At 41.2% G+C, this 242057-nt stretch overlaps 19 protein-coding genes and 1 non-coding gene across 36 annotated transcripts; 9 read left to right on the plus strand and 11 right to left on the minus strand.

The window, feature by feature from the left end:
- The first annotated feature begins 8310 nt into the window (after nt 1-8310).
- On the plus strand, nt 8311-31438 carry rorb (RAR-related orphan receptor B). Its single transcript, XM_031744248.2, has 10 exons — nt 8311-8608; nt 23498-23583; nt 23694-23835; nt 24041-24472; nt 24961-25082; nt 25463-25595; nt 25744-25851; nt 25991-26101; nt 26338-26450; nt 26705-31438. Exons 1-10 carry the CDS (start codon nt 8602-8604, stop codon nt 26867-26869), a joined length of 1419 nt encoding a protein of 472 aa, XP_031600108.1. The 5' UTR covers nt 8311-8601; the 3' UTR covers nt 26870-31438.
- On the minus strand, nt 30751-51145 carry trpm6 (transient receptor potential cation channel, subfamily M, member 6). Of its 6 annotated transcripts, none has more exons than XM_039620697.1 (40): nt 50915-51137; nt 50064-50143; nt 49830-49868; nt 49029-49218; nt 48508-48721; nt 48128-48252; nt 47825-47996; nt 47547-47721; nt 46122-46245; nt 45968-46040; nt 45688-45788; nt 45448-45582; nt 44751-44804; nt 44310-44444; nt 44060-44185; nt 43641-43909; nt 42300-42528; nt 40804-40956; nt 40521-40676; nt 40266-40394; nt 39914-40165; nt 39639-39813; nt 38672-38786; nt 38397-38593; nt 38171-38303; nt 36523-36961; nt 35542-36205; nt 35140-35231; nt 34867-34969; nt 34568-34614; nt 34386-34450; nt 34264-34289; nt 34097-34147; nt 33873-33938; nt 33468-33766; nt 33251-33333; nt 32968-33173; nt 32818-32869; nt 32587-32690; nt 30751-31909 (listed from the first exon to the last, which is right to left on the minus strand). In XM_039620697.1, exons 1-40 carry the CDS (start codon nt 50930-50932, stop codon nt 31815-31817), a joined length of 5961 nt encoding a protein of 1986 aa, XP_039476631.1. In that variant the 5' UTR covers nt 50933-51137; the 3' UTR covers nt 30751-31814. The 6 variants fall into 6 exon arrangements, 4 of the variants coding, with proteins under 4 accessions (XP_039476631.1, XP_039476629.1, XP_039476630.1 ...); XM_039620695.1 differs by having other exon boundaries at nt 32587-32699; nt 50915-51136; XM_039620696.1 differs by lacking the exon at nt 50915-51137 and adding an exon at nt 50284-50344 and having other exon boundaries at nt 32587-32699.
- Nucleotides 41456-41538, minus strand: trnal-cag. Its single transcript has one exon. It is a non-coding gene; the product is annotated as a tRNA-Leu (tRNA).
- Nucleotides 51146-52772: 1627 nt separating the features above from the next.
- Nucleotides 52773-54357, minus strand: wu:fa19b12 (uncharacterized protein LOC560551 homolog). The gene is made up of 2 exons (XM_031743260.2): nt 53843-54357; nt 52773-53596 (listed from the first exon to the last, which is right to left on the minus strand). The coding sequence occupies exons 1-2, from the start codon at nt 54212-54214 to the stop codon at nt 53435-53437; spliced, it is 534 nt and encodes a 177-aa protein (XP_031599120.1). The 5' UTR covers nt 54215-54357; the 3' UTR covers nt 52773-53434.
- Nucleotides 54358-59732: 5375 nt separating this feature from the next.
- carnmt1 (carnosine N-methyltransferase 1) lies at nt 59733-64985 on the minus strand. 2 transcript variants are annotated; one of them, XM_031744222.2, is made up of 9 exons: nt 64627-64985; nt 64207-64348; nt 63681-63876; nt 62292-62458; nt 61969-62109; nt 61678-61856; nt 61216-61329; nt 60524-60627; nt 59733-60432 (listed from the first exon to the last, which is right to left on the minus strand). In XM_031744222.2, the coding sequence occupies exons 1-9, from the start codon at nt 64661-64663 to the stop codon at nt 60235-60237; spliced, it is 1278 nt and encodes a 425-aa protein (XP_031600082.1). In that variant the 5' UTR covers nt 64664-64985; the 3' UTR covers nt 59733-60234. The 2 variants fall into 2 exon arrangements, with proteins under 2 accessions (XP_031600082.1, XP_031600073.1); XM_031744213.2 differs by having other exon boundaries at nt 62292-62461.
- A 99-nt stretch (nt 64986-65084) lies between these two features.
- LOC116323782 (serine protease inhibitor A3K-like) lies at nt 65085-68438 on the minus strand. Its single transcript, XM_031744236.2, has 6 exons — nt 68325-68438; nt 67257-67872; nt 67078-67145; nt 66788-66981; nt 65440-65587; nt 65085-65360 (listed from the first exon to the last, which is right to left on the minus strand). Exons 2-6 carry the CDS (start codon nt 67864-67866, stop codon nt 65166-65168), a joined length of 1215 nt encoding a protein of 404 aa, XP_031600096.1. The 5' UTR covers nt 67867-67872; nt 68325-68438; the 3' UTR covers nt 65085-65165.
- Nucleotides 68439-70129: 1691 nt separating this feature from the next.
- LOC116324288 (dual specificity protein phosphatase 26-like) lies at nt 70130-71431 on the minus strand. Its single transcript, XM_031744872.2, has 3 exons — nt 71235-71431; nt 70525-70736; nt 70130-70434 (listed from the first exon to the last, which is right to left on the minus strand). Exons 1-3 carry the CDS (start codon nt 71429-71431, stop codon nt 70238-70240), a joined length of 606 nt encoding a protein of 201 aa, XP_031600732.1. The 3' UTR covers nt 70130-70237.
- A 691-nt stretch (nt 71432-72122) lies between these two features.
- Nucleotides 72123-75873, minus strand: bag4 (BCL2 associated athanogene 4). The gene is made up of 5 exons (XM_031744199.2): nt 75577-75873; nt 74934-75053; nt 74516-74746; nt 74066-74332; nt 72123-73786 (listed from the first exon to the last, which is right to left on the minus strand). The coding sequence occupies exons 1-5, from the start codon at nt 75652-75654 to the stop codon at nt 73331-73333; spliced, it is 1152 nt and encodes a 383-aa protein (XP_031600059.1). The 5' UTR covers nt 75655-75873; the 3' UTR covers nt 72123-73330.
- A 359-nt stretch (nt 75874-76232) lies between these two features.
- Nucleotides 76233-78911, plus strand: lsm1 (LSM1, U6 small nuclear RNA associated). The gene is made up of 4 exons (XM_031743249.2): nt 76233-76509; nt 76660-76728; nt 76885-77000; nt 78381-78911. Exons 1-4 carry the CDS (start codon nt 76464-76466, stop codon nt 78549-78551), a joined length of 402 nt encoding a protein of 133 aa, XP_031599109.1. The 5' UTR covers nt 76233-76463; the 3' UTR covers nt 78552-78911.
- A 1689-nt stretch (nt 78912-80600) lies between these two features.
- On the plus strand, nt 80601-108701 carry grk5l (G protein-coupled receptor kinase 5 like). The gene is made up of 16 exons (XM_031744187.2): nt 80601-81131; nt 97530-97625; nt 97747-97859; nt 103201-103278; nt 103545-103642; nt 103790-103882; nt 106138-106201; nt 106295-106435; nt 106515-106705; nt 106862-106899; nt 107093-107182; nt 107265-107473; nt 107559-107696; nt 107964-108101; nt 108214-108345; nt 108433-108701. Exons 1-16 carry the CDS (start codon nt 81080-81082, stop codon nt 108514-108516), a joined length of 1755 nt encoding a protein of 584 aa, XP_031600047.1. The 5' UTR covers nt 80601-81079; the 3' UTR covers nt 108517-108701.
- Nucleotides 108702-116440: 7739 nt separating this feature from the next.
- Nucleotides 116441-119636, plus strand: star (steroidogenic acute regulatory protein). Its single transcript, XM_031744174.2, has 7 exons — nt 116441-116601; nt 116757-116864; nt 116991-117118; nt 117224-117382; nt 117514-117698; nt 117808-117901; nt 118005-119636. Exons 1-7 carry the CDS (start codon nt 116538-116540, stop codon nt 118122-118124), a joined length of 858 nt encoding a protein of 285 aa, XP_031600034.1. The 5' UTR covers nt 116441-116537; the 3' UTR covers nt 118125-119636.
- A 1373-nt stretch (nt 119637-121009) lies between these two features.
- elmod3 (ELMO/CED-12 domain containing 3) lies at nt 121010-127082 on the plus strand. Of its 3 annotated transcripts, none has more exons than XM_031744153.2 (13): nt 121010-121155; nt 122287-122984; nt 123766-123837; nt 123955-124029; nt 124115-124181; nt 124515-124583; nt 124687-124775; nt 124975-125098; nt 125221-125343; nt 125461-125591; nt 125724-125800; nt 125887-126014; nt 126514-127082. In XM_031744153.2, exons 2-13 carry the CDS (start codon nt 122883-122885, stop codon nt 126762-126764), a joined length of 1308 nt encoding a protein of 435 aa, XP_031600013.1. In that variant the 5' UTR covers nt 121010-121155; nt 122287-122882; the 3' UTR covers nt 126765-127082. The 3 variants fall into 3 exon arrangements, with proteins under 3 accessions (XP_031600013.1, XP_031600022.1, XP_039477248.1); XM_031744162.2 differs by lacking the exon at nt 121010-121155 and adding an exon at nt 121179-121401; XM_039621314.1 differs by lacking the exon at nt 121010-121155 and adding an exon at nt 121494-121981.
- Nucleotides 127083-135902: 8820 nt separating this feature from the next.
- Nucleotides 135903-149713, plus strand: aebp1b (AE binding protein 1b). Its single transcript, XM_031744131.2, has 22 exons — nt 135903-136738; nt 137651-137827; nt 137917-137973; nt 139737-140129; nt 141955-142020; nt 142507-142572; nt 142883-142966; nt 143969-144040; nt 144135-144244; nt 144552-144691; nt 144775-144859; nt 144946-145090; nt 145169-145257; nt 145496-145619; nt 145857-146053; nt 146184-146360; nt 146543-146706; nt 146845-147404; nt 147500-147639; nt 148385-148484; nt 148572-148738; nt 148832-149713. Exons 1-22 carry the CDS (start codon nt 136507-136509, stop codon nt 149213-149215), a joined length of 3729 nt encoding a protein of 1242 aa, XP_031599991.1. The 5' UTR covers nt 135903-136506; the 3' UTR covers nt 149216-149713.
- Nucleotides 149501-157489, minus strand: pold2 (polymerase (DNA directed), delta 2, regulatory subunit). Of its 2 annotated transcripts, none has more exons than XM_039621113.1 (11): nt 157359-157489; nt 153444-153676; nt 153230-153351; nt 153019-153142; nt 152821-152935; nt 152542-152740; nt 152328-152408; nt 150869-151026; nt 150425-150552; nt 150235-150336; nt 149501-150090 (listed from the first exon to the last, which is right to left on the minus strand). In XM_039621113.1, exons 2-11 carry the CDS (start codon nt 153667-153669, stop codon nt 149930-149932), a joined length of 1416 nt encoding a protein of 471 aa, XP_039477047.1. In that variant the 5' UTR covers nt 153670-153676; nt 157359-157489; the 3' UTR covers nt 149501-149929. The 2 variants fall into 2 exon arrangements, with proteins under 2 accessions (XP_039477047.1, XP_031600001.1); XM_031744141.2 differs by lacking the exon at nt 157359-157489 and adding an exon at nt 153867-154016.
- On the plus strand, nt 154229-155989 carry nono (non-POU domain containing, octamer-binding). Its single transcript, XM_031744118.2, has one exon. It carries the CDS (start codon nt 154377-154379, stop codon nt 155703-155705), a length of 1329 nt encoding a protein of 442 aa, XP_031599978.1. The 5' UTR covers nt 154229-154376; the 3' UTR covers nt 155706-155989.
- A 12202-nt stretch (nt 157490-169691) lies between the features above and the next one.
- npc1l1 (NPC1-like 1) lies at nt 169692-185275 on the plus strand. The gene is made up of 22 exons (XM_039621067.1): nt 169692-174052; nt 174133-174179; nt 175259-175420; nt 175562-176470; nt 176843-177136; nt 177228-177451; nt 177560-177660; nt 177764-177936; nt 178477-178605; nt 179502-179684; nt 179777-179891; nt 180022-180287; nt 180485-180574; nt 180664-180854; nt 182432-182559; nt 182690-182819; nt 182905-182960; nt 183064-183214; nt 183332-183563; nt 183848-183961; nt 184081-184243; nt 184356-185275. Exons 1-22 carry the CDS (start codon nt 174037-174039, stop codon nt 184553-184555), a joined length of 4074 nt encoding a protein of 1357 aa, XP_039477001.1. The 5' UTR covers nt 169692-174036; the 3' UTR covers nt 184556-185275.
- A 1885-nt stretch (nt 185276-187160) lies between these two features.
- On the minus strand, nt 187161-209224 carry LOC116323701 (rapamycin-insensitive companion of mTOR). Of its 2 annotated transcripts, none has more exons than XM_039620953.1 (37): nt 209081-209224; nt 208908-208955; nt 207389-207486; nt 203715-203779; nt 203361-203492; nt 203108-203171; nt 202510-202636; nt 202197-202366; nt 201708-201775; nt 201277-201344; nt 201060-201142; nt 200580-200667; nt 198754-198844; nt 198581-198647; nt 198361-198441; nt 198137-198237; nt 197364-197523; nt 197030-197131; nt 196901-196947; nt 196659-196794; nt 196349-196548; nt 196088-196214; nt 195632-195796; nt 195427-195503; nt 195250-195328; nt 194761-194870; nt 194586-194673; nt 194395-194487; nt 194176-194282; nt 193787-194016; nt 192551-193640; nt 191299-191606; nt 190995-191201; nt 190740-190892; nt 189234-189357; nt 189004-189142; nt 187161-188907 (listed from the first exon to the last, which is right to left on the minus strand). In XM_039620953.1, exons 1-37 carry the CDS (start codon nt 209127-209129, stop codon nt 188827-188829), a joined length of 5223 nt encoding a protein of 1740 aa, XP_039476887.1. In that variant the 5' UTR covers nt 209130-209224; the 3' UTR covers nt 187161-188826. The 2 variants fall into 2 exon arrangements, with proteins under 2 accessions (XP_039476887.1, XP_031599967.1); XM_031744107.2 differs by having other exon boundaries at nt 191299-191558; nt 209081-209223.
- Nucleotides 209225-212000: 2776 nt separating this feature from the next.
- c12h5orf34 (chromosome 12 C5orf34 homolog) lies at nt 212001-215636 on the minus strand. 2 transcript variants are annotated; one of them, XM_031743237.2, is made up of 11 exons: nt 215358-215636; nt 215153-215242; nt 214687-215055; nt 214349-214611; nt 214170-214262; nt 213017-213137; nt 212844-212935; nt 212680-212755; nt 212487-212584; nt 212355-212401; nt 212001-212248 (listed from the first exon to the last, which is right to left on the minus strand). In XM_031743237.2, exons 1-11 carry the CDS (start codon nt 215559-215561, stop codon nt 212070-212072), a joined length of 1632 nt encoding a protein of 543 aa, XP_031599097.1. In that variant the 5' UTR covers nt 215562-215636; the 3' UTR covers nt 212001-212069. The 2 variants fall into 2 exon arrangements, with proteins under 2 accessions (XP_031599097.1, XP_039476673.1); XM_039620739.1 differs by having other exon boundaries at nt 212677-212755.
- Nucleotides 215637-216749: 1113 nt separating this feature from the next.
- rnf34a (ring finger protein 34a) lies at nt 216750-224029 on the plus strand. Of its 4 annotated transcripts, XR_004199722.2 has the most exons (9): nt 216750-216927; nt 217444-217662; nt 218394-218780; nt 219246-219308; nt 219644-219845; nt 221374-221403; nt 221622-221663; nt 222207-222901; nt 223268-224029. XR_004199722.2 is itself a non-coding variant. In XM_031744069.2 (8 exons), the coding sequence occupies exons 1-8, from the start codon at nt 216922-216924 to the stop codon at nt 222392-222394; spliced, it is 1137 nt and encodes a 378-aa protein (XP_031599929.1). In that variant the 5' UTR covers nt 216750-216921; the 3' UTR covers nt 222395-224029. The 4 variants fall into 4 exon arrangements, 3 of the variants coding, with proteins under 3 accessions (XP_031599929.1, XP_031599945.1, XP_031599953.1); XM_031744069.2 differs by having other exon boundaries at nt 222207-224029; XM_031744085.2 differs by lacking the exon at nt 221622-221663 and having other exon boundaries at nt 216751-216927; nt 222207-224029.
- A 1044-nt stretch (nt 224030-225073) lies between these two features.
- Nucleotides 225074-237607, minus strand: kdm2ba (lysine (K)-specific demethylase 2Ba). Of its 3 annotated transcripts, none has more exons than XM_031744050.2 (10): nt 237459-237607; nt 233841-234065; nt 233560-233703; nt 232581-232667; nt 231942-232223; nt 229354-230168; nt 229026-229189; nt 228778-228939; nt 228150-228368; nt 225074-226325 (listed from the first exon to the last, which is right to left on the minus strand). In XM_031744050.2, the coding sequence occupies exons 1-10, from the start codon at nt 237510-237512 to the stop codon at nt 226144-226146; spliced, it is 2334 nt and encodes a 777-aa protein (XP_031599910.1). In that variant the 5' UTR covers nt 237513-237607; the 3' UTR covers nt 225074-226143. The 3 variants fall into 3 exon arrangements, with proteins under 3 accessions (XP_031599910.1, XP_031599903.1, XP_031599917.1); XM_031744043.2 differs by having other exon boundaries at nt 231942-232232; XM_031744057.2 differs by lacking the exon at nt 237459-237607 and adding an exon at nt 234999-235019 and having other exon boundaries at nt 231942-232232.
- Between the last annotated feature and the right edge of the window lie 4450 nt (nt 237608-242057).

The following is a 242057-nucleotide window of genomic DNA, read 5'->3' on the forward strand; positions in this document are numbered from 1 at the left end:
ATTTTAGATCAATTTAAAGGAGCGCCCCGTGGTCATGTTTGCCCTGTTGTAAATATCAACTCCCAGCTAATGGCATTTACAATGACATTTCTACCACTCTGCTTTTTTTCTTCTTCTTCTACTTCACAGATGGCATTAATGTCTTTGGTAATGCCCGGCGTGCTGCGAAGCCTCTCTGTAAGAACTTTGCCCCTCAGCTTTTTCCCTGCGTTTGTGTGTCTCCGTGTGCTTTTCCACGGATATGGAAACACACATTCCACAGTCAGGCAGTCAATGGAGCTCCAGCGTGGTGCGGTGATTATGCTGGTCAATGTGCTCCGCTGTGTGACTGCATGCCCCCAAGACTGAGGCTGAGTCTAGACACGAGTCAGCCAAGCCGCCCTGCTGACCTATATCCTACAGTTACACAAAGTGAGAGACATAGGGAAACAGGGAGAGAGAGAGAGAGAGAGGGAGAGAGGCGAAGTGCAGGGGAGTAGAGAGAGAGGGAGAGGGATGATGGGAGACAAGGAGAGAGGATGCAGAAAGTGAAAGGGTGCAATAAAGTGAGAGAGCAAATTCAGAAGAGAGGGGGGGTGGAATGAGGAGCACGCGAGACAGCGAGCGCGCAAAGATGCAGACAGGAAAGAGGGGGATGGAGAGGGGGAAAGAGGAAGAGCGAGGGAGCGATGCGTCTATGGATAATTCAGAACGAGTTAAAAGGGAGAAGGGATAGGAGGAGAGGAGAGATTGGAAGTGGCAGCCACTAAAGCAAAGAGAGCGACGGCTAAGTACAGCATGTAAAGCAAGAGAAACAGAGGAGAGAGCACTGAAAAAATCCCAAGAGATGGACACCAACCACATTAAACCATCACCATGATATCAGCACTGAAAAGATACAAAACCTGCACTGGGATATTGTCCCAGCCCATCTTCAATATGACTCCTAGTCTGTAGAAGCCAAATAACATTTTTCAAAAAATTGCAATTGCACCTTAAACTGAAGGCAGTCATCAATTAACGTGTTATTAAATTGCAGCGCTGTGTACATGTATGACTTACAGTTCTATTGTTAAAGCTCTCAAGGTTTCCAGTAGCATCAGTGATTTGATATACACAATCCTGTCATTTGAGCTGCAGCAGTCATCCTTTTGTTACAGTACACATGTACACATCCAGATTCAGTAAAGCCACTCTGAAGTAACTCAGTGTTTACCATCTCAACCATGAAGCTCAATGGACAACTCATCATCTATGTCCTTCCAATTTTTTTCTTTCTCTTTTTCCCATTACTCTTCCTCCCAGAATGGGAGACTGAATAGGCCCAGACAGAAGAGGACAAAGACTTAACATGTTTTTCTCTCTTTTCTTCTGCGCATTGAGAGGATGAGCTGGACTGTACTAATAGTCTTTGTGTGTGTGAATGGGACAGGGGGCTTTTTGTGTGTGTGTTCCAGACAGCGGCGCATAAGGCAGGACTTAAGTAGATGTTCGCCAAAGCGTGCGTAATGCCAGGGAAATATCAACTAATCCCTACACTCTTCTACCCTTTACCCCTCCCTCAACATCCATTCTTCTCCTCCTCCTACTCATCATCAGCATCGTCACCGTCATCACCATGCTGTGCCGCTACATTAAACCATTTAAAATAATATTTACAAATATGATTTTTTTTTATCTTAAATGAAGGATTCAAAATTCAGAGATGAACATTCAGGCATGGAAGCCCACTGTACTGTACTCTCCCTGTCACACACACATAAACACACACACACAGGATGCACTCCATGGGGGATTGTTGTTGTTTCTTAATCCTGGCGGATTAAAAGACTAACAGACTCATTTTACCTCAGCCCAAACAAAGAGAGATGTCAAATCATCCACCCAACGCTAAAGGTGACGACTGTATTAACATGATGAAGCTGCGTGTGTGTACTTGTGTATATTGGTAGGGGGTAGGGTGTGGTGGCAGGGAGTTATCTGGCCTTTATTACTACTAGGAAGAAAAGGGTGAAAATCACAACACCTGTTGTGAACGTTCATGATCTTATTCAGACACATTGTCGGTTTCTGTTTTTCCACACTGAAACACAACACGGCAAAATGCGTCCACACGCATCAGGCCGCAGTGCCGAAGCATGTGCCAGCACTCAGATTGCATAGGATGTCATTAGCCAATGTGCTAACTCCAATATTCTCACAGAGCCGTGAATGTAAACTGCTTAAAGACGTAATCGTATATACCCTGTGGGACACGGTGCGTTCTGTCAAACAGTGGCGCTGCAGAGTATCCACTAATCCACATGCTAGACTCCAGATTAACAGGAGGGGATGGGGATGTGGGCAAGGGAGGGGTTAAAAACATGCCGGCCAGACCCACTCCCACCCCCACACCCACCCCAACCACATCATCGCACACATACACACACACACACACATAATCACTCCCCCTCCCCTTCAGATTATATTATGCTTAGTGCTGCCCCTGTGCGACAGACAGTAAGAGGATCTCTGGATGGCGTCCCTCTGGGCTCCGTTATTGGTCTTCTGGAAGAGCCCCCCGTGGATTGGACACCTATAAACAGGAAAGGGGTCAGAGGTCAAGGAGTAGGAGTTGGAAAGGTTTAAAATGAGGTGGTTATAAAAGATACATCTGTTTGTTTTGATGAGTGGGATTACTGTAAATCAATCCAGTGATGTCTCATGAGAGCAAGGTAGAAAAAAAAAGCTTCAAATTCACTAAAGCATGACATGTCAGGAGAAAGGGTATGAAATGTGATTATAATGCAACGTCACACACACACACACACACACATATGAAACAGCACACGACGTGATCTTTGATTGTTCTGGATAAGGTGTAATTTGCACACGCTCGCTAAAATCTGACAGGCACACTTTGACTTGGTCCTCTTCAATAAAGACTAATGTCGGGGAGTGTTCCTCTTTAGGCCGACCCGTCTTTCACAAACCATCTGTGAATATTAACTGCAGAGGCTGATTCGGAAAGCTGTTTCTGTATCCTCGGCTGGTTTGTATCATTACATACTGCTTCAGAAAATCAACATAACTATCAAGTAGCCTTGAACATGAAAGCCTCACACAGTCCCCGTTTGCAATTTCCTCCCCATTTCAACGTCAACATTTATTAAGCTCTCCCAGAGAAATCAACGACGACTAAATTATTTTGAGAGAGAGCCTCGGGCTACAGAGGCATATTCGATATGCCTAACGAAAAAAAATATATATTTAAATATATATGTATATTAAGAGGAACAAGGAGAGAGGAGAGAAGGGGGAAATGAGTGACTCAAAGTAAAACTAGATTTAATATCTTAATGGCTTTGTGTGAAAAAAAACAGATAATAGAGAAATCCAATTAAAATCAGATGATTGGCACTGTGAGGTAGAGACATGAAACTGTTTGTCTGAACCACTGGCTCTATATAAAGCTTTGATTAGATGATGCTCGTAATAGTAGCAGCCAGACTAATAGGTTGTATATTTTTAACGCTGATATACCACAGGCTCTGAACACTTAACACAGATATATAACACTAGTATTAAAAAGAAAAAAAAAAGAGGGAAGCGGGCAAAGTGGCTGAACAGCGGAGTAACTCATTACAGAACGACGTGAGCGTAAAGTTTCAGATTTGCATGAAGACTCAAAATTGTACTGTACCGTATTCAGAGTGTGTGTCTGCAGGAGTGTGTGTGTCTGTGTGCGCAGTGGGTAAGCGTTTCCCCTAATGCCTCTCAAGGTGACTTGGCCTTCCTCCTTCAGGGCTTTCCTTTCAATTCTTTTTGGGATTGAAATTATGATGAAGTAATTTTTCTACAGAAATTGCCTATGTCACTTGTGGTATCTCTCGGCAAATTTCTCAAGTGTATTTTCAGTCTCTCCCTCTCTCTCTGTCCTCTTCTTCCATCTCTCATCTCTCCCTTTTTTCTTTGGCTTTCCTTCTCTTTTCTCCGAGCTCTCACTTGACATGTCAATGTGTCAATGTCACATTACACTGAGGAAATATGTGTGAAACAATTTCGTCCACGGGCTAATGGAAAAAAAAATGAACAAGCTCTTTATTTTGCACCAGCAAAACAGCCTCGCATGACAGTATACATTTACAATCACATAGTGCAGGTGTGTGTGTCTGTGTGAGTCCCTGCAAAGAAGGATATGTTATAATAAAACAAGACACTTAGGAGTGCACTGCTAGTGTAGCTGTGCACACTCACTCAAGCTGCAGACCCACATGCTCATACATGCACATGCAGATATATAGTTTTACAGGGAAAAAAAATCACCTGCTTGTTTCAGGGGAAAATAAGAGGCAGTGTGGAACATGTCGTCAGATTGAGAGGGAGATTCCTCAGAGACCTGTGGCCTAATTTCTTATTTTCAAGAGGAAACTTATCTAATTATATATAAGTTAACTTCCTAGTGGTCGATTCAAGGGCAGCACTGAATGAACAGCCTTAACAGAAAGAAGGATATCACTTCTAGCTCTTTCCTGGCTTGCCGTTTTCTCTCGTGTTTCTCCGCCGGTGTCTTGTTCACACATGATGTGCTCTGTTTTGGTGTCGTTGCGCGTGTGCGTAGACACCGACAACATCACCTCAGCACAGGAGGCAGCTCTGATGATGGTTAACCACTGCGATGCATTTAGTGACATTTTGTGAAGGAAGTATAAAAAGCTTAAGTAGGATTTGCGTGTTACTTTGATGCTGCAGATTGAAAAAGTCAAACAGGAATGAAATCTGCTGCTAAGTGCTCCATGAGGCTGAACTTAAGCGACGTCCTGTGTTAGTTTACCATGTTAGCCCACCAACAGCCTGAACCATGAAATAATTGCCAGAAAATTCACATTTTTTTGAAACTGGAGTGTTAATTGAACCTTCTGACAAATACATTTAAAAAAGAAATTAAATATCAATTGGCATATATGAAACAAAATAAAATATATAAGTGGGTTAGGGTAACAAATCACAACGATGTGTCTCAAACTAATGTATAAAATATGATACTCTTGGCATTACAGGGCTAATATTTGCTAATTAGCACTAAACACAGCTGAGGCTGATGGCAGTGCTATTTGTTTCGAGGGTATCTCTGCTGTAAGCCTTCACGACTGATTGAGGCATAATGCCAGCTTTACTCTGAGGTTATTTCATTGCAGTCCATCTAATAACTATTGAAATATATCTCTAAAAACCACAAATCCTAGCAGAGAAGGATGGGAGTGACAAGCTGAGACATTAAAAGCATAAAAAACAACTGGGTGCAAGCATGAAAGGATAATGACAGACACGATCATCTCAAAACAAATCCACAATCAATCAACCAAGCAGTTCGACCTGACGTCCTTCAAGGCAGGAGGACCATAGATGGATGAACAGACAGACAGAGATGTAGCAACGGGATCTTGCAGCCAACAGAACCAGACAGCGAAACATAAATGGCAGAAGGACCCGAGATCCCATCTCAGAGGAAAGTGCTTCTTTCTCCAAGTTCAGCCCTTAGGCATGGCCCAGTCTGCTCCCTTCCTCCCTCTTTACCACCATATGGGCAGAGCAGCCATTATATCTCATCAAACGCAACCTTTATGTTCTTGTTCACAATTTCTCGCCCGGCAGACGCCGTAGTTTATGTTCATGTTTAAAGTCATTTTTCTGCTATCTCTGTGGCTTTGGGAGGACAGTGAATGGTTGGCAATGAGGGGTAATCCTTCTTAATGGAGTCCCCAGCCCTCAGACGGATTCTAGTCCACACAGCACACAGATCACATAAAGACACATTTTATTGCATTGACAAAATGGGGAGAAACCTTTATTGTATTCTTAAGACACCCCTCACCCCCCGAATCGTTTTTTGGACCCTCCTCTCCCCCGCCCCGTCTATCTTTCTCTATCTCGTCTTGCCCTTATCTCGTTCTCCTGTCTGCCTGTCTTCTAGAGTGTTTCACCCTGACCAGTCTGCGATTTTATCACGCTTGCTTTGGTCATTACATCACAATTATGGAGCTGTTGGTACGGGAGAAATAAGAGATGGAAAAAAAAGAAGAGTGGAAAAAAGCGACGGATGAAATGTAGGTCAGTGGAGATGTGCTTGGGGCAGTTTCTCTCTCTGTTTCTCTGTGTGTGTGTCTCTCCCAGGGCCAGAGCAAAAGAGGCTAAAAGAGACCAGGGGTGAAAGTGCTTCTCTCTCTCACACACACACACACACACACACACACACACACACACACACACACACACACACACACACACACACACACCTGCCTCCGTTCCATCTTGCACACACTGACAGAAGCAGCGTTACCTTTTAGAAAACCACTCTGATGGCAGATGCCTATGACTGAGTGTGATGCTAACTGTGACTGACAAGGGTGGCTCTTTTCAGCATTGAGTGGAAAGACACTCACTTCTTTATCATCTTATCATTTTGATTTTTTTTTTTTTTTTTGAAGTTTCATTTCATTTCTTCACATTTTGTTAATATTTTATGAAGCACAGCACACCAGAGGTCACCATGAGTCAGTCCAGGGTCAAAGATTAGCTTTGGGAGGGTGGGGGGCAGGTTTTTCCTCTATGAGTTTGAGAGTGTGCTGAGGTTGTAAATCAGCTGGCAAACACTGAAACATAAAAAAGGGAGACAGATGGCTTAATTGTCCCTTTATAGTTGAAAATTCACCAGAAAAGATCATATGTTACCTTAAATGACTTTATAACAAGTTTTTAGAAGCATTATCTCATGTCCTGCTAACACTATTTCACAATTTTTACTGTGTTAAAGCTTTGCCATCTGAAGATAAAGCAACTGACACCAGTGTTTTCTAAGTGTATAAAGCACTGGCTACAATGGCTTTACAAACCAGTCAATCACCTGCTCTATATATTTATTTAATCCATCATTGTGATACTCACGTTTTGATTGTCGTGACTGGGTCGTGAACTTTTGAATTTTCCCTGAAAGTAAAATCCTGCTGGTTAAAAAAAAAAACAACCTTAAATTGTAAGTTTGCATATTTAAAATAATCCTGCAAAATTAGTTAACGCAGTTATCAACATGATTAGAAATTCAGAGCACCTGGCTGGTTTTGATCAGACACGCAGACATTTTAATACCTTGCAGCATACACCTGCTCAGTCAACACACAGTGCAGTGATGGTCACAGAACACAGACCTTCTCTTTCATTGTCCAGTTCAGCATTTCAGTGATTCTCTGAGGAAGGACAGCACCCCACCCTGAAAATCTTCCCCGAGACACCTGAGATGACTACTGTTATTTGAGCTGCACTTCTTTTATTGCATAAGCTATTTTCACCTTTCTATGAGTATTTTGGAGAGAAAAAAAATGTTTTATCGTCGTTTTAAACATAATCACCTTCAATATAACTGATATAAGAATCTTAGCTGTGTTATTTAGTGCAATCACTATGATTCAGTGTGAACATCTGCAGAGGTTGAAGTGACAAAGTATCCTGCTGGGTGCAGTGATCCATGCACATATGCAAAAACTGTTAAAGTTTTAACAATTCAATAAATTAAAAAAAGAAAGAAAGAAAAAAGAAAGGCTTCCATTCAATTGGGACAATGTGTGTGTGTGTGTGTGTGTTCATATTTAAAAATTCTTTTAAACATTTTTTAAAGGAATTTTTTGTGAATGTGGTTTAAACTTAAGTGCAATCATGTTTCTTTATTTTCTGTCATTATCAGGCTAATGCATATCTCTCATTTAGTTGCAAATTGTACTTCTTTTTTTAACTAAATTTAATTTTTTTTAAACTTTTGCTTTGCACACAAAAAGTAATTTTTACTCATAAAATCAACTCTGCAGCCATTTGAAAGGTTCTGCAGAATTATAAGCCTGGACTTGTAGATTACTTTAGTCAACCGATACTGAGAGAGTGTTTTTGTTAGTGCGTGTTTCTATGGATTTTATTAAAGCAGTAAAAACGAAATAGAACCAGGGGATCTATTCTTGCTGGGCAGAATGTTAGATCTCTATAAATACGAGACCAGATCAAAGACTGTTTATGTGTATAGATGAAAACTGCCCTAATCGTATAAGAGTGTTGTAATTGGAAGGTGAGGTTAAAAACTTCGCTGAGACTGCCTGTGTCTCGCACTAAGAGTGGGTTCGGGTTGTGCATGTGTGTGCGCGTGTTTGCGTGTGCAGGTTCCAGGCTGCAGGCTGAGAAGGAGAGAGTGGGAGGAGCGGAAAGTGCTCCAGTCCAATCCGGGCCGCCGGGTAAAGCTCTCCTATACGCTCTTCCCTCCCTCAGCCCGCAGAAAATAGTGAAACCCTCCCATAGAGGTGAGAGCGCAGATATCATGAGAAAAGCGGCCACACAACCAGAGCGCACAGACCGACGCACCGACCGACCTCAGCCCGCCTCCCTGCGCCCCGCTCTGGGATGCTTTTAGCGCAGAGACGCTTCCACTCAGGGCAGCCAGTGGACGTCGACGCACATCATCTACACTCCTTTCGTTGTTGTTTTTAACCGAGGATCTTTCACCACCACCCCCCGCAGCCCCTTCTTTTATTTTAAGTGTTTGTTTCTTCATGACTGCTGCTTTGGGAAGCGAGCCTCAGCACCAGCTCCAGCAACGCCGACACGATGCGAGGTAAGACCATCCCACTGTGCTCGCACTTTCTCCCACTTAACACAGACACACACAGCACTACGAGCTTTTATCACTCGTTTAGCTTTGAAAGTTTATTCTGGGAGGTTTAGGCGAAAATCTGAATTTGTCTCTTTTTTATCCAATGTTAAGCTCAAAGCAGTGTGTCTGGAGTTCTCTGAAATCTCATCAGCCACCTTAAGTAGTCTGTAAAAGTTTATTTGGATCCTTCTCCGTGTGTGTTTTGACTCAGGAGCGTGTGTGTGGAACAGGCCCGCGTTCCTGCAAATTTTACTGGAGTCTGGGATTGGAAATTAAAAGTGCCGCATTATATTTAGCTTAATCATTTGAGCTCCACTCCACACCGGCGGAAATTGCGGATAGGGTGGTAGATCGGATCAGATTAGCCCATGTGCAGAAGAAAAAAACTTTATTCCGTTATGTTCTGGTGGTAAACTTTATTGAATGCTTCAGGGATGTGCACTTTCAAGCGCTCCACTAACCCATTTCCACGACGCTCTGCGCCGCGCTGAGGATGTTGAAATTCATTATCAATGCCGTCCTCTGCACGCTCACGCGCACGCACGCAATAACCAAGACCTGTCTCGCGCACGGTGGTACACAGGGACACGCTCGCGCACAGGTCATTTTGCTCTTAGCCTTTCGCTCGACGTTTAAATTCCGTTAACAGCAGAAAATGCGCGTTTTTCGTTTCTCCTTCATGACTATTTGCAGTTCATCGGTCATTAAAAGTCCAGCGCGAAGGCTTTAATATTTAACCTTATTATTATCAGCTTAGTGTTTTGGAATTCGCTTTATTTACTCTCGACGTTGTGCAATTACCGCTGGCGCTAAAGTTGCAACACTCGTTCAGCTGGATGGTTTGAACTCTAATTTATAAGCCAATCTGTTTTAACTGGCCGGACCGCTTCTTACTGGCCTCAGAAATAAGTTAATTAGTTTATGAGGTGGCCTTTATGATGCCTGAATGTTCCTATATTGGAGGTGAGAAATTATTGGAAAATTTTGATCAAAGGCTACAAAGTCGCCTTCAAAGTAAAGGCATGGCACAGAAATCAACGGCCTGTGCTTTGTCAAATTAAAATGCTGCTTATAGCTTTTAGCTTAAAAATAAAATACTCATTACTGTTTTTTTTACATGGAACAATAATGTTATCATATTTTTCCGCTGTATGTATGTTCTGAAAAGAAGACAGGCCTAATAATCGGTTTAAAATAATTATTAAGCAAACTTGCGTTACCATTATTTTAACCTGATTATTAGTTATGATGATAAATAATGATTTAACCAACAAACCTCTGTAATCGGATTATTTTATTGCAGTTATTACTTGGGGAAAAAAGGTCAAACATCAATCTATTCATGTGTCCATGTCATGTAAAGATGTAAAGCTATCTGCTGCCTCAGCTCCAGCCCATCAAACCTTAGGCAAGAAAACAAAAAAAAGAAAAGACAGGAGAAGGCCAAACATCTTTTCCTCTCACCCTCTGTCTGCAATCCCATGGCAAACTCTTCTGTCACACACCTTGTATTTTATCCACATTTTAATGGGCCTTGCGACTACTCTCGTGCATGGGAGGCTTTGGGGGGGTATACCAAAAGCTCCTGCTTTCACTTTATAGCCATGGTTGGCAGAAGAGGCCCCTGAAGCGTCTCTCTCACCCCTTTTTTACCATGTCTATCTCTCTCTTTCTCCCTCGCTCTCCATCTTCCTCTCTCCCTCTGCACGCCCCAAAGGGTTTTGTCAGATAGAATTAAATCAGTGTGGGCCGTGCGGCCCCCACTCCCAACCTGTGTGTGCGCGCGCGTCTGTGTGTGTGGAGTCTCGGCTGCCCTTGCACAGAAACGTGCTCACAACCACAAGGTTTTAAAAAAATAGAGGCCCCTCATGAGCCGTGGTAATTATCATTTAACAATAGCCACAGCTCCTGAAGCCCTGACCGAAGATGATGTCACGCCATCGCCCGGCCTGGAAAAGCCAGAGAAATAACAGATATAATATAATCATAAGAGGCCTTTTCTGCTTCTCTGAAAACGAAGCTGGCTCAGTGCTGTGTAGGATGTTGTAAACAGGCTCATTATCTCTGTATTTTCAACAGCAATGTGGTGAAGCTCTGCTGTAAGAGGTGTTCCTTTAAAACCCATTAAATGACATTAGAAACAGTGGCAAGTGGACATATATATGTGTTTAAGTGGCAAGTTTTAGTTTTTACGTCTTTATAATAAGACAATAAATGAAATATAATTAACTAATTATGCCCTATTTATTTGGATGAATCGTTTTAGTTATTGTAAATGAATGTTTGATTTTTTAAAGTCATTTTTTGCAGAAATTAGTTTTACCTAAAGAATGTCTGAGCCAATCAACAGCAACCTTCTACCAAATCATTTATCAATGCTATAATCAATATGAGATCAGAGCCCCTCTGTGAGATTAGCATATGCGTGCTTGGAAACATACACAGCATCACACAAGCATGAACTGACATGTATTCTGCAAGTGAGTAGCTTCCTGTGTTACTCAGTGATCCCCACAGTCTACATTATCCCGTGGATGTGTATCCTTTTTATTACTGTTATAAGCCTAAGAGCTTACAAAAGCACCCAGGTCAGGCAGGTCCACAAGTTCAGCGATGGAGGGAGCAACAGTGGAGGAGGGGCTCGCAGGGCCACTTCTCCTCTGTTAGCAGTATGTGCCAATCACCATCTCTCATTCTCCTAACACTGTGGGAAAAGATGGGATGACAGGAAGTGGAAGAGTATGAAAGCACAATAAAGTAGTAAGATAATGGCAGGAGATCCAGAATAATGTGTGGGTGGGAGTGGGGGGGTCATTAAAAATACTTGTCTCAAATCTACAAGAATTAGTGGTCATTTCCATTTCTGGCATTGTTTATGTTACCTTGAAAGGTGGCATGTGCACACATTAAAAATCCGAAGGCTCTGAAAACGCACACTGACACAAACAGCTGCAATACTACGCATGACGGCCTCATGCCAATAGAATTAGTCCCATCCTGCTTTGCTTTAGAGGCTCGTTTGCGAATTGATTTGTCCAGTTCGAAAGCATCCCGGGATCAATTTTTAGTCAAAGACAATGGAAGCAGTCTGTTTAGATAAATCTGTGGCACACAACTGAAATGGCTTTAGTTTACACTGGAGTCTAAACATCTCTATCTTTTTTTTGTTGTATTTTTCATGTTTGTTCCTATGATTTCTTTTGTTATAACAGTAGAAACTATTAAAGAAGCACCTCCACCATTTAGTGCTTTAAGTGTTGTGGTTGTCAGTGTTCAGTGTTTACTGTTGTTTTTCTCCTGTGAGCACAAACAAGCGGAAGGCTGATGTACAAGCACATGGATGACAACACAGGAAGACTCACGTGAATTCATAGAAATTATGCAAAATAATAAACACAGCTGTTCACAGCTACGCTCTGGTTACATTTAACTTCTAGTATTTGTATCACGTCCCATTAAGGGGGATAAAGTAAAAAGTTAAAGATCAGTGGCGCTAAGTTGTGCCTGTGTTTCACTTTCAGTACCAACTATGAGTAAGATCATGGAAAATAAGTTGCCATTATTCGTACTGATTTAGAAACTGAGTCCAAAACTTCAGGTTAATTGACACCAAATCACTGCTTTCCATTGTCGCCATGAAACCTCTTTTTGTGCCCCACACTGGGCACCTGGCCTGGGTGAATCTTTGCTTTGCACTGTTATCACTGCATGTGTGGTCTGTTGTCCAGCTCAGTGTTGTTGATTGTGTTGTTTATTATGTGTTTGTGCTGAGTAATGGTCTAGTGTTATGTAAGAAGAGAGGAGAGATTACCCCAAGCTCATGCAGGCCACACTGTTAATCCCTCAACACAGCCCCACTGACTGAATCGGGTACCGGCACCAGAGTGTTGTTGCGACACACACACACTTACACACACTCATTTTGCATTCAAGACTCACCGTCTACTCCTCACCTAGTGTGTCTTACCTGACCTTTTGATTTTTTTTCAAGCCATCTACTTAAAACATCCCACCATGCTTTGTGCGTGCGTGTGCTGCCTGGATAGCACTTCTGCCGTCCCACTGAGCCACTATCATAGCCTGTGTTTGTTTTGCATGCGCTCAGCATGCACCCAGTGTTGGTTTTATCCCTCCGCGGCCGTCTAGGGGAGCCTAGGCGAACTGTTTTTCCTCCTCAGTCAATTCTCCCTCTTTCTTAAATCTTTCCACACACAAAGCGTGGGCTATACGGCACGCTTCAGTTTGTGTCTCCACTTTATCTTAGCCGGGAGGGATTTCTGCCTGAACCACTCCTAAACTCTAAATCTGCCTTGAAGTCATAGAGTCCTCTGACAGCTCCTTCTGTTTTGTCAGTTTTACTCATCCATGAAGGCAGCGTGTCTCAGTGGACGCACAATGATATTCAATATTCACATTTTCCTCTGATTTACACTGAAGTAAAAACCGGGGGAAGAGGGTGACTGCGCTTATTAAAACACAGAAAGCGAGTAAAATATGACAAAGATATCATTGGAGGGGTTCCTTTTATAGGAAAAATATGCTCACATCAAAAGCGGGAATTATCATATCATCATAACAAATCAGGTTCTGGGGAGAGGGACGTCGAGTGCACCAACTGATAGTCCAAAGTCAGGGAGCATTGCACACACACTTTTACAGTAAATTCTGATTTCCGCTACTGTAGAACAATGTAGAGCTTTGGTCATTTATTCAAGTTTAGTCACTTTATGAATCAATTCATTTCGTTTTTAGGAGGTTTCCTTTTTTCTATCTGCTTAAAGACCATGAACCGAGCTAAGAATCTATAGGGCAAATAAACAGAAAACGAAAGGCGAGACAAACAGAGAATGAGAGAAGGGAGACTATGAGCAAGTGAATGAGTGAGATAAGAAAAAAAGAGGGCAAGTATGAGAGAGAGAGAGACTTAAGAGTTATATAATAGTGCAAGTGTGGCCGTTTGTGTGCGTTTGCCTTAGCAAGTTAGTGTGTGCTTGTGTGAAACGGTGAGTTGGGGTGCAAAACTAAATATTCTTGCATGCATACTGGCGTAAACGCACACAGATACAAGCTATCCTGTTCTCATTGCACTTGCACATTCTAGCTGCCCGAAGCAATGAATAACACGCAGTACCTGTTATAGGGGTATCCAAAGTCCACGCTTACTAACCACCTATCAGACTTCAGCTAACATTCAGAGCAGATTAGTCCATAAACTGAAGGTGTGTGTCAGCTTACCCTCTACGCTACGCATAATCATATACGTATATGATTTGATTATGCACAGCACTGATTACTTGGAAGTGCTGCAAGGTTCTTACTTTTAGAGGTTTTGCACAAAAAGTGGACTGTGGCTCTCCGAAGTTATAGACAAGATGTGGAGACGACAGAGGAAGTGGCACATTATATCCTTATACTGTGAAGGTGTTCTCTGCAGAAAGCTGCAATAAGCCTATAATATGACTTAGCCTACTGCGGCATCTTTTCTTAATGACAAAGATTAGCCTGTTTTAGTGCTTGTAATCTCATTGAAGGGACTCTTATTAGGTCTGCCTTTCTTCCCTCTCTCTATCTCTATCTCTCAGTTACTGTGTCCAAGTCATGAGATACCTCTCTTAACTCTGTGCGTGAGAGTGCTCACATGTGTGTGTGTGTGTGTGTGTGTGTGTGTGTGTGTGTGTGTGTGTGTGTGTGTGTGTGTCCACAGCACTTGCTGTTGATGTGAGGGATCTTGCCATTCACAAAGAGAATGCAATTATGAAACCAAGACGGCTGCCTCTGTTGCTGCTTTTGCTCACTTAACTCAGATTTAATGTTCATAACGCATTCTGTTAAATCATTCCACTAGAGAGAAAGAAAGAGAGAGCGAGAGAGAGAGAGCAGGTAAAGAGCAGAGCAGGCTGGGTCGAGCCGAGCTGAGTTGTGTGATAGTCTTTGTGATCAATTTGCCTCTATGAGAGATGCCCCTGGGGCCACTTTGGGGAGAACCTTGTTAGGCTGAGTTAAATTGTTGCCCGAGGCGAGCTATTAGCGGCCATCCCTGGGAGAGGACACACACACATATAGGCACACATGTGCATGCTCACACACTCGCTTAAACAGAAGCACTGAAACACAAGTACATTGAAACCTTTTTAGCACACGCGTAAACTCAAAGGGAACTCGTTCATATGCTCGTGTTCACGCTCGAGCTGACAGCCTGTTTCACTACCAGGGGTTTCATGAACTCACAAGCAGCAGGGCAAGAATCTCTATCTCAACACGTTGGCACTCTGGTCTTGAAAGGTGTTATGCAAAAAGAGAGAGAGAAAAAAGCTGCAAGTCATAGCTGGAAGTATCACTGCAACATTTAAATTGAAAATAAAGGAAATTTTGGTTGCATGCTTTGGGAAATGTTGAGCAGAAACCAGTGTGGTCCTTTAAGAAAGCATTTCTTTTTTGTTTGATCATTATTATTAATATGATAATGGGTAAACATAGTTTTAAATCACATCGTCTCTCTTTACAAAATGTCAGGTATTTTATTTTAGCTTATGTAAGAACGTCTTACCATGTACACGCTTCTTTTAAGGGTCAGATTATTTTAATGAAGTCAAAAATCACATTTTCTAGAATAGCAGAGACTTTATATTAAAGGTATATGCTTAAATAAATGCTCTTAGCTTCTGTTCGCCCCTACTCAACAGTAGGAAGAATATGTGTATGCAGTTATTAAAGTTGTATTAAAGCTGTACATGTGTATATAAATATATAAAATTTCAGGAGTATTCAATCAGATGCAGAAGTAAGCCTTGTTAACTGAATTTAAAACAGTCCCACAGACGCGTTTTCCATCCTCTTCTCCGTACTTTAATTGTTAGCTAGTCGCATTAAGTGCTCCCCTTCTCGTCAATGCTTTAAAGTCCATTCAGCCTCTCTCATCTTGACGCTGCTGTTTCCCTGATTATATCTGCCCGTCCACTGACTCTCACTAGAAAGGATGCTTCTCTGACAAAAACTGAGGGCAAATTTTTCTCTGCCTTATGTAAGAAGTGAGAGCAATTTCTGCCCATCTCTCCATGGATGTCCCTCTCTTTCCATTTCTCTCTTACACTGTGATAGCCACCTTTTCTCTCCCTTCCCCCTCAGACACACACACACACACACTGTCATCTACAATTAGACTCAAGAGAAACACCATAGTAGGAGGAGCGTGAGGTTAAGCAAGAATGGCCGATGCTAACATAATGTTATTTTCTCATCTCAGGAACAAAGCGATGGTTTCTTAGTCAGTGTTTGTGCAAACATATTCTTCCCCGCACCGACTCCCTTCACCCAAACAAAGCTTGAACGCTGCTCAGTGTTTCACAGCTCAGTGTGCGTCATAGGTGTCTGCTAGCATGAGGGCAAAGGTGCGAGATGAAATGGAAAAAAGAGAGCGAGACTGAACTTTAAAGAGTCTTTCTGCTTGTGTTTTCCTGTGTGTATGCATATATTATCACTGTCTGATTTCAGAATGGTAATGACCAGATGCAGGCCTCTCACACTTGGACTTGGTCCTTCCACTCTGATTGACTTTCTGAGTCTTTAAGGAAAGGTCAGAGGCTATCAGGGCCTCATAGGTCACCCGGGTGGTTGGATTTTTTTCCCTCACCTCCGTCTCCTTCTTATCTATTTGAGGACACATGCTGCACTGGATGGGAGACTATCTGTTCATGTGTGTGTGTGCATGTGCGTGCATGTCTGTGCGTGTATTGGATTTAGGATGGGAGCAGTGTGACCATAAAATCATACTGTAAAGTCTGCTTTTTTTGAAAGTGGTATGCAGTAATGTGTTCTTTCAAGCATGTCTCAATGTGCGTCCCTGTCTGTCTGAATGTGTCTCTGGGAGCATGTTGGGGTGCGTGTGTGTGTGTGTGTGTGTGTGCATGCCTGTGCATGTGAATCGATGCTCTGGATTACAGCCAGTGGCCCCCTTCTGTTCCCTCTCCGCGGCGTCCAATCACACCATGGCACAATATTCTATGAGCAAACTGCAGCTGATCCCAGACCTGCTATCTGAGCAATTACCCAGAGTGCTTTGGGGCCGCACGGCAAGCTGGACAAGCTCATGCCCTCTGACATACAGCATGGGGGGAGGGCGAGCGGCACTGTTTTTTTCTGACACTTTTATGCGTGTCTATGCATTAGGGCAGGAAGGGGGTTGATGACGATATACCGATGAGAAAAGCAGAGGCGGGGGGTAGTGAATGTATGCTTTTGCAGCAATAGTATGACTGTAAGTATTACGAAATGGACAAAGACATGTTTAGCGACAATATCTAACACCAAAACTCAATGCACAGCAGACTGTGGAAATGAAGGGACCGGTGCACGGCTGTCCCACCTTACAGTATTTTAATGAGGCTGTTTCATGTCAGTATTATCTTTATTAGTTCAGGCCAGGTCTGAGGTCAGTTTGCATCTAGAAGGCTGAAGCTGATGAGATTTTCACAAGCAGTTAATCTAAAATTTTCACAACTCATCAAGCATGTGTTACAAAATATCAGAACTTGATAATAAAAAGTCAGAAAACTTTGCATCTCATTTTCCAAAAGAGATATGTTCAGTCAGGTTATGAAGTCTGACCAATGGTCCAGATTTCAAGGAAAGAGAATTCTGGGTAAGAACAAAAGCAGAGAAAAGTCATAGTAATGTGATTTGATGAAATTTACTGTTTGGATAATTGTTTGAGTTCTGATTTTTGCAAGTTGTTCCTAAATTAGTGTTACAAGCAACAGAGCTGACTCTAAATCAGCGAAACTTCACCTAAGATATCAACATTATTAAAATGAATAGAAAAAGCAGACCCAGCTGGGTATTGAACCCTAAATATGTTTTGTCCCAAAGAAACAAACAGAACCAGCGAAAACAGCACTAAGCATTGTTACACTTCGAAAGTCAGGATTAAGGAGAGAATAGACAATACAGATAGCGATGACTGAGGAGGAATGTGTGCATCTAGCCGGGCCACAGGGCATATGTATATGATACATATATATATATATATATATATATACATATATATATATATATATGTATGTTTCAAACAGTAAAACAGGAAAGAAGGAAAGTGTGACAGCACACACAAGCGCAGAGGTCCGTTTGAAACCATATGCCGTGGCAGTGTTTCATTGATTTTAATGGGACAGTATGATGTGGAAACATGACAGGAAACACAGGGGAGATAACCCAAGAAGCACTGCTATAAACTATTCCCAGCTGTGTGCATTAATCCGCCCAGTGATCACGCCACCAAAAAGTTTCCTCAGTGTTTTTCATCATTGGCAGAGAAGGAGAGAGAGGAAGAAAAACCTCCGCTTGTTCCTCTAAGTTCTGTGAGACAGGGAGACAGAGTTTCACTGAGAGATGGAAATAGATCATGAAATACAGAAACTGAAATGATTTCCCAGTCACACAGCCACTTACAGCGAGGAGGAACACACGAATGAAAAAGTCAAACAGACTGAAGCGGAGTGGATGGCGAAAAGTGATAGCATAATTCACAGTATATAGACATCTAAGACCAGCGCCGGAGCTGTTCAGATTTAACAAGGAGGGGTGGTGGTGGGGGGTAAAGTGCTGATCTCCTTCATTTTCCCAGAAGATATCACGTTAACTGGGAAGAAGCTATGCATATTTTTTAATGAAGTGGAGATACCACCCACATTCATCCCCAACAAATCAACCCCTGGGACTACAGTAGGAGTCGTGTTTGCATTTCTGAAGTGGCTTACACTGGCAAAAGTTACGGCAGGAAAGTGAACACCAGTCTCTGGTGTGCACTGTGTCGCTGTAAACTGCGTGATATTGTGTGCTGCTTGAATATGTTTCTCTTGTAGACCCACCCCGCAGGCTAAATGAATGAAACATGCATGTCCATTCTGCCCTTTTGGAAACACACACCCATGCTTGCACACACATACACAAACCTCAGACTTGTCTAGCAACACCTAGTGGCCTCACTTTGCTGTTACATTGTCAATATAAACAAGCTCCTTTCAGATAGCTGCTTCATTCTCTGTGCATCTACGCGTACATGAACTCTCAGCAAGCCCTGTGTGTGAGCTACTTATGTGCTTTAGAAATAAGTATTGCTAAGATATTGGTGCAAGGCTGCTGCTTTTTTTTTTTCCTGTAGTGCAATATGGATAATTAGGACTCTATTTAGGGAAAGGGCCAGCCCAGGAAATTCACAGGAGATCCTCACTTCATTAAAAATCAATTATCACAACACACGTGCTGGTGCAGTACAACCCTCAGCAACACACACACTCACACACTCATGCATGTGCGCGACTCACATTACAGCAACTATCTTTGCCTTCCCAGATTCTTAAGCGAAATTCATCTCTAGTTGGTTCTCTCTATCTTTTTCTCCCTCAAGAGATTGTGCAGGCCTGATCCTCCTCTTAGCTGAGGAATCGCCAGCGTTGCAGTCCCGTTCTTACATAATAACCTCAGGATAACGCTCGTGCTCCGACTGGCTGAGGACCCTGTCACTCACTGGGTCAGCTCCGGTTGGAAAAAAGTCCCACCCACCCTCAAGAAAGGCATGTGGCTAGGAGCAAAACAATCTTCGAAAACAGAAATGAGTGGCTTGTTCCTCTAAGAGTGGCTAGTGGAAGAACTGCAACGTTTTCATCTGTTTTAGAAATTTATTTCCACCGCATCTTTTAAAGTTTAAGTTTGCTTCTGTCATGGAAAATCATGAAATCCAACGCCCAAGAAGTACAGAAGTATCATACATTCCAACTTTGAAAACAATAAGAACGCAGCTTTTTCTAAACAGCCAACAGATAAACGCGTCTTTAATTCTGCTACATGTATAATCCACTGCTGCAGCTACAGTATAGCCTGTATTGTTGACTGGATGTGGAAGTGGGAGTCCTTAAGTGAACAATTCAAAAAGCCTCCGCTGCTGAGGGAGGGCGACAGGACGAACGGTGATGATACACCGAGTTGGCTCCAAACACCAATGACATCATTTCCTTTAAGATTGTGACAGCTTAGCACATCATCGTGGTGACAGCCAGACGAGTGCAGCGAGTGGGTGGTCACCCTGGCAACAGCTATGCTGTCATGACCGTCTCCCTATATCCTACCTGACAGTCCCCATTGGCAATGAGCAAAATACACACACAGAGACACAGTAAACAATGCACACACCCACACATACACTCTCTCACACACACACACACACACACACACAATTTACCAAACACACACAGACATGTGCACATACTTTATCTTTCTGAGTCTTTTTTTTATAAGTGAAACGCTCACTCAAACCATCCCTGAAACACACACAGAAACAATGCACATGCCCACACGCCCATGCTCTTTTGGGCATAATGATTTGATACAAAGACGAATACAATCTCCCATGGGGTAAAAAGGAATACAGTCAAGATATAATGTAATCAGTGTAGAGGACGAGGAAAAAATGTAAAGCGCTTGTTCTGAGAAATCAACAGAAATAATAACGCTGTATATCCACATCAGACAGCAGCAGGTGTGGGCTGAACGCATTCAGATTGTCTAAACCCACGGAGATTAACTTGCTTCACGATTAACATTTTGATCAAAGAGTTTGACTAAAAGTATGGGACTAACAGTGCCAACCGGAAAGAATAAGAGGATTGTGATCGCAAAGAATGATTAGAAGCATGGCTGATGCACCGTTGTCCTGTCTTCTGGTTATACGCAAAACGTGGTCTGTTGATACCGGCCATGTCCTGGGTGCAACTGACCTGTTTTACAGACTAAAAATAGGGGCGCACAGGCCGCGTTCATTGACAGCTCTGTGTATGTAGTCTGTGTGTCGTCCCAGTCCAGTGCCTTTCTGTGACCCAATTTGGCGAGCTGGCCGAGAATTGGTGGAAATGGGTCACATCTTGGGCTGCTCCAGAACTCAGAGTATAGCTCTGATACCTTAAGCACACATTCAAACAGCGTGTCATTTTGTTGCTAGGGCTGTCATGGGTGGTCTCCTGAGACAGATCCAGTGATCCATTGTTCTGTATAAGCTACTAGGGATAGATAAGGGGATTAAAGGCCCTTTTACATCATCAGTTATAACTATGGAGATATGTGTAACAATACATCTTGAATCAGAGTACATAGTCCAGCATCACAGCAGCATGTAAAAAACGCTTCATGTCTCTCAGTGGCCACCAGGGGGCGGATAGGCAAACCAATGAATGAAATTCTGCCACTTTTCTATTCTACATATTCTTAGTTTTTCTCCACACTGTACAGTCTTTGCATTTCATGTTTACGTAATAAGAATACAGTATGAATAAGGGATCAGTCATATATAGCAGTATGTGGCATATATACTGTAGCAAACACACGAATCTTAAAGCAGGGATTTAAAAATCTCCTACAAGGCAAGCATATATAAAGATGCTGTTTCATTCTAATTAAAGAGAAAAATTCAATTACCTGGGTAGATCTACTTTTTATGCCCTGTTAAAAAACTGGCTATGAATATGCAAATATGTTGTTTTTTTTGTTTTGTTTATAGCAATTTAAGATGTCAGTGTTTAATGCTGGCTCTGTTTTCCACATCTTTCCACACCTTAAACTGAGAGAAAGCATAGAGTAACATTTCACTTTCTGGAAATTTTTTAAACATTTGAAAGCTTTTTTTTCAGTGCTCCTGAAACAGATACAAGAAGTAACACTGACTAAAACCCATTTTTGATAATAATAAAGTGATCAGACTCCCTGAAGTGCAGGAGGATTACATTGAAGTGATTGTACCTGCGCAGTTGCTAGACAGAAAACTGCTTCCATTGATCCTGATAAGAGATTATCCAATTATGTATACTGCAAACTCATTCTGCCAGACACTTAGCATACATATATATATACCCACAATCAACTCTGCCAAACCAAAGCACCTACACAAGATCAACGAAATACAAAATTAATACTACACAAATCCATAACTTGTAAGGTTGCTCTTCAGTGTGCACACGCATACTTGAGACATACATCCATCGATGTTGTACAAAAGGTTTGGTGGGACGCACGAGAGGACTCAAAGTTAGCCAAAGTTTGTGCAAACATGAACATACGTTATATATGCACTACTCTCTGGAGAGCTTTATGGTTGTAGCGGTGGTGTTGCCATACCAGGTGGGGACTGGATGCATCACCACCTGGTATGGCAACACCACCGCTTACAACCGCAAAGCTCTCCAGAAATAGTAGTGTGTGCTGAACGGATAATTGGAGGTGAGCTTCCCTCCTCCAAGACATCTACAGGAAGCGGTGCCTGAGGAAAGCGGGAGGATCATCATCAAGGACTCCAGTCACCCCAGCCATAAACTCTTCAGACTACTTCCATCAGGAAGGAGGTTCTGCAGCATCCGGTCCCGCACCAGCAGACTGAGAGACAGCTTTTTCCACCAGGCCATCAGACTGCTGAACACGTCATAGACACCTCACCCTCACTACTGGAACTTCAACATTATGCACTCCATACTGTACATTAATGCCACTGTTTTGCACATACCTACCTCTGTATATTTTATATTTTATATATCTTATTTTATTGTTTACTCTATTTCATTTGTAAAACATGTATATACACACACACACACACACACACACACACACACACACGTAGAAAAACATATTTAGTACACACATTCAGTAATGTATATACCTTTATATATGGTACATATATTTATTACTTTTTAGATTAACCATTTTTATATTTTGCTTGTTGCACGTTATTGTATTTTGCACAACTCTGTTGCTTGTGAAGCTTGCACACAAGAATTTCACTCGCATGTACTGTACCAGTGTACCTGCACATGTGATGTGACAATAAAGGTGATTTGATTTGATTTGATTTGATTTGAACTTCTCAGGAAATTCCTAAAATGTACAGAATTTCCCACAGGTGGGAGGATGCAAGGAGATTACATGTGAATGGCTATTTCAGCTGTGGCTAAGCCAGCGCTCAGCAGAGGAGGGGAACGAGCTCGTCGGGAAATAATTTAGGATTAGATAGGCTGTCTAATCTCTTTATAGAGACTGTGCCATCTCAGCAGCATACCTGCCTACCTCTACACCCATGTCATATCTCTTAACAGGAACTGCAGCTTTCACTTTCCATACAGTATGGACGCTAAGTTCAAAGGCACCCATGACAGGTGCTCGTGTGTGTTGAAATAGTTTCTGTTGTTTATATTCAGTGCCTTTGGTTGTGACTGTACATGGAGCTGCCTATACACAGTGAGTAAAACCTAAAATGAACAAAACGTAGTTCAGTTAGTGCACATGTAGATTAAGGGCTGCTAAACACTAACAGCATTTGAGTTGGTGAACCAAATGTGTTTGTATATGCGTGTGTGTTTGAAAGAGAGAAAAGATAAAGGTTGAAGAGTAAGTGTGATCCTTTGGTGTTTTCTCATTATGGGCAACCTTTCTAACCAGCAGGGGTCTGTCCTTTAAGCGTAACACAAAGAATCCACATGCACAATCTTGTTACTTTGTGTGTGTGTCCGTGTGTATGGAGTCCTTGGTGTCCCATTCATTAGAAAACTCCTAGAAGCACATAATAATTGCCCACATGTCACTGTGCCCTTGCAAATTTGAAGTTAACGTGACACAAATGCAGTATGCAGGCACACTGTTATCTCAGTGAGGTCGTACACCCAACTGGGTTATGTACATTTACCATCAAATTAGACCACCAGCCGAGGTCTGACATCTGTGAGATGACTCAACAAGGTGTTCACGAAACTCCAAACTAGGCCGTATCCAAGATCTGATTAGTAACGCACGTCTTTCTTGTTCTCACTTTTTTTCTTACAGCCCAAATCGAAGTTATACCATGCAAAATCTGCGGAGACAAATCATCAGGAATCCACTATGGCGTCATTACATGTGAGGGATGTAAGGTGAGACTCTATGTGGATGAATCAAAGTCTGATTTATTTGCTCAGAAACATCATACAGTCTGTGCTCGACGGGTACCTGAAGCCTGTATTCTCTGCTGACATGTAACCAGGGTTTCTTCAGACGTAGTCAGCAGAACAACGCCTCCTACTCCTGCCCCCGCCAGAGGAACTGCCTCATCGACAGAACAAACCGCAACCGTTGCCAACACTGCCGCCTGCAGAAATGTCTTGCCCTAGGAATGTCCAGAGATGGTGAGGTCCAGTAAATATACATTTATATCTACGGTGCATGAGTGTGCAGGCAAATATATGCACACTAATATATGTGCAACCCTCTCTAAGCAGAAGAGACAGAAATAGGATCACATGCAATCTTCTCATTTTTTCAACTTTAAGTAAACTGAGCTAGTGAAGCAATTTCTTTTCATCCTTCATTTTACTTTTTGTCCCCATAAAGCGGTCAAGTTTGGCCGCATGTCCAAGAAGCAGCGTGACAGCCTGTATGCAGAGGTCCAGAAGCACCAGGCACGGCTGCAGGAGCAGCGGCAACAGCAGACAGGCGAAGCAGAAGCTCTGGCACGCGTTTACTCATCCAGCCTAACCAACGGACTTTCCACCCTTAACCATGAAATTGGGGGCACCTATGCCAATGGTCACGTCATTGAGCTACCCAAAGGTGGCCATGGTAATGGAGCAGGAGTCCCCGGAGGTTACTATGGGATGGATTCCACCCAGCCGTCTCCAGACCAGTCAGGTTTGGACATGTCGGGCATGAAGCACATTAAGCAGGAGCCAGTGTACGACCTGACGCCAGTACCCAACCTGTTCAGCTACGGAGGCTACCAGGAGACTCAGCTTGGGCCCAATAATGTCAGCATGGGAGAGCTGGGTAAAAACTGCATTTTGCTTTATTTGTTAAATAAGAGAAAGCTTAATCATTTAAAGCTACCTGACTTAGCCACATGGAAATCTGCATGTTTGCTCACAAAGTAGTCCTTTCAGCAGCGTGAGTCAGGGTCCTAATCTGAGAGCAGCATAGGAGATCAGACAGGCTTAAACTTACAGCTGACAAGGTGTCATACTACTGTATGCACAGCTAAGGCTGCTAGCACAAGTTAAGATTTATTTAAGATTAAACACTTCAGGCTGATTCTAGAGAATATAAAATCAAGCAGAAAATGTACAGCAAAATAAAAGGACGATAGAGTGGCCATAGTACTTGCAGCCCAATGTGCACAATGCTTCCGATTAATGTGCAGGCCTGCTTGTACCTAAACTAACACACTCCATATGCTCCTATATGCTATATATATAGTAACATTGTGTAGGGAAAGAATACGTGAATAATCAACATGAATGAATAATCTTCTTTTCCAGACCGTATTGCTCAAAATATCATCAAGTCCCACTTGGAGACATGTCAGTACACAACAGAGGAGCTGCAGCAGCTAGCCTGGCAGACACATTCCTATGAAGAGGTCAAGATGTACCAGAGCAAGGTGAGGTTTGATTTTATGACACCATTCAAAACATGACATTTACAATTACAAAGTACCTTATATCTTGTATACTCCCTATATTTGGGTCTTTTTTCTTTTTTAGTTAAATTAATTTAATTAACAGCTACTTCTAAAGTACTGAAAATATAAGGATTATACATATATGTATATGTCGTTTTCAATGCCGTAATGCTTTGTACTTTCATTCAAACTTAGTTTACTGAGTTAGTGGGGTTTTTTTTACTAGTAATAGAAATGAAACACATTTGAAATCACAGAGCATGTCAGTCATAGCAATAAAAATGTAGTTTATTTTATTTCCTCACATGAAATAACTAGGTACAAAAGTACACAAACATAACCTGGGTCTTTGGTTCTAGCCCCGTGACGTGCTGTGGCAGCAGTGTGCCATCCAGATCACCCATGCGATCCAGTACGTGGTGGAGTTTGCCAAGCGCATCTCAGGGTTTATGGAACTGTGCCAGAATGACCAGATCCTTCTTCTAAAGTCAGGTGAGCCACGTGAGCAGGCCAGGCCTATCTCTTTATGTAAGCAGAGGTCAAACTGTCAGTCAGCAGACAGTAAATATACTGTGGCTTCTTACTCTGGTTGGCTTTTAGGGAGTATATCAACTTCGAATTTATCACTCTCTCTCTCCAGGTTGTTTGGAGGTAGTCTTGGTGCGGATGTGCAGGGCATTCAACCCTCTCAACAACACAGTACTCTTTGAAGGGAAGTATGGAGGCATGCAGATGTTCAAAGCCCTAGGTAAGATATTACTAGCTAAACATTTTGTCTTGGTATGAACGAGGAGTACAGCCAAATATTATTAAAAAAAGAAGTAAGAGATAATGAAAATAATTTTTTTTTTTCTTACTGTCTGCCGTTCCCTGTGCATCCCTCCAAGGTTGCGATGACTTAGTGAGTGCAGTGTTTGACTTTGCGAAGAGTATGTGCTCACTGCAGCTAACAGAGGAGGAGATTGCACTGTTCTCAGCAGCTGTACTAATTTCCACAGGTCAGTGTGAATCTGCTTATATTATAATAATGCAGGATGCAATGTGCATGGACTTGAATTAAAAACACTTTAAAATAAGATAGTTACTCTCTTTACATTCATCTGTATCAAGCAGCATAATAAGTCCTGACCACGTAACATTTTATACAGTGGCCTCACAGCCGTATCAAGTTTACATTTAGCCTTTCGGTCAACTCTGTCGGCATTAAAAAAGTCTATTCTTCTTTTTTACTCAGATCGACCGTGGCTGATGGAGCCTCGGAAAGTTCAAAAGCTCCAGGAGAAGATCTACTTTGCTCTGCAGCACATTATGCAGAAGAACCACATGGATGAAGATGCACTGGCCAAGGTAGGGCTGGAACTTATGGTGAGAGAACTTATAACGGCAAAGAGGCCTAAAATGCATGAATCTATAGGCTAAGACCAAAAGGGAAATCAAACATGTAGACAGGATCTCCTTTGGTAGGAAGGACGGGTGATTCAATGGGAAAAAACACAACAGAAGTAGCAGAACAAAGACTGACTTGTAGTCTTGTCCTCATCTGCACTTTGTCGTTCCTTAAATTTCCTCATCCTTGATCATCTCTCCCTCTTGTCCGGCAGCTGATCAGCCGAATCCCAACGTTGTCAGCCCTGTGCACACTCCACACTGAAGAGCTTCAGGCCTTCCAGCAACTCCACCCAGAAACAGTCAATGTCCTGTTTCCTCCACTCTACAAAGAACTCTTCAACCCTGACCCAAACTCTGCCATGGCCATGCCCAAGTGACTGCCTGTGGTCCACATGCAACAAATGACGCCAGCAGAGGACCAAGAAAGTAAGACAGCCGCATCCAACGAGACGAAAGCAGCTATGTCGACTACGTCATCATCGTGGCAACCACATATTTCCGAGCCCCCCCAGGCACATTTCAAGCTGGTGGGTGAGGAGTCATCTGCTAGCAGCTTAGAGTTACCGCCAACAATACTAGGAATGTCCAGCACTTATCCCATTCTGTTCACCGATACAGTCTGAAGAATGTATATATAAATGAAACGTGCCCTGGGCCACAACCTGAGCGGGGCTTCCACCTTTCTCCTGAACTGAACTGACTGACCAGTAATGTACAGACTTTAAAATATCTAGGAACAATTTTAAGCTGTCAATCTTTAAACAAAAAAAAAAAAGAAATTGGTAAGTTAAAATGATTTAACTTTGAAAAAATCATTTGAATTATTTTCCATGTGAAGACATCGTGAAGATGGAGAAGCTGGATGGGGGAGGGAACTGTGGATTTAGAGAAGCTATTGTAGATATTCTTCTAGTGGAGAGCGGATTCCAGTATTACTTCTTGTTCTGTTAAAATAAGTTAGTCTTAATTTAAATATACAGCAGTCCACTGTGGCTGACTATACCGTGTCTACGTGTTTTTATTTTATTTGATAGTTTCTTGTGTACAGAATTTGTAAAGTTGAGACTTGTAAAACAACACTGGCTAAAAACCGGGATTCAATTTGGGTTTGTTGATATATAGAAGCCTTGTCTGGATTTTGTTCATATGTAAAGAAGGTACTACATCCTTCTGAACCTATAGTAATGTAAAGAGAGCATATGAAGGATTTAAAAAGAAAATAATGGCTACTGCTACTTTTCAAGCTGGAGATATATACAGAAATATTCTATTTTGCAAGAAAAAGAATCTGGCAGATTTGCCATCTTATCAATCGTTTATTTCTCGCTGCAATAATTACGTCCAATAAAAGCTGGACTGCTTTCGAACAATCAGCCACGAACAGCTAATCGAAGACTAGGACCTTGCAATGAACCCTGAATCTCTTCCCAAATTCCCCATGTACCCAGACCTTTATCTCTCATGTATTAGGACCTGTCCGTAAAATTCTGGCAGATATAAGTGGATAGAAATCACGGTGAAGGCGTGTATAGCTATCCACCAAAATAAAGGCAACAAAAAATGAAACAAACCTGAATTGGATTCACAAATTTCCAGTCACTCAAACCTGTATGAGTGCTGTATGCCTCATCCCTACAATCACTATTTGCACAATCATTACAGTCCATGGGTGACAAAGACCCTGTGGGCTGTGAATATGTAGGACCCTTTGTCTAAAGAGCAATAATTTTCACACTGCCTTTCTGATCTTTTTCCTTTCCTCCTCTTCCTGCTTTCAGTTGTTCAGATCAAGGTAGCTGTTTTAACTAAAATGCACTATATTTCACTTAATGGTTATGCCTAACAGTCATTTCCATGGGCGGTACTCATTCCACCACCACAGACTCTGCAGTGTTTTCAGTGTTTTCAGTACAGATTGCACTGACTTAGAGTTATAAATTAATCCAGAATAGCCTCCAATCATCTAAACACCATTTAAAGCTGCAATATGGCATTAACAATTTGAAAAAAGGAAAGTGTGATAGACAATCAATTTTTGCTTTTTATGTAGTCATTCCATAATTCTTAGCACTTACATTTTGTATTGGTTTCTATGTTTTGTTGTTTTGGCCACTTTTAAAAAATCACACTGGCTCCACTGGGTATTTATCCAGGCATGTTGTTATTGGTCTTTTCTGGTGAAGGAATAATTTGAAAACTCATTGCGTAGACATGTTTCAGTGGTTTCTGCACACTAGAACTAGAAGATGCTCTGTGAATCTCTCCTGTAAAGCTATAAGTGCTGTGAAATCTCAGCAGCGAAGCTAAAGAGCTCCCTTTCAAAATGAGCCCAAAAAAGAGACACTTGACAGAACATTAGCACAGAATTAATCAGCTGATGATACTTTCATTACCTGAATACATGTTGGACTGACTAGCGACTAAAAATCGCACTTTTACCTCAGTTTTGAATGCTATGAATAATGGACTCTGATCTAGTGTTATTTAGGCAATTTTAAAACATTAAGGTTTTCTGATTTTTGCAAATGCACAGCAGACAAATCTTTGACTTTACATCAAAGTTATATACCCCTTGAGCCCACTGGTACGCCTAACATTTATTATCCTTCCATCATTTTTTTTTCCATGTGGAGAACAACCACGAGGGAGCAAGTACCAATGTTAACGTGAGAAAATCAGCTTATACTGATCTGTTCCACACTGCATCTATTTAAAGGTTCCCCCAAAGTCCAGCATCTTTCCTCCGACCCCTGACCCGACCACAGATCAGAGGCCAGTGACTCTTTAAAAGACAATCACTTGCTCATTAAGGCTTGATGCACTACAAAGCATCTCTCAGGGAGCAGCTCTTTTTCAGATTTTGCATTAAGAGGGTTTAATATTTTTGCAAATTTACAAAAAAAAGAATAATTATAAAAGAATAACTTTTTAGGATTAAAAAAAGGCATACGCCACCAGTGTATGCCAGCAATGAAATCTGCCCAGACAAGGCTTTGACAGATGTATGTCTGTGTGTATGTGTGTGTACAGAGCATGAATTCACTGTCCAAATATCTTTAGACTCCAGATTATATAGCAAAAATCATAATAACATAGCACTAAAAAAAACAACTTGTATGTCAGTGTGCTCTTTTCACCACTGTACGCTCATGTTTACTGATTCTTTTTGCTGCTTTTGGGACAGTGAGGGAAGTCCATTAGTAAGCTGTGACACAAGCGCCATCACAACACCGCAGGGACAGTGAATTCCAACTCTGACTATGAAGTTTTTGTGTGTGACGTTTTTATTATCCCTTGTTAGACTGTGAATCAGAGGGCTGGGATGGGGCTGTAAGGGGAGGTGGGGTGGGGATGTGCCGGCAAGAACGAGTGGCAACGCAACACTGTAAGTAAGATACTGTAGCAATAAGAACTGGAGGCATTTACTACTGTCATGTTTGCATTGTAAGATTATTTTTTATTTTATTACTATTTACTATTATTATTGTTCTTATTATGACTACTATTCTTCTATTACTATTAGCCTATTGTTGTTCTGTTCTATTTGCATGATGTTTCAGAGCAATGAAACATTTGGGGCTTATTGTGTTTTCTCTTCTCATGATAATGTGGGTTTCGTGGGAGAGGTTTTTTTGTTTTGGTTTGGTTTTTTTGGCAGGGTGGGGAATGGGTTGTGGGCAAATTCCACATCAATTTAGTCGGTTCCAAGCAATTTTTTTCACATACTGAAAGGATTTTTAAATAAATGCTCTAATTTATACGTGACCAATTATAATTTGTTGCTGGATTTAAAATGTTTTGGGGGTTTTTTTGTTCTCAACCTCTGAATGTGTGCGTTGAACGGCCCTTTCTGAACTGGCCTTACTGAATCGGATAACCCTTGAACCTGCTGTGGGAGAATAATCGATTCTGAATGTTATGGAGTAGTCTGTTCAGTGTGAGGGGCTGAACGCATCATGCGCCTTTACCACTCCATCAACACAGAATGACATCACGGAGCGCACAAACGAGCAGTCGTCGGCTCTGCGACGTAACTCGGACAAATTGCGCAGACAATTTTTTTAAAACATGCTTAGTTTGAAACACGTTTCCTACGCTTAGTCGAACACAATCCAGACCTTCTTCTCCCTTTCCTGAGAAAAACCCATGTGCGCGTGAATGTGTGCGTGTGAGGAAGAAAACGAGATGTGAGATGATGTTCTGCTCTACCAATGCTTTGTAAACTTTCTTGATGCATTACACATTTGTGCAATTGGAGTAGTGTTAAAAATTTGTTAATTTATTGTTTAGAATGTCTTTGCATCCCAGCAAGAGCAAATAAAACAAAATGTAGCAATCTGTAACCAAAACCTAAAAGGTACTTAGGCTACAGAACTTCTTTTACACAGGACTAACAAAACAACAACAACAAGGACAAAAATAGAAAAAAATACAAAAAAAGAGACATTTGTTTGTTTTCAAAGTGCCATAGCTAGTGAGGAGTGGAAGGATTGGCAGAGTGGGGCGTAGATGCTTTACGGTGTGAGTTTACTTGAGAAACCAATCAAAAAAGGGGAACTCTGAGGAAAAACCTGTATGTGATTACACTGACGAACCGTTTTTACATTTTATGCTTTTTCATTTGGTGAGGACTTTGCTTGACTCTGAACTCTGACTCTGCTGTAAATCCACGAGCTCTACTGTCCAACACTACATTTTCAGACGAGAACAAAAGAGTGACCATGCGTGTGTAAAAGCATGCATCTGCAATAAAGTGAGTCACGCCCATAAACGATGGATCAGAGTGGGTCGAAGTTCAGAGCCACGCAGGGGCCTTAGTGAGTTCTCCTTTGAGATGTACATACAATGTGAAGGTCTGAAGTGATTTTTTTTGTTAAATTCTATATTTTATCGCTTTTGTAGACATTTTGTTGTGGGAAGAAAAAAAAATAAAAAGAAATTTTATGGGTGAGATTCTGCTTCATTTTTCTAACTCACATACAAATCATAATATTATATATCAGATTAATCCATAACGTCTCCTGGGAAAATACAGCTATTAGTTATATACTGAACTAAAAATAGTACAAAAATTGCATTTTTTTTACAGTTTTTTCTATCAAGAATGAACGTACAGTTAAATAACAAGTTATATTTTTATCTTTTTATATAAAGTGTTCTGATTACCGCTTTTCCTTTATTAACCCTGAAAATCTATAAACATCCTTAGTGCAAAATCTTTGGTATTATCAAGGATCTTTTGTGAAGAGGCAGAACTTGTGTTTACGGAAGACACCTATAAAAGTTCCCATGCTTTCTTTTCCCTACTTCCTGAGTCAAAGGTCACTTCCTGGTTTCGTCGTCTTCTTGCTCTTCTGTCCCCGACGTTGGCTCCGCATCAGTGCCGTTCTCGCTGCTGTCCGGATGGTTTCTTAAATCTGAACAACAGAAACATCAGTTAGCGACATGTCGCTCCAATAACACAGTCATTACCACAAGAAAGAGAATACTGACAGGCCTGGGAGGAAATCCACGCATCCAGCATAAATAATTTGGTTTGATTTGTTGGTGAAATCTTGGAGAGGACACAAGAAGAGGAAGAGGAAACACAACGTACCTTTGAAATATCAAAACAACTGTGTCTGAGTGTTTGCGTGTTTGTTTGCTGGGCTTGTTTGTTTGTGAGCACAGTTTCTTTCCGCGCAGTTATCCTCTAGATGCCGGTATCATGTCTACCCAGAGACGTTAATTAATAGCTAATCAAAGCTAATGTCTCAGCAGCACATCGCCAGCACAAAGACATGATTAATACGTAATCAAAGGCCGCTCAGCACAAAGAAGGGCCCTCCCCCATGCCTCAAACACTACTGTTGTTATAGAAATAAACGAACACTCGCAGCTTAATTAGCTGGCTGTTCGTGTGTGCCGTCTTTATTTGAAGTTGTTGGGGATTTCTCTCTGAGCCAAGCTGGCCTCCTGAGTGACGACACCGAGGTGACATACAAAGGCATGTATGCGCACATGTGCAAAAACAGGTACATACAATGAAATGCTAATCTACATGTCACACACTGGATCAGACAAAAAAGTAGACAAGGATTTGTATGTTTCTGACCTTTTAGACCTAGTCTGTGGCAGCAGGCGCTGCAAGAGTGTTTCTGCAGGAAACCACTGATGCCAGCATCTCCAAGATTATCAGGTCCAAAAAGCATCTCACCCCTGCTAACACTGCAACAGAGTCAGTCAGAGTGCAGACTTTCATCAGTTCATATGGGATAAAATGTGAATTTATAAAATTAGAGAATATAAATATCACTTATACGCATAGCAGAAATGGTTACTGCACCTCTGGTCCTCTGCCATAATGACTGTCGGATCAGTCAGCTCCTCTCCCACTCCTGTCAAAAAGAATAAAGGAACAGATTTTAAAAAAAAAAAAGAATCAACATCTCACGTGTGTGACTACAAACATGCAAAGTAAAGTAAAAGTATCTGCCTTGTATGTCGAGCACCAGCAGCTCTCTGCGTGAGTACTCGTATGTCCAGTGGGAAAAGGCTAGAAGCATTTCTTCCAGTGAACAGCAGGGGGTGATCTCTTCTCCCGTGTTGTTGTTGTATTTCCTGAAGTCACCAGACATGTTCCTTTCAATCGTCAGCCACTGACCATTAGAATGCCAGAGGACCAGTGACACGTCAAGAAATCTGGTGGATAGAAAGGGACAGTTATTAAATGCACGGACACACCTAACACACACACATAGGAAAGATAAAATAGTGACCTTGGTGAGTGGTGCAAATCATCAGGTTTGACTTGGTTAAACACTTGCATCATCTTCTGGGCTGCTCTCTGCTGCTGTATCTCCTTCACAAACAGAAATTGATCATAGTGTTAGAAGTACTTGAAACTCAATTCAAAACTGTGAAAAAGTAAAAGATTTGCTAACCAGCAAACATAGACGTTTCCTTGATGACTTTATAGAGTTTTGGTACACATACCCTTAAACAAAGCTGCAGTGCTGTGCTACCATGGAAGTACTTCTTACAGACACGAACCACCTCTGGTCTGAAACCTTTCACCACGTATACCAGACCAGGTCTGAGCACATCCTGTTCTGCCCATGTACAGAGAACCCGGCGGCCCTGCCGGAGGCCACCATCCAACGAGCCTTCTTCGCTCATGAGGGGCTGCAGGATAGCAGACAGGCCTCGTGATGACCAGGAAGAGACTGAGCTGGATTCAGGGTCAGCATCAGAGGCTACTTCCTCCAGAGAGTAAATGCTCACCTCTTCACCTCCTACAGAGAATGTTCAAAAACTTGATTAAGTGCACAGAAATGGATTTTGGGGGTAAAACAACAGTAATGAAAAAGAAATAAATCCTAAATCAAACAAGCAAGTTACCCATGATTGAGACGGGAGTGAAAGGGATGGTCTGAGCCAGTCTCATCAAATTGTTTCTCTCCACGGCTGTTAACACACAGGCACAATATACAGGCAAAACTAAAGATGAGCTAATGTACGAGTCACTGAAGAAATCACTAAAACAATAGATGCATAATAGACGATCCTTTCAGGATCTATTATTTAATTTGGATAATTTATTTTTCTGCAGCTCGTGTAAATACCTGAGTAGTGTGGATACAAACTGTCAGTGGACTGGAATGAGGAGTTCTTGGCTGCAGCAGGTAAGATTACAGGGCATTAAAAAACAAAACAAATACATGTTACTATAACAGACACTACATGACCACATGTTACAGAAAATGTATTCAATCTGTACGTCCAGAAATACCTTCAGCTGACATGCCACTCTGTAATCTGCAACAGGCATCAAGAAAACATTGTTACGTTTAAGTAAAGAGTTTGGATAAATTCAGGGTAACTCTGGAAGGCTAAAAAAGAAAGCAGACTTACGAAGACCTGCGGCTCATGGGCCTGGCCCAGCTGTTCCAAGCTGAATGTGTGGGGCTCCATACATCCTACCAGTAATCAAAGCAAGAACACTGACATATTTTACACTAATTATTTTAGCATTACTATCGCTAATGTTACCACAAATTACAAAATATTGTTACCACACTTTACCACATCTTTACCTGATGTGAAAAGACCTGTTTCTGCAGCAAATCCAGTTGTTCAAAATCTGAAAAAATATTGATAATAACAGTTTTTAAGTAAAACATGAGAAACTTCACATGGTTGATAATTTAAACATTCCACATATACATATCAAACTTTGTTTCTTTTAATATGAAAAAACAACCTTGTCTACTTTTCATTCTTCTTGTTCTACAGTACACACATACAGAGTAAGCAGAGTGATGCACACTAGCAGATGCTGTCTGAAAGCTCTGTGTACAAATACAACATGTACTCTATTAAATGCAGGTCTTACTGAGCTGACTGAGGCTGGTTGAAGCCGACCGACTTGTGGGTTCTCCTATCAACCTCCGGCGTCTTCCCCAGCTGACATCAGACAACTGGGAATGCATGGCTCCCTATTTTCCAAAACAAATAAAGAAATGGAAAAGCTTCTCTGTAAAGAACCACCAAATGAAAATGAAAAACCCATTCACACAGATAGCAGGGATTTAGTTTTATGACTTTGTGCCATGTTTTGCACCTGACTGATCCTCTGCTATGAGGAGCACAACTTTTTTCATATTACCAAATCTAGATTGCTCTCTTGTATCTTCACAGTCTTTTTGTTTTTGCCTTTGCTGTCCAAGACCTGAGTAAAGTCAGATGATTTGGACCACTCTGCAGAAACACAGACGTACATTATCTGTTATTGTGTGTAAATGCATGATAAAAAAAATAGACAAGGTACACACAGATTTTCAAAATTTCCTTCTGATTATTTTCATCAGGGACAAGATACAGAGAAAATGACTGCTTATGACCTGAATAACCCTTAAAGTTCTTTTATGACATTGTTAGTTCTGACTTGCAAAATTGAAGTTAAGATTTGCATGCGGTACATATCACAAAGCTCTTCATGCAAACTCATTGCTTTAAACCATCAGCGTCCAAAGATTAACTTGATTTTCAAACCCATGCGTTATCATACCTTGGCTCTTGCTGCATCTTAGTGATGTGTTGTTCTTTAAACCCCCCCTACCAAGCAAACTCTCAGTGTTCATTGATTCATTGAGAGAGGGAAAGGATCCCCTGGTTGGACTGAGGGGTGCTCCAGCGAAAGTCATATTTTCCATGCTGGATGACAAAGATCTGCAGTAGCCATACGGACGGTCCCTCGACAAACATGCCCACCTGGGGGATTTTATGGGTTTTCTCCACTGGTTGGAATTTCTGGACCGAGAAGTTGGCTGACTATCATCATGAGAAAAGGCAGGATTTGTCAAACCCTCTGAGATGTCTCGTGGGTCGAACAGAAAAGCACTGCTGGAGGCTCGGTGTACGTCTGTATTAGGCAGTTCTTCCTGTGTCTTTTCCTCCTCTTTCTCTTCTTCTTCTTCCTCTACTTCATCCTCCTCTTCCATGGATGTTTCTTCCTGACTGGTAAACAAATATGGCTCACAAGTCCAGAATCTTAAATGGAGTGACTCCAAGCCTCTGGGAGAAAGAGGAGACCCACACTGGGATGGTTCACAGGACTCACAGGGTGTCTGATCTCTGACACCAACTGAAGAAAATTCTCCACTGTTAAAGTGGGAGACGGACACACAAGACCCTGGCCCAGAAGCTCCCTGCTGATTCTCACATGGATGATCCTATGGGAAAAAAATAAGTGATTAACAAAGTATTTTAAATTCTTTAAGTCAGTGGCTATTTAGTTTTAATGTTATAAAGCTGTGAAGAGAATACATCACATTAAAATAAGGACTTTATGGATACTTTATGGATCTCTTTTAGCTTGTCTCCCCCTAAAGGCCATGTTCAGGTTTGCAACAACTACCTCTTCTTTCAAAGAGTCTAACATGAAAAAGGTTTACGGATCAAAACATTGTATTTCCAATTAAGTGTGAGGAAGTAAAGCATTATCTTTCATTCTTATGAAACAACATTACTAGAAGACAACAGCAAGCACCTCTGTTGCCCTTTCTTCTGGTTCTCCTGTGTGTCCATATCTTCCTCCCCTGCTTCCCCTAACTCCTACATGGCACTCCTGTGATTCCCGTCTATTCCCTGCCAAAGTGTAGCCCTTTAGCAATGAAGGCGGGGTACTTTTATACGGCTTGGCCACCAATCGTTGTATATTAGCAACATCACAGTCTGCTCCACTTCTGTGTGGAAGGGTCCAGCTGTGAGGGATGGCGTGCTGGGATGCTGTAATGAGTCGACACTGAGCCAGGCGCGTCTCCTCCTGATGTAGGTTGTTGGATGCAGAAAGAAATGTGAGGGTGTCCACAGCCAGTGCAGAGAGGTCCTGGAGATGACCGAGCTGAGAGTCTAACTCCGACAGGTTATCCTGAATGAAGTTGACCTTCTCTGAAACCTCCCCCACCATCATGCACATCTCTTCTGTTCTGATGGAACAAACATGAGCAAAAATGGTGAACAATGTTTTTACGATTTATTTACTGACGTTAAATGCTTTTTGTACACTAAACACAACCACATGTTCAGCTGTAAATTCACACCACACAAGGCAAGGGAAGCCTGTGTTAGTAGGATCACAATATAAGCACAAGCTATATATAAGCTGGTATGTGAGACAAAGTAAATAAACATTTAAGAATCTACCTACTTACTTGTTTGTAAGAAGGAGCATTGGAGGCACATTAAAAAAGTACTTCGAAACATGGAGATTAAAGTTATCGTTTCAAGTCAAACAACTGCCACGGCTGCTAAACCCTCTACATAATGTCTTGTGTAGATGAGTTAGTGAAATCCTACTCCAGAGTTGGTTTTAGTTACAAGGAAATTATTTATTTTTAAATACATAAACACGGTGTGGTGATAAGCGCAGATTTAAGCGCAGTTTTAACACAGAAAGCTGCATCTGGTTAGAAAGAAAAACCAGAGTTTAAGCCCTGATTTATGCAAAAATGAAATAGCTGGCAATGACAGATGCAAGAAAATCAATGGTTACAACCTTGTGCAGTAAAGAGGGTTTATGTTGTATCACAAGACATGATATAAAAACTGATCAAGGTATTTCAGTAACTCTTCTACACAAGGCAATTTGCAATGGTTGTAATGGGTGCAGCAGTCATCGCAGTTGTTTGACTTAAAATGACAACTTTAATCTCCACATTGTAACTTTACTCTCAAAATAATAATAAGTTTAATCTCAAAATGTTGGCTTTATTGTGAAAATGAACAATAATATTTTTATCTTAATGCGCCTCTAATACTTCATTTAAATCTAATTACATGAGTTAACTGCTTTCATCTTGGCACAGTATGAATACCTCATTATTTATTATGCTTATCAAACTTATCAATATTAAACTTAACAATGTGATAACAGACAGAGCGATTGTTCGTGTTATAGAAGGAATAATCTATTGGCTCTTGCATCGGACACAAAAGGAACTCTACATCAAAGCAATGATCCTGTGCATGGCTCCCAAACAAGACAATTTTACAAGGCTACAAAGTTTCCAGCCATAGTGATATGGCAGGTTGGAGAGCGAGACACAGATCCAGCAGAAACACACAAGCGCTGGTAGCTCATCTTAAATAATCGGACAAAATAAAAGAAATGAGAAGCCCCTTGTTTGCAGTCCTACCTCTCAGCTGTGACTTTGATCCTGTTCTTTTGACTGTTGAGCGGGCATTCGCTCTTCTCATGAAAATAGGCCTCCACACATTTCTCCTCAAACTCATGCAGCTTCTTGCGATCCTCGTGGCCCAGATAGAGCTCTAGTAAAGATGAGTGAGACGGGAGAAGTATAGAGATAACTGCTAAACTATCACCATTTTCTTCCTTTACAGAAAACATGCTGTGGTACTTACTAAGTCCAGAGGCTCTCTCTTCCCGCTCAGCCTCTCCACTAAATTTCTTGTAAATAGCTCTCAAACCCAGGTCCATGTGACTGAGGAGGTTTAGGGGCGGTGGCAGCCACGGTCTCACTTGATAGGTCATTATGTAGCGGTACCGGTTGTACTTCCACAGCTTGTTGGATGTTGATGCCATGTCAAAGTAGACATTGCTGTTAACAAGAGTTTGGTTTATTGAAGGGTAGCCCCTCAAACAATTACTATAAACTAAGATTTTTCAATATGCTTACTTGAAAAATGCGATGAGGATGTTGACCATGATGATATACTGGACAAACATATACACAGCCTGGAGAAATGGTGCAAGAAAGGATGCAGGAGGACAAGAATCATCTTCCTCACATGCTGTTGACACACAAAAATACACCGATCTTAAACACAGTGCAATCGTTTTTTTTATTCTTATTCATCATACAAAAACTATCAGAGACTTGGTATGAATCTCCTTCTGCATCGTGAATGGTAAATTAGAACCAGATTCATAGAAAACTCTACAGGGACAAGAAAAGGGCACAGAGTCTTGCAACATATGGTATGGCCGACACAGAGCTCTGATTTCAACATCACTCAGTCGGTCTGAGACATCAGAAGCAACTGAGAACGCCTAAATCCACGCTGGAGCAGAGTACATTAAAAAAATCTTAAAGTAAGAGAATTGGCACCGTTTACAGGGTAAAGTGTGACAGACCTTGCACTGATTTGTTTACTGCTCTTCATATGGAAGACACAGACATAGCTCTTTGGAAGCATCCAAACTTTATTTTTTGAACAATCTAAGTTACACCTTCAACTAAAAGCAGCAAAAGGACCTGAATGTACTGTAATGTCCTTAATCATTTATACCAATTACATTTTAAGTGATTTTGTTATTTCCAGCATATTATTTATGCACGAAGAATCAGCCCCTGTAATAAGTGAAGTTGTCTAAATTCTGAAACAAAGAACTCCTTTCAGCTGCAGTCAATAACAAGCACTGCAATACAAAGGTGAGTCAAGCAAAGCTCACCTTGTGAGGTAAGACTGTTTGAATGACCTTAATTCAAGTGGAATAGGATAAGTGACAAATTAGCCTTGCAGCAATCTTCTAGTCAGTATTTCCAAGAACTCAGGGCAATGCAAAAATCATAAAGGTTAAATTCTACTGCTTTAAAAAAAAAACTTTGGTTAATAAGTATCTAGTGTTATCGGGCCACTAACGGTCTATCTCTGATGCATAGACCTCTCCATAGATCATCCAGTAGGGCTGGAAGACTATGTCTCGAGCCAGGCTCCATGATGGCTCCTCGTCTGGTGACAGGACAGCCTTCCTGGATACTCCGTAGCTCAGCAGCACTATTGCCATCATCACCACAATGTAAAACATGTTTCTGGTCTGGGCACAGAGAGAGTGAGAGGTTACTAAAAAATAAGAAACACACACACACTTCTCAACTTTTTATGTTTCCAGTGAGTGCTGTGCAGTCTGTACACACCATCTTAGTGATCATGGTGAGGTAAGGGCCAGCATGCTGATTAACGGCCAGCAGATCCATCACCCTGATAAACCAGAAGATGATGTCCAGGCAGTATGTGAGGCGTCCTGCTGTCCGGTAGGGATCAGAGTGCCAACGCATTGCCAGTCCAGCCACAAAAAGCAGGATGGCAATGAAATCTGATATGTTCCAGTATTCTGAGAACCAAATCTTCAACTTCTGGCTCAGTTTTGTTGCCTCAGACATTAATATCTAATTACAAAAGATAGAAATTTACATTACTACTGACTTGTGATTTTATGTTCTCCAGTAACACTTTTTAATACCTTCTTCTAAGAACTGAACCTCTGACCTCTCGGGTTTTCTCTGCTGCAGTTGACAAGATGTATGCTATAACCAGCCACTCCGGAACACTGGGTTGATCCTCCATCTTCACCAGGACAACATAGGAGAATAACATCAGAAAGGCCAAGTAGGACATCTACAGTTGAATCAGAGAAAAGACATTCAGAGAGAAGGATGAGAACAATGTATAATAATCATTTGATTGATGCACTTTGAGAAAGAGAAATGTTTTATCCTGTGTTAACTGATATAAAAAACCTACCGTGTGAAACCAAAACTTGACAACAGGAGCTGTGTAGAAATCATAGAGTGTTGTGATCCAGGAAACACAGCGCACAGTTATGGAGGACATGGTTTCTGACACAGGACCAACACGTTTGTCTTGGAAAGAGAGTCCTTTCTCTGCATCATGACTACCCTGCATGGGTAGAGTAAATGAAAAAAAAGAAGAAAAAAAAGACAACCATACAAGTGAGGTGAAATACTATGAAATACTGTAAGATGTTAGCCAGTTGAAATTTGAAAGTACTGCACTCCTACTGTACCGTGTGATCAGAGCCCTTGGTGCCTGGTGCTGACTTGACTGAGTCGAGTCCAAACAGCATTGCCTCGTGTGTCTGTGGTACGTGACACATTTCAGCTTTGCTTTTAAACTCCAGAAGTAGGATGGCAGGAGGCAGAAGAAGGCTCAAAATAATCTGAGAAAAAAGGGAGAGCGTGTCTGGCTACTTTAACAACCTCCAACAAAACATACTGCTTTGCAAAATATGAAAAAAATAAAACAACACTTGAGGTACAAACACAATCATTTAGCACAACCAGGCTTTAATGGGGGGGATGAAAGCAGCTGGTGATGTGTGAACCAAAAGAAAACAGCAAATCATGGCTGGAGCGCTCCCTAGCTACACTCTACATGACAGGAAGATGTAACAATGAATGAAATTACCGATGTGGTTATGTGGTGGAAAAACATGGCTTTAAGTTCGACCCTAGATATCAAATCCCAGGCAGAACTTCATTATGTGACAAACTGCTAATTCAAAATCTCCAGAATCACCTGAATGTGCAACAAGTGTGTCAGAAGAAAAATTCAACGACAACAGTTAAATGTAACTCCAGCACCCTACCTCACTTAGTGCTAATATGTTTAATTCAGAATACTTTAACAATCCCTAAGGAAATTTTGCAAACAGACAATGTCAGAAGTGGGATTCGAACCCACGCCTCCAGGGGAGACTGCGACCTGAACGCAGCGCCTTAGACCGCTCGGCCATCCTGACTTGCACTGAACTGCAAATTAGAATCTGGGAACTGATGAAGGTCCACAGGACTGAAACATTGCAATAAATATATTAGAAATAATGGCAAGCTTTTGCAGAGACAGTCACATTTAATTGCTTTTGTGGAATCTTATTTACTTACTGACAATTGTGTGCAGGCTCCTGTCAAGTTACCAGGTTAAGTTACTTTCTTGTTAAACTTAAGTGTTAAGCAGTTGTGCTATAAGCACTACTTAATTTCGGATAGTTTTGTGCTTACATTTGACTTATGCTGTGTCATTATATACAATGCTGTGTCAGCACTATTACATTATAATACTGCTGCTGCTACCAGCCTGTTGCAAGAGATTCACACTTTGAATTAGCTAGTCAGTCATCAATGATAGCAGGTAATAGGAAAAGAAAGATGGAACATGCCCTTCATGGACTAAAAATGCTGCATCCTGTGAGCTGCAATTGCTGATAAGACATATTCACAATTTTTTTTTTTGTAATTCTGCTGAAATATTTTTGTATAATTTTGAAACTATATCACCCACCCCTCCCCTGTACAGCTTTCAAGAAACATCAAGAAATCAAATCTGATTATATTTAATACAAGTAAAAAATTTTTTTTATTAAAAAAATAATAAATCACTGTTGGTCTCTTAGCATTCACCTGGAATGCTAAACCCACCTCCTATCTTTATTTTTCTTTTTGCAGTGATGCAATTAAATGACACTGAAATACAAATTTTATCTGGTTTATCTGCAAAGTTTACCTTCAAGAATGAGTTTTTTCTCATGTTAAGTGGACCAGTCCAGAGATCAGTGAGGAGAGTCTGGGTGCAGGAGTGTGAGACGAATGGTCTGTGACATGAGGAGACAGCCATCTGCAGACAGGTGAAGTGGCTCCATTCCTCCATCTCATAAGTCAACAGCTTCATGGCCATCTGCTCGTTCTGACGAAACGCACAATCTAACACATCCACCGCCAGCTTACCAAACTCACTGACACACCAAGACAGAAGAGATATATAGTCAATGCATGTCAAGCCTGTGATAATTAAAAAAAATATGCAAGAAAAAAACAAAACTCCACCAGTAACACAAAAAAACCAACAACACAGGAGTACACACTTTATGTGTTAGTGTGTATTGTACCCATATCTTCACATATACAAAGTAACATATGCGGTCCTGAGGGGAAAAAAGTGTACTGCATGGTAACAGTTAGTTAGTACTACTCTATTTAGCAGAAACGACCTTTGTAGGTGCTTCACAGCTATAAAAGGTTTGGAGGTTTCTTGCATTTCAAATCTTCCAAGAACATTTCAATGGGACTCCAGTCTGGATATTGCCTAGGCTGTTGCATTCAAGGTCAGCTTCAAATTAAACTAAAGTTTCAGACATACCTTATCCTTAATATAGCCTTCATAGCTGAATCAATGACTGCAAGCTGCCCAGTTGCTGTGAGACCGAGGCAGTCCCCAAAGCATAACCTTTCCACCACGCTTCAAAGACAGCATGAAATTCTTCTCCTAAAAATAACTCCATCTTTGATTTGTATGTCCAGAGGACATTATGTCAAACGTGTTCTTTCTGTCTGTGTGTTCACTGGGAAACTGTAGTTCTGCCTAATGTTCTTCTTAGACAGCACCTTAAATGCAGGTCAAATATGTCAATCTCTATCCGACTGTAGACGCAGGCACTTTGACATCAGAGTTACCTGCAGGCACTGTGATGACATTTTGAGTTGTTGGAGATTTATTTTTGCATCATGCAGTATACCCTTGAATTTGCTTGGGCAGTCAGTCCTGGATAAATTAGCATTCATTTAAAATTGGTTGGGCTGCCTTACAGCCGAGTGATTTATTTCAACTAAGTTGGAGACATTTTAAATCCCTTACTAGACTCACAACACAGGCTTAGAGAGCTACTTAAATCTTGACACGATGGCATCACATATTTCAGTAGAAGAGAGAAAACCAGAGCTTAGATGGAAATGCAAAAGGTATTCCATTATGTGCCACTTTTTCAGAGTGTATCACTGCTATTAATAAGCAATGGATCACTGCTTGTTTAAAAATGTTGAATAAGTCATACAGTTCAATGACACTCACAGTGAATACGTCTTGAATCGCTCTATAATGTTATCATCCAGGCTGCTTTGACGTGCTTCAAAGGCCATGGAGCGGTAAAGCTTGCAGGCCACAGTTGCACGTGCCAGCGCTTCTTCTCCATGTTGCCACAGGAACAGTGCCATTTGCTGCCTTTGCTGAAGGACTGCCCACACAAACAAGTCGTTGAAGTTGAAAGGAACCAGCAGTGGAGCATCATCAAGGCCTGGTGTAGACACCTCCTCACTGGTACTGGGTGACACATCTTGCTCCTAGAAGAAAAAGTTAGATGTATGAAAAAACATAAGGGACAAGGAAATGAAAAAACAATAGATGGGAATGTGAGATTTTTTGTCATAAAACAGATAGGAAAATTAGGAACTGTTTGAATCTATATCTTAAAAAAATAACTCTAAACCAACCTTGCGTTTGTAAGGCTGGGCGGTCCTAAAGAAATGCAGGTCCTGGAGGCTCCTGTTCCTCGTAGAGCTTGGCATCAGTCCATGTCTGAGTTTAGAAAAGGTGGCTGAACTGTCTCGTCTACCATTCTACAGGCATCGAAGGGAGAACAATATTTGTATGAAAACTGAAAAAGTAATTAAACCAAAGGATTTTTAAATGGCTTTTATCAGGGTGCAGGGGGCAAAGAAAAAGAATGCAATCAATGCTTACTTTTTCGTGCAATCGGCTGTACGCAGCTCTGAATTGTTTGCGTGTGTAGGTGCTGCGGTATGCTCCTCCTATGAGGTATTCTATCACCAAGCCCATGTCAATGATCGAAAGACGATAACCTGCAGGAAGGGAAGTCTCCCCACAAACATATACAAACACGATAAATAAACATATATTGTGCACATGTGAATGTGGCTGCTACAGCAATTAGTATTTATAACATAGAAAAGGGGAGGGACCACCCAGGTTGCTGTCAGTGCACAGTTCCAAAGCTGGCATCTGCAATGCTATGGAGGAACATTAGTGCACATGGGAAACTTGCACATCTGTAAAGACCTCTTTAATGCTGAACAGGTCTTGGAGCAACAAGACCTGTTCTTTTTCGAGAGGGAAAGGGAAGCTTGATGTGCACCCAGAGCTACTCTCAATATCAAAACTCACCTGTTTTGCATCTTCAACGAGGTGGTGCAAGAAGCGGGCTGTTGGCCCTTGTGCCTGCAGGGAGGATTTTGTATAATTTTATAAAAAGAAACTGGCAGTAAACAGAATATGTAAAGTGCAAAATCAAAGCAAAGTAAATTTACTAGTTACTTTTAACGGCTACATAATGCACATGCAGTCACAGCTCCACAAATGTTGAATTGTTTCTTTAAGGAACTGCTTATCCCAGCATTATGAATAAGTGAAAAGGCTTTTATACACAAATATAAGAGCAACATGGAGAAAGCTGAGTGTGAATGTATGGCAAAGAGCTCTGTGATTGTAGAAACATCCTAAACCAACTACTGGGAAAATATTTTGGATGCAACTGACCACAAAACACAAGAGATCCTAGTGCAAAAACACTTACAGTGACTGTGATTTGGATCAAAGCAGCTTTGGGAATTGTGAGAGAAATTCAAGAGAAACAAACATAAAGGGATTTTGTATGTTTGCACAGCAAAGTGAAAGCCAAACGCAAGAGGAAATACCCCAAGATAATCAAAAGTTACCCAGTGAGTAAATGTTATTTTCTGAAAAATATATTTCACAGAATTAATTTTAATGTTTTCCGTGATTAATAGAATGATGAATAACAAATAAAAAAAAAGAAGTGTCTTAAATATTTAAAGCAGATATATTAATATATTATAATAACCATGTTGTAGAGCTCTTCAAGGCGATCGACTGTGAGGAAGCGGCTCATAGTCATGCCGTTATCAATCAGCATTTTGACAAAACTGACACGGTCCATCACCAGAGCATCCAGCATGGCTTGCTCCAAGGAGCCCACCTACACAAATAAAAAATAATTTACATTTCTCATCTTCTGCTTTAATGGAAAATAATTGCATTACAGTTTTGCATTAATGATTCCCTTTGTTGTTGACTGTCTCACCTGCCAATGCTGTCCATATACAAGGACGTCTTTCTGTGCAATGTCAGCCCTGTCCCACGCCAGAGTCATACTCAGCTGCTCTGACGGACTGGCCTTTGTGCCTGTTTTTGATTCAGAGCGACAAAACACATAACAAAACTCACACCTCTGCATTTCTGCACTAATACACCTCTTTTTCTGGCAGATTTTCTGACTTACTAAGAGAGAAGCTCCAGTCCTACGTTAATGAATCAAAGTCACTTGAGAGAAAATGTTTGATAATTAAGAATGAAACCAGTACCCTTGAGAGTAGCAGTCAAAATGGCAGCATCTGGTGCCATCTGGTCATCTGACTCTGAGTCAAAGATGGTTATCTGTTGTTCAAAGAAACACTGATTTAGTAGTCCATGTCCTCAGTCACAACACACACATGCCCCAGAGGCTGTTTTACTCACAGACTGTCTATGATCCATACACTGCAGCAGGAGAGTATAGAGGTCAGTGGCTTCAGTCCTCTCCATTCCAAACACATCTCCGATCGTGGTGAGGAAGTTCTCTTTAATGTCAGCTTCCAACGGTCTGAAAACAAACAAACAAACATAAAAACACAATCAGTGTACATTTGGACCGGCTCAGCCCTTTCCATGTGGAATTGCATGTTGCTGTATGGTGCTCTGGCTTCCTCCTACAGTCCAAAGCTTGTTAGGTCATCCATCTAAATTGGCAGTAGGTGTGAATGTAATCACAAATTGTTGTCTGTCTCTCTGTGCTAGCCCTGCAATATGCTGTTCAACGTGCAGCACAATAGTTCACAACAAGAAGGTCCTGAGAAGGTCGCAGAAGGTGGAGTCATGTTCTCACCGTGTTTGCACGGGTTCCCCGTCTTCCTCACACAGGCTAAAGACATGTAATTAGTGGGGTTATATTAATTGGTGATTCTAAATTGACCGTAGGTGTGAACATGAGTGCAAATGGTTGTCTGTCCCTCTATGTTAGTCCTGCATCAGGCTGGCGACCTGTCCGGGGTGTACCCCACCTCTCGCCCTATGATAGCTAGGCTTCCGCTCTCCATGAGACTGAATTGGACAAAAGGCTAAGTATATGGATGGAAGGATGATGTACATTTGAAGCAATTTAATATTTGTAATCCTGTGTCTTTTTGTTAAATGTTAAATAAGTCAAAATAAGAGTCTAACAAAATAATTTATGACCTTCCCAGAGCACCTTTTGCTTTTTTGTACTAAGAGGACACAGCTTTCTAATTTCCACCTTTAACAATCAGTGAATTGCATCATCATCATCAAGTTTTTATATACACCTATTGGCTAACCCTTCCTAAAATATAAACGTCACTCAAATGTAGTTAGCATTACAGGATCATACTACTAACTGTGTGTTTGGGTTCATCTGAGATGAGGAAAAAACAAAGAATGTGGCTGAGGTCTAACTGTTTTTTCAAACAGTTGGCATATGTGGCTCAGAGGTAGCGTGAGGTATCTGCTAATTGGGAGGTCAGTGGTTCAATCTCTGACTCCCCTAGCCTTCGCACTGAAGCATCCTTGGGCAAGATACTGAACTCTTAGATGCATCTACTGGAGTGTGAATGAGGCTTGGTGTAAGGAAAGTACTTTGGAGTGCTCAAATTGAGTAAAAGAGTGCTAAATCTGTTTACAATTTTTCAATCTAATGATATAACAGCAAAGGGGAGATGTGCCCATTTTTCTCTTTTTCACCTTAAAATATGCCCCAATACTCATGAAGAAGCTGTTATAACTTCCACTTTGCCATAAGTATAAATTATGCTTGCTCATTAAACCAGTTGGCTCAAAAAGACCCTGCTATGCATCCACTACAGGCCTATACCAACCTACGTACTGTACCTGTCAACAGCAGTCTGCTTGTGTAAGAAGGCGAGTAGGTCAGCAGCCCTGCCTGATCCCTCAAACACAAACACTGGCACAGGGGGCACAGTGCTGACGTAGTCCAACACTGTAGACACCACAGAAGGACCTCCCTCCACCACCACACACACCACAGGCACTCCTTGGTTCAGTCCTGCAAAAAAGAGAAGAGATGATGATAAGACTTCAGTCAAATCTGTGTGCTTCCTGTTTTGTTTCTTTTGTTAGTTTTTGCGCAAAAACACAAAGGGACCCACGGGGATGTATCTTCTGTAGTTGTACGTGCTTCTCCAGCTTCCTCCTGAGGCCTTGCTGACAGCCATGCTTGCCCAGCGTTCCATCGTCCACCAACAGGAAGTGGGAGTGGAAACCATTGAGACAGGCTCTCTTGCTCAAAGGGTTTCCCACAGGCTGGTAGGGCCTGAACACCTGAAGCGATGTTGAATCAGTGTCAGTCAAAGACAAAGTAAAGCAGCGCAGTGGGATATGGTACTCTGCGTATATCCAAAAAATGTGGTGAGGAATGAAGTAACGTGCAAAAACACAGGTTCAGTACTGACATCTCTGCCTATAAGGTCCATGTTGTTGTCAATCACTCCCCAGGGTGTGATGCCAACTGTGTTTCTCTTCCTCAGGTCATGGCTTCCAAAGGATTTAACTGCATCGCCTACATATTTAGACACACCTGGAGGGCATGCAAATAGCAGCTGAATGCACAGCAAATACACAATAAGAACAAAAGCACTAAAATCCAAGGGGTACTTTTATAACAGCACGGCATACAGAAATGTAACCTAACAAAAACTAACCAAAACTGAACTTTCCAGAAACAGAACACAGATCAACGCAGAGTTTTTCAGATTTAAATAATGTGATTGCTGCCAGTCACTAACTGAAGACAGGCAGAAAATAATGCTCCACAAAAAATTGTAAAACTTACCTGTATTAATGCCATCGGTGAAAATCCATGCCCCTGTGCTGAGGGCAGCAGTGATCAGCCCTTTGCTAAAGGACTGGTTGACTTTAGGTGGCAAGGTAAAATTTTCTGAGCCTCCGTGGACACTCAGTAGTAGCTTGGGTCTTTCCATCTGCCATTCCCTCAACATCAGCTGGAGTAATGCTTCTGACTTGGAATCCACAGCAACACGAACATACTGGAAAAACATGAAAGTGTTTCCGACTGAGAAGCTCTTTGTACTTTTCTGAGGTGCTGCTGAGCCGATTGTTTTGTCACTATATTAGATAGCATCTTTGCTTTCATGCATCGCGACCAAATCTGCTTACATCATAGCAAAGCAAACTTTACGCAACCATCAAAATCTAGGTCTTATTAACAGAGAGCAAGCATTTGCTTCTATATGTGAAGCAGTCTCTTGAGCGTGTGTACATTTGTTCCATTTTACTTTTCAAAAAATATTCCTTTGGCCTAGAAACACGCACAGAGCTGGTAAACTCACAGACCTTGGCTCGACAAACACGTGTGGCAGTATCTTCAAAGTCTACGGTGCCATAGGCATTGGTGGGACTGGCCCTGGTGTGGCGCTCCATGGACCACTCCTCTTCCACATCCTGTCCAGGACCAGGACAGAGGGACAATGGAGGAAGGGAGTCTTGCCAAGAGTGTTCCCCTATCAGGCGGCCGCAGCAACATCTAGCAAATAGAAGGACATTGCATAGATGCATAGGAAGAAGCATCGTAAGGTAATTTTTTAGCATGATTAACTTCAATCATACTTTTACAACACTTCAGCATAATGTTGCTGATTTTAAATAAATTAAATCAAGTAACTATTTCTGATAGTCTGCTATTAGATAATAGGGATGAGGCCAAAAAACAGTAACAAAATTATCAGTGACACTTGACTGCATGTTAGCTCCTCAAAATAGAGGCAGGGTTGTTAATAAGCAATATTAGCCCTAAAAGATGAAAGTAATCCACCTGGACTTTTAAAACCAGCCTTCAGTGATTCTTCCTTTTATTTCCTAAATCCCACACTTCCTCTCCACCTCCCATTGCCCTTGAGTCCACATTTCTGTGTTTGGCTGTTGACCAATCACACATTTCCTGCCATTTCCCCATAAATGTGCGGTGCAAATGTAGGAGAAACAAGGCAGAAAAGGACATGATGAAATGCTGAAAGAATGAGGGTGGAGAAAACAATACAGAAGTATGTAGTAAGAGAATACGAAAGAATATAAGGCGAGTTTGGTAGGACAGCATCTTCAGAGTCATATTATAAGCACACAATTCATCAGTGATACCTTATCAAATTTTGGCAAACGTGGCATACTGGACTACATCTGAAAGAGACAGGAAGCAACGCGTTATCAAAATATCCACATGGCTGCTATTCCTGGAAGTAAGGGCTACATGCCAAATAGTTCTGCTCTCAGAAAAATGTTATTTCAAATAGCTGCTGTTAATGTTATACTACAATCTGTGTGTTTTTTCTCAGAATCATAAAAGCTAATCAGTGCAATCAGATCCCAGTTTACCTGTGCTGATCCCAAGAGGAAGGGATGAACTTCACACACTCTCTCCTGGAGAAGGCTTCCTCAATCCAACACTTTCTGGACTGAAAGAAAAGCAGAAAATATTTACTTACAGCACACAGATACTGGAGCTGTTAAGCACTATATTGTCTTCTTTATTGACTCGTATTCCAGGAAGTGGAAGCACATTAGTCCTGAAATAAAAAGCGCGTTTATCAGTGACCTTCTCAGTGAAGCTCATTTTAGTGTCGATCACATGCTGAGCAAACAGGGTAGTAAGTGTGGATCCCTCCCCATCACAGAAAGCTGAACTGCAAACACCTAAACCCTGAGCTGCAGCACTCAGCCCCTCCTTCCCCTTCACAGTAAACTTTCCTTCATGTTTCCCAGGAATATTTAACAATGGCCACTGCAGGGAGAGAACTGCTATCAGGAAACATGAGCACACACACATACACAGACCTACACATCCTCTTCCTCTGATTAGTCTACACGTTTAGCGAAGTAAACAGTGCCGAAATGGAGCTGTTACAGTTTTATATGCAGTAAATAAAACCGCCCATTGTGCAGCAGCAGGACCAACAGTTTAACACGTTTTATGCACAATGAACATCCGTGTTATGTTACTACACTAGTTCATTAAAAGTTTATTATTATTACCCGTTTTATCTAACTTAAAATCACCGCTAAGCGCTGCTAATATCACTGTTAGCAAACCGTTAACGACGACAGGGAAATATTGTTCAAATTTCTCATGAGTTCAAGCTCACATTTCGTAAAAAGTACACTTGTTGGAAATAAGCTGACCTACTTAGTACATATATATTTATATATAATATTAGTATATGTCTTACCATGGCTGCAAACTTCATTTATAAACATGTTCGAGTCTAGCAAAGAGACTCCGCTTCATCATTACTCTCCCGACAAGGACTGAGCGCCCTTTAATCAGTCGCTGGTCCAAAGGGCAGGTTTCCAATAAGCCTTGGGGAGTTCATGGCCTCCTCCCTCCAGCTCGGTTAGGAGTGTTTCACCTCCTTAAGTTTTCAGTCAGGAAATGGTTGAGGCACTAAGGGTGTCTCCCCCTCTTTCTCATGAAGGAATGTGGTGACTGGTGACAGTGGACACTGGTGAGTCAAAAATCATGCTTAAGTCTCGTTGCCACAGCCAAAGTGAGGCTCAAAACACCTGCAGTGGTAGTGAAATAAACAGGGTTGTACACTTAGGCAGGACAGAAGAGCAAGTTTTCCATTGCGGTAATAATATTAATATTAATAATAACAATAATAATATATGGCAGATGTCTGTCATAGATAGATAAATCTTGAGCTACCCCTCAAATATATATATTTAGCTAGGAAATTTAGAAATAGGTGCAGGTTCAGTTTTATTGAAACGTCCAAACACACATGTAAATATGATATATAAGGCAAAACCTGAGTTTTTACAATTCTAGCAAGCTTCAAAGACAAACTCTCTTAGGCAAACTTTCTTGTAATTTCTTCAAGTAGTCTTCGGGAAGAGTTCTTCAGGGTTCTTGAAGCACATTCAAAGTTTATCTTTAGGTGTTTCTGCCTTTGGATCTGTTTTCTATCACCAGGATCCCACACTGCTTCAATATTGTTGAGGTCTGGGGTCTAAGGAGGCCAATCCACGAAAGATAGTATTCCAGTGTGGGTTTCTTTTGAGGTATATTTATACTGTACTGACATGTGTTTGAGATTATCATCATGCAAGAATGAACCCACTGCCAATCAAATGCTTTCCAAATGGTCAAGGTGAATCAAAATCTGTTGTGCTTTCATAATTTCATTAGTTTTGGCAACCTCCACAACACCAATGGCTAAACTGCAGCTCAAAACATGACACACCCTCCGTCATGTTTTACACCTCTCTCCTGCCCTCCTCTTTACATTCTCATGGCAATTTCTACAGAAAATTTCAAATTTCGATATTTCACTCCATTGGACAAAGGATGTTGAAAAAGGAGCAACAAGACATAACAAGACCATGAAGAAGATCCATGGATGTAGTGAAGGAGCACGTGCAGGGTTGGTGCAACAGAAGAGGATGCTCTTGATGGGGTCAGATAGAAGCAGATGTTTCACTGTGGTGGCCTCTTGAGGGAGCAGCCAAATGAAGGTTCATCACTGCATCAGACCCATTGCAGCTGATTTTCAGCTCGGTTCTTGTGTAATTGTGCATACCTCAGCCAATGGCTCCACAATTATCCGATGCCCAGTCCACTGTTTTAAATTTAAAACCAAAGTGCTTTTTAATGCAGCATCTAACCACCTGCCTGGATACGCCAACCACAGCTGTTCCCTGCACAACTGATGTTAACCAAACAGAAATGGTATGCAAAGAGAGCTGTGAGAGTTGTGCCAAAAGTGAAACCACTGCTAATTTAATATTATACTAAATTTAGATGAATAAGGAGGACGAGCTGAATTTTAACACAAAAACCTTTACAGATGTGAAAGCATTTTTGGGGGGGTTACAGTGCAATAAAAACATTTTTTTTTTGTCACTAATTGAATAATCGTGACAAAGAATCATGATTATCATTTTGGCCACAATCTTTCAGCCCTAATAAAATGTGAATACATGTGGTATGAATGTGTTACAGATGGTGCTCCGCTGCCTGTCCAGTATGTGGTGTAGAGGGTGGTCAGCATTATCGTTGATAAAACCATAAATAAAACCAAACAATTAAAAGAAAAGTCACAAATATATATATTTTTTATTGCCAATGAATACAAAGGCATGTAACAACCAGCTGTAACTGGCAATCAGGTGTGTACTAAATAAATGTACAACCAACAAACATCTACAGTTCAGTCACACAATTTAAAAAGTGCAACCCTACATAACTGGACCAAATTCGTTCTGAAATGCAACTATTATCTGCAGACCAAGCATACATCTTTAATTAGATCTCTAATTAGTTAGACACATGTTTATACAATCCTACTCAACTGTAGGTTTGCAAAGTAGGGGCTCAGCATTGAACACGGGAAATCAGTCAGTGCTGTTATCAGGCTTTCTGAAATACTGGTCACACAAAGCTGTTGGATCTATAAAAAGTTTGAAACAAGTTCAACTTCTGTGAGTTCAAGGTCTGTGAAATCTTGCACCAGACTGTGGCTCACTTAAAAAAAAAAAGAAAAGAAAAGAAAAAAGAAAAAAAGCCTGTGTTGCTCTACCGAGGCAGCCTTGGCAGGTTCCAGTTATCGCATGTCACCTTGATGCAATTCAAGTAACCTGTTCTTGATGCCTCTATTTGCTGAAGAACATCACATTGTCCTCATCACGTTCCCTTGCTTGTAACGGGGAGAGACAGCTTAAAATAGGCCTCGCTGTACCAATCAAATTCAAGTCTCCATGGCGTCAGAAGAAGATGCTTTTGACTTGTCTTTTGTTTTGGAGTGGTCGCTTGCATCTTCTAGCAGTGAAAGGTCAAGCTCAGGTAGGGGCACCCTCCAATACTGGAAGGAGTTGTAAGTGCAGTCTTCAGTGTTTGCGTCCTCATCGGCCTGAAAGGGAACAGAAAGATAGAAATGTAACGTCCAAAAGTAACTCAATGACCACATTTTGTTACCTGCCGACCAATCAGTCCCCTTTTTCACTGGTATATACAGTACACTAAAAACAAGTCTACAATGTGTAAATGGTGACATCTAGTGGACACTCACTGTAATTACACCAAATTCAGTTTTATTGCATGGTCGCTAAAACTGCCGTGAACATCCCCGACTTCTGTTTTATTCTCCATAACTTACTTTATCATCAGCTTTCTGAACAGCGGTGTCTGGCTCCTCGCTGTCCTCTCGTGGTCGTTTCTGGGAGCTCGTGACTGAGCTGGAGCTGCGACGGTCCTGGAAAATTCCAGACGTCTGCACCGCCAAAACATTTACTACACGCTTCCTAACGTCGCAGGGTGAAGTCTTGCGATAAGAAGCGGTCTCTTCTTCGTCGAAATATTGCGGCCTCTTTCTGCAGCGGGTCCCCAGCAAAGCCAGGAGGGACGGCGGACTCACGCCCCCGGACGGAGCCATGCTCTCCGCCTGTATGTCAACAGCGCAAAGGGAGCGGTAACACCTCTTGGAGGGAGAGTTGTGCAGCAGAGTGTCCTCGGCGCGCCTCTTTGCCATGCAGTCTGCCGGTACGCCACTGATGTGCACAGAAAACCTGAAATCCCTGTGATTGCTGGATAACTCCGAAAGTGCGCAGGAGCGTGTTTAGTGATGTACGATCTCGAAATGAGGAGCACCGGTAGTAGAATTATTGCAAAGAACCAATCAGAATAGAGCACCGCTTTCTAGCCCCGCCCAGAGCACCCAGGCTCCAATCACTTAACTCTCACCTACTTCCTGCAATTTACAACACTGCCTGATACTCATTGGTTTGTGTACATCAGGGCTCAGGAAAATATGTGCACTCACAAAAACACAGACCACACTGGGCGAGGAAAGTCGTTAATGCATTTAACAGTGGACCAGCCCTGAGGGCTCATGCGCTAAGTATGAACACACCTCAAAGAGCGTGAAGAATGGGATAGAGCCTTTCACTGGCCTGCTATCTGACCCATGCTACTCCCTAAACACCAGACCCCTATTCCTAACCACTGAGTGCAAAGAACAACCTAAACTCCCAAGTAAGCAGAGAAAAAGTATTGACCAGTCACACAAATTAGATCTAAATGTGCTCACATTCTGTCTCATTTCTCACTACAGCCTCTCTTAATGCACTGCTTTCCAAGCTGGGTCTGCACGGCTGATATCAAAAAACAAATCCATAGCTTTCTATTTTTGTATTTAATTAATTCATTATGGCAGTCCTGGCGTTCCATAATTTGTAACTATCTTCAAGCCTATGAAATACTACCAGCACTGTGCCTGGCATAACTTATTTAGACACCTAAAATGTATCCATCATTTCAAGTCCCTTAAAGAAAAACATAATTAATTCAGCTAATAATTAATAATCAATAGATTATTAATTATAATCAATAGATTATTAATTATTTGATATTTAATTGTCACTAAACATTTGTGCTTTTTTCATATATCTCTGCTCTGTTTTGACCTCATGATCTTTGTCCTTCAACATCTTTCAGCTAAAACACTTGAGATGTGACTGAAGTGCAGGCCTTCAGATTCATGGGGTTTGGTAAAAGTTCTGCATTAATAATTTAGGAGAGCCTGTTGTTTTTATACAGTCCTCCATTTTTAGAGGCTGAAAACTGATTGGACAATTTTTCATGAAGTTTTATGGCCAGGTGGGGTTGGTTCCCTTGTTATTACATGATAAATTAAAGAGATAAATTATCTGGAGGTGATTCCAAGTTTTGGACTTGCATTTGGTAGCTGTTCACTGGAACTCTCAATATAAAGCCCAAAAAGAAAGCATACATTAGGCTGACAAACCAAAGTAAACCTCTGAAAGAGATGACAAAACACTTTAAATGTAGTCAAAGGAATTTGCAAAGAAAAGCATCTGGACTTCTTTTTTTTTTTTCAAGCAACTTAAAGAAGTCCAGACGCTTTTCTTTGCAAATTCCTTTGACTATGATGACCTGGATGACTGAGAACCTTCACAGACACACTTTAAATGTAAATGGAGAGTCCTCTTCACACACTAAGGTCAACTATGGTGTTCCACAGGGTTCAGTGTTAGGACCAATTCTGTTTACATTATACATGCTTCCCTTAGGCAGTATCATTAGAAGACATAGTATACATTTTCACTGCTATGCAGATGACACCAAACCCTGTCTATCCATGAAGCCAGACAACACACACCAATTAGTTAAACTGCAGGAATGTCTTAAAGACATAAAGACCTGGATGGCCGCTAACTTTCTGTTTCTTAATTCAGATAAAACTGAGGTTATTGTACTCGGCCCTGAAAATCTTAGAAATATGGTATCTAACCAGATTCTTACTCTGGATGGCATTACCTTGGCCTCCAGTAACACTGTGAGGAACCTTGGAGTCATTTTTGACCAGAATATGTCCTTCAATGCACATATTAAACAAATATGTAAGACTGCTTTCTTCCATCTGCGCAACATCTGTAAAATTAGAAATATCCTGTCTCAGAGTGACGCTGAAAAACTAGTTCATGCATTTATTACTTCCAGGCTGGACTACTGTAATTCTTTATTATCAGGCTGTCCTAAAAACTCCCTGAAAAGCCTTCAATTAATCCATAATGCTGCAGCAAGAGTCCTGACCAATGTTCCCTCTAAGCTGCGCACGTGCGCAATTGCGCACTGCTGGCACGGTCTCTGCGCACAGAAAATCTGCGTTGCGCACAAAAAAATCTAACCTGAATTGAAATTAAAGTTAATACTTTAGCAATTCTGTTTTGCAGTGTTAGTCAGTAAGTGACTGGCTGCTCCCGTATGGGATTAGAACGATGCCACCTTATCCCATAGTCCAGCCAATAATGCGATTCACATTCGTATACGCAGCCAATCAACGTGGTTGACAGGCTATGACAGCGTCCTTATGTGCCGACACCGGAGTTTTAGCTAGCAAAGCGGCGTGGCTGATGTGGAGTGAAGCCACGTTATTGACAACGTGTACAGCCATTGGAGATGTGAGCAGGACAGGCGAACAACTGACGGAAAAAGTGTGGACTTTATACCAGTTTTTAAATTGTGTTGATGGGCCACGTAAAACCAGAGTTGTGATAAAAATATCTGCAATGTTTGGTTTCCTTCCTGAATACTATCGTTGCTTATATTTACTGCAGGAAGAAACGGTAAAAACTGCGTTTTATAAGAAAAAAGGCTCGAACGCACTCTCCGCCTGTGAGCAAAAACAAACTCCCACCCCCCTCTCTCTTTCCTATTCGTCCAAAAAAGTACCGTGTCGACCAATCAAAAAATGATATGGCAACGTGGCATCTAGTTGTTAAGAAACGGGGGGAAGTTTTAGGAGTGACGGCGGTGTTTTGAGATGTGAGAGATTTGCGACGTTTAGCGCAAATCTTGTGTAGTTAGTGTGTAGTTAGTGTGTAGTGTAGTCAATAGTTTTGTTGTGTGTGTCAGAACAATGAGGCGACTGCTGAATGTTACAGGTGTTACAGGAGTGACACATCTCCTGTTGTCAGGCCTGCAGGTATCAGGCTGTTCTCCTTTATCTCATAGTGGACAGAAATTATTTTTTGGAGTGGCACAAATAATTTGTGTGGCATCAAATTTGATGCAGAACAGCTGATTGTTCTGTAAATAGTTTGAAATGTTTATTTAAAAATGCCTTGGCTGCATTAAAAAAAATAGCTGCAAAAAACATTGTTGTTTGCCAAACGGAGTTACTTTTTTGAGGAGTAACTATATAATTAATTGCCCAACATTGGTCATTATATGTTGTATTTTGCAGACAGAGAGTTACAGACTCTCTCCCAGACCACAGACCCATACTCATAATACAAGTCAGAGCTTTATTAAAAAAAAAAAGAAAAAAAAAGTTGTGTTTTCGAAATTGGAGTTAAAGTTATTTTTACTTCCAATAGTGTTAACATACTACACAGGCCAATGGCTAGATTTTTTTTACATGTTCATTGTAAGTGGGCTAAAGCAGTTTAAAAGTAGTCTAACATAAATGTAAATGCTGTAATTTGATTATTTTAATAAACCATGTAACTTGGATGGATTAGATGCTGGTGTGACCACAGTGCACACGTCTGATGTCGCTCACAGTGGTCCAAGGGATCGCTCAGGGAGTTTGTGTGTTCGCTCAGACACATGAAAAATTAGAGGGAACATTGGTACTGACAAGTACGAGAAAGAGAGAGCATATTTCTCCTGTTTTGGCTTCCCTTCATTGGCTTCCTGTTAAATCCAGAATTGAATTCAAAATCCTGCTCCTCACATACAAGGTCTTAAATAATCAGGCCCCATCTTATCTTAATGACCTTGTAGTACCATATCACCCTATTAGAGCACTTCGCTCTCGCACTGCAGGCTTACTTGCTGTTCCTAGAGTATTTAAAAGTAGAATGGGAGGGAGAGCCTTCAGTTTTCAGGCCCCTCTTCTGTGGAACCAGCTTCCAGTTTGGATTCGGGAGACAGACACTATCTCTACTTTCAAGATTAGGCTTAAAACTTTCCTTTTTGCTAAAGCATATAGTTAGGGCTGGACCAGGTGACCCTGAATCCTCCCTTAGTTATGCTGCAATAGACGTAGGCTGCCGGGGGATTCCCATGATAAATTCAGTTTTTCCTTTCTTTCTCACTCACTATGTGTTAATAGACCTCTCTGCATTGAATCGTACCTGCTATTAATCTCTGTCTCTCTTCCACAGCATGTCTTTATCCTGTTTTCCTTCTGTCATCCCCAACCGGTCGCAGCAGATGGCCCCGCCCCTCCCTGAGCCTGGTTCTGCTGGCGGTTTCTTCCTGTTAAAATGGAGTTTTTCCTTCCCACTGTCACCAAAGTGCTTGCTCATAGGGGGTCATATGATTGTTGGGTTTTTCTCTGTATCTATTATTGTAGTGATTTGGCGCTATATAAATAAAACTGAATTGAACTTTATGAGTAGTAAAATCAGCGACACAAAAACATGCACAGGCCAGACCTGGAAGTCTGCCAAAGACAACTAAAGTTGATCACAGAATTTTTTCCTTCACAACATCCATCCTAGTGAAGAACATTGTCAAGGAGGTAGGAATGTTATTGTCAAATGCTACTACTAATCAAGAGATGCCTTTGTGAATGGAAAATACCAAGACTTTAATACAACATGCAAACCACTGGTTACACTCAAGAACAGGAAGGCCAGATTAGACTTTGCCAGAAAACATCTAAAAGAGCCTCTGTGGTTCTGGAAAAAATATCTGGACACATGAAACCAAGATTTAATTATAATCTTGAGAAAAGTATGGAGAAGGAGCTCTAACCCATACCACATCATCTGTCAAACATGGTGCAGCCAATGGTATGTCATGGGCATGTATGGATGCCAGTGGATCCAGGTCACTAGTATTTATTACATCCGCCAAGGAGGTTATGTTGTTGGTAGTGTTTGCATGCGTGTGTCATTCTGTCTGTAAAAACAATAAAATCCATTAAAATCTTGCTTACAACCACCAAGGTCTTCAAGGTCAGCTCAATGATTTATTGGTCGAAAACTGACAGAAAAGCCTTATACATGACAAGTGTCATGTTTGTTGTTGACATATAGAAAGCACGCACCATATTGTTAGTCATTGGTGCTAATTTCAGTCATTATAGAGATGTACTGTTTAAAGGTTGGGGAAACCTGCAGTCAGCTGAACTAAAGAAGTCACTTAGATTAATGACAAAAACCTTTCTCCCACTGAAAACACTACATCCAGATAAACAGAATCAACTTTTTTGGACACCTTATAAAGATTATAAGTAGAATGTCACATTTGACCTCTGACCTCTCCTTTAAGGTCAATAGATTGATCTGAAGGTTATAATAGTGCTATATAGAGCTATTTAAAACTGTTTGACCTCAAATAAGGTCAAACTTTCATAAAAAATGATTCTTCAAATCCTTTGTTTTTATTGGTAACATTCACAAGATGATACTTGTATATAGAGATTCTAGATATCATCGACCTGTTGCCGTCTTTTCTGTTATCTTGGTGTTAATGTATTTGAAAATGTGTTTCAGTAAAACTGGAGAATCACATTTTGAAAATGTGCAGCTTTATTTCAAAGTGTGATGACAGTCCAAAACAAACAATATAAAAAAATATTAGCAGATGTAGTTATTGGCACATAAAAGAAAAAAGTAAAAAAGAAAAAAAAGGAAAGATTTCAAAAGCAGGCATTCACATCACATTCTCCTATCACATGCACACACGGGGCCTAAAAACAAAATGATGGTCTTCGTGGCCAGCAGCTGACACACAAACCACAAACACAAAGTAGCAGCCAATGGTAAGTGATTCATCTCAGACCCAGTACTTTGACTTTTGTTCAGATGGTACAGATCACATTAATTCATATCACATCACCTTACTTCATATTACATTGCCCATTTTGAGCCACTTCAAGGTCTTGTGGATTCGGGCAGACATTTTTAAAAATATATCTGGCCAAAAGGAAAATGTTCCTTTTCCTTTGTTGTCATTTCTCAGCCAAGGATTGTGCTCTTATGCTTTCACTTCTTTTTGTCAAAAGACATCTTGTCACGTCGGGCTGTCGGGACCCTCTCGGCGTGGCGACTTAGCAGCTGGTGGAGAGTTTTGTAGGTGGTCTTCGTTTTGACCGTTGAAGTACTGCAGCTCTGCAGGCTTCCGTACAACAAAGTAGACACAGTCGTAAACGTATCTCAGCATCGACCGGTCGTTCTCTGTGTAGGTGGTCTGCATTGACTCCTTCTCCACCTGCGGGAGGAATTTTGATTTGATTTTACTTCTCGAACAAGGTTTCAGACAAGCGTATGGCTGAGGCGGTAATATTAGGCCTTCGGGTTACCTCGATGTGGAAGCCAAATCTGACCATCGCTGTCCTAATGTCTTCGTAGCTAAGCTCAACTGAGAGCTCGTTGGCCATGTTCTCAAAGTGATACAACAGTGGACCTTAAAAATATTAAAGAACATTTACACTGTTAAGTTCACCGACTTAAGAGGAGAAAATCTCATCCATGTGAAAGTAAGACTCATGTTTCCTTTCTATTCAATCAAAACAATTTACTTTAAAACTCTGAAAAAGAAAAAAACTGAAGTATAAAGATCCCCTCTATTTATTGTTATGGCTCATTATTTCTCAAAAAAAACAAGTCGAACATAAATAATTACTAATGTGAACAAAATGCAGCCCTATAAAAAGATATTACAGTGAGTGAAGAAGATCTAATAAGGCCTTAATGGGGAGGAAATGATAAAATGCAGCAATTATAACTGGCTTAGCTTAATGAGGATCCAGTGAGACTGACTTCTCTTCACTTTCAGAGTTCCTCCACTGCCGAGGGCCAAGCACAGCCAATTTAAATATGGCTTACTTCAGCCAGGGATACTTTCCATGTGTAATGCAAACTACGGATTCTCCATCTGCACAAACTTGACTTTCAACATGTTTATTTTTGTGTCTGAGCCAACACAATTAGATACAAGCTGCTTAGAATGCAACCTGCAGTAGTTATTAATAGTTTGAATACAGACACTCACCCAGGTTGATCCAAACTCCACCAGGCTTAAGAATCTTCCAGATAGTTTCCACATACTCCAACACATTATGAGCCGTGTCGATGAAGAAGCAGGTAGCCACACAGTCCCAGGACTCTGCCAGAAACACACAATATTTATTAATGCTTTTATGCGTTTTTTTAATACTAATATTACTAAGGCGCACATGAGTGAGATGTATTCAGTGTTTCCAGCACTTTGTTAAATCTGTGCCATCAAGAATTAAAGCAGTTATGAAGGCAGAGAAGATCTGAACCAGCAGAAGCAAAGTGTACCTAATGAAGTGACCAGTGAGCATATTTTATGGTACATCCACATTTAAAAGCTTGAGTCAATTATATTGTGCTTTTTGTAGATGTAAAAACGTATACTTTCGACCTACATGAGTAAAGCTTGGTCCCTTTATTAGAGATATCTCATAGGTTAAAGATACATTTTATTTACCTGGCTCATTGTAGACCTCCACAAAGTCCCCTGCTACCATGGAGAAGTCTGCATTTAGTGACAAGCTCTGAGGGTTGACATCAGGGAATCTGATTGGTCGTGTTTGGTCAGAGGATCGCTTGTTGTTGCTAAACTGGTGGATCCAGGGGTAGAGGGTCAGAGCATTCACCTTTTCACACCTGAATAGAACAGTGAAGATTGACAATGAGAGTAAGAGTAGCGATTACAGACGCAAAAGAAAATATTAGTTTATGTGTCTGTTCAGCCTTTGAATTTCTGTGTAAGTGTTACCTATTGAGAACAAAGTTTGAGGAGAAGAGCATGAAGAAGCTCCATTCGTTTCCCTGGCACATGTAACCCAGCCGAGCTATCTCCCAGGCTAGACGGCCAAGCCCAGCACCCGGAACCAGCACGCTCACCTTAGACACATCACTGATATAATAAAATGCACAAAATGCACATATCACATAGAAAAAAAACTGTGTAAGTCACATAATCACACCAAGATGTTGAAACTATAGCACACAAAAAGTTGAATGCACATATTCAGCATCACTGACTTTCTCTTTATTGGCATGCATGTGTGTGTCCAATTTACCATGTAAGCTCCTTACTATTGATCACTTGGGAAAAGTCTTTGGATCTCTTGGATGATGGGCTTATAGCAGGAGTCCCTCTCAGCCTGGCCTGACTCACTCCAGTCTCTCACAAATTGTTTTATGGTGGACTTAAGTTTGTCCATGTCAAATGTAGAGGATGGACGAATCTTCCTTGGATCCTCCTGCTTAAAGAATGGAGACATAATTAAGTCACAGTCTTTTTTCATCTGCTCCCTTTAGGTGTCACTACAGAAGATCATGTGCCTCCATCTCATCCCATTCCAAGCATCCTCCTCTGTCACACCAACCGTCTGCATGGTCTCCTTCACTACATCCATGAATCCTATCTATTCTGGTCACACCCAATGAAAATCTTAACATCTCCAGCTTGGCCTCCTGTCTTTTTGTCAGTGCCACCATGCTCAAACCATACATAACAGCAGGACTCACTACTATCTTGTAAGCCTTCGTTTTCACTCATGCTGCTGTTCTACGGTCACCCCTGACCCTCATCTCCACCCACTCCACCCTGCCTGCACTCTCTTTTCCATGTATCTTTTGCACTTGCCTTTGCTTTGGATGGTGGACCCCAGGTATTTAAACTCATCCACCTTCACTACCTCTACTCCTTTCAGATTCACCTTTCCAGGTAACTCCTTCTCATACACACATGTATTCGGCTTTGCTTTTCTACTGACTTTCATTCCTCTTTTCTCCAGAGCATACCTCCACCTCTCCAGGCTCTCTACTCTCACTACAGATCACAGTGAAGTCTGCAATAAATCATAACTCATGGAAACTTCTGGTTGACCTCATCTGTTCATCATCACTGCAAACAAGAAAAGGCACGCCTACCTCCAACCCATCATTAACTCTTACCTCAACCTCACCACTGTCTTGCTGTCCTCGTACATGTCCTGCACCAGGCTCACATACCTGTCTGCTACTCGTCACAGCTCAAAGCAAACATTGTACCCATAGTGCACTTTTTCACCATGAAGACATACTGCTGCTCACAGATCATCACCTCTCTTCACACCTAGCCTAGCTTCAACAACTCTTTCCAATATCCTGGCTCATCAGCTTTATCTCTCTGTAGTTGCTACAGCTCTGCATAGCTTGTTCTTGAAAATCAGAAGCAGTAGACTTCTTCATTCCTCAGGCATCCTCTCACTCAAAAGATTGAGTTAAAAAGTGCACTGTCCTCTCCCACAGACATCTCCATACCACCAAAGGTAAGTCATCTGGCTCAAACTGCCTTTCTATTCTTCATCTCTTTCATAGTTGTCCTCACGTTCGTCTTACTAATCACAGGAAACAGACAAAACAATTTTTTTAAAAAAAAGTAGAAATAGCCAGCTCTGGATCTGTGACTACAGTTCATACAGCAGATTTAAGTCTTACCCTCTCTCCGTATTCCATGTTCTCAAACATGTGGAGACTGTTGTGGACGATGGCCTGCAGCACCTCCTGGTTGTGGTCCGCACACTGGCCGATCCGGGCCAGGTTGGACAAAACGTCCGGCAGCAGATCCTGGTGGTGCTGCGGAAGACTCTGAAACTGACGCTCCGCGCGTTTGACCTGCTCCTGAACATGGATCCTGGCAGGAAGACACAGAGCTGAGACCCAGGCCTCACTAGCTACACTGATCATCATAACCATGCTGTGCACAAGGTTCACTTTCTTCTCTTTCACTGTATTTAAGTGTGTTGTGAGCAGTGTGAAAGGCTGAAAGGGCTGATCAAAAGAGGTCAAATGCAGCGAGCAGAGTTGTTTCAATAGAAGGTGTCGCTATTTAACGTTTAAATACAGTTTAAGCCTTTTTTTCTTTAGACTTGGTGTTCTTCTCTGTGCTATTATTTGCTAACACTGCCATGTATTGACACAAAACACCCGCGGCCTGTCTTTATTTCAAAACACCTTTACATACCTGTAATATCTAAAAGCATCAATTATTCTCCAGAAATGTTTCCTTTCCAGCCTGGCCTCCTCCTCCGGGCTGTATTTTAATCTTTCTTTTGTATAATGTGGTCCACCTTTAGCTCCTTCTTGTCCTGTTGTTTCAGCCATATCTTGAAAAAAAAAAAAATCCTTCACATCCAATCAAAGCGAGGCAAACTTCTTCTTCTTCTGATTGGTTTTCAGCGCAGCAGACTCTACGAGGTGCAGTGCTGCCACGTAGCGTCAGGTGACTAAACTACACTTATTCTTTAAAAAAATCTATAAATTAACCATTTATTTTACATAAATACAATAAATAAATACAATATTATACAAATATAAAATAAATAGAGACAATAATGCAACTCAGCTCAGTAAAAGCATTCTGAACTCAACTCAGAAAACTTACCCTGTTGGTAATGAGCCAAATCCCTGCTGACATGCATCTTTCAAGAGAATAAATAAATGTATTTAATGTAATAACATGCAATAAACGCTATTTGAACTCAAATAAAATGTGAAATATTGAAATGACTATTTAGTCTTTTCAGTCTTTTTTGACATAAAGTGCAATAGTGCATGACTTGATAGTTTAAGATGTATGCATCTTTATCTCACGCCTTTTTCTGTGTCCCACGTGCCTGGCCCAGAGGTTTCCAAGTGTGTTAGTGCAGAAATGTGTCAAATCTATGCATGTCACACAATAACCCATCATTATTAATAAAGATTTTATGCTGTATTATTGTTTACCCCTGAGAAAAGCTGATATGGGAATCCTGTTGATTGTATTTTATCTTCTACTTGTCAAAAACAGGTAGAACAATACTAAAACCATGCAGTCATAAAGGAAGAGACATGACAAGAGAGTGTTTTTTGTTTTTGTTTTGTTTTTCTGAGTATTTTATGTTTACTGCAACAACCGTGGAAGAACACAAAACATTTCCTCCATCAGATGTTTGGGTTAATAATCTTTCCCATGAAAACAATGTTTTCTGTGTTACGCTCAGTGATGATGACCATAAATGGGCGGTTAAACTTCAAGACCGGGACGATCCGGAGGGACATGAGCATGATACCGATGCCTGTAGCAGCTGCTGCTGTGGCTCCAGCCTCATCAACATCCAGGGTGGCTTGGTGTACCACCTACAGCGCAGTGGAGTGAGAGACATGTGAGAGGATGGAATAAAAGGGAGAAATGTGTGTTTAATAACACTGTCCTTACCTCTGAGACTGCCAGTTTATGCCCCTCTGAAATACCAGTCAGATTTGCACTATCACGAAACATGTCTGCCATTCCCATTTCAGTCAGCACTTTGTTCAGTTCGTAGGAAGTCTTGATGGAGAACTTTGGAACATATATGTGGTATGTCCTAAAAATTGTGAAATGGATCAATAGTATTGATATTCATCCAGCAAGCATATTCAGGGTATGACAAAGTATTTTTACTCTTCTTGATTTCTTAGTTTTTTGCATGTTTGTCACACTTCTATGTTTCAGATCATCAAACAAATTTTAACATCAGACAAAGATAACCTGAGTGAATTCAAAATGCAGTTATTAAAGGATAATTTCTTTTATTAATAGAAAAAAAGCTACCCAAACCTGCCTGGCCCTGTGTCATAAAGTAACTGCCCCTTCTTGTTAAATCATGAACTTACTGTGATTAACCACACAATTAAACACAATTTCATAAGCCACACCCAGGCCTGATTACTACTAGACCTGATGAATCAAGAAATCACTTAAATAAAACCTGTCTGACAAAGTGAAGCTAAAAGATCTCAAAAAGCAGCACATCATCTAAAGAAACAGCTGGCAAACTAAGTCAGTGACATCTATCAGTCTGGAAAGGGTTACAAAGCTATTTTCCAAAGAATAAATAAATCTTGATGATGCCCAAGACTTTCAGTCTGTGGACTGACATGACAAAGCTGAAGTTTTTGGAAGGTTTGAGTCCTGTTACATCTGGCGTAAAACTAAGACAGCATTACATGAAAAGAATATCATTGCAGGAATGAAACATGTTGGTGGCAGTGTGATGGTCTGGGGCTGCTCTCCTGTTTCAGCATCTGGACGACTTCCTGTAATTGGTCGAACCATGAGTTTTGCTCTCTACCAGAAAATTCTGAGGGCGAATGTTTTGCGCCCTGAAGCTCAAACACACCTGAGTTATGCAGCAGGACAACAATTGAAACACACCAACTCAAATCCACCTCTGAATGACTCCAAAAACAAAAGAACACAAAGGTTTTGGAGTGGTCTAGTCAAAGTAAGGGCTTCATGTTAAAACAAACCCCTCCAATGTGTTTGAGAGTGGGCAAGAATCCCTGCAAATGCCTGATTGCACTTCATGCTTCAGTTATTAGGTTTAGAGGGGAATTACGTTTTCACACAGGGACGGGTAGAAATGGATAGTTTTTTCCACTTAATAAATGAAATCATCATTTAGAAACGGCATTTCATATTTACTCTAGTTTTCTTTGTTTAATCTTACATTTTTTAAGTATATGTAAATATGATGAATATGTCTAAACCAAGAAATTAAGCACGATTTGAAATTCTACCCAACCTCTTCTTCTTCCATTTCAGCCATTTGTTGACATGGCCCGGGCTAATGGCGTTCTCCAGGGTTGCCATATTATCAGGCAACATCAGCAGCATGGAGTGGGTGCCGTTGAAGGGGAGGTGGAGGACTGTTGTGTTAATGGGCTTGTCATCATAAATATCAACATCCTCTTCCATATTCATCATCTGGACTGGAACCTGGAAATGTGACAGTTTATTGGAAAACAGGTTGAATTAGGGGCAGTGATGTATAATTATTGCAACTCATCTCCGTTCTGAATCAGCTGTTTGAACCTGAGCGTTCTCCGCATGGAAATGGTCGTCTCTGGTGTCCCGAGGATCAAACGGAGTCTCCCACTTTCCTGTTTTGCGGTTATGAGCAGAAATAAATCTCACGTTACAGATGACACATCAAACTTAAACCTTGGAATAAAAGAGAGACCAGTCAAATCTCATCTCAGTTGACCTCTTACCTTTAAAGTATATGTAGCTGATAAGATACATGACTGTGTTTACATCCAGGCTCTCAACCAGCTTGTCAATCTTCCCATTGGTCTTGGTCTCCACATACTTGTTGATGGTATTGACACTCTCCGTGGCTTGGGTGAAGTCAACATTAAACCCTTCTGCAAAATAGGACTGCTTCAACACCTCCAGGAACTCAGGTTGAGGCTTAAAGCGGTTGTCCACAAACACGGCAGTCCCCTCACTGGTGTCACCACTCTTTGCATTTTGCAGGAGCGTACGGAAGGACTGATCTACATCTGCTTGCATGAGCTGGGAACTGTTGAAACCTAGACCACTGAAAAGCTGCCGGTGGGTCTCCCCCCGGGCTCCTACGGACAAGGCAGCCAAGGCAGTAGAAATACTGACTGGTGAGAAGAAGATGTTTTTTCCTTGAAAGTCGGGATGAGCTGCTAACTTTCTGTACAGACGGAAGGCAAACTCTTTGTTTGCTGTGGACACCTGTGAGAGGCTGCTGTCAGTTTCCTGGTCTTCATTGGCATGGCCAAAATGGTGATCGCCTCTACCCACGCAGAACACTGCTGATAAGATCCAGATAGCCAAGGCTGCATGCATCATGGTCAACTGAGACAAAAGTTCAAAAGTGATTGTTTGTTCATGTGGGTTATGCAATGTTTGCGCCTGAAAAGTCAGCTTTGCTCTTTCATACTGTGAACTGAGTTTCTGACCAACACGCTATGTTGCAACAGTTTTTGCTAAATTCCCAACAAATTTCTGTGTTTCTTTATCTCCTCACTCATTTGAAGCGGAGGGGCCAAATTTAATTCCTAATGTTGCCTACTTCTGCGCACCTATCATAATTTACTTACATTAAACTCCAAATTGGCTGTTTTGTGTATGGGCTGGTTAAATCTATTTATAGACTTCATGATAATTAGCTGCAAATATTCAGCGTCATTAAGAGGAGCTTAAAATCAAAATTTCAACTTACAGTCTACAGATGTTACGTTTTAAATATAACTGTGCATCTGATGGCGGAACAGTTAAACGTGGTATTAAAAAAACATATCGCTTACCTTCTTCTGGTTGGAGCTCACTGTATGTATTATCAACCACAGAGAGTAAAGCTGGACAGAGGGAGACCTTCTATTTATGAGAACGATCAGGCCGAACTTTGACTTTGTTTGCTCTTTGTCTCAGCCTCTTATTTGCTCAACTTCTGCATTTGTTCTGCGCAATGACTCCCCTGTAATCATGGCATCAAACTGAGTTTACACAGAATGCACAGAAAAGCCATTGTTTGTTAATGCAGGGGTACAAAAAATGCCATAGGTGATCACTATCACCAGCTGTGCCATACAGCATAGCAGCTGAACTTTGATATCACCCTGTTAACACTAATGTCAGAGAGAAATGTTTATCTGTTGTGCAATGAAACACTAAAACACTTTTGAAAAGTTAACTTTTTTATTTCTGCACCAGCTATTGGTTGAGTTAAAAATGGGCATTGATATCATCCCAGTAACAAAAACACATTTAATATTTGGCCATTAAGAGGAACCATGGAGCCACATTACTGTGCAAAGGTCTTGAGATACCCATTATTTCTTCGTATTTTGTTGGGAAAATGGGAAAACAAATACAAAAATACATGTTAATACACTATATAAGGCAAAAACAGAGTTTAACGAAGCTTGAATGCTAATATTTGGTATGACTACCTTTACTCTTCAACACAACCTGAACTCTCTTAGGCTGCTTTCTTGTGTTTTCTGTAAGTAGTCTTCAGGAAAAGTTCTTCAGGCTTCTTGAAAGATGTTCTTTGTTCTGTTCTCTGTCAAGATGATCCCAGACTGCTTCAATAATGTTGAGGTCCAGCTCTGAGGAGGCCGATCTATGACTGATAGTGTTGCATTTAGTTTTTCTGTCCAGGCATGCTCTGGCTGTACTGGCAGTGTGTTCGTGATCACTGTCATGCTGAAAAATGAAGCAATAACAAACCAGATGCTTTCCAGATGGTATTAAATAGTGGGTCAAAACCTGATGGCACTTTTCTGTGTTCATCAGTTTTGACAAGATCATCAACACTACTGCCTTAAATGAAGGCCCAAACCATGACAGCACCTCCATCGTTTTTCACAGCTCTCTAGTGTGCCTCTTTCCTGACCTTCCTCGTACATATTGGCAACAATTTGAACCCAAAATTTCAAGTTTGGATTCATTCCATAAGACTTGTTGCCACTAATATTCAGTACAGCTCTCGAGTGATTTGGCAAGAATTAAAAATGGTCTCTTGACAGATCTCAGCCTTCCACTGAGATCATTTCTGATGAGGCTTCAACGAATACTAGATGGATCACCTGAAGTGCCCAAAACATATATCAGATCAGGATTTGTTCCTTTTTCCACAGACAATGACTTTCAGATGCTGCATCTGCTGTAGATAGCTTTTTGTATTTTTGGCCTGCCACTTCTCCTTTAGTTCTCACACTGGTCCATTCATTGAGTTAGGTGCCTTTTTTATACTTAAATGATCCATGAGTCAGTGTTAAATGCCTTAACAACATTAGAAAAAACAACAACAACACATTCCTCTGAAAATGGTCAGATAGAAGCGGCCAGTGTCCAAAGAAAGAGCTTCATAAAGCCTAGAGAACTATTGATCAAGACCACGTTTAAAAATTACAAAAAAGGTTTGGTTCCTTGAAAGCGACATATAAAGAAATCGGTGGTGGCTCAAAACTTTTCCACAGTATTTAAGTAAATTAAGCTGACTGCTAAAAATTTTGTAAAACATCAGTCCATTTAACATGTACAAATTTAATGTTTGTATCTTAACGTTCATAACAATAAAGACCAAAGAAAGGATCGCATGCTGTAAGACCCCAAAGTAAAAAGCAAGAAATCTTTCATGCAACACATCATCTTGACATTAAAGATCAATCTTCTGGACCCATGAAAGGTGACTAGTAATGCTGTTAGATGGGTTTCAGCGATGCTTGCCAAAGAGCTGCTCGTCCAGTTTGATGAGCTGTCGAAGGAAACCTCGGTTAGGAATCACACCACGGCTCTCTTTCACAGCACAAATAGCCTCGACCAGAGTGAGGTTCTGCTTCAGCATCAGGTAAGCCAGGACCAGGGTGGCAGAGCGGCTCACTCCTACATGACAGTGGACCAGCACTTTGCCTTCACAGAGAAATATTAGATTAAATTCCACACATCAAATCTATTTGCCTTTGAACCGTATTTATATAATTTTTAACCTTCCCCTCTTACCTCCTCTGCTCAGACCTCTATGGATAAAGTCTGCTGCTGCCTGGAAGTTGACACTCATGTCATAGTTACAGGAGTCATGAGCCTCTATGCCCATGTAGGTGATCTTCATTCCCTCATAGATATCTGGTTGTCCCTTACGATTACTGTGAGCTGCGTTCAGGATGTGAGTGATGTGATTCTTGTACAAATCAGCCTGGTTTTCTGCACTGTGTCTGGAAAACACACCACTCTGTATTCACAGACAGTAGGTTATACGGCATGTATGCAATATTTCATCGTGATAAACTGATCCTTAGAAAAGCACTTCAAGCATGCGAGTTCGAACACTCGAGACGTGCTTTCATGCCTAGGCATCAGTGGAAACGCTTACATGGCGTTGTTGTAGTTTATGCAAGTTCCCACTGTGGAATGCAGCAGGACAAATGTCACGTTACTCATTCTGCATTTGAATCAGATTTATGATCAGCTCCTCTTTCACGTATGTGGAGTGAATCCAGGACTTTTATTGATTGATTTGAGTATTTTAACTGAAAGTGTCAGATGACTCAACACAAGAAAAACATTTGGAGATTTACAAGTCAGGAAGTATATTTAGAGCCATAATCTCAATTTGAATCTACTGTATATAAGTAAATACTAACGCTAGAGGAATAGGTGCAGTTGGATTATGTCAGAGAGTTCATCAAAAGAAATAAAGAGGAGTTACTTACTGGTCACCAATGTACAGCCTAGGCCACACTTCATCTGCATGACTGATTATGGCTTTGCCCGTATACAAGAGTTTTTCCAGCTCAAACACAGCTAATCCAGGTGAACTCAGGTCAATTTCCACTTTCCTCAGAGGTGGCGCTGCATTCCACCACAAAGGAAGTTTTGATGTATAGGACATCGCTTTTTCTGTCGACATGGCAATTTTATCTTTTGTAATAGTTTGTTAATGGTAGGCAAAAAGTTTAAAACGTGAAAAGGTTATGGAAGAATTTGCAGAGACTACCTTTTACAGCTTCGCTGATGAAGAAAACTACAAACAAATTATTCCACAGTTGGTCGTCTGTAACCAGTGACTCAAGTGGAGCAGGCTTGTTTGGCTCAGATTCACTCACCGGAGGGTGTCCTGTGTGTTGTCAGGCCATTTGACCCTTGAATTAAATTAGACTGCACTTAGAGCCTTCATGGGCAGGCATTAATGCTTTTGCGTCCAAATAGCTATCTATTTAAAGAGCTCAATGCAGGCCTGCAGCTGAAGGCAGTGTGACCTCCAAGCACCAGTTTCTACTTGATAAAAATAAGCAGTCTTCCAATTTTTAAAATGGAACGATATTTAGAAATATTATATGACTGATATAGACCTAAACCGTCTGATATTCGTGTGTGTTTGGTAAAGGCAAAAACTAATTTGATCAAAAGTTAAAAAAAAACAAACAAAAAAAACCCTGACATCTAATCATTTTTCTGCCCGCCTCCCACGTTTCACTTGTGATTTTTTTCACCGTTTATCAGGCAAAATTCCCCATCTTATGTTGGAAACATGCATTAGATCTAAAACTACACAGTGAGCTGAATTTAAACAGAAGGGGAAATGAACACACAGGAAATGATTTTCTTTTCCATGCAAACCTTGTGATATTTTTATTTTATTTTTTTTCTCCTAATTATATAAAACCATCCTCTTAAATATGGCACTTTTTGCTAAAACACATCAAGAATGTCTGAGGAGGGAAAAAAACAAAACATACATACACAAGATAATGGACAGTGATGCACACACAAAAATCTGTTTGATATAAACATAGATTTTTGTCCTCAATATCAAAAGGACAGAAAGAAAAACATTTAATCCAACCTTGTCCTTCAGCGTAAAACATGACTGAAAATGTTCAAGTAGAGATTTCAGTTTTATATATATTTGAATGTTCAAAGATGGAGAAAAAGAACAGCTTGTCCAGTCATACTTAATCAAGTCTTTATCAGTGAGTGAAGTGAAACACATGGCATTCATATGTAGGTCTGATTCTAGGTCTTCATCAAAAAAGATGAAATAATTGGGAACAGCAATCTTCTGGGGGATTTTCACTAATCTGCTACACTCGAGGCCCAGTTCTGAGCTCTGAGATATCATGACTGTATCAAGTGCCTATCTGACATTACAGTGCATGCAGGGCTTAAACTGAGTGAGAAAAAAAAAAAAGAAGAAAAAAAGAAATCACTGCACCTACAGAGGCGGAGGCATGGAGAGGCAAGTGGCTATGGACAACTGAATGCATTTACTCTATTAGGTGAAAGCACAATTTCCTGATCATGCAAAGGGACTCTGAGATGAAACGACAGACAGCTAAAGAAGTGCAAGAGCTGATACACGTTGGATCAGACTGAAACTGACCCACATTCCTGAGGGACAGTGTGATGATAATCTGCGTCATGAGTCAGAGACAACAGAGAGCTGCAATGTGACACTACACAAGTTCATCTTCCGGTGACTCGCTCCTGCTTTTGCAGCTGATAGAGTCACTCACTGAGGCTGACGCCAGCAACCATGAGCTTTCACGTCTAATACCACCATACCTTTTATACCAGCATTATTAAGCTTCAAAGTTGGATTCCACGTGCCAGTAACTGCTGTGTCTTTTTCTTTGGTCCATGCCACCTTTTCCAGGTATTTTATAGTAACATGGTGGTGGAGGGAAAAAAAAAAATTAAAAAAAAATCCCTACAACACTGGTCAGCAAAAGAAGACAAGAACCTGAACATGTCCATGGAAGATCAGGAAGATGAAATCAAAGTGACCCACAAGCAAAACAAGTCCAGCTCAGAAAGCTTTCTTTTCCAGCTGGTCCAGAATGGCCTGGATTCTCTGTACAGCCTCCTTTCGGGCTTGCCGGACATTCTCCTGTCCCTGAGTCTCCACAGAGTCTAGCACCAGCAGCTCTTTGGTAAGCAGTTCCTCCAGACAACGATAACTCTTGTCTGTTTTTTTGCCAACAAACTCATCAACGTCTTCCTGAAGCAGCAGTACTCTGGACATGACCTGCTGGACCTTAGCCAGACTGGGGTTATCGCTCAGTTGCGGAGGTCCAGCCTGATTTGGAGTTGATGCTGGAACCGAAGGCGGGGCCTCAGCTTGCGAAGCATTAGGATCACCTCTCCCAGTTTTATACATTTGTGGAGGAGAACTTATTTCAGTAGGATTACCACTGGGGGGATTCGGGGATGGTGCTGGCTTCGGTTTAGGTCCCACCGGTGGGGCACGTTGGTGCTGTTGGTCCTACATTAACACAAGAGTTTGAAAAAGACTGCGTTTAAAATGTTTGATAATATAAGGATAGAGGCTGTAAACTGACTCAAATAAATATACCTTAGCAAAATTTGGTATTTATTTTTTAGAAAATCTAATCCCTCCAAAAACAGATGCTATCCACCCAGAACAGATGTGTGATTACAGAGAACAAAGTGTAAAGGCAGTTCATCATGACAGTTGTAATACATTGTGTGCACATCTGTGTTTCACAAAAATAAAATAAAAAAAATCTCTTAAGATTCTTACCTTGGGCTGGTAAGGTGGAGGAGCACCTGTTCCAGTTCCTGGCCACGCTGGAGGATGTGGTGGACGGACTGGATTCCCATAATGGTTTTGTGGAGGCTGTTGTCCCGGCGGCCATGGCTGCTGTGAGGGTACATATGGACCAGAATGTGCCCATGCGTCAGGCTGCTGGCTGGGATGAAGTGACTGGCCAGTTGGGTATGGGGGATTTGGAGGCAATGCATGGCCACTCTCGCTGTAGTGAGGGTACGATCCAGGATATCCAGGACCCTGAGAGCAGAAATAAGACAAATGTCTCACATTCAGAAAAAGTTTCTTTTGCGTTTGAAAATGACATCTATTTTTAGATAAAAAAAATAATAATAAAATTACACTGTATAATATACCTCATTTGTAAGACTTTATTTAAACTACTGTTATATTTGAAAACTGTGTGCGCTTAAATGCACCAACCCCTTGGCAGTGTGGCCCAGCATAGTGATGATGTTGGTGTTGAGAGTGAGGTTGTCCAGAAGACCCACTGCTTTGCTCTGCGTGGCAGCCTTGGTTAGGATAAGAACCCGGAGCCGGTCTTTGAGGGTCAGCACAGTAGAAAGGGTTGGATGGGTGGAAACCACTTGTTGAATACTGACTCTGTGCTGGACTGTAGACTCCATGGCCGTTTGGATAACCAGCAGGCATTACCTATGTGAAAGACACAAGAAGGGGACCTAGTTATTTAAAATAACAAGTATAAATCCATCAGAGATACAACAACTTTGACATGATAGATGTTAATATGAAAATGTAAATTAAAGACATTTAAGCATAAATCCACTAACCCAACCTTAGAGTCAGAGGGACTGGTTATGCTGCATCTGTATATCTATACCTGTGGATTGTACTGTGGCTGAACATCTGATCCGGAGGGATAGGTATTTGCATAGTGCCCTGTGGAATGAGACTGGGGATACCAGTATTGTGGAGGATAGCCTGGATACTGAGGAGCATCCTGCAAATACAGTTACAAAGCATGGTTGGCACCAGAGTACTAACAAGTAGACATTGGTATGACACATTAAACTTTGAAACTACGCCTTCAACGTCACTACCCATCCCAGAACAAACAATAACTGTGCAAACAGGGACATTGATTCATCTGCCTGCGGAACCAGTTATGCAAAATCCTTAAGTAGAGTAAAACTGACCGGAGAAAAAAAAAAGGGCCCAACATGTCACAAGAAAGACACGAAATACTCACTCATTCTTTCAAACACGTGGAGTCTTATTAACAGTGGAGTCGCGTCAAGATGAACGTAAAAGTCCCGGAAAACAGCTGAACTCTGTCCTTAGCCGTTACTATTACATAATGCTAGTTAGCTCAGTTAGCCGCGCAGCTAGCATAGGCAGAGCTTTGTGCGAGCTGGCTGAAAATGATCTCCACCACAAATTCACGCTATTCTTTAAGGTTTAAAGACACTAAAAGAGAGTGTGAATACCACGAGAATATGTCTGAGCTGTGTCCACTTACTTACCATACTGTTATTCCAGTTCCCGTGATTATTTCCCGAGTTGCAAGTCGAGGGCCAGCCGGGTTTCAGATTGGACTGCATTTGATAATGATGATGCTTGGACTAAGCGCTCTTACCGGCAGCCGCCCTGTCATCTGTCATTGTGGGGGGGAAAAACAAATCTGCAGCGAGCCTCGCGTTACTTATCGGATGTGTCAGGTCGTCTGAAACGCCAGCAGCAATGTTGTCGTTTTCCTATACAAGTGCGGACCCTTTGGTTAAGTCGGGAAACGACTGAATGACGTGAGCGCCCCCGTGCTGCGCCTTTAATAGCGAGCGCTGCTAAACCTACAGAGGTCTCACTCCGCCAGATTTTTTCTGGCACAACCAACGTTTGGACGGAGAAAGTAACGCCATGGTCTACCCTCATTTCACTAGCTATAAATTTATGATATGATTTTAAGACGTTAAACGTCTATTTTCTGGGTGTATTTCAACAAAATTATACATTTATTTACATAATGTAGGGCGTTTTGAATTGTTCAGGCTCGGTGACCATTGTTGTGTATATACGATCTTTGCCGACGCATGCGCGCCAGTAGACGTTATTAGCCAATGGGGGAAAAGGTCATAAAAATAACATTTTAAAAACATTAACTGCTATTTTAATCTTCAAAACCCACCGATGCCTGAAGTTCTATTTATTTAAAGATGTATTTTTTAAAGGGCCGGCCCTGCGTGTTAGAAATGTAGTGAATCGACAGCGCACAAAGGGTTAAATGCTTACAGGAAGTTCATCCCTGGCGTGTATAAAGACGCTTCCTGTGCTAATTTTGTGAGAAACATGTATTGAAACATTAATGGCTTGACGGTATATACAGATACAAGACTCAAATAAGCAGCAGCACAAGATGAACTACGTACCAGGGACGGCAAGCCTCATTGACGACATCGATAGTAAGTTGGAGGAGTGATTTGATGGAGCTGATTTGGTTTAAAAAGAAATAATCGTTTCAAGATGTGCAGCATCGTGTCCGACGCAATCTGGATCATCTGCAGCGGGTTTAAATTGTCATATAACTTGCTCCTCTTGTTTGTATCCCGCAGAGAAGCACCTGGTGCTGCTCCGAGATGGAAGAACATTGATTGGTTACCTGAGAAGCATTGATCAGTTTGGTATAACTCTTTTAATTATATCCACCTTTAGTATTGTTTTTCTGAGTCGGGTCACTGCACTGGTTACAGCAGGCTCAGTTTATCTGTCATTATGATTCCCATGATCGTGTCTCTTGTTTTCAGCTCTCTATTTACACCGGTTCTTTTGTCCTCCAGCCAATTTAGTTTTTCACCAGACAGTTGAGCGCATCCACGTGGGAAAAAAGTTTGGTGACATCCCCAGAGGAATATTCATCGTGAGAGGAGAAAATGTGGTGCTGCTTGGAGAGATAGTAAGTAGACATAATCTCGTTTTCACTTTGGTTTTTGAAATGGTCAGAAGGATCAGTAGACATGGTTAAATTTCCTTATGTCCTTCACACACTGCATTGATACAGTTGTGAGAGTAGGGGTTCACTTAAATGGTGGCTAAGGGTCCTCGGGCTGGAGCCTATCCCAGTTGACACAGAGTGAGATCTGGCCTTTCTCACAGAGAGACGCACAGCCATTCGTGGGCCAATTTAGAATCACCGATTAACCTAACATGCTTATCTTTGGACTGTGGGAGGAAGCCGGAGTACCTGGTGAGAACCCTCACCAGTCTTTCTGGTGCAAACAGATGCCAGAAAGACTGGCAGGCTCAGGAACTACTTGCTAAGAGGCAACAGTGGAAGCTGCTGACGCATCCTTAAAATCTGACTCTCCTTAATCATGCTTGTCCGATGTACGTCAACAGCCAAGGTGACGCGTTACAGGGACACCGCCGTGACACAAGACCTTCAAGGCCAGCACACTGAGCAAAAGTGACTCATGAACTCGTCTTACTCTGTTATTCCTACCTAATGCTTGACAGCAGTACTCTGCTGTTAAAGGGATCCACATGATGCTGTAACAGTACAACATGTCATGATGTAAAACTGCTTCAGTCATAGCAGAGGCTTGACAGTACCTGTGCTCTGATCTGCTTCTCAGCGCTTTAGAAGATGTTGCTGCCTTTTGTGACATTTGCCTGATGATTAGGTTCAGTTGATTGTTAATTTATTTCTGTTCTGAAATGCTGATGGAAATGGAACGGCAGTGATTAACTTCTTGGTGTCTTTTGGTGAGCTTGCATCTGGCAAACGATGAGAGTAAGCTGACATCAAATCCTGTGTCATATCAGAAATGATAATGAAGCACAAAAAGGCACATAGTCTCAGCATACAACATCTTCTGCACACATTCATTTATGTATAGTTTTGAGAAAATGTTTGTCAAGCATGAATGAACAGCATTTTGTAATTCTGCTTATAATGAGAAAGCAGTTTGTGATTGATGGTTGGCATGAACCATGCAGTCTTCTTGAAGATTTGCAGATGTTTCATGCCTTTAGTTCTAGGAAGTGGCAGGTGTGCAGCCTGTCCTCAACTGGAAAAAGGAAGTAGCTTTTGGAGAAATCATTAGCACAGAGGTTCACTTTATTCTTCCGCATTATTTGTTTGATAAAGACACACTTGTTTGCTTCATTAGTGTAATCAGATTGTTTGCCTATAATCAAAATTTTGATCAGGTATTTTATTAGTAATAATTCAAAGTTACAGAACGCCCAGTAATTCCAATTAAAATGTGTTCAGTAGTATTATCTGAGTGTTTCAGGCCTGTGCAAGATGTGATACGGTCTCTTGTCTTTGCAGGACATGGATAAGCCCTGTGACACGGTGCTGCAGCAAGTCTCCATTGAAGAGATCTTAGAGGAGCAGCGGCTGCAGCAGCAAGCCAAACAGGAGACCGAGAAAGTCAAAATGCAGGTCCTGAAGGACCGAGGCCTGTCCATACCCAAAGCTGACAACCTAGACGAATACTAACGCAACCTAGTTGCCGTGGGCCTCTTTCTCAGTTGGCATTGGACTGACGAGTTTTAAGTTGAACCTGAGAGTGCATGGCAGCCTGACTTTTTGTTTTTAAGTGAGCAGAACACACCATTATCCTGAGTCAATCTACTGTGATGTACTGTATCGATTTAATTTGAGTTTTGTAAGGGGGGGGTGTCATGTCAAGAAAGTTTAAAAAAATATTTTTTTTTTCTGAAATCACTATGTTGACAATTAAGAATCAATAGCACTTTGTATTCTTTCATCATGTGGTGAATGTTTAAATAATGTGGAACTGCTATTGAGGGGGGCGGGGAGACTACATGCTTTGGCCCATTAAAGAGTTTAATTTTTCATCATGGAAGGTCTACTTGGGTGGGGTGGGAGGGGTGTCATGCCTTAAAGGGATGTGAAGCTCGTCACTTTAGGTCAATCAGGGCCCAGTGCCCTCTTTTAGGATGGCGCCACAGACACCACCATGCAGATCACGTTAGCCGCTGTAATGTGACATCAAACCGGACACTTGTGCATTTGTTATGTGAGGAAATGCCATAATTCATTGTGGTAATTGCACTTAAGCAGGCGGCATATCGGTGCATCAGGCTGCCCCACGTCCTGTTTATATAAATGAGAGCCCGTCCGCACTCTGAGAAATCGATCCTATCTGCCTTCAGCGGTCAATAATAAGCTTGTTAATCGTTTTGACAGATCCATCGTGGCTTCTGTGAAACGGGGCAGCCGCGAGATTGTACTCGCTCCTAAATGAGTTATCTTCGTGCCACATGATTAAGCACTTCCGGTGGCAGTTTAATGTATTTTTCTCCCTTTCGTTTTATTTTATACTATGAACCCGGAGCCTGACAGCCTGCAAGCCATAAAAAAGTTTCCACATATCAAGTCTTATTATATAAAGTACAGTTTCCGGTGAATCTTCAGCGTAAAGTGCTTGTCTTCAGGAGAAGGGCAGAGGACCCCACATGAAGGTTTGTCGGTAACGTGATTCTCGAAGCAAACGCTACAGTGGACACTTGGACTGACTCGACCTGATTTCTTCACTCGATCTTTTTTTTTTTTCTTCTTAATACACTCCTACCTCCATTTCACCAGCAAACACTCATAAAGTTGTAAAAACACAATAATACAGCGACAGCGGGCTTATGATGATGTAAACTATTTTTTTAATATGAAGAAGCGAGTCATTTGTAAGAAATGAACACAGCTTTGTAAGTTATCGGTTTGAATCAGAAATATGATTCAATGTCCGACATTGCTTTAAAAATTGCTTTAAAATCTTTGACAGATTTGTTATTATTTTAAGTATAAATGCAATTTAAAAAGTAGCCTTTTTCGTTCATTTTGGAGCAGTAAATGGCAGTGTATTTTTGCTCGTCCTCAGCTATGCCAGAAACTCATTTGTGGAGATGTTTAGAGAGAATTACAGTTCAATTACAAAGCTAACCCTTCTAAAATGTGGATTTGCTCCTTGCTGTCATAAATCCTTTGAAAATCCTTACCTTACAAAATTACTGGATTCCTCGCGAAACGGCCAATCACCTGGCATTCAGTCGTTATTTATTTATATATTTTCAAAGGTGAAATGCTTGTTTAGCTTTGTTGATTCGCGAAAGTGATCCATAACCTTATGCACACCAGTTCTCGTATGTAGTTTATAATTGAACACCAGAGGGCGACTTTACCTCTTACCCTTTTAATCTTTACTGCCGCTACAGTCGGAGCACCTGTGCTTGCGTTACTGGGACAGAAACGGAATCACTTTGGCGGAAAGAAGCTCACTAGTTGTAGAAACTCTTGGGTATGAGATTCATGGCTACTCGAGGTGAAACGTCCGGGACCAAAGAAAATGTGAATGTAGAATCCACAAAAAGCATTTTATAAAATGTGTCGCTTCCTCCAGCGAGCCAGGCAGTTGTAGTATGCTTTTATTTTGCAGACACCGTGGCCAAACTTCTGGTAGAGGCTGACTGTGTGGCTTGACGCCGCTTGACTGAGAGGCCCAGCCTATTTTGATTACGCACCAACAGGGGAGGAGGGGTCCCGCTGATGTCCTCTCTCGTGCACTCAGCCAACCCCTGCTGCTGCTGCTGCTGTAAGGTAAAGCTGGCGGTATCCTAGTGTACCCTTGTTAAGGATCCGCCGCCGAAAGAACCCGGTTTGCAGACATCGGATCTTCCAGAAATAATTATTTTATGCGTCGGGGAGATTTCCTACCCAAATTACGCATGGAATGGTTTTGGGGGGATTGGAGTAGAAATGCAGCGCCGCACTTCCAGCCCACAACGAGAACCATGCCCAGCTTACACTGCAAGCAAATTTATGACATCCTGTTTTATCCTTTACGACTTTGATATGAGTGAATTTTACTCGGATAGTGACCAGGAGTGAAGAAAAAGAAACGCATCGCACAGAGCTGAAGGACGCTGTATTCGCCGCAGACGTTTGTGTGCCGAGAAACCTCTACGTTTAGGATTTTTTTTTTCTTTTTCTCTTTTTTTTTCTTTTTGATGGAGCTGGAGAACATAGTAGCCAACACTGTACTGCTAAAAGCCAGAGAGGGTAAGTTGACACAAATAGTAAGCGGGCCTGCTTTTGTCATATTTTGAGCTGTGCAGAAAAAAAAAATAATCGTAAAGATGACGGCAGCCTGCAGACCGTCTGGCTCATTACGGCAGGTAAATCCTAAAGATGCAACAGAAAAACATCAGGAGGGGGGTGCTGTGCAGACAGTGCAGACAACATCAACGGAACACCGCGAATCTGCTCGTCTTGTAATCAGTTATAGACTCGAGTCAATCAAAATCCTTGCACATTTTGACAGATTGTATGCGCCCCCCCTCCCCCCCATTATACATATATATATATAAAGATATATATGTTGGGGGACGGGGGTGGCAGGGGAGGGAGGATGGGAGGGTGGTCTGCCTCCCACATCCGCTTTCGCTATCTGTGCATATGAAAGCGGCTCTTTCGCAACGTTATGCATGCTGGAGCAAACACTGACACGGGGAATAACTCCTTTCTAGAGGGGGAATAAAATGAGCTTAGGCTGGCTGACATTTGAACGGTGATCCGATGACGTGACTGGTGTTGAAATCTGTGTAAAGGGCCCCTGCGGAGAGACGGACTCTGGTTATCTGTGTAGAAAGAGTCAAATGTCTGAAAAGGCCAGTTGCAGCCCGACAGCACGGTCTGAAATATGAAGGCGCACGGTGTCATTAATAGTTCATTCTGAGGAAGACAGGGTTGCGCTGAGGGCATGAGGAAGGCCTGGAGGTAAACGCCGCGCACTGTGTGATGCAGTGACCGTTTTGGTCGTTGGGATCATGCGGGCACTTTTATTTCAGGTTTGGGGCCTGTGGGAAGTTACAAAACAAAATTCATTAGGTTTCGCCTCATAATGCCAAATTAGGGAGTGTTTTGGTTGTGCAGCTATAAACAGCAAGATAAATCCTGAGAGAAATAGCCATCCTTTTCCCTTCTTCAGTCTGGGTAATGTCCAGAAACTTAAACAAAATGAAAACGGATTACATTTTGTCCTGAGTGTACCTGGGTCCCTTTGGGATGCCCTTTGAACCCTCCTCAGTAATCCCAAACCTGTTTTGGGAATCAGCGGGGTTTAAAAACCACCACTCACACTCATCCCACTTTATTGTCATGATTATTCTTTTTTTGTTTTGTTTTTTGGAACTGGTTGCAACATTTTTCTGTCTTTCTGTAAATGCATCAAATCTTTTGCTTCAGTTTAAAGTGACTCGGTGCATGTACAAGTGCAAGTGTACACAGGTCTGGTTGCAGGGAAGCTCATAGTTTGATGTGGCAAAAGCCTCCGCAGAGTTGCAAGACGACGCAGGAAAAGACTTTGGTTCTCTCGCAGCTCCTTCCACGCGTGTCACAACGGTGGCACGTTTTTTAAATAAATCGGCTTCTTGCACATAGAGCTGGAAGTGTTTCATAGGCACTAATAGAGTAATAAAATGAACCAGGATGGCGACATGCTGTCAAAATCCACATGAAGAATGCCTTCGCCCGTGGGTTGGACTGGACATTTGTTTTATGGCAGCAGAACACGACTGGGACGAGTGAATCAAGCTTCATGAATTAATAAGAGCAGTTAATGACCCGTGACAGATCTCGCTTGTCCCAGCTGCTCCAATGGTGTGCATCTGCCCTGACTGTGTGTGTGCGTGTGTGTGTGGAGGAGAGAATAAGGCCTTATACAATTATTGGATGAGATGGATCTTTGAGTTAATAGCTGAAGCACGACTTTCTCGGCAGCTTGATCAATGCCTCTATAAATGTAGCTGTGTGGGACTGATTCAACAGTTGAATTGGAGCCGGCTGCAGTGCACACACTGAACAATTTCACAGGTTGTCGCGAGTGCAGTATTGGTTGTATCCTCTAATGGTCTAAATCATTAGAGGTTTTGTATTACGTGATGCAGTGCCAAAGGCTGTGCACATCCACGTCTGCTGCTGTTAATGCTGCTGCTTTCTGTGCATGCATGCATTTAAGCGAGGCACAGTACTGTATACACAGAGACTCATTTTATATCATGCACTAGCAACAGCGAGAGAATGCGAGTGGAGCAAAGTGAAGAGTGTTTTTTCCTGTTTGTTTATGCGAGCATATCTCCAGCCAGGCCTGAACTGAGAGGCAAGCATCCTCTGTCTAAACTTCTCCAGCTACGGACAACAGGAAGGCCCAGTTTACACTGCAGTCTTTGGCTTGTTTATGCCAGCATCCTCACACCTCCCACATCAGTAAAACTGTGCAAGTGGGAGAAAAGAAGAGAAATAAGAAAGCTATTGATATCCCCGGGCCAAGAGTGGCAAAACAAGCCTCGTGCCAGCCTCTTGTTGCTCTTTGACTCTTCAGTGTCAGCGATGGCTGCTCTGACAGTGCTGGTCTGGCATTTGCCGCCAAGTTTGGTGAAGGCTCATCGTCACTTATGAGTATTTAGAGATAATTTTGAGATTAGTAACTAGCTGGAAGATTGGAAACACTTTAGAAATGGAGGATTTCTAATCAAAAGAGTGCTCCGTTTAATCACAGTAAAAAACCTAACTTGATTTCCACAAGAGGAATTTTTTTTTTTTTTTTTAAAGAGAGGGGCTCTGACCATATTGGACCATTTTGTTAAGTGACCGCTGTCTTACGTAAAGCTCAATGGTATAATACGCTATCAGTTTGATGCAGCCCATAAGCTATTTAATCAAATTGATTGTTACATAACAAACTGAGTGGGCTACTGCCATCCGAGCTCCATCTTCCTGTAGAGCTCCTCTCCGGTCTCTGCGGAAGATACTTTATGGATGATGAGTATGCGGTGAAATGAAACACTTCGATGGTCATCTGAGTATCAAACGACAGCGACAGCACTGCTTACTGTGTCAGAGCACCAAGGGGAAACGCTGGTGCGCTGGCCTTAAAAGCTGTGATGTCTGTGTGAGTTTGTCAGCTGAGGAAATTGGGGCTTTACAACAGATCAAAAAGAACAAAGGCACTTAGGCCTGACACAGCTCTTTGTTTCAGTGGGATCTGTTACACTGTGGCTTTTAATGTTATACATATAGCTGACATACAGTCAGAGCGCGCAAGCAGGTATAATATCAGAACATACTGTAGATTTATGTGTGCGATAGCCGATGAGGGGTGTGGGGCGAATTCCTTTGTTTAAATGTAACCTGAACTTAGCCACTGTGACGCGAGCAGCATCGGTGCAGTAGACCCTTTGCTTATTGTGTGTGTGTGTTCACAAGCCTCTGTCTGCCTGCCTCCCCATTCACAACTCTTGCTGGCAGCAGTTGCAGATTCCAAGCCAGGCGAGTGAACGTCATCGGTTGTTTAAGTGAATGAGAGCAGGGGAAAAACTGCATTGCTGCATCCAGATGCCTTTCTTGAATTGTGGTAACAGAGCTCGGGCATTTAGTTTGGGCGACTAGACAGAATTCCACTCCGCTGCCTGTGGGCTTTCTCATTCGAGCTGCAGTGTTTTTTGAATGTTGTAGTTACATAAGTAAAACTCCCGTTATATAAAAAATAAAAGCAGCTGAGGTGCTGTGGACGACTAAAAGTGATAGAAATACAGCAGGCAAGGATTTATTATTTAATCATCACTGAACTGAATTCTCAGTAAGCCTCCTTTCTCTAGTCTCTTAATTGAAATGGTAATGTTTTGTATTGTTATGAAGTTACCATTGGTAATAACTAAGGAACAGCTACTACGTAAACCCAGAGAAACTACAGCTGAAATATGAAGACAAACTCATTTCTTCACCGACCCAACTGCAGTAAAAACAAGCCCCAGTTTTTCCACGACATTACTTGACTTTTACAATAAATTCATGTGTGATCTCATGCATGCTGTGGTGCAAGTTCATGCTGGTTGCATAGAAAAGGGGACAGTCTATCACCATGTGAGACAAGACAGCGCGGTAATACCACGGAAAACTTTTACAGTACAGTTTCAGCTTAGTCACTAGGTAGATTGTCATCTTTTTACTGAGTTACTTTGTTGTGGTTAAATAGGCGATGGCATGTTCTATTACAAAGGTTATGAACATGATAATAGTGCAAGCAATTGCACAGTTTCAGGTTACTGGTAACTTTTCGAAACATTACCCAAACGAGGTGTATGTACATATGCAAATGCACATCAAACACGGCTAGTAAGTGCTTGTCATTCTGCTGAGATAGCTTCCTCGCATAACTAAAACAGGTTATTATAGTAGTGAGAACGCAGCCGTTGAGGGCAGCATAGGGGTGCAGTGGTTAGCAATGTCACCTCACTCCAAGACAGTTTCGGGTTTGAAACTGTCGGCCAGCTGGGAGCTTTCCGTGTGGAGTTTACATGTTCTCCCATGTGCCTGCGTGGGTTCTCCGGGTACTCTGGCTTCCTCCCGCTGTTGAGAGACACGCTTGTTAGGTTAACAGGCCATTCTCAATTGGCTGCAGGTGTGGATGTGAGAGAGTGTGTTGTCGTTTGTCAGTGTTAGGCCTGTGATGGACTGGTGTGTGACTGTGGTGTACTGTGCCTCTTGCCCAGTGTCAGCTGGGATAGGCTCCAGCCCCCTCCCACCACCCTACTTTGATAAGCAGGTTAAAAAATAGATCGTGCTTGTGCATAAGTGAGAAGACAAACATGATTCACCTCAAATTTTTCTAGATTTCACGTGTGAAAACAGCTTTACTGAGTAGAATGTGAAACAGTCGCGGGGACCTACTGCTAGTAACACAAAACTTCCTGAAGAGTGTGTTACCAGGTGTGCTGATGTTATTTTTCAACCTAAATATATAAAAAAAAAGTCCCTTGTCAAAAATGTAAATGTTTAAACGTTTTTGTAAGGAAGTATAACCATGAAAAACAACTTTATAAAAAAGCAGTTCATTGGAAAGTACTGTTTTCATTCCTAGATAGTACACAGTTAAATTTGGGTTGGACAAAATTTGGATATTTACAGCTGTAATTTGAATGGACGTCTTTCAGAGGAGGCCTTTTTTTTTACACAGTACCTAATTATACCTGACTTATTAAAAAGCGAACACAGGCTTTTGTTATTTTGTTGGGGGGCGGGGTTGTTTTCGGGGGTTCTCTCTCTTTTTGTTTTTTTTTTCTGTTTTTTTGTTGTTGTTTTTTTTTGTTTTGTTTTTTTGTTTGTTTGTTTTTTTCTTTTTTCTCGTTGCTTGTTTGGTTAATAATAAGAGAGGAAAACAATATTCCAACATGAGAAGTTCTGTTTTGTATTCATTGTAAACAGTTTGTGTTTTCCATCTTCTTTTTTTCTTTGTAAACTATATCCATAAAATACCCAATAACAATATTTTGAATTAAAAAAAAGGCGAACACAGTCACAAATACATCGTAGTTAAAGTTAGTAATACCTTTTTTTTTCTTACTGTTTCAGCTGTACATTTACTGTATTTACCTACTGATCATTAGTGGTAATTACCCTAGAATACACTATAATTTACCGTTTAATTGCCAGTAAATAATTTGTAATCGGTGGAGTGAAAGGAAAAGGGTTATGATATTATCAGCTATTTACATAATTAATTAATCTTTTGTGACATTTTTAGGCAAACATGCCCAAAAAATTGCTTTTTTTTAGATTTACTCGATTAATCTACAAAAAGAAACATCAGAACAATTGTCTTAACTAAACCAAAAATAAGCATTTACAGCATTATCTCAAATATGTGGGGTGCAAATGGAGAAATCTATAAGGCCATTCTTGCATTTAGAAGAATAGAATAGAATAGAATAGAATAGAATAGAATAGAATAGAATAGCCACTTTAGTGTCATCCAGTTTAGTGCACATCACAACGAAATTTCTGTGCATTTACTTGCCGTCAGACTGTACAATATAAATCTAAAGGTATAAAAAAGGAATCTAGGATATGTACACATAAGAATATAAGAGACATTTGTGTGTATACACTGCTGTTAGGAAAAAACTGTTATATACATTAGGAAAAATGACTATATTGCATAGTAATAATAGCAGCAGAAAAATATAGTGTAAATTCACCATTCCAGGTATGAAATTGCATTGCCCTAAATACACAGTCACTGATTATTTTGATACTTAACTCAACATGGCTGTGTCTTAAATATCTGGAAGTCTCCAAAAAGTTTGTCAGAGTCCCAGATTCAACCTGCACTAAGCTCTGATTGGAGCATATTGCGTTTGAAACCAGTCCTACAAATTTTTAAAAATTTTTTTGCTGCAGTTGTTCTCTTAAGAAGACATTTTATTACTACATAGATTACTGGCTGATAAGAACTGATTAGTCATTGCTGCTAGGAGAGTTACAGTTAGTCTATTGTCTTTGCAAGAGATTTACAGAGGGTTGTGTGTGTGGGAGAGGAGGTTGGAGGGATGTCGGGGGTGGGTGCTTCAGCGTTCGATAGAACAGCAAACCTAAGCAAGTCCAGCTGCTGTCGTTACAACTCACAAAATGTAGTGAAATGAGCTGCACGCTCCACTATCAAATGCACAACACTGATCTTTGTTGTTTGCACCTGCCAGCTAATGGTAATCTGAGTATGAGCACTATATTGCAGACTCTGTAGTTTCTGTTACGCACAAACTTTCTGCCCCGTTTTCATATAAACAAAAACATTTGCCTGGAGTGCTCCTCTCTCAGGACCCGTCTGAAAGGACGGAACCGAGGAATAAAACTGTCAGCTTTTATTTAGTAGAGACTCTCATTGGAGGGAAACCAGCCTCTCATTTCCTCGCCGGGTCCTCCTGACAGGAGAGAAGTAAAAGATTTTTTTTTTAAAAGAGGACCTGAAAAGAATATATCACGTATACATGCAGGACTGTTTATGGTGTTTTTGTTCACGTATCATATTTGTCACTTGTTTTGTTCTTTTTTTTAACAAAAGGTGATTCATTTGAATACGACATGGATGGGACCACACTGGCAATGCCCGACCATCCCATTGAATCCCAACATAGTGTGTTTGCTGGAAGTGAGATCACTGCTAATGCTGTTAAAAGTATATTACAGATAGCTTGAAAAAATTCTCGGTCCCCATGAGATGGAGCCTGCTGACTCTAGTTATTCTTTAGTGCTGTGCCAGGCTGGGAATTGTGATTTTTGAGCTCTTTGAAATCTTTTGAAAACTTTTTTTTGCCCTCCAGGTGTGCAGATCTTAACCCTTTAAAGCCTGAACCACAAAATAATTGTTTAAATTGAGTATTTACTAAACCATATGACAATATTTTAAAAGTAATTAAATATCCATTTGCATATGTGAGTCTTAATTTATATAATATTTGCTACATCCAGCATATTAATATTACTGTTTTGTAATTTATTGCTTTAAAACGCATTGCTCAGTGTATCCAGGTTTTTCCAAGGGGTGGAAATCACACTGATGATGTAGTCACAACAACTCACAAAACCTCATGTGTCAAATATGATCCACTAGGTATTTTAAAGGAGGGATTTGTCATTTGTTTTTTTCATTTTCATTTGTCTGTAAATTCCCAGACATACCTACAGTTAGATCGCTGTTAGCCTGGCAGAGCTGCTTGCACGGCATGTCTTCATTTACATTTGGGGTATTATATATGACCCTGCATGTACAGTTCAAACCATTTCAATTAATATTATTGGAACGTTTTTGCTGTTTAAGTTTGTTTTTTGCCTGTAAATTCAAGGATAAGGCTTCCTTTATTGGCTCTTCATTCTCTAACAGCAGCTTTGCACTGAGATTATAAAGCAAAGACGAAGCAGAGATACCCATATCTCCACCGACAACACGCCACAAGGCTCGCTGTGTTTTGAGTAGGAGTGTGACTCATTTTTTCTTGAGTAGAAAAAAATTCAGCTCTCTGGCTCCTACTATCTCTATTGTTATTGCTGCCTCTACCCACACATACAGTATACGTAACTCAGCTGGATGCAACAAGTTCACGCCTGTTCGCCAGGGGTTGTCGAGTGGGATTCTGGGAAATACAGGAGATGATTTTCTAAAGTAAAAGTAGACTCGGTAAGCCGAGTGAAAGTGGATGGAGGAAAAAATGTGAATTTTAAGCGCTTGTCATTAAAGTGCTCCAGGAATGCAGTCAGAAGCCTCTCAGACACACAGGTGATTACTTAAGTACTGTTTCATCGTGTCTCCATGTGCTTCCTGCGCTCGGCACTGCTGCCATATTGCTTTAATGGAACAGCTGATGAATTTTTGATGTGCATTAATCCAATAATCAATACAGTAACTTCTGAACCTTTCTCCTGCTGGATGAAGAGCTGATGCCAGACTGTATACGTCAATGCAAACACACTCAGAACTTACATGATGTTAAATGAGGCTGTGTATTTCCTTTAATGTCGGGCCAATTCAACATAAAGAAGAAATGAGGGATCTTTTATGTTTGAGGAAATACACAACTGTGAAAAAGTGCTGATCCAGCCTTCGGATCAAAAAAATTGGAAAAAAAAGGCACAGGGATTTATTAAAACATGTTTTTGGATGTCGGTGATGATGTTGAGGTCCGGGCTCTGAGGAGGCCAATCATAACTAATCCATGTTTTTACTGCATTGGCAGCATGTTTGAAATTATTGACTTGCTGAAGCTGTTGTCAATCAGATGCTTTCCAGATGGGAGTGCATGATGGATCAAAATCTAACGGTACTGTTCTACAGTCATAATTTAATCAATTTTGACAAAATCTCCAAATGCAACTCCAAACCATGACAGAGCCTCCACCGTGTTTTACGGATGGCTGCACTGATCAATGTCTCTGAACAGTGAACAGCAGATGGATCTGTGCTGACACTTCTTTCTTCACTTGTCCAGTTTCTTTATAATTTTTAAGGACAGGCTGCACACCATGCCAGGTTTCCCACTAGTAGCCTTTTAGGAATCAGTGTGTTGGTGTCAAAATAGTATTTTGGCATTTTTCCCAGATTAAATTAAAGACATGGGAGCAAATGATGTGTGTATAGGCTGCTAGTAACAAAGTGCCTGCAATTTAAAACTGGTTCTTTGCAAAGTTGTCTGTTATGTGTGGACACAACACTGGTTCATCCCTTGAGTTAGTTGCCTTTTTTATGCTTGAATGATTCATAGGTCAGTGGCTTAACAAACAAACAAAAAATGGTCAGGTAGAATGACTGGAGTGAAAAGGCATCCTGTGTCCAATGAAACACTTTGAAGGACCTTCAGAAAGCCCGGAGAACTATTTCTCAAGACCACTTTAAAAAACAATACAAAACAGTCTGGCTCCTTGGCAGCAGAATATTAAGAAATGAGGTGTGGCTTTTTATTTATATGTAACATAACACTTGTTATTTATAGGAACCTATGACATGGGGATTCTTTAGAGTGCATTAGAGTAAAATCATAATTTATTTGTATAATATTGTAAAAACATAAATCTTGAGTAAAGCTTCAGAGAGTTGATAAATGAGGTTGAAAGAGTTCATTAAGGAGTTTGGCTCGTTTAAGGCCAAAACAGATTTGCAGATGCAGACTCTTTTTTTTTTTTTCTTTCGAGGCATGTTATGGCAGGAACAAAAGAACATGCAGTGTCATCACAGGAGCAGGACAAGGAACAAATATCTTTATGAAGAGACTGCGTGTTTCATGCAGAAGGAAAGAAAGCACCCACCCAGTAATGTCAGTCCACAGTGCCCCATGAGTTCTGTCACACTGATGAGTCGGCTCTCTGCCTTTCAAGCACTTTCCTCAGTGTTTGCTCACTTAACTGCTGATTTTCACTCTGAATAAACTAAAAATCATTCCTCGTAGAGATGTAGGACTGTATAGCGACACTGTTCACACTACCAAAACATTCATCGAGGTAAACAGATGCTATAATACCTCGTCAGAGCACAGGAGCATCCTGTTACGGCTAGCTTCATGTGGACTATGCTCTGTCCTCTTGGATCTTTATGGATGAGCAAACAGCAAGTATTACCCAGCGTGCCCTGCGCTGTGTGTGGTCCTTTGATCGGACAGCACGGTGAGTTATATAATTTCAGGGTTTTTTCGTATTTTTTCCCCCCCGTCACATTCCATACTTTATATATTTATAGAACAGGAAACTTGTGGCACCTGACTGTTCCCAGACAGGATATGTACCCTGCCTTCTGCTGCGCTTGTCAGATTTCTGTCCTTGCATGCAAGTTTTGACACTGAGTGTCTTCCTACACCGTGGCTGTTTTGCTCGTGAACACATGAACTTTAACAGGCGCCGCTTCTCTAGTGACAACTGCCACAGCGCCCTAGCTCTGAGGTCATGGACTGGTTTGACCACCTCAGTTTGTATTAACACATTGCTGCTGCCCTTGGGCTGGTCTCTATTAATAGCTGTAATGTTTACAAGGACATAAAGACGGGGAAATGGGCAGTGTTGTGTATTTTTTTTTCCTCAACGTTTTGTGCAAAAGTAGCTGTTGGCAAAAGGTTAAACCTGGAATTTATGTCTCAATCTTTAACACGTGTCGAATGCGGCTACTTCCTTAGGTCAAGCTAGATTTGGTTGTTGTTTTCAGCACACAGCTCACTAGGTTGTTGGAACACAGCTGAATAGAACGCCAATACTGTTGCTGATAAGATCTCAGTTTTATTGTCTATGACTGATTTTGAGTTTATGACCCCTCATTAAGCGGTTCAACATGTGACCCTCACGGCAGCCAAAAGAAGCCGAGTGTGTTGCCAGGTAAAAAGGTGCACGTCATCAATGTTTGCTTCAAGCATTTCAGCAGATGTTACAGGCGGACCATCCAGTTGTTATTATTGTGATATACGTGGACACAGGAGCTCATTTAGGATGGTAATAAGAACAGAGGCACCGACATGACATCATGGTGGAACAGACCAACAAAGACCGTCTTCCTGCTATAGTCCACCCCTGCTGCTCAGGTCTGGGCAGTGTTTCCCTTGCCTTCCTGTGGCATACACACACACACACACACACACACACACACACACACACACACACACACACACACACTTTTAATATGAGGATTAAATCTTCAATAATGAGTCTTTCACATCTTGTTTTGGTTTGCTTTCAGTGCTGCTGGCTTGACCTGATAGGCATGTGCATGCATATATGCTTATATTTTTAATAAACTGGTATGCAGTGTAGTACCTTAAATCTTTATTTATGTCTACATTCCTGTTTATACGGCATATATAGGAGCAACATTCACACATGGTGTGATGCACAACCCCCCCCAAAAAAGCAGTGTGCCAAGGTGTGATTTGTTCTCGTTGCTCCTCTTCTGTCTTTGCAGCAGATGGATATCTAGTACGATTTAATCACATTTCCCGTGATAGAGCAAACCCGTACATTGCTACGAATCACTCTACAGCGCCCCAAGAAGCACAAAGAGGATGTTTTGCAAATGCAAAGCTCCTGTCTTCCTTCGATAATATGCTTGCTGGGTGTTTACCACTTGTGTTTTGCATACACAACAACATTGGCCCTTACCTGGAGCTCTCATGCAAATAAATCCCGATCACCGAACGGTTGGATGTGCCGGAAGGGATGGACCGAGGGGAACAAAGGCATTTGCATCATAGTCTGGTGCTGGTCGGCCACAATGTATTTGTAACTCGCTGACCACCACAGTATGACTCAACCGCAAGGCCGACATTTAACAGATCAGACAAAGGAGGTGATGTGGGAATAAGCGAGAGTTAGATAATCAGAAAGGGATAGTGAGTTGTTTGTGAACAAAGAGGGTCAGTGCAGTCAGGAGATGAGAGTGAAGAGTCACAGAAACCTACTCAAATCTTGCACACTTTTTTACACAGTGTAGGTGTAGAAAATAACACATATTCAGAGCGCTCGGCTCTGCTCACGCTCGTGCTCTTAACATCACATTCTGTTGCAGATGTTATTGCATATATGCCACATGCACAGTGTGACAGTCAGGATGTGGTTTCAGCTGGTTGTCCACAGCACATCTAACTTCATGTTTGGAGTGAGATTGTAAATGGAGGTGTTCGAGACCTCAGAGATGATGTGTGTGGATGTGTGTGTGTGTGTCAGGCACTAGATGTTAATGGCTTGGGTTCTTTTGAGTGTCAGCAGTTTGTGCGTATAACCTCAAATCTAAGCAGGGATGTTTTCGAAGGTGTGGATGGATGGGGCCTGCAGGACTGCCACGAGTTGATTAAATTGAGCATGAGGACAACACCAGAGAGAGGTCACAGTAGTGACATTGTGCGCACACACACACACACAGATGTTTGGGATTCCGGTAACCCCCTGGTGTTACGCCAGACGGTTGTCGTTTCCTCTCTGACCTTCTTTTTGCTTTACTTGACATGCCTTGATGATGTCAGAGCTCCTAAGCATGAGCGTAAATAAAGGGTGGCGACCACACTGCCCACATGGAACAAATTAGACTGACAAGTTCCTGTGTGCAGCAAATCCACGCCACGGCACATATTTCAGCTGGTGTGTAAGTGACAGACCACATAAGAGTGAGAACCCTTTAATAGCGAAAGAAATAAACAGACGGCCGTGAACAAGATGGTTTATGGAGGATATTTATGAGCATATTCATACTTTTAAGAGCCAAGTTTTGTTAAACAGGAACCTAGAGTTTCAAATCTGGACGTAAAACGAAACATGTGAATGTTTTTTTCTTCTTCAAAACATGATTTCAAAAAGTTTGCACTTGCTTTCATCTTTGTATATCTAATACTGTTGTAAACTTTCCTCAAATCCTGCCAGAACATTTTGTAAAGCCGTGTATCAGCAACGTGTCAGACAATTTTTTTAACCTCTTTGTAAACGATTAAAGGCTGTGCTTTCTTAAGCCCACAGACAAAAGAGGCCAAAGGGCACTAAGGCTAAACAGGACTTTTTTTGTTGTTGTTACATTCAGATGAGGAATAATTGATTCGTTATATTTGCATGTTTGTGGGAGTGTTTGGGTGTGCTCTGTGTTCTGGTCTTTGCACCACACGGGCCTCGAATGTTACAGTGGGACGAATTATAAATATGCTTTCGAGCAGCTTTATTTGCAGTGATGAATGAGAGAAATCGAGGGGTTATAAAAAGAACATGAACAGCGTGACAAGAGACCACGCGTAGAAAAGCCCAAAAAGGAGGCGAACCACTAATCTATAGCACTGTTCTATTTTTATGGACAAGGAGCTGTAAACGTCCTTAAAAAAAGTCCTAAAACAAAAGGGGGTTGATAGGCTTGAAACAGCAAATGAGGTCAGTGATTGGCTGCCAGCGAACTTGGTGACTGTGATGTGATGATGACAGGAAATCTTCAACAGCGTGTCAGAAGAAAAGGGAAAAAGATACTGGATCACAGGGAAGCAGCAGAAGAGCAGAAGGTGATGCCAGGAGTTCCAAAAAGCAGGAAAGGGGGGGAGGCGGGGAGGCGGGGAGGGAGAGAGAATGAAAAATAAATAGGCTTGGAGAGCAATGAGAGGCAAAGAAAACAGGACACAGAAAGAAAAAGGAGGAACTGCATTATTTGTGGTTGTCTCAGCATTGTGTAGAAGTTGAATGCCTGGGTGGAGCGCCCATGTTTGGTACAATTATTTGACATGGCGTTGACCCTTCACAGGAAATCTATGCCATTTGGTTGGACGCTTGTATCCACAAATTCCTCGCACTAGCACAAGTGCATACATTTTTAGCATGGCGTCCCTCCCGTGGGGAATGACCTTCTTCACTCGCTGTATTCTTTTGCCTTTTTAGCAGATGTCATGTTTTCATTTAAGGAGATTCAAAAACTGGAGCACACAGCAACGCTCGCTGGAATTTTTGTGTGGGGAGCGTGAGTTTACATATGAACTGTTTACAGAAGCGATTAAATAAGGAAGTGCGCCTGTTTATAGCTTAGTTTCGTCTACAGTAATGTTAATGAGGCGCAGGTGCTCGAAGTTAATGATTGTCTTTGGGGATATTTTTATTCGGGTTATTAATACCTTCATGCTTCGTGTTTGTCTTTGGTGATACGAGTATCATTCTGAATATGTGAGCTTTGCTGACGTAGGGTCCCTTATCTTTAACACCCCTCCTCCCAAAAAGAAAAATACTGCAGTTCTAATAAGAGTCAGTACAACCCTGTAAAACTTTTTATGACTCAAATGTGTAAGAATTGGATTGAAATACTTTTGTATACTTTGCTGTGAAATCTTATGTTCAAAAATGTTATGTCAGCTTGTAATGATGGAAATAATCTCCAATTACCTGTATAATGTATGGTTATGGCTGGCTGTTGTAATGTAATCCTGAAAGTATGACACACGAGGGTCATACTTGGTAAGTGAATAATAACCATAACTGTGTAAAAGGAGGCTTTTGTACTTTGTAATACATATGTGGGCAAAATAACCAGTACCATGCAAAAGTCTTGAGCCACCCCTCATTTCTTCATATTTTGTTGTAATTTTTTTAAAAGTGGAAACTGGTCTTAAGCAATAGTTCTCCAGGCTTTCTGAAGGTCTTTTCAAAGTGTTTCTTTCAACATATCAGCAGCCTGTCACAAAAACATATAATTTGTTCCCATTTCTTTAGTTCAATATGTGAAAAGTAAGTAAATTAAGTAAAAAATTTTTTTTTTTTTTTAAATATTCATAGAGCACCTTTTAAGATAAATATCGCAAAGTGCTTCACAACAAAAATAGTTAAAAGTTATCAAAGATTACACAGTCTGACAGGCATAAATTTTTCCACCAACAAAGTGGTTCCCAAAAAGCTATGAGCTCAAAACTTCATATCTCAGCATGGTGTGCAGAGTTTCCTTAAAAAGCTGAGGAAACCGGACAAGCGGAGGGGAAAAAAGTAGCAGGCCTACAGCACATGGAGAGTATCTGAAAGTCATGCGCTTGAGAAAAATTTGAGTAGACCTCAAACAGGACCCGAGAGATGTATCTTGTCCTTCAGTTGATCCATCTAAAGGGCAAGAAGAATGGTACAGTAATTATATGCTGTGTTTCCGTATATATTTGCAAATGTTTCAGCAGATGACTGCATCTATTTCCTATTTTCCCAGCAAAATGGAAAAGAACTGAGGTGTGGATTAAGATTTTTGCACACCAATATAGAGCAGACCATCCATTCTGGGTGCAGGATATTTCAGTATCAGACATTGTAGCACACTTTGATGATCCTGCAGAGAGAGTGACAAAAACATGAATGAATGTATTCATGTATAAGATAATGTGTTAGATTAAATATTACATATAGTAAATGTAGAGTAAACATTTCCTTAGTCAGTGATGTATGATGTATATATATATCTTCTGTCTATACCAACATTCATGTGTAACGTAATTCAGCAGTCAGCACTATGTCTGCTATGGTTCACTTGTTTGACCCTTGCCTTACTTTATCTTAGTCAGTTTATGGCTTTCTGGGGAAGAATGTTTCCTAGCTATTGTCTAATATCACACCAAAACATGCTAATTTGAGACTAATCTTCACCTTGTTGAGTGCAATTTAATTTTCTTGGCAAGTAAATCATATAATATTACAAAGGCAACAGTGAGACGCAGAACAGACTGCAGAGCAGGAGGAAAGCATGAGACAGTAATGCAGCAGGATTGATGGGAAAACTGCTAAAAGCTTTCACTCAGAGCCTCCACAATGACGTAGGGCCTCTCGCATTCCTGGGTTATTACTTAAAGATGTCTGCTTGTCATTGCTCTCAATGCCTCTCACATTGGGTGAGCTGCTTGCAGCAAATTTCCATTGCACAGAGCGGTTAAAGGAAATCCCTGTCAGTTCATTAGAGCAGTCGTAACATATTAAGAAAAAATAACTTTGAGAGGAACATGGTGTAAGGGCAAAGCGGGCTGCGGTACAAGTACGAGCTTAAAAGTTGTGTTTAATCGCATCTGGTGGATACTGTGAGAAAACGCCAAAGGTGATTTAGACATGGCTTTGATGGATAATGGGAAAGTGGCCAAAATTAAGAGGCAAAATAATCAGCTCCGTCGATGACTGCACAGTAAAATTTCTTCAGAAATCTAAGTACACGATGTAGATCTAAGTGGTTTTTGTTCGTGATGGTGTTACGTAGCTGCAGGAAGCTGATGCATGATTATTCAGTGCAGTGGAATCCAGTCTGGGTTCTGATGGGAACTGAGCCGGTCAGAATGGGCTTTCTGTCTGGTTGGACACAAAAACACACACACTCATATTAAACACACACACACACACACACTGTTCCACTTCCAGCGAAGCCACTCGCATGAAAAGTGAGCAAGAAAGTCAGTGGAGAGAGGAGAGCGTTACGGAGGAAGCGAGACGTAATCTATGAATTATATATACACGCTGAGACTATGATTTCATTCAGGGGAGAGCCCACACACAACCCCCCTCTTCCCCCACTCTTTTAGCCATTAGGCCTTCATTTTCTCCTCACTGACGAAAATAAATGTGGACAACTTTACTAAGTTCTTTCAGTTGAACATTTTTACCTCTTGTTTTACTCTGTCACCACAGGTGGAGGAGGGAAAAGGAAAGGAAGGAGCAAAAAATGGAAGGAGATCCTTCGTTTTCCCCATATAAGTCAGTGTACTGAACTGGGAAACAGCATCGGTACGCGTTTGTTTACTTCCTTCATCTAAAAAGAGTGTTTGACCGTTTGTTGGCAAGGCTGTGATTTAAAGTCTGTGTTCATTTTATGGGTTTTTTTCGTTTGTTTGTTTGTCTTTTGCAGAGAGGGAATATTTCAGCATCTGTGAGAAACAGCCTATCGGACGACTTCTCTTCCGTCTTTTCTGTGAGACCAGACCGAAACTGCAGCGATGCATCCAGCTGCTGGATGCGATGGTATATTTTTATATTTGCATTAAGAATATCCTTTTTTTTTTTTAAACTAAGGAATAGAAAAGTTAACCATCAACTCCTTTTTCCCAAACGCTCTATTGTGAACAAGAGGTTCGCGGTGTGACAGATCACACCAACCCTCAACCAGTGACTGTAACTGAACCTGATCCAACAGGATTTCGGTCTGACGTGTGTGCCGCTGCACAGAGTGTCTTTGAAACACAATTTAAAGCTTTGACTTACGCATCCAGTGTCATTGCATTGATACAGTTGGGATCTGAATTCCAACACTAGGATCCCACCTAGAAATGTTTCGCTTTAAAGACTTTTTTGGAGAACTTCACCATTTAATGTTTTACAGATTTCTTTTGTCATACACTTAAAACATCTTTAGCCTTAAAACATCTTAAGTGGCAGGTTTGTTTTTTTTAATGTTTCCATAGTGACCAAAATGACCCAACACTGGATAACGATGGTCTAGAGGTGGGGTAGACCCTGTACAGGTTTACACAGAGTAATACACAGTCATTCACATCTGTAGCTATATTAGCAATGTCCGCTAGCCTGATGTGCAGATCAATGGACTCTGGGACGAAGCTGGAGTGCTCCACACAGAAAGGGTCCAGCTAGTTGGCAGGTTTGAACCCACAAGCACCTTGCTCGTGTAGCAGCAGTGCTTCCCCAGATCATAACACTGCCCCTCACAGGGTAGTATGGTAGGCACTAGGCATTATGGGTTCATCTCATCCTGATTTGCCATCACATTGAATCATTCATCAGACCGTTTGACCTTTTTCTATTGCTCCGATCTTTTTTTCTGTTTAGCCTCACTCATAAGTGGTTTTCTTTAGGCTACACAGTTGTTTAGTTTCAGTCCCTTGAGTTCAGTGAGCTTGTGGAAATACTTTTACTTTCACAGTCAGAAATAGCTGTGATTTTTGCTTTTGATTTGTTGTCATTTTATTTCACCAAAATGATCATGATTTTTTTTCCGACCACATTTCTTCCTATAAGATGATGGTTCACCAAGTTTTAATGAAACTTATTAAAACAGTTTTAGTAGTTACAGTTGTTAGTTGTTTTCCTTGCTAGATGCAGACCAATCATTTAGCCTTTCTGAGACAGTGTAACGTCTTTACGACGACCATGTCTTCCAACAAGGCTGTTTAAGAAATAAGAAGCTACTCACTGCAGCAGTTAGGGTTAAACAGCCTGTTGCCAGCTGAAACACATTAGACAACTGTAGTTGTCCAATGGAGGGCTCTTACTTATTTGCCTAGTTAAATCCAAGTTTTGTTTGTTTGTTTTTTTCCCAGGCAGAAGCACGCATTATGACGCCAACAGAGGATGTTAATAATGATTTTGTTGTTGGAGTTTCTAGGAGCGGAGTGCTTACTAGAGGGATTCTCAAAGAGGAAGTTTTAAACTTTCCAAAAGTGTGAAATTGCACAGAACTGATTAAACAGCATAATGTAAAATGCTAGTGCACTACATTATTTTATGAAATTACATTTGAATAATCTACTGTGGCCCTCAAAAGTCAGTCTTGTGGAAGCTCATATTAGAGTAGAATAAGAAAAGTGTCTCTGCATTTCAGATCAATTTAGATTTGACAAACTAATCAGTCACATCCTTTCCTGGATAAAGGTGAAGCAAAGTTTTCAGAAACATAAACTACAAATGCACGGATTGCAATATTGTGAAGAAAGTATGAAGAAATCATCGAAATTTACAATATAACCCAATCCACGGTAAGCTGCAGGATTATCTTAAACTGAAACAACTGAAAGTAAAGCGCTCTGCTACTGGACAGATGTACAAATATACAAAAATCAGATGCTGTACATCCACCTTTACCTGATATATTTTACCTTACCAAACAAAAGCAGGTGCAACAAAACCAGTGTCAGTTGCTTTATTTTCCAGTGTGTTTTTAACTTCACCAAATAACAGGAGAATGACCCTTTTCCCTTTTTCACTTGTCTCCATAATCTTCCCTCTAACTTCTTTAATCTTTTGCTCATGCAGAGGCTGCTAGCTTGTGGCTAGCTTTGAGCTCTGGATTGCTGGATAGCCATTTTTATTTTGTTAGCTTCTTTAAAATGTTCAAGATCAGCTGGGTAAGTGTGATTTAAGTTTCTGTTTAGGTTTGTTACAATTTTGTTGTGGTCCTCCTGCAGTTTACTTTGGCAAACTCTTTATAACCGCTCACAGGAGGTGGAGCTTTCATGCTAAGGACATGTGGCTAACAGTGCCTACCTGACTATTTGCCTGCAACCCTGTCCACATGCTGTGTATCACCTGACCTTGTCAGGAATGCTGGAAAACAGCCGATTCTGCTCTCTTCCCAGTAGATCTCTATTAAATGTTAAAGGATTTTAAAGGCATTTTATAAGGCTACTTTATAGTTGACATTTTGAGAGAAGGAGTTTGCACTTCCGCTTTAAATCATCTTGCAATGACGATTTATGCTTACACATCCTCTTGTTTAAAAAACGAAATAAATAATCACCAATAATTGTGAAAAAGGAAACTTAAAGCAGTCTTAGCTTTGATCAAATCTGATGTTCATTCAGCTTCCAGCCAAAAAAATCATTGGTTATTTTCTACGAAACCTGTTTTTGTTTATTTTTGCATGGAATTAAAGGCTCATCTAAAAATGTTAAGTAGTACAGTTCCCTTTTATTGTAACCTGCGTGTGATCAATTATGTAATGGACAGCGTGTTCTCGGGTGCAAGTATCTGGAGTAAAAAAAATTGTGTTTATTGCTGGATAAATGCAGTCCTGGAAACACACACTCATCAACTTTTTTAGTGTACTCACTCTGATTAGAACGCAGGCTGCAAAGACGCCGGTGTTGCTGGATCACACAGCAAGAGGACACAATTAAATGGAGTAGTGATTATTCAACCATCCAGATCCCCAATCTATCCAGCTTTTTGCCTCCTACCACCCCATCTCCACGTCTAGACAAAATACCTCCCACATGACACATTTAAGTCTTTATCTATCTATGCCCAGAATATCTTAGCGGACATGTGACGGGGCAGAAAGGACGCATTGTTTCCCTCGCCAGCCCCTTCCAGTCCCAGCGCACCCCCGTCTCTCCCCTTCTCTGCCCACTTTTAACCGCCCAGCCCTAAAAGTGACCATCACCCCCTCCACGCCACCCCCACTCTGTGTAGGGGGAAAGCACTTACACACACTCAAGCCAAGCACGTGTTGGAGCAAATTCTACAGTCCATGTGAGCTCAGCTTTATGCACCCCATTTGACAATTACTCAGGTCTGAGGGTGTTTACAACCAGGCAGGTGGTTATATTACAAGTGATTAAACAACATTGCAGTCCATTGCTGGTATGAGGTTTACTAGACAGTGTTATTGTGTAATCTAGTGTGCAGTAATTAGTGTGATCTACAATTTACAGTAATTGTTGTTCTTTTATGTATGCAGGGGTTTTTTTTAAACGTGTAAGCCATGTGAAAGTATGAGCACAGCGGTTCAAAAGGAGGAGGGAGTGTTTGTGCATGTGTTTTTTCAGTGTGTGCAACTTAAGTGGTTCCAATGGTTCCTCTTACATCATGAGAAGGTGTTTGTATGTGTTGGATCTACTCTGCTTCCAAAAGGCTAAAGAGGCTTCTTCTTTCCCCTTTGGCTGAACCCCCCTCCCCCCTTTTCCTGCTCCTCCAGCAAGCGGTGGGAGTCAGACAGCTCATTTACTGCGTGTGTGTGTTTCTCTGAAACCTCTGATAACAAAGTCTCAGTTAATCAACACTTGGCAGCAATCACAGTGCTCTCTCTCTCGCTCTCTGTGACTTTTAGTCATAATCTTACATGTTTATGTATGGTGTGTGTTTACCACTGGCTTCTTCGTGTTTCATTCTGTGGTGTCTGTGATGATGTGGCTTTTTAAAGCCAGTTTTCCTTAAGCTTCGAGCTCATGTGTGCGTGCGCGGTGCATATCATATATACGTTGATATGCGCGTGTATGTGTGTTGTAGTGGAAAGCTGGTGACGCTGGTGTGACACACTGTGACACTGCAGGACCTCAAGGAATCCCACCGTGTTTACTGTGTGGTTGCCAGGCAACACAGGGCCATGTTGGAAAAAGCCCACTAATAGAAACAGCCATGCCAGCGTGCCGCATGGATGCCATGTTGCCCTCCCCCTCCTGTTTTTGAGAGGTTAAAAGTGCCGGCTTCCAAATGCGTCAGCGAGCTTTTCATGTCACTGCCCCTGCGAGAAGTCCAGTGTGTCCGCCGCGTAACGACCCAACCTGTTAGTGTCATCAGCTGCATGTGTGCAAACACGGAGCCAAGAGCAGCATATGTTTATGTGAGAGTGACAGTGAAACACAGATATGCAGAGAGTGAGAGGTGTGTGTTTCTCTAACCGCACAGCAGCTGTTTCGTCTTTCAAAGGAAAAAAGCAGGAAGAATTCGAGAGACATTTGGGGATTTTGGGGGATTTTCTTTTTCCACTATTGGAGTTAAGCATCCAGTTTGAATGCCTTCTAGCCCAAGTTCTAAATCATCATCAGTGTAATTTAAAAGGATCTTAGTAAAATGTCATTTATCACAGCTGACTTTCTCTGGTTGAAAGATTATAAAACACTTGAGTTGTGTTTAGTTTTTCTATTATTATCATTTCCTCCTGCACTTGTTTTAGGGAAATTTTTTTTCCTTGTTTTAAACAAATCTCCTGCGCAGATTATAGATTGCATCGATGTAAATTTAGGATGCTTGAGATAAAACCGGTTTGACTTGGCTTGACTGGGAGGGAGAAGTTATTATTTTCATTCCAATCAATTCTGTTATTCAACAACTGCAAAAGAATAGTGGGTGTCTTCCAAGTCCACTGGGACTTTGTGGTTAATAAAACATTTAGTCATGGTTTGCCGCTAGAGAAAGTCAACAATCAAGCTGTTACAAATGTCAGTGAAGTAATTAATAAAAGGTCAGCTTGAGAGACAGTTTCACAACACGCCATCCAATAAATCATTGCATTACTAAATGCTGTCTGTTGTTGTAGATTTGAGATCTATACAAGTCTAAAGAAATATTTCACAGCTTCACGAACTAAAGATCATTAGAAATCTTTTATATCTGAACTTTGAAATTAGCCAATAATTGATCAAGTGATGTAAATGCCACTGTTTATAGTCTAGAAAACGTTCATGACAAAACTGCCTTGTTTGAAAGTGGCACTGATAAATATTGTCCTTGGACCAAAGACTGCAAACGATCAAGTGCACATTGATACTTTTGTCACATCTATAAAAGTATGTAACACAAATCTATAACATGAGTTTTGTTAACAACACTGACTTGTTCTTTTGTTTAGGAAGACTATGAGGTAACACCTGATGAAAAAAGAAAAAGCAGAGGGTGCCAGATCATCAAGGCCTTTCTATCAGAAAATGTAAGTTTCCTCATTTGATGCATTTTAAAAATTTTCGAACCTTCTTTTTTTCACACATTGTAAGCAGACAAGCAGACAGTAGAATTAAAGGTCGCCAAGATGCCTGCATGGGTTTAGTAATCAAGTGTACGCATTAAAATGTCAATGCATTGTTAGTTCATCGTCAATTAGATCAGGCGTTTATGTTATCTCTTTAATTTGTAGTGTGTGTAATAAAGAGTGACGCATTCCTGTATGTGTGCTACTGTTTACATGTGTTGATGTAGTCACCTCAGCGTGTAGACATAGCAGAGGTTTTTGCAGACCAGTGCAGAGAGAACCTCGAGCTGAGTCCATGTAAGGAGATCTTCAGCAACTGCCGCAAGTGAGTTCCTCATACATTCACGCTCACCTGTTTGCAGGACTCTCTCTAATTTGTCTCTGCCTTGTCTTTCCATTTTCATCCCACAACGTGCATTTTGGTAACTGATTTTTTAATTTTAATTTTTTATGTTTTTTTGTGTTGCACCAGGGCTGTCCATGACTACCTGAGTGGAGCTCCGTTTGCAGACTACCAGAACAGCATGTACTTTGACCGCTTTCTACAGTGGAAGATGCTGGAGAGGTTGGTTGGGTTTTGTTTGCTTATATCCATTTCACATCTGTGTAAAAAAAACACACACATTGAAATTCTGAATGCAGACATTTATAAAATGTAATTTAGTAGTTTTAGTCAGGGATATGAATGTGAACTAGCTGCAGTCAGGGTGTTGATGTAGACCTCCTAGTTGCAAACTGAGGCTGGAGTCAACCAAAGAATATTGTAGTGACTTGAAATCTTACCTCTATCTTAAAAAGTTAAATGGTATCTATAGATGAACACAGTCAATCAATATGGCTGATAATAAAAAGCTAATATTTCTAGAACATGAAATCCATCCATTCTTCTCTGCTCGTCCTTGTCAGGGCCGCTGGGGGTGGGGGGTAACAGCCTGATGCAGAGCTAACACTGAACATGAAATTATTCTAACCATTTTATTTGAGTTGCCACTGTAATTAGAACTAAAGAGTCAGAGCCTAACAATTCAGGAAAAAGAGCGATATCTTCTAGTGGTGCCAGCACAAGAACCGTATATGAATAATGCTCATGGGCCTGTCCAACAAAATAAATGCCATGAGCTGCAGTAATGCAATATTTCAAATTACATATCATTTAATTTGTAAAATGACTAGTAAAGATCACTGTCCTATAAATGCAGCAAGGTTCAAATTAGTTGAGATAAAAGTCGATGTTTATAACGGTAAATAAGCTTACATTCATTCAGTGCTTATTTTGTCTGATTATTTTCGACGTTTTTAATTTTGGCAAATTAAAAAAAAGAAATTAGCCGCTGTCTGTTCTCCAGATCACGTTTAGTGAGTCAAAGAAACATCCTAAAAAGAGACAAACAGACACCAGCGAAAAGGTAAATAAGAAAAAAACAACAACATAAGTCCGCATTATGCAAAGTTTGTATTGACTATAACTGTGATATTTGCAAATGAAATATCACTATTATGTTAGTAATGGACATTTGATAGTCTGGGAAATAACTGTGTCATCACATCTCATGGACTTTGTATTTTTACAGCAACCATTCGGGAAAAGTTTGGATCCTGTGTTAAATCTAAATAAAACAAAAATGATTAGCAAATTCCATGAATCCATAATTTATTCACAATTGAACACAGAAATTATATCAAAAGCTCATTTTGATGTTGATGTAGTTGGGACAGGGCTGTGTTCACCACTGTGTAGCACCCCCTCTTCTTTTTACAACAGCCTGTAAACATTCAGGAGTTGAGGAGAGCAGCTGCTGGACTTTTTAGAGAGGAATATTGTCCGTCTGATGAGGGAACAGCATCATCAAAAAAATATCATCAGGATGGAAGTATATATTTCTCTAAAATCTGTATATAACTTTCAGCATTGATGGTGCCTTTACAGATGTGCAAGCTCACTTGGGCACAGAGATTCTCTAGATTTTCTGAATCTTTTAACGATTATATATCGTAGATATTCAAAGTCTTTCCAATTCTATGTTGAGGAACACCATTCTGAAATTTTGCCAAAATTGAGAGATATAGTTTTTTTCAGATCGGCGAACCTCTATACTTACTGAGAAACTGATACTCTTTTTATACCCAGTGATATTACTGGCCTGTTGCCACGTCACCTAATTAGTTGCAAAATGACGTGTTGCTGCAGTAAAATTGAAAACGAGCTAAGATCTTTCGCAAAATAGCAGAATGTCTCCATTTTAACCATCAAATAGGTTTTCTGTGTTCTGTTGTGAATAAAATATGGCTTTATCCGAATTCCAAATGCTGACATTCTGTTTTCATTTACATTTTGCACAAAATCCCAAACTTTGGGGTTTTGGGGTTGCTATTTTTTTTTCTTTAAAGTCATTTCACAATGAATAAAATGAGACATGAATTCAATACAATGATATTGCAATAATATTATATCTAGAATTTTCTGTGATAATCGTGAAATGAAAGTCAGATGTCATGACAGCCCCAACAACCATAATTTAAAGAGTTAAGAAGGTATAATTTTCCAGATAAGAAACGACTTGGATAGAATTACACGTCATTCTAAACAGTATAATATTTTATGCAGATGGCATGTAAGTAAACAGCAGTTGGAAGTAAACAGCAGGCTTTCAGAGCAGCCTTGATTGTATCTGTGTCTGGAAAGTGAAATTATGTACAAGAGGTTCCATCATCTATACAGGAAACAGACTCAGGATGGTATTGAGTTCTGCACATAATGCCTGTCTTAATCAATACTATGAACATATGTTAATGGGTTTTGCTGTGCCTGTGTTTTGCCAGGCAACCAATCACTAAGGACACGTTCAGACAGTACCGAGTGCTGGGAAAGGGGGGATTTGGAGAGGTGAGAGACCCGGAGATAAATTTTGATGTTCACATTAAAAGTATTGCCATTTCACAGTGAAATGTGAGATAACACGGTGTCTTTAATCCTCAGGTATGTGCCTGCCAGGTTCGAGCAACGGGGAAGATGTACGCCTGCAAGAAGCTGGAGAAGAAGAGGATAAAGAAGAGGAAAGGAGAGTCCATGGCTCTCAACGAGAAGCAGATTTTAGAGAAAGTCAACAGTAGATTTGTCGTGAGTAGAAAATTAAGAGGAATAAAGTGCGACATTGATGCCTTGCGGCTTCAGCATGAGTGTTCTCGTCTTCAACCAGGTGAGCTTAGCGTACGCGTACGAGACCAAAGACGCCCTGTGTCTGGTGCTGACCATCATGAACGGAGGCGACCTGAAGTTTCACATCTACAACATGGGCACGCCTGGCTTCGACAAAGACAGGGTCCAGTTTTACGCTGCTCAAATCTGCTGCGGTCTCGAACATTTGCACAGGGAATCGATCGTCTACAGGTAAATGTCACACAGTCTTAAATGCATTTTAAGGTGTAGTTCAGTTAGAGGAGAAAAGCCTTGCAATGTTAATGGGTTTTTAAAAAATTTTTAATAATGTGTGTTGTGAACTGATATTTTATGCTTTAACACACTTGCATGCTGTGTCATCTTTAGGGATTTGAAACCTGAGAATATCCTATTAGATGACAATGGTGAGTCTTGAAGTTTCAGCAGTTGGTATTCATAAATATTGCGATGCAGCATTTTGCATGTTAAATTGCACATTTACCTTATGATAAATTACAGCCAGCTAGTTTTGCACAAAGAGCCTGTCAGGTACATGTGGATAACATCAGCAGTTCTCTACCTTACCTCAACTCACCTCACTAACACTCTGTGTTGCAGGACACATTCGCATTTCTGACTTGGGGCTGGCTATCAAAGTGCCTGATGGAGAACTCATTAGAGGCAGAGTGGGGACAGTAGGCTACATGGGTAAGAAGCACTGTAGTCAACATTTTTAAACGAGAAGGGTAAAATGTGCAAGTTTTAATAAGTTTCCCCCTTGGGTCTACAGCTCCGGAGGTGATAAATAACGAAAAGTACGCCATGTATCCTGACTGGTGGGGACTGGGCTGCCTCATTTACGAGATGACCGCCGGGCGATCACCCTTCCGCGCCCGCAAAGAGCGAGTGAAACGGGAGGAAGTGGAGAGGAGGGTGCAGGACGAAGAGGAGGAGTACAACGACAAGTTTACAGAGGATGCCAAGGCCATCTGTAGAATGGTGAGGCTTGATAGAGAGATGTTTGTATAGCGAGAGATGAATGATGAATAATTGAGTGATTTATCTCTGCTTCTACTTCACCCAGCTGCTCACCAAAGACCCTAAGCAGAGGCTGGGGTGCAAGGCGGATGGAGCAGCAGGCGTCAAGGCCCACTCATTCTTCAAAAACATCAACTTCAAGAGGATGGAGGCTGGAATGGTGGAGCCTCCCTTTGTGCCTGATGTGAGTTGTTGATATTATTCTGCACTGGAGGTTTAAATCAAACTCAATGCTAAAACCAAGTATCCTTACTGACACGTCCTGCATCAGTTAGGACATTTTTTAAGTTTGTTATATCAGTGGAAATATTCAAAAATAGCCAGCATAAAAAAAAAAAAAAATCAGAAACAGCAAGCAAAATTCCATGAAGATAAATTATCTATTAAGATAAACTTGTTTTCTGTTTTTCCCTTCAACCCAATCTTTTTCATGGTCATTGCCCTCTCTTAGCCTCGGGCAGTGTACTGTAAGGATGTTTTGGACATAGAGCAGTTCTCCACAGTCAAGGGAGTCAATTTGGACCAAACAGACAATGACTTCTACTCCAAATTCGCTACAGGCAGCGTTTCCATCCCGTGGCAGAATGAGGTAAGTGCGTTCATGTCATATGACATTTTTAAACGCTCAGTGCGCTTCTCATAACTTGCTGGGAAAGCTCACAAGTTTTCCTCTTTCTGCTTCTTATTCCCATCTGATTCAGATGATAGAAACCGAGTGTTTCAGAGATTTGAATGTGTTTGGGCCACATGGGACGAGATCTCCAGATTTGGACTGGAACCAGCCGCCAGAGCCACCTCGACGCAGCCTGCTGGACAGGATCTTCAGGAGGCATGTAAGTGAACGGACAGGCACACTCGGAAAGCAGGCAAAGCCAATTTCGATTAACCCACGCAAATCTATCTCTCTTTTTCTGCCGCAGCACCCAGAGGTGTCCATTTCCAACAGCCGTGTGCAGTCTTCCAGCGTAAACTCTGTGGACTCCATGTCCAACTCTGCCCCCTAGTGGCATCGTGGCTGTGTGGGCGCCCCACACACACAAACGCAGAACACATACACACACACACATGTACCGTGCAAAGGGAAGGAGCTACCGAGGGCTTCCCTGCTGCTGACTGGTCCACTGTGCTGGGGCCTGAGCAGCAGCTGGAGACAGCCGGTCTAAAAAGCCTTGATGGTCAGTCCATTGGGTGGGAGGGAGGGGTGGGATGGGGAGGGGGGATGACCATGCCCTAATGTCCTGGGCATTTGAAGTAGGATGGTCAGTGTTGCAGAGACTTTTGGAAATATTTAGACAAACCTTACCTACCCTCAGGATTGTTGGACTGTAGAACAGAGCCACTGATAGTGATGAAATTTAAAAAAAAAAAAAAAAAAAAAGGATAGAAAACAAGCTAATATTCAGGGGATCCACTGTATAATAAAGACCACCACAGGGAATCGAAGATGGGGTCTTGGTGAATTTTTATTTTTTTGGTTTATTTGTTTATTTGTTTTTCCAGACAAAAAAAAAAGAAGAAAAGATTATCTTTTTTTCCAGTCACTTTCAGTCGTGTACTTTCTTTCTGGCCTGTATCTCGTACCAATATCTCTCCATCTATCGACAGCACCCCCCCGCCTCCCCAGGCGTCGCCATCTGCACAACTCTTAACATGTTCTTTCTTTCTGCATTTCACCTGCCATACCTCAGATCACTCCTAAACATTCAGAACACATCACCTCAACAACCTCAACACATAAATGTACATTGCCTTGCGTACACTCAGGCCAAAGATTACGGTTTAGTTTTGTGTTACTGTTGTTATTGTTGAATTTTTGGGTTTTATTGAAGGTTTTTTTTTAGTTTTTTTTAGCCATTGTTTGGAACCACAGGAGGATCAGAATGCGTGATCCCTTTTCTACACTTTTTTTTCTCTAAATATGAGCCTGCAGACATATCATACTGCTTAAAGCACACATACCTGCATACAGTACATACACAATCAGATTGACGCGCACACTCAGAATTGTGAGACTCGTGTTGTGTTTTCATTGCATGGACAAGTGTAAGTATGGACAGCTGTATCCCTTTTGCTTTTGCATACCTCATTCCACTGATGTTACTATCATATACATGCAGACGTCCCCCCCTCCCTCGGTTTACAGTGTCACTTTATATTTGAGATTATGTGGAGTTTGACAAACTAATTAACATGCTGTACAGAAACAGAACTCTACTTCTTTTCTTTTTTCTTTTTCTTTTTTTTTTCTTTTTGTTGTTTTTGTTTTGTTCGGTTTTGCTCAGATTTTCTGCACAGTCCCCACAGAGTGGAGAGGAACACATGCACTCAGCCTGACCAAGTTGCACAATTTCAAATAATGTCATGCTGTTTTGTTACCAAATGAAAATGTTTTACCTCTGATCATTAAGGCACATTATTGTCGTGATATTGACACATGACGCTTGTTTTTCTACATCCAAAACTAAAGTGTTCTTGTTCTCCCTATGCCTTTTTGTTTGTCCATGTAAAAGATACTGCTGCATAGACATTTGCTGTACAGGTTATGTTATGTTTTAGCGCTCTTACACCTACCCTCAACTCGCTCTTCAAAAATGCCTCACAAATCTAAAGGGTCTTCCTCTTGATACCCTGTGTCTTCGATTACAGTTGGACACACAGCTATGTGAAAGGTTTGCCTTTTGATTTTTTTTTCCTTAATGAGTCCAGTTCAGTCATGCTAGAGCCAGGAGGAGGAGAGGGAGACACCAGAGGATCTCCGCGCATAGAAGTGGCCTTCTCGCAGCAGCACCGCCAGTTAAAAGGGAGGAAGAGTTCAGGCTCTTGTTAATTTAAGAATGTAGTATTTTCCCTGTTTGAGGTAGTGAAAGCTGGTCCATGCAATACTTTTTAATCGTCCTTACCAATCTCACACAAGCCTTTTTTTTTCCCTCTGCGTACTTGATATGAAAAAAAAATCTGAATCAGACTGAAGTGCCTCCTTGTTAGCATGAGCTCTCAGACAATGCCCACACAAACATCAGCACTTTGTTTATTCTCTGACTGTCATGCTCTGTTTGCTTCGCTGGGGGAACGTGTCAACACCAATACACACAAACTCACACGGTTTGTTGGAAGTGAAGGGAAGGAGGAGCAAAAGGATGGAGAGGAGTGAATCAATGAGGGAATTTTCCTTCTTAAATGTGATATACAGCAAAGTGCTGAGTGCATGTGAAAGCCAAACCCACTGTGTCCTTCAAGTCCCAATAAACTCTGTATTATAGTTTGAGTACTCTACAGTTTGTCTGTCTATTTATTTCCCTTTCTGCTCTGTGCTGGTTGCAAAGACTTTTTGTGATATATACTGCTTTAGCACAACTTTACTATGCTGTGAGAATGTAATCATTTAGGGCACCGGTGTCAAATATAAGGCCAGGGGTCAGAATCAGCCAGGCGAAGACTCCAAACCTGGCCAACTGGACACTTTTGGAAAGTAGTGCATAGATTTTTAACTTTTACAGCGTTTCCTATTGATTAAGACTGCCCACCGCAGTAATTAACTAACAGGTAAACAATCAAATACTGGGAAAGCTTTTGTTTTTTTCTTCCACCATTTGTGAGTCCACAGTAAATTAACAAAAACTGTTTATATTAAATATAATAAAGACTGTAATTTTATGCTTTCATCGTGTAGTTTCACTGGTCTGGCCCCCCTTAAGATAAAAGCAGCTGTATGAGCTTGACAACCCTGACTGAGGTTTGTTTTTAATGTTTCCTTTACAAACAGATGATCTGCAATATTGCATCCACATAGTGTAATATTTTACAAGCAAATAAATGAGGCGAATCATTGTGCAGTAACTAAGTTCTCATAGGCCATGTAGATGTTTAAATGCAGAGTACAAAATGAAGGGGCAAAATATGTAAAAAATATATTTAGTAAACCATTATGAGGCCTCATGAGTTTGTGTTTTTAAGTGCGTACATTGTGTTAATATCGCTCTATCATAGCTTCATTTTCTTGTGGATGCCTCCATTTTCCACTGTGGAGGCATTTTGGCTCAATCTTTATAGCATTGCTTCAGTTCATTGAGGTTTGCAGGCAACTATTTATGCACAGCTCTCTTGAGATCCCTCCGCAGCATTTCAGTTGGGTTGAGGTTTGAACATTGTTTGTTTATTTATTATTATGGGCTTTTTTTTTTCATATTTATTAGATAGTATTTAGTTATATAGACAGGAAAACAGGAAGGACACGTCAGGTCGGAATCAACACACGCTGCTCCATTTGGCATTGCCACATGTGGTTGTCTATTTAACCGCTGAGCTAAACCGACACCTGGATTCAGGTTTGGACTTTAACTGGGCCGTCGCAACACTGTGATTCTTATCTTTTTGGGGGCATTGTAGATTTGTTGGTGTCCTTGGGTTCATTGTCCTGTTGGATGACCCAATTTGGGCCAAGCTTTCACTTTTAGACCGATAAGATAAGATAAGATAAGATAAGATAAGATAAGATAAGATAACCTTTATTAGTCCCACACGTGGGAAATTTGTTTTGTCACAGCAGGAAGTGGACAGTGCAAAAGTTATGAAGGAAAAATTAGAATAAGATAAAATAAGAATAAATACAGTACACAACTGTACAGAAGAGAATAAAATAAAATACTATATACAGTAGAATAAAATAGAATAAAATATACAATAAGATAAAAATAGAATACAAATGCTATATACAACTGAGTAAAAATACAACGATGCCAGAAAGATTATTGCACATTAGTGTTATTGCACATGTGTGGATGTGTGTGTTTGATCAGTTAAAGTCTTTGTTGTGGAGTCTGACAGCAGTGGGGAGGAAAGACCTGCGAAATCTCTCCGTCCCACACCGTGGGTGCCGCAGTCTCCCACTGAAGGAGCTGCTCAGTGCTGTCACAGTCTCATGCATGGGGTGGGAGATGTTGTCCAACAGGGATGACAGCTTAGCCACCATTCTCCTGTCACTCACCACCTCCACTGGGTCCAGAGGGCATCCCAGAACAGAGCTGGCCCTTCGGATCAGCCTGTTCAGTCTCTTCCTGTCCCCGGCAGAGATGCTGCCGCCCCAGCAGACCACACCGTAAAAGATGGCTGAGGCCACCACAGAGTCATAGAAGGTCTTCAGGAGTGGGCCCTCCACTCCAAACGACCTAAGTCTCCGCAGCAGGTACAGCCTGCTCTGCCCTTTCCTGTAGAGGGCGTCTGAATTATGAGTCCAGTCCAGTTTGTTGTTCAGATGAACACCAAGGTACCTGTAGCTGTCCACAGCCTCGATGTCCATACCTTGGATGTTCAGTGGTTGCAGTGGAGGATGTTTGTGCCTGCGGAAGTCTACCACCAGCTCCTTGGTTTTACTGGCATTGATCTGGAGGTAGTTCAGCTGGCACCAGTCCACAAAGTCCTGAGTCAGTCCTCTGTACTCCTTGTCGTCCCCATCAGTGATGAGGCCGACTATTGCAGAGTCATCAGAGAACTTCTGCAGGAAGCACTGGGTGGAGTTGTGGGAGAAGTCTGCAGTGTAGATGGTGAAGAGGAACAGAGCCAGAACCGTTCCCTGTGGGGCCCCCGTACTGCAGACGACCCTGTCCGACACACAGCCCTGAGTCCTCACATACTGTGGTCGGTCGGTGAGGTAGTCCAAAATCCAGGTAGTGAGGTGATGGTCCACTCCAGAGTTCTCCAGCTTGTCCTTCAGAACCGAGGGAAGAATAGTGTTGAAGGCACTGGATGGATGGCCTCACATCTGACTTCAGAATATTTTGGTATAAAGTCAAGTTCATGAACAACTCAATGACTGCAAGGTCACTGAGTGCGCAAGGGTCTGTGGCTGCAAAACAAACCCAAATCATCACCCCTCCACCACTGTGCTTGACAGCTGGTATAAGGTGTTTATGCTGACATACTGTGTGATCTAATCTGTCCAAAGAGCATTGTTTCAGACGTTTTGTGGTTTGTTCAGATGCAGCTTTACAAATCTAAGATGTGCTACGGTGTTCTTCCCTCTGAAAAAACAAAACAAAAGCATACTTGTTTAATCTTTCTCTAATTGTACCATAATAAACTTTAATTTTTAACATGCTGACTCAGGACTGCAGAGTCTTAGATGTAACCTTGTGACATACTTTGTGATACCCAGCTAATCAAGTTTATTGATTTGCAGCACCTGGCTGTTACTTTCACTCTTAATTCCTATAGAAGCACTGAGTAAGTAAGGTTTATTTATATGACACTTTTGAAGAACAAAATTCAAGTTAAAATAGCATAAAGAGATTAAACTATAAAAGCAAGCCTGCATTATTGTAATAATGATAAACAATGTTCTATGAAAACTTTTTTCCATGACTATTAGTGGAATAACTGTACATCCAGTGTAAGTATGTCACATATTTATGTTATTCACCACTTTGGTCCTGATTATATTCAGTATTATGAATTCACGAAAACAGAAATTTCATGCTGGAGGTTGAGTAATGAGCACAATATCTTTTCACATAGCCTTTTATGTATCTCACATACCTTTATTTATGCAGAAGTATGCAATCCATATGATATGAAAGTTTAAGAAAAGGAAGAAAAAATTGTCCTAGTGTCAAGTCAAACAAATGTTGAGGATATTAAGCCGATATGTTAAAAATGCATTACATATCATCAGTTAGTAATGACTCCCTGTTCCAGGATCACAAGCTAGAGCATTTACAGAAATGTACCTTCTTTTAAGACATAGAGTTTGACCCCTTAACCTTTACCAGCCTAGAATCTACACTGTGTCCACTGTGGCTCAGAAATGGTTAAGACACCAGGAGTGTGTGTTCCCATGGCAAATGAAAGAAGTCACCCTGCAGAAGGCCAAAGGGACTGATAGATGATTTCTGTCATCGAGCCAGAGGGACATGAGGTTGTAGGTTAAGGCGATCGCTCTTTTTTGGTAATTTATGTATTCGATGGGGGGGGGGTTTAGGGGGTTTTTTCTGCATGCATTCCTGTTCACTAATCAGATGACCTGCAACTCACTTGACAGCTTTCTGTTCCCGTGACTCTGAGCACGTGCTTGACGTGCGGCCCACTGAGGCAATATTTCTGTTAGATAGCCAGGGTTTTTCTTGGAAGAAGCAAGCAAGGTTCACAAAACATGTGAGCAGCTTGGAAAAATATGTTTTTCACAGATGGTGGTGCAGCATCTGATGATTAACCAAGCCTTCAGGAAGAACTTTCAAGAAAAGTGTGATGTAATGGGCAGGCGGCAAAAGATTCATAGTGAAGTTTGGTTGCTTGTATTCAAAATTTTATTACTCTCTTATTTTTGTTTAATCCTAAAGCATGTTATACAAAGTCAGTTTTCCTACTATAAGGAACGCTTCTGTACGTGTGTTTTGTATGAGCAGTTGTCAGAATATCGGCCGTGGTAAATACTGTAAATGTCAAAAAGATGTTTAACCTCCTAGGACCTGGCGTCCACATATGTGAACATCACATTTTGGGTTATTTAGACTAAAATACTCAATTTTGCTCTACATGGGCCTGATATCCACTTATTAGGACATTATACTGCCACTGTTCTATCAAAATTTTAAACAAATATCCTCATATGTGGCTCTTATTTTTTTTTTTTTTAACAAAAATAAAGTAAAAAAAAAAAAAAAATCTGGTAATTCTTTGTTTTTACATTCTTTGGGCCCCAATATACCCAAATATCAAAGAGAAATTAAAAATGCATGCCGTGGAAGAGTTCGGGTCTTAGGAGGTTAAGGATGTTCAGTTCTCAGCAGCAAATTGTTATTCATACCTCCTGTCAGTTTGCACTTGAACAAAACAGAACATTTTGACTCTTTCTCTGTTTCTTCACAGTCAAAACACTCAGAATATGCATTTTTGGCAGAATCACCCACAGTTACGTACTTTCTTTGACCTCAGGGTTACTTTTTGCTCCGGATAACTACAGCTCAGTGCATAAATGTGCTTTTAACGCTTGCTTTTTACAAGCAAAATCAACCATTTTTTTTCTTAAAAGTTGTTTTTTTTAAACCTTTTGCCCTGACCTAAATAAAAATTCCCAAAGGGAAATTATTTAATATGTAATGTAGAGTGTGAAGAAACACAGGGCTGTGGCCTGTGCATCTTCCTTTATTTGCTCACTGATAAGGAACAATGCTGCCCCACATGGTGACTTAGCTTAATGTGGGATAAACATTTTCTGTAGAAAAAATATGCAAAGATAAATCCTAAAAACCTTTAAAAGATTCTCAGCAATAGCCACTGACATAGTTTATGAAAATCCACCCTATTTATCCATAGCTCAAACCTTTGCAGTTAATGTCTCTGAGTCTTCAAACACGAGCAAAACCACTGTATTTACAGCAGATGTCTTACGAACATTGTCCATTTAAAGCCATCTTCAAACACATTTTGCTGTTTTTGTTGTTAAAGGAAGCCCAAAGTCTCCAAGTACAGCATTAAAGTTAATGTCTGATCATTTCACTCAGTTATATTTCCAAGTACCATTTAGGGATCAGTCATACTGGGAGAAGAAACAAGCCAAACTGAATGGAAAATTTTTCCCCTCAAATTCCAGAGAGTGTTTAGCATGTAATGGGCCATGAAGGGATGCATGCGTCACTCAGGGTCTCTCGCACTGACCTCTCTTTTGGGTGCTTTCATTACTGACGAAAAGTTGTTTCTCCCAGTGTCACCCACTGATATACGAATGTTTGCGTCTGTGTAAGTGAGTGAGGAGGAGGCCTGGACGCTGGACGCAATCCCACAGAGTGTTTGTGAGAGTGTGGGGCATTCTTGTTGCGTGCACGATGCAACCTTGGTGACATGGCCGTTGGTACAGTGAAATGTGTGTGTGTTTATCTACACGGTGATAGCAAGGCGGCCTTGTGGGCAGTGCTCCTATATATATGGACCCAGGAGCCAGCCATTTAGAACAGTCACAGCTCAGAGAGAGTTTGAACCTCTGCGATCTTCTTGCCTTTATACAGTTTTTTCTCAGCGCTCTTCGAAACTGAAAATGCTGCCCGCTACTTTTAAACTGTGTGCTGGCATCTCCTATCGGCACATGAGGAATATGACAGGTGAGTGAATGAATCCACAAATTCATCCACAAATTCCAAGTTGCAGTCTACATGCCGACCTGATGAGTAAAGAAAAAATGAAGACAGATGTTGTTTGATAATCTTTCTGGAAGTTCTGGTACAGTGACGGAGTATTTTCTGTCTGTGCTTTCCAGGTTTGAGGAAGAATGCCATGGTGGCCATTCATCATGAGCTGAACACGCTGGCAGGTCCAGGCCCCAGTAACTGGATCAGCCAAGTCCGCCGTCGAAGTTCTCTTCTCAGTGAGTTGTTGTGATTGTTTCAGTCACTGTAATGCAAAAAGAAAAAGCCATGCATGATCAGATTTTTTTAATTATAGAATAAGACATAAACAGGTATGATTTAGATAATTGCAACTTGGTTTTAAGGTTCTCAGATTGAAGAAGAGGGTTACAATGAGGAGGAGATGTCTTATTTGAAACAAGGTGAAGATGCACTGCAAAAGGCCATCAGCATCCTCAGTGAGCAGGACGGCTGGACCACTGAAACTGTTGCTGTGCGTGCATACATTGTTGGCATCAAAGTCAAGTGTTTTTGTATTAGCTCCGCTATGAAACTTCGCATTTTAACACTTCTCGTCCCCATTCCCTCTCTTCTGCAGGCGAATGGAGACAAGGTCCTGAGCAAAGTGCTACCTGATGTCGGGAAGGTGTTCAAGCTAGAAGTGATGCTGGAGCAACATCCTGATGATCTTTACAAAGAGCTAGTTGGAAATATGGAGCAAATGGGGGAGTGGAACCCAAATGTGAAAGAAGTCAAAGTAAGAAAGTTGAAAAATTAATAGTTATTACTTTTTTTTATTCTGCTATTTTAAAAGCGTACACTTACAACATGTTACACAAATATATACAGAAATGTTAATTAATGATGCTTTACTTCGGGATTCTCCAGATTCTCCAAAAGATCGGCCAGGACACGATGATCACCCACGAGGTATCCGCAGAGACCCCCGGCAATGTGGTGGGACCCAGGGACTTTGTCAGTGTCCGATGTGCCAAGCGGCGAGGCTCCACCTGCTTCCTGGCAGGAATGTCCACTCAGCACCCAAAAATGCCTGAGCAGAGGGGTGTTGTCAGGTAAGCGATGGGAAGCCATCAATCCGGGGCATTACTTTATGGATGCACAGACCGTTTGCGTGCAGATTATTTTAAACTGACACTGTCTGTTAATCATTACATTTCTCAGAGCGGAAAACGGGCCAACCTGCATAGTTATGAAGCCCTGCGCTGAAGACCCAAATAAGACCAAATTCACCTGGTTACTAAGTATAGATCTAAAGGTATGAATGATCAAGTTTGCATCTTCCCTTTCACTGGTATTAGATTTGTGTAAAAGCGTGATTCGATTCAAATTGACAGTGGTTTTGTCTCTGTCATTGGCAGGGCTGGATCCCAAAGACAATCATAAACAAAGTGCTCGCTCAGACGCAGGTGGACTTTGCCAGCCACCTCAGGCAAAGGATGGCTAACAATGTTTCTGTGGAGATGTCTCCTGCCTGGTGACACTGGATGTCTATTGAGCTTTGGCACCAGAGATGTGGCAGAAGAGTAGCCTCTGCTCATTTAAAAAAAAAAAAAAAACTCATATTTATCTGCTTAAACTGCTGCAGTCGGTAAATGTGTGTTTTTCTTTCCCTAAATAATAGAAAATCTGCCATGATTGTCCCTAACACCAGTCTTACAGACTGTGTGCTTTCATTGTTTTTAACCAGGTTAGGAATCGTCGCCTTTGGCTTTTAGTGTCTCGGGTCCCTGTTTGGGTGTTTTAAAGAGATTCAGTCTCAAACAAGTGCCCTGTAAATCTAATGCTACTGATTAAAGGCAGGTGACAGTCATATAATAAAATTGTGGGGCTTTTAGAGCACATAATAACACCTTTAAGAGTTCTAATCACAAAATGAATCATCAGATCATCAATCAGACTGAGGACACCAGGCGCATCTGCAAGGTAGTAACATATCAGTTCTCATATTTTAACTGTTAACATCATGCTTTCTTGAAGACCCAATAATACCAAAATGAGAGCATAACATTCAAATGAAATTCAAATGAAAACGTTGAAAATATTCAAAGTGACTTGACTTTTGAGCCTCAGTTTGGAACCACTGAAGTCACCTCCTGCTGGCGTGCAGGTTTAGGCACCTAAGCATGATCAAGAGGCTATAAGCTACTTTTAGCTTGTGCCTTATTCACAAAGGGTCACCACAGCAGGAAACTGACACACAAACTGTATGTTTGATTTGGAAGAGTTTCCCTGTTCATTGGGGCTTGTGTTTTCCACAAGCCCCAGGGGATTTGTGCCTCTTCCCAGGATCTTTTGCTTGTTAGATTAATCTTAATATTAATATACAGGCTATACAACATTGGATGTGCCACAGCTATCTTAACTGAAGAGCCATTTGACTGCTAACAACAGCAACTGAACTTAACAAGAAGCTTATGGTCCAAATCCGATTATGAAGTGAAATGTAACACATGCAAAGATTAAAATCTCCACTTCTCCAGTTAGTGGATTTTGGCTCCGGTGTTGTTCACTCCTTGTTGTTTTCTTTTCTAAATTTGATCAGGCCAAGCTTGGAGAATGAGAATTTATCTGTTAAATTTGAAAAGTCACACAGATTGGAATTCTCTTTTGGGAAAACACGATTTAGTTATTTCCCCTTGAACAGAATGTTTAAAGTCTGATTCAGGTGCCCATCAGCAAGCATGTAAAAGATGAATATTAAAACAATTTAAAACTGTAAAAGGAAATAGAAAAATAATAATCATGTCACAATTTCACTGGCCTCAACCACTCCCCCTCCTGGTAAGATCTTCTGCAAAAGTCAGTGTATGCTTTCTGACATATTCATACATCATCATCATCCCACTTTGGCAGAAAACAGTCATTTATTGCCTCTGCTGCGAAATTGCACTTTTATTTCATTGTTTTATTTATTGATATTGTGCAGATGTATTTGGCTATGAGCTATTGTAACATAAAGCGGTGTTGAATAAATGACAGCAGCATCATTAGTGTGTGTGTTTTTGTGCTTTTTTTAATGCTGTTGATGAATGATTTCTCTGCTCTTTTCTGTTGGGAAAAGAAACCAGATCACATTAAACGCTTTAAGTGCCATTTGCTTGACTTTTTATTTGATCACAGAGATTTTTACAAAATGACAGAAATTCAAATCCCAGTGATGGAAAAAAACACACACAAGTAAAACACCAAGCTCAACATACTAAAACTCATCTTTGAAATAGCACAGCAATAATGATAAGAATTATTCCTCTTTGACGGGGAGGCAATGGATGGATTTAGAGGCTCTTTTTAAACCCGTGATGAATGTAGCTCATGAAAAATGTCTTCCTATCCCTTGATGAGTTTTCAGGCTGAGCGTTTGCCAGAACGAGCAGGTGTTTGGCCACTCCGAAATGTAAGGAGTCCAGCAGCTAGCAGTCCTGTGCGAGCCAGCAGCACATTCCCCAAGATCAAGTAACAGTGGATTTCAGCCCAAACAGGAAATCTCTCCTCCATTACTGCCAGTTGTGTAACATTTTGCCTATTCTGTGTAGTTTTAGTTGATCCAAAATGTTTTGTAACTGCTCGTTTTCTTGGCAGGGCAGATAGCAGGGACCGGGATTAGTTTAATTGCAGAGTATAGGTCTGACTTTCCATTTCTAATAATAAATATATTAACCTGTGCTACTCGGGATGATGCAGTTATGTCATGCCACTAAAGCCTTAGTCTAGAGTGTGAGGTCAAATGGGAGCCATTTTCCAATTCCCCCATAGGGCTTTATGAGAAATTTGTTGCAGTTATATGCAACCAGTTTGGTTGCATATAACTGCATGCACTTAAATTTTTAAAGCATAGCATCCCCAAGTGCAGCTTGTTTAACGCATACCAAAGGATGTTCCAGGGGTAATGACTGACATCTGTTTGAAAACAGTAAATTGCTCACAATGCTAGAGTAAGTAGCCATTTAGAGATAGTCTTTCATTAAAGCGAAAAAATTCTTGGATTCTTGGATAGGAAAAAGGAAATTATCCAGTGCAGATAAGCTGTGTAACCAGGAAGACTAAAAAAAAAGAAAAAAAAAACCTATCTCCTTGGCACTGACAGCCTTGATTTTTTTTTTCAAACCCATTTCCATCTGTGTGCCCTCGTCTGGTCTGAATTGAAGTCTGAATTTTAGGCGCATTCTTTTAGCTTATAGAAAGGAAGAAAGTGCCAAGTCAAAATTAAATTAGAATTTTTCAGAACCTTATTTTATTTTTTACTGTTTTTCTTTTTATTTCTTTTCGGAATACATTTTTTTTTTTTTTTTTTACCACGTATTGAGCAAGAAAAAGGAGCGAGAATCAAAGGTAACGGTAGGCGTCTCGATCTCCCACAGCTCCTGTATACCTGAGCTGGAGAATGCGATGACGTAATGAAAATAGAGTCGGACAGGAAACCACAATTCCCAAGATGCACTCGAAATTACCGTGGCCACTGGACGGGGGAAGGGAAGCTGAGATTGGAGGGAGAAACAATCATAAACTGAGGTACTTTTAAAATGCTTCATATCACGTAATATTTTCGCACAGGCCGCGGGACGCAATGTTTCTGCTGCATTTGCCGGAATTTGGAGACAAAAGCAGATTTATTCGCGTGTTGCTGTTGGATTTGGGGACAGACCCCCCCTCCATCCCTGTTACAGTTCAGCAGAGCTACAGCTAGCCCGTTAGTTAGCCTGGCAGCTGGCTTTTCATGTGTCAAAACCTAACTAGGACTAGAGTCCTTTAATGCAGGTGATTTTTTTTATATACCAATTAAAATGTTGTGGTGTTTGCCGTAAATCTCGGCGGGCTTGCATGTAGTATATGCGCCGTGGCATTCTCCGTTTGAGGTGAAGCTGTAGCTGCGTCTTTGTGCCTGCGGGGTTGCTAGCTGACATAATGCTAGCTTTTCGGTTGCTACAGATAATGGTAGCTGTCAGAGCGGCGGAGCGTTACTGTAGGCAGCTGTCACCTCACTAAGCTGAACTTATTCGCTAGTTTTTTGTTTTGTTTTTGTCGCGGCTGTGTGCTTGCTTTCTGTAGTGCTATCCTTTTATTTTAAAATTGCTGTGATTTTTTTATTTTTTTTAAACGGATGAGAAAGTATGCAGAGCTTTTGCTTTAGTAAAAGTAGCAATATTGCGCTGTAAAGAAAGAAAGAGAAAGAAAGAAAGAAAAATTGCTGACTAGTTAAAGTCATGCATTGAAAATGTTCTTGAGATATAAGTATGAAAACCAGTGCTTGGGAGGAGATATTTATTTTACACCACGCAATATACTCTGACCCTCCCATACAGAGACAACAGTGGGAGAAACAGGGTCTTCAGTTCAGGTATTAGATTTTTTTTTTTTCACAGCCATTTTTTTTTTCACTTTCCCATCCTAACAGGTAAACGCATAAGATTTTTGTTCCAGGTGTTGTAATGTATTGTGACTTAAAGGATACGTGATGAAAGTGAGGCATTTTCAATTTTGTCCTCACCCTTGCTTGTTTTATTGTTTTTGATATGATGAGCCAAACATGTGCTGTGAAGAACCCATAATTCTGTGTCTTTGTCGACTGTTGGTTGGTTTTTCTGTTACTTTTGTGGAGCCATTTATTAACTTTGCACTTTTAAACCACTGCCTTTCACACAGTGTCTCCTGCCATACAACAGCTCTTCATGACCCCACATCTCGTTGCACAGCTGGAGTTCGGATGTTTGATGCCATTTCACATGAGGCCAGAGACGTAGTGCTGCTTCGGTGCTTGTGAATACTGCCTGGGATACTCTGGATTTATCTCAAGTGCCAAAGTGATGAAGTGTCTCGGACAGGGAGAGCCCAGCCCTGAACAGGAATGTCATTATTCAGCTTTCGGGCACCTCTGGAGGGGCTAAAGAGAGCAGGGCTGGTCAGTGGTGGAGAGAATAGAGGCGGGTTTCCAGGCAACTTGTGTATTGATGGGTAGTCATTTCCTCCAGTCAACTCTCGTGGACTGATATCTGTGCATTCCTGTTAGACTGGCATCGAAAACCACACAACTATTGCTCTTGAGCGAATATGATGTTCACACAACACTTTTTTTTCCTGCCGGCGACAACTTTCTAAAATCGACCCGGTGACTGTGGATGTCGTGTTGTCTACATATATGAGGAGAAAATGATAAACGTATAGATACTTGCAGTAGCTACAAGTGTGTGCAGCTGAAGCTATGGTGGCCCTCGCATCAACTCATCAGCCAATCTCAGTTTATGACTTCAGAAGTCTTTAGAGGCCAGGATCAGAAACAAGTTCAGCAGACAACGCTCTCACATGCAATGGAAGAAGACATTGATGTTGCCTCCCGCATTGAGGTAACCTTATTTGACCTTTGTTTTAATCTCATTCCAGTGTTTAGATTTACAGGAACTTAAAACCATTAAAACCGAAAGCAGCACCTGCCGTGTTGGTCAACAAAACAGAAGTACGGCCATCTGACCGTTGTTGCTACGGAGATTTTTATTGTCCTCAGAGGGATCATTTTTCCCTTCCTGCCCTGCACTTTTGTTTAATGTCACATGATGTGCTTTGTTTAAGTCCTTATGTCTTATGTGTTTAACCTAAGGTCTAAGATCAACTGTTCTGTTATCAGTGGCAGCTGACAGCGCATTTCCTTTATCCCCAGCTTGGTTTCCTAGCCAAAACATTACCTCTAGCTCCCTGGCCTCTTTGCTGTCCTTGTGTACAGTTTCATTTGTAAACAGTTGGATCAGTAAGTGTGTTTGCAATTTCGGTGCAACATAAGTCAGGTTATGACCATTTTCCCCAGTGGATGTGCACCCTTAAATTACTTTCATAGTTTTTAAGCATAAGTGTGCCACACACAAGAAGCATCCCCGTAAAAGTGGCATGTTTCCAAGCGGGCCACTTTTAAAAGGAACTGTTATTTAATTTGGCCTGTTATATTAAATATTTCACTGTAAAAAAAAAAAAAAAAAAAATTTATCATATGTGTATTAGTTTTCAGGAATTGCATATGGCCTGCAGTAATAACGTGTTGCTCTGTCATGGAGGGGGTGAATGCTGCACTGTTTTTACGTTGTGTTTTTCTGATGCACCTGTTCTGTGCTGCTGCTGCTGCTGCTCTGCTGTTAGGGTCTGAATGGTTTGTCTCGTGAATGTAAACCATTAGAGGAGATAACCAATGGACACTCCAATCATAAGCCTGTGAGTACACTTAAACATCACTTCTCATTGATTCATTCTCACTAGATTTTGCTTGTGTGTCCTTTTAAAAAATCTACATATTGTTGTTTTTTTGTTTGTTTGTTTTTTGCTTTATAGATCATGAATGGACTGGTTATTGGTCATAATGTCAAAGACCACACCAATGGCAGCGCACCACTCAGATCTCTGCCGGTAATTAAAGCCTATTCTTACTGTCTCACTTCAAACAGCACACCACTTCCTTGAATTTAATGTCTCCAAATATTTTATTTTCCAGATTTCAGCATTAAAACAGAATGGTCTTCTGCAAACCCTGGCAGCTGGAGACCAGCCCAAGCCTGAAGGTAACATGACCAACCTTGATTTTTGTCTCACATTGTCTTCTCGTCTGTGTCTGTGTGTGTGTCTGTGTGTCTGTGTCTCTCTCCCCTAGATACAGAGCAATTATTGCAGGTAACACCTGACCCAGGAGTTAAGGTTGCCTGGTTGTGGGAAGCACAGGAGGCACCCTGGAGGGTGCAGGTCTGTTAGACAAGAAGGATTCATGGCAGGGGATTGACTGGGTGGACGTCACCATAGCAAAATAGCTCGCCCTGTTGGAGTGCCAAGTTAAAGCTGTGAAGCTGTTTGTTGAATTAGCAGGTTTTCTTTCCTCAACTTTGTTATTTTCTTTACAGATGATAAGGAAAATGTGGAGTTGGAAAAGGCCAGACAGGAGTGGGAGGCTCTAGAGCACACCCAGCCAGGTCAGCTAAATCTTACTGTTTGTAGGAGAATGATAATGACTTTGCTGATTTTTGGTCTGTTAGTTGATAGTATAATAATATAACTCTAATATTGATCTCCCAGCTCTCACTGAGGACTTAAACCCAACCCCACTTATCTCCTTCAATGAAGCCCTGCAGTACTTTCAGACCACAGACCTTGGGGATTTGCTGGTAAGGAATGCTAAAAACAAAACTGCAAAGAAAGTAGAATGACAAACAGAGGAAATCTGAATGAGGTCTTATTTATAAAAATCGCTAGTTTTTAGTGTAGTAAATAAAGAAATTTAAAGTATGAGAATGATAATGCATTTGAAAACAAATTGTTTTGATGGGTATACTTTTTAAATTTTTCCTCAATCTCCACCTGCAGAAGAACATCCAGCCAACCATTCACAGGACTGGTCTGGCCGCGATCACACACTTCCTCTTTGGACCGCCGCGACTTCACAGGGAGCTCCTGGAGGAGAGAGATCTCGTCTTTGCCATTGCACAGTGTGAGTGTGTTAGAAGGGTCTGTTTGGTCTAAACATCACACAAGTTGTTAAAACTCCTTAAGTGTTTCCAAAAACAAAAATTAGGTCTTTTGCACATGTGTGTTTTACTTTTCTTTACATAGGCCCTGTTGACAACAGCCAAACGGTCCACATGCGTGTCCTCCAGACCATTTATAAGAAGCTGATTGGCAGCAAGTTGGACTGTCCACGGTATGGCGTACACTGGGAAAACATTGGCTTTCAGGGTAGGACACTCTCTATTTTGTTGTAAAAAGGTAGTTCTCAATTCATAATTAATAATATGACATCACTCCTGTGCTAACATCATGCTGCTTTGCCTTTATTTACTTTCTGTATTGCAGGTACAGACCCTGCCACTGACCTACGTGGCACTGGATTCCTGGGACTGATGCATACTCTATATTTTGTGATGGACCCAGAGACTCTACCCTTGGCTAGAGAGATCTACAAATTATCACAACACCCGACACAGGTATTACCTGGCAGTAAAATTTACTCTCACAAGGCAACTTGTTCAAGCCAAAGTGGGAAAATGTGTTCATTTGATTTAATGATTGTCCCTTACTGCTTTAGCAATAATTCCTTGTGTTTTTGTCTGTTTTAGAACTTTCCATTCAGTGTGATGTCAATCAACATGACCCGCATCGCTCTGCAAGTACTCAGAGAGGAGGCCTTGTCCAAGTGAGACTCATATTTGTTTTTTTTTTAATTATCCCATCTTCAGAAGTGTGTTTGTCACGACACCCTTTGTGTTTTGTTCATACCAGGGAGTGTAATCGTCGTCAGCAAGTGGTCGGCGTGCTGAATGAGTTCTACGTTGCCACGTATCTGCACCTTTATCAACTGTGGAAGACCCAGCAGAAGACCATCGCTGACTCTGGCTTTGTTCTAAAAGGTTGTGCTTATAATCACGCTAATGCTACCTCTTACTTGTGATGCTACAGTCAGAAGCCAATTGGCACAAAGACTGGAAACATCAGAAAATTTATCTGCCTCAAAGGGCAAAGTAAAAGAAAAAACTACAGGTCCAAGGCCAGCCTGGTACAAAGCCTTTTGTCAAATGGCAACCTGTGATGGGATAATTCATATCCTTAACACAAATGAGATTGTTGAACTTTTTCAATAATTGGTTAGTGAACTGTTTCACACACCCTTGATAGGTATTTTCCTCTTACCTAAGCTGCAGCTTTTGGCTTCATATTTAGAGACAAATATGTGATTGGTTTCACTGTTTGAAAGCAACACTCAACATCCAAGCAAATAAGGGATTTCCCAAAATGTCAAGGGTCTTCCTTTAGTCTAAGTTAGGGGTCTATCCATTGAATTCCACACTGGAAAAAACAGATTACCATTCCTCCGCAAATCTCACATTTTCTGTGTTTCGTAACCCTCAGAGGTGGAGCTGTTTGCCAAAAAGAACCCCAAGCAGATGCTGCGCCGGCTAGAGGTCTTCCTGAAAGAGAGGCGGGCAGGTGGAATCCCCCGTGGGACGTCGCCAGACCCTGTGGCTCAACAGCCCTCTCCCAGCCTGGGGGAGCGAGGGGCCAAAGCTGGCACTGCACAGGCACGCAAGGGAAAGGAGATGCACTTCACAGGAGTGTGTGATCTACCGCCAGACATGGAGGGAGAGGCCAGACTGATCTAAGCTAGACTCTATGCGAGTGTTTCTGTGTGTGTGAGTCTATCTATTACTTTATGTCCGAGTGGCTTACTCAGAGCTAGAAGAAGAGCCCCACAAGACCATGATCTAGGACCTGCTATCTGAACCTTATCAAACACTTCCACTCCTTCCATTGTTGCTGGGGTGCTGCACTTTGATCAGATTATGCTAGGGGATCTTTCAGAGTTATGTTTGAGTTTTGTTATTAACTTATTTATTAAGCATGGGTGCATAGAACAGATATAAAGAGGTCAGAAACTCAAGATGTCACAAAAACAAAATAAAGTGAATATTTGCACTTTTCTGTGGATTTTGTAGCCAAATCAATAGCTGCCAAATTATTGGTTGAACTCTACCTGTCTAAAAGTACAAAATATACACAATTTTGTTCCAAGGATCCTCTAATCCAGGTTATCTAAATGTTATAGAGAAGCATGGCAGAGAGTGTCTTTTTTTTTTCTCTCAAAGGCTTGGCATTCTCCTTTGCACCAAGATACTGCTCCGTCACATGCAATGTAACTGAAGAGCAGCGATGATTGGTATGTTGTTAAAGGCTCTGTTAAAATTATGGTAATGCGAGATAAAATGAACTAGTCTGAATCCCTGCTTCAGAGAATACAATAGCAGGTTTTCCATTAGTTTGAGTGGGAAGAGGAAGATGGAAAATGTTAATAGATACTGGTTTCGCAGCTACACTGTAGGCTTTGAATGCAGCTTACTTTAAAGGTCTGATCACCTTGCATTTGCTGTTGGTGTGAATGGCATATGTCATTTGGACATCAGTCCAAATGTGAGGTTGTAGTCAGTTTTAAGTAGGTGTCTGTTGCCAGAGGTCTAATAGACTAGGTCCAGAGCTCCCACTTAATATGGGGAATATATTTTAAATATATAAAAAAACATATATATATATATATATATATATATAGATATATATATATATATATATATATATATATATATATATATATATATATATATATATATATATATATATATATATATATATATATATATATATATATATATATATATATATATATATATATATATATATATATATATATATATATATATATATATATATATATATATATATATATATATATATATATATATATATATATATATATATATATATATATATATATATATATATATATATATATATATATATATATATATATATATATATATATATATATATATATATATATATATATATATATATATATATATATATATATATATATATATATATATATATATATATATATATATATATATGTGTATATATGTATATATATGTATATATATGTGTAGATAAACTATATATTAGTCCTTTATTAAGGGACAGCTGTCCCTTTAATCATAACGTTACAGTTGTGTGTCGAAGCACTTCAAAATTGTGTTACCAGACTTTGAACACTATGAAATTCCACCAGAACAAAATTCTTAAGTCTCTGCTTTTCATGGTTAAAGCAAAGGAGACACTTTGGCTTCAGCTTGTCCTTCAGCTTGGTCCCAGCTGTAGCCGAAGGTCTGGTTTGAGCTTTCTTACATTCCGTTAAAAAGCATGCGATTGTAATTTTTTTCAATTTTTTTGACCAGTTTAAAAATTTATTCCAGTGTGTATGAGTGTGTCTGTGTGTGGGTGTGGATGCATGTGTGGTTAAAATAAATGAGCTGATATTGATGAAGGGCGCCTCTCCTAGGAGATGTATGCTACAGTATGCAATCCCAGCTCTTACTCTAAGATAATCAAAACGCTAGTGCCGTGTGATGATAGAAATTGTTCCTAACTTCAGGGTTTGTGCACTTGTGCAAGCGAATGTGTGTGAGTATGTTTGTATGTGTGTTTCATATGACAGGAACTGACTACAGATGGGGTGCTTTCCTCTGCACACAATAAGCCAGCTTTACTAAGTACTTGATCCATCAAGCTGCATAGATGGTACTTCTGTCATTTTAAAAATGGTACATAACATTTGTGAAGACAATATTTCTCCTAAAACAAATGACACACAGACACACACATCCTTTGGTTTGCGTTTTTAAATAATCAAATGTTGGTTCAAGGCACAGCTGGTTGCAAGCAGCTCTGTGGGCTGAAATGGGTAGAGCTCCTCAGCAAAGCTGGTTCCTGCTTTGTGCTAATGTGAAACAGTCCTCCATCTTTGTAGTCTCAATCTGTAGCATGTTCAGGTAGCACTAGTACTGTAGCATCCTATAGCCTCCTCCTCTTCGTAAAAGCTTGTTGATGTCGCGTCTCAGTTACAGTCTGTAGTGTTAATGAGTGCGCAAACTGTTATTACTATAGCACATACATTTCTTTTTTTTCCTTTTTCTTTTTTTAAAAGCCTCCTCAAGTAGATGCACATTTAGGTGGCACAGCGTGTGTTTTACAGAGATGTGGGCTAGGCTCGATATGTTTCTGAGCTCAAACTTGTCTTCTAAGAAGGTGATAGTAAACCCGGTGCCTACATCCAGCAGAGTCATGTGGGGCAGAGTGCAGGTTTGTCCTCTTACTTTTGTCTTTCATTCGAGCCATCGTGCCACGGTAGACTTCCTTCATTCGTGTGACACAGTACGCAGAGCAAATGTTATCCCTAAAACATGCCATATTAATTAATATATACCGTTAAATGCACAGGCATGTGAGTTTTCGATGTCGGCATCTATTCAGACGATTGTCCATCGCCATCTTGCATTCTCCTCGTCCACCTACTTCAAAAATGAGCTGATGTAGTTTTGCCAATTGTTTGCAAGTGTTTTGATCGATCAGGAAAATTTGCACTGTTGTAGATATTTGATAGTATGTGTGATGTATGCAAGAGGAAGCAGGCCATCTTCAATAGCCATATTGTAACGTTCATTATCACCCACATCATGAAAATGGGCTTTGTGAAGTCAGACTCCCCTCCTCGCTTGAAAAAGTTTGCACCATGGCCTCATATTTAGTTTTATTCAATTACAAACTGAGGAGCAGTACAGTGTATGTAAATCAGGAAGTTTGTATATAGAGAATTAATGATTGTAACTGTATGATTGTTTGTAGGGCATTATATTGAAACACACTGCTTACCTCAAGACTTGAGACAAATCTCTCCTTTCTCTCTCTATTTTTACGTTTCCTTGTACCTAGGCCTTCTCTCATACTAATTGGATATGATATGTAATGTATATCCTCCACCAGAAGCACTACGTTATAGCAAACTAACACAAAAGCTGGTCAGTGTTACGTGTATTCTATTTAAAGACACATTTATCGACGCTATATAGGCCCACGCGATGCACATCTGCAGATAAAATTCCTTTTAAAGACGTTCTATAATTGGCTGATGTTTACTTATAATGTTGAAATAAGATCGCTTTCTTGTGGCTTCAGTGATAGTATGGTACACATTTGCTGTGATTCAGTGTTTTGTGTCAGGCAAACACTCAGAAACAATCCTGTCTTTACAGCGCCAGTCACAAACAGTTCAATATATGATTGTTAAGATAAGCTTGATCATCAGTCATAATGCTGAGTACGCTTTGACCTTGGTGTATATATATATATATATATATAAAATAGCCAAACAAGGCCTGATTTTATCCTCCCATGTTAACAAAAGTTATATTTTCATCAGTAATAGATCATGTTCTTATGATTTGATCATCATTTGGAGCCTCCTCAGTTGAGAAACCAGAACCAAGAGAAACATAAAACGGGTTCTTGCAGGATGTCAGATGCTCTGAGAGGTGGGGTCTGAAGTTCTGCTTCCTACAGCAGCAGCTTGGCAAATACAATCACTTCTCTCAATATCCTGCGCTTTATATGAAGGTGTTTTACTGTTGCTGTCGTCATGTCCCTCAGAGCATTTTATGACTGTACCTTGATTGTAGAAGCCCTATTTTATACTGAGAGTTATTTGAGAATACAGTATGTGCTGTTGTACATTAAATGTATTGTATGGAGAAAGCTAAATAAATGCTGTTTAAAAACTGTTTCTCTGGGAAATCATTGAGTCATCATAACTTCTTCTTAAATCTTATAAATTGTCTCATAACTCTGTCGTATGCTATGCTACAGTGGTTTCTAACCAGAGGTGGCCAGCAAGTATGTGGAAATCTTAACTTTCGGTAAAGATGACCTGCTAAAGTTCAAAGTGAGCATAAGAATGAGGAAGAAAGCTGGTTTAAGTGTCTTTGTGTGGCGTGTTTGTTGGTGGCAGACAGGCTGGTCTGAATATTTGTGAAACTGCTGGGATTTTCCCAACACAACTATCTGGAGTTTACAGAGAGTGGTCTGAACAAGAGAAAATATCCAGTAAGTGGCAGTGCTCTTGGGGAAAATGCTTTGTTGATACTAGAGGTCAGAGAAGAATGGCCAGACTGTTTCAAGCTGAGAGGAAGGCGACAGTGACTGAAATAACCACTCGATACAACCAAAGTATGCAGAAGAGCAACTCTGAATGCACAGCACATTGAAGCAGAGGGGCTTCATCAGCAGAAGACCATACCAGGTGCTGCTTCTGTCAACCAAGAACAGGAAACTGAAGCTACAGATTACACAGGCTCACCAAAAGCGGACAACAGAAGACTGATATCATGTTGGGAAAAAAGCATGGATCCATCCTGCTTTATATCTAACATTTACAGTACTGGTGGTGGTGGAGGTGTAAGGGTGTAGGGGATATTTTGTTCCCACATTTTGGGCTTTTTGCTACCCACTGTGCATTGTTTAAATGTCATGGCCTACCCAAGTTTTTCTGCTGACCATGTCTGTTCATGTTTACTAAACAGTGATTTCACTGTACTCAACTTCCACAGTCGCCAGATTTAAGTCCGATAGAGCATCTTATGTATGTGGTGGATTTTGGTTTTTAAAAGAAACTTTACAGTTAGATTAAAAAGGTAATAAATGTATTTACTTTTTAGCAACTAATGAATTGTTAATTTTTTTCCTGCAACTTTTTCCTCTTTTGCAGAGGTTTTTTATCTCTGTTCTTAGCTGTGCTCTGCAGTGTGTCAGTACATTTTCTGCAGTTCAGCCACTAGAGTGCACACTTTTAACATGCTGCCATAGAGCTACATGACTCACATGGTGTTTCATTTATTGTGGTGCTGCAAAAATAATCTCACGCACAGAGCAAGTCTGCCAAGACTAATCTGCTCAGTTGCATAAGCTGAAGTTTGATCTGTTTTTCCAATTCCCTGTCAGTGTTTTTAGTTTTCAAAACAACATCGGTGAACTCCTATTAAAATTAAACCTGATCCTGATTCATTTTGCCTTTCCAGTGTTTAGTTTTTAGTGAGCCTCATAAGTCCCAGCGCTGCTTCAGTGGGGTGGATCGACAGTATTGGCAGGCACTGATTAAACTCTTAGACTAAAATCCTGCCCCTCATCTTTCATAAGATAAGCAAATTACTGGCTTGTTTACATGCTGGTGTGTTGAAAATGTAAATCAAATGAAAGAGACTTTGGTACTGAGTTAACAAAGATGCCTCAATGGAATCTTGATACTGGATGCTCTACATCTGCGCCTAATCAGACTTGTGGCTCCAGTCCCACAGTGCCAGATGACTGGGATGTGGTGGACCTGCTGAATCACAGCAGACACACACAGGACGAAAAAAAAATTTCTAAGCCTTTTTTTCTCCCTTTTCTTATGACCTGAATCAAAATCACCCTTCCCTAACCTATTTTCCCTTCCGTGCTTGCATTAGCAATGTTTTATTGGAGGAGTGATTTCAGCTGAGAGCAACCCATGATTCCACTCAGAAACCCTTTAAAGGATTAATAACGTGAAACAGAGAACTCAGCCACATATCCAGCATCTTACTGGTGTGTCAAGGCCTCTGGCTTCCCAGTCAGAATGACGAGAACAGAGCAGGGTTGACTTTTATGAATCTGTTTCCATTTGTACCTAGTGAGCCTGCTGGATTACAGCCTTTTTCTCTCACTTTCACTCTCGCCTTCCCTCCCCCAACTCTGTTCTCTCTCTCTCTCTCTCTCTCTCTCTCTCTCTCTCTCCCTCTCTCCCTCTGTGATGTCATTGTTTCCTGCCCAGTAGATTCTGATGCTCAGTTCAGGTCTGTGAGCACACACATTAAACATAATGCACAGCACTCTGCTTGAAATGCTGACATATAGGAAATTACAGACACGTACAACAGTGATGTCAGCCCCATTTTCAGTCAGCTCTGTGAAGTGCTCTGGTTTCTCTTGTCTGCACTGCAGACATCAAACCATGTGTGAGTGCTACCTGTGGCCATGTCACCTTTTGCAGGTTCATTTAAAGCCTTGTAGGGTTGGCAATCTTCTTTTTGTGGTTTTCATCCACAGATTTTCCTTCAAAAACTATAGGGAGTGCAGAATTATTAGGCAAGTTGTATTTTTGAGGAATAATTTTATTATTGAACAACAACCATGTTCTCAATGAACCCAAAAAACTCATCAATATCAAAGCTGAATGTTTTTGGAAGTAGTTTTTAGTTTTAGCTATTTTAGGGGGATATCTGTGTGTGCAGGTGACTATTACTGTGCATAATTATTAGGCAACTTAACAAAAAACAAATATATACCCACTTCAATTATTTATTTTTACCAGTGAAACCAATATAACATCTCCACATTCACAAATATACATTTCTGACATTCAAAAACAAAACAAAAACAAATCAGCGACCAATATAGCCACCTTTCTTTGCAAGGACACTCAAAAGCCTGCCATCCATGGATTCTGTCAGTGTTTTGATCTGTTCACCATCAACATTGCGTGCAGCAGCAACCACAGCCTCCCAGACACTGTTCAGAGAGGTGTACTGTTTTCCCTCCTTGTAAATCTCACATTTGATGATGGACCACAGGTTCTCAATGGGGTTCAGATCAGGTGAACAAGGAGGCCATGTCATTAGTTTTTCTTCTTTTATACCCTTTCTTGCCAGCCACGCTGTGGAGTACTTGGACGCGTGTGATGGAGCATTGTCCTGCATGAAACTCATGTTTTTCTTGAAGGATGCAGATTTCTTCCTGTACCACTGCTTGAAGAAGGTGTCTTCCAGAAACTGGCAGTAGGACTGGGAGTTGAGCTTGACTCCATCCTCAACCCAAAAAGGCCCCACATGCTCATCTTTGATGATACCAGCCCAAACCAGTACTCCACCTCCACCTTGCTGGCGTCTGAGTCGGACTGGAGCTCTCTGCCTTTACCAATCCAGCCACGGGCCCATCCATCTGGCCCATCAAGACTCACTCTCATTTCATCAGTCCATAAAACCTTAGAAAAATCAGTCTTGAGATATTTCTTGGCCCAGTCTTGACGTTTCAGCTTGTGTGTCTTGTTCAGTGGTGGTCGCGTCTTTCAGCCTTTCTTACCTTGGCCATGTATCTGAGTATTGCACACCTTGTGCTTTTGGGCACTCAGTGATGTTGCAGCTCTGAAATATGGCCAAAGTGGTGGCAAGTGGCATCTTGGCAGCTGCACGCTTGACTTTTCTCAGTTCATGGGCAGTTATTTTGCGCCTTGGTTTTTTTCCACACGCTTCTTGGGACCCTGTTGATTATTTTGAATGAAACGCTTGATTGTTCGATGATCACGCTTCAGAAGCTTTGCAATTTTAAGACTGCTGCATCCCTCTGCAAGATATCTCACTATTTTTGACTTTTCTGAGCCTGTCAAGTCCTTCTTTTGACCCATTTTGCCAAAGGAAAGGAAGTTGCCTAATAATTATGCACACCTGATATAGGGTGTTGATGTCATTAGACCACACCCCTTCTCATTACAGAGATGCACATCACCTAATATGCTTAACTGGTAGTAGGCTTTCGAGCCTATACAGCTTGGAGTAAGACAACATGCATGAAGAGGATGATGTGGACAAAATACTCATTTGCCTAATAATTCTGCACTCCCTGTATAGCTGCCAAAAAAACAAATGTGAGAACTGTTGCATTATCTATGACATCACTCACATCATTTACATTGTTGTAACATATTAGCTTCCAACAAATAAAATCATTCCATTTGTGCCGTAATAATAACAGCAATAGTAATAATTAAAGTTATCCAGCTCTGTGTTAGTTCCAGTTCAGAAGCCCTCTGCTTGACCTTACTGTAGTCCGAGATTTCTGCAGCATTCTTCACAGCAGTAGTCATATCCCCCATCGATAAGATTGCACAACGCCATAGTTTTCTTAAAATCAAGTCCCGCGCAGTCTGTTTTCCTTTTCTGTTTCACTGTCCTCTGAGTCTGAGACAGTACGAACTAAATGATTTTAGCTGGTTTTCGTGCACTTGGACGTCTGTACCTGTGTGTCTGTCTTGTTCATCACGGTCTGAAACCCATTCAGAGGACATCATTTTTCTGCTCCTAAGCAGAGTTTTGCAGGCTTTACGGTGCTTTTTACCACATTGCTTAATATCTGGATTCTAAATCTCTTTCTTTTTTTGAAGAGCACAGGTGTCAAAGTTTTTTAGGAAAACTGGGTCAAAACTGGAAATTAGATCATCCCATTTTTTTGTAGAAGTAACCCCTCCCAACCCCGGCAGGCTGTCTCCTTTTTACTTCAGCTGTAATGCTTGTAGATGTGTGCAGAATGTTACAAACACTAGAAACTGAAATGATCTAAACTCTTAGCCTAGACTTATTAATGGATCAGTAATTCTTCACTGAGACTAGCTGCAACATTTTCTACACACCCAGAATTTAAAGGCCCTGACATCCTCTTCAAACAGTGGATGGAGTAAGAGGAGGATGGGGGATGGTTTAAAAAAAAAACACACAGCAAATGTTAATTCTGTCATCTGCTCAGACAATTCTCATGCCCAGTGTGTGTATTACTCCAAACCATCCCCCCCCACCCTTTTGTGTAACACAACCTTTTCTCCAGAAAGGAGAAAGAAAAATACGTAACACTCAGAGGAATGAACGACAGTGCACCACACTGAAGTGATGGAAAGCAGAGATCCCTTTTTTTTTAAGTACCAAAGAAGAATTTATGTTTTACTCCTGCCTGTTTCCCTTTTTTTTCTCCTCTTCTTCTTTTTTGGAATTCCTCACTCTGAGGATTAGCTTGTGTTTGTCCCAATCCTCCCCCTTTTGCCCATTCTCTCCTCCTCCTCCTCTTCGGCTTGTGGAATTCAATGTCCTAGGAATCACTCCCCTCTCCTGCTGCTTTGTGGTGACTGAGGAATTCATCCAGAGCTGAGGACGAAGAAAAATTGGCGTTTAACTCCAGGAGGTGCAAACCCTGCAGTCTGGAGCCCTCACCTGCCTTCCTTCATCCTCCCCCTCCAACTCCTGTCTGAGCACTGCACCTGTTCTGACTTGTCGGCCAGGTGGAGGGGATCCTCTAGCCTTACGCTGTTTTTTCAGCTGACCCTGGCTTCGGGGTAATTAGGAACCCTGTCTATTCATTTGACTGGATTACTGCTTTGCTTTGCATCTTTTCTTTCCGTCTGTCTCTACAACCCACCTCCCTTCCCTCCCTGTGTATCTCTACCCCCCTCCCACTCCATCTCTTGTCTAGAGCAGTCTGGGGCTGGTTGACACTGTGGCTGTGTGGGTATGTGTGGAGTTGCAGAGGTTTCCCTTCTCGAGTAAAAGTGTGGATCACAAGGAAAGAACACACAGGGGGGCCTAAGGGTGAAATTTAACCTTCTGGCAATTAAACTGGAGTGAGTGTTGAACAGTTGTACAAACTCCAAACCAAAGGATTGTGCGAGTTGGAAGAGCAGCAGGTATGAAGAGCCAGGCTGTGACTGCGTCTGTGGCTCTGTTGGCCCTGTGCTGCCTGCTGATGATCCCTAGAGGAGGAGAGAGCGCCGGGGGAATAGTTTCTCTCCGGCAGGCTGGAGATCAGCTGCGAGACGAGTCGCCGGATGACCCAGAAAGAGAGCAAGGATTTGTAGCAGACTTACTCCCAGAGGAGGGCGGCATCAAGACCAAGAGAGAAGCAGAAGCCAACCAGGCAGGTAAGTGGAAGAAATTATATTTTCTACTTTTAAAGCGCAGATGTGTTATGCCGACAAGATATCAGAGCTGCTGAGGTACTGCTTGAGTTGTGGCATGACATGGAGCAAATGCAGACACAAACACACAACGATTCGGTCTCTGACAGCTCCAACAGCGTGACAAAGTCCATGTGCTCGCCTGTCCACTCCTGTTTCCCCGCACAAGGGAGCGGGACAGATGAGCTGGTTTAACTCACACCAGACAAGAGAAGAAGACACTGAGTCAAGAATCTTGCAGACAGATTTTTTTATGACGCGTACCTTTTCCACTGCCTCAGTTGCTCAAACCCTGCATGAATAATGCTGACCCTTCTGTACAGTCCCGCTAACACACTTCAAGCAATAAGCCCAGTTTTTGGAGCTATTAAATAAGCTCTTTGATGAGTCTCGCTTATGCTGCTGAGGTGAAAGTGGTACATTTATTGAGTATCTGGACAGATTTTGTATCATTAAAGCTGAACTGTGGTTAATAGAGCACAACTAATGGAAAGAGAGAAACATGGTTTCCATGAAGGTGCCACAGGACTTGAGGAAAAGTCAAAAGGAAATGCTGATGGACCTCAAGCAGCCACTGAAATGTAATTGGCAGTCTGGACTTTCCTTGGAAACACTGCAATGTGATGCAGTGAAGAAATAGTTGCGTAATCTCAGACCCACTCCTCATAAAAGAACTAATTGTCTCTTTAGCTTCTGTATGCAAGGAGGAATATGTTTTTATTTCCTAATAACTTGGAATCTGACCTGCTTAGAAATCGTTGTTTAGTAATTAAAATCAGCTCAAGAGGTTTTGTGACAGAACCGTCAGGAGTGAGCTGTGGAAAACCTCTCTCTCTCTCTCTCTCTCTCTGCTGCTTCTTTTCCCTGTTTTTCCAGGTATTTTAAGCCGGGTGAGGAGGGCACCCGATGAAGACAAGAAGAAAAAGAAGGACAAGAAGAAGAAGAACAAAGAGCCAAAAGACCCCAAAGCCACCAAAAAGCCAAAAACCGACAAGAAGGGAAAGAAGAAGGACAAGAAGACAACAACCACAACTTTGCCCCCGACCACAACAAGTGAGTAGAGAATGCTAAGCTTTTAGCCTGCTTCACTGATCACTTGGATTTGATTTTTGTTAAATCTTGTGTCCGTCTTATATTTCCAGCGATCCCAACGGAGCCACCCACCGAACCATATACAGATTACCCCTATCCCGATCCCGGTGAGTGGCACACACGAAGGAGCTGCTTGAAAATATTGACTCAGTTGACTCCTAAATTTGAGTTCATATAACTATATTGTTAATATGTGTTAATGTTAATATGTTAATATTCTGTGTCTTAAATTGCCTTCCACTACTGGCTTGGAAAAACTTGTTTAACAATTTATTTTTTTTTAAAGGCTGGGAATATAAGAATATAAATGGGATATACACATGAGAATATAAATGGAAACTTCAACCTTTGTATGCATCAAAGTCTGAACAGGATTTGGTCAGTGCTACTGCACCTTTGAGAAAAGTTATGTAAATCGTAAAATTATGCCATTCAAGTCCGTTTTGGGGTGGACCAGGAGCATAAAAGAAGTGGATTTGCCTCTGGTTTGTAGATTTGAAAGCCGTAACCTCAAGCATTTTGAGGGCTGGATGTGAACACAATGGTGAGCTGCAGAGGAGTGTGGGATGAATGTGAGAACCTGAGGACACTGTCCACATAAAATCTGACCATTCAAATCATGATCATGCAATGCTGAAGAAGATTTCAAACAACAGGGTCAGAGGCCATAAAATGACCACAGAAAAACTTGACAGGGATGATTAATCTCATTAAAGTTTTATGCAGCATGACTTCGTTGTCCCAACACTGTTGAATATTAGAGAGTTTAAGTCACTTCCACATTAGCTTATTTTGTACAATACCAGATTGTAGACAGATGGAGGAATCTGCCGTGACATCACCCATTGGTTTCTGAAGTCTGGCCTTGAGATGAGTGTTTCAGCTGTTTCTGCCATCTTGGTGAAACTGGAGCTCATGAGAGGGCGGTTTTATACCGCAGATAATCTTCCATTTTGATACATGGAATGACCAAGATTTTTAAAACAGACCATTTCTATCCAGCATGACCCAAAACAAAAAACTGAGCTCAACAGGAAAGTGTTTAGAGAGGTCAAGACAGAAAGCTGTTTTCCCACAGATTTCTATAGGACCAGAAGTCTTTAGTGCAACCACAGCTATCACCATCTGGTGGCCATCCAAATGCAGGATCTAGGCACTTTGACATTAGGCTTAGTAGCTTCTGCACCCAGAAGCTACCGAAAATGACAAAACTCTGCAGGCATAGAGTTAGAAAGATCAAATGTAGCCCCCTCCTCATTTCTGAGCCAGCTACCAGCTCAGTGTTACATTAGCCTCACATAACACACCTAAATCTCTAAATCACAACACTGAAATATAGGCTGAAATGTGCCAGACACATTTAGATGTAAATATAGCACCTATTGCGATTAGGCAAAAAGTTGTGCTCTTTCATGATTTTTTTACCCATCGAGGGTTACAGGGCTGTTGTTGTTGTTGTTGTTGTTGTTGTTTTTGTTTGTTTGTTTGTTTGTTTGTTTGTTTGTTTGTTTGTTTGTTTGTTTGTTTGTTTTTGTTTGTTTGGGGGGGGTGTTGTTGTTTTTATTCAAATACAAATTTAAAACTACAAATATGTCTAAGTAGTAGTGGTGTATCCTTGCTTTCCTAATACACAATATCCTGACTGTTGGCAAACTAGTAGCATTATGGATAAATTACCTGTACTTTCCAAAACCTCTTTGAAAGGTTAGTGTTTTACAAAAAGAAGAGGAAAAATAATTTCTCTTTCATATTTTGTACAGATCCAGTTCAATAATCAGAACATTACAAAATACCAGAGAACCATAAAAATATTTGTGTCCAGACTTGTGAGCCCACCATCAGCCAGCTTTTGTGTCTGTTTCCTTCTCAGAAACTGATTACTGGAACCCAGAAGATGACTACTGGGGTCCTGAGCCCACACTCTCCAGGCCAAAGCCTGAGGCTCCGATAACAGATCCCCCATATGACTACTGGAAGCCAGACGCCCCCGTAACAGATGCCTATGAAGACTACTTTAAACCAGATGAGGAAGACCCAGCTGCTCTTGTAACAGATGCCTACGATGACTATTGGAAACCAGCAGAGAAAGAAGTGCCCACTTTGGCGCCTGACATCTACGATGATTACATCAAAGCACACGAGACAGACCTCTACACCTCTGTGACCGATAACTATGACAGCTACTGGCAAGAAGTAAGCCCAACGCCTGCTGCCCCTGACACAAAGCCTGGAACAGATGACAGCGATTACTGGGATGCCACATGTACGTATAAGTCTTTTGTGTCTTTGTTTTGATTGAGGATGTTTAGTGTGGAGGCAGTTTATGAAACATGAATAAGATGATGAAAGCATAATTAGATCCATGTGGCAAATCCCAGGGAGGTCACTAGAAACAAATAAGAAATAAAATAGTTGTTTATTTATTGGGGGGGGGGCTGAAACAATTCTGAGAAATATCATGAATTTACTTAACTAACAGGGGTGTTTACAGGAATTTTTCAGTTGGGTAGGCCAAGGTGTGGGGCATGAATAAGGCAGGGGCCCCATAGGGAAAAAAAATAATTTGTCTTAAATATATTTTTTTAATCAAAAATGCAGAAAATTGGTATTAAAGAAACTGACGCTGCGCATAAAATAATTTTACAAGCAATTTGACTCTTCACTTAAGTAATAGTAAGGGTTTTATCATCAGCTTGTACTTCAGAAAGCTTGCTTTAGATACTTCGAACTAACAAGTAACTACAGCTTTAAAATAACTGGTATAGAGTACAAAATGTGACACTTATATACAAGATGTAATGGGGTAGAAGTAGACAACAGCATAGAAATACTAAGGTACAAGTAAATTAAAACCTTACTTCGATGAAATAGTAAATTCTCTCATCTGATGGTGTTAGGTATTGTAGCATTAATAGTAATCCACTCCAATAGTATTAAAAGTTTAGGAAACACCCTCACCTTCAGAGGGGATGGATGCCACCCCACATCCTTCCTCTAGGCACTCCCCTGCCATACAACCAGGTACTTGAGTCGAGACAAATGCTTTACTCTCTGTCTTGTGAAACTTGACATTTAAAATAATGGCAATTAGTAATTTTTTTTGTTTATATCTTTAAGTATGAAAGAGTCAAACAACAAGAACTCAATTAGGTCAAAATTTCCCCTTTGTCTTATCATTACTGCTTTGCAGTTCGGAAATAAAAACTGCAGGCAGTGGTTAAAAAGCATCATTGTCAGAGTTTAAAGTGCATTCTTTTAATGCTAATTGAGAAGTCATGTGTACAGAAATAGTTACAGAATCAAATGTGTCTTTTTTAACAGTGCTGGGTTGTATGATATTATCAGGAAGCTTTTAAATTCATGTTTTAAAAAATGAAATATTTCAATTTCCCCATGAAAGTGGTCACTTGTGCTTCTTTTCTTCAGAAACATACTAGATGATCTAAGACAGCGTTAGTCTTTGTAAAACAGAAGGAAAGAAGCAAAGAAGGACAGAAAAAAGGAGTAAACTGCAGTATGGGAGACATTTACAGAGAGTGGGCCAGCAATCTGTCCAGGATGTACCCTGCATTTTGTCCTCTGACAACTAAAAAGGGCTTCTGCCTCTTACGAACCCTTATTTGGATAAGTGATTAGGAATAGGATGTTCAGTGATTAATCAGCTGGACACTCAGTAAACTCGGTGGTTTGTTTAAGCTGAAGGAACTGCGTAAACTTCTGATTAAATAACGTTTAATAACAGATACCCGGTAATCTTTTGGATCCGATTTTCAGACACATTGGAGAAAACTTTTATGAGCGCTCTTTATTTCTTCCAGCTGAAGTCAACAGAGGACTTTTTTTCCACGGGATCAAATGCATGCTGGAAACAGTGTGTCGTGCAGACCTGTGACACTCATCTGGATTGGAATGGCATGCTCTCATTACTCTGTGTTTCCACACTACTGTACAGTACCTATGCTCCTTCAGCATTTCCAATGATTCACTCATACTTGGCCATTCTGCATTCTTGCTTTTATTCTCCCATTTCTCTGTCTGTTACACTTAATCACTTCTCAGCTTGACCTTTTCAATTCTTCTTCCTGCAGATGAGGTGCAACCGTCACCTGATGGTAAAGACACCAGCCCAGAAATTAAGGTGGAAATCCTGCCAGGTGACTGCTGACTCTCATGACAAAATCTCAACTAATGTGAAACCTCTAGTAAGAGTTAAGATACAAAGAAATAGCCAGCCCATACTTTGTGTTTCAGTAGAATTGCAACACATGAGAATAACACTGGAGCTAATCTATGAGCTGACCTGCCCTAGTTTACTCACAGGAGTGGGTGGGTTTATTTCTTCCACACAGTCAACAAAACTTTCCACAGTTTTCTTGTAGAGCAACAAAAAGCCCTGTGATCAGAGCCCAGCAAAGTTATGATTCTCATAAATGGGGAATTGAAGATTTAACAGCTACGTTATACAGCGGGCATCACACCAGCATCAAAACAGAAAACTCCTCTTGTGGTTGAATAATTCGGGCCACTGCTAAGTTGTAAAATTTTGCATGTAATCCCATAAAGCCTGACTCTGTAAAGTAGCGGCGCCTCCGAGGGGCTGAACGAGTCGTCTGACTTCGTGTTTGTTCTTTTTTACACAGAAGAGCCCACCGCCACCGCGCCCTATGAGGGGACCTGGTATGATGATTACGACGAGTACGGGATGAGTATGTGGCCGCCCGCTCGCACACATGTGAATCACAACCATACTCGAATGTTTTCTGTTATTGGTTTAGTCACAGAGAACTTCCTGCCAATAAAGCAAACAGCAAAAGAAAGGGATAAACAACAGTTGGGTCAATAGCTTTCAAGTGTTCCTTGATGACCTGTTTACATTTCTTAATGACTTGCAAAACCACAAAAAAAGAAGCATGCATATACAGTGCACTACTGTGCATGGCTCTGTGGTAATCGTTGTTGTTTCTATGAAATTATAAGTGATTTTCTTTCCTTTTTTGTTGTTGTTGTTGTTTTCAGAGAGAAAAGAAGACGAGACCGATGAAAAGTGGATGGAAAAAGAGCGAGAAAGAGCAGCCAAAGAGAGGGAGAGGGAAGAAAGAGGTAAGAAGACCCACATGGGATTCTTCTTTTTGTTATTTGCACCACCGTACGTAATCCTGTCAAAGCCTCGTGAACCCAAGTGGAAAAGTACTAACAACGATGTTGTCTCCCCTCAGTCATATCTAATCACACTAAGAGAATGCAGATGTGATTTCCATGCATACAAATGTGTGCGTCTCAGGCACTTGCTTTAACTTGCATGACAGGGACAAAAGTTCACCCCACCAAAATAAAATGGAGATTAGGGCTGTAAAGAGTTCAGAAATCTCGTATGGGCTGGGAACAAAAGCAAAGAGCGAGAGATAAGCTAAGAAGGCTGTGCCGGCATCGGATTGGAAGTGAGGGATGAAGAGGAGTGACAACAAAGGGAGAAGTATTTCAGCTCTTTTGTGCCACGTGTCTGCTGTGCGTAAAGTTGAAGGGTAAAGCCCAGAGCAAGTGATATATAACACCACCAGGACTGGTGTTAATGAGGCACTTCCTGTGTGCACACTTTGACCCAGACTAGGTCTAAGGTGAAATGGTTTTGCAGAAGTTTCTGAGAGTTGCTGCATTCCTCTGTAACACAACTATGTGCATCTACAGATACTGTGTAAATGGGCGCGTGTGTGTTGTGGGTGAGCGAGCCTACAACATGTTTTACATTCTCACTGTCAGCCATGTAACCAGCATCACGCTCCAGTATGTGTCAGAATATGAATAATGACAATGGGTGAGAGACTCAGCAATCTTCCTTCATGGTAAAAGTCCAGGTCAGAGGGATGATGATGATGATGATAGTTTCAGAGCAGACTTGGACTGGAAGCTAAATCATAACATCTGGTGTGTTTTGTTTTTTAACCATACTCTGGCCCTCCAGGTCCTCCTGAGGACTTGGCAAATAAAAATTGTAAAATAATACTGAGTTCCTCCATCATTTCTGGGCAGAGTAAAAGAAAAAAAAAATCAGCCAAGACGGCGCAATTTATTTTGCATTAAGACTGTTTGTCTGGCCTCGGACAGAGAGAGCGCAGAAGCTAAAGGAGGCAGAGGAGAGAGCCAGGAACAGGCCACGTGTCTTCAAAGAGCCAAAGAGTAAGTCGACATCTGTTCATATCTGGAAAGTATTCGTAAGCTTTTGCTGAATGTAATTAACACATTATTTAAATGTTCTCTTTCTGCTTGGCAGAGTGTCCTCCCCTGGGGCTGGAGTCCCACAAGGTCGAGCCAGATCAGCTTTCAGCCTCTTCTATGTCTCAGTATCACTTTGCACCTCAGAGGGCGCGCCTAAACATGCAGGTACACAACAATCAGGGCGGGGCTATGCACTTACAAGCAGGCCTTGAAATAACCACCAGCTGCCAGCAACACTGAAAAATACTGTTATTGTTAGTTCTGTCACTTCCAGGAGCTGCCTTAGTGGTACATGCTTGACGGATCCTTTTAAGTCCTCAGTATTTAAATCAGCAATGTTCATTTTTGTTTTGTTTTTTTATCCAAACTTTTCTGCTAATGGATGCAAATGTAGATATGTTGCTTTGGCACTCAAGATGCTAAAAGGGTTCAAGGATTCAGTAGCATGTATTCTGGTCTCTGTGGTTCCCAGGGCTCCGATGATGAGGACAACATAAGAGGTGGAGCGTGGTGTGCAAATTCAGAGGATGCTATCCACTGGTTTGAGATAGATGCTCGCAGGGCGACAGAGTTCACCGGAGTCATTACTCAGGGACGGGACTCCTTAAATGAGTAAGAGACAAACAGACACACAGACATAAATATGCATCATTTGACATTCCTAAACCCAACAATTTGCCCTCTTCTTCTTTCAGCAATGACTACGTGACGTCCTACTTCCTGGCTTTCAGCAATGACAGCAGAGAGTGGACCACCATCCACGATGGATACGCCGACTGGGTGAGTTCATCTAAAACTGTGCCACTTCCACAAGCACCAATACTCGTCTTCCTCTGCCCCTCATTCACATCTCCCCTCTTGTCCAGTTGTTTTTTGGAAATAATGATAAGGACACCCCAGTGATGAACCAGCTTGCGGTGCCCGTGGTGGCCCGCTACATGCGAATTATCCCGCAGAGCTGGAACGGCTCTCTTTGTATGAGGCTGGAGGTCCTAGGCTGCCCCCTGCCTGGTGAGTCGTATACCCACACACTCACACACACCTTAAACACAGAAAATGAAACATTTTGCTGCTCTTTTCTCCAAACAGATCCAGTTAATGTTCTGTACAGGCAAAATGAAGTGACTCCCGTGGACTACTTGCAGTTCAAACACCACAGCTACTCGGAGATGGTTGATGTGAGTTTCCCTGCAAAGTTTATCTGCTGGCTGATAGAATTCCAGGAGGTCTGCTTTAAATGCTCTAATATAAATTGCAGCTTCATTCCTTCTCAGGTTTTCATTTGAACCACCAGAGACCAACATGACATTTCCACAATAACATAATATTCATTATTAACCATCTGCTTTGTAGTGTGTAATGTAATCAAATACAATGCTTTGCACATTTACTGTTGTCTTTATCTCACCTATTCAGCTTATGAAGTCAGTGAATGAGGAGTGCCCTAACATCACCACCATCTACAGCCTGGGCCGCAGCTCCAAGGGACGGGAAATTGTTGCTATGATAATCTCTGGCAACCCCACAGAGCACGAAATAGGTGGGATCTCAAGCAGGAAACGGGCAGATAAACGTGTTCTTATTGTAATGTGTGCTATAACAACACAAATGCTGTAATGTGCAGTATTTCAAACAGTCTGGGATGCTGATTCGTTGAAATTATGCTGGGTCTTCATGGCACCACTGTGGTATCCCACAAATCCTAATAAACACCAGGCGGACACCAGCAGATTAAGGCTGACAGACAATTACAGTCTCGCCCCGGTTGTCCCCACAGGTGAGCCAGAGATCCGCTTCACGGCAGGTCTCCATGGAAATGAGGCAGTGGGTCGGGAGATGATCCTGCTTCTCATGCAGTACCTGTGCAAAGAGTATAAAGACAGAAACCCCAGAGCCCAGCGCCTGGTGGAGGGAATACGCATCCACCTGGTGCCTTCGCTCAACCCTGACGGACAGGAGGAAGCTTTTGAAGCGGTCGGTGTAAAAAACAATCAATCAATGACAACATGTTTTAAATACTGTCTAAAACAAAGAGGAAATGTCTGTGAAACATAGTGGGCTACTTAGATGAGTATGTCCCTTTTACCCAATTTCTACTCTGCAGGGATCAGAGCTGAGCAGTTGGACCACCGGTCACTTCACCAATGAGGGCTTTGACATCTTCCAGAACTTCCCTGATCTGAATAGTATCCTGTGGGATGCTGAGGATAAGGGCATGGTGCCCAAACTCACCCCCAACCATCATGTGCCTATACCAGAGCACTTTGAAGCTAATAGTTCGGTAAAGAAACAAACAAACAAATACACACATATATATATATATATATATATATATATATATATATATATATATATATGAAGCCTTTGAGACTAACCAGGTTGTGGTAAACAAAAAGAAAAGTATGTTACATGAGATTCTGATCCTCTGTCTGTTTGATCCTGATCTTCCTGCTTTTGTTCCAGATTGCTGTGGAAACCAGGGCCATAATCTCCTGGATGAAAAGCTATCCATTTGTGCTGGGCGCAAACTTCCAGGGTGGGGAGAGAATTGTGGCCTATCCTTATGACAGCTTACGTCTCAACAAGCCTGCTGAGAGCCAGAAACCTCGGAGCCGCAAGAAGAGACAGTATGACTTGTTTCCCTAGCTTTATTCTGTTGTTGTTTCTGTACCTTTACGTACACACGTATTGTCCAAATGCAAATTTTTCACCTCTGTGAACCACCAAAATAGTGCTTAATAATTCATTTAGAATCATGTCTGCAGGTATGAGGATGAAGGTTTTGATGTATCTGAGTGGGGAAGGGGCTACCATGAGGAGCCAGTGGAAGACTGGAGAAGCAGAGGGTATGCAGAGCCAGAAGAGGAGTGGCGGGGCCATGGATATGACCATGGTCACGACACAGGCTATGACCATGGTCGCGACACAGGCTATGACCATGGTCAGGATACAGGCTATGACCATGGTCGCGACACAGGCTATGGCCATGGTCACGACCCTGGCTATGACCATGGTCGTGACCCTGGGTACGACCATGGCTATGACCCTGGGTACGACCATGGCTACAATCACGCGTACAACCAGGGTTATGGGCACAGGGAGGAAGAAGACGATGACAAAGGAAGAAGTGCAGGCTACCATTATGCTGAACCTGAAGATGAGCCCCGCGTGACTGCAGACGAATCCCTCTTCAGGTGGCTAGCTATCTCCTATGCCTCCACACACCTGACCATGACACACAGCCATCACGGATCCTGCCAAGGAGACACACCAGGAGGGGGTCTTGGAATTGTCAACCGGGCCAAATGGAAGCCAGTCACAGGCAGTAAGTAGAGACCAGTGCGTTTAACTTCCCACGTATGTTTATAGCACACCCTGGTGGACAGTAGTTGCAATACATGCTCTTGATCTTCCCTGCAGGTATGAATGACTTCAGCTACCTGCACACCAACTGTTTGGAGCTGTCCATTTTCCTGGGCTGTGATAAGTTCCCTCATCAGAGCGAGCTGGCATATGAGTGGGAGAAAAACAGAGAAGCAATGCTCATCTTCATGGAGCAGGTTAGTCCCAAACAAACACAAACTGTAACCTGTCCTGACTGTGCTTCAGTCTGCAGTGAAAAGACTATTCAACATCCTGCTGGATATAATGTTGGATTTTAAAATTTCTAAAAAAAACCCATAAAAATAAAAGTACCTAAAACTGTGATTTATAGCATTGTGATTGTGCAGTTATTCCTCCTCTGTCCAGCCGAGATGTTTCCTCCGCTGTATTGCTTTTCCCGAGGTTGCTCCCTTTTATCCGTAGATTTGTCCACTGAGGGTCGACTGACAGACGATGTCATATGTTGTACAGTTTGCGGAGCTCTTGGAGGCAAATGTTTGCTTTGGCTGTATAAGTTAACTGTCCGTTGCTCTGAATAGTTGATCCCAGGTATTTAAATTCATACACCACTTATCAAAACAGTTTATTATATTATACATATAAAATATTCAATGATGAAAACAATTTGCATATCACTTAAAATAGGCCACTCAAGACTCAAATGCAACATCAAAATGGGAGTAGGATCAAATATGATTCTTTTGTGGATGATTTTTGAGTGGAATCATTTTAGAATAACTGAATCATTAAACCACAGCTTTTTGGATCAATCCAAGTATAATTTTACTCAATTTTACTCCAAAGTTCACTCATGAAAAAATTAAACTACTGATTTTACTGAGCAGTTGAAGAGAACTACTACTCAGCAACTGTACCTTGTACTTTGTTTCTTTCACTCATGTAACTATTTGTGTACTTCAGGTGCATCGCGGCATTAGAGGGATTGTGAAAGATCAGCAGGGGAACCCTATTGCAAACGCTACTATATCTATCGAGGGGATAAATCACGACGTGACCACAGGTCAGTATACTGTTCACACCATCACTCAGGATGTAATAAAACATAACATAGCTCAAACTGTGCTCAACACTACTGTTGCCATTGTAGCACCAACGGGGGATTATTGGCGTCTGCTTAACCCCGGGGAGTACCGCGTGACGGCTCGAGCTGAGGGCTTCTCCTCGTTGACCAAACTCTGTGTGGTGGGCTATGAGTCGGGCGCGACTGCCTGCAGCTTCAACCTGGCCAAGTCCAACTGGGACCGCATTAAACAGGTAAGACTGTCCCAACTTGAAGTGCCTCGATACATGTGCATCTTAGCAGTACTCAGTAAAGCATCTTTGTTTTTTTCTTTAATTTTTCTGCAGATTATGGCCCTCCACGGCAACAAGCCAATTCGAATTGCCTACAGCAATAGCAGAGTACAGTACACCACAGTCAACAATGGCCACAGGAGTGTGATCGGTCCCAGTAATGGGTCTTCCTCAAATTCACGACTCAGTCCTGAGCAGCGACGGAAACGCAAGATTGCTCTCATCCGTCGTCTTCGCCAGCGGAAATTAATGAAGGCCATGTCGATGAGAACGACGTTACCCCCTACAACAACCACAACCACAACCACAATTCCCACAACAACAGAGGCCACTACATCCTGGTATGACTCTTGGGTCTGGGGAGAGGGACAGTCCTCAACTCCTGGCGGCTTCACAGACTCCATCATGGACTATGACTACAAGATCAGTGACTATTAAAGAAAACACAAGTGGCTTGTTTCAGTAAACCACCGTCCTCTCTTAACTGTAGTTCACGTTGCCGTGTTGTACTTAGAGCTGGCTGAAGAATCAAATTAGGGATCCCGTCTTTGTACGACGTAAGCAATGGGAATGTACAGAATATCAGCTATATTAAAATAGTACATCTATTAATCAACATTTGAAATAAGGTCTCTTCACAGAAATGGAACCATTTTATTGATTTTTTTTCCCAAAGATCACACTTCATTATTCTCTGACTCGTTCAATCACTTCTACGAATGCTTCATGAAAAGAAGTTTATTGTGGATGCACATAAAAAAAACAGTTATTTACACGATCTTCACATATGGCAGAAATATTTTTACAGTGTGAACATTCAGTAAATGTGGGAGAAGCTGGTAACAGATGAAGGAGTACAGAGGTTTTTATCATGTTTTCTCAGACACAGATGGGTTAGAAGAGTTATTTTTCAAATAAAGGCTTCTTATTAAACCACGAGGGACTCTTCTTTTTCATTTGCTGGTTTTCTTTCAGTTCAATGAAAAAAAACAAAAACAAATGTTATTTTAACAGAAACACTGAAAGGAAGCCATGAGGTAAATGTATCTTATTGAGAAGCTGTGTTTTTTGGATTGAAGTTCATTTGATCCTTCTGTGGCCAAAAGAAATTAGTCTTTAAAAAAAAAAGAAAAAAAAGCATCAGCTGTGTCCTCAGTGGCTTACGTTCATCTCACTTTCCTCATCTTCATCTGCAGAGAAGGCAGAAAAGCTGATTGGCTCACAGTGAAGAGTGCGTAAATTGACGAGGCACGCTATCTGCGTGCTGCTGAATTCTGGTACGGTAACCAAAAGGACTTCCTGGCCATCCGGACCTAGCGGAATGAGAATACGAGCAGCAACAGTTAATTATTTATTACACGTCAGTCTGTGTGAATAGTACATTTGTAGCCTAAAACAGATCATATGATAACATCCACAAAGTTTCTTTTGTTTACATGCAAATTGCATGCACTAACCTTTGATGAGCTTGGAGTCAAAAGTAGGGGCATTGCCACTGAAGTAAACATGGGGACACTCTTCCAGGATGAAAGGGTCTTTTTGGTAAAATGGGTAACAACCTGAGCGATTCAGAGAAAATCTTGTCAATAAATCAATAGTGTGTTTAGATTTACAAGAGGCTCTGCATCTTATTCTGTATCAACTAACCTAATGTGTCAGGTGCCGTCGGGGCCAGATGTCGGAGTCGAAGCGTTTCCTCTAATATTTCCAAGTGGCTGTCCCTGCTGCTGTACCTCTGAATGTCACAGACGTTCTGCCCTGATGTACCGAGGAACCTTCAAGGAAACAAGCAAATACATGTAAACCTAAACATATCTGCACTTAGGAGTGAATATTAAAGTGGACGTGAGACATAAATGGAGCCCTGCTCTGAAAAACTGACATAGGCTAAGTGCGTCTGTGAAGTTGGATTTAAGAAATAGTGCTAAACATGTTGAAAATGTAAACTGTAAGCACTTATTTTTCAAATACAGCGACACAGACAGCGTTACATCCATGTCAGTTTTTGAGAGCAGGGCTCTATGGTGTAAATTAGCCTGTATACTTGTAGTGTTGCATGCCCACTGTAACAACATGTGTGACGCTGATTACCTCACTCCATCTATGCTGGCGTGGTATGGATTGGAGGCCAGCTGTAGTGTGGGGTAAACAGACGACAAGGGGAACATGCATCGGTGGAGAGGCTGCTGTGGGAGGGTGTAGTTGGTGGGGTCGTACTGGCCAGGCATTACATCCACAGGAACCGAGGCCTTAATCAGCAGGAGACAGTAATGTGTAGCAAAAGAAAAAAACAAAACAAAACAGTAGAGTTGTTCAGACGGTAATAATCTGCGGTATTCCTCTTTTCCTCCTGCACGGCAGCTCCATTTTTAACATCCTTTGTCCAGTTTATCCACCATCACCCTTCTGCACATGCCCAAACCACCTCAGCCTGTCTCTCTAACTTTGTGTCCAAACCGCTCAACCTGAGCGTTAACTCTGATATATTAATTTCTAGTCCTGTCCATCCTTCTCACTCTCCATGAAACACCATATATTACAGCATGTCCAACTCGTCTACCTTTGTGCCACTGCTCTTCTTCACCTCTCTTGTGCAGTCTTTGTAGGGCTGCTACGATTCATCGACATAATCAATGACGTCAACAATGAAAATTTAGCGACATGTAATTTTACTGTCGACGTCTCACATTCTAATACCACATAAATGTGTTTTTTAACTGCAATATACTACAGGGGACCATGAGGGCAGTATCCCCTATTTCGTCTGCCAAGACTGAACTCAATACTAAAGAAGAAGAAAGTAGTGCTAACTGCAAAGCAGGACAGAAGAAAATGGAAACGGGGATTTAAAAAAAATGTGAAAGAATTTCACAGAAATCAAATAAAGTAAATGCAGACTGTGCAAAGCGGAGCTTTCCTTCCAATTTGCTGTGGTGATAACAGGGTGATATTCACAGGTGGGCAGACTTGAGCAGATGAGATACTGGAGCCCAGAACAGGAGGTTTGCCCACAGGAATCGGAGATAAGAGTTATTGAAATAATCACTGACTAATCGACTAATTAAAGAAAAATTGGCAGATTAGTTGACTACCAAATTATCTTTAGATGCAGCCCTAACTCCTTGCTTTGGATGGTTGACCCCAGGTACTTGAACTCATCCACCTTCACTACCTCTGCTTCTTACACCTTCGCCTTCCAACCCGTCTCCCTCTCATTCACACACATGTATTCTGTTTCAATTCGACTGACTTTCCTCCACCTCCCCAGCTTCTCCACCACCTGCTCCTTATTCTTACTACAGATAGCAGTGTCACCTAACTATATCATACTCCGTGGAGATTCGTGCCTGAACTCATATGCCAGCCTGTCACCACTGCAAAAAATGAAGGGCTCAAAGGGAATCCCTGATTTAATCCCATCCCCATCTATCATTCCTTCCACACTTTCTCATACAGTATCACAGGTCCTCCCTTGGCTCTCTTGGAGGTTATGAATCATAACTTAAACATTTATCATTAAAGTAAACTGTGTCACAATCTTCAGACTTACCACCAGCTGAAGCAACAACTCATCTAGTAAACGAATGGCATCCACACTGCCAGCTTGAGTCTTCTTAGTAAGATACTTGGCCTGGGGGAAAAAACAAAACAAAAAACCAGAGAAAGGGTAAAATATTTTTTTTAATGTTTTAAGTAAACCAGTTCACATGAGTGACTTGGGAGGAACGTGACTATATGACAAGGTTCAAACCACATTTTCCCACCTTTGTTGATGCATCCTTGTCTTGAGTGTTTTGACTCAGGAGGTTTCCCGCCAGCAGAACCCTGGAAATCGTTGCTGCACCACTCTGCTCCCCGAGGTCACCGAGCTGACCAGTTACCATGTCGACAAGCAACTGTAGGCCCAGCATGCTGTCAGCATGAGTACTGCCAAGACCCAGACCTGACGCCAGGAGCACAAACCTGTATGAAGGCAGGCAAAGCAATTAATGTTGTTTATCACTACAGGTAGGAATTTACACCAATTAGATGTGTTTCTATACCTGTCAGAGTCAAGTGGAGGTCTTGCTTTCTGCAAAGGAAGATCCGCTGTGCAAAAGTCCTCAACTGTGAACTTCCCATCGTTCCTCTCGGCACCATATACTGCAATGACGCTGCCTAAGAAAGACAACAAGAAACACCTACATCAGACTCATACATCCACAGCTCATTTGATGCTGACATCCTGAAAAACTACCAACCTGTGACACACTTGTCTTTGTCAATTTTCCCCTCTAGTTTAATCCTCTGTAGTTCATCCTCCAGAATCAACTCATCTGATTCATGAATGTATTTTGCTCGTGCAGGCTGGGGCAGGAGGTTGTGCTGGAGAGCAAGGAAAAAGAAAGTTGTTAAAAGTACAATCCAGTAGCTGCTTTCAATGTGTGGGGTGAATTTAGCACTACTTCCAACCTCCTCACTGATTTCTTTCAGAATAGATGGTTGCAAGTCCATACGCTTGAACAGAGTCCCTACAATGCAACACTGCTCCGCTGTCTCTAGATCACACAGCTTCTTGATTACCACATCTGATCCTGACGGATACAGAACAGAAAAAAACAGATTTAAGAAATAGAAATCAAATGTTTCAGTGTCCCTGATGTAGGTAAGATTGCTCTGAGCTTACCCCACTTCTGCTGAGCTCTCTCTGACAGCAGAGGCCTCATCTGCATGAGTCGTGCTGCGTAAATATGAGCATACTGGCGGCTGAAGCTCCGCTCCCCAACTCTGTAGCGTTCAGAGCACTGACTATAAGCCAGAGACGTCCTCTCAAACACCGGGCCCTGGTCCTCGGAGGCAGGACGGCAGAGCAGAGAGGAGCCCTCCTTCTGTACACTTAGGTCTGAGAACATGACTCTCCTGAATAAAAGCACAGGAGGCATAGAAATGGTTCTATTTTAAATTTCAAAGGCTATCAATTTAAAGCACAGCCCACTTAAGTACGTGCTTACGAGTGCAAGTAAAGTTGTCTGGGTTTTTCCTAAACATCCCGACTTTTCATGTGAATACCGTGAAAATTAATAAAATATGACAGATATAACGACCTTACCGAAGAAAAAAGACGTTTGCACTTCAGTTTCTACTCCTCTAAGATCAAGTATGTGTTGATATTTTCAGATATCGACGATTATCTTCAGTAGCTTGCAGCAACAGGAATAATTCCCGCGAAATCACCCGCTCACCGATGACAGTCTCTATGGACGAGGGCGAACTATCGCGAGAAGTAAGAAAACAAAAAAAAATCAAAAGTCTAAAGCACCCGTAGTAAGGAACGAAACATATATACAACACATTTTAGACAGCCTTGTTATTTTTATACACTTACAATTTTACATATTTTTTAAATAACTGCATCGTTTTTGTTTTAGTGTTGTTGTTTTTTCTCGTACCGTCGCACATAAACTACGTCGCCGATGTCGCAGCGAATTGAGGTCACAATAGCGTAGCGGTAGCACGTACCTTCGCCATTTTCACCGCTCTTTGTGCGCTACCGTTTGCAAAGAGTTTCTGTGTTTTTAACAAGCCATTTGCTACTTCAGATTTTAAATCCATTGCGAGAATGCAAGGAAACAGAGGACCCCAGCAGAACCGCGGCCCAAACCGCCTGGGAGAGCAGCTGAAAAGCGAAGGAACAAACAGCAACGGGCAGCAGCCAGAGCCCAGCGAGCAGACCAACCCCAACGAGGCCTTAACCCTGGACCTGCAGAGCTTCAGAAAGCCCGGGGAAAAGACCTTTACCCAGCGGAGCAGGCTGTTTGTAGGTAACTTACCAACAGGTGTTACCGAGGAGGACCTGGAGAAGCTGTTCACCAAGTATGGAAAAGCCAGCGAGATATTTATTAACAAGGAAAGAGGCTTCGGCTTCATTAGGCTCGAAACGAGAATCATAGCAGAGATCGCCAGAGCCGAGCTAGATGATACTCCCTTCAGAGGCAGGCCCATACGGGTGAGGTTTGCGACACACGGAGCTGCTTTAACTGTGAAGAATCTGCCAGAGTTTGTGTCCAACGAGCTCCTGGAGGAGGCCTTCGCAGTCTTTGGCCAGATAGAAAGAGCTGTGGTCATAGTGGATGACCGAGGGAGGCCTACGGGGAAGGGCATAGTGGAGTTCACCTCAAAGCCAGCTGCAAGAAAGGCTTTGGATAAGTGCTCTGATGGTGCTTATCTTATGACAGCTTTCCCCCGGCCTGTTACAGTGGAGCCTATGGAACAGTTTGATGAAGAGGAGGGACTGCCAGAAAAGTTGGTCAACAAAAACCAGCAGTATCACAAAGAGCGTGAGCAGCCGCCACGATTCGCTCAGCCCGGCTCCTTCGAGTATGAGTATGCCATGCGATGGAAGGCCCTGATGGAGATGGAGAAGCAGCAGTATGAGATGGTGGACCGCAACATGAAAGAGGCGCAGGAGAAGCTGGAGGCTGAGATGGAGGCGGCCAGACACGAGCATCAGGTGATGCTGATGAGGCAGGACCTCCTGAGGCGGCAGGAAGAGCTGCGAAGGATGGAGGAGCTCCACAATCAGGAAGTGCAGAAGAGGAAACAAGCCGAGCTCCGACAGGAGGAGGAACGCCGCAGGAGAGAGGAGGAGATGAGGCTGCGCAATGAGGAGATGATGAAGAGGCAGCAGGAGGGCTTCAGGGGCAACTTCTCTGAGAACAGGGAGCAAGACATGAGGATGCATATGGGTGGTCATGGGATGCCCATGAACAGAAACTCTCTGGGTGGCAGCTCTGGTCCAGCTGGTACTCCTGGCTTGGCTGCAGAGAATTCTCCAATGTTGCCAGGGCCAGGAAACAACAGCATGCCTGGAGGTGGTCAGGGTGGCTTCCCCAGAGGCCTCCCTGGCCCTGGAGATTATGGACCTCCCAATAAACAACGCAGATTTTGAATTGCAAGCTTAATTTTTTTTTTCCCCACCCCCCCCTTCCTTTTCATACTCACTGTACTTCTACGTTCGGCTAGTGTTAACTTTTGAACTTGGAAAACTGCATGTCATTTTTTTTGTACCTGCCTATTTGTATTTTTGATTTATTTTTAGTTTTGAAATGTAAAAACTCCAAATGAGCCATGTGTTTTACTTTACTTCTCACATTAATGTATTTTCATAGGGGTAGAAAGGGCTTTTGTCCTGGTTATGATAACTTTTCTGGAATAAATTCCTGATTCCCTAAATAAAGGCTTTGGTTTATTCAGAGCAGAATCACCTCAGCAAGCTCAGGATTGCACACAATAGTGACTTTTGTCTGCACAGTAGTGTGGGTAGTATTGTCACTAACAAAGTAAAGAGTGGTATTTCTGGCACTCAATATTGATTATTGGTCACTGAAATCCTGGGGGGAAACTGCAGCCATCAAGTGCCTGATTTATTAATTGCCAAAAAGTGAAATGCAAATCTCAGCAATTTATAGCAAGTAAGTCTTATCACAGCTTTCAAGCTCCATAAAATTGAGTCTTACTGATAGGTTGCAGTTAAATATTAAGCGAGAAACATGGGCTTTTGCACGGTCGTTTTTCTGCTTTATTTTGATAATTAGGGGGAAAAAAAGGCCTCACACATATTGAGAACTTCTTGCATATTTTGCTGAATACCCAAATCTGGCTTCCTACTGATAGTGGAAACAGCAATGTTACAGTCATTGACAGATATCAGTTATTTATTTATTTTTTAAATTGGTTATAGCAGTAGTTCACATCAAGTAGCCTTGAGACGTTTTATATAGCAAGGTAAAGACCCTTCAGTATAAGAGAGAAAACCCTGACGAGGTGATGATCCCCTATGAGGAAGCATGTTGGGGGAGCACAGAGAGAGAAGATAGAAGTTATGGACTTGTAGTCACAGTCTATAAATGCCTGGAGGGTGAGGGGGGAAAAAAAGGTGAGTAGAGAAGAAATGCTCAGTGCATCCTGGGAGGTCCCCGAGCATCCTGACTGCAGCACAACTAAGAGGTGTTCAGCTTGGTAGAGTCACGCTGCCAGGCTCCTCTCATGGGCAGCATTTCAGATATGAGTGGACCAGATTATACAATACTTTGTTAGTGAGGGGAAGCATTTTAAATTCAACTTTGGATTGACCAGAGAGCCAGTGAGGAGAAGCTGATACAGGAGAAATACCATGTCTATTTTTAGCCTCTGTTAGTCTTGTGAGTGCAGCATTTTGGATCAGTTCAAGGCTTTACAGTTACAACAGCTACCTCACTGAAAACAGGAATAATGAATGTAAAAAAAAAAGTGGTTTATAAATGGTTTGTTTTTGTTCAACTAATTATAATTAAAAAACAAACAAACATAAATGTGTCCCTTGCGCGGTTACTCCAACCTGGCAACATAAAAGTAGTTTCAGATAGATAAGAGCTCCAAAAGGCGTTTTCTGCTGCAATAATAGGCGCTTTTCAACACCGCCACAGCTGACGTAGTCAACTGGTTTCCATGATCAGACAGCTAGTTAGGAGGCAACTTTAGCGACAACATTCAGTGGTGTAAATCCCAAAAGTAAACGCAATGATTCTGTTAATATGTTATGTGTGAGTTAGGTTCACCCTACCTGCAGCGCTATGTGTAATTTAGATCGATCCCCGTAAATCCAGAGCTTATAATGGAAGAAACGTCCGTATACAGTTACCTCGACGCAGTGTTGTTGCACTAATGACCATCATCCACCCGCAGATTACGCTACTAGCGCTCTTTGTCTCTCTCTGCTCTCAAACTCGCCATTTAACACAGGTTAGACTCGCAGATGTGAAGGTAAAGAAAAGCCACTATAGGAGGTGGACTGCAAACTGTGTAGCCTAAATCTACTTCAAATGTCGATTAGAAGAAAGAAAGAAAGAAAGAAAGAAAGAAAGAAAGAAAGTGTTAAGAGATTTTCAAATGTTTCAAGTATTATTCCCACTGCCATTTGTACGTTATTGAAAGTTTATCTTTAATTTTAGTGTTAATAGTTGTTTACCCATTTATTCTTTCCATTTAATCGTATTTTATGGTTTTACTGTTTTGCTGAAGTGAAGCTTAAATGAAAGACAAAAGCATAGTGTTCTCAGATATGATTCACCCAGTATATTTCCTCTGCACCTGGCTCTCTACGAGCCGTTTCACTCCCAGGAAGGGGAGAGCAGGACGTTCTTATCTATACACTCCCAAATACAAAGAGGGGCCCATTCTTCAGAATCACACACACACACTCTGAGATCATAAACTTCACACACACACACATACTCTGAAACGCTATAAATAAAGAACTGCCACATACGCTGGTTGTGGGCCTGAGACAGCAGCGCTCACCCAGCGTGCGCACGTTGTTACCATCTAAACTGCCTTGAGTGTCTTTATTTCGCCTGAAGAATGTCTTGTTTAAATATTTACTCTTTACATTTATTTGGTCCTTCGAGCCGGATGAGGACATTGAATTTTAACTAATTTTGTGCTCCAACAGAGTGACCTCGTCGTCTCCTGGAATCGTGAACCCGCGCTGAAAGTCTGTCCGGACAGCCTGTTTCTAGTGAAACAGTAAAGACCAACTACGTGAATTCGCCGTTGGCCAGCGTTTTTAGCAAGAGGTCCACGATCCCAGGGAGCGAGGAGGATTCTCTCTGACCGGCATTTTCATCCGAAGCAGGTGAATATAAACACTCAAGAACACATTGCGGCTAAAATCGGTTTTTAGATTGACACGGTTCTTAAAAGACCCGTCCTTTAAGGACTGGAGGTCAGGGATCTCACTCTTATGAGTGAAAGGGCTCGCCTGTAAGACGGAGTTCGACGGTCCTGTGTGGGGTCACTCCGCAGTTTAAAAGGTTGGAAGTCAGGGATCTCACTCTCACGAGTGAATGAAATAAAGGGATCTCACTCTCACGAGTGAATGAAATAAAGGGATCTCACTCTCACGAGTGAATGAAAATAAAGGGATCTCACTCTCACGAGTGAATGAAAATAAAGGGATCTCACTCTCACGAGTGAATGAAAATAAAGAACGTGTCAATTAAAATAGGATTGTAGTACCGCGTGTGAAGTTTATGTGTTGTTGAAGAGTGAGTGACCTTTTGAATAGAAACAACAGGTTTCTGCACCACTCTTACTGTTTCCTGTGTTGACCGATGTACTGGTGAGAAGGGGTCAAAGGTTGCGCATCAACACATAAAATTAAGGCCGCCCTGGGTCTAGACCAGGGTAGAAGGCTGCCTTAATAACCTCCCCCGACTCTAATATCAGCGAAGGTCACACAGAGTGTATGTTGGCAGTATTAATACATAAAAGCAAAACAAGGTGTTTCCAAATACAATAAATAAAAATAAAATTATAAGCAATTTACAATAAAATATTATTGATAACTCTAAGCCCAAAAAATAGGCAAATATTTTAACTAATGACGTGCATAGAGGCACTTGACCTGTTTGAAAACTGTCATCTTATTATGAGCCATTGTTGAGATATAGAGTACGCCTATGAAAACAACTATTATGCTGAACCCTGTGTGAAACAGCTGAAAACTACATGATGGAGAAGCTGAGTTTAATATGAAAATGTAAGTCTTTGCCACTGTGGGCAAAGCATGCAACCACTGTGTGAGGTTGTGTTGCGGTCTCTTCTGAGCTGATGAGCAAGCTACACATTATCAGATCAGGAGCTGCTGAGAACTCATCAGAGAAGAGGGAAGAGAACTATGATAACTCGAGTATGTAGTGTATCCGTGAGTTCAGCTTCTTCTTTCAGATGCGCAGCAGTTTTCCTGGATCTTGATTCATGTGTGTAGAGTGTTCATAGCATCAGCATCATGTTTTTGTTTATTTGCTTTGTTGGGTTGAAAAATAATTAAATAAAACTTGTGATCATACTTATGGATCACCATGGCACATATCATCAGCCATATGTTTTATTTATGCAGATGAAAAAAGTGAGTGTGAATGTGTCTGACGTCGCAGTGTGTGTGTGCGTTGTGTAAACGTAATTGTCTCCAATTGTGAGAGCGGTGATTCTGCAGGTCACCAGCTAGTGTAAAGGAAAAAAGAGTAAAAAAGAGACAGAATCTACATTGTAGATGAAAAATCATAGGAAAAAGGTTTTGTGTTTATCAGCCAAGAACAACTACAATCTCATTTTCTGCTTTCAAGAAAGGAGAGCACAAAAAACAGAGAGAGAGTTCTGTGTGTCGGTTAAGTAATGAGAATAATAATGGAAATGTCTTAGTTTTGTCACTTTCAGATGAAACGCAGACCTGGATCAATTTCCCATATGCAGCAGTCGGAAGAAAGTTATAGTTTAACACCATTGGAAATGTTCAGGCCAATTTCTGGCTGACTTATTTACAGCTCCATGTGTCCCTCATCCTCACAAGTGAGCTCTCACTCCTCCCTGAAGACAAGGAATGCAGTTCCAAAGAGCAATAACATGGCAGATAAAGAGACAGCAGCGAAGTCCTGAGCAAAGAGACCCGGCAAGCAGCAGCAGTGTGGACAAACAGCATCGGAGAAGAAGAGCAAACCATCATCCTGACTGATTGGATGAATGACACTGTGTTTCCAACAAGCTGCAAAGTCACTGTGCTTGTGAAAAGAACGTTTGAGGAAAGCTGAGGAGACTGTTGGAGGTTGATATTTGCCACTTTCGGAGTAAAATGGCAAGAAGAGACAGTGGAACACAGGACAAAGCTGAAGAAGAACTGCCGGCTGTTGGACTGTTGAAGTGGGAGAGGACAACAGAGTGAGAGTAAGTAAGGACACAAAGGAAAGCTGTTGTTTAATGTGGGAAATCAAAATTTGGGTTAGCAAACCTGGGGAAAAGAAAACTGACTGCTTAAGTGGAAAATTGTGAAGGAATCTGAAACACTGCAAAAAGAAACATATACAAAATCACACACACAAGCAGAACATACATTAACCCTACTAACACAAACACAAGAGAGCTCATGAAGATTAGACACCATCTTAAGCATGTGAGTCTGTTTATCATCTTGTCCAAGTCACCTTGTGTGATGCAAAGACCAGTGGACTCATAGCATACTAGTTAAAAATGATCAAATAATAGCAGAGAAGTGTGTAGGAAAGGCAGCTTTAAGAACATGCCCTGCTGGAGATGCAGCTCCAGACACATTGATTAAACCTGCCTAATAACACAAACTCACATGCAATGAAAATCAGCTTGTTATCTCTCATCAGTGTTAAAATAGTGTCAATTTAACAGACGCTTGTTATCAAATGCTGAATTTATCCAATGCTGACAATTAACTCTCAAGGTTGCAGGACAACAGTTTAATTTTTGTGGGAAAAAAAAAGATTCTGGTTTGACCAACCAGTGATCAGACAATAAATTTAGTTGTTAATATAGTAAATTGGGAGATGCTTTCTGCCTGATTGGTGCAGCACAAGTAATTTACTGTATGAGGGAAATTCTATTTTTGTGATAACGTTTTGAACATGCATTTCTGTTGTCCTGTCATTTTAGTGGGTTAATAGCTGATATGCAAACTAGTTGATGGTTCTTAGATTAATGAAAGGTGACTGAATTCTAGTACGAGTGAATGGGATGTGTTGGAGTTTGTTAGAGTGGAGACTCTAAAACACTGAGTTTCCTGTTGTGATGTGCGAGTGAATCCTGCACCCAGATACACAACTCTGAATACATAAGAACAAACGTCTTTTGTGAAATACATGACAACATGTCACATGTTTTATGATGACGGGGAAAAAGGAAAACTAAATAAAATCTGTGGCCTAAATGAGTGAAAAGTACAGTCCTGGGGATTAAAATTCATAGCTAATGAGACATGAGGCTTATGTTGTGTGTTGTGCGGCTGATGGTTGGTTTTGAGTTAATCTAGCTGATGATTTTTCTTTTGTTGTGAAGTTGAGCCTGCCAATTAGTATGATGGTATGATAAACCATGCTAATGGTATGATTTACCCTCCTGAGATGAGGAGCGTGTGTCATGACTTAACGAGGCCTTTTTATTTTGATACTTTCACAGTGCACCGAAAGTTTTATTGATAATCTCTGTTTGAGCAGATCTGCACGATTAGAACAGAAGCGCTATACGACACGTCGTCGAGAAAATTGTTGCAAGTGAGTTTCTCCACATTAAAATGGGCTCAGGAGGAAGTCACTTATATGGGACAATTAGAAAATAAGTTCCTGTCCAAAAGGATTCAACGAGAAAATCCAGTCTAAATTCTTTTCTTTTTGAAATGACGTCATTTTGCTGAGAAGTGGAAATGAAAATGCGACGGTAATTCCCACTGTCAGCAAAGAAAGAATGAATGAATGCATGAATGAATAACTGAGAGAAAATAAAACTGACTGACTGGTAAAAGCGGACAGAAGCTGACAGACTGACTGACATCACTGTGCGAAGTTAACCCCCACCTGACAAAGGTGCAGATGAATCTATGTGTGTTTCTTTTTATTGGAGCAGAAAGATGACAACAACATCGAGGTTGCGTGATGATTTAACCTTTTAAATGCCACTTTCTGTGTCTGTGCATCTACCAGGGGTGTTATTCACTACCTTGTGTTGTTCACAGAGGTAACTGTGAGAAAGTGTGTATACACCTGCGCAGCGCTAACTTGTCTACAGCATTACAGTTCTTCATGTGATTTGATCATGTGATTTATACCAGGATAGCTGGTTGATGTTTTCTACTACAGGATTTCTGGGTTTACGTGTGAAGAAAACTGCGTTTACAGGTTATGAGTTGGTGATGCTGTTACACTGTGTTGTTGGAGACATGTGAAGGTTACTTTGACGATGTGAATAACATGTAAAACATTCCCTGTGTTGAAACTAGTGCCACTTCTGTCCACAGCTATGGTCTTTATGGTCTTTTTATAGCACCTCTGGAACCTGCAATTTGTGCCTGACCTCCAGGATTGTCTATGTGTGTTGCTAATGTTTGTTTGTCTAAGAGTGCATGTAGAGGATTCAGCAGAGACGGACAAGTAACATGAGAAAGCAACTAAGAGATGCAGTGTTTATGGAAGTTTAATATGGGGCTCATTAGCTGGCCACTACTGAGCTCCTAGTGTTAAATACATGGAGTGACTTTGCTTAAGGGAAGTCACCGATTACATTAATGTTAACTGAGACATGGGATGATCCATGTCTGAGCCAAATTATGCCAATAATTGTAGTTTACTGATTTGAGAAACCTGCACATGATACTTGTCCTGTTGATGCTGAGTAGTTTATTGCTACTTATGATACAATTGTTTATAAGTGTGAAGTTTGATTTCACTTCCAGATCTTGTTTTCCAGGCCATGATGGTGTGTATGCAGGCTCCAGGCGCAGCCAGATGTGAAGCAAACTTATTATGCAAAACACACTAACAGCTTTTATTGCAGGGTTATAGGTCCGGGGTGGTGCTGCTCCAGAGGGGGAGACGCCCTGATGTTGCCTGGGACATGATCTAGCTAACCCTTTTCTTTCAGACAGGAATCTAGGTTTGATGAGTTGACTCATGGGAGTGTCCATGCGTCAAGAGGAGGGGTCCAGAATTACACAGTTACATGAAACTATCTTTTCTATGTTTTCTGAACTATGTTTTTATGATTTTTGTGTGATCTTTGTGATTAACAGTTCAGACGGGTATTAAACCTATGTAAGTGGTGCATCTGTGTTCAGATGAGGCTTTGATGGTCCATAAATGAAGCTCACTGAACTAAAGAATGTGGTTTGATGATGATCGACATGCTCTCCAAATAGAAGTTTTTCCTCCTAGCAAGGAAATACAGGTGCAGCAGTTAAAGTATTGCCGAAAGGAATCTCCTGAGAAATCTTCAGAGGCCCAGTGAGAAGCGAGAACCCATTCCAGGCAGAGCTGACAGCCCAGGCAGTGGTTGAGGTCAAAGGTCGAGCTGTTTGGGGCCCATTGGGAGATCAGATTCCACAGCCACAGCAAGAACCATGAAGCTGCATTGGAATGAGAGCTGTGCCAAGGGGGCTTTCCAGAGGCCAACAGAGGAGATTGTGGACGACAGACGGGCACCTGAAGGATGAGGAGAGCGTGCCAAGCTCCATCGACAGCGCAGGGGGAGTCCAAGAATGGCATCATGATTCTGTGAAAAGCACAGGAACCAGAAGCTATGGTGGTGATGACAGCAGTTTCCTATGAACATCACCTAATGCTGTGTCACTATACTGTGCATACGATGGCACACTGACGACTGCTGGGATCATAACAGCAGCAAGATAACTGGATCTAGCACCCTTTCCACAGAGGGTTCTCCTGCAGAGGACAATGGAGGAGTCATATATATCCCCCACAGGACAGGGGCCTGAAGTGAGGTGATGGGGGTTGGCAGAGGCCATAAAACTAGAGTGCTGAAGAGGTCTGCAGCTCTCACAATAGCTGAGACCCATGTTGACAAACGGCAAACTCAACTGGTATGTTTGAATGTCTATTCTACATACATTTGGACTCTGGTTCTATGAACAGTGATGGAAACAACTGGAAGAGACATTTATGACGCCCTGCAGAACTTAAACCACTCTGCAGAGAGACGTGTGATTTACATGTCTCGCAGAGGAGCACCACCAAGCTGGAGTGTTTTTGAAAATGTTAATTTCTCTTATGACCATTAACAATTCATTTGTTTGCTTGTAGGATGCAGTTTACCATTGAATGAGATCAATGAGAACTTGGATAACTGCTAATATATTTGTCAAACTGTGTACGTTTACATATGCTGAGTATAAAAATGTTTGCATTGACACTGTCAGACATGACGGGATCATAACTGGGTACTTTTCTAGCATAATTGCCAAAAGGGGGGAAATGTTAGATTTGTATTGTTGATTGTCATTTATGCTTAGAAGTATATAATCATTTGTAGATTGAAAGAATGTCTCATCCTAGGAGGTCTGTAACAACTCTGTGTAGCATGAAGAGGGGAGTGCGTTCACTCCTCTTCAGAGTGTTCTGGCATAGATCACACACCTCCTAGGAGAGGTCGTATCTTCTCCTGCTGATATATGGTATAGCAAACACACGTATATCTGTTTGAGTCTAAGAGCCTTTTGTTCAGATGTACCGCTAGACTCTTGGCACCAGCTATGGGGAGTCTTCCTGGGGTTACATCTTGACCCCATACACACATAGATACACACACTCAGGGTATTCTTTGTTCACATGCATACCTATATAAGATGTCATATGTTAATGAACCAATCCGAGAACCACAATCTCCCGAATAGAAAAGTGAGCAGTAAAGTCTAGACTGCAGACCGCTCTAACCTCTGGTGTTCACTCGGTGGGAGAAGGGCTATCAGTGGCAACACTGAGACACTCGCTCCTCTTGCTGGGTGTCTACTCATTGGAGGCCAAGGGTGTGTCCACGGTCGAGAAGAGGAGAAACGCTCACAGAGGAGACCTGATGGAGATGGAAATACTAAATGCAAACCAGGATGCCCCTGAGGGTGAGAGACCGCACAGACGACGTCGATGCTGGACAAGAGGATGCCAACTGACCACTGTCACAACGATGTGTTCCATGCTCGTCTTCACAGTATTCTTATCACTGGCCCTGGTAGGCATGAACACGGCCTGCACCAGCAACCCATGTGACCCACACTGCCCGAGGATTTACCGGCAGGCTCCAAATGTGACGTGTCCTGAAAGGGGAACCATTTTAAGCTGCAGCCTATGCCCAGAAGAACGCGCAGCGCAACGAGAAACAAAGAAGTGGAGAACAATGCTGCACCTTCATACCTAACAACACTGCAGCTGACGGCAGTCTGACCAGAGCCCTGGAAAGACTGAAGACCTTGAATGAGAGAATGAAAGAACATTCTGGAGTGGACACTTCCATGTGGGACAGCTGGATGGACATGTTTGGAAAGTACCGCAGCCTAGTGTCATCAATCCTAGTGTCAATAGCTGTTTTTGCAGCCATATTGACCCTATGTGGCTGTTGTTGTATTCCCTGCATAAGATCCATGATCAACAGACTGATAGCCACAGCTATTACACCGGACCTTGTCGGCCAAAAAGAAATTATGACACTGCTGGAGCACGCCGACACTAACTCAAACACCGACGACGAAGATGAAGAAACAACCTGTAACTAAAAGGAAAAAGACACTCCTGTTAATAATGAAGCAACAGTTAAAAATGCACTGTCAAGAGACTGTATGCTGATAAAAGTTAAAATGTGTAAAACAAATTAACAACAGGAGGGATATGTTAAGAGATTTTCAAATGTTTCAAGTATTATTCCCACTGCCATTTGTACGTTATTGAAAGTTTATCTTTAATTTTAGTGTTAATAGTTGTTTACCCATTTATTCTTTCCATTTAATCGTATTTTATGGTTTTACTGTTTTGCTGAAGTGAAGCTTAAATGAAAGACAAAAGCATAGTGTTCTCAGATATGATTCACCCAGTATATTTCCTCTGCACCTGGCTCTCTACGAGCCGTTTCACTCCCAGGAAGGGGAGAGCAGGACGTTCTTATCTATACACTCCCAAATACAAAGAGGGGCCCATTCTTCAGAATCACACACACACACTCTGAGATCATAAACTTCACACACACACACATACTCTGAAACGCTATAAATAAAGAACTGCCACATACGCTGGTTGTGGGCCTGAGACAGCAGCGCTCACCCAGCGTGCGCACGTTGTTACCATCTAAACTGCCTTGAGTGTCTTTATTTCGCCTGAAGAATGTCTTGTTTAAATATTTACTCTTTACAGAAAGAAAGAAAGAAAGAAAGAAAGAAAGACTTGCCAAAGGCAGTCCAAGTGACGTTTATCCTGACAGGTAACGTTATCAAACAACAAGTTACCACACACACATACACACACATGTCGTTTCCAGTTCAGGTTACTGTAGCAGGTTTTTGTCACTGTCACTCGCCGTTACACCTGAGTTTTGTGTTTACAATAATAACTAAATATTTTGCCTCATTCATAGTTTTGAATGGCAGTAGTGCACTGTCGGTCAGTTTTAACTTTTCATTTAGATTTGTGTTTTATAATGAATTATTTACAATATTGATTATGGTGGGACTAAATATATCCCCTGTGGGAGGGAGGCGTATCCTCACCCCCTTGTGCGGGCTGCCGCTCCCTGAGCCTGGTTGTTCTGGAGGTTTCTTCCTGTTAAATGTTTTCCCTTTCCTCTGTCTCCATGTGCTTGCTCATCGGGGGCTGTTTGATTGTTGGGGGTTTCTCTCTTTTATTGTAGGGTCTGTACAATATAAGCAGCTTGAAGCAACTGCTGTTTTGATTTTGCATTATTAGTGAAGACATGATGTTTGCTTCAGTGGACATTAAGTTTACCCATTAATTACTGACATGGTAGTTTACTGTGCCTGAAAGAGAGAGCATCTGCTACATCAGTATTAGTGAAAAGGCATTCTGACATATAAAAATGCAGACAGGTTTTGTTCCACCTCTCATATATCAAACATTATGTGTGGCAAAGAGCGGTTATCACACTTAATAATTAACACTTCTTTCCCTATGAGCACAGTGTTTTATTAATTGACAAGTAATTCCTTGCATGGGGATTTCACCATTTTGTAATCTACACAGGTTGTTTGTGACTCATCCACTACCAAGCCCAGTGATTCAAGCTCCCCCCCCCCCCCATCAGTAGCAAGAAAATGTAAACACAAAAATCAGGAAACTCCTGTTTGGTTTTTCTCTAAATAACTAATACCTTTTAAAAGCAATTTCTCCCTTTCGTTTTCCTGGTTGTCCCCAGCTTCCCTTCAGTGGCTCCCCAGTATTAAATCACTGAACTAGGCGAGAAAAAACCAGAGGGTTGATGACTGCTCAATGACAAGGAAAGCATAGTCCAAACACTCATGCCCACGCAGTGTGAAACGACACAGAGGGCAACAACCCTTTGAGAAGAATCACAGTAAAGCTACATGTGAACAGAGCTGTAAATGGTACTGATTCATAAAGGGAGGGTGAGGGCAGGGCAGTATCGGTTAGAAAATACAACAGAAAGCGTTTCTGATTTTGACATATTTTTCATTTGGTTTTTGTCATGCTTAATAAAACATTCTTATTATCAGGATGATACAAACATGCAGAAGTAAAAGGTTCTTTGTGCAGCAATGTAATTTTATTTTTTTTATTTATTTCTAAATGGAAAAAATTGCAATTTAGTTTCATAAAGAAACTTCATCTGTTTTCTTCTTTTTCTTCTTCTTCTTGTTCCAGCTGCTCCATTTAAGGGTCACTGCAGTGGATTGTCTTCCTCCATCTCTCTCTTCTCCGTAATCTTTATTTTTCCTTGTCAGCATTTCCTTGTCAGCTCCATATTCAACATCCTTTGTCCAATATATCCACTATCCCTCCTCTGCGCATGTCCAAACAATCTCTCTAATGTTGTTTCCAAACTGCTGAACCCGAGCTGTCCCTCTGATATATTCATTTCTAACCTTGTCCACGTCAGTCTTAATAATTATTAAGACTTAAGTGACAATCTCAGCCAATGTTCCCTCTAATTTTTCATGTGTCTGAGCGAACACACAAACTCCCTGAGCGATCCCTTGGACCACTGTGAGCGACATCAGACGTGTGCGCTGTGGTCACGCCAGCATCTAATCCATCCAAGTTACATGGTTTATTAAAATAATCAAATTACAGCATTTACATTTATGTTAGACTACTTTTAAACTGCTTTAGCCCACTTACAATGAACATGTAAAAAAAAAATCTAGTCATTGACTTGTGTAGTATGTTAACACTATTGGAAGTAAAAATAACTTGAACTCCAATTTTGAAAACACAACTTTCTTTCTTTTTTTAAAAAAAGCTCTGACTTGTATTATGAGTCTGTGGTCTGGGAGAGTCTGTAACTCTCTGTCTGCAAAATACAGCATATAATGACCAATGTTGGGCAATTAATTATATAGTTACTCCTCAAAAAAGTAACTCAGTTTGGCAAACAACAACGTTTTTTGCAGCTATTTTTTTTAAATGCAGCCAGGGCATTTTTAAATAAACATTTCAAACTATTTACAGAACAATCAGCTGTTCTGCATCAAATCTGATGCCACACAAATTATTTGTGCCACTCCAAAAAATAATTTCTGTCCACTATGAGATAAAGGAGAACAACAGCCTGATACCTGCAGGCCTGACAACAGGAGATGTATCACTGCTGTAACACCTGTAACATTCAGCAGCCGCCTCATTGTTCTGACACACACAACAAAACTATTGACTACACTACACACTAACTACACAAGATTTGCGCTAAACGTCGCAAATCTCTCACATATCAAAGCACCGCCGTCACTCCTAAAACTTCCCCCCGTTTCTTAACAACTAGATGCCACGTTGCCATATCATTTTTTGATTGGTCGACACGGTACTTTTTTGGACGAATAGGAAAGAGAGAGGGGGGTGGGGGTTTGTTTTTGCTCACAGGCGGAGAGTGCTTTCGAGCCTTTTTTCTTATAAAACGCAGTTTTTACCGTTTCTTCCCGCAGTAAATATAAACAACGACAGTATTCAGGAAGAAAACCAAACATTGCATATATTTTTTATCACAACTCTGGTTTTACGTGGCCTGTCAACACAATTTAAAAACTGGTATAAAGTCCACACTTTTTCCGTCAATTTTTCGTCTGTCCTGCTCACATCTCCAATGGTTGCACACCTTGTCAATAATGTGGCTTCACTGCACATCAGCCACGCCGCTTTGCCAGCTAAAACTCCGGTGTCGGCACATAAGGACGCTGTCATAGCCTGTCAACCACGTTGATTGGCTGCGTTTACGAATGTGAATTGCATTATTGGCTGGACTATGGGATAAGGTGGCATCGTTCTAATCCCATACGGGAGATGCCAGTCACTCACTGACTAACACTGCAAAACAGAATTGCTAAAGTATTAACTTTAATTTCAATTCAGGTTAGATTTTTTTGTGCGCAACGCAGATTTTCTGTGCGCAGAGACCGTGCCAGCAGTGCGCAATTGCGCACGTGCGCAGCTTAGAGGGAACATTGATCTCAGCTCTTCAGCTCTGCCTCACATGTTTTTGTCAGAGCCAAGTCTCCAGTCTCCAAACCTTACATCATAGCAGGCCTCACAACCATCTTGTAAACTTTCTTCATCTGAAAAAATCAGACTTGTCAATAAGGGCTGTATTGATGGAGTGAAATGACTTTAAGTTCCACAACACCTTGTAGCTTGCTTCTGACAGGAGTTTAAAAAGCTGAGGACATATAATCACACTTCACTGCCTATTTAAAAAAACGCTTCTTTTCTTTTTTTGCATAAAGATAACAAAGTGAAGCACAGTCAAATTCCTTGTTAGTTTGCACAAACGTCTCATTCTGATGTCATTACAGTCTGTACTCTAAAATGCTGTTACAACTATGTGTCTTCTAGCATCAAATCTTAATACTTCATATGCATGTAACATGAGGTTTTTCCAGAAATATAAAGAAAAAAATATGCACAATAGCCCATAATTTATAGAAACAATTTGACTAACCCTTGTATATTGAATACTGACCTCTGGTGGTCCCCAGAAAAGTAATATTAATAAAGTCCCGATGTACTAAATAGAGGCTTTCCCAGGCTTTCCATTGGTGCTTCATGTGTTTGGGTGGCCTCTTTCAACTCCAGTGAGGAAGGAAATCACAAAAAAGTTCAATGGGAAGATTCTTTTTTCCTCATTTCTCAGGAGAAAAGTCTAAACAGGAATTTCAGAAATTTCAAGGAAAAATAGAACATCTAATCTTTCAGTTTATCCAGAAAAATGAAAATATAAAATCGCTACATGTATATGTATGGTTTTCATTGGCTGTGAGGTGAAAAGTGAACGGGTAAAGCTGTGGAGTAAAAAGACAGATATTTAGTTATGAGATTAGTGAAGCAGATATGTAAAGTTGAACAAAATGAAACAAAAGTAAAATACAAGTACACAAAATTTGTATAGCTGAGGTACATTTTAGGTAAAAAATACCACTAAATTTGGAGGAAAAATCAGCTACATGTAAAATATCAGTGTCTGAATAACATCTTAAAGAATACAGCTGATATAAATATATATTTCTGCTGTTATTGGGAAAAACACTGATGATATTTGCAGATATTTAAACCCCTTGAATCTCATGTAGAAACAGATTTATCCTCTAAGGCAGTTGTTTTTTAATCTGAGGGTTTTCTAAGGAAACTACCTTTCACCTTTATCTGAGTCCAACAAGTCAAGATAATTAGCTCTCCCCAGATCAGGTCAGCTTAACAAGCTCTCCATAAATAATGATAAGGAGCCCATCATAAAAAGGGGACAATGTACGCTATCTGGATACAAGATCTGTTTTCTAAAATGGTTTAGATAGGCATTATTTGAAGACTGCACCCTGAATGATACAGCTCTTTCTCTTTTCTTTTTATGCCATAAAAATCTAAGACTATTAAACTCACAATGGTCTGTGCTGTAGCTATTTAGTACATGTCACTGTAAAACTTAAACATATAAGCCTTAATATATAATATACTATTACTGTCAGTGTGTTAACTTCAGTAGGTACGTTCTTTTTATTTCCCATAACCCTTTTAGAGAAATTTGTACATTTTTTGTGTAACATTTAGTATTTTGCCATGATTAGAAATAATTAAACTCCTCCTTACAGTTTGAATTAAAAAAAAACACTTGATAATATCAGTGTACTTTCTATTTCTAGCACGTACTCTGTAATATCTACTGTAATGTTGCACATAAGTCCCTTACAGTATTTAGATCTACTATATACAACAGACCCATGCATAAAATTGATTCAGCTGTTTATTGTATACTGTTATTTATTGTTACAAAACAGTACATGCAACTCTATGTCTCTGAAAGATGTGGTTGGTGTTCTTATGTTAAACAAAATCATACTCATCAAAATGTATCACATTAGGTCACATGACAGATGGTTTTTAATGCCTAATTCACTTTGATGCGATCAGTTACAACATTATCAAAAACAGAACAACTGTTAAATGAAACATTTCTCCTGCTGTTTTGAAACAACAACATAAAGGCAAACATATAATGCCATACTTATACTTCTATATTTATGAAGTGCATATATTTCATATTTCTATTTTCTTTAAAATAAGTTACGGTTGTTTTGGATTGTCAGACAAATGTTGATTTAGTGCAGAGAGTCCTCAGACTTTTCTATCATGAACCAAAAAGGTTCACACCTATCCCGTCAATTTCCCCTACTTATCTTCCCCCACCCGCAGTGGCTGGATTGCCCACCAGTGGGGGTCATTCCACTAATTTATTGGTCCTTTTATCCAATGCTGTCACCTTCTACGCGACAATCGGGTGTCCTGGTGTCTTGTTTTGTTTTAAACAACATCACAACATCACATTTATGTTCATGTCTTTTGTGCATGAAAAGTATCGAATCCCAATTGAACAAAAACGTGCACTACGTCCAGTTCTGCAAAGGAACTGCTTTCAAATCTTGATTTATTGATCATATTTTTTTAAAACTTTAAAATGTTCTTCATTTTTATTTCCAAAATGAGTAGATGTTTTCAATTTCTCAAGGTCTGCATGGTTTTTTATCGTATAAACAAGGGAATGCATGATAACGATCATCAAAAACACAAGGCAATGAAAGAAACAGGTTTAAATAAACGCACAAAAACAAAATAAAAATATATATATCATTTTTTTTTTTTTTAAAGCCACAGAATCAAAACTTTGATTGGCACCTAACATACATGATACGAAGTAAAGTGCTGTTTCCAGCCCAACTCATGTGCAAGTTTAGTTGAACCAATTGGAGCGGTGATAGTGGATTTCCAGTCCGAACAGTGTTTACCTCTAAGAAGTTAGTTTTTCAGCAAGTTCTGCAGGTCTGCACATTCTAGAAAATGTGATACAACCTTAAAACGTGTATGTAGACTCTGTCATTAATTACAAAAGTCTAAATTGCAGCAGCATATAAATCTATTCCATGAAGATGTTTTCCTTTTAAGAATAGAGAGGCTTATTGATTTTTGGCTAGTCTTTGCAAAATCATTTTATGGTTGGGCAGAGTCCTTTAAGAAATAGCGCTCATAAAGAATAAATGCCAGGGTGCACCGCATCTACCAACGTCACAAAAACATGTTATAACAGAGTGAGAATAAAATAATTAAGTGATAAACAGAAACGTTTGGAGGGTGCAGCATCAGAAATAGATTTGCTCTGCTGAATGAAACCCACTCCCGTTATGACTCTGCAACTGCACGAGAACTACTGCAATCGCTCTGAAAATCGGCGCAAAGTAGATAGATAGAGATGCTGATAAATCCTAAACTTTAACCTTACGATATGAATAGTTACAAAATTCTGTTATGCTGCCACTTATCACAAAAGAACAATAAACATCCTCATATCTTTCCCATTTCTTCTCATCTTCTGCACCATGTCTTTTTATCACAAATTTAAATGCTCACGCACCTTCACCCTGAAAGCTCAGACGATAGCATCTGGACCATCGGATGTCTTCTTTATCTCAGCTGTGACCTTGACATGTGATAAGAGCATTAATTACAAAGTTGATCATGTCGTCTTGGCATGCTTACAGACCATCACTGGACTTGAAAGTAATATATTTGTATTTATGTAGTGTTTTCCTAGTCCTACTGACCATTCAAAGCACTAAATGAAATTTAGATTAAAAAAAAATATCCATCATATCATATCTTATCAGGAACATATAGGTATTGTTCTCTCGCTGTACCCTATAGATCAGATAGTCACTTTGATGATGGTCTAAAGGTTCAGTAGTAGTGTGCTGTACTGGATGTTTCCTACATGCACTGCTCTCAAAACAAGCAACAACAGCCTACACACGCTTCTTGCTGTACTTGCTGTAAAGGGATTGACACGATTCAAATCACTCAGAATGTTTATCTGTCGTCAATAAAACTACAAATTTCCAGGCGGTATCAGTTCAAGTATCAACGTAAGATGAAGCACAAGTGAAGAGCTAGGTGTGGCTTAGACGTCTGGGTGGGATTTTGTTTCTCCCAGCTCCGCTGAATCTCCCCAGCAACCCTATCAAAATCTATTTTCTGTGTTAATTATCAAACAGAGAAACTGGTAACTTTTGGCCGTGATTGGCCAGCAGCAACATCACACCAGAACACGTTTCTCCTTCTGCAGCCCTAGCACTGTAAGATAGACAGACAGACAAACAGACAGACAGACAACAGGAGAGATAGGACAAGCCAGACAACTCACATCACCTCTCACCTTCTTTCCTAATGCATCTTCTAATAGGTCAGCAGTGAAACACTCCTTACACTCCTATTTTACTGAAATTTAAGAATCTGACTCTTCTGTTGTTGAATCGTGCTCAGGAATCATGATGCGTTTTGCAGCCCTCGTCATTTTTATAAATATTGTGGTAAGTGTTTTCTTCTTTTTTTATTGTGGAATTTATTGCAGTTGTGAACTGGTTTCTATAATATACTGAAGATGTAATACTGGATTTTTCAGTTAACAGCATGATGAGCTTGCATTGCTCTGCTCTACTATTAAAACCTTTTTGGGGGAGGGGGGGTCAAATGTATTAATCATTTGATTTGTGATCAACACTTAAAACTAGAAAGATTAACGTTTAATTCAAATCCTAAATGATTATAACTGTTTAAACAAGCAATCAACATGTGTTTTTATAGTACATTTGCAGATAAGAAACCCAAATTAAAAGCAATACAATAAATAAATATAAGTAAGTAGTGATTTTTATGTCTAGAGTTGAGGTTAGAGAAGCCGGTGTGCAAACAGCTTCTCAGGTAAAATCACTGTTCTGGTTTCAGATTAAACTGTCTTGAACATATGCACATAATGCATACGTATATGTGTATTTAATATTTTTCTATATGGGTGGTTTTATTAGGTTATTTCAAGCCCCGTATGCATTGCAACAATCACCTTTAATCACATTGCATGTTACAAGAATACATTGTGTTTGACTATAAAAATAAAAGTCAGTTTATATCGCAGCGGAAATCAAACACTATTTTTAAAAATTTATTGTACTTAGTATTTACATTTTTTTTATCTTGTATTGTAGGCACGCATGTAGTTTGTGGTTATATTTAACCTTGAATGTCTGCAATTTATTAGTACAATCTCCATTTTATTGTTGCAAATTGGCAATAAAGAAGCTGAACTGGCAGGACACCATGTAGTGTTAAAGTCATTGTGACACGGCTGTGAGATTTTACGAGTTATTCTTTTAAAGTCTTAAAAAATGGTATAGGCATTATAATGAACACAATCAAACTTTTACAAGTTTTTGGAAAACATATCACTGAGCTTATCACTTCATGTTAACTGTAATGTTTGTGAGTAGGAAAATAATTTTTATAATCGAACATCTGTGCTGAGATGTTTTTGATTTCTAAGCAGACTCTACATTAAAAGCGCTGTTGCTGCCTTTACTGCACTTACTCTTGAAAACTCGTCTCTTCCACACAGAGTCTATCAGAGGCCCAGCATGAGCCAGGATATTGTGTTTTTTATGATGAGTGTGGTCGTAACCCGCTGCTAAATAACACCCTCGTTGATCCCATCGTGCCATGTCTGAATTACACTCGTGCCCAACTCATCACAGGAAACCACTACAAGATACTCAAACAGGTGTGTGTATATCCTTCTTCTTGAGCAGGTGGAGTGAACTGCTGTAAGAGAAGAAGTTTGAATGAAGTGTGGCAGATTTCTGTCTATTCTCAATAAGTGCGTGTTAGAATCCTTTTATAATTGCATTTGTTCGTGCTGCAGGTGTGCCCCATGTTTGACCAGGGGGAGAACAGCACATACGCTTGTTGCACCATCAAACAGCTGGCATCCCTGGAAAAGAGCCTGACCCTGTCCAAGGCTGTTCTCGTCCGCTGCCCTTCCTGTGCTTACAACTTTGCTCACCTGCACTGCATCAACACCTGCAGTCCTAACCAGAGCCAGACAGTTAAAGTCACAAAGGTGTTGAATGTCACTGAGCTGAATAGGACGAGGGAGGCCGTGGTGGGTTACCAGGCATTCATCGGCAAGACCTTTGCAGATACCTCCTTCCAGTCATGTAAAAATGTCAGGATTCCTGCCACGATTGGAGGCTATGCCATTGCCACCATGTGTGGTCGCTATGGGGCAAAGCTGTGCACTCCCCAGCGCTGGTACGATTTCCAAGGGGACTCAAGCAACGGTTTGGCTCCTCTGGACATCGACTTCAAAATAATACAAGAAGGAGACACCACAGGGGTGCCAGAAGGTGTGGTTCCCTACGACGGGGTCGCTCTAATGTGTAATGAGACCACACCTACGGGAGGGGACGTTTGCTCCTGCCAGGACTGCCAAGAATCGTGTCCGAGTGTGCTACCTCCTCCACCGGTCGCTGGCCACTTTACACTGCTGGGCACCGATGGTTACCTTGTAATTTCTATCATCTTGCTCATTCTCCTGATACTTTCCTTTGTCCTATACCTCTCTGTCTCCTGTTTGGTGGCATCTCATAAAAATAAAAAGAAAGGAATACACAGAGGTAAAGGCAAAGACAAGGACAGTGATAAAGTGACTGAGAAGATCATCCATCCCTCAGAGGTGACATGTGCTGAGACAAACAGCTTGGCTGCTCAGGCTTTCCTGAGCTCACAGTTCCGGATTTGGGGAACCATCATAGCCTCTTATCCCCTCACTGTAAGTACTTTGATCCAGTAAAAGTAGGACGTATGACCCACAAGTCCTTCTTTTAGCTTTAGTGGAAGATTTAAAGTCAAATCATAAGATGCTGTTCATACCAAACCCAGTTATGCTATAGCAACACAACCTCTGAGTGGACTAAAATGTGGAAGATTGCATTTTTATTGTTCAAAGTGGCATTTGTAAAACAAAGAATACTGATAATTCCCTATTATCTATCTATTATTTACTATTTCAGTATAGATATGTTCCCATTTCAAAGCCACTTGAAGTAGAATTTGTACATTTCTGACTTCTTGCGTTAAGATAAAGTATATTGTTAGCCAGATGAAGACACCACGCCTGAAGAATATTTGATCTTTTTTCAAGGTGCTCCTCCTGTCGCTTATTGTTGTGGCTGTTTTCTCTGTTGGCCTCAAAGACATCAAACTCACCACCGATCCAGTTGAACTTTGGTCTGCCCCTAACAGCCGGGCTCGCCAAGAGAAAGAATTCCACGACACGTACTTTGACCCCTTCTACAGGACAAATCAAGTGATCTTGACAGCACCAGGCAGAAAAGGCCACATTTATGACTCACTGCTGTTTGGACCGCAAAACTTTAGCGGGATAATGTCCAAAGAGCTCATCATTGAGCTGCTGGAACTCCAGACACGAATACAGGTACTCAAAGTCAAAGCTGACCGCTGACAGTGTTTGAAAAAGTGCACCATTCCATGTTGACTAACTGAAGCCAGCCTCATTCTGTTTTTAGAATATTGAGTTTTGGTCGGATGATCTGAACCGGACAGCAAGTTTGAAGGATGTTTGCTTTGCGCCGCTAAATCCCAACAACCCTTCCCAGACTGACTGTGCAGTCAACAGCTTGCCACAGTACTTCCAGAACAGCCTGGACAACATTAACGCTAAAGTGTACATGACTCAGCTGGGAGTGACCAAAGAGGTGGACTGGAGAGACCACCTCATCTACTGCCTTGGGTAAGCATTCATTAAAAAAAACAGCAACCAACACAGCTCGTTTTTATAAACTTCACCTTCCGTGCCATAAAACCATCCTTTCTCCCCCTTTTTCTACTTCTCCTCAAGCTCTCCTTTGTCCTTCAAAGACATCACAGATTTAGGTATGAGCTGCATGGCTGATTATGGAGCTCCAGTTTTCCCATTCCTGGCTGTGGGAGGATATGAGAGTAAGAGACTTTTAGTACCACTGTTTTATCCCTGAAATTATTGTAAAACACACAAAAAGGTGCTTCTAACTCACTTGAACAATATACACTTGACTTTTCCCAGATGATGCATTCAGCAGTGCTGAGGCCTTCATCCTGACCTTCTCCCTGAACAACTATGCTCGCAGTGACCCTAAATTCAAAGTGGCTATGCAATGGGAGAAAGAGTTTCTTAAAATTGTCCAAGAATACCAGAAAGACCCGAAAAACAGCTTCACTTTTGCATACATGGCAGAGGTAAAAACTCTATGAGTACCCATTATTCATATATTTACAAAATTTAAGTTCAAATGAGAAATTCGGGTGGATTTTGGGATTTCGGGGCAGTTACCTGTGATTTACGTGAGTCACTGTGGCTCAAGAAGTAGAGTCGGCAGGTTTGAGGGTTTGTGGCCAAAGTATCTTTGGGCAAGATAATTAACCCTCAGTTCCTGTGTGTGAATGTGAAATAGAAATGAATCACTTAGAAAAAAGTGCTTGTGTGATTCGGTGAATGAGGTGTAAGAAGCTGAAGATGAAGCAGAGTAGAAAAGATCCATTAAGGACTTGGCCACGTGTCACTTGTCTGAGGTGGTCCAGGGACCTTTGTACTCGTTTCCTGCCTGCTCACAGTCGTGTCCTATGAAACAAAGATCAAAATGCTCAAGAAAGCAAAATGAAGCAATTAGCAGGCATACTGATAAAGACTTGCCGTTGCTGTTTTTCTAAGAAACGTTAAGTTGGCATCTCTGTGACCTTTAACACATCTAATCACTCACTTCTCTGCTCTTTTAATAGAGATCTCTGGAGGACGAGATCAATCGAACAACTGCAGAAGATATCCCCATCTTCATGATCAGCTATGCTGTAATTTTCGTTTACATCGCTGTGGCGCTTGGAGAGTACTCTTCATGGAAACGCTTATTGGTACGTCTCCGCAGAATAGGTAGCATCAGGTATTCCCAGGTATTGCAACTTGCAAATCAGCACTTAATCCCTTTAGTGCCGTTAGTGTTTGAACAGGCGTTCATAAATCCTGGCACACTCTGCCTTTTCACTTGTGTGGTTTTAGGTGAAATGTCTTAACACCTACCTTCATGTTCTCCCCAGGATGGAGCCCAAACATTTTGATGTAGCGCAGTTATAATGTCAATATTTTTATTTTTCCAAATCTAGCATCTGCAAAAGAAATTACTTTCCAGTTAGCCTCAGCTGTATGTTTTGGTTAGTGCTGATTAGCATGCTAAAAATATTCAGTAAGATCACTGATGCTAACTAGTAACTGCAAAGCATAAGAACACACATTTAAGGGTTAGGTTTACTTACACTTTAACACTTATGTTTGGATTTAACATAAGTGTTAAATGTGCATTCATTTGGTATCAGAATAATGTCATTTTTTGCTAACATTTAAGTGTGGTGCTGGATGCAACTGTTAGCTGCTGTCCAGTTGACCTAGATTAGATAATAGTGTGCAGTAACCTTGATAACATGGCAGATAAAGCCATATTTGACTAGAAACAACATGCTTTTTAAACCCTCTGACCAAGCGCTGAAAGCAATATGATCAGGGTTGGGTTTTTTTAAGTTGCTGAAACATGAATTTAGTTGTTGCTGTAAAAATGTGAGCATAAAATATGCCCCTGGGTTATACTGGCTTCTCTACAGAGAGAAAATTGATAGAATAGTATATATCACCTACTGTACGTGATAAGCTGATACAGTATGCCTATGTCAGCAGTGTTGTTCTTACTACAGAGTAATAAAGAAATGTGAATGGGTTCACTGAGACGTTTGTACATTTGCATCTTTTTGTCCTGTAGGTGGACTCTAAGTTTCTGGTTGGTTTGGGTGGGATCCTGGTGGTCGCCTGCTCTGTCCTGGCCTCAATGGGTTTTTATTCCTGGATTGGCATACCTTCCTCACTGGTCATCCTGCAGGTCGTTCCCTTCCTGGTGCTCGCCGTGGGAGCTGACAACATCTTCATCTTTGTTTTGGAGTACCAGGTATTGTATATCTATGTGGACCATAAATGTAGAATAGTGCCATTTTTCTAACATGGTGGAATTTTTATTAAGTTACTCTTCCTGTCTTCCAGAGAGATGTGCGGAGACCTCACGAGACACGAGAGGAGCAGATCGGGCGTGTCCTTGGAAACGTGGCTCCCAGCATGCTCCTGTGCAGTCTTTCTGAGTCCGTCTGCTTCTTCCTAGGTGTGAAATCTGATATCCTTAGTGGAATCCTTAGTTTTAAAAATGCATTAAAAATGTACTACATTTTTTTACACCAAGCTGGACTTGGTGTTTTGTCCGGTGCGTTACACTCTATCCATGTTTGTTTCAGGGGCCCTGTCCACTATGCCAGCAGTGAAGTCCTTTGCTCTATATGCTGCTTTGGCTGTGCTCATGGACTTTGTCCTCCAGATGACAGCTTTTGTTGCGCTGCTGTCCCTGGATGCCCGGCGCCAAGACAACAACCGCTGTGAACTTCTCTGTTGCATTAAAGTGTCAAAACAGCGTCCAAAAAAGCCAAATAAGGGTTTTCTGATGCCATTCATGAAGAAATACTATGCCCCTGTTCTACTGCACCGCTACACCAGGATCATAGTGGTAATGCCTCTTAATCCCTCACCAACAACATAAAACAGATTCAGTCCACAGTTATTCTAAACTGCTGACCTCAGCTGTCCCACTGATGTGAAATCCTGCGAGATTAAATTTAATGAGATGAACACAAACTCATATTGAGATTTGTGTGTTTTTAAACAGATATTTGATGAATTCACTCTATTCTATGTTCTCCTCAGATAGTAGTTTTCATCTTTATGTTCTGTGGAGCCTTATTCCTCATGATGAATGTGAAAGTGGGTTTGGATCAGGAGCTGGCTATGCCTCAGGTCAGTAAGCACAGTTATGTATAAATGGCCATGACACTCTTTTCTTCCTGTTAAACCTGTTTACAAAGATAATTCTGTTTTCGATCCAGGGCTCGTACATGCTGACCTATTTCCAGTACCTGAACAAGTACTTTGAAGTTGGCGTCCCTGTTTATTTTGTAACGAAAAAGGGGTTCAACTTCACCTCTGTGGATGGCATGAATGCAGTCTGCTCCAGCGTGGGTTGTGATCAGTTCTCGCTGACTCAGAAGATCCAGTACGCCACAAACTACCCTGAACGGTGAGTCAGTGGATTCATTGTTTATAATCTGAGCACTGGAAACTTTAAGCTTTAAAAGCAAGCTCCGCACCATTGTTGCTCACTTAAACTCTGTATCTACCAGTTGCTTGCAACAGTACTTAGACTTTGCATGTGCCCTTCACATCACAACAGATCCTTAACCTTGCTGATATCGTAGTAGCAACCTCTTACACACTTTCCAGTCAGATCAGTTAATGATAAACTCAGCAACATAATTACTACAGAGCAGATAAAGGGTGTCTCTGAGTGATAGTACCAGTTAGTGAAAGCAATCACTGAGATATCCCCTATAATTACTCTCGAAATATGCTTGCAATCAGAAACTGTGTTCTGACAGATGTGGAACTTCTGATGCACGAATGAATCTTCCCAGCTTCCCTGTGATTCACCTAAACACTTTACATTTTGATATATTCGATCAGATGGCTTAAAGAAGACTGAGACCGTCGTAGGTAACAAAACACAATTGTTTCCTCAAGATAAGCAGAATTATGGAGCCATATTTATCAGCAGCCTTATCAGCTGGCAAACAGCATCTCATAAAACAGGAACAATAAATCTATCATTAAGAACTCCAATAAATTTAACTGAAAGATTTATATCAGAACACCTTTAATAATCTTTGGGTTATAAAATTGTTAAATTGAGGTGCTAATTGTGCAGGTGCTCCAAGCATAAAAACAAGCCATTCACACAATAAAACAACAAAGTCATTCCCACAGTAAAGTCAGTCCTTTCAGTAGAAGACAATGAATGATTATGAATATAAAAGGAGCAAAGAATTAAATAGAAAGTGCCATGGTGCATTACAGCAACCCTGCTTGAGTTGGGCTTGAGCTGTTTGTCTCTGTTTTGGTGGAGCTGTAGCGACTACCAGTGGGGAACAGGTCAAATAGCAAGTATCCAGGGTGAGAGCTGTTTTTAGGGGGTTTTAAGACATTTGAGAGGTATCTTGCTTTTTCAGTCTCTTCCAGGGAGGGAAGAGCAGAGCCAGCGAGCTTTCATGCTGTCTTTATTACCCTGGGGATAGCTTTTTTTATCTGCTGCAGAGCATCCGGCAGACCACGCTGTAACACAGTACGCTTTCAGTGAGCCAAAGAAGGCAAACCAGCAGTTTCTCATCTACACAGTTCTTCTTCAGCAACCTCAGGAAGTGAAAGTGCTGTTGAGCCTTCTTAAACACAGCTGTAGTTATTTAGAAATATCAGTACATAATCCCAGATCCAGATAGATGGTTTGAAATTTTAGGAATTATGAGACTGATATTATTACAATTGAAGTAGCTACATGCTGTTAGCTTACTGAAGCATACTGAGCAAAGAGACAGACAGAGAAAAATGGCCAGGAAATATTCAAGCTCACAACCCCCTAAAAACACAAACTGAAGTGTTTTTTTTTTAAACTTCAATTTGGAATAAAATGATGAATTATTGCCTTGAAATGCTGGATAATGTTACTTTTAATGCAACAGACTAACAAGGTATTGCTGTTTCTTACCTTTTTCTGAATTTGATGATTATGAGAATAACTAATTATATATGTGATCTCAACTTTAGATCCTATGTGGCTATCCCTGCGAACTCGTGGGTGGATGATTTCATTGACTGGTTGAACCCCCAATCCAAATGTTGTCGTCTGTACACCAGCGGTCCCAATGCAGGACATTTCTGTCCTGCAAACGAATGTGAGAATCATTTCTGAAATGAAAAAAGCATTAAAAAAAACATACTTGCACACAGATTTAGATGTTACTGTCTATACATGAAGAAAGACATGACTTCAATAACCCCTACTCTTCTTATTTGTCTCAACAGCTGGTTTAATCTGTACTAAACGGTGTCTGGGACGTCCTGAGAATGATACGGTGAGGCCCACTGTGGAAGAGTTCAACCTCTACCTTCCTGACTTTCTGACTAACAGGCCTGACCTGCAGTGCTCCAAAGGGTTTGTATTGTAAATGTGCGCATACACACTAATAAATCACAACAACGGAACAGCGATCTCATGGCTTACTGTCTTTTTTAAACAGCGGTCTAGGAGCGTATGACAAAGCAGTGGTAAGAGATGAAAGTGGGGAAATAATAGGTAGGTCCCCAAAAACACTGCATAGCAGTGGAAGTGATTCTATTCATTCAAAAAGAGATTTAAAAAATAGAAAGTAAAATCTTTTTTACCCCCGTCTCTCCAGCCTCTCGGTTCATGGCTTACCACACGCCTCTGACCAACTCCCAGGAGTTCACCGCTGCCCTGAAGATGGCCAGGGAGCTCGCTGACGAGATCACCGTAGGCATGAGGAGCGTGCCAGGCACCTCGCCTGACTTTGAAGTGTTCCCTTACACGTATGTGCTTTCCCCATTTCCCTGCAGCTCAGCTCCAACCACTCTGCCAGAAAGTTGTTTTAGTCTTTAAGTGGTTTGTATTTTCTGATCAATGTTTTGTGTTTCTCCTTCTTCCAGGATAACCTACGTATTTTATGAGCAGTACCTGACTATTGTGAATGAGGGACTCTTTAACATCTCCTTGTGTCTGCTGCCGACCTTCGTGGTCTGCTGTCTGCTGCTCGGCTTGGATCTGCGCTCCGGCCTGCTCAATTTGCTCACCATTGTCATGATTGTTGTGGATACAGTCGGTGTCATGACGCTGTGGAGCATCGACTTTAACGCAGTGGCTCTCATCAATCTGGTCACGGTAAGAGCAAAACAGATCATTGGGACTGAAGGAGGCTCATTTTCTAAAGTGCAGACACAGTTATGGAAAGACATTGTGTTGACCAGTCTGCCTAATAACAGGTGCTGATTAGCTGCATCATTGGGTTTCTTTAGAGACCAACCCATACAATCAACTGAGTGTGGATATTTTTACTAAATTTGCTAGCCTTTTGTATTTTTCCCGTGCTTTGCAGAGATTCATTTTTGATGTTTTAAATGAAAGTGAAAGTCTAGGCTAACTCACACCTTCTGTGTGATCTGCAGGCGGTGGGCATCTCTGTTGAGTTTGTGTCGCATATGACGAGATCGTTTGCACTCAGCATCAAGCCCACACGTGTGGAAAGAGCAATCGAGGCTACGGCCAAAATGGGCAGCGCAGTAAGTAAACTATAAAGCGAGAGCTGATGTTGTTAATTACCTATTAAAGAAAAATTTGAACCAAAAATGGAAAATAAAGACATGTTTTCAAATGAATTTTTCTTTTTTGCACCCTTAAGGTGTTTGCTGGTGTTGCTATGACTAACCTGCCAGGCATCATTGTGCTGGCGTTTGCCAAAGCGCAGCTCATCCAGATTTTCTTCTTCCGGTTAAACCTCGTCATTACACTCCTGGGGATGGCTCACGGACTTATATTCCTCCCAGTGGTGCTCAGTTATTTCGGTACGTACATCATTTTCCTCTGGGTTCTTTATGTGTAGCAGAGAAACTATTAAAACTGAAGGTGAAGACTAAGTGTCTCGCTGTTGCGTTGTGTCGTGCTCCTTTCCCTCAGGTCCCGGTGTAAATAAAGCGGTGCTGCTCCAGTTCCAGCAGGAAAAAGAAAAGGACAGGGAAAAGGCGGAGACGAACAGCCACATGAGACAAGTTTATGATAACATCAGCTACGAAGGCAATGAAATAAAACAGGACCCGTATTCAAACACTGTGGATGAAAGTGGTTCAAAAACAGTGGGGAAAACTGACAGGTTGTGAGCACAAAACAAAAACAGTTTTGAAGCTAAGGTCGGTAAATTACTGTAGCATACAGAGTAACGATGGACACAGAAAATGACATTTTGGCCCCATGTGGAAATCATTAACCTGCTTGTGTATCTTTGTCCATAATGGAAGGTAGGACCTACACAGGTGTGCAATACTTTTGGAGCAATGCAACAATGGACTAATGCAATGAGGTTCAGGCTTCCTGAATCAACATATAGGAAGCGTATTTGATAGAGGCTTAAACAAAGAATCACGAGTTAGTTATTTTGTATTTTTTTTGTTCAACGCTTCACAGTAGCAGTGACTGATTCAAATGAACACACACTCCACAGCTATTGCAGGAAAATGTGCAATCAGTGATAAAATATCAACTACATTCATTATGTGAATGAATAATCCCACTGAAAACATTATAGTTTTCCATGATTATAAATTGAAACTGTAATGGTTTTACAGAAATGTATATTTTTGTTGTGATATGTATTTAATATATTATTTCATCATACACAAACACTTTTCTTTATGTCGGTGCTGCTGCCACTGTATGACTTCCAGGACTCACAAAACTATCTCATCTAAAACATTTCTAATACATGTTAGGATTTTTTTTTAAGTTTTGGCCAATTTGGGTCCTGAAATGTGTGTGTTTGTTTTGTTTTTTTCAAATAGTAAAAAAAGAATAAATCAAGGACTCTTCGAACTTTTTGTCATTTCATGAAATGAAAATGCACGTCTTTCAGTTTTTTCTTGCACTTAGTCTGACTGTGATAGAAAAAAACTGATTTTAACCATGAAAATATTATGTTGGCTTTTTATACTCTGCCCAAAAAATAATACGGACTTTTGCAGGTGGGTGTGTTGCTGCTGATCACGTTTTTGACATCATTTATCGGCGGTAGTTTATATGAGCACTTAGTGGTAGACATTAAGCTGGGGGGCTGGGGTTGGTTATGAGACACTTTATTTCCTAAAATTTGATGAATTTATTTGTGCACATCGTTTTCTTTTCTGCATCAGTTTATTATGGAAATGTCTTTTTTTCTCTAAAGAGAAATCAAAACAGACATCAGGTATATTGTCCCCATCCATAAAAACATGAGTTTCTGCCTGATATCGGGCTGCTTTTGTGTATTTTGTTTGGGGACTTAATTAATTTCTTTTAATTTATAATCCCTTGAACTTTGAAATCCAAGATATGTTCCACTAATAATTTCCATCTTAAACACATCTTTGAGTCTGACTGGAAACCAGAAGGTCAGGCATGCATGCTCCTATTTTCATATTCTGGCTTCCACATGATTTAGACTTTGATGAGACCACTGGCTCTGCAGCAATCAGTCATGTTACATTTCTAAGCTCTACAGCACTCTCTCCTGCAAACATGGTGCTTCTTTTAGAAGAGTGCCAAAATAAAAGCAGAAGATGACCTACACAACTGCACATGTTCTGAACTCATTCAGGTTAAAATGTTACATTTAAAAAAAAAAGAATTTAACACCTTTAAAGCATTAAATGCCAGGTTCGAAGTTCATGATGCACTTGTTAGCCCTGTGTGTGCCTGGTCATTTACTTGGATCAGTGAATGGTTGTTCCAAAGTTTATGCTAGTAAAAAAAGGTGAGCGGCCTTTGCTGTTAGAGCGCCTAAACTTTAGGACAGTCTGCCCACTGACATCACAACAGCAATTTCTTTATTTGCAGATATTCCCTGCTGTGGACCACTGCTGTTGATAATCTTCTGCAGCCCATAAAAACTTTTAATCCCAACTCTGATCATCACACAAGCCAAAAATTAAATATCCTCTTATTGTTTTCATTGATTTTGAAGTTTACAACATCTGTTACTCCAAATGTTTCATTCGAAAGAACGACGATATATAAGAGGAGTTTAAGATCAAAAACAGGTCAGAAAAGGAAGACGTGTAGTAAGGATTTACATTTTTAAACCCCGCACCTTTGTTTCAATAGTTCATTTTCTTTTTAAAATGTGAATATGTCATTGGAGCTTTAAGCTAAATTACTTTATAGAAAAGAAATGTTATTTTGGAATCCTACCGAAACAAAACAAATGGTCATACAAGTGCATCTTATCCTATAGATTTATCCTCTAGGATTAAGGAGTGTAAAAATTCAAAAGGTCCAACTTAAAAACTTAAAAACCATCAGCAGCATCTCCACAGGTCAGCAGGGGGAACTCTGCCTACACTTTTTGCTTTATTGTCTCATAAATCTCTCCTTAAAACACTTACTTGGCCTTTTTGGGCGGTAACTTCAATAAACATGCTATATATGAAAAAGCTGAGATTGTTATTGAAACTGTCAAAGTACGGCAACACTGAAGGGAAATCGTGTTTTAAACACAGAACTGTGCAGATAACTTGATAACTTAAACATTAAGGAACACTACCTATACGTAGAAGATGTGCCCAGCCTAATTTTTGAGGATTTTGTTTTACCTAATTTAAATGTTTCTTCTTCTTCAAAAAAAAATGTAACTGTAACTGTAACCATATTAGCTGACTTATAAGACATTAACACAGTAAATAATTGAAAAAAGTTGGATTTTTTTTAAGTTAAATAATATCAACTATCTTTGGGTATTTCAAATTTTGTTTTATTAACAATGCATCCCTTTGATAGGATTGTATGTTTCTTTAGGTCACCAATGCCCCCAAAACATACTGTACACATTATACAAGGGAAACCACGATTCAGGCAAAAAAAAAAAAAAAGGAAAAAAAAAGAAAAAAACTTTTAAATTATAATACAGTCTTGAGGAAAAAATATAAATAACTTTTTTCTTCTCTGGTTGAGCTCACTCTATGGTACAGACATATAATAAATAGATCGGATCTGACATCACTCAGCTGATCTATGAATCATCTCTCTATGAGTCCATTTGTGTAGCAGCAGTAGAGCAAAAAAAAAAAAATTAAATTAAAAAAAAAAAAAATTAATAATAAGCCAATGGAACCCGAGCAGCTCCCCTGTTTCCCCTGGAAAACCTTTTATAAATCCTTTAGTCACCGCTCGCGTTCCCCCCTGTGAAACTGCATGGTGGAGGCAAATCCAGGGGTCATTATAGTCCTACAACGTAATGGCAGCAAGTAATGGCAACCTATTTTTAAAAAGGTTTTACAAGCAAGAAACACGTTCAGGTGACATTACAACTTCGCCATGCTTGTTGGACATGCAGTGGAGGTGAAGCACAGAGGTAAGAAGGCATAGTGATGGGCAGCCGCTGGGTTTACGCAGAGTTTGGAAACACGTGTGAGCAGAGATTGGGACTGAATCTACAATGAATCTTCCGAGCGTCTTTCCAAGGATCGACCCACTTCCAGAGAAGCTCGCTAAAAATGCAGTGGAAGAAAAAAACCACGAGAAGTCCTTAGCAGGTAAAGGATGGCATAAACTAGCATTAAATTACGTGCTATTCTTCCCATGGACTGCGTGAGGGTGGTAGATATAATGCTTTAGAAAATAGAATACTAGTGATGTTTGATTGTCTGAGATACAAGAACTAGAAAAGCAATTGGCTACCTGTGCTGACAAGAGGCTACAGGTTGTAGGAAGTAGAGAGGCAATAGAAGCAAAAGCACATATCCGGCTAGAACAGATCACGAGTCGGGGTGGGATATGAAGGCTCCAGGTACGTTTTAAAAACAGCAGGATCCCTCTGTAGTGTTTTGTCGAAGAAAAGAACGCAAGGTCTGAGGAACCACTGGGCAGACACGACGACATGACTTATTTCATTACAGAAAAAAAAAACAAGACCACCTCTGGAAAGAGGAGGGAAAAAAATGAGTTTTTTTGTTTGTTTGTTTTTTAAACACAGCTCGAGTCTTTGTCCTAATGATCCAGCTTGTCGCTGAGCATTATGTTGATGTATTATTGAGTGTTGCTCGACATCGCCAGTCCATTTGAAAACAGTATTTGGTTAAACTGCTCCCCCTTTTTCCTGTTTTTTTTATTTAGAAAAAGAAAAAAAAATGTCTGAGACAGCATTAGGCGTGTCGGATTACATTTGTTTATAGATGCTGACGTCCTTTGTTTCCAGCTCATATGTAAGGTGACTGATGACCATCTCCTCTTTTTCCTTGGCTGTGGTGCTGTTAAAATCCACCAGAAACACATCGAAATGCCCCACCCCGTCTTCAGAGCCTTAACTCATATTATTTCAGTTTTGCCTTCCTTTCAGGGTGATAAGAAGCCGGGTCTGCAGCTGTGCAGGGAACGCAGGAGGGATGGGGGAGAAATGGGATGATCAGGATTCTTCAGGAGGGTCAGCGTCCTCTTCAACAGGTTTTGGTTGCTTTGTCAGGATTGCTTCTGCTTCCTCAAACATCTGGGGAGAACCAAAAGAAGAACAGTGATTAAACATGTAAGCACAAGGACACAGTCTGTTTTAAAAAACTTCAAATCAAGTTTCAATTGATCTTACTGGCATAAATTGCACATCCTGGAAAAGTTCTTGTATGAAACGTCTTGAGGTCAGGCGAAATGCACAGTGGGATAAGAGGTGAGAAACCTCTGAGTACAGGCAAATGTCATCAAACGCATATGAAAACTTCTCTTTTATCCTAAAGAGAGGTGAAATATTTTAGAGAACTTGGAAAACAACTTTAAAGTGTATCCAGAGTATATGCACAAAAGGGAGAAAAGGAGCCTTACGTCAGTAGTCCTGTTTCGTGGCCTTTGGTTCCTACGGAGGAGCTGAGGTTGATGATGAGGCGGAGCACCTCCTTTCTCAGTAAGACTCGAGAGGCGGGGCCGTCCTCGGATATCGCCTTGCCACCTGAGGGAAGCGAGCGAATATTTATACACACACTCTTATTTACGTTCACAAAACCAAGGGACTCATTTTCACCCAATGGCACTTTATAAATAAAGTAACTCAGTTAAAATAAAACCCCATCTTCTCATATTTTATTACCGTCTCTAAAATTGGGTTTATTCATCATACAGTGAATTTTGAAGTGTGTGGGATGAGAAGGAAAAAAAAAGTCAAATCAGCCTGCAGCATGCCGGGTTGCCTAGCAACATATATTGTTTACACATAGTTTGATATAAAAACTGCTATAAACTGATCCAGAGCTAGCAGTGTGTGATTGATTGATAAAGTTCAATAAAACGTGATTAATTATTGCAGGGCTGAGTGGGTTGTTGGAGACGTGGCAGAGCTGGGTGGAGTGTGTTATTGGACACAAATGGGGAACTGGACTGGTTGCTGGCTGTGCGGGGCAGTGTGGGAAGCGTAGCTGAACTGAGGGGAGAATCCAGAGTGTGGAGAACTAATCCATAAATGCAGAGCAGAGCAGCTGAGTGGGGCGGCTCTTAGGCCTGAGCAGGAGAGCTGAAAACTGATGCAGAGCAGTGTGGATGATGAGATTTGTTTGACTCGTTAATTCGTTCAAATGTGATTCTTATTATGTTGGAACCAACCATGCAGTGAATTTTAAAATGTATGCAGTGAGCTGTTCAATCAGTTTCACAGTAATTAATCGGTTTTTAATACAAAACAGATGAACTTCTGTATTATTATCCTTCTACAACTGCTAAGCTATTTAGTTGTGTTAGTTACTGTCTTGTTTGTTGTACACTCTGTTAATTCATTATGATCTGTAATGAAATGATCTCAAGTCATTTGTAAAACTAATAAACTCCCCAAGACTTCATCTTAAATACTTATTCTGTTACATCATTTCTTGGAATAAGAAACATTGAATAAAAATTTAAAACTAAACTTCTTCAAGAAATGACTTCATTGTCAATGTCTGGGAGGTTTAACTTTTATTTCTCATTAATGCTGCAATTTTATGCTGAAGTATAAATGTGTGTGTGGGTTTTTGTATTTGCTTATTCCACAGAACTAAACTTTAATCAAATATTAAGGACTGAATATTCCACAGGGCAGGACTCACTTGTCCTGCCACTGCTCATTTTGGCAAGGACTCTCATCAACAAAAAAAGATTAAACTAAAGAGACTTTCCTAGTTAAATAAAGACTTCCTTTGTCATTCTAATTTGCTTTGACGGTCTAGAGAAAGAGAGAGGAAACAGGCGGAAAGAGAAAAAAGGTCCAACAAATGAGTTGATGGAGAGGGAGACAGTAAGACTTTCAACTGGAACAAAGCAGCACTTTTTAATTTAGCATATTGTGGTTATTTGTGAGCTTACCAATGACAATGTCACCAGGTGTAGGTGTGCCAGAGATTGAACCTTGTGACACAGCAGCATCACTGCAGCCCGACACCCCAGAAAATTTTGACTGGGGCATCACCTCCAGGCGGTGGCCGCTTTGGCCTCCCCATGATGGAAAGTCGACAAAATCTGCGAGAAAAGATGGAGAAAAAAAAAGAAGCATTCCTTGAAGTATCTGTTAGGTTTAATCCGTATCCGTTCAAATGACTGAATGTGTGCATGTCAGCTTACCTGTACGAGAGTGTGTGCTATTGATCAGTGGTTGGGTGGGATATCCAAGGACGATCGCTCCCACGCAGTAGAGGCAGTTTTCTTCAGTGTGAACCTGCAGGCCCGTCTCCTCTGAGCCCACCATGTGGTTCGGGGTGTCTCCTCGGTGCACAATCAGCTCTGAGATACTAAACTGCTGCTTCAGCACTGGGAGGGCAGGACGATCACCTACAGAGGTGATAAGCACCAACAGAAATCAGTTTCTTGTCTTTGTGCAGCTTTGTGATTCAGTAGTTTATTTAATTATGTGCGAAGTGGACGTTACCATCGCCGTCACCGAAAAGAAAACGTTTCCGCTCTTCTGATGGCGGGCTGATCCTCTGCTGAAAGTAGGCAGAGTCTCTGATGTGGAACATGTCATGGATGTCCATTGGCAGCGCCAGGCCAATGTAGTCATCGTTACATCCGAAGGTGACGCTGGAGACCATGGAGCGTACTGAAGAGCAGCGGTGAAGGGTGCTTTGGTTGATTGGACTGAGTAGCTCCTCTTTATCCAAAGAGGCAAAACTCAGAGCTTTCAGAAACCTAGGGAGGGCAAGAGGAGAGGTGCGTGAGAGGATCCGGGGGGAGAGGCTGGGAAAGAAAAGGAACATGGGGAATAAATGGGGAAAAAAAAAATGTTTGGTAAAAGAACAGAGAGGGGAAACTTTTTTTGCTGTAGAACGCCATCAGAGCAGCAGCAGCAAAAGTCATTGTGTTTCCATTGTCTGAGGTTTAAAGTTATAAATGAATTCTTTTTCTAGTGCAATCAGTCAATAAGAACAGTGGGTAATGTACAGGTTAAGAGTTATGAACTCATCTGTTACACCTTTGTATCAGAGAATTAGCTCTTTTTTCACACTCTCTCACATTTCCTTATTTTCTGGTCCTGCTTTTGGCACTAACTTACCTTACCCACCACTTTTTTTCTATGCATGACTTATCACTGTGATGCATTTATACTAGAAACATTGTAAAACATCACCTTGCACTAATCGCTACCTGTTTGCCATTTATATTTTTAAGTTAGGGTCACGGGGGGCCACTAGAAATTGACCAGTCTACGTGGGACTTACTCGCACAACAGGAAAGCACTGACAGATCAACTGTAGGCAAAGAGCAGTTAGTACTCTACTAAAGCAGCAACAACATATTGATCTGTCTGGACTGGTGCTAGAAGCTACATCTCTAAAGGAGGACACAAGCTAGGTCCACCCACCGCGGTACGAGTGTTCTGGACAGCCTGCGGTACGAACTTACGGCGCTGGGTTCTGGACAGGTAACCCTCCTATCTGATATCCTGACAGACACAGCAGAAGGTGCACAAAAAGACACCCCCCCAAAATCTGTCATTCCAAAGGTACAAAAAAACTAAAAGCGAAAACTCAGGTTCAGCCGTGTTTTTAACACTCTTTAGGCTGACATCTTCACTTGGCACCAAACATAATTTAAATATGCTCAAAAAGACAACAGAATACTACAGAAGGGTTAAGATGTCCCGTTTCCATGAAGCAAACCCTGCGGTGGAGCCGACTTACCTGCGGGGAGTTAGTCTGGAATCGAGACTGCCACTCTTCATAGTGATGGTGTCTGTGAACAGCACATCTTTGGCAGGTGAAGCCAGCGCTTCACTGTGAGACAAAGATGGGTGTATCCTCTGCTGCTGAAGCCTCTTCAGCGTAGCGTAGCCCAGTGCGTCTCTCGGGCTGGTGTACATGAAGCTACAATCAGCCAGGCTTTTTATGGTGGTCACTGAGGGGGACTTGAGAGACTGAGCCCGGCGGGGGAGGGTGTGGGAGGAGCCAGGAGGTACCAGAGAGACAGTGGAGGACTTGGACGTGGACATGTGGTTAGTCTGGGACTGGGGGGTGAGGGATGAGAGTGTTTTGACAGTCTTGGCAGACACTACCGTGTTGAGGCTCACGCAGTCAGAGGAATCCGGTTCGGCCTCCGGATGCTCCGGGTTGCCAACGGTTTCCCGAGAGGGGCTGGAGCTCATGGAGCTGATGCCGCTCGTTGTGGTGTCCGTGTTAAAGCTCTGACTGCGGCTTTTAAACTGAGTACCTCCGCCACCCCCTCCTACATTGCCTCCGCTAGAAGAGCTGGCATCTCCTGCTAGACGCTCCCGGCTGCTCTGCTCTCTCTCCCGACTATGGTGCTCTGGAGCCCCATGGCTTCCGAGAGTACTAAGTCCGAGGCCTGAGCCTCCTCCCTTCGCCAGCCTGCCATCCACCAAGTGCTCCTCTGAGCCCCCTCTTGTCCCAACAAATGATGTCTCCAGACTGACCGTTGGACTCTTTGGCATTCCTCGGCCATTAAAGATAGGGGTAAAGTCCCCCTGGTTTGGGCTGTAGACAGAGGGCTCTGTCACTGTCCTGTTCCGCCTCATACTCCCAGTCTTGAGCTCAGTGGGAGTTCGGGAGCCCGATGGTGTCTTGGGGTCACTGGTGGAGCGCAGTTTCTTGCTGGGGAGAGACAGGGAGTTCAGGAAGCGAGTGCGAACGAAGCGAGTCGAGGCCAATATTGTAAAGGGGCTGCGGTCTTTGACTGGTTTGGAGTGTAAGTACAAAGAAGTCTCATCCGACTGGTCCAGAACATCACACTTGTCATCATCCAGGATGTACATGTCTAAGAGAAATGAAATTAATTAAAAAGGTCCAACTTCTAGCAATAATTACTGATTATTATAGAGATCTTTAAAAAAAAACAAAAAAACATAAATTTCAATAGTTTTGGAGAACATGGCGACAAAGCAAAGGCAATGTGCTACATACTTGGTTGAGACTCGCTCTCGCTGTTGTGGCGGGAGCTGGTGGACTCCGAGTTTAGACTTAGCGTGCTCGGCACTGAAGAAAGTTCAGAGGTCAGCTGCGTGTCCACCTCGTCTGGAGTGACGGGCCACAGCGTCCTGCGACTGTGTCTGACTGCATCCCAACCGAACTGTTTTAGCACCTCACAGCCCTGCTTGGTCTTGGTGATCACACCCAGCACATACACACATGTCCTGTGGGCACCAGGTGACAGTCAAAATACAAATACAAAATACTTCTATATGAAATAAAGAAAACATGTTCTCCTCATTTGTTCTGTTTCAAAGTCAACATGTTCCATAGTAACGTTTTTTTAAAGTAACTGAATAAAAGACAAAGAAAGAAAAGCTCACCCTCGCACTGACAGCACCTCACAGTGCTGAGCCAATGCAAGGATATCAGGAATGACGTTCTCCTCCTGCAGGAGATTCAGACCCCAGTTTGAAGAGCCAATGTTGCCCTGAAAGAAAAAACAAAACAAAACGAAAAACAACCACAATCAAGCCCGTGTCTTTGTGAATATTATCATTTAAGATTAACTTATGCGACAAGGATTAATCAGCGTTACTGACTAGTGCCCAGAGAGCAGCTTTGAGCTGTTTGATGCCCTCCCAGGTGTCCAGCATCGGGGAGCGAATCGTGTAGCTAAGGTCAGGCACTACACTCTGGAGACAGATGGGGCAAAAATAAAAGACAAATGGCAGAACAGCTGAATAATAATTTTTAGTTAAAAAAGAAAAAGAAAAAAAAAAAGAGACCTTACCTGAGCCTCTAATAAATGACAGCCTGTCTTATCGTGAACCAGCTGACCATACAAGTGCACAGGGAGATAGACATTTGGTCTTTGTAACCTGGAGACATGACCAAAGAAATCAGGCACAGTCAAAAACCCAATTACTCACAGCTCATCGGGTGGCCCCAAATTTCACCCTTCTTACCTTTGGTTGCTGCGTCTGACGTAGTTGTCTCCATCGACAGGTTTTCGGTAAGTTGTTAGTGCTTCATTGAGCTGCTCCTCTATCAGGTCCACATACTTAAGATTGTACTCCTGCAACCCACAGAGTCTGCTTAATATTCAATTCAATTCAATTTTATTTATAGAATGCCAAATCACAACAACAGTTGCCTCAAAGGTGCTTTATACTGCAAGGTTAAGAGCCTACAATAATACAAAGAAAACAGAGAAAACCCCAACAGTCATATGACCCACTATGAGCAAGCGCTTTGGCGACAGTGGGGAGGAAAAACTCCCATTTAACAGGAAGAAACTTCCAGCAGAACCAGGCTCAGGGAGGGGCAGCAATCTGCCATGACCGGTTGGGGTGAGGGGAGGAAACTCATTTGTATGTGTCCTTGTTATAGCCACATGATTTCTGAATATTTTAAATGAGATTTCATTAAGCTGTCTGCTGATATTTGAATAATACCTTTTGCCATTTATCCAGCTGTTTGCTGACATAGCCCCTCTCATTGAGGTAGGAGAAACCTTTAGGAATGGACAGGAACCTAAAAAAGCAGGAAAAAAAGATGTGGAGTGTGTTCAAGAAGGACTATTTCAGAGTGACGCACTGTGTTTTTGTATTGTTGTAGAGGTAGACACCTACCTGAGGAGCAGCAAGAGGCCTTTGTCTCCCAGGTGGGACACAGCTGGTTTCAGCTGGATTAGAGCGTGAAGGTTGGCCTGTAAAGCAGCAGAATGGGCACAAAACGAAACTGTCAGATAACACGATGGGCTCAATCTTATCTTCTTTTGCTACTTTATTATTTAATTGCTTTGCTGAGAACAATCTAAGCGGCATCATCACTCACCTTGTCTTCACACGCCTCGTCCAGTATGTCCAGGGCCTCCATGGACACAGCCTTGTTGTGGTCGTGAAGCTGTGTGACCAGCAGCTCCATGCCCCAGCTACTGAAGAACTCCACGCCTGCACGCAGCAGCACGCGGAGGTGCTTGGTAGCATACAGCCTGCACGTCTGCACAGCGAGACAAGAAGCATTGTGTGATCAGGGGTGGTGCGAACATTTAATTGCCGAGGAGGCCTACTACTTCTCAGAAGGTGTGGTGGGTGGAGGAAATTGAGGTGATCAGGTGTGTTTAGGAAAAGAAAAAGAAAAAAGGGCAAGTTTGGCAATAGATGATTCAGTTTATTTTATGCCTACAAATGTGGCAGTGTGATAAGAGGTGGCTGACCACTGTGCATGAAAACAACAACAACTTCCCCATTACTACTAATTAAAATGTTAGTATTTTAACAGCTTGTTTACATCAGTAGAAGCAGTGAGGATCTTGGAGAGGATCACTCTGGCCAGACCATCTCTGCTGTAGTCCAGTGTGGATACAGCGAGTTTCAGCACAGCATCCTGGTTCTTCACAGAGCACAGATTCAGCAGGCTGAAAATAGAGGGGAGAAAAAAAAGTGCAAATGTCACCTTGCAGGATGTTTTTAATCAAACAGCTCTGACACCATTTCACTCTGCAGGCCTGGAAAAGCTCAAAATAGATTAAAGACTTTTCTGCTCACTCACCACTGAAACAGGCCACATTTCTCTAGTAGTTTGACTCCCTGTGGGTGCGCCGAGAGCGTCCCCAGGAAGAGGAAGTAGTGTTGGCTGAGTGTAGTGAGCAGGCCATTACTCTGCAGACAGCGCTCGGGCTTCATTCCAGAGGATGAGGAGAGCCACGATACCATGTCCTTCACCAGGTCCTCCAGGTAACCCTGGCCATCCTGGTTGATGGCGGGGGAAAAAATAAAGCGTCAAAAACAAAGGCGGGTTTGTAAATGACCAAAAAGAAGACATAAATTAGAGTGTGAGCATCAGTGTAAACCTCTCTAACCTCATCGGAGTCCATGAGGAACTCAACAAACTGACAGCCAACCACAGTGAGTTGTCTGGCCTTTAGGTGATCCAACGCGAGCCCTGCGTACAACTTACTACTGGGCTTATAAAAGTACAGCAGCCTCCGAACAAACCTCCATCAGACAAAAACAAATAGAAATGTAAAACAGGATGTGAGAAAAGCACACTGAACAAATTCAGTTTCTTGTAATGAGCTGTGGTTAAATAAAAAAGGCTTACTTGTGCATCTGTTCATCTTTGTTGTTCCTGAGGTTTACATTTGGCCACTGGGAAGACAAAAAAAAATACCCTTTTACACATGTAAAAACAAAACGTCGAGTCTGTGGTGGTAGATGAGAACAGCCTGACCTTGAGGATGGTGGCAATAAGCAACCAATTCCACTCCAAGTTCTGCTTGTGGTTGAGAATCTGACTGTCTCGCAGATTCATCATCAGTGCTTCTTCTGTGTCCTGAGCACAGAAGCAGAAAAAACAGAAGCTGTAAATATGAAAGTAAAACTATTTGTTTTATTTAAAGGTTTAAACTTTTGGCTTTAAATTGTTCAATTCAGGTTTGCAGCAAATAACAGCCTCCCTCTTTCTAGCTACACTAAACACACCACATACTTTGCAACAAACACACAGAAGCCGAAGCTAAGACCAACCGTCAGATGGAAAATACATAAAACATGTTGGTCTTTACCTTAATGACATAGATGTCTTTGTGGACACGTGAATCTCTGCGGTTATGTGACGACACAGACTTGCGAATGATGTGGTCCAGATAAAGACTGTGCGGTTTCAAACCTTTCTTCTTCTTCTCATGGAAACGTTTCAGGTTGTTGACGGCTGCACTTGCTCGCCTAGAGAGCATAGAGACAAAGATGGAGGATGTTTTAAAATGGTTTAAAAACTAGTATGTATTCAAGTAAATCCTACAAGTTAGTCGGCAACCAGTTGGTGAGTAGTGGCTGGATGAAATTTAAACAATTAGCAGGTTGGTGTGGCATGGAAGATGCCAATTTGCCTGCGAACACTCGCCAATTCAAACCTTAAAAAGTGTGATACAAAATGTTCAAAGTATCAAAGTAAAATTCTCACGTTATCACTGAAACCAACACCTTTCAAAATGCGCAACTTTGAACTTTGAAGGCGAACAGCTCCCTTTTCTTCCATACGAACTACAGGTGACCATGGCAATCTGCTTGCAACCAACGTAAATCCACATGCTTATTGTGCAGCACCCACTTTTCAACCTCCAGCAACCACTCGTTAACCGGTCGTGGACACGCTTTTTTAGCGACTGATTGTTACCAGCGAGTCAATGACCAGTCAATAGGCATAAAATCAGCACTACTGATAAGAACATCTTTATGAGAGAACACTGCAAAGGATTATGACTACAGATTAGAGGAAATTATTTTATTACAATAAAAAAAAACAAGAGTGATTGCGTGTGTGGCAGTTTGTACTCACAGTCGTTTCTCTTGGGGGATGTCAAAGGAGGCTGCCATGTTGATGAGAGTGGGAAGGCAGTGCAAGTGGTGACTATGGGAATGAGGAAGGATGGTATTTGCCTGAACAAGAGAGAAATAAAACCATGGTGAGTATAGCAAAAGAAGCCAAAGGAGTCAAAGAAACAAAGATATAGCTTAGAAACTTTCAGAAATACACAAAATTATACTTTTTTTTAAAATTACCATGTGTAAAAGTTCTCCCAAAAGGATGGTGGCCCTGACAGCAAGCTGGTCATCGCTACTGGTCACAACTTCAACAAGGCCCTACAGTATCAAAAATAAAGGCACAAGGAAGGACATTAATATAAAAGCCACCCAAAAGCTGTTAATACAATACTGTGAAACTCACACACTCCTAGCCTGAGTAAATTAAACCTATTGTGCTTTTACTGTGTCAGCTCACCTCTAAAAGCCCGCTGGAAATGAAGGCAGAAAGAACAAATGCCAGGTAGTTGTCCATTAGGTCAGGCCTAATGAAGGGAGCAGATAAAAATCATTTTATGGCTTGTTTACACACTGAAGTGACAACAGTTCTGGCAACATATTTCATTTCTATCCTGTGCTTTCGTTTGTCACCTAGAGCGGGCTCGATGGGGTAGGATGACTTTGGCCTCGGCAGCAACAAACCCGTCAGACAGTCTCCAGGTGTCCTGGAACCTGGCGGGGTCTGAAGGAGAACAGAGCAAACAGACCAGTTTGTCAGTGTGTGTAAAACATGGACCTACTTGGGGTCTAAAAGAAATAAAGCATTTTATTCTATATTTAACCGAAGGCTGTACTAAGATAACATATCAAATGCTGAAACTAAGATTTTTTTTATCTTAAGCAGGAAAAAATGCAAATTTTTTAAATTGATTGCATTAACACATTTCAAAAAAGTGGAGCTGGGACATTTTTCACACTATGTCAGAGAACAAAAGCACAAATGTGTCGTGGTTTCCTGGCGATTTAGAATTTAAGCTAATTTTTTTTTAGTTCAAAACACACCAAATGTATTCAGTGGGTCACCAAATGCATTTTATTATGTAGACATGCAGACTGTCCTTCAGTGCTGTCCTGCTAAAATGAAAGCGTTTTCCTTCAAATGGACTTTATCATCATGTTGCTCCAAAAATTTCTACCTTGTGTATCATTAAGCATTATTTGGGCCTTCACAGATTTGCCCAGTTATCCATGTAATGTGCATTAATTCATCTCCAAACCCCAGCAGATCCTTGGTTTTTAAACTAATCACTGATAATAAACCAGACAGCCCCTCGTTAGACTACAGAATGAAGCAGATGAGACCACAGGGCAGCTTTCCCCCTCGCCTCAGTCTTAAATGAGCTCTGGTTGGCTCAGGAAGGACAGCTGGATTTTTTGGATGATGGTCTAATTTGTATCTGTGGATCCAACTATGAACTGTGTCCACAAATAACGATATTCAGAAGTGTTCCTAAACCAGCGATCGCCATCCCCCGGGGCACGGACGTTTGGTACCGGTCTGTGAGTCGTTTGGTACCGGGCCACGAGAGTTGAGGGTTGGGTGTGAAATTTATGGTTTTCAGGGTTTTAATCATTAACTCGGTTTCCCTGGGTCTTTTCCCGTGTTGTAGTTGTCTTATTTTGAAAGAAATATTTGCGCGTTACCATAGCGACCAGAGAGCATTAAGGGGCAGAGGAGGATGTTACTCTCAATGTTGTTGGCGCTGCTAATAAAGTTACACAATTACATAGTGAATTTGCATTTATTATTATATTTACAAAATACCACAGCTTTTGTCTTGATCTTAGCATTTTATTTTGTTGTATTTATCCGCAACACCTTAAAGGCCGGTCCGTGAAAATACTGTTTGACATTAAACCGGTCCGTTGCGCAAAAAAGGTTTAGGCCGCTGCTCTAAACCCAGCAAAAGACCTGTTTTTGATGCAGTGTCACACAAGGGTCCCGAAGACCACGGTCATTTAGTGTTGGTTTTCTGACGCTGTCTCGTTTCCCATTTTCTCAGAATCTTTAATGATATTTTGTGCGGTAGATGACTAAGTCACATTGTTTTCTGCTTTTCTTTTTCCAAATTACACATTTAAGTGTTAATTCTAAAACTGTTTAAGAATTTGTTTTTCACACTCAGTGGGCAAACCCCGTAAAAGTGCTGAGCCCCTCTCATCTTTACTCCTGAACAACTCAACCTTTCTGGGAATGTCTTTTCACACACGGTCGTGTTACTTATTAACCTAACAAGCAGTGAGATCTTCAACCAGGTGTTTTTTTCCTTTTTATATTACATAACTGTTCCAATCTCGTGCTTCCTGTCTCAACTTTTCTGAAATGTACTACTTACATCAAATACTTAATATAAAAGTTACACTTCTTTTTTCACATAAGGATTAAATGATTTGAAAATTAGATATTTTTTACTTACCAACACTTAGAAGGGCTTCAGTGAAGTCTTGAGTTACAATGGGCACAGGAAGCCTGAATATCTCATATAACACCTCCAACAAGCCTTTCTGTAGAGCATATTTGATAAAATTGGTTACAAATAATTATACTGGATATGGCAAAAGCTGCACTGTTAAGTAGCAGAAAAGAACACTTAAAACATAATGTTAATGCTGTGTAAAACAGTGATTTGCAGGCTTGAGGGAACCCATTGGTTTGATAAGATGCCATGGCAAATACACTCTGTGCTTCACGCCTCTGAAGCCAAGCAGACTTAACATGAGTAAAGAGCCTGTTTCATACAGGAAATTTTGGTTGGTTTTTAATTTCTAACGCAACTCCATCTAACTGCTGCACAATAAAAACAATCGCTTGGATGGAATCTTCACAGGCAAGAATCAGAAAAATCAGTGTTTTTGAATATCAAACTTCCTCAAGCGTCAAACATTTTTATACTCACCCTAACTTCCATATTTGGTATGCAAAGTAAGCCAATTAAAGACTGGATTCCAGAATTTCCAGCCTTGCATAGGTTGATAATTCCTGAGAGAAAAAAGAGAGAGAGAGAGAGAGAGAGAGAGAGAGAGAGAGAGAGAGAGAATAGGAGATATTTAACAGTGGGTATTCTGAACAAGTATGTACAGAAAGAATAATTACACAAATATTAAAGCCCTTACCAGACCAGGAGCGGAAAGCAGCCACTATAGCCATTCTGCTGGACAAAAAACGGGCTTCTCTGTCTTCCCTGTGAACAAGAAAAACACACGTTAAAGACTGGACATCATGTTCTGTGCACACGACAACATTATGATCTTTTAGCCGGTGGTCGTTCAGACTACACAACACAAACAAAACATAAAAGATCTTTTATAAAAATCTGACTTCACATCCTCTGGCAAGCCGCTGCAGAGTCAAGCCGCCCTGACAACAAGGGTCGCCTAACAAAAACACTACACAAACCCTCCTCTCTCTCGCTCTCTCTCTCTATGCACAGTTTTACCAATATTGGAATAGAACGGCCAAAACAGGGAAATGCCAGACACTCAATCTTTTTGTTTCTATTGTAACACAGGCTCTTCATGCCACCTAAACATACACACACACTCACTTGAGTTGCCCTTCAGCCGTGTCTGCGTTGTGACGGTAGTGAAAATCAGTGAAAGGCGCGAGGATTTGCTGGAGAACAGAGAACAAAAACAGAGAAAATTGATGCATACAAAACACAACAGTAAAGAGAGCTTCAAATTACATCTCTATTTACTACTGTCAGGAAAAAGCTTGCAGTAATAATTAACCTGCTACACATCTTATATAACATCTTTGTGACTGCAGTGATGAGCTGCTACTGTCCCAAGTGTTTACAGACAATGAGGCTTTGGAGAAATGCTGTAACTGATTACTGTAAGCTCCATGGGAAAGAGACGGGCACCTACAGCTCTGCTAATCCTGACTGGAATGGCTCCCGGCACAGTGGCTCATTTTTAAACAGAAGCTTCTTCTCAATTCATAAACTATCTGTGTGTGTGTGTGTGTGTGTGTGTGTGTGTGTGTGTGTGTGTGTGTGTGTGTGTGTGTGTGTGTGTGTGTGTGCACAGACCTCCAACTCGACGTCAACACGCACATACTGGCGGGTGCGTGGGTGGTTGAGTAAGTGGAGGATGGTGGTGATAAGTGCTTCGTTGATGCGACTTAGTTGACAGTCTATCACACTCTTAAGGATGGTGCTGAGGCCTCCCCGTTTGGCCACCACCTCTGGGTTCTTCAGGGCTACACAGGCAATGGCGATAATAATAATAATAATAATGTCAAACAACAATAGCTCTCCACCTCAGAAAGTTTTTCTGTTCACCCAAAGAGCACCATGCATAGCAACTGCACCGGCCTGCATCTTTAAACACCAGGCACTTTACCTAGCTCGCATACGATGGCGATGGCAGCGCGCACCATGCGGTCTCTCTCCTGCAGGCCGTCGGTCCCCACAGCAATTAAAGAGTTTGCAATAGACGTGGGGAAGAGCATGGCGTTGACAGTGATGATCTACAGAGAGAGGAAGAGGACAAGAACATGAGTCATCAAAACAAGTCACGACAAAGAGAGACAAAAAATAACTTCACTGTTTTGCTTTTTTTATGGCCGCTTTTTCTGGAACTCCAGAAAAAGAAGATCAACTTTTGAAATGCAAAAACAGGATCTGACTATTCTGAAGGTCACATATTTAGTGCTTGTAAAACTGGTAGTTCCTTCAAGAAATTGAAGCTGAAACCACAGCACTATGACTCTAAGCGCTGTGTGAAGATTTACAGTAAACTACTCAACTATAAATAACCCCGCCTGCAGACTCATGCAAACCATCCCCACTGACACTCCTGCTAACCCCGGGAGCTTTCTGGTGGCATTTTGCTGGCACAGGAGTGAGCAGTGAGGGCAAATTCCTCGAGTGACATGAGAGCGACTCTGCAAAGAGTAAGAAGGAACAAAGATTGCCAAAACACATAGCCTTGTTTTTACCTTTCGGACAAGTCGTAGAGCCTGAGTCCTCTCCCCCTCATTACTCTGCTGGATGTCAATGCATCTGAAAAAACCCCCAATCATAATAATCAGTCATGTACCATGGTTGGGCTGAAGAAGAAGAAGACTGGCTGAAGCATGGTACTACAAACACCCTAACAACTTAACCAAAAAAAAACAACTGTTGTGCTATAACATGAAGTAAGCCTACCAACCGTTACACCTGACTGGGTGATTCAAAGCATGAGCTCACCTGGCTATCAAGTAATCCACCTGTAGTCTGAGGACCTTCTGCAGTACGCTGGTATCTCTGATGAGGTAGCGAAGCGCCCGCAACCCCGCAGCACGCACTTCTTTAGCTTCATTAAGGAGAGCTAGTCGCAGACTAGAAATTAAAAACAAACAAAAAGGTGACTAAAACTAGAGCACAGACAACCTGACACAAGATTTGACTATTTCCTGAATTACTTCATTGACTGATACTTTTCAATCACACATTCACGTCATCATTATTCCAAATCCAGAACAGCTTAACAGCCAGAGTAAATTAAAAGAGCACATTAAATAGGACACACTTACACTATTATTGGTTGCTGAGATTACTTACCAAATGATGATTTCTTCATATGTAAACCCAAAATTTTCCTCGCGGTGGCCAATGCTGCACAGCAGCTATAAAACAGAAACATAAAAAAGATTTCAATATGGCCATGACTCCATTAGCATGGTTTTAGTGAAGGACAAGAGTAAACTGAGCCCAGTCAGGTACATGCTGATTTAATGGATAACTGTGAATGAACAAATGTGTTCAACTCATTTAGATGAAGGCTTTAAGTAGGAAACCCATAGAGGCAAAACATTCACAGTCTGAATGACCACTTGCCACTATTTGTCGCTTAAGCACATGCTTGTATGATAGTACGTCAAAACACAAAGGAGATAAGATAGTCTTCAATAGTTGGACTAATTCTGTTGTATTGTTCTCTCATAGCCTAGATATGTGCTCCTATTTTCTCTATCCTATCAGGTCTGGCAGTCAGTGTGACCCTGTTTCCAGCATGAATGTCTACCTTTAGCAATTCCCTAAAGGCAGGTAAGGCTGTGCAGTATGTCGTAAAAAAAATCACATCTCAATACGCATAGAAAAGAAGTACTCATCAAGTACACTTTTTCTTAAATTTATTCATCGATCTGAGAGCCTTGTTACCAAAGTTCAATGGCAGCTAACCAATGTCCTCAACAGAATTCAGTTTCTGAGTTGGTAAGTAAAAGAGCCAGACTAACCAGAACCTACAGCAGACTGACTACTGGTACACATGAGTTATTAAGCCATGCACACTGAGCAGAAAATAAAAATCTGCTGAGACTACTTTTGCCAGCTGCACTCGAAGGCAGAGCTGGAAATCATCATGAGCAGGGGTGTCAAACATAAGGCACAGGGGCCAGCATGAGCCTGGGAAAGACTCCAAAGCGGCCCACTGGACAGCTTTGGGAAATGTGATGAAGTGCATAGATTTATGACCCTTTTAACAGTATTTTCATAAGTTTTACAGCTTTCCTACTGATAAAAGACCCCTCACGACTGCTATTCATAATACACCTAAGTAATTAAGTAACGTATAAACAATTAAATGAAAAAAGTTCCTGTTTTTTCCACTATGTACAATAACATGTTTCCATACTAGATAGGAAAAAAAAAGGACAATGAAAAATGTATATGTAATAAAAGGACGGTCTGGGCAAGACATTTTTCTGTAATTTTACAAATTTATCACATAAGCTCAAAGTAGGATGTATGTAGCAAACAATTCAAAATGACTTTACATGTATGATCTTGAGGATGAGAGACAATATAAATCTGTGGTAAACACAGTGAAATAATAAAATACGGTTGCAGTACTTGTAACTATTAAATCAAAGAGAGAGTGGGAGACAGAGTAATTTAAAAAAAAATGTAGCCAAACAAACAAACAAACAAACAAACAAACAAAAAAAACAGTTATAAGAGATCGATCACTTCTTCCTTTTTACTGCAGAAAGATGGCCTTGTGGGCCCTTTATGTGGGGTGTGAATGAATCTGTTGTCACTGTGTAAGAGGTAACATTGCCAGCACAAAGCCACAGCAATTGCGAAGTATAAGCCAGAAGGGTATTCAAATGACTGAAATCAGCTATAAAGTGTCAGCCCCATGTTTCTATGTAATCATCATCCAAATCTTATGTGGAGTGTTTACATCTCCCTAACAACTGTAGAGCTGCACACAACAACTAGTGAGAATGTGAACTCTAATCAATATTTTACATATTTAATGTTCCAAATAGGGTAACACCGTTCTTAGAGGTACACTGAGGCTTCTTCACACAACAAGTCAATGCTCCTCCATCACAGTTGTCTATTCTGCCATGTGTCTCCTAATGAAAGTGAACCACTGTAGTACTTTTGGTTTGAACTGTTCCTCAAAGTTGAGCATAAATTTCTTAAAGCACAGCAGAGCATGAGGCAAGACGGAGCAGGGTGGGATGGGTGACGAGAGGCAAGAAGGAGTATGGGGTTGTTTTAAAACAGCTGTGATGTCAGAGCCCAAACAGGCAAACGAGGGGAGAGGAGATGGGGACAGGGTGCACGTGATGCTCTCCGGGGGGGTGGGGGATTAGCTCACCCTCACTGTCCTGGAACCCTTATAAGGAATCAGAGTCATGGTGCTCTAATGGGACACACACACACACACACACACACACACATCATGGCTATAACCCTCCAGTCAGTTGTAAACAAGAGAGTTAGGTGTACAGATTACAGGCACACAAACCCATGCTCTCACTCAGCCTCGAGCCTGCTCCAGTGCCAGCTGCACAGTTGTAGGAGGGCCAGTACTCACTTGCCGCACAGCCACCAACAATTGTTTACAATACGCTTATGACCGGCAGTCAGAAGTGGTCTGAGGCAGTGGGGTGAAAGAGGAAATCGGGATATGGCTATGATCAGGACTCTCCTGTAAACATGTGCATGGACAACTGCGGACACCGCAGACCAGTAGTTGTTCTGATAATACTGCTTTTTAGTTAGCTTCCTTAAAATACTGCACATCACTGTCTTTGCACACAGACACAGACAGTCCTGTCACAACAAAGTGAAGAGCAGACAAATACCTGCACTCAGATGACAAACTTTATACCAATTTGACCCCAGCGTAGGTGCAGACGGAGAGTGTGAAACTGTGGTAAATTAGACAGTTGTGCACATGGTTTTGACTCTTTTTTTCCCACCTGAGGTGACAGTCAGCAAGGCCAGTGTGCTCAAGGCACAAGAAAGTGCTAGTTTTCTATCTCACGCTCATCTCGCAATCATTAACTCATTTTCTCCACCCCTGTTATTCCTGTTCAAAATAACAGGAAGGAGACTACTCCAGCATGTTTTGGGTTGACAGGAGAAAAACACCCTGGAGAGGTCACTAGTCCTGACCAACAGGGCTGACCTGAATGATGAGCGAAAACACTAAAACAGATTTTTTTTAATGAGCAAGAAACTTAAATTTCATACTCTTTTTTTATTATTATTGCAGTCAGTCTGCAGTCAGCTGAGACTGAAGAAGACACTTAGATGAGTGACGAAACGTTTCTCAAACTGAAAACGCTACGTCCAGATGAACAGAACAAACTTTTGGGGATATTATTGCTATTATTCATCTCTGTATCAGTAACATTTACTGCTTTTAAGTGAATCAGAGCAGTTATACTGCATGGTCAAAACAATTTAAAACTTGTATGGGCTCACATGTGTTACAATCCATGTTAGCATATTTGTGTTTTAAGCCTTGCTAAACTGAAAATCCTCCTAAATCCTCTGTTTTTTTATCATTCACATTAAAAACCAGAAGAGAAAAAATGACTAAAATAATCTTTTCTTCTTCTTTTTTTTTAACAAATCAAAGTCTCAGGTCCATACAAACAATAACTAGACACTATTAATCTCAGATTTCAAAGTCTGAGCACTGCTCCACATGCACATTAGACTGGAGTGCTCTCCTATCCCTCGAGCTCCTGTTATATTCACTGTCAGCATCACAGTGACAGGCACAACTAGGCCTGCTGGCATCAACACCCAAGAGGAAAAGATCAAGGAGAGGTCAGTGGTGACACTACAGAGGAGGAGCAGCTAATCAATCTTGTGAGAGATCTGAACCAAGTGAACCCTCTCAAAAAGCTACATGTCTCACAACATTTCAGCAAGGCAAAACTGTCTTTAAATGAGGCAAAATTATCAGAGCTTGACAGCGTTACCTTTATGAAGTTGTTCAGGTGGCCCAGTTTTCGCATGTTACTGACTCCGTGCGGTTTGGCCACATTTTGAAGGATTTCACGGAAGTTTTCTGACGGTTCTGAAGGAGAATGAAAAGGAAATACAATGTAACTAAGGGAGGCGTTAAGCCATATTGCCATAATAATATCAGTCAATGAACCGTAATAGATATCCTGCAGGAAGGAAGTTGGTTTAGCTGGAACTAATGTAGAGTGTACAATCAAAACAAAGGCTAGACATTAAAAAAGCAAGACCTGAGCGGGAAGTGTTTTTGTTTTCAGTTCCTTTCAACTATCCTACGCTAAATGTTTTGACAAACGGGAACCGCATTTTAAAACAGAATCGTCTAAGCGTGGTCGACGCCTTAACGCCCGCTTTGCGTGGGATGACTTCCACATATTGCCCTGCAAGACAAATGTAAACATCGCACAAACTAGGAAAACACCAGCTTAATGAGCTGCTCAGATCACTTTCTCCTCAACAACCAAGCGCAGCAGATGATAAGCCTGATTCCACTGCAGCTTGTCAAAAAGTAATAGCTATCGGTATTAGTCATCAGTCTCACTGCTCCAAACACTGCACTCAATCCATCGCTCAAAAGTGGAAATGAGAAAAATGCCAGACCAAAGGGTTACTTTGGTAACAAGCATTTGTAAACATCACGAGCCAATCTTACAGTAAGTTATGAATACATCACATTTTAATTGATGCCACAGTGATTACATGAAATTAGTATGCACATTTGTTATTTCATCATTTTCAACCTCTGGGAACTGACATACTTTAGTTTTCCCCAGTTTTGGTACTGTCAGGAAGAACATGTAAATAGTGTAAATCGCACTGAAGCAGCTGATAGGTTAAGTGTATTGACTCTCCTGTGGTGAAGATTTTAATGTTGTCAGTCATACATTTTTAGGTGAGCGTGTCTCTAGTTGACACGATTGTAACGAATCTAGCAGGGATCTGGGCCTCCAGGACTGAGACACTGCTGCTCCGTGTAAACAAACTGCTATGCAGTGTTGATGCTGGAGGAGTAAATCTGACAAGTTGTGCAGCTGTGTTATCAGTGCTCCTCTGGAAGATCCACCGTGTGCTGCCTCAATGCTTCTCGGCGCACAGCTTTCAGACTCAATTCCCCCAGCCAGTTAGCGATGACAAATGCATGACTGCAACTCTTATGGCTACTTGGCTAAATAACAGGCTATCGTGCCCACTCACGCCGATCAAAATAACAGAGCGTCTTCATGGCTGGTTAGCTGCAGCTAGCTAACGCTAACTCAGCTAGTTAAGTTAGCTCGTTGCCGCCTGTTGTTATGACATCGATAGCGACGTTTTTAGACCAAACAGTGAGGGAAAATGGCGAAATAACAACAGCAGTGATGGGTCAAGCGCGTACACTGTCTAGACTTTCACCACGCGGGGCTAGCGTTTGCAGATATCGCCCTCATCCATTTTGAACAATAATCGCTTTCAGGGTGATGTGATGAAGCCTCTGCTTACCTCTGCTCAGATCCAGCGGTACGTTCTCCTCCCCGCTGTCATTCCGACCTGTCAAAAACACACACCGCGGACACGCCGAGACATTACTCCAAGGTCATCGCGTGCGTGACAAAATCATATTTTGCAATATCCTGCTTTTACAGCAGCCGCTGAATCGAGGTTTTTGTGCTTACCTCGCATCCGAAGACTCCGGATAGGACGGCCGCGGAAGCTGGCCGCCATGTTTCCAGGAACATACACAACACCGGAAACTTCGCGGGTTATCGCGAGACAGCAGACAAGAGAGGGACCGCAACAGATCCACAACAGACCTAAGATCAGCTGGATCCTCCTTAATATCCCTCTAATCGTATGAGGGATAAAGCATAAATCTGACCTGGCGACTGTGTTAGGGTTAGCAAAGGGGGATCTCATTCAAGAGCTAAATTTCTATCACAAATATTATCATTTCAAGTAAAGTTAAATTTTCACTTGCCTTATCCATTCGTTTTTTATTGTTTAAGTATATTCTTCTTCTTCTTCCTTTTTCTATTATTAATATTATTACTATTATTATTATTATTATTATGCATACATTTAACATGGGTTTTGACTGAAAAATACTTTCAATAAGTCATGTCTATGAGTGGCTCCAACTCGAACTTTCACAGACATTTCACAGTTATAACTGAAGACTTCACAGTTTTCACGCATAAAGCCTGTCACTAAACATTTAAAGTAGTTTATTCTGTTTTTTAAAAAATGTAATTTTAATGACTATCTAATGTGCAAGTTGTTATTATGCAGTTATTATTATTAATTATTTTTTGGTAAATATCAAAAGTAAATAATATCAAAAGTAAAATGTCATATTACAGCACAACTTCTTGTTAGTTTGTTTTTCTGCCGTTTTACTAAAGGCAAAACAGGTATTCGTTGGAGAAAAGAATAATAATAACAATGAATGACTATAATGTTCAGCTTTTCAGGTCTTAAAATCTGCAATAACCATCTTGCACACTTGGTGTCACCCATACATAACAATGAACATTTTGTCAATCTCTGGGAATGGACCGAAATGTGGCTTCACCAATTGAAATAAATAGACACTCTCTGAGTACAGGCGTATTTTGTCTGTTTGCAAATTAATTTCAACTAACACCTGAATGCATGAAAGAAAGTGACTTTTTCTCTTACTCTCTAATAGCAATGACTCTACATACTGATTCTGATCTCGACTCAATTTAATAGCCCAGTCTGAAAAGGACAGGAGTATTGTACAACCTTCACAATCAAGCTAATCAGGAAAAAAAAGTTAACAGTATGGAAGTAGCTTATAGCAGGCCTATTATATTTACATTAACATCAATAACATTAATGTATTCATATTTTAAAATTAATATGAATAATTTTTTACTAATAAACAGCCTAAAGGACATAGAAACAGCTGACTAAGTCACTGAAAATAGAGAAAGTGTACAGTCACATGAGAAAGAGATATGATAGGCAACTTTATAAGTTACATTTGCGCGCTGAGCACATCAGCTAGTGCCCTGGAATCATCGTAGATACAAAGTTATACAGTAGGCAATGGCTCTGTGATTCTTTCTCTTCTTTTAAATCCTCATGGGTTGTAATGAGAGATTTTATATTAATCTTTCCCATACTCTATGAGCTTACTGAATGTATTAGGTAGATCATTCTGATATTCTGCTAGTGTACATGATTGGCAATTCAGGGGCTTTAAAATGTGTCAATAGTCACTCACTCAAAAAAAAAAAAAAAAATCTTCAGCCATAAACTATTTAGTTGTTTTGACTCACTGGGGCAATGGCAGCTGCTGTCTCCACTGGATGATAACAGAGACTGTAAAACCTCTCTCTGCCTGTTGATTACAGTGTAAACACAATGTGCTGCATAGTTCACCGAGTTCTTAGTTTAATGCAACCAAAGTTTATGGTTACAAGGGAACACAGATCTGGAAAATAGACTGAAAGCTATTCACCACCTGACATTAAATGAACTGCAAAGAAGATTCAGATGCTTGCTATTACTGCATCTATCAGTTCGGTCATTTAAAGAAGTTCAGTTTCTTGAACTTAAAACCATGTTTTGGATTACTGACTACCTGACAGAGAGACTGTAGTGCCTGGGACTGAGCAGAGCTCTGTCTGATTAGGTGATGCGCAGCACTGGAGCTTCACAGAGGACTGCACGGTCTCCATTCCTGTTCACCTTTTGAGTTGTACAGATTTTCAGTACAACTTCAGGTCATAGCACCTATAGAAACGCTGATGATTCTGCACTGCTCTGACAGGAGAAGCACTGGAGAGTTGTCTCATCAGAGCAATCTGAATATGCTTTATTTTGAAAGTCTGATCCCTACACTAAACCCAAAAATAGATTCCTTTTGAAGTTTATTATATGGGATCTGCTAGAGCCCTGATTTTCCTTCCTGCTGTGATCTAATGCCCTCCTGATGATAGAACGCCATCTGGGACATTGAGCTGACCACCCCAGTCAGGAGAGCCAGCATAAACGATATCTTTTCTGCTGTTTTCTCTGAGACATGTTGTAACCTCAATACAAACAATTCTTTGCCAATGTCAATGTTTGAAGATGAGAACTACAAACAAACTGCATACTGCATCTGTTAAAACGGCAAGGATTCTGGCTGGGTGCTGAAGTGGCCTGGCTGCATTCCAAACCTTCCACTAGCTGAAAACATTTGGCGCAACATGAAATCAAAAATACAACAATGAACACCCTGGACTGCTGAGCCGCTCAAATCCTCTATCAAACAACAATGGGACACCATTCCTCACCCAAAAGTCCATCAATTGGTCTCCTCACTTCCCAGATGGTTATGGGCTGTGGTTAAGAGAACAAAGGATGCTACACAGCAGTTATAAGATGTTTTGCTGCCATCAAATTTAAAATAAATCTTTTCCCCCCTTAAAATGTTACAATGTCTCAATTGAAACATTTGATTATGTTCCATTATGAATAAATTGTGTCCCAACTTTTCTGGGGTTGTTAAATAGACTAAAATATTAAAAGTCTATGCAACCCCATTACATAGTAATACATACTTTATTAAAGTATAATTCCACACAGTTTTATTATATTTTTTATTGAGACAAACACACAAATATGGCTTCCTGCTTAAACATAAGGATTCTTTTAAGTTAGTGTGGCTGCAGATACGAGAGCGTCAATATCCTGAATTGCTTTGGATGTCCTTTGAAGAGCTTCAGCAACATAGTTGTCATTTAATGGCTCACGAGTGACGTCTGCAGGACTTTCCTCCTCATCTGCATGTGCTTTTCCACTTTTTAGCACGTGGCTGTTCTCCAGCAGAACTGGGCAAAGGATGTTAAAGAGCACAGAGAGACAGCCTCAATACAGACAATACAGACATTAGTTTAAAGCATCCCTTTGTATCTTGATCCCAGTGCTGAAGGATACAGCTAAATCGCTTTATCTTCTCAAGCTCTGCAGCAACGAGCTCTGATCTAAAATGAACAGTACACACAAGCTGTTAACACCTTTAATTTTATAACAAAATATCGACAGAGTGACCAGAAAAACACAACTTACAAACTGCCTGCTTCCTCTGTCACACTCATGCGTTGCTCAGCAGGCACAGCAATGGGCACCTTTTCTTCAAACGCTGTTGGTTTACAAAAATATCCATCCTGCAAACAGAAAGAGATTCAGTAACTGGCAGTGCACAAGCTTAAATGGTGGATAAAGTGTAGGTATCCACAGGTGTATCAGGAGGTACTACTACTTCGAGATCTTGCAAGCAGCTGGGTAAGGCTGGACACTTCAGTGACTGCATGGCCTGGTTGTAGCAAGCCAGGATCCTGTAAAACAGTTATGCGATGGGTGGAGACTGGAAAAAATTAAAAGTCCTTTAACTCACCAGACTGTGATGAAGAGGGGGCAGCTTACCTGCTTGCACGACTCACAATAGAGCAAACAGAGTAGGCCTGTCCAAGCACATCAGGTGGAAGGCTGTTTAAATGGTAGGTTACCTCTTTGACCTGTGGTAAAGATTGGCTAAATTTGTAAGATTATTTTTAAAATGTATTGGTTAAATTTTATAATAAGAGGTTAAAGTTTACCAGCCCTGACTGGAGTTCAGTTTTGTGATGCGTAAAATAAGAGTTAAGGTTGCGGTTAGAGCGGATGACTGATCCATCCCCTGGGGAAACCTCAACAGCTGAGACAGGTCCACTCAGTATCCTACACAGCAGACATGAAGGTAAGCACACTATTCTAGTGTAGATTTATAGACCATCTCCCACACTCTATACTGTAAAACAATGATTTTTTTATCATGAGTATGAAAATTGAAGATTTCAGAGATCCTTTCAGCTTTGGTGTTAGACTGGATCAACAGGAAGGATGCTTCTGGTCTGATTTATTGTTTTGCTTTCAGGCAACTGATGAGGCACAGAGGACTTGAAAAATGACAGCTATATGTTGTCAGGACTATTTTTAATAAATAAATACATTTAAGCACTTTTCTGGTATTTTCAAAGCGAATCTTCAAGTCTTAAAGATGTTAAATAAATAAATAATTGTACAGATATACACTCAAATTAATAACAGATAAAAAGTCTATCCAGAGGGTAATAAACAGCACAAAGTGACAGTGACTGTGTTCGTCACTCTCCTGGAAGAGATTGCAAAAACAAGATACTACTCAAAACACTAAAGAGAGCTCTCATCTTGGATTTTTTTTACCTGTTGCCCTCAAGTAGACGTTTTGATTAACAATTACATCTCCTTCAATCAAATCAAGGAGATTTGGTGCTAAATGCTTAAAAGCCTACTATACCAAACCTACTGTAGAACAGAAGATGTTTTGGTATTATCTACGTAACATCACATGATATAATGCAAAGTGATCTATTTATACCATTTCAAGCCCTTTGGAGCCTCACACACTCAGGCCTCAGGGTAAAGATTCTGGGCTAACAACATAAACATTAGCGACATCTGAATGACCCATAAGCTGTCAAACAACACAATAACAACAGAGTTTCTCTCTGGTTGATCCAATCTAACATCAACCATCATTCAGAGGTTTTTTTTTTGTTTGTTTGTTTTTTGTAACAGTGGCCTTAAGAGATCAAATGCATTGCCACTTAAGAAAACACCAACAAATAGAAACATTCCGCAAAAGTTAAGTTAGTTAAGTTTTCTTAACTTGCAGTGCGTTTGACCTTTCAGGGCCACCACACTTTATACCCTGAAGACCTGCAAAGTTACCTGTAAGTGACTCCCTGACACCACACTACCTTTACCATCTCAGTTGGAAGGTCTGTGTGTTCTTCTTTGGCCAGGGGATCTTTAACCTTCCACCTTAAATACACAAATAAGGAAGCCTACATCAGCCACTGAACAATATTGAAATGGTTTACAAAATGCTTGTTTTTAAATCTACAAACCTGTGCCGATGAGGCGTTGGACACGTGAGAGGCAGCGCCTGAGGAACATGGGACCTTCTGTCTTCACAGGATATGTCCAATTTGTTTATTGTCTTGTCTGATTGGTTGGAACTCCTAGCTCCTCTATCCACTACATCTTTAGCTTTAGAGAAACGAGCTGCCCAGTGATGGCGAGCCAAGGAAAGAGGGTAGGCCCATATGGGAGCAACCGCACAGCATGAGTGATGCTGGACCACTGTGGTGGACTGGTACACCTGTTCAGGCTGGAAAGAGAAGAAAAATCAGTCATCCTATCAGACTTTAGACACACTGGCGTTATTATTAGAAGGAAGTACTACCTTTTGGTGTCCATCGCTGATCATCTGAGGAGAACAAGACCTCGGTCTGGTCAGCATCGTCCTCATGTTTCTTCTTCCGTGCCGGACCACTTCGGTGTGATCACTGGTATTATCGGGGACTGGACTGCTCGCTTGCTCTTGTCTGTCGTAGCTATCATCTTTGCTCATTTGCTGCATGCTGCGGTGCTGATTTCGAGCAGAACTGAGGCTGCACATGAACTCCACTGTGAATTCTTCACCGGAAGGTGACAGCACCAACGCAGCTCGTCCCTCCTCCGACCTGACGATGATCTCGCCTCCAAGTCCAAATTCAGCCAGAGAGGCTGACACCTCTGGCCAAAGTACAGCTGAATCAATGCTGAAAAAAGGCTGTATGAGGAAGTGCAGAACATAGAGAGAGAGAGTAATGAGACTGCCCACATAGTCTAAGGAAGTACCACAGTGACTAGCAACCAGCTCTTTATACCTTTTTGTTCTCAGCAGAAATAAGTTCATGTGGCAGATATGGTTGACCGGCATACTTATTTCTAAATGCCAGTGCAGCCAACATCAGCTTCTGTAATAAAAACAAGTGACGTAATCACGTTGAACAAAGTCAGATTAAGGCAACACGAGAGGCACAAAAGCAATTCAGTTGTTTTTATAGAAACCCTCATACGTAGTGCCGATACCTTGTATGTGCTGATGGTGAACCTGGTCCTCTGTCGGACTTTCTCAGCGGGCTGCAGTGGATGTCGGCGGGGGTCTGCGGCTTTCACCAGCAAGAATTCAGAGCCGCACGGCGAGAGCTGTAACCGCGCTCCGTTCCTATACCGGATATCCACCGACTCATCCTCGTACATGATCATCAACACAGCACTCTCGTCGGTTTCCATCGTGAAACGGAGCCCGGGGCTGCGACCGCGCCGATAATCAAAACACTATGACGTTGTTACGTCATCAGGCGGAGACGCTTACTATTGGCGCGCACATCGAGTGAGACCGGAAGTGTCTTTTCTAAAAATAAATAAATAAACCCATATTAATAATAATAATAATGATAATAAACAAACACATCTAAAATAAATTGACCAAAATTACTGAATTATGCATGACACTGACATTTACATTAAACCCGGTTATGTATATTTGTTTGGCTCGGATTTTTTTTTAATAAAATAACTAATTACGAATAACTTATTAGGTATGTAGTTAACTACGAAGGAATATCAGGGATGTACATGATGTTTAGTCATAGAAGTTATTATTCAGCACTGTCTTTAATCTTCTTAATGACATAAATATCTGTTTTAATAAGTTAAAGTCCACGTGACGACTTCACCATCGTGAATAAAGTGATGGTGAAGTCCCATTGATGTTAGATGAATCTCAAATAGCTTAATTCATGTAAGTTTAGATATTACAAACCGCAAGATTGGTTAACTCACGTTTGAACTTTGTGTAGACTTTATTAATCCCAAAAAAGGCCAATTCGTTTACAGCCTATCACAACTACACAACTTACTCACACAATCAAACACACACAACCTCCAGTGCTTAAGCACCAATCATAAAATGCTGTTGCGTATCAAGGCACAGATCAACAAATAAATAGTTGAAAAACAAAATACATAAATAGAATTACAAGAGCATATGTATTAAAAAAAATAGCAGTCATTAACAAATTATTGAAGTATCTGACTGTTTATGGTTCAAAGAGTGGCAACCTGAGAAGAATTAGAAGGGGCACACTTGTGGAATGATGATGAATTAAAACTTAAATTAATGTTTGTTTGTCAGTTTCATGCGGTGACAATTAAAGAGCAAAGGTAGGATTATCACTGTATGTTAATCATTCTATCTTATCTTCTAAAATTATTATCTTCGTTTGTTTTTGGCGAAATGTGATTATAAAAATGTCGCCATTTAAAATATTACATTTTTTAAAACTCCGACGAGTAAAACTTCAGCCTACATATTTTTGTTAATTTTTTTTAATCTTTACATTTAATTAAAATCTTTGCTGTCATCTATTTTTGTGGACATTTTCTGCAAGTTAACAGTAGGTGGCACTAATGCGTCGCCTGGCAGTAATTAGACCACAGAAGCAGCAGTACAGCGGCGGTGGACTGTGCTCGGCAGTTGATTTCATTACATTACGTTTAGAGAAGATACTTCATCTAAATAAGCGACGCTACACATTGCAATGGTTACACTGGCAGTCTCTTTTGTCTTGGTAGACACGCCGGAGTTGCAATGAAGGTAAATTTTTCTTTACATAACCTTTGTTCAAATTTTAGGTCTGATTAGATTTTTGCTAGCACCAACCGGCTAACGCAAGCTTCGGGTCGCTGACGTTTCTGGGCTTGTGCTAGCTAAATACTTAAAACGGCCGGACAGACAACCACTCTGGCAGCTGTCACTCAACACTGAGATGACGTTAAGATTATTTAGTTACATCAGGTTTCCAGGTGAATATTGGTCTAGCTGTTTTTCTGCTTTTTTGTGACGTTATGTACCTTAAGTGCTTTTACTGTTGACATTTGCTTTCTCTATGGACAGCTTGTGCTTTATGAACAGCTCGTACAAACCCCTTCTAGTAGTTTCATGTATAATATGCACATATATGTGGCCTCTACACAAAGACTTGTGGTAACCGTGTAGAAATTATACTGATGGGCCTTTGTGGTTGACATATTGTCAGTAAGTACAAGATGTTCTTCAGGATTCAACGTGAAGACACTAAATACTGAAGTAAAGGTGTTTTGTAAATGTCAGGCAGGGGCCTCTTCCATGTGGGCTTCATGCTGTGGTCTGCTGAATGAAGTCATGGGTACTGGGGCCGTCAGAGGCCAGCAGCCAGGGTTCGGGGCCGGTGCTGGACCCTTCAGATTTGCCCCCAGTGCGGGATATTCCACTTACCCGCCCACCAGCTCAGGGAGTCCCAGTCTTGTATGCAAGGCCTGTGGTCAGGCCTTCTCAGTCTTCAGGAGGAAGGTAGGTGCCTGTATGTTCTGTGTAATACAAACATATTACCTGGTCTGATAAGGAGGAAACATATTAAATGAATTATTTAGACAGAAGTACTGTGGGCATGGAGAGTGTGCGTGCTTAGCTCATTTTCTCATGTGCATTTTTAATGGGTGTTCATATTTTTGTTGAAGAAAGAAGTATGTAATTATAAAGGTATAAACAAATTCAAATAGTTAAAAAGAGGGTAACTGGTTTTCTAGAGTGCTGACATGATGAATATTTATTTGTCCTGGGACAAAAAGGCAGGAGTCGGGAGGCAGATGGACCAACATGCTGGTGCTCTAATATCTTCATGCTCAGGCTCTCATTCTGTCTGAACCCTCTGCACACCACCATGCCAGTCTAATCCCATATCTTGCATTTATTACTCTTTGATGTTTGTCACTTAAAAGAAAGCACCTCCTGTCTCTGTCTGGATGGGAAGAGCAGATGTGAGTGATAGAAATGCAATAAAGCTCTGGTGGCATTCACATACTTTCCAGTGATTTATTAAATGGTTTTGGTATTTTTCATGTTTTGACTGTAATAGCAATATTTATTATAAAATATATGTGCATATAAGGAGAAGAATGAGACAGGTTACATTTTCGTCTGTGACGTCTTCCTGCGATGAGATACTTGGCAGTATCACATGGTGGAAGGTGTGCATAAATCACTAATTCCCTCATTTCCATCATCTTGTTTTTCTTCCTCAGTATATTTGCTGCGACTGCAAGAAGAGCTTCTGCTCTCTGTGCTCCGTGCTTCAGGAGAATTTACGCATTTGTGCCACGTGTCATTTGCTGAAGGCGACGGCCTTTCAGCGGCCGCGGCTCATGCGTCTCCGAGTGAAGGACCTGCGTCAGTACTTGCTGCTGCGTAACATCCCCACCGACACCTGCAGGGAGAAGGAAGATCTGGTGGACTTGGTTCTCTGTCACCAAGGAATCGAGGAAGAGGAGGACCCCGACATGACCAGCCTTCAGTCACGTTCCCTGTACACTCCAACCCCTTCTACCACACAGTCTGCCTCTGAGCTGTCTGCGTTCGCTGCCTCTCAGGAGGAAGCGCTCAGCAGGAGCGATAGCTCTGACACCAACCAGGTCAGAACCAGGTTAAACACATGTATGCAAATAACATACTGTCCAGACCTCTACAGATATTTAAGTATGTAGTAATGCTGGTTTGTTGGTGCAAAGCATACATTTCTAAGAAATTCATGTGAGTGTTTCCCAGAAAATGAGTCAGTTGGAGTTCACTGCTCATCCTTTGAACTAAATTTGCACACCAGCTAAATAAAAACAAATCAGGAGTCTAGAAAGCAATAAAAGAAAGCAAATAAGCTAGAAGAGAGCCCAATCTCAAGCAGCCAGGAGCCACTATAAATACTTGTACCAGGCCTGATTATAGAGCAGTAAGCTTGTCTTTGAATGGAACGTACCAAGCATTGTTGTTTCCAATGTATCAATGGGCTGACTGAGGTCGGTCTAATCCTAATCCTCTATAGGGCGGCATGCTTCTTGTGTGCAGTGCATACTATGTTTGTTGTTTCTGTTGTTGCCTTTCAGGATATGGGGGACGGTACATCAGTGTCTCTTCTCAACTTGGATCCCAGTGAAGACACTCCTGAGGTCTTTCTATTTATTTTCCTTTTAATAAAAGTGAATTAATGCAATTTTGCTGATAAAAATGTGGTGCAGTTATTAGAGAGCAGTGTGATGAATGCTTAGATGTTTTTGGGTGACTTGGGTTGAAAATCAATGAAAAGAAATTTATTCACCTAAGATCCCAGAAACAGTTCTGCTTACTTGGAGATATGAAAACTCAGTTATGCGTTCATGTTTGCAGACAGACAGTTTTTTTTTAAATAATAAATAAATTATAATGATTAACAAGAAGCAGAACATGATGAAAAAAGAGTTTTGTGTGCATAATATTTCATTTAGTGGTGTTTCCTGTCCTGTAGGTTAGTCCTCAGACTCGACGTTGGGCCAGAGCATCCCTCTCAGACATCTCCAGTTTACGGGACATTGAGGGCCTGTCTGTCAGGCAGCTGAAAGAGATACTGGCCAGGAATTTTGTCAACTATTCAGGGTGCTGTGAGAAGTGGGAGCTGGTGGAGCGTGTCAGCAGACTTTACAGGGAGACTGAAGAGAACAGGAAATCATGTGGGTATTAACTTTCTTCACTAGTGTGTGTCCGGAGCCGCAAATCCTGTCCGCGTGGTTTGGGAAAATAAATTAGAAGTTTTGCATATTTTATTTAGTTATCAGCTCTAAAATTAAAGCAATTCTGTGAATTTTATTTCCTATACGGATCTTCGGAAATCATCTCCACCGTGAATATAAAGACAAAATGTTTGTAATAATTAAGATCTTCCAGTCCAGGCTGGAAGAGCGTAAAATTGCGGGTTAGAAATCGTCCGCCTCCCTGCAGCGGCGCTCTGTGCTAATTACTTCTCTCCAACAGCCCAAAGGCGATATAAAAGTCTGGTGTTCAGGTAATAGAGGGTAGAGTTTACCTTTCCAGTTAGTAACCAGTCCTTGCATGTCTTTATTAAGTCTGCTGTTGCAGACCCTGATCTAGTATATAAAATGTTAGTAATTAAACAGTCCAGGCTGGAAAAAGCGACTCAGGTAATAGAGGGTGGTGTGAAGCATTAAGCAGCCTGCTCAGTCTCTCAGAAGGCTGAAATCTTTGGTCATGTGTCAATTTTGAGAAAAATGACTGAACAATAGGATACTATTAACGTAAACTACTGTAGATCTTCTGGATATCCTAAAAGATGTAGGACATTATTGTAGGATATGTTCAGCCAACAAAAGTTTAAGTGAACACAGCGGTATGTTTGGAGTGAAGAAAAATCCTTCACACCTATCTGTGAAGCGCGGTCAATGCACAGACGGTGTAAAAGGTGGGCGTAGCTACCGTGATGTCATCTGTTTGTTTCTGATGTCGTGTTTTGAAGTCTTGAGATTTGTATTTTAATCCTTGCCATCTTTTTTTAAATTTGAAAAATAAATAAATAAAAAATGATTTGATGAGGCTGGCGAGGCTAACAGTGAAAGTGCTTACTCATTGGCTAACAACTTGTCAATCACAAGCCGGAAGCACGACATGCATAATCCTGTTTTTTGGAATGTAGTATAACCAAGATTTAGAAACTAAAGCTAATTTCTTATTCGGTATAACCCAAAATAAGTCACTGAGGCTCTTTCAAACAGACTTCTAGAGGACCAGAAGTCTTTTTTACAGCCATAGCTGTGAATAGGAGAAAATCAGAAGTCCTGACCTTAGTTCAACTGAGATGACCTAAAGAAGAATCAAGATACCTTAGAATTACTGATGAACTGAAACCATTATGTAGGCGGCTTGGCTCTAAATTCCTCCTGACAGTTGTGCAAGTCTCGGGCAGCTATAGGAAATGTTTAAAAAAGCTGTGGTTGCTTACAAAAACAGACTGTACCATTTAATAAACTGTAGAGTTAACCTTTTCCAGCCTGTACTGTGAGCCAGTAATAAAGATAATAAAGACAGCAGAAGTACAACTGTGTTTATAATTAAGATCAGACCGCATTTTATCCGAATAAATGTAGACATTCAGCTAACTTCAAAGAGTTTACAAACCTTTTCAACTGTATCATGTTGTGTGGTCTAATGAAGTGTGTCAGTACATTTCATTTATTTCTCTTGCAGTGGAAAATGTGAGCAGCACTGTAACCACAGGTAAGTTGTCACCCAACTTCTGTGTGCAGTGTCCTAGATGTCATTGTTGGAACCACATCCTGTTTTTAACCACTGAAACTAAATATCTCTGCTTCCTCTGACAATATTATTTACTGCGAGTGCTATTGATAACTCGCACAGGTAGGGTCATTTGAACGAGTTTTTCGTTTAGACTCGTGTTGATATGTCTCGTGCTTGCTTTACTCCTCCCTTATAAGTGATGACCTTCCCCCCTCCCATCTGCAATGGTGCCATTGGAGGTAAGGCTTATACCTTGTGGTCACATGTTCCATCTGTGAACCCAACTGCATCTGCACCACACCAGTATTCATTGTGAACCTGTTCTCATTTTCCATTCGACCCATTTCTTTGAGACATTTCCATACGTGGTGCTTCCTGTGAGGGGATATTGATGTTGCATTGAGGATGAAAGTTGAATGTTCATTTATCCCACTTAAGAAAATTGAAGATTGATCCACCATGAAAATCAATCTCCTTCAGTCTCATCTATTCGTGTGTGTGTGTGTGTTTGTGTGTGTGTTGAATATGTGAAGCTAATTATATTGAAAACTGGAGTATGTTAGCCATATGTGTTCACTCTGAGATTGCTTTTAGTGATCAAAATTGTGTGGTTGACATAGTAACATCTTGACAGTTAGACCCTGCTGGGGTTGTTATTTTGAAGGCGATTGTGGGCATGACCTACCACGATCAGACGAGGGTGTTTTGTGAAGCTGTTGAGTATTCCAGTCCTCTCTTACCTTTTCCTCACTGTGTGGTTATATCACTCTCTTCTCTTGCAGATGGGGAGAACTGTCCACTGACGATTCACGATGACAACCTCTGCAGGATCTGCATGGACGCCATGATCGACTGCGTCCTCCTGGAGTGTGGACACATGGTCACTTGCACCAAGTGCGGCAAGAGGATGAACGAATGCCCGATCTGCAGGCAGTACGTCGTGAGGGCTGTGCACGTCTTCAAATCCTAATGCACCTCTGCAGCACCACTGCACCTGCTTCAGACTGAGACTGTACCTTAACCTCAACAATGCAGCTCGTAACCTTCGAATCCCCGAAAGACTCAGTCTGTGGATGTTTGTATTCCCTGAGGTCTCACTTTATTTGCACAGTGAAATCTTAAGAAATGTCTTTCTGAAAAATTTTGACTATTTGCTTTTACTAGTGGGCAGAGCGTAAGAACGTACCCTCCAGCGAGTCATTCCTCAAGTTAACATATCTTCCGTATCTGTGTTTATTCTCAAACGTCTTAATGTTTTTCTTACAGTTTTTCAAAGCAAAGAATGTGCGGCACGAGCCGCGTGCAGTCTCGTTAAACACAACGCTTCACCCTCAGATCTGCCTGTAAACTGTAGCTGGTTCTCTACTCTGCTGGGCATTCCTGAGAGCACCTCACTTAACAACTGCTGCAAGTGACTACATATCTTCATGAGGGCGAGGGCACACGCTGAAGCTCGACATAGGAGAGTGTGAACTAGGTGCCAAATAATGCGTCATGCCCTTATGCTTCTCACCTTTTTTTCCCTCCCTTCAGCTGTGAGGGTTAGTGTTTGGATTGTTGATTCCTCAGCATGTTTGACCAGAAAGCACTTTTCTTCACAACTGTGTGTTGACTCACTGCTCGCAAGCGACCTAATAGTAGTTGAGTTAATGCGTACTAATCTTTGAGCTGTTTGTGTTCAAAGCTGCTGTGATTTTTCAGATGGAGTTGACATATAATTGTTCTGTTCACTTATTTTGTTACATAACTACTTGTATGCATTACACATTTTAAATGATCACACAAAGTCTGTCATTACAGCAATAGCTAACCTCCGCTTTCACCTCTTGATTTGTCTCTTTAGTGGAGGCAAAGTACGAAAACCGGTGCTAACTCATCCAACCACCTTCCCCAACCACCTCCCGCTGAACTGTGGATGTGAAACTGAATGTTTTTTTTGTTTTGTTTTTATTTGTCGTGTATCGTTGAGAATGGAATGAAGTGTCTTAACGAGTTGAGTTTTCTCATGTAGGAGTAATGTATTGAACTAACTATTCAAAGATATAACTATGAGTTTACTGACACCTGTGATATAGGAAGTAAATAGAAATTAATGACTTGCTGATGTATATTTGCATATATGGATCCATATGAGATGTGTATATATCTATTTTTTTTTTTTTTTTTTTTTTTTTTTTAAATTTGATTGAAGTGGCCCAAGGATTGGGTTCAGTTTATATTTAGAGGTTTACATTTTTCCTGTCAGGTGATTTAAAATGTGTTTAATCTGCATTAATTTGCTTGAACCAGAGCATGACACTCGGCTTTATTACACCAGATAGGTCATATCCTACTCCTTAGATCGCCCCTACCCCTTAAACAAAACCTCTGCTTTTATTTTCCCACAATACCCTGCTCTTTCACAAGTTTTGCGCTCTGTACTGTAACCCACAAAGTCAAAATTGCTGCTATTACAGTAAAGATGTCCGCTACAGTCATGCACAGTAGCGGATCAGGTTGCACTTTTTTCCTTTTACAGAGGGTGTAATTGTGTGCTAGGTTTGGTCTTTGTATTTGGGAATGTTGAACTTTTTATTTTGGTAATTAAAATTTCAATTGAAATCTATTATATGGTGTTTATTTTGTGGAAAAATATAAACAAAAATCAACCCAATAATTTCTTACAACTTAAACACAAACAAAAGTTAACTTGATCTGACTTCACAACTTCAAAAAGTGGTAAAAAAAAAATCATTTTAAACCCTCCTGTCGTCTCATCTGACATTTGGCAAACACAAAGCTTTTTCACCACACCTCTCCAGGGTGCTCTTAATCGCTTAATTAATGGGAGGGTCCAGAAGTTAATAAACCAATCACTTTTCTAAAAACTTTTCCAAAAGTAAAATGAATTACAAATTTACATAACAAAACTAGGTAAGTATATTCTTACAATTTTAAAGAAAAAACAAAAATGAATACAAATTACGATTCATAAACATTCAACAAAAATCCCAGCAAATCAGCAGTTTCTGCAACATACTAACCGGACCATCTGGCACCAACAACCATGCCACGGTCAAAGTCACTTAATTCTCCTACAGACATGCTCAGCTTGATCATGTCTATATCCTTCAATTCACTGAGTACATATGTGTTATGGAGCTTGTACCTAACCCAAGCTGAGATTTAGGACCTTTCATCTTTGTTTTGTTTTTTCCAGTTTACATACTTTACAGTGATTTATCTGCGAGTCATCCATCCATCTGTCATGAGGGGGCTGGATCCTATGCCAGATGTCATAGGGTGAGAGGTGGGGTACACACTGGACAGGTTGCCAGCCTTTCACACGACTAACAGTGAGGTAGACATTCATTCACACTTATGGGTCATTTAGAAGCACCAACGAACCTAACTCTACTAACTGCATGTCTTTGGACTGTGGAAGAAAGCTGGAGAAAGGCCACGACCAGATGGTGGATTCAAACCCAGGACCTTCTTGCTGTGAGGCAACAGTGCAAACTACAGGCTTGTACCAAATGTACAAAAACTGACAGACAGACATTACCCTAATCACGCTTACGTCAACTCAGTAAGCCATAATTAGGTAGCATCTATTAGCATCTATTAGCCCCGTGAGAATATGGAAAAAAAGAGAACAGCAAAAACTCACTTTAATGGTACAAATGAAATTCTTTTAATGCATATTAGCACATCATTTTTGGATTTACAAATATAAACATCACATTCACCTGAGGTGATCAATTACAGCACAACACCCAAAATACAACACCTACTGTAGGGAGTATAGGTTCAAAACTATGCAAATGAGTTATTTGCAAAGGTCAGCGTTAGCAGATTATATAAATCAGAACCAGGTGAAAACAGATGTGTGGGGATTACTGTATTATCACAAAGTCAGTTTCACAGTTGCTGGGACAGTCAGCTTCCTGCTACTAACTTTTGGGTGTTAATCTTCACCCGCTGGGAGCTGCAACAGGCTTAAATCACCCTGATAAATTACTTGTACTCATTATTTGACCCAGCTATGTGACACACCTATGTCAACTTACTGAATAAATACAAACTGTAATAAAAAAAATATCAATAAATTAATATTGAAATATTGTTGAAAACCCCATAAAGCAAAAACACTCCACATATTAAAGTATTAATGTAACTGAAGGCATGAGGGTGTAACAGAATATGAAATTTGTTTATCTTTTTTTATCATCATCAAAAAGACATTCTAAATATTTTTATGATCAGATATATTGTACATGCTATTTTATTTCTCTGATACTGAAGTGACGTTAAATTCAAATGTACATTTTGGCACGCAGACTGTTACAAGAGGGCAAACTGAAGGAGATCATTTTCAGTTCACGGTACAGTCTCTCTGTGATAATAGTTCCTGAGACACTGTAAACTCATGAAATGTTGCTGCTATAAAAATACTGTTTTTCAAATATTTAAGGAATAAAAATAACCCAGGAGTCAATTACAAGCAGGTCTTTATAAAAGGTACAATCTCAACAGAAACACATGCATGCCATCTCTTCTTAACACGTCCAGTGAATGTTTGTCACCTCCTGACATTAGACTCCAAGGCTTCCATCCAGTAAACCTCCATCTTTCACTTCAGTTTACTGACAGTGATTCAGAGACTTATCACAGGACCAGTTGTTCCATTAAGTGCAAAGACCATCTTTGAAGTCCTCTTATTTTTTGCCCTGTTGGGAACTAGCTTATCTTCTGCAGCAATTTGTCCTCTTTCAGTTTAAACGGTACACTCACAGACATCTCTGCGATGAACCTTTCACAGGCTGCCTTGGTCACCTGCTTGCAGAAGCGAAGGTCTATCTGACAGATGCTTCCGCAGCGCTTGAAGAAGTTTAAGGAATGGTCCGTGACTCTGTTACACACTGAAAAAAGAGGCAGGGAAAAAGGGTTAGAAGAACAGAAAACTGTCAGTCCTGCTAATTTAAAAATGCATACGTCTCCAGACTAATATCTGGTATTCAAAAACTGGGTTTTATTGCTATAAATGTAAACCGGAACTTTGATAAAGCTGGGACTAAAATGTAAATAAAAGCAGAAAGTAGTGAGCTGCAGATCTCGTGCATTTTTTTTTCCAAAACTACACAAAAAACTGAGAAAATGTGCAATTTTAAGAAAAATATTAGCTTATTTTTAATTTGATGGCAGCAGCATGTCTCACAAAAACTCAAACATTGGGATGGAGGCAACAAAAACCAAAACAGGAAGTGGTTCTAAGAAGAAGCAGCTGAAGGAATATTTTTAAACTAATTAGGTTAATTGGCAACAGGCCAGTAATGTCTGGTTATTAAAAGTGCATCTTAAAGAGGCACTTAGAGTTCCCTCAGAAGTGAAGACAGGCTTAGGTTCACCAATTTACAAAACACTGCCCTCACAATTGTGGGGAAATCTCCTCACAGCAGGCAAGATCAACAATCAATATTGGATGCCTGTTATCTCCTGGCCCTCAGGCAGTACAGCATTAAAAACAGGCATGATTCTGTCATTGAGAGCAAAACTGGTCTGTGGTCAGAAAAATCAAAATGTCAAATTATTTTTTAAACCATGGACACCTGATCTTCTGGACTAAAGTGGAGAGGGCTTGTCATACAGCTTACTACCATCTGCGATGGTATGGGGGGGCTTTAGTGCCTATGGAACTGGCAGCTTGCACATCTGGAAAGTCACCATCAATGCTGAAAGCTATATACAGCTTTAAGAACAACATATGCTCCCACCACAACAATGCCAAGTACATGTCCTAGTTTTTTGAGACATTTTGTTGCCATCAGATTCAAAACAAGCTAATATTTTTCTTAAAATTGTAACATTTTCTCACTTTACATATTTGAGATGTCATCTATGTTCTGTTATGAATAAAATATGCGTTTACAATATTTGCAAAGCATTGCATTTTGTCTTGTTTTTTTTTACATTTTACACACTGACAATAAAGAAGATTGTAATTCTGAGTACTGTTGCTAGTTCAAACAAAAAAAAACACAAGCTAAGTGCACAGTAGCTGAAATGCTAAAAGCAGCATCTTAAAGGAAGTAAACTACCAATGCTAAGTATACTAATCTATTTATTCGTCTCAAGTCCAAGTATATAATTTCCTGGAACAATCAAGCACAACCCACAGCATTTAAATAATTTAGTGGCTAATATCGATGCTTTAGCAAAACCCCCTACTTCACCTCCTTCCTCTGTGGTTAACACAAGAGTTGTTATAGTCTTGTATTTTCCATTACTTTTTAAAATTTCTATATAATTTTAAACATTTATTTTGACTGCAGTTTGTTTTACAGAGTTGGTTTGCTTGTTTCAATTTTGTTTTATTAGTTTCAATGTTTGTTTGTTTTTACTTTGGCACCCAAAAGAGACACCAACACAAACAATACAAACACTTGAGACACTGGAAACAGACACACCCAGTCTCAATAAAAATATCAAACATTGTATCCTTGTGCAGCAACACAGCCAACTCCTCTTATGACAAGTTCTATTTTGTCTTAACAGAGGTGTTTTCTGTGTTATTATATGGAAATATGAGTTTAGACTGACCATCAGGTTATTTAAAGGACAGGAAGTGTGCCATATTTTTGAATTCAGACGCCCAGCTGACCTTGTATTCAAGCCTGCTGAAAAAAAACAAAACATGCTGATGCCTGTATATTCCCTTGACTCCACCATCTGATTCAACATCTCACCTGAGAGGTTGATTTCTGTGAGGGAATCTCTGGTTGTGGTCCCTGCTGCCGTCAACAGGTTGACCGACTGGTCATTGATATGGTTGCAGTAACTAAGGTCCAGCCTGGAGAGCAAAGGCATCTGTCGACTTATGAGGCGTAAAGACGTGTCGGTGATGTCCAGCCCTGCCAGCCTCAGTTCCTCCACGTTCCGCAACTTGCAACGGTTATCCAGCTGGCCTGTTAGTTAGTTGGTCAAATAAAAAGTAACACAGAACAATTTTAAATTTGATCAACACCTCAAGATTATAAATGTCTCTGACATTCAAGTTCACGCTTGTGTTTCAGTTTGAAAACGTAAATCTAAAGCCGTCCTCCTGGAAAAATCTATTCTGGGGTTTGGAATGAGAGCAATAACCTTTCCAGCTACTGAAAAGCCTCCCACTCCAAGAGTTGCTGTATAAAATAGTTAGTAATGTCTAACTGAGTACCTAAGAGTTTTAACATTAACACCTACACAGTTAATGTGAAATGATTAGTAATGGTGTTTATATTGCAGCTGTTAAAACTTAACTTTGAGTGTCATTTATGCATGACAGCATGGCAGGCAGGAGACAAATGCACATTTATGATAGTGGTTGTGCTTTACCTGGTCTGTTATCTGTGGGAGGGGAGAGGAGGTCCCTCATCTGTGCATCTTTGAGTCCCTCCACCCACTGCACATCGAGAGTGCGCAGCAGAGGGCAGCTGGAGGTGCAGAGTGCAGACACAGCAGCCCAGGAGCACCCCGACAGCCTTAACACTCGCAGACCTAAAACATATAAACACACTTTAAAATACTGATTGGGGGGTGGGGTGCCTGTAACCTTAGATCAAAAATCCCTTATAGTTAAGTACCTGGCAGTCTGTTAATAAGCCAGCTTAATTGTTTCTTGGAAATGTTGGTCCAGCTGAGGTCCAGGGAGACTGGCTGTCGGCGGATAATCCCACTTAGCATGAGTGGGGTGACTGAGGTGCAGCGGTTCAGATCTATCTTTGTCCAGAGTCTCTTGTCACAACACCTAGCAGAAATAAAGATTTGTGTTGAATATCAGGTCTTTGTGTCAAGGCAGAACACCCTAAACCAAACTGTAATTGCTCCTCCACATTTCAGAGTTTTTTTCTCTTTTGCACTAACATCAGAAATATCTTTTAAATCACTGTTGAGATTGTGCTGTGCATTTACCATCTGTTCCACGTCTTGCACACTCTCATGCACACACACAGCTCCTGGTGTGTGAGATAGCGGAATATCTTCATCCAGAGCTCTCGCTGGATGATGTGCGCTTTTCCATCTTTTAGAGGCAGTCTGTCGGGAGGCGGACTTATGGGAGGGGGTCGAATAACGTGCCGCTCCATTTGGACACACTTGGGTGGAGAGCGCGGAGGAACCGGCCGGGTTGTCGGAGTGCTCCTGTTGAAGCCCAGCGGAGTGATCTGACTTGGGTAGAAGTGTCGCAGCTCCCAGGAGTTCCCATTCATCTCTTTGGTCTTGAGGTGGGCCCTCTGATCCCCAAGCTCATTGCCGTTGCGGAACAGCTTCTTGGGTTCCTCGTTTTCCGTCTCTGGTTCAGCCTTCAGCGGTTGCCGGTTCTCATTGGCCATGCAGTCCTCGGTCTTCTGGATTTCCTGGGTAAGTGCTTTGCTCAGTTCCCGACTCAGCTCTCTGTTAGGTAAACGCCGCTTACGCCGAGCCTTTGGACGCGGGCCTTTTTCCTGGGTCTCGCTCCCGCCCTCGCTGCTGGGGCCGGCCTGTGGAGAGCTACAGTGAGACTGGTCACTGTCTCCAACGGGTGTTCTAAGGCTGGGATTCAAAAGGTCGCTCTTTGAGTCCCTGTAATCCCCATCATCTTCAGGGTCTCCAGAACGCCCTTTCCTCTCTACACCGCTCTGGAAATGAGACTCCCTTCCTTCTTCATCCTCTTCTTCAGCATCTTCATCGTCCTCTTCTCTCTTGATTTGTTGAAGAAGTTTGGAAAAATAAGGATCATCTGACTTTTCCTGGAGGAAAAAAAAAACAAAACAAAACAAAAAAAAACACAAGTCAGGGCTCTAGACTAACTTTTTGCCACGGCTGAACTGCGCACACCAGCACAAAAGTTAGGCGCACCCAAATTTTTCAACCGCATCGCTTAACGCCGCAGTTTTACATGTGCACCTTTTTGGGGGAAAATTGCTGTCCATACAGACAATATTGATTTGGAAATGATTAACTAACAGTCTTGTCAACACAAAGTTCTTTATTTGGAACACAGTTCTACAAGATAAGTTACTGAAAAAGTGCTTGTGCTTAAAGTGCGTTGGCACTCTTTGGTAACATTGAAGACAATGTTAAACTTAATCATCATCTCGGCCTCTTCTGACGACCTGTTTGCTGCTGCCTGCCGCTGACAGGCAGTGGGGAGAGGGGACACTTGGGCAGTGCATTTATCGCAGCACATAATGTGTTTTCTGGATACACTGTGCTTTTCCAGCCTTCAGAGATTGATGGCTCCTTGTCAGAGCTGGCTATGAATTTCAGACAGATCAGGCCTTAACTTGACAAAAAAGTTATCAATAGTTCTTTTCATCTTTTCTTATTACCCGCAGCTACATCCACTTCTGTCGGGCCTAGGCTGCTCACTAGGGCTGAGTATCATCACTGATTTCTATAATCCATTCGATTCCGATTCAATTTTGCCTCAGATAGTCAGAAATATTATAATGATCATTTATCAGTACTGATACATGTGAGACTTTATCAGAGGTGTGAGCATCACAGCAGATGCCTTTGTGTCAAAGTAACTGAGGGTAAAACAGAAAAACATGAAGGAGATTTGCCTGGCCTGGCTTTTTATAGCAGATAACCTTAAACATATTCTGCAATATTCTGCAATTTTGCATAATTTTAAAAAGTTTACATTTCTTCAGTATCGAACAGCAGAAATTAGGCTCTCTTGTCTGATGTCATTTAAGTAAAAAAAAAAAAAAGACAGTGGCGGACAGCGCTGTAAACAACGGTAGACTGGTGGGTAATTAAGCGAATGAATAATGCAGAAAACAGAGATTTGAAATGGGAAACTGTTCTTGAAGGAGAGAGAGAGGGAGCTGTGCATGAAGTGTGATTTTATCGTGGTGGAAGCAAAACAGCAAAAGTACGAGGGAATTAATGATGACATTTATCAAATGTGAAGCATAGTTTGAATCAGTGAGCTGTCGGCTTTCAGACCTGACGGCGTGTCCGTGTATGTGCCGTCGGGTGAGAAAGCCAAGAAAGAGAAAGTTGATTCTGATGCGTCGGGTCCGCGCTCTGTGTTTACGTCTTTGTGTGGAATCCGTTTAACCTGCTCTCATTTACCGTTTGGTGGTTGTTGAAATAGTTTTGTGAGCTTTAACCTGAGATTCTGGTGTTTCTAGCAAAATAAATTTATATTTAAAAGTCGATTCAGGATTTAAAGAATTGATATCGCTTTATTCAAGCACTTTCAAACGTACACACGAAGGACCACAGGAATATCTGGACCACGGCCAATCAGCCCCTGACTATCTCTTATTGGTTTAGACCACGATACGGGCATAATGTGTCAGTTGTTGACCACACGGAAACTTTCAGAGTTAAATGGGGTTTTTTTGTTTGTTTTTTTTACTCGAACAGCCGAGTGCGACCCAGGATTTTTTTTAGTCACATCATTGAACAATTTTGTCGCACTTTAGAGCCCTGCATGTGCAATTATCCCCCAAAATACTGCTCCACTTACAGATCTAAAAATGAGCCACATTGTACATTATACAAACCTTCTTCCTCACACTGAGATCCTCTTCCTCATCATCATCAAACAGCTTCCTCTTTCTCCTCAGTTTGTCCTCGGGCCGGGGCCGTGGCAGGTTGCTGGGTGAGAGCACCGGCGGCTGGCGGCTGAGAGACTCCTCGGGTCGGTACCTGGGCGTCTCCTCTTTGTCTGACCTCCTCTTAGTCGCTGAAGAAGCGTCCCCCTCCTCCTTTGTCACAGGCTTCTGTTCCCTCAGCAAAGAGCCAGGGAGGTTGGAGGCATACTTGAACCCCGGGCCCCTTTTTTGCTTCAATGCCAAAGGGACAATAATTGCGAGACAACTTTATACCTTTAGCCTATATTGACAAGAAAAAGCCGCTGTTCCTAAAAGTACTCCTATGGTTTAATAAACGAAATCAATGTGACCGAAAACATAAAAGACACAGCAGTCAGAGGTTTCCTGCTTCACTGCCACATGTGAAAGATGACAAAAGTATAAACAGGAAGTGGCAAGTTGATCAACACGCTTTAACCGAATATTGAAATAATGAAAGCAACAACAGCACCAAAAACTCTGTAATGCTAATTCTCTTTTGTTTCCAAAACACACTTGATGAGCTGAAACTTGGCATAAAAACCTTGACACACACATATTTGTACTCACTTTTCCACTCTTTCCAGCATGGTTGCATTTAGGACATTCCCAGCAGTTAGGGAGTTCATCATTCACCACCCCTGAAGCGTCGCACACCTGATAAAAACAACAGCCAAATGAGTCGGATTTCAACTTGAACTGCCAGCTCTCGCTCAGTCCTGTGTTCAGTGTGTTTAATGCAAACAAGGCAAGGGAAGTGAAAGTGGCTGTTGTGACGCGTACTTGTTAGGCAGGTCAGCACAGTTTAACCTCAGTTGCTGTTAAACATGCCAACTCTTGCTTCATGGATTACTCAGAAAAGGGAAGTATAAACAGTTAAAGATCTCAACTCGGTCTAAATATGCTGTTACAAATCTAAACTGCTGTATGAGGTTCCAAATTTATTCTGCAACAAGACAATAAAACAGCTAGAAAAATCTGTAACAATGAGGCACAAAGAGACAGCCTCTTTTTTTTGTTTTGTTTGTTTTCTACTCTTTTTATGAAGTTAGCTGATGGCATTACAAATTCTTAGCTCTTGCATGCAAAACAAACACGCAGACCATGCTTCAAAAACTGGTTTGACCAAACATATGCAAATAGCAACTTGTGTTTTCGCATAACAGGGTGTGGGGCTGTGCGTTGCCCTTTTTGGTCATGATCTAATACAGTTTCTTTTTTAATCTGAGAGTTTGTTTTTAAAATCCTGACCTCTTAAGCTTTCTTAAGTGTGTGTTGAGTGAAACCCTCAGCATGATGGTGTCATGTCGGAGCCGTAAAATCTTGAGATCCACATCAGAAACAAAGGTTTTTTAGCGTTACGTAAACAACAACATTTCTACCCAATTATCTCCTTTGACTACGATTTAACTGCCTGAGTCACTCCTGTCATGTTAGAATGATCTGAGATTCCTGGCACATTACTGCAACACTGTGAGTCACCGTCACAATGACTGTAATGATGAGGTGGAGTTGTTCAGCTGTTCCCAACGTAGGCGCCCTTCTGTACCTTCAGGCAGTTGGGATGCACGATCTCATTGCAGATGGAGCACTCCATCAGCATAAAGTTAAACTTGTCCTCCTCATCCTCCAGTGTGTCCTCCTTCCCGGCTTCTTTGCACACTACACACACTGCTGTGTGGGGCAACACGGGCTGCATGGGGCGAAAAAAGGAAAAACAGGCAGAAATAAAGTTTATTAAGCAGTGAATTCTTTCTAAAAACAAAGCTGACAGTGTTACATGTCTTCATGGATACTTTTGGCTCTAAAGCTCTTTTGCTACTGACTCACCGCGATGCACTGTCTCATGATGCAGGACTGCTTCATGCGCCCTGGTCCACCAAACTTCTTCATGTCCTTACAGAAGTGACACTCCCCGCATTCAGACCGCAAGCACGCCTCACACTTTCTGCAGCGTGTCCTCCTGCGGCGGGCTCCAGAGGAGCTGCGGTTGGATGGCAGCTTAACAGCTGACGACGTCCCCATCTTGGGTTTGGGCCGGTTAGCTGCCCGCTGCTGGAAGGCAAAAAACGTAAGAGACGTCAGGTGACAACTCAAAATGAAGAGACTCTGTGTCATTGAGAACATGGACAGAGGACCTTTAAGCAAGCTAACAGATGTACAGATATCAGACCAAACGGCTGAAATCAGCACAAGGAATGCCATCAAACTGGCACCGACATCAAACTGTGATGCATGCATTATGTATTTATTTATAGGCTATTCTTGCTGCTACTTAATTACAAGTCAGATGACCCAGCTACTAACAAATTCCTTAACTAAGCAAGTTCAAAGTGTTCCACCTTGAACTTGGGATTCTACTATCCTTCAGCAAACAGAGTCATGTGGAAACAGTATAAACTGTTTCCACATGACTCGGTTTCATTATTTCCCTCAAATGAAAAAATGAATATTAATTTTCATCAGTTAATTTCCCTTAATATGTCCTGAAGTAATTATTTTGTCAACAAAATATCTGAAAATTGTAAATTGTCCCCTCTAGCTCGATCACGATCTCTCAAAATAACCCAAAAATAAGGTATTCAAATTACCATTTCAAGTAAAAGGATTAAGTTCTCACATTTTAGAAACTGGAATCAGTGAATATTTGCATGTTTTTGCCTTAAAAAGTACTGGATTGCTATTGGATGGAAGATTAACAACACATAAGTGGCGTTTACAGGCTTTTGATATACAGTTGTGTTACTGATTAAACAGATGATTGGCTTCTTGGCTACTGGGTTAACTAGTACTCACTCTAAATCAAGTTAACAATTATAAAAAAAAAAAAAGCTGTGGTCAGTGTAGTGTACCTTACGATATGAAGCACCTTGAGGCGATTTCTGTTGCGATTTGGCGCTATATAAACTGAACTGTACCCATAATGTAGGCATGTCAATGAAATTGTGTCCTCACAGTGCATGTTAAGCTTAGGGTTAAGGGTGTCACCTTGAGAATTGTGACAAAAGCATACTCCAAATCTTCTTATTTGAGTCACTGGAAGCAGCAACTGTGTGATGCTGTGGACTAAAAATAAAAACAGTAATTTAATGATCAGACTGAAATTTAAGCAACCAATTATCTAACTGAATCCTGAAACCTTAATTCATTTTGTGATTTTCTCACATCTCCTTCTTACTCTCTTCCCTGTTGCCATGGCAGGGCAATATAAAGCACTATGAAAATAAGACAAATCACACAGGAGGAGAGGTTACCTAGGCAACACATTTGCCTCTCTGATGGCAACTGTTTGAATAAAAAACTGAGAGAGATGGATAAAAATAAGCTCAGAGTGGAGCTATGATTTGTGCTCTGAGCACTTTCCTGATGTCATCTATTCTTATTCTATTACTCAAATCACACACAGCCCACGCTCGACGGCTCATTTCAGCTCTTTGACCAATTATTACTCCATTCATTTGTATAAAACACCAAATTACAATAAACTAAGATCATTCAAGCCTCTGCGGTTGTTTTATGTGGAAGATGACACTGAGGCGTTCCAGACAGGTAAAACAAGATGTTCCAGGCAAACGATAACGTCACTCTTGCTTTCTGAATGATATTCACTGGAAGGAGTGGAGAAACCAGCCCTAAATATGTGCTAAAAAAGCGTCACGGTAAATTGTTAATAACAATGTGACAACATGTTTCTTCTTGTTTAACAGAAACTGCTCTTTGGAGCGTTTTCCCCCAGGAGGATTTTGGAACGCATTGTTAGATCTATCCCTTTACATAACAGAGTTTCTTCTGTTGTGTTGCTGTCAGCTCAAGAAGTTGTTCTTTGCCTGCTGCCGCTGCTGCTGACAGAGCATCTATGCAAAACCAGGCTAAATGATCAAACCAAGCAAAGCTTATTTTCATGGTGCCAAGCTTTCCATTAATCCATCTGACTAATACGGAAATATGAGAAAGAAACACAGAAGAAAGGACGGGTGCTGTTGCTGCAGGTGTGGCTGATACCTCACCATTTCCCTAACCTTATCTCACATGACTTTGTCTCACATAGCATATCTAAAGTAAGGCAGAGTCTCTGAGCAAATAAAGTCCATGCAAAGTTTAAAACCACAACAAAAAACTGACATGTCCTCCATTCCCTCCATTCCTCCAGGTCTCCACATGTTTTATTTGGCTAATTTTTTTTTTTTTTATCCCAGATGTATCTCCTCCCGTGATCACTTAGTAGCCAAATGTCTAAACCACTACACTACATATCCACTGTCTCTGCACAGACACTAAGGATTGGCTGCTGAGCCCTGCAAATAAAAACATGGCCCATATTGCTGTGACACAATCTTCTGACTCAGCACCAGCGTGGATGTCAGCGGGTGAAACTCACGTTTGTCTTCATCTGCTGCCCGCGCTCAATTAGCACAAATAACATGTGCTGCTCTCCCTATAATATGTCACAACAGAAGACTTCAAAATATGATCTTTGATGCTGCACTGCTTGTGGGTGTTGTGTATATAAACATTGTGTAAGAGCAGGGGTCTGACGCTTACATCAGCACTTCTCCTATTTCTCTTGAACTGTACATGCCAACTGTGTGCTGGAGAGACTTGTGCAATATTTAATGAGCCCTGCAAGAAAGTATTCATGCTGCTGACCCCAAATGAGCATGCACTCCATGCCACTCTTGAGAAGTTCGCCCCTGTGAGCCACAGGCTTTATGCAGAGTTTAAAATGGAGACATTTCTGTTAAAAATCAAACCCATTTGTCTAGTTTGGGGCCACTGGACTACTAAGTAACAGAAGTAGAGGCACTTCATTGTTACCCTCTCCCCACCCCCACCCCCTTTCTCTGTCCCTGCTTCCTCAACGTTTTTGACTAAAGCCTTCTTAAAGGCGCAGAGTTGTAGGACAAGTTTTGGAAGTGAGAGGAAATCAATCACATGAAAAACAGTTTCGATATAGCAGGTTAACCAAAGTGCACGAGAAAATCATAAGTCGGCCAGCATAAAGTCGGATGGCCTTCACCGTTAAGGTAGTGGATGATAACGAGGTTGTGGTCACAGCCGCGGATCTGTAACCTCACTGGATGAGGCTGCTCGCTATTAAGAGGTGGTCAGTACAAAAATGGGTCGTTTGTGGCTAACAAGATAGATGGTGTCCAGGAGGCGAGGACACGGTGTGTTTTTGGACGGTCACGGAACACAAAAAGGAGGAACTCCAGTTCCTTCAAATGTGTACAAACATTTAGCTTCGTGTTTATTCGCTATTACCTGGCTGACCGAAGAATAAGGTTTAAAACACACCTTCTCCTTTCAACCCGACTAACCTACATAGAGAGAGGAAAAGCGGATACAAACATTCACCTGAAGTAACTGGCGAAAAGGAAAAAACACCAAAAACCTTTTTTTTAATCGAGAAGCATACAGAGCAAAGTAGAGTTCACGAAATTAAAATACCTGCTCAGATTCTGAATCATATTCCTCATCGTCTCCGCTCAGTGACAAGGCCATGTCTCCTCTCTCTCATCGTTTGAGAAAACTAACATGGCTGAACAAGCTAAGTTCGTCCCCCTCCTTCACACCAAACACACACAGGCAGCTTCTGCAGGCTGCGTTCACGAACCATAGGAAATATCAAAACGTAAACGGCACAACTGTAATTAAAAACGTATTGGAAAGAAACGTAAACGCAGAGGTTTGCACAGAAATTTAACAAATATACAGGTTTCAGGGATGGTTCGTTATTGTATTAACACCCTGTCCTTATGACAATAAAGTCGGCTAAGTGTAATTAACGTGGCATGTTAACGCAACGTCGATGAAACAGGAAGTAAAGATAAGCAGGTAAAACAAGATGTCTCCCTCCCACACTCGTCCGTCTTTGCTTTTGTCGGCAGTCTATGGGCTGTATGACTCAGTGGCAGAACAAATTCTTCAAAGATTTATTTAATGTGTTTAACCTTTTAATCCTTAAGGGCTTAGCAGTTTATAAATGGAATTAAACTTCAAAAACACTCAGTGAGTTTATGCAGGCGTTTGTTATCAAATGTTGATAATGTGATAATGTGTTTACTTTTAATAATTGAAACTTTTTTAAAAATTCAAAACTATACAGCCATGAATGTACAGTGTATAAAGTTCACCTAATGTAGCTATATGTAAACACTCTTAAACTAAAAGTGAAAAACAGCACTTTGATTTGACAGTCAAGAACTTTCTTATCTGATTTAGCCTACCTAACAGCAGATTCAACACAACGTGAAGTATGTATTACTCATTGTTTGATACTGAAGTTAGGTATTATAATTATGATGATTAAACACAGTTATGTAAAGCAAGAATGTGTGTAAGGTTTGAACATGAACATATTGACGCCACCCAGTGTTGAAACTCAGTTTGCTCCGACTACAGTGTGATGGCTTTGGAGTTATCTTGTCTAGGGCTCCTGACGGTGTAAGAACAGATTCGTGTGTGGCTCCAGGAACCATGTCAGTGTATTCATGACACAGGAGCAGGTCAACAAAGCAAAAATTACATTTCTAATATTCTGTGAGATGTTTGGGTGTGCTCTTTCTGGCCCCCCAAATGGTTTCCCCTCCCACTGACCCTATAGGCAGACTACAGAGAAGTACCACAACTAGATCCCCACTGATACAAAAAGTGTGCGTCCGCCTACTGAATGCCAGGAAATATACAAGTGGTTACCTTGTGGTAACTGAAGTGTTGCAAAACTTTCAGACTGAAACCTCACTAAAAGGACCTGCTGCACCAAAGTAGAAACGTTTATATTTACAATTTTATTTTAACTTGTTTTTAATTCATCACATTATCATTGGGTAATATCCTCTTTTTTTTTTTAAAGATAACAATAAAACTTGTGGGACTTGTGATTTACCAGATATTTGTAAATTCTCATCTTGAAGTTGCATAGCAGGATTGATACTTTGTTTCCATCCTCTAAGTTGAACATGTAGCCCAGTGAATTTTGTTAAATTATTATCATCTTTATTTTTAGGAAATAAAATACATCAAACACAATATGAAAAAATGTCTGAACTTGTGCCACATCCATTTTATTTATATTTCAAGGCAAATTTAAACAACAAGAGCAGACCCAAAGTGCTTTACAGAAAGATATGTTTATATTCTACATCTCTGTAACAGTGCGGCCTTTCGCGGCTGGATTTACAGTGAGGCACACCAAGACAAGTATAGCGGAACGAGGCATGTATTCACAGTATAGCCCTCCTCACAAAACTGTATCTAATGACCACTAGCAGCCTTAAATACTTTCAGCTGTCAGTACATCAATTTCAATAAATAAATATATAATATATACATTTTACATTTTCATATTAATACATATTTTACACTTTATCCTTACACCATACCCATTATTGTAAAAACACCAAAAAACCTAAGCACAAAAGATTCCCCACACTCCCTTAACCCATGGCCTCTCCCAGAACCTTTAAATAGTGTCTGGACCCCCGGGGAAACATTTGCCCAAACACCCTGAAGAGGACACAGGAAAGAAAGGTGAGTAATCACATCTTAGTCACTTCTTTGTACCACCTTTACTTCTAAATTTTCCACTCACACAAACTTAGACTTCTTGTGTGCAAATGTTCTTCATGTGCAAATCTATGTTTAAAGTGCAATGCTAAATAAAGTGATAGATAAGGTGCTTTTAATAAAGTAAAAGGTCCTTCTAAAGTGCTATACAAATTATAATATAATAGTAGTAAGGGAGTCCTCATCCTTACACTTCCTCCCCTCTCTTAAGTGCAAAGTACTTCAGTCCTCTGTTATCCTGGATAAACAGTCAGCAACCACATTTGACTTCCCTGGCCTGTACGGGACCGTAAAGTCATAAGGCTGCAGAGACAGGTACCATCCTGCAATGCGAGCATTTGCATCCCTCATGCGGTTCAGCTACTGGAGGGCACAATGATCATGATGATTTCCGACTCAAACACCACAGGCCTTCTTTCACCATCCACCTCGTGCTGAAAGACAGCTCCAAGACCTACTCCTGAAGCACCTGTTTGCAAGATGAATGGCTTGCTGAAGTCTGGGCTATGTAAAACTGGATGTGTGCATACTGCTTCCTTGAGGTCTCTGAATGCATGCTCATATTCAGTCCAACGCACTTTTTTGGGGGCTGAACCCTTTGTGAGGTCATTCAGTGCAGTGGATCGCTCTGCAAAGGAAGGTATGAATTTCCTGTACCAGCCTACCAGACCTAGAAAACCTCTCACCTTCCTTTTTTGTCATCAGAACTGAGAAGGACTGGATTGCCTCAATCTTTCCAGCCTGCAGCTTCATCTTCCCAGAGCCAACCACAAAGCCCAAGTACTCCACTTCTCTCTGGGCTATGGAACACTTCTTGGGGTCAACAGTCAGTCCAGTTATTCTGAAGCAGTGTAGCACCTTCTGTAGGTGAATCACATGCTTTTCCCAGGACTGGCTATACACCACCACGTCATCCAGACATACTGCAGAAAATGTTGAAATATCTCTCAGTACAGTATACATTAACCTTTGGAACGTCGCTGGTACACCTTAAAGCCCAAATGGCATGACTTTAAACTGGTACATACCAAAAGGAGTTTTGAAGGCTGTCAGCTCTTTCCCTTCTGGTGCCAAAGCCACTTGCCAGTATCCCTTACACAGGTCCAGTGTTGTAATGTAGCTCGCTGATCCAACTCTCTCCAACAGATCATCCATCCTGGGCATTGGGTAGGGATCAAACTTGGATACTGTATTCAAGTATCTGAAATCAATACAGAATCTCAGGGTGCCATCTTTCTTTGGTAAATGGACTGATTCTTATATAGCGCTTTTCTACTATACAGTACTCCGGAAGTATTCGCTGTATACAACATGCCTCAGTCACCCATTCACACCCACTCATACAAGCACTTCTAAACTCAAGTACAAACTAACCAACATTCACACACATTCACACTCTGAACGCATCGGAGGGCAACTTGGGGTTAGTACCTTAATACTTCCCCAGCGGACTGGGGAAACCAAGGATCAAACCACCAACCTTCCAATCAGTAGCTGATCTGCTCAACCACCTGAGCCACAGCCACCCTGGTACCAAAACAATTGGGCTGCACCACTCACTACTTGACCTCAATGATTCTCAGATCCAACATCAGTTTGATTTCTTTCTTCAGCACTGGCACCAACCGTTCTGGAATCCTGCAGCTCTTTTGACGAATGGGTGCATCCTCCTTCACCCGTATCTTGTGCTGAACCAATCTCGTATGGTCCATGCCATTTTGTCAGCAGCTTGTTATTGCTGGATTTCTTTCTTCAGCACTGGCACCAACCGTTCTGGAATCCTGCAGCTCTTTTGACAGAATGGGTGCATCCTCCTTCACCCGTATCTTGTGCTGAACCAATCTCGTATGGTCCATGCCATTTTGTCAGCAGCTTGTTATTGCTGGTGGGAAGCAATAACAGTGCTTTCTGACCTGGAAGGAAGACCCTATCCCTGGCCTTCTGATCGTACCATGTCTTTTGATGTTTTTGACCTGCTTTCATGTTGTCCTGTGGCAATGATGCCATTCCCTCCAATCTCTCTCTCATGTTGATGACGTAGACTGCGATGGTTTCACCCTCTGGCTTGGGGTCCTCCCAGCAGTCCTTCAGCAGATCCAGTTGGCCTCTCACTTGGCGGCCGTACAATAGCTCAACAGGCAAGAAGCCTGTGGAAACCTGTGGAACCTCCCAGTAGGCGAACCGAAGGTAAGACAGCCATTGATCCCAGTCGGCACCTGTATCAGACAAAATTGTGCTTCATATTTTTGAGAGTCTGGTTTTATCTTTCTCCACTAGCCCGTCTGTTTGGGGGTGATAATGGATGGTCCAAAGTCCCTTTATCCTAACAGCTTATAGACCTGCTGCACCAGCTTGGATAGAAAGTTTGTTCCACAATAAGTAAGAATTTCTCTAGGTATGCCTACCATAGAGAAAAGCTGCAGCATATCATAGTCACATATGACCAATACGTAGCGATGGCCTGTGGAGCTCCTCTCCAAA

The sequence above is a fragment of the Oreochromis aureus genome, linkage group 12 (genome assembly GCF_013358895.1).
Source record: "Oreochromis aureus strain Israel breed Guangdong linkage group 12, ZZ_aureus, whole genome shotgun sequence".
In the NCBI taxonomy this organism is placed as follows: Eukaryota; Metazoa; Chordata; class Actinopteri; order Cichliformes; family Cichlidae; genus Oreochromis; species Oreochromis aureus.

Bases quoted from the DNA above. Each gene is read 5' to 3' on its own strand.
- elmod3 (XM_031744153.2), top strand. From the start codon at position 122,883: ATGACTTCAGAAGTCTTTAGAGGCCAGGATCAGAAACAAGTTCAGCAG. The intron at 124,182-124,514 runs GTAACATGACCA...TTTTCTTTACAG, and splicing joins AGACCAGCCCAAGCCTGAAG to ATGATAAGGAAAATGTGGAG. The intron at 126,015-126,513 runs GTTGTGCTTATA...CGTAACCCTCAG, and splicing joins CTCTGGCTTTGTTCTAAAAG to AGGTGGAGCTGTTTGCCAAA.
- pold2 (XM_039621113.1), bottom strand. From the start codon at position 153,669: ATGTTCTCAGACCTAAGTGTACAGAAGGAGGGCTCCTCTCTGCTCTGC. The intron at 153,143-153,229 runs GTTGGAAGTAGT...CTTGCTCTCCAG, and splicing joins TGAAAGAAATCAGTGAGGAG to CACAACCTCCTGCCCCAGCC. The intron at 150,337-150,424 runs GTTAGTTGATAC...TGAATCGCTCAG, and splicing joins GACGGCACCTGACACATTAG to GTTGTTACCCATTTTACCAA.
- kdm2ba (XM_031744043.2), bottom strand. From the start codon at position 237,512: ATGGCCTTGTCACTGAGCGGAGACGATGAGGAATATGATTCAGAATCT. The intron at 232,233-232,580 runs GTGAGTACAAAT...ATTGTCCCTTTG, and splicing joins ATGCTGGAAAGAGTGGAAAA to GCATTGAAGCAAAAAAGGGG. The intron at 228,369-228,777 runs GTAAAGCACAAC...ACTAACTAACAG, and splicing joins TCCCACAGATAACAGACCAG to GCCAGCTGGATAACCGTTGC.
- trpm6 (XM_039620695.1), bottom strand. The intron at 44,445-44,750 runs GTGAGTTTTGAT...GTTTGTGGGGAG, and splicing joins TCGTTGAAGATGCAAAACAG to ACTTCCCTTCCTGCAGGTTA. The intron at 38,594-38,671 runs GTAAGCATATTG...TCTTGTTAACAG, and splicing joins ATCCTCATCGCATTTTTCAA to CAATGTCTACTTTGACATGG.
- bag4 (XM_031744199.2), bottom strand. From the start codon at position 75,654: ATGCAGTCCAATCTGAAACCCGGCTGGCCCTCGACTTGCAACTCGGGA. The intron at 74,747-74,933 runs GTATAGATATAC...TCTTTCACATAG, and splicing joins AGCCACAGTACAATCCACAG to GTAATGCCTGCTGGTTATCC. The intron at 73,787-74,065 runs GTAAGAATCTTA...GTGTTAATGTAG, and splicing joins CTCCACCTTACCAGCCCAAG to GACCAACAGCACCAACGTGC.
- star (XM_031744174.2), top strand. From the start codon at position 116,538: ATGCTGCCCGCTACTTTTAAACTGTGTGCTGGCATCTCCTATCGGCAC. The intron at 117,119-117,223 runs GTGCGTGCATAC...TCTCTTCTGCAG, and splicing joins GGACCACTGAAACTGTTGCT to GCGAATGGAGACAAGGTCCT. The intron at 117,383-117,513 runs GTAAGAAAGTTG...GGGATTCTCCAG, and splicing joins CAAATGTGAAAGAAGTCAAA to ATTCTCCAAAAGATCGGCCA.
- npc1l1 (XM_039621067.1), top strand. The intron at 174,180-175,258 runs GTAAGTGTTTTC...TCTTCCACACAG, and splicing joins TCATTTTTATAAATATTGTG to AGTCTATCAGAGGCCCAGCA. The intron at 179,892-180,021 runs GTGTGAAATCTG...TGTTTGTTTCAG, and splicing joins GTCCGTCTGCTTCTTCCTAG to GGGCCCTGTCCACTATGCCA.
- c12h5orf34 (XM_039620739.1), bottom strand. From the start codon at position 215,561: ATGGAAACCGACGAGAGTGCTGTGTTGATGATCATGTACGAGGATGAG. The intron at 215,243-215,357 runs GTATCGGCACTA...TTTTTATTACAG, and splicing joins TCACCATCAGCACATACAAG to AAGCTGATGTTGGCTGCACT. The intron at 214,263-214,348 runs GTTTGTAGATTT...TGTGTATTTAAG, and splicing joins CCAACGCCTCATCGGCACAG to GTGGAAGGTTAAAGATCCCC.
- carnmt1 (XM_031744213.2), bottom strand. From the start codon at position 64,663: ATGCATGTCAGCAGGGATTTGGCTCATTACCAACAGG. The intron at 62,462-63,680 runs GTAAGACTTAAA...CCATTCTTTAAG, and splicing joins ACATGGAATACGGAGAGAGG to CAGGAGGATCCAAGGAAGAT. The intron at 60,628-61,215 runs GTGAGTGTCTGT...AATATTTTTAAG, and splicing joins TGGAGTTTGGATCAACCTGG to GTCCACTGTTGTATCACTTT.
- lsm1 (XM_031743249.2), top strand. From the start codon at position 76,464: ATGAACTACGTACCAGGGACGGCAAGCCTCATTGACGACATCGATA. The intron at 76,510-76,659 runs GTAAGTTGGAGG...TGTATCCCGCAG, and splicing joins CCTCATTGACGACATCGATA to AGAAGCACCTGGTGCTGCTC. The intron at 77,001-78,380 runs GTAAGTAGACAT...TTGTCTTTGCAG, and splicing joins TGGTGCTGCTTGGAGAGATA to GACATGGATAAGCCCTGTGA.
- aebp1b (XM_031744131.2), top strand. From the start codon at position 136,507: ATGAAGAGCCAGGCTGTGACTGCGTCTGTGGCTCTGTTGGCCCTGTGC. The intron at 137,828-137,916 runs GTGAGTAGAGAA...TTATATTTCCAG, and splicing joins TTTGCCCCCGACCACAACAA to CGATCCCAACGGAGCCACCC. The intron at 146,054-146,183 runs GTCGGTGTAAAA...TCTACTCTGCAG, and splicing joins AGGAGGAAGCTTTTGAAGCG to GGATCAGAGCTGAGCAGTTG.
- LOC116323701 (XM_039620953.1), bottom strand. From the start codon at position 209,129: ATGGCGGCCAGCTTCCGCGGCCGTCCTATCCGGAGTCTTCGGATGCGA. The intron at 198,845-200,579 runs GTAAGTAAAAAA...GTTCTCCTTCAG, and splicing joins TGAAGCCCTTCTAAGTGTTG to ACCCCGCCAGGTTCCAGGAC. The intron at 198,238-198,360 runs GTAATTTTAAAA...TCTCTTGTTCAG, and splicing joins TGGGAGAACTTTTACACATG to GCAAATACCATCCTTCCTCA.
- rnf34a (XM_031744069.2), top strand. The intron at 217,663-218,393 runs GTAGGTGCCTGT...TTTCTTCCTCAG, and splicing joins TCTCAGTCTTCAGGAGGAAG to TATATTTGCTGCGACTGCAA. The intron at 221,404-221,621 runs GTAAGTTGTCAC...CTCCCTTATAAG, and splicing joins GAGCAGCACTGTAACCACAG to TGATGACCTTCCCCCCTCCC.
- nono (XM_031744118.2), top strand. From the start codon at position 154,377: ATGCAAGGAAACAGAGGACCCCAGCAGAACCGCGGCCCAAACCGCCTG.
- grk5l (XM_031744187.2), top strand. From the start codon at position 81,080: ATGGAGCTGGAGAACATAGTAGCCAACACTGTACTGCTAAAAGCCAGA. The intron at 106,202-106,294 runs GTGAGAGACCCG...TTTAATCCTCAG, and splicing joins GAAAGGGGGGATTTGGAGAG to GTATGTGCCTGCCAGGTTCG. The intron at 107,697-107,963 runs GTGAGTTGTTGA...GCCCTCTCTTAG, and splicing joins AGCCTCCCTTTGTGCCTGAT to CCTCGGGCAGTGTACTGTAA.
- wu:fa19b12 (XM_031743260.2), bottom strand. From the start codon at position 54,214: ATGGCAAAGAGGCGCGCCGAGGACACTCTGCTGCACAACTCTCCCTCC. The intron at 53,597-53,842 runs GTAAGTTATGGA...GTTCCCTTTCAG, and splicing joins TTCAGAAAGCTGATGATAAA to GCCGATGAGGACGCAAACAC.
- LOC116324288 (XM_031744872.2), bottom strand. From the start codon at position 71,431: ATGTCGACAGAAAAAGCGATGTCCTATACATCAAAACTTCCTTTGTGG. The intron at 70,737-71,234 runs GTAAGTAACTCC...TGTGTTTTCCAG, and splicing joins AGGCTGTACATTGGTGACCA to ACACAGTGCAGAAAACCAGG. The intron at 70,435-70,524 runs GTAAGAGGGGAA...TTCTCTGTGAAG, and splicing joins TAGAGGTCTGAGCAGAGGAG to GCAAAGTGCTGGTCCACTGT.
- rorb (XM_031744248.2), top strand. The intron at 23,584-23,693 runs GTGAGACTCTAT...ACATGTAACCAG, and splicing joins TTACATGTGAGGGATGTAAG to GGTTTCTTCAGACGTAGTCA. The intron at 25,083-25,462 runs GTGAGGTTTGAT...CTTTGGTTCTAG, and splicing joins TCAAGATGTACCAGAGCAAG to CCCCGTGACGTGCTGTGGCA.
- LOC116323782 (XM_031744236.2), bottom strand. From the start codon at position 67,866: ATGATGCATGCAGCCTTGGCTATCTGGATCTTATCAGCAGTGTTCTGC. The intron at 66,982-67,077 runs GTTCAAACAGCT...TCACATTTCCAG, and splicing joins TCCATGCGGAGAACGCTCAG to GTTCCAGTCCAGATGATGAA. The intron at 65,361-65,439 runs GTAAGGACAGTG...ACTGCGCTGTAG, and splicing joins ATAAACTGGCAGTCTCAGAG to GTGGTACACCAAGCCACCCT.